The 288,358-nt window shown below is 42.0% G+C and overlaps 1 protein-coding gene across 1 annotated transcript; it reads right to left on the bottom strand.

Annotated features, from left to right (window-relative positions):
* Positions 1-53,757: 53,757 nt before the first annotated feature.
* LOC117358164 (bifunctional protein GlmU-like) lies at positions 53,758-197,609 on the bottom strand. The gene is made up of 4 exons (XM_033939763.1): positions 197,498-197,609; positions 114,505-114,576; positions 74,309-74,491; positions 53,758-54,280 (listed from the first exon to the last, which is right to left on the bottom strand). Exons 1-4 carry the CDS (start codon positions 197,498-197,500, stop codon positions 53,939-53,941), a joined length of 600 nt encoding a protein of 199 aa, XP_033795654.1. The 5' UTR covers positions 197,501-197,609; the 3' UTR covers positions 53,758-53,938.
* Between the last annotated feature and the right edge of the window lie 90,749 nt (positions 197,610-288,358).

Here is a 288,358-nt window from a genome sequence, read left to right as displayed (position 1 = left end):
ATAATAGGTATGGAAAACCTGTCATATTCTGAGAGATTGGAGAAGCTGGGTCTCTTTTCCCTGGAGAAGAGGAGACTTAGAGGGGATATGATAGAGACTTACAAGATCATGAAGGGCATAGAGAGAGTAGAGAGGGACAGATTCTTTGAACTTTCGAAAAATAAGAGAACAAGAGGGCATTCGGAAAAGTTGAAAGGGGACAGATTCAAAACAAATGCTAGGAAGTTCTTCTTTACCCAACGTGTGGTGGACACCTGGAATGCGCTTCCAGAGGACGTTATAAGGCAGAGTACGGTATTGGGGTTCAAGAAAGGATTGGACAAATTCCTACTGGAAATGGGGATAGAGGGGTATAGATAGAAGATTACTGCACAGGTCCTGGACCTGTTGGGCCGCCGCGTGAGCGGACTGCTGGGCACGATGGACCTCGGGTCTGACCCAGCAGAGGTATTTCTTATGTTCTTATGTTCTTATAATAGTATATGTATACGTTATTCTTAGAACATAAGAACTGCCATCTCCGGATCAGACCCATGGTCCATCGAGTCCGGTGATCCACAAAAGCAGAGGTCCAGTCAGGTATACACCTGATGTAGTTTTAGTCACCTATATCCCTCTATGCCTCTCGTAAGGAGATGTGCATCTAATTTGCTTTTAAATCCTAGAATGGTGGATTCCGTAATAACCTCCTCTGGGAGAGCATTCCAGGTGTCCACCACTAGCTGCGTGAAGCAGAACTTCCTGACATTTGTCCTGGACTTGTCCCCCCTTAGCTTCAGTCTATGTCCTCTTGTCCGTGTCACATTGGACAATGTAAATAATTTATTTTCCTGCCCTATTTTGTCGACGCCTTTCAGTATTTTGAAAGTCTCAATCATGTCCCCTCGCAGTCTACTCTTCTCAAGGGAGAACAGTCCCAGTTTCTTGAGTTGTTCCTCATATTCCAAGTTCTCCATACCATTTATTAGCTTCGTTGCTTGTCTCTGCACCCTCTCCAGCATTTTTATATCCTTCTTTAGGTTGGGAGACCAATGTTGGACACAGTATTCCAAGTGTGGTCTGACCATTGCCCTATAATGCGGCATATTTCTCCAATCTACTCGTGATTCCTTTCTTTATCATGCCTAACATTCTATTTGCTTTCTTTGCTGCTGCCGCGCATTGTGCTGACGGTTTCAGGGTCCTATCTATCAGTACACCCAGGTCCTTTTCTTGTTCGCTCTTACCCAGAGTTGCACCTGACATTCTATACTCGTATTCCTTGTTCTTACTGCCTAAATGCATTACTTTGCACTTTTCCACATTGAACTTCATCTGCCATTTCTCCGCCCATTTCTTTAACTGACACAAGTCACTCTGGAGTACCTTAGTAGGGACCATGCCTGATCATCCGTTCTGATTTTATCCATCCTTTTCCTGAGCTGCTTTTTTACCATGGTTCTCATGCTATCATATCTTCCTTTTTTAAAGTTGAAAGTTGTGGTTAAGGTTTTGGTACGCTTCCTTTTCTCGATGTCTAGTTTAAAGTTGATCATGTTGTGATCGCTCATCCCAAGCGGGACCGTGACTTCTACTTCTTTTGTCTGACTAGTAATGCCATTTAGGACCAAGTCCAAGGTGATGTCTCCTCTCATCGGCTCTCCCACCATTTGTTCTAGGAAGCAGTCCTCTATCATTTCCAGGAACTTCGTCTCCTTGCCACAGTTTGAGGTTCCCAGATTCCAGTCGATCCCCAGGAAGTTGAAGTCTCCCATGATCATTACATTTCCTGTCCTACATCCTTGTTTGATTTCCTCTATCATATCTGAGTCTGTCTCCTCCATCTGTCCTGGTAGGCGATAATAAAGGCCAATTTTTGGGAATCTTGATCCAGAAGGACTCCAGCTTCTCTTTCCCCTCTGTCTTTACCTGTCTAACAGATTTTATTCCTTCCTGAACATATAGGGCAATTCCTTCCCCTTTCTGCCCTGTTCTATCCCTTCTGTATAGCTTGTATCCCTGAAGTACTGTATCCCATTCATTTTCATCATTCCACCATGTTTCTGTCATGCCAATGATTTCTAGTTCGTCGCGTCTTGCTATTATCTCCAGCTCTCCCATTTTGTTTCTCAAGCTTCTAGCATTCGTATACATACATTTAAGTTCCCTTTGTGGTCCCTTCTTGGATTTTCTAAGTTTCACAGCCCCTACTGTGTCTTTCGCGGTATCTGTACGTGCTCCTACATTGTCTCCCTCATTTGCTTTGTGGTCTTCTTGTTCATTCCTCCCTGCATGACAAATTCTCCATCTTGGGTTAGAGTGCAGTACTGCTCTGCCTTTCTCCTCCAGGAAAGCAAATTCTCTTTTCACCAAATTTCTTTTTGAGCTGAGCATTCAAACTTTCTGTTAGCCCAACACAAACTTTCTAGCCCCGAGTATCATATTTAAGTTATATGAATGTTCCTTCATACAATTATCACAGTGGTCATCACTAATTTCTAAGTCAGGGCCACTTTGGATCCAAATGAGCTGAAGGAGAGCCACCAAATATCATCCCATATGGGTTGAGATACTACTGACCAGTGTGTGCTAGCGGCATTAATACCCACCAGCCCACCTTCAAACTGTTCATGTGAATATCCTGAAGGAGGTAGGTATTTTCAAATGCATTCTATGCCTCTCTGTCTATTGAGAAATGCCTAATCCTTCAAGCATGCATCTCTTCTTCCCCATCCAATTTCCCTTTTCCATGGGGAGCTTGGATAGGGAAGCACACTGTAGCAGAAAAAAATCATTTTTATATGATTGGTTTAGAGTTCTGTTAAATGTTTCATGTTAGTCCTATTACTAGGATTCAGTTTTCCATTTCCAAGTTTATCTCATTGATTCATGCATGAGATTAGTGCAAGAGTCCAGTCCTGACCATACCAATTAACAAGTGGCTGAGAGGCGTACAACTTGTGACAGTGCCTTGGGCCCTGCAACAAGGCACTGTTTAGTTTAAAGTCAGTCAATGTCAATGCTTGGGAACAAAATTATCAATTTTAAAAAATGAGGAAAAAGACCTCAGTAGTCAACAGCTAGCATTATATAAGCACCTAAAGATTTTTGGTGACAACCTTGCTACCCAAAATGACCTTTATCATTCATTAGTCTTAACAAACCTCCTTCTTTTTTAATAAATGTGGCCCATATTTGGATGCAGATCCCAAATCGGCACCCAAAATAGTTAATGGGCCCCAAAGATTTCATTATTTGAGCTAACGAACACTTAAATCATGAGCAGCGGAACACTATCCTGTTTGGAGGGGCCCAGGAGCTCTGCCCTGGCCCCAGCGGAATCCTGCGGCACACTTCACAAATGTCAGACTCACCCACCCACCTCCTCTTGGCGCTGTAGTTTTAAATCTTTGGGCAACCGCTGCACAGCATCAAGGAGCAGGCCTGCCCCGGAAGTAGAATGAAAGGTTCCAGGGCAGGTCTGCTCATTGACACTGCAAGGTGGCTGCTCAAAGATTTAAGGTAGAATGCTAGAAGGTGGGTGGGCGGACAGGCACCAGTTTTTGGGGAGGCCAGGGTTACACCAGGTTATAGTTGGCATAAGACCCTGTGCCCAAAGATGAGTACTGAATTCAGTGCTCAATGCAATTCTATAGAGTGTTCATCTTGAAGCACCCTTTATAAAATTCAGTTCAATTCAGTTTATTATTTCTAGTCTGCCTTTGTCCGCATTGGATTACGGAGAGTAAGCACATAATAAAATAATAATAATAGAAACTTACTCACAAAACAGAATCTGCTGTCATGTTAAAACCCAACATTACTGAGCGAGCAGCATATTTCATATTACAGAAAAGATGTTTTTTTCAACATTCGCTTAAATTTGTACAAGCTTGTTAGACGTCTTAAGTACACAGGCAGCTTATTTCACTCTCATGGTCCTGCACATGAGCACACACTAAGGTCCTTTTATTAAGGTGTGCTAACTACCGGTAATTTAGCACAAACTAAAGATTAGCATGCACTAAATGCTAAGGGTCTCATAATCAAAAAAACAAACGTCTAAAAAGTGGCCTTAATGGGTACTTGGACGATCAAAAAGCCTGATCATCCAAGTACCCTTAATCAAAGCTGGTTTTAGATGTATCTAAAACCAACTTAGGCCTTTCCCCTGCCTCTAAACACATAGAGCGAAAAGAGGCGTTTTTAGAGGAGGGGAAAGGGCGGGAGATGGGCGGGAGGTGGGCCGACGTACACCTAGGTGTGCAGCAGGTATAACCAAAACTTTAGGCAGGTTGCCTAGTCGGCACTTATACGTTTTGACTTAGACCAAGTCAAAACAGGTATAAGTGCCAAAAAGGGGCTGCTGAGCTGATGGCAGCTGCCGCAATCAGCTCAGCGGCCCGGCAACCTACCCACTCCCCACTGCAACCATCACGGCAGGAGAGATGGCTCATCTCCCCTGCCACGATAGTGACACCACCAAGCGCCGCCAAACGCGGCACTTGGCTATCGATATCGCGGCAGGAGAGATGAGCCATACATTACTTTCATACATTGTATTTCTACCCCCACTTCCCTTTTGGTCCTGTTTATATTATGTGATTTGTCTATGTTATTTGTACTGACTCCCCAACTTTGGTGAAGTATTATTTTTTAGATTTGTTCATCACTTTGTATTAAAATTAAGCGATTCATCAAATTGTAAATAAAACTTGAAACTTGATGCTATACTCCAAGGATTATAATAGAAAACACAGGCTTTCCATTAGAACTGCAATCCCGAATTTTAGGAGTAGAAATTGATAACCACCTATCCATGAAAAGCCATGTACAAACGATAATAAAACAATCTTTTCTTTTGATGAGAAAGCTAAGATCCATCAGAAAATACTTCAAAACAGAGGCTTTCTGAATTTTAGTGCAATGCCTAATCCTATTTCAACTAGACTACTGTAATGTAACACTAGTTCTGTGCTCTAAATCATTGCTATCACATATACAACTAGTTCAAAATGCAGCAGTAAGACTCATATACGCACTATGGAAATCAGGACACCTTGGCTGCCCATAACCGCAAGGCTCAAGTTTAAATTAGGCATCACTGCTTTTAAGATCCTGAGAAGCAATGCCCCCAACTACCTAACAGAGTTGGCCATCCTACTCCAGGCCACCATCAACAGATATCTCACCAGAAATCTGTTCCACTTAAAATTCCCAGATGCAACAATATAAAGTCTACCAGGCAAATTATCTTATCCATCCATTATCAATTAGTAAAATGCTGGAACTAACTACCGCTTACACTACAATCCTGTGATTACTATCTGAGGTTCAGAAAACATTTAAAAGCATTTCTGTGCTAAGACAGGGAGCCAACCCTAAAGTAACTGAAATGGTAATTGTAAAATCCCATTTCTAACCTGTCTAATGCAACTCCTTGGACATAACAATGAACCAATGATGACCTCCTTCAACTTGTAACTATGTATTTGTAACTATGACTTGACTGTATTAATAACTGTACTGAATTTCTGTGTCAAAATGTCCATTTTAACTTCCTGTGGAATTGACCCAACCTCTTATAATCCAAGTCTAGAGAATGACACGGGGACAAATTTTTCCCCATCCCCGAGGGAACTCATTTTCCCGTCCCCGCAAGTTCTTTTCCTGTCCTTGCCCCATTCCTGCAAGCTCAGTCCTCATCTGCACAAGCCTCAAACACTTAAGTGGTCAAGGTTTGTGCGGTTAAGGCAGAGCTTACAGGAATGGGGCGGGGACGGGACAGGGAAGTTGAGTTCCTGCAGGGATGGGGAAAAATTTGCCCCGTGTCATTCTCTAAATCCGACTTTGAACTGAATAGGTAAAAGCAGGAAAAAAAAAACCTGATTAACATAACATATGTACCTAACATTGGGGTCCATGAGGTAATAGGACAGAGTACAATACTGGGGTTCAAAAAGGCACTGGATGACTTCCTGGAAGCGAAGGGGATTGCAGGGTATAGATAGAATGTTACTCTACAGGACAAAAGCGAAAAGCGTATGTGAGTTTTAGGGTAGGAGCACTATCAGGTCCTGGACCTGAGGGGCCGCCGCGTGAGCGGACTGCCGGGCACGATGGACCTCCGGTCTGACCCGACAGAGGCAAGTCTTATGTTCTTATGTTCTTATGTTTTACTAAGGCGTGCTAGCCGTTTCACGAACGCATCCATTATAGTCTATGGATGCGTTAGCATTTAGCGCGCGTTAAAATGGCTCGTGTGCCTTAGTAAAAGGACCTTATTATTCATTTTTATACTTGCTGATAGTAAATTAACCCTAAATTAATGCCAGATATAAATGTAAATGATGCTGCATAAATTCTTCAGTCAGTCAGCACCCATCCAATATTATAATCGGAGAAATATTTTAATCGACCAATAGATAGCTAGATATTGATTAAAAAAAAAAAAAATGCTGACCATTTCATGTAATTAAATGCTGAGGCTTCAATATACCCAAGTGCTGAATCCATCACTGATGTTTTGAGATTTGATGAAGAAATAAGAGGTATACTTGGATGATTTATTATGTATTATGTGGGGTATGCATTTAGGAGGATGTTGACTAAACCACTTCAAATAGCTAATGCCCTTTACCCAAGCTCCTGTCTTGGTGGCAAGTGTCTCCCTCTTTGACAAGCCTTCCCCCCCATCCAACCCCCACTCTCTCCCCCCACCCCATTTTAATTCTGTTTATGCAAGTAACATAGATCCTTCATTTATTCCCTTGGTCTTATTAATCCCTTCAAATATTAGTCCCACTGGTCTATTTTGACTGTTTTTTGATTTTCACCTGTTGCAAATGTAAATTTTTCATTTTCTGTTCGGTTGCATGACTTACAGTTTGTTTGGACCAGCAGGTTTATGGATTGTTCCTGTATCTGATTATTTCTGATTTTCTTTCTTGTACAGTACATGACACACTGGCAGCTCTCATTACCACTATCTCAAGCATGTCAGAGGTGTAACATTAAAGCACAAGCCTGTAGCAATGGAAATGACACTTCTTTTTAGATTGAGCCACAAGAAGCTGTAAGCAGAGCCAAAGCTTCCTTTCTCAAAGCAAAAGAAACAAATTAGCAGTGTAACTCTGGATTAAGTCAAAAAGGTCTCGGAACTGAAGATAAATCATTAGAAGATACCATCGAAGTACTTGCTAAAGGGTTAGACATATGCGCATCCCAGCATAGAGTCAATGTTGGAGAGTGGTTTGTTTGTGGCATATTACTTTTATGTTATCAACTTGATCATATGTTAACTATACCAATGGTGATATCATCTATATGACAAAAATTTTTTTTTTTAACTTTATTTTTATTGAATTATTTTTAAAAAAATATTTGAATCACTTACATCATTTTAGTTCTGTACAACAATTCTCTTTATATAAGGAAACTTACATTTCAGTAGGCTACATTGTTATTTTACATTGGAATATTAGATAGCATAGTTTATTACATTATTCTGACAGTCAATCATAGATAATTACAAAAGGGAAAACATTGGAAACATGTACTTATGAAATATGATGAAGAAAGAAATAAGAACAGAAAAACCACTTCAAGAGATCCATTTTCTTCTTGTTTGTTGTGTTTTTTTTGCATCAGTAAGCTATTGTTTTCTCTTATTAATTAGTGTCGTGGTTAGTTTGGTCACTAAATTAAATGGCTTCAATATAATAAATTTTTTGAGTAAAGGCAGTATTCAATGCAGGAAAACTCAGTTAGTGCCATACTCTATGATATCTTAAAGTTCTTAATATCACTTATTGCTTACAGAAATTTCATACTTATTTCTTTTCTCTCATAGCAAAATCTTTCTAGACTTCATTCAAAACATTGAGAAAATTATTTAAACGCCGATGAGGAGGCTGGCTACTTTCAGCCTAGAGTATTACATGAAATATGATACTCAAGTATAGCCGCTGAGGCCATATAAGGATTTTGAATGAAGTCTGGAAAGATTTTGCTTTGAGAGAAAAGAAATAAGTATGAAATTTCTGTAAGCAAGAAGTGATATTAAGAACTTTAAGATATCATAGAGTGTGGCACTAACTGAGGGCTCCTTTTATCAAGCTGCGCTAGTGGTTTAACGCGCGTAATAGTGTGTGCTAAACCGTGGGACGCGCTAGCCACTACCGCCTCCTCTTGAGCAGATGGTAGTTTTTGGCCAGCGCGGGGGTTAATGCGTGATGAAAAGTCGCGTGTGTTAACCCCACTTGATAAAAGGAGCCCTGAGTTTTCCTGCATGGTTATTTTGGTATCATTTTATTTTGCAGTCTTTTTCCCATGGGAGTGGCCTTAAGTACCTGGCCAATCAAAGTCTTGGGCCAGTCCCATTGCATCCCAGAATGCACTGGGAAGAAGGCCTAAGACTCCAGTTGGCACTGGTGCTTAAGGCCCCTCCTATGGGAGGGGCCTTAGATGCCTGGGCAATTCAGAACATTAGGCCCCTCCCTTCCCAGGATGCACTGGGAAGGGAAAGGCCTGCCATTGTGAAGAGGCAGGTCTACCGGCCAGATGATGTAGGCAGCCTTCCAGCCGGCCATACAGCAAAGGTACGGAGGAGGGGGGATTGGGCTTGGGGGAGTGTTGGGAGTATCAGCATTTGGGGTGTCATGGGGTTGGGGCTTGGGGGTATCAGCAGTTGGGAAGGGTCATGGGTTTGGGAGGCCTGCAGGCAGGAGGGAGTGGGCATCCCTCCTGCCTATCATGGTTAGTAAGTTCAGAAAACATTGTTCTTTTACAATCTTTACTTTTCGAATTTGGTAGTTCATCTTTAAATCCACTAATTTTGGGTGATTTTAATATTCATTTCGATGACCAATTGAATAACTTCTCTAATACCATCCTTTCCTATATCAATCAATTAGATTTATGTTCATTAATAAATCAGGCAACTCACCAAGCAGGTCATACTATAGACTCGGTATTAGTTCCTCTTTCAGAAAAGAATAATTTTACGTTAAATCAGTGCCTTCCAGTTCCATGGTCAGACCATTTTCTGATCTCTTTAACATATAATACTCATAACATTGACCAGAAAATTAAACGCCAAACAATTAGTTATAGAGATTTTAAGGATCTTTCATCCGAATCTCTACAAGCCACATGGGATCTTGACTTCTCTGAATCTTCCACTAACGCAATAGATGATCTAACCAATAAATGGAATATAGCTATTCAAACCACCTTAGATAATTTGATTCCGATTCAAACTAAAACCATCTCTGCCCGTAAATTTGGTAATCCATGGTTCTCTGCAGAACTTTTACTTCTTAAAAGACAATTGAGATCCCTTGAACGAAGATGGAGGAATAATAAAACACAAACTAATCTTACATCTTTTAAAGAACATTCAGAATTCTATAAAGCGAAAATAAATCAAACGAAAATGAAATATTATTCCGAGAAAATAGTTAAAGCTAAAAACCCTTCTATTTTATATTCCATTCTCAATAATATCACACCAAACAATAAAAAACAATGTGATTTAAATAGTAAAATTCCCACTGCTCAGGAACTTTCTGACTATTTTAATGAAAAAATTTCTAACATAAGAAAAACTTTCAAAAATGCTAATATTCAAATTGAATTAGATCAGATTAACCAAGATGTATTATTTTCAAAATGTTCACAATTTAAAATACCGAGCCTTAAGGAGATTGAAATTACTCTTCAAACTCTGAATATCAAAAGCTCAAAAGCAGACCAAATACCACCATTTCTTCTCAAAAAATACTTTGACATCTTTGGACCTTGGATTCATGTATTAGTAACAGAAAGTTTAAAACAACAAACAGTTCCACTAGATTGGAAAAAATCCTTTATTCGACCTATTCTTAAAGATAAAAATGCTAATCATGATGATTTGTCTAATTTCAGACCAATATCCAACATTCCATTTTTAGCAAAGTTAACAGAAAAAATTGTCTTTAACCAGATTTCAGAGTTTGTTGAGCAAACAAATGTGTTACATCCCAATCAAACTGGTTTTAGACAACACCATAGTACAGAACATTCACTAATTGGTATGACAACTTCAATTCAATATTTCCTGGATCATCATCAATCGGTGCTCTTAACATCTCTTGATCTCTCAGCAGCGTTTGATACGATTGATCACCAATTACTCCTTGCTAGACTTCAAACTATTGGGGTTAAAGATGATGTTCTAGCATGGTTTACATCTTATTTCAGTAATCGCACATCTACAGTAATTTTTAATGATTCTTTTTCTTCAACTTCACCAATATCACATGGGGTTCCTCAAGGATCAATACTTTCACCTTTACTTTTTAATATATTTTTGGCACCTCTTTTGACATTATGTCAATCTATAGGATTTCATGTTTTTTGCCTATGCTGATGATATACAGTTATTGTACCCCCTAAAAGATAACGACATTAATGAAATTTTAACAATTAATGAAAAACTTGAGCAAATTCATCATTGGCTGGACAAAAACAGATTGGCCCTCAATATTAAAAAAACAAATATCATGCTGTTTCCTTGGAAGGAAAATCTTTCTTTAGTTGCTCCTATTTTGATTCATAATATTCCTCTTCAATTAGTTAAAAATACTAAAATTCTAGGAGTAATTTTTGATAATAAACTTAATTATCATGATCACATTAGTAGTATTGTTAAAACCACCTTCTATAGGTTGCGGAAAATTCGATCCATTTCTAAATTCCTCTGTCCCAAAGCACTTAATATTCTTATTCACTCTCTGGTGATGTCTAAAATCGATTATTGTAACTCATTATTTACAGGAATTGCGTCACAAGAAATTAAACGATTACAAATTATTCAAAATGCCTCTATTAAATTAATAACAAAATCTAAAAAATTTGATCATGTGACACCACTCCTTAAAAAGGCTCATTGGCTTCCAGTCATACATAGAATTACACACAAATTATGTACAATTATTTTTAAAACATTAGAAAATAAGACTCCAGCATTTTTATTCAGATTACTTATCCCATATTCAGTTAAAAGAACTTTAAGATCTAGTGAACGGAACCTTTTGTCAATTCCTTCGTTGAAGGTTATTAGCACAAGAAGACAATTTATCTTCTCATGTACAGCTCCCCAGATCTGGAATGCGCTTCCTATGTTTTTACGGGAGGAGAAGGTGTTTGGGAAATTTAAAAGCGAATTAAAAACCTTTTTGTTTAAAGATGCATTTGCAAATTAATTAAATTTTTTTATAAAGTGTTATTCTAGTGAATTATTTTGCTTTCTCTTGTTTTTTTTCAATTTCCTTTTGTATTTTCCCTGTATGTTCTTTCTTTACTATAAAAAAATGTATTTCATCCCCTCTTACCTTTTGTTTACGTTATAATTAATTAATTGTATGTAATGTTTTTGTTTCCTTATATGTATATTTTATTGTACATCGCTTAGAAATCCGATTAAGCGATTGAACAAGCCAATTAATAAACTTGAAACTTGAACTTGAAACTTCAAGCAGGAGGGAGTGGGCATTCCTCCTGCTGCAGAACTTCGAAGGGGGGTTCCAGCAGGTGAGAGTGGGCATCCCTCCTGCTGATGTCATGGGTCCCCTGCTGCAGCCATTCAGCTGATCACAGCAGGGGTATTTTCTCCCCGATCAGCTGAGCCAGCAGGACTCCCTAAGTTATGGCTTCAGAGGAGCACTGCTGGTTCAGCTGGTCAGGGATAACTTCCCCTGCTGCGATCAGCTTATGGCTGCTATGGCCTGCCTTTAGGATACCATGGTGGCATAAATAAGTGGCTGAAATGTAGGCCAGGGTTTTCTGGTCCTACATTTCAGCTGCCTATCTTGCCATGAATCACAGCTAGGTAATAATAATAATAATAATTTTATTTCTTATATACCGCCAAAGCCATAGTAGTTCGAGGCGGTTTACAATGAAGAAGGGCTGGACAATCAGCGAAAATGGTACAATGTTACAATCAGATAAAATTAGGTGGTAGAGAAAAAGAATGGTACAACTGAGAGAAAAAATGGTACAAACAGAAAGAAAGATGGGTACAATTATGGCAATGAAATGGTACAGTGAAGAAGGTCAAGACAATCTGCGTAAAGGACATAGAGAGATAGAGGGCCAGGGTGGGCATAGGGTCTTAGGGTATGAATCGGGTGAAAAGATTAGTTTTTAGTAGTTTCCTGAAGTTTAAGTAGGATGAAGAGCGTGAGATGATGTGGGCCAGCTAGTTATTGTGATGAACTAACGCCACTTCCAGTTCCAGGAGAATGCTGCCTGTGTAGATACACCTTCAGCCATGTTGCCACTGGGAATTTATTGGGAGGACATGGTTGCTGTACCCCCCCCCTGCTATTCAAACGTTTATGTTTTGAGGTAATAAGAAGTGTTTTTGTCTCCCTGATTTTGTTAAGCCTATGCAGAGATGTTTATTTAGGGCCAAATTCTATAAACAATGCCTAAATTGGTAGGTGCCTAGGAAAATAGCACCTAATGCCTTTCATTCAAAGTTAGGCACCATTTATAGAATTCTGTCTAGTGGCGCCTAAATTGAATTAGGTGCTGCTAGGCATTCACAACTTAGGTGCCGGTATATTAGGCTAGGATTTTCTTGGCCTAAACTATTGGCACCTAACTTATTCCACAAACTCCACCCCTAATCATGCTCACTTTTTGGGTAGGTGCTGGTAGGTGTGTCAGTGTAGACACCTATATGGCACCTACTGAGTTAGATACCTACCCTAAAATGCATTTTTTAAAATCACTTTTTAATTGCTTTTTAATGGGCTGTTCAATTAACAGTGCTGAGTGAATCAATCAAAAGATTAAGTTAGGCACCTAGATTGGCTACATGCACCAATCTAGGCATCTAATGGCAGGCACTATTATATAGAATCAGGGTCTTAGTGTACAGTATGTCTGTAGATCTAGCTGTCTGCTTAAAGTGCCCCAGGAGAGGTGCAACAGTATTAAAATACTAAGATATCAAACTGTAGCATGAAATGATTTTATAATTCTGATATGATTTTAAAATATGTAGCCTGAAATAATTTTATAATTCTGCTTGGAGTTAAAATATATAGCAGGATGTATTTGGTTTTATTGGAGGTAAATTATGTAATTTTTCTGGAATTATTGCCTGACCTAAGACAGGATATGATTTAAATTAGAGATTTATAGTAAAGTGAACTTCTATTTAAATTTAAGAAGTATATTAATTTGGTGGATTTAAAAGTGGATTTCTGATGTAGCCTCTGAGCCAGCAGAGCCATCTGTTCCAAAAGGTGCTAAATGCCCCATTCAATAGAGCACAAAAGAAAGGACTGAGCCATCACCTTCAGAAAGTGTTAAGTGCAAAGACATGGCCAGGGTGGATACAAGAGCTAAACAGAACTTTAAAAGATCAATAGAAGCTCTTCACACCAAATTCATCTCTGGACTACTCCAGTCTGCAGAACAATAGAAGCTCATCACACCATTTTAAGTCACTCAAAGAAGATTCAATCAGATAAGCCCATCTTCCATTTTAAACCATAAGCCCATCTTCCATTTTAAACCACTCAGACATAGATTCAGCAAGGACAAGTAACAATACTCTGTATTGGGACACCATTTTAAGCCAGTGTAATTCAATCATGACATCACCTAGAAACAGAGGGAATTGAAAGACTGCTCTAAGATTGGATGCAATACCCTGCTCTATGACTGGATGTGATGCCCTGTCATCCTCAGGGATGGGACAACTGCTATGCATCATGGGTCCAGGGACCTAGGATTCTATTTTTAGAACAGGTCTCAACCCTATAAATATGAAGTGAAACCTTTTTCAGGAGGGAAGATGCTCTCTCTCCCTCTGGAACCAGCCTGGATCAAGCTGCAACTCTTCTTTTCGCCTGATCACCATGCTGCCATCATAGCTCCCTCTGCAATCATATGCCTCCTGAACATGTGCTTAACTTGGGCCTACCATGTGGCCTTATAAGGATTTTTCAATTAGAATTTGTGAGTAACTTTTTGAATTCAGATAAATTGATCCTTCTGCTTTAGCAACATTTTTCTTGTGTAATACTATTAATTCTTTGCTTAACGATCCTACTGCTTCTACCTGCTTGATTTTAATGCTTTTAAATAAATTTTCAGTTTGCTTATAAATGTTCTGAGTCTTAGTTCTTGATATTTAATTAGCTAAGTTTTAATCCAGTGAGCTAACTTTCTCCTAATTAATAGTTCTTTATAGTAAATGTTTTTCTAAGCCAGAGAATGATATATATTATTGGTGGAGTTCCAACCATTTAATAATAATTTTTATAACAAAACAACATAACATTGCACTAGTATCAATGGCTGGGGTTGGTTTGTGGCTAGAGACAGGTGTCTGATGTAAGATGTCCATATAAAATTTGTAACTGATTAAGTTAAGGTTTTGTGGATTTGAGTTGAGACATCAGCTTATTCATATCTCAAGTGTTGTGACTTGATTGGTCTTTTTAGAAAACTTACTTAGGTGAGAGAAGTTTTATTGGAGATATCAGCATAAATTTAATATAAAGGACTAGTGCTTAAGCCAGTTACATTAACGGGTGCTAGAATAGATGTGTAGACTTTTAGCACAATGGGGTGCTGAGGCGTTTCTTTCTTTCTGTCTCTCTTTCTTTCTCCCTGCCCCCTTTCTTTCTTTCTTTCTTTCTTTTTGTCTCTCTCCCTGGCCCCCTGTCTGTCTGTCTTTCTGTTTCTTCTCCCTTCCTTTTACTTCCCATGTCCAGCAGTACCCCTTCCCTGCTCCCCCTGTCCAGTAGTAGCTCTTCTCCCTTCCTTTTACCTCCCCCTGTCTAGTAGTACCCTTTCCCTGCTCTTCCTGTCCAGCACTAGCTCTTCTCCCTTTCTTTTACCCCCCCCTCTCTAGAAGTACCCCTGCCCTACTCACCCTGTCCAGCAGTAACCCCTCTCCCTTCCTTTTAGCTACCCATATTCAGGCTCCATTTCCCCTTTTACCTTCCCTATTTCCACCTTTTTCCAAACTTTGACAGTGCAATACAATTAATTGAACATAAAATACTGCATAAAACACACTATTAACTTCACAAATAATACACAAAACAATCATTTTCTCCTATCCTCCTCCCAGTTATTAATACAATATGACATATGATGTGATTACAATATTCTCTAGAAGACTACACTTATAGATAATTGAGCAATATGGCTAGTCTGAGAATGGAAAACCCAACTATTTATCCTAAGGACTGGTTGCTATTATGGGGCTCAGTTTCTAAAATGGCATAAAGTGGCAGGCAAATGTTTTTTGGGAAAAACTGCAGTTCATCTAAATTTCAAGGGGGCATGTCAGAGTGTTTCAGGGCAGGCTTTTAATTTGTGATTATGGCCAAACTGCTGTAGGGATAAAGACATGACCCCCCCTTAAACCCCCAATGGTGACTTACCCCTCTCCCACCCCCCCTAAGAGGCAAAAGTGATAGTACATTCCAGGCTCTATGACAGCTGCAGCTATAAATGGCTATTCCTCTTACAGAAGCAAGACGCGTCCTCTTGCGTTTGGAAAGCCAGGCTTCAGCCAGCTTCCTCCGCAGCCTGCAGCCGCCAACAGCCGCCGACATCCACCTCGGGGGATTCTCACGCATGCGCACTTCTACCTGCGGTGCCCTACAGCGCATGGAAAACGGGAGCACGCAAGTGGGAGTGTGCAGGCGCGCTTAGGGCTTTATTATATTAGATATGTAGTTTGCTGATTAAAGTGAATGTGGTTAAATACTTCCAGTGGTTTTAAGATAGTTTGAGAAATTGTTGGTTTAATTGATTTATCTTCATAAAGAAAACCTGTTTTACAGCCTTGAGCTGAAGATTCTAAATAGAATTGTACACTAGTGCTGGCAGAGCTGGGCACTGCAGTTGTTATATGTACAGAACACTTGAAAGGAATTGCATTCAAGTTTAATTAAGTCTTGGATATTGGTTTGTTAATGGTTTGACAAAAACATGGGTGGGAATAGTATTAGGGAAACTTAATTATCATTTTATTTAAAGTTTAGATAGGAAAATATATGTGTGTATATATATATATATATATATATATATATATATATATATATATATATATATATTCAGCTAAAGAGGGTTTTTTTCCCTTTTAGTTTTGTAAAGATAGGGAGTAGGTGAGATCTTCAAGTAAAATCGTGAATAGAAAAGTACCCACCGCAAGAAAGACAAAGCTGAAAACCAGAAACATACTTACCTGAAATCATCTGGCGGAGAATCTGTAAGAGGAAAAGAAAAGAAACACAAAGTATCAATTTAAGATTAGAGACTATTTAGTTGAAACAAATTTTAATATAGATTCATTAGAAAATTAAAATTTAAATACTTATCTGATAAATTGATCTTGGAAAGTGGAATTCTTAAAGTGATTGTATAGAAAATCTGAAACAATAACAAAAGTGCAAAGTTTATATTTAAATAATATTGCACTTATCAAATGTGTTGTTGTTTTCTCTTATCTATTTATTTCATCGTAGTATTAAATTTATGGGGTGAGAAATATTATTAAACCCTCAGCTAACACAACTAGATTGTTGAGAATAGCACCTTGGGGAAGCCACAGGTTACATCAAGGGCTAGATTCACTAACCTGCCCGAATCGGAACAATCCGTTTCCAATTCAGGCAGGTCCAACTGATTCACAAATCAGTCATTCAAATGGGGGCAATCGTAGGAATGCCCCCATTTGCAAGCAGGGATCGCAAATGTGCGATCCCCGCTCATACGCAGACCCTGAGTAGTGACAGGAGAAGCAGCCTCCTGTCACTGCTGCAGTGCAAGCCCGTGGTTTTAAAGTGGGCCTGCACTGCGGGAAACAGTGGCAGAGAGCAGGAGAGTCCGGTGAGCAGGCAGGAGAGATTGGGGCAGAGCAGGGCAGGCAGGAGAACCTACACAAGCCCCACCCACTAGCCCGACACACAGGCCCTGCTCGACACCTCCCCCCCCATCAAATATTGGCAGCCCACTGCCTCACCCATGACCGGCCCATCCCAGGTCGGCCCAGGTGGTTGGGCCCAGCCTACCCGCCCCGTGTACCTGTTAAATGGTTGGGAGCAGGAGGGGTGCCCGGTCCCTCCTGCTCCTTAGGGCAAGGCTCCCTTCATCTTCGGAAGCAGGAGGGGTGCCCTGACCCTCCTACTCCTAGACCAATCTTCGGGAGCAGGAGGAAAGTCCTTCTGCTCCTGCTTCCCCAGCAGCCGCTGCGCAATAGCAGCCTTAGGCTCTGCCACGGTGCATCATCTGATGCACGGGGAGGGACCTACATAAGAACATAATCAGTGCCTCTGCTGGATCAGACCATAGGTCCATCGTGCCCAGCAGTCCACTCACGCGGCGGCCCATCAGGTCCAGGACCTGTATAGTGATCCTCTATCTATACCCCTCTATCCCCTTTTCCTTCAGGAAGTTATCTAATCCCTTCTTGAACCCCATACATTCTCTGCCCTATGACACCCTCTGGAAGCGCATTCCAGGAGTCTACCACCCTTTGGGTGAAGAAGAACTTCCAAGCATTGGTTCTGAATCTGTCCCCTCTTAATTTTTCAGAATGCCCTCTCGTTCTTGTATTTATCGAAAGTTTGAAGAATCTGTCCCTCTCTACTTTCTCTATGCCTTTCATGATCTTGTAAGTCTCTATCATGTCCCCTCTAAGTCTCCGCTTCTCTAGGGAAAAAAGCCCCAGTTTCTCTAATCTTTCAATCATGTCGCTCTTTTCTGAACCCTCTCGAGTATCGCCATATCCTTCTTTAGGTATGGCGACCAATATTGAACGCAGTACTCCAGATGGGGGCGCACAATCGCCTGATATAACGGCAGGATAACTTCTTTCGTTCTGGTTGTAATACCTTTCTTGATAGTACCTAGCATTCTATTCGCCTTTTTAGCAGCCGCTGCGCACTGTGCCGACGGCTTCATTGTCTTGTCCACTATAACCCCCAAGTCCTTTTCTTGGGTACTTTCACCCATTACCAGCTTTCCCATCGTATAGCTGTGCTTTGGGTTTCTGTTTCCTACATGCAAGACATTACATTTCTCTATATTAAACTTCATCTGCCATCTCGTCGCCCACTCTCCCAGCTTGTTCAGGTCCCTTTGTAAATCTTCGCAGTCCTCTTTAGTCCTAACTCCATTAAATAGTTTGGTGTCATCTGCGAATTTAATTATTTCGCACTTTGTCCTGTTTCTAGATCATTTATAAATACATTGAACAGCAGCGGTCCAAGTACTGACCCCTGCGGAACACCACTCGTGACCATCCTCCAGCCCAAGTAGTGGCCCTTCACTCCCACCCTTTGCTTTCTACCCGCCAACCAATTTTTGATCCATCTATGTATGTCTCCTTCCACCCCCATGGTTCTTCAGTTTTCTTAGTAGGCATTCATGGAGTACCTTGTCAAAGGCTTTTTGGAAATCTAAGTATACGATGTCTATGGGGTCCCCTTTGTCCATCCGTTTGTTTATTCCTTCGAAGAAGTGCAATAAGTTCGTTAGGCATGATCTTCCCTTGCAGAAGCCATATTGGCTTGTTTTCATCAGTTTATTCCTTTCTAGATGCTCATTGATGTTGTCTTTTATCAGCGCTTCTGCCATCTTCCCCGGCACTGAAGTCAAACTCACTGGTCTTTAGTTCCCCGGATCACCTCTTGATCCTTTTTTAAAGACGGGCGTAACATTAGCTATCTTCCAATCCTCCAGAATCATGCCTGTTTTCAGGGATAGATTACAAATCTGCTGTAGTAGTACCGCTATTTCCTCCTTTAGTTCTTTCAATACCCTGGGGTGGATTCCGTCCGGGCCCGGAGATTTGTCAGTTTTTAATCTATCTATCTGCTTGCGTACATCCTCAAGGCTTACCTCCATGGATGTTAATTTTTCTGCTTGATCTCCTTCGAAGATTTTTTCAGGTTCCGGCACGATGGATGTGTCTTCTTTTGTAAATACTGACAAAAAGAACATGTTTTATCTATCTGCCACTTCTTTTTCCTCCTTCACTATTCCTTTCCTATCTCCATCATCCAGCGATCCCACCTCCACCCTTGCTGGCTGCCTCCCCTTAACATATCTGAAGAACGGCTTGAAATTTCCTCCCTAAGGAAGTCCCTGATTGGCTGAGGCGTCCCAGGCCTTTCCCAAGGGAGGAGCCTGAGGCACCTCAGCCAATCAGGGCCTTAGGCTCCTCCCCATTCATCAGATGATGTATCAGGGCATGGCCTAAGTCCAGTATCGTGGAAGAGCAGCAGGAGCAGGAGGACTTTTGGTCTTCCTCCTGCTCCCGAAGACCATGGGACTCGGGAGGCCTGAGAAGCAGGAGGGACTGGGCACCCCTCCTGCTCCCACCATTTCTAAAGGTACGGAGAGGGGATGTGCCAGGCCTGATCAGCCAGACGGCCTACTACAGGGAGGGAGGTGGGCCGGACTGGGCCCAGCCAGGTGGCGTTTGCGATGGCAGGAGGGAGATGGCATCCCTCCTGCCTTGTGTTTGATGGGGCAATTATATAATAATTCCTTTTTTATGTATTCTGTAAAAATTGCCAGCCCATGGTTTTAAAGGGCAGAAGAGGGCAGGAGAGTCGGCCAGGATAGAAGCAACTGGTCTTCAGCAGTCACTTCTTTTCTGATCGGCAAGCCCAATTGGTGTTAGCTAAAGTGTTTAGTGAATTGCTGCCCTCCAAAATTTGCATACCATTTCCCTCATTTGCATGCATGGATCGGGAGGGGATCGCTAAACACTTTAGTGAATCGGGTCGGAGGGAAATCGGGTCGTAAAGGGCTCGCAAACCGATCGGTACACGATCAGTTTGCTTAGTGAATCTAGCCCTAAGTTAGGTGCCTAGATTGCACCTGAGTGCTATTCTATAGACGGTTCTCCAAGTCGGGTGCTATTTATAGAATCCACAACCAGCTTTTAGGCATGATAATTTACACCAACTGAACCCTGGTGTAAATCCCCACAGTTAAATTACAGTATATTCAGATCCCTTGAACTCTATAATAGTGTTTGCATTTTTAGTAAATGCCTCCGACCCTCCCATGCCTCTCCCATGGCCTTGCCTCATTTTCAGCTTTATGTTAATGGATTTGCACGTGCATCTTTATAGTATAGCACTTAGCAAGATGTGCATGTAAATCCCAATTGTTACCAATGAAAACCAATTATTAGCACCCAATTAATGGCAGTAATAGGCTTGTTATTCAATTAAATTGTGCACTTAAATTTATAGGATTTTTCTGTCAGCGCAAAAATATGCCCATGAGATTCCAGAATGAGGGAGTATGTGACTAGTGCTGCGAAATATCCCTCTAAATGCTTGAGCATTATCGTACACTGCTGAGACAGAGTTAGGGCAAAGTAAGGGCATTTTGCCTAACTATCCATATAACTGAGAATTAAATTTAAGACTGCAAAAATGCTCAGTATTGCTGCTATCCAGATAGTTGTCAATGTATATATGAATATTCAACCCTGCTGACTACAGCACTCAATATATGCGTTTCAAATACTGCCACCGGCACTTTAAAAATTCTGCTCGCTGCCTGGATTACAGATTGGGTTATGCTGCAAGCTAAATGGGTTTGCAAGACATACAGAATGAATATGCATGATATAAATTTGTATACAATGGATATGGTGTCCAGTATGGGCATCTTTAAAACCAGGAAACCATTTTGCTCGCCTGTTCCTGGTTTATATTCTGGAAGTTGGCATATTGGATTGGTCTGTGACTGGTCCCATATCTGCCCCCATTTCTCTATATTTTATCACTCCAACTAATTTCACCCATTACTAAGTAAAATAACAATCACCACAGAAAATAAATGCCCTAGATACAGTAGTAGCTTTGGAAGAGAAAGCCTTGCACAAACCCTTATCGCCTGAGGATGTTGTCAGTCACTCAAGATTTAAGGGAGATGAAAGAATTCCATCTAGTTCCTAAACTAATCCTTCAACTTATGCGATTCATGTTCAAATCCTCTGCTCCTCGTCATGCTTGAATGCTTGCACTATAAGCAGAAATACCAATAAGAGATGTGGACATAGTTTGATTTTGGTGAATTAGAATGGAGTAAATACTTTCAAAAAGATGTTTGCGTATTGTAGCAGATAGAGGGGGAAAGGTTATTTAATTTAGGAGGGTTGTCATTCAGAGGCCATAGAAAAATAGACACAAGAGTTGTTTCAAACCTTGCCAGCCCTTGATACTATTGTAATGTTATATTGTTTGATATCTTAATATTTTAATATTGTTGCACCTCTCCTGGGGCACTCTAAGCAACCAGGTAGTTTTAAAGATGTGGAGGGGCATTTTCAATAGGACATCTAAGTCTAATTTGGATGTTTGGGGAAAAACATCCAGATATCCAATAGAGAAAATGTCCATTTTCAAAACAGCCAAACGTCTATTTTTTTATTTTTGAAAATGATCTATGTAACGAGTTCCACCAAAAGTTGAAATTAAGTCTACTGCAATCCTTCCAATTGTTGGTGATATGTTGAATAGCGACTCCAGTCTTGATTTAAAAAATTTATTATTAAATGATGATATCTGACTCTTTTTTCTCATAGCTGTTCCAAATAATACTGTATCATAAGATAGTGCTACATGATTTTCCAGTAAACAATTTACTTGATCCCAGATGTCACATGTTCAAAATGGAAAGATCATTAGCTGTACAAAATGGAAATTATAAGACCTTTACTAAAATATGGGGGCCAATGACATCTTTTTGTGATGATTAAACACCAGTTTTTTCTATTGAAATATACACCATGAATAATAGAAAGGGGGAAGGGTTCTTATTATATTGTATATATTAATAATAATAATGGGGAGGGGGGTGGGTTATGGGTTTATATATATACAATTGTTGTTTTTCTTGATGGATTTACAAGTGATGTTTTCAAGACTATGTATGGTTCTATATTGTACACTTGTTGAAAGATTAAAAATGAATAAAGAATTTAAAAAAATAAAAATAAATTAAATGATCTATGTAGACTCTCCATAACATCTTGGATTTTGGCACCAGGCAAACAGCATACCTCCCAGGACATCTGTACCTCTGTAACCACCACTGCCTTATACATCCTAGTCCAGATCCAGCAACTTTGGGGATTTCAAGCTTTGGTCCTTGCTCTTTCTGGGATGCTCTCGTTTGCTCACTTCCAGGGATGCATAACCAGTTCTTCAGTTCAAAGGCTGGTAGAGTCACAATATTGATCCTGCAGGGTTCTATAATCTGAGTCCAGCTGTCCTCCCTCTGCACAGCCTCTTCTTCCTCACTGTTTGAAATCTTGGATGCCTCATGAAGCATTTCATCGATGTACCTCTCATTCTCATGGATGCTTCTTGGTTTTGCCACCTCCTCTCTGATTCTTTACTTCCTTCATGAGGGATTCCAGCTGAAGACAGCTTGCACATGGATCCTTCCACTCCCTCTGCTTTGGTAACATTTTCTGTTTGCACAGAGACAGAAGCTTTAAGGTGAGCAACAGTTTTGGTGGCAAAATGTTTCCCAGCCATACTGTGGTTGCAGAAGTACTTACACCTGATGAAAGAAAAAAAAAAAAGAGAAGAAAAAGTTCTACCAAAGCAATGCCCTGTTTCTAATTGAAGGAAGAGTTTATTTATCAAAAGATCATCCTTGGGATTGGTGGGAACTGGGGAAGGTAGGAGAGAATTAACTAGTAAAACAAACATTTTTCTCAACTGCTATCTGAACCCTAATCTGATTTTATCTTATGCTCTGAAATGCAACCTAAAGTACTAATCTAGACTAAAACACCACATATATAAATCCCTAACAGAGACTCTAAAGGCTATAATATTGCCTAAACCAGGGTTGTCCAACCTCAGTCCTCGAGAGCCACAATCCAGTCGGGTTTTCAGGATATCCTCAATGAATTTGCTTAAGATCTATTTGCATGCACTGCTTCTATTGTATGCAAATAGATATCATGCATATTCATTGGGGGAATCCTGAAAACCTGACCTGGCAAGGGCCAAGGTTGGACACCCCTTGCCTAAACAGACTTTGCTGAAAAAAGCAGAGTACTGAACTACATAAGTAAAAGAGAAGGACAATGAAATAACCTACTGAAGCCCAAGTTTACCTTTTCCCAATCTGAATGCCAACAGGTAAGATAGTCCAATGGCATTTTTCTTCCCCATAGCAGATCCTCACTCAGCACCTCTTCAGGGCAAGGAGCAGCTGAGATCTGGGTTACCTTTTTGTTAGCTGTGCTTCTAAAGTGAAAGTGATTTCAGCTACACCAGTGTTTCTCAACCTTTTCAAGCCAAGTACTCCCTAAGCCTAACAAATACCAACTGAGTACTCCTGCCCAAGCTCCGCCCCAGAGCCACCCAAACTTTGCCCTTGCCTTTGCCCCCATAATAATAGTACTAATTGTAATGCAATTTCTTCCATACATTTTTCATATACATACAATATAATCTTATTAATTCATAACTCCAACTTATTAATACATTACTCCAACAAGATCTGAATTTGAACCTTGTTCATCTGTGGTTGTGAAAGCAATAATTTATGAAGGAAGTGATGCTCTGACAAGGATTGTTAATAAATCATTGCAAACAGGCATAGTTCAGATATTTGTAAGACAGCTACAATTAAACCGCTGTTAAAGAGAGAGGATCTGGATAAGAGTGATCTGAATAATTATAGACCAATCTTGATTCTCCCAGTTGTTTCAAAAATTATAGAGAATGTTGTGTTGCAGGATTTGGAAAAATTTGTGGAGAAACAAAATTGGCTGGATGTCCATCGATATGGCTTTAGGAAAAACCATGGGTTGGAAACTCTTTTATTATCCTCTTTGGATGTGCTCAGATGGGGGATTGATGCAGGTAATAATTTTTGCTTGGTATCTTTGGATATACAAGCGGCTTTTGACACAGTGGATCCTTATTCGCTGTTTAAAAAATTGTGGCAGGGAGAAGCAGGAGGTACAGTTTTAAAATGGTTTCAGTCTATTTTACTAGAACGTAAATTCATAGTAAAATGTGGTACCTGAGTTTCTGATATGATGGGAATGAAGAAGAGAGTTTCGCAGGGATCCTCACTGTCTGCCATTCTGTCCAATATTTATATTGCACCAATAAGGAAGGTTTTTCAGGAGCTTGGAGTTCATTACAGCATTTATGCGGACGATATCCATTTTTTCCCCCCTGTGATTGGGGGAGTACATTTTGTTGAGACAAAATTGGCTGAATGTATGGAGTGCATAACAACGTGGATGAATATAACAAAAGTCAGAAATTATGTTTGTTGGAAATGATGAAATCCTGTTAGAGTTCAAGGTAGGAGAGGTGGTCTTTACCATGGCATCACATATCAAGATGCTAGGGGTGATTGTGGATGCATAGCTTTCTGTGCAGTCACATATTTGGCAAGTTGTTAAAGGAGCATTCTTTCAATTACGATTATTGTCATGAGTAAGAAATATGATGTCTAGGTTTGATTTTCGAACTGTGGTACAAAGCTATCCAGATTGGATTATTGCAATTCCCTACTGTTAGGTATTGCGAAAAATAATATTAAGGCACTCCAGGTTGTGCAAAATGCTGCAGCGAGAATGATTACAGGGGTGGCATGAAATGAGCATATAACATCGGTACTGAAGAGTCTCCATTGGTTGCCAATTCAAGAGAGAATTGAATACAATATTTTGATGGTTATTAACCAAGGGCTCCTTTTACAAAAATGCGTTAGGGCCTTAACGCGTGGACTAGTGTGAGCTAAAATGCCACGCTTGCTAGCCGCTACCACCTCCTCTTGAGCAGGTAGTAGTTTTATGGGTAGCACGCGCTAATCCGGTGCGTACACTAAAAACGCTAGCGCACCTTTGTAAAAGGAGCCCCAAGTGATCTATGGGGTAGCACCGTGGTATCTAAAGCAAGTATTGAAACATTATATACCAGCCAGAATGTTAAGATCTGAATCTGCCATGAAGCTATCAATAGAGGTGCTTGGTGAAATCCATTATAAGAAGACGCAAGCAACAGCCATTTCTGTGACGGGTCCTCTGAAATGGAATGCTCTGCTAGAATGTTTGAGGTAATGTCAGAACAAGATGTATTTTAAGAAGCAATTAAAAACACATCTGTTTGGGAGAGCTTTTTACTAGGTTAGATTTCGATAGCCTCTTTTACTGAAGTTTTACTAGCTTTGTACTAGTTTTAGTATGTTAGATAATTGTGATGAGTCAATGTATTATGTTGTCTTGATTATGGGCTCCTTTTACTAAGATGCGCTAGCGTTTTTAGCGCATGCTGCATTGTCGCGCGCGGTAACCCCGCGTTTCACACCAAGAACTAATGCCAGCTCAATAATGGCATTAGCGTCTAGCACTCACGGCAATGCAGCATGTGCTAAGTGCACGCTAAAACCGTTAACACAACTTAGTAAAAGGAGCCCTATGTGTCTTTACATGATTATGCATGCTTTCTTTGTAAACTGCTTAGGTCTTAGGCAGTGCAGAAATTTTTTAAATAAATAAATATAATGGTAACCACAAAATTATAAAAACACAAAGCACACTGTATGCAGAGAAAATGTTAATTACCATATGTATTCAGGTTTTTTTCAAAGAGGTCAAGGCAGATGACTTAAAAATATGCAGTGTCACCTCAGTAACAGCTATAGAAAAATAGATAAATATAGGAGATATGATTGACGTCTACAAAGACTTGGGGACACTCAATGAAATTACAGGGAAATACCTTTAAAACCAATAGGAGGAAATATTTTTTCACTCAGATAACACTTAAGCTCTGGAACATGTTTCCAGAGGCTGTGGTAAGAGTGTTTAACATAGCTGGTTTTAAGAAAGGTCTGGACAATTTCCTGGAGGAATAGTCTGTTATTGAGATAGACATGGGGGGGAAGCCATTGCTTGCCCTGGATCAGTAGCATGGAATGTTGCTACTATTTGAGTTTTTGCCAGGTATTAGTGACCTGGATTGGCCACAATGAGGATGGGCTACTGGGCTAGATGGACCATTGGGCTGACCCAATAAGGCTATTCTTATGTTCTTATCTTGCTTTATATTTTACAGTGAAATGGTGTGGTAGCCGTGCTAGTCCGCTTTCCAAGGTAGTATAAAAAATGACTCTTCTGTGAACATTTTCTAATTCCGCTACTTCTTGTTTGAGATACAGTACAACAACCAGAATTGAATGCAATACTCAATATGAGGTCGCACCATGGATCGATACAGAGGCATTATAATATTCTTAGTCTTATTTACCATACCTTTTCTAATAATTCCATTACATGTGTCAAGATTTTATAACAATTATTGCTTTTTAGAACATACATTAACAAAACAGTGCTTTATAATTTTCATATATTGATGTCCTCTAGAAATTTCCATATTTTAAAATACATTTTAAATATATATATATATATATATGCATCCTTTCCATATCATCTGGCACTGCCCACTGACAATCTACATCTTATCATTTCTGTAGTACTACGTGAAAGGTCTGCATAAAATTTATGCATGGCATATATCTTCATTGCACAAATGTCATTACCCCCTCCTAGGCCAACCAGCGTCAAATCTTTTCAGGTCTTCAGTATTTTACAAGAATCCAGAATGTGGTAGAATAGAGGTTACAGTTCTTAGGGGGGAATATCATTTGCATAACTGAAGCACTAGCGACTCCTAGTCACTTGGAAGTTGTATAGCCTACAACAATTGGGAACAACATACACCTTTACTGCAAAGAGCAGAGTCCCATTAAAATGGCTGCAATCCACCTTTTGATTTAGGGTTTAAAATAAATAATATTGTCACTTCTAAAACATACTCAAGACAAATGAGGTGCTTCTGGATGCTTTTCTTTTTTTTAATGAGATGCTGAAGAGCTCTCTACAAACTTAAAAGCACAGCCTTAATTAAGCTCATCTTCATCTGCAAAGAAAAATTAGCATGTGAAAGTAGGATATTCTAGATAATGCAGGCAGCAGGAAACCATTCATCCAGCAACATACCCCCCCCCAAAAAAAAATTCTTAAAATTCAGACTAATGCTAGCCTGAGAGTTAAATGACGCTAATTTCATGTTTGAAATCGTTTGACTAACTGGAACCAGATACAGTATCCATATTCAATAAGGGGTCAATTCTAGAAACTGATGTCTCAATTTAGGTACCACAATGGTTTCTGCGGTGGTATCTGGGCATGCCTATAGAATCTAGCTCAAGCATGGGCAACTCCGGTCCTCAAGGGCTGGAATCCAATCGGGTTTTCAGGATTTCCCCAATGAATATGCATGAGATCTATTTGCATGCACTGCTTTCAATGCATATTCATTGGGGAAATCCTGAAAACCCAATTGGATTCTGGCCCTCGAGGACCGGAGTTGCCCATATCTGATCTAGCTACTGGGCTACTACTATTAATTATTTCTATAGCGCTACCAGACTTATGCATCACTGTACAGAGTCACAAAGAAGACAGTCCCTATTCCACACCTTCTTGAATTCAGACACAGTCTCTTAAGGGGAATGGTTAATCTGCTGGCTGGGTTGGAGGGCAATGGGGAGTAGGGTTATGGATTGAATGCTAGTGTAAATCCACTTTGGTATGCTGAACTTAAAGTGCAACCAATTACACCAGGTCAATAGCACCTAAGTACACCATGTAATGTGCATAACTGATAATATTCTATAAATTACATCTGTCATATGGTGACTTGTTCGGGCTCAACTCATGTGCATGTCCCCTTGCAGTTACATTCTATAGCACTTATGCACTTTCTTACAGAATGGCATATGGTTCATTTGCACATGTAAGGTGTTAATTAAGGCACTACTTATGCGTGCTAGATACTTGTATCTGCATGCATCTGGTTGTAGAATTGCTCTAATGAATGGCAACTCTATTTCTACTGCTTGGAAAGTATCATAAGAACCTGAAAAGTACAAATATACTGTATATGCAGTATTCATTCTTGTTCAATTCAAGCATTTTGAAATATAAATCACAATAAGCAGCTCTATTGATGTATATGTAGATTATAGATGTGTGATCTTTGATCAGCAAGACAGCTGCCCTTTTCTCTATTAGTTTTTCAGAGGAAGATTCTGAAACCCAGCTTCTAGTTTATCCCTGCTAGAGAATAATACAGAGGCAAAGTTTGTCCCTGTCCTAGCAGGCACTGACCCTGTTCCTGTTCCATTCCCACAAGCTCCATCTCCATGAACTCTGTCCCTGCAGACTCTGTTCTCGCTTGCTTAAGCCTCAAGTACTTATGATTTTATATTTAAACCTTTTAATTAAAATATAAAAAAGGACAATATTCTATACAACTGTTTATAAATCACAAATAGATCCTTCCATTTCTATCTGGTTCTGGTGCAACCTTCCCAAAGATTCAGTTGCCTTTGTTTTTTTACATCATCTGGGAAAGTAATTGGATTGTCTTTCAGACATGAGTGTAGAAGAGAACCTAAACTGTGTAGTTGATGAACAGGAAAATAAGTTTCTGTTAAATGTTAGAAATGTTCCTTGATGCCAGCAATGATGGATGAATCCATTGCAGTAACAGTAAGATGCTTGATCAGCTAGGCACATGATGGAAGGATGCTGCAGATGACAGACAAGACACAAATGATGTTATTTAACAGTAGTTCATTGAAATCTAAAAACAGCTTCTGCAGTTTTTTTTAAATCGCTGAATTCAGTTGCCAATTGTCTAAGACGTGTTAAGTTTTTACATATTGATACTAGCCTCAAATTTTTAAAGAATGACATGGGGCTAAAGTTTGTCCCTGTATCCACGGATTCTGTCCCTGTCCCCATCCCCACTCCGTCACCTTGGGCTCTGTCCCCATCCCCACTCTGTTCCCTCAGTTTCTGTCCCCATCTCCACCTAGACCCCCATGGACTCTGTCCCCATCCCTGCCATGTGGATACCCATCCCAGGGTCATTCTCTAATCCCTGCCACTGCCATATAGTCTAGGAAAATGGAAGCTGGGCCTGTATTTCCTTCAGAGTGTTTTGAAGGAAAGTATAAGAATCCCTGGGGACAATATTCAGCATGAGTTAAACAGGTAAGAGCAACTCCTACTCAGTTAACTCTTGCTTACTGGGTTCTGCCCAGATATTCAGTGGCACTTAATTGACTAGAGCCATAAATACCTGCTGAGACCAATTCTATAAAGAGTGCTATATGTTAGGTGCCAAAATCCTGAGCGCTAAGCTAATATTCTATAATTACAATTTTGTGCACCAGATCTATTATAGAACACTAATGTAAGCCTTCATTTATGCACCAATATTTAGGCTTGATCACTTATGCCATCCTAATATGAGGACCCAAACAATCAATCTTATATTTGCTAGTGTAGGGAATAACACAATTCCTTTCTCATCTTCTCATAATTATTCATTCATCATTATAACTCACTCAATACTAGATCCATCGGAAGCGGCACTCTGAAAGAATAGTTTATAAAGTTTCTTTTCCGCTGGGCTTCCTCACCAGCTCAGTATATAAACTAAACAGAAAATGTTAAAGTGCTTTTAGTATATACGGTATATAATTTATATCTTTGTCTGACAAAAGTGAAATCCATAATAGGGTGTGCCAATCAGACCCCAATTTGCCCCGTTAGTAAAGCGAAACACCCTATTATGGATTTTACTTGGAGAGTGTTAGAATAAATCACAGTTGGGTGGGAGGGAGGTGACATAGAATCACTATTGAATTATAAAGAGCAGAGATGGATCTTTGAACTGGGGTCATTGGAACCGTATGGGCTAAATGCTGAACTAGAGTGGATGTCACTCACTTGATTCAACATTTTTTTCCCCCTTTAAATTCATTTACAGTACTAAGCTTTTTCTTTAAATGTATTTTTTTCTAGTGGGGGTTTTTAAGGGAGCCAATCAGGTTAGTCGGTGCTCTTTATGACGCAACAGTGGTAGCCGCTGCCTTCAGAGAGTTCCTTTTGGAAATGAAGGTTTTGTGCCTGCCACGTTTAACAAGTTTCTAGCTAAACAGGTAAAAGTGAGTTTTTTTTTCTTGAATAAGAAATAATGGAAAGTTGGGTGAGGTGTATTTTGAATATTGCAGGTGGCTGAGAAAATTTTTCACTATGCCGTGTTGCTCACATAAGTGATAAAGTATACGAAGTATTTAAAGCATACAAAGATATGTTTTATATATATACTAAAAGCACTTTTAAAAATTCCATTTAGTTTATATATTGAGCCGATGAGGAAGCCCAGCAGCAAAGAAACTATAAACTATTCTTTTAGAGTGTCGCTTCTGATGGCTCTAGTATTGAGTGAGTTATAATGATAAATGAATAATTATGAGAAGAGGAGAAAGAAATTGTGTTATTCTAGCAAATATGAGATTGATTGTTTGAGTCTGCAATTTTTTGATGATTTAGACATAACAGACTCCAATTAAGATTATTCTGACCAGGGGGCATTCAATAATTTATCTACCTCAACAGGAAAGAGTTTTCAAAAAATTTTTGTCTTATTTTTCAATATAATCCCCTGATAGCTCCATACACTTCATCCACTTTTCCCGCAATGACTTTAACCCCTTTGAAATTAATTCTTCTGTTTGATCTTCAAACCAGAATATCACAGCTTCCTTGATATCTCCATCACTTGAAAACCGCTGTCCATGGAGAGATTTCTTCATAAGAACAGGAAATAATCCGAGGGAGTCAGGTAAGGACTGTAGGGTGGATGGTTCAGCTGCTGAAACTCACATTCTTGGTTGGCAGCCTGTGATTGTCCTGACATGTGCACCGGTGCATTGTCATGAAGACGTAGCATGCCTGCTGTGAATTTTCCTCATCTTTTCTCCTTGATTGACTCCTACAAAGTGATCAGGGTGTTGGTGTAACTCTTCCCAGTTATGGTTGTCTTGTGTGGCTTGAACTCCAGCCACAAAAGTCCTTCATCATCACAGAAGACAGTTGCCATGACTTTGTCTGCAGATTTTTTCTGTCTTGAACTTTTTTGTGGTGGGGATGACTTGTGCTTCCATGGCATTGAGCCAAACAATGTATCAAAACAATACGAAGGAAAAAAAGTAACCCAAGGGCAGGCTATGGAGACAAGACAAGGAAGTGGGGAAGGTTACACGGATCAGACCACCCTGTGTGGACAAACACGTTTATTTACAATGTAGAATCTCTGTTAAAATTCACACAAGTACACATTTAAATAAAACAAAATGCGATAAGCATGTAAAGTCGTATGCGAGAGAGCATATACTGGACTGTTGCATTTTGTTTTATTTAAATGTGTACTTGTGTGAATTTTAACAGAGATTCTAATCTACATTGTAAATAAACGTGTTTGTAACCACCCTAGCAATTCCCTGAAACATAAAATCTATTCACACTGGCTTTATCCTGATGGCCAATTCAACCAATTTTGTTAGAAATGAAGGTAAGTTTAAACAGCAACAAAAATAGAAAGTGAAACCTTTTTATTGGGCTAATGTAAGACATTTTAGGGTAAATTCTGTATATGGGGCTGAAAAATTGGCACAGAAAAAATGTGCTCTAAGGGCCTGATTCTCTAAAAATGGGTCCCGATTTTAGGCAGCTGTAGGCGTCCTACAGCTGTCTAATCAGCCAATCGGGATGCACGTTTTTTTTAAAAAAAATGCTCCCCAGGAAGGCGCTTCCGGGAGCCTAGGGAGACCCGCAAGATGCCTAAGCTCGTCTAAGGGCCTTAGGCGGGCCTTAGGCTGAACCTAGGCGGCCCTACGCGTCTCCCTAGTAGATGAGAAGCTTAAAAATGTAGGCCAGCAAAATGCTGGTCTACATTGTAAGTAGACGCGGCCGCTATACTTATCACGGCAAGGGATCTCTCTGCCGCTATAAGTATAGCGGGCCGTGGCCCCCTGACCGATCGCTGGCAGGAGGGTGCCCAAACCTCCTGCCTGAAGACGCACCCCCCTCCCCGACACTACCGACCGCCCCCCCGACACTACCGACCTCCCCCCCCACCCCCGACATTACCGATCGCTGGCAGGAGGGTGCCCAATCCCTCCTGCCCTTAGACGCACCCTCCTGACACTACCGACCGCCCCCCCCCCCGACATTAACGATCTCCCCCCCCCCGACAATATCGGTCGCTGGCAGGAGGGTGCCCAATCCCTCCTGCCCGAAGACGCACCCCCCCCCCCGGTGCTAACAACCCCCACTCCACCAAACCTGTTCTTATAGATGGGTCTTGCACGTCGAGCAAGCAGGCACGCCTCGTCGAAATGAGGCGGGCCCGCCCCTTCCCGGCCCATCCCGCCGAAGCCTAAGGCCCAGACCTTAGACTTAGTAGGGATGGGTGGACCCGCTATGCCTAAGGCCTGATTGGTCCAGGCTTCTAGAGCCTGGGCCAATCAGGCCTTAGGCTTCGGTGGGATGGGCCGGGAAGGGGCGGGCCTGCCTCATTTCGATGAGGCGTGCCTGCTTGCTCGACGTGCAAGACCCATCTGTAAGAACAGGTTTGGTGGAGTGGGGGTTGTTAGTGCCGGGGGGGGTGCGTCTTCGGGCAGGAGGGATTGGGCACCCTCCTGCCAGCGACCGATATTGTCGGGGGGGGAGATCGGTAATGTCGGGGGGGGGGGCAGTCGGTAGTGTCGGGAGGGTGCGTCTTCGGGCAGGAGGGATTGGGCACCCTCCTGCCAGCGATCGGTAATGTCGGGGGTGGGGGGGCGGTCGGTAGTGTCGGGGAGGGGGTGCGTCTTCGGGCAGGAGGTTTGGGCACCCTCCTGCCAGCGATCGGTCAGGGGGCCATGGCCCGCTATACTTATAGCGGCAGAGAGATCCCTTGCCGCGATAAATGTAGTGGGCCGTGTCTAGTTTAGGCCGATTCTGAATAGGACGCCTCTCCCGGACGTTCTATACAGAATCAGGGCCTAAATGTTGTTTTATAAATGGCACTTAGAGTTGGGAGCGATTTTATATTATGCAGCAAAATTGTAGTTGTGGGGAATTACACCAATTGAAACCTGGTATAATTTTGCATGTCTAACTTAGGTACAGATCAGGGGTTATTCAATAACAGTAATCATTGTAATGCCCATGAACTGCCTATGCCCCTCCCATGGCTATGACCCCTTTTCAGATCCACACACTAGAATTTATGTGCACCTTTTTATAGAATAAGCCAAAAAGATGCATGCGTAAATTCTAATAATTGACAATTTATGCTAGTTATTGATTGTTACTGCTCAATTATCAGCACAGATCGGCTCATTATTCAATTAAGTTCTGCGCACAAATTGGGCACAAGCCCAAATTTACATAAGCAACTCAAAGTGCCACATATAGAATTTGGGGTTTTTTAATATCTTTGGGAAGCAAAAGTCCAGCTGCAGTTTGCTGCTGATCTAGGTCACTGCCTAGTCTTGTCTAATGGTTGGGCCTGCTCTGGATTAATAATACTTCTAAGAACCCACACCTTTGTTAAATCCTTTCTTGTTAGTTTCAAAATATCTGATCATTGTACAGAACATAGTTGCGAGGATGACAGCAGGGATAGCCAAAAGGGAGCATATTCCGCTAGTGTTATAAAGTCTGCATTGATTTTCTCTGAGTTCTTGGATAGAATTTAAGAGCATTATATCATGAAGCCCCATTGCACTTAAAGCGACTGTTGTCAATATACCAACCTAGACATGTACTACAGTCTGAATCAGCTCTGAATTTGTTTGTTGATGGCTACCATGAGCTGCATTAGTTGAATACCAGAGTGTCCACTTTTTCTTATGCTGCACCATTATTATGGAACAAACTTCCAGGAGCTCTTTGCCTGTGTACTTCAAGATTACATTTTAGAAAATTGTTGAAGACACAGTTATTTGTGAGGGCATTTCATAAAGGATGATAGAAGGGAGGAGGCACGTGGGGGTCCTTATATTAAGGTGCGCTAACTGATTTAGAGCACGCTAAAGATTAGTGAGTGCTAAATGCTAAGGCATCTTTTATATCCTATGGGCATCTTAGCATTTAGCATGTGCTAAATCGGTTAGTGCACCTTAATAAAAGGACCCCATGGAGAGTAGAGTTATTGCACTTTATTATGGTTATAGTTTATCGTTTAATTTATATTTTATTATTATTTTATTTCACCATTGAACAAGGCAGATTACAACCAAACATAAGAACATAAAAATTGCCGCTGCTGGGTCAGACCAGTGGTCCATCTTGCCCAGCAGTCCGCTCACACGGTGGCCCCCCAGGTCAAAGACCAGTGCTCTAAATGAGTCCAGCCTCACCTGCGTACATTCCAGTTTAGCAGGAACTTGTCCAACTTTGTCTTGCATCCCTGGAAGGTGTTTTCCCTTATAACAGACTCCGGAAGAGCGTTCCAATTTTCTACCACTCTCTGGGTGAAGAAGAACTTCCTTACATTTGTACGGAAAATTATCAATTCACATAAAAAGCATCAGTCATCATGCTTCTTCTTACAATATGCTTATGTTCTTAATGTAAGAAGTAACAGTTCTTTTCTCATCTTCTCATAATTACTTGTACATTATTCCAACTCACACATTACTAGAGCCATCAGAAGCAGAACTCTAAATGAACAGTTTATAGAGTTTCTTTGCCACTGGGCTTCCTCATCGGCTAACGTGTTTGAATTAAATAAGTTATTTTGAAGTGCTTAGTTTATATGTTTTGGGGGCGGATTTTTTAAAAAATATTTTTTATTAGATTAACACAAAATACAACATTCAGAAACATAGCCCAAATAGAACAAGTGATAAGAAAGTCTATCGTGTTGTTCTTCGCGCAGACCATAAAGACTCAAAAACAGAGTACTACTCTCCCAACCCACTAGTTTATATGTTTAACTTATATCTTTATATATTTTCCACTTATCTGAGCAGTACAGTTTAATGGAAAACTTATTTAATATATTTTGACCACTTAAAGTGATTCATCTTACAATATGACACTATTGTGATGCCTTGTTTATTATGTCTGTGGATAAATTTTTATTATGTACATTTTTTATTGGAATCCACATGAGATTTATATGGAATAAATTTTTTTCAAATAAATAAATAAAATTTTAGCTTTCGTCTTCCTAGATTGTATCAAAGTTCCAAATCGTAAGGTCATCGATGCGATGCGGTCTGGTCCTGAGAGGTGCTTGCCCACAGAGGTGGCACTTCAGTCTGCTTTATGGCATTTTTGCTGTGTTATTGTTCATTATAACGCCTTGCTTTATGTCAATACGCTCATAGCTTTTAGTTGTCAGCTGTCTTGGGTAGGGTGCCGCATAAAAAAGTGTAAATAAATACATAAATAAGTAACGCTAACAGTCAGACCTGCTGGTTTTGCTTCATGATTTCTTGCATAAAGAATTAGCACTTAGATGATATTTCATATAGTCATTAACGGATGTTAAATTGCAGCAGTCGGCACACAGCATCCACATGCATATTAAATGAAATTCATCACGGCTGGTGTGAGATACAATAAATCCCAAATAAATTCATCATGTTAAGTGGACACTTAGAACAAACACTAAAAGCAATGGTATTGTTTTGGAGCTGGAGTGGAGAGGTGCTGCATTGCACATAGCTGCCAGTTACAGCCGGGGGGGGGGGGGGTCCTTTTTAAGTGGAACATTGCAGGCAATTCAGGTGCAAGAATGGGCAGTTGGCTTAAGTGGCACTTTCTAAGTCTTTATCAGACCACTTCAAATTAGCTTCTTACAGTAATTAATCAGCACATACTGGCTTATACTAGGATTTCTGCCAGCAGAAATAACACATTATTGTTTAGATCAGGAATTCTTTTGTTTCTTATGTCTTTTTTTCTTTTAATGGGAGGAGTGGGGGATTTGTTATTCATAAGGCTGTTACCTCCCCCCCCCTCTTTTCATTAAGCTGCGCTAGAGGTTTTTAGCGTGGGCCGGCAAAGTAATTGCTCCAACGCTCATAGGAATTCTATGAAAATTATTAAGGGGTCTATGTACTAAAAGTAAATGAAAAATTATCTAAGAAGATTTTAGCATGTGCAGTATGCCAGATTTTAGTGCCTGATGCTAGACCGCACTTTCTAATAGTAGATTAGGCAACCGCCTGGACAGTTATCCATCCAGCAAAAGTGTGTCCTATCACTAAAACTGATATTCTTGCACAGCCACATCATTACTTTGTAAGGGCTAACTACTGTAACATCAAGATGGGCAAAAAAGCCCATTGTACGAGGGGCCGCTGAAACGTTCTCAGCCCAGCAAAGTTGGGGCAGTCTCCATTGAGGGCTATACACTTAGTCCAGTGATTTTCCACTTTTTTTGTTCCATTGGAAAAATATGGAAGAAAAACACTGGACTAAGTGTATAGCCCTCAATGGAGACTGCCCCAACTTTGTCGGTTGGGCTGAGAACTTTTCAGCGACCCCTAGTAAAGCATGATTTTGAAAGAGAAGCGCCAGATTGATAAAGGAGCTAAATGGGACTAGGAAAGGAGGGAGCGGAAGGGTTGGAAAAGGAAAGGAACATCATGCTGGAAAAAAGAAACATGAAGTTGAGAAAAGGGAGAGAAAAATATGAGAGAGAGGCGGATGTGGCAGGACACGATAAGATGTGGAGAGGTAGGCTATGGGGAGAGATACACACATGGAGGAAAGAGAAATAATAAAGATATGATAGGAAGAAAGGAAAGAATTATTAAATGGAATGTGAAGGCAGAGAAGAAACCTGAGAAGAACAAGCAGAGACAGAGGATTGAAATCATATAGACACAAAGGTTGGAAAATTGTTTAAGTTTAGTAAGGATTGAGTTGACTGAGCTGGGTCAAGGGTGGAGAGCAGGTGGTATTCTGCCCTTCTTCTTTTGCCCTGTGATCATGAGAATAAATAAGGTGAAGGACATAGGTCAAAACCAAAGAAAATTGACTCCAAAGTATCCACAGAGAAGAAAATCCAGAAGAAACACCCCCCCCCCCCCCCAAATAACACTGTGGAGTGACGATGTTCCTTAGATGGACTTTATTGAAAATGTCAAAGTTCCAAAAATACATTGAAATCATCCACATAAAAATAAGGTAATCCACATAAAAACCTAAAGGACCTAGTTCGCTAAGGGCGCAGGACCCAACATGGTCCACATTTCAACAAATAGTTTTCTTCGGGGGTCCCTTAGGGTCCTATGGTGGTAGATACGTGGAAAAACTATTATGTGGAGAGCCATGAGTGAGACACTCCTTCAAACCAAAGCAAATGATCGGACATAGGTCAACAGGAGGGGACTGTGGCCACGAAAAAAATCTCTCAAAAACTGCTTTTCGTTGACACCTCTGTTATGTCATTTCACAACAGGTTTATATTTCATAATTACCAGTAATCTTTAGTTTTGCTTTGGACACTAGTTTCTATTTTGCTTTTAGCGACACCTCTACAGCGTGTCTACCCGAATGCATGTATTCACTGTGCTACATTCAAGCCAGCCTCTTGATAAAGGCATAGACACCGAAACACTGCCAGTGTCGAGTCTACTGAGCCATTGCAGCATACCCATCAATAAAGTGATTTTGTGAACTATGCACTCCTGGCTGATCTCTTGACATCCTGCCCTCAGGACTCTCTTGTGTACCTTAAAAGTTCTGCACGGATTACAGAGTTAAAAGAAAAAAAAATTGGGATATACAAAAATTCCAGGAATTACATGTTATAAACAAAACAATTATATCCTCAACAAAACATATTTATAAAATAAAAAAATTAAAAACTTTTGAAACATCAAATAATATTTAAGTGTTCTGATATATGAGGGTAAATAAAAAATTAAAGGAAATTGTTAAATTACACGATAGCCGGAACAGAGCTTATGAAATGCAACATATGTACTTGTACATCGCCTGTTGGATAGTTCATCCACACACAGTGCAGTGCTTGGCCTTTAGTCATGAGGCAGCCACGAGGTCGGAAATATGGACACTCCATTGCAAGACTGTACCATCAAAGAACAATATGCAGTAGTATGCATTCTTTTGGCAGATGATATTGACTCAGTTTGGACATAACTCCATGAATCAACAAAAGGTTTATGAGTAGGTATAAAGGTTTAAAGTGGGACGATCAGATGTAACTGACAAAGGTCATTCTGGTCGCCCATCAACTTTGCGCACACAAGAGCACATTGACATGGCGGATGCCTTGATTAGAGAAGACCAATGGATAAGTGTTTCAATTGGCTGCAAATTTGGATATCAGCTATGGATCTGCATTTGACATAATGCATGATGACTTGGGATACAGGAAAGTCTGTGCATGATGGGTTCCCAAACATCTTACTGATCTACACAAGCAACAGCATGTGGAGGTTGCAACCCAGTTCCTGAGATTGTATGAAGAAGATCCGAGTATTCAGGAGAGAACTGTCATCGGCGATGAGACATGGGTGCATCACTGCGACCCGGAGAGCAAAAGACAAAGCATGATGAAGTAAAGGAGGTAGTGTTCACCTGACTTTGGGAGCAGCCAGCTAGCTTGAGAGCAGCAGAAGCTAGTTGAATGATACAACAAATGTATGGGAACTACCGCGAGATCCCACGTGTCTATCCCAAGCCCTTTTGAATTCAGACACAGTTATGTTCAGTTCAGATATATTCAGTTTCTCAGTTACTTCTATTAAAGCTGTTAAATGTATTTTGCCTTTACTTTTTGATTTACCCTTGTATCATGGCAGTGAATTCCAGGCCAAAACTGCTTGATATGAGACTTAAGAATTAAACATCTTACTAGGTACTATTCTCTATATTGAAGGAAAATGCAATAACAATTGATTACATGTATTATGAAAGTCACCTCTGTGAAGAGGAGCTACCAATTCACTCATATAAAGAGGGGCATTAACATACATGATTTTAAATATTATTGTATTCTGGCCTCTCTTGGGAGCCAGTATAATTCCAAAAAGAATGGAGTAAGAGTCATTTTTATGGGTTGAATAAATCAATTGAACCACCATATTTTGGGGTTTATTTATTTATTGCTTTTAAATTTTTTCCAAGAAACCTCTTGTACAGAATATTGAAAATAAGACAGATAAAAATAGTTTAAACAAGACAAAAATCTCAGTTAGGCAATACCATTCTTAATCAATACTATTAATCCCATAATATGGATCCACAAATTCCAATGAGTGCTAGTAAAATTAAATCATATTATTAACAAGAAAAGCAAAACATCTGACTGCAGTTGTAGGAGTCTTCTAACTACGGTACTTTACAATGTTGCTGCTGTTCCATTTACCCCTTCCAAGCGTTTTGTAGAGAGGAACCCTGTTAATTGAGAAGGATCAAAGAATACATATGTATTGGATCTATATTTAACAATACATTTACAGCAGTGGTCTCAAACTCTCGGCCCGGAGGCCACATGCGGCCCCCCAGGTATTATTTTGAGGCCCTCGGTATGTTTAGCGTAATCACAAAAGTAAAATAAAACAGTTTCTTGATCATATGTCTCTTTAGCTATAAATGACAATATTATTATTAAGACTTAGCCAAAAGGAAAGATTTATAAACTATAAAGAGTTTTACCTCATTCAAAGTTGTCATTTCTTTAATAAGACATTAACTATTTTTTTGCAGCCCTCCATGTACCTACAAATTCAAAATGTGGCCCTGCAAAGGGTTTGAGTTTGAGACCACTGATTTACAAAGATATCGTAATAAAAAAAGACCTCCCATCATTGTTACCCCTGGTTTGAGGAGCAAGAATTGTCATCTACGTTTTTGGGTATCTTTAGTCACGTCCGGGAACATCTGTATCTTTAGTCCTAAAAATTCTTTATATCTATTTTTGAAGAACATTTTTAATAACCAGTCTCTATCTGGCAATAAAGCCACCGTTAGTATTAATGTAGCAGGTTTTACTATATCCTTCAGTAATGTTTCCAGAATTGCAGTAGCGTCCATTTGTAAATCCTGTTTTGGAAGAGGAAGGTCTTCATATCAAAAGCCAGGAAATTTGATCATAAGAACATAAGAAATGCCTTCACCGGATCAGACTCTAGGTCCATCTAGTCCGGCAACCCGCACACGCGGAGACCAAGCTAGGTGTTCTCTAATGGACACCTTGTTCACCCATGTCTCTCAATGTGATTTGCATGAAGATGTGCATCCAACTTGCCCTTGAATCCCAGAATGGTGGTCTCTGTCACAACCTCCTCCGGGAGAGCATTCCAGGCGTCCACCACTTGCTGTGTGAAGCAGAACTTCCGGATATTAGTCCTGAGTCTGCCTCCCCTAAGTTTTAGTCCATGACCTCTTGTTCGAGTCACTGTTGACAATGTGAACTCCCCTTCTCAGGAAGGCACATTGGCTTCCCGTATCTCACCGGATAACATATAAGTTATGCCTGCTTACTTTCAAATCCCTACTTTATAAAACCCCAGCATTTATTTATAAATTATTAATCCCTTATACTTCCAATAGAACGTTGAGATCTAATGAACAGCATTTATTGACGATTCCTTCTCTTAAGGTTATTAATACGAGACGGCAATTTATTTTTTCTGTTACTGCCCCTCAAATTTGGAATTCTCTTCCTATTTATTTGAGGGAAGAATGCAATCTGGAGAAATTTAAGAGTAATTTAAAAACTTTTCTTTTTAAAGATGCCTTTGATAACTAATTAGCCAGTTCTCTGGCTAATTCTATTTCTATTGTATAATATTATGGAAATTTTCTGTTCCCCTTGCCTTATGTATTTTCCTTGATTGTTCTGCTTTCCTTTAAATATTTTATAGTTCTCTTCCCTTTCCTTCCTTGTGTTTATGGGTTTGTTAAGTCTGTTAATAGTCCTGTATGGACTTAATTATTGTTAAGTATTGTATTGTTCCCCAAATATTGTAATTTTATTGTGTTCATCGCTTAGAAATATGATTAAGCGATCAATCAAAAACCTTATTAAACTTGAAACTTCTTGTTCTTTCGCTGGTAAATAGAATACTTGTACAAAAGGAGGAAGCATTTCTTCCGAAATTTTCAAATTTTCCATAAGGTATTTTTTCAACATTTCTTTTGCGGAAATCATTTGAGTTTTTGGAAAATTTAATAATCTGAAATTACAGGAGCAGGAATTATTTTCCAAATTTTCAATTCTCCTTCTCAAATTAGTATTATCCCTAATAAGGGTAGTCTGAAATTGCTTCACTCCTAACAAATCTTTTTCAATATTTTCAACCATATTTTTCATTATAACAGTCTCTTGTTTAAAGTTTTTAAATTCTTCTTTTTGCTCCAATACTATTTTTTCCAATTCCTTTATCTGTGGAAACAATGAATGCCCCAAACTAACAACTAAGTCCCATAAGAAATCCAGGGTAACATTGGTAGGTTTTACGAAGGAAAAAGTACCTGAATGTAATGGGTGGATTATCTCAACCTCCAGACTCCTCTCTGCTCCACCTTGTCCTTCCATCTGCTCCAAAGCTGTTCCTGCCGCAGGCTCGGTGCCTTCTATAGCCTAGCTCAACGAAGCCTCCTTGGAGAACAAGTCTACCTCCTTGACTAGACTGTCCTCTCTAGGTGAGCTGGCTCCTTGTGGCTGTGGAGGTGGGGTCCTTGCGTCGGGGCTCAGAGTCGCATCTAGCCCAGGGAGGTTCACAATGGCTTCACTCACTGCTGGGACCTCCAGCGGGTGATTCCCTGGCATTACTGTCTCCTGCTGCAGGCGCCTCAGCATTTCATCTATCGTAAGCAGAGGAGAGGTTCCCGGGCGCCGTGAAGCTCCACCAGCACTCTTCCCTCTCCTCTTCGGCATTCCAACGATATAAGGTAAGACTTTAGGAAGAATTACTGAAAGCGTCTCCCCACAGTCAGATCATCGTGGCCATCTTGGATCCCATCCTGCCCTGAACCACCATATTTTGTATGATTTATATATGTATAATCAAAGTTTTAGATCAGCCTGCATAAACAATATTGCAATAATCCAGTCTAAACCTAGCAAGTTCATAATATTTATGGATACCTCTAAGCTTTTTGAGAATATAGGAAGAATTCTTCAACATAGGTTTTACTTGGGGTTTTATTGAGAAGACCAGTGGTTAAGTCTTAAATTAAGAAGGAAATGTAGAGAACACACTCTCCAGTTTATCCAAAACCTATCACTCATTCTCGAGTTATGTAGGGGTGTTTCCTTATTTGCACCTGAAGGTTAGGCCTCTCTGACATCATCAAGCCTGAACCATTGTTTGCAAGAAATCATTCCAGCCTAAACCTAGCAAGAAGAGAAAGAAGAATACATCTTTGCTGTTTCTGCCTGATGCATTCTGGGTATGTAACAGAACTGTATTTTAGTCAAGGACATCCAGCTATGCCTACATGCTCAGCCTGTGTGAATCTTGGGGGAGGAATTGCTCCTGTGCTTCTTAGCTAACGAAGGGGCCTCTGTTTCACGGCCTGAGCGAGACTCTATACAGAAAGGCTATTCATCTAAGTTATGTTTCTGGATTGGTTCAGAGAGGTCATCTGACGATATCCAAGTGAAATGTGCTAATTATGAATTTAGTCTGTGTTGGGATGTGAGGGAACTTGTATCTTATCATAGGTTTCTCTGCACTTCATCTATAATAATTAAGACCTGAAAAGTTACCTCTTGTGACTCTCTGTCTGAGAGAGAGAACCGGACTTTTATACATCTGGATTCCATCACATAAAGGAAACCTTTGCTGCCTACCTAATTTACAGCTTCAACAGTTGCTGACGGACTGTTCCAAAACAGAAGAATTTCACATTCTGCTAAGCGGAGAAAAGACGTCTTCCATTTCACCTGATTCTGTGCTACTGCCTAATTGGATGGTTAGAATAAGGAATTCTATTGTCCTTTCAGCTGGATTAGAGAGGGAATCCTATTGTCTTTGGGATAAGGAAGTGAAGCACCTGTGGTGATAAGCTGTAATAGATTGCTGCTAATCAGGAATTATTATTATAAGGAATTATTTAGAGTGTAAAAATTAGTTTTACTCATTTATCTAACAAGTGTTGTGTGATAATTATGTACTGAGTTTCATACATGAATTCGGATATTTTGTGAACAATAATTAGTTATTGCTGCTAGCTTATGAATTATATTTTTATATTTCTAATAAAGTATTTCTCATAGCCTGGGTCTCTGTGTCATGTAAGTAGGCAAAGCTAGCTGAACCGAGATGAGATATTATGGTCTTCGATAGAAAACTAACAGGCACGTATTTGTGTATGTAACTGATTAGTATACCATAAATCTTTCTACAGTTATACCCCTTAGGATACACCAGGAGAGAAGGATGAAGTTGTAATCCCCCACCTGAGCACAGTAACTGGTTGCTAGCACCCAATTATTGTCAGTTAAGGGCTAATTACTCAATTAATTTGTGCACACAAATCTGGGTGCCTTATATACGTGGAGGGGCATAATAAAAAAAATGTCTAAGTCCCCTTTTGGCCTAAGGCCTTAAACGTTGAAAATAGAAGCAGGGAAAATGTCCATAATCAAAAAAACGTCCAAATGGAGTTTTTTTAAAATAATGGCCTGCCTCTACATTCAGCTGTTTAAACGCCCAGACCACCACTACGTCTACACTTATACCCCCACGACGTCTACACTTATACCCCATAATGAACCAAAAAAATGCCTAAGCCCCAAACGTCCAATAATAGGGCTTTTAGGCGAAGGAGGAGCCAGTCCTTTGCCTAAAAGCTGGATTCTGTAACCGGTGTCTGTCAAAAACAACACCGGTTACAGAATCCACACCAACCCCCCCCACGACATCGGGGCAGGAGGGAACCCAAGCCCTCCTGCCCCGCGGCACCCTGACGTTCCCCGATGACATCGGGGCAAGAGGGAGCACAAGCCCTCTTGCCCCGGGCACCAGCGGCACCCCCTGATTACGATCAGGCCAGGAGGGAACCCAAGCCATCTTGACCCGTGGCACCCTGACGTTCCCCGATGACATCGGGGCAAGAGGGAGACCAAGCCCTCTTGCCTTGGGCACCTGCGGCACCCCCCGATTACAATCAGGCCAGGAGGGAGTCCAAGCCCTCCTGGCCTCTCGCCCCCCCACCCACCACTACAATACGGGCAGGAGGGGTTGTGCCCTCGACACAACCCCTCAATGACCGCCCCCCCAAACCCCCGATGGTCCCCCCGCTGACCCACGACCCCCCGCTGACCCCACGACTCCCCCCACCCCCAATCCCACCCCCCATACCTGTAAAATGTTGGCCGGATGAACGGGTTTCAAACCCGTCCGTCCGGCAGGCCAGCCGGCTGCAGAATGGGGCCGGATTGGCCCAGGCATCTGAAACACCGCCCACAGGTGGGGCCAAAGGTGCCTGGGCCAACCAGAATAGGCCCAGGAGTCTTAGGCCCCTCCTGTGGGCGAAGCCTTAGGCACATGGGCCAGGTTGGGCCTGGGATCCCTCCTGCTCGTATTGTAGTGGGGGGTGGGAGATCCGCCTGGCAGGAGGGCTTGGGCTCCCTCCTGGCCTGATTGTAATCGGGGGTGCCGCGGGTGCCCGGGGAAAGAGGGCTTGGGCTCCCTCTTGCCCCGATGTCATCGGGGAACGTCGTGGTGCCGTGGGGCAAGAGGGCTTGGGCTTCCTCTTGCCCCGATGTTGTGTGTGGGGGGGTGACGTATCACAACAGGAGAGATGCCTCATCTCCCCTACCGCGATGCCATCACTCCTCTACCCGAACTGCTGCGACCCGCGGCAGGAGAGATAGGGCATCTCTCCTGCCGTGTGTCACAACAGTTCAGATAGAGGAGTGATGGCATCGCGATAGGGGAGATGAGGCATCTCTCCTGCCACGATCATTGCTGTAGGGGGTAGGCAGGTTGCTGGGGCCGCTGAGCTGATCGCAGCAGCCACGATCAGCTCAGCAGCCCCTTTTTCGGCACTTAGACCTGTTTTGGCTTCGTCTAAGTCAAAACGTATAAGTGCCGACTAGGCAACCTGCCTAAGGTTTTGGTTATACCTGCTACACGCCTAGGTGTAGGTCGGCCCACCTCCCACCCTTTCCCCTCCTCTAAACACGCCTCTTTTCTCTCTGTGCATTTAGTGGCAGGGGAAAGGCCTAAGCTGGTTTTATATACATCTAAAACCAGCTTTGATTATGGGTACTTGGACAATCAGGCTTTTTGATCGTCCAAGAAGCCATTTCGGCCACTTTTTAGACTTTTTTTAAAATTATGAACCCCTTAGAATCCGGGGTTTAGTGTGCCCTAAATGTTCTAAGGTACATTAATGAATTGAATGGCAGTATGAAATGTGTATCCCTACTGTTCTACTGAATCATGTAAGGACGTGAACCCCTGATCTAAAATGTGTATCCAGAAAAGAAGGGGGGGGCTATACATGTCCATGCATATACACAGGACTATGCTTAGAAAAGAAAGAAAACCTAGGAGTAAGACCAATGAAGCTAAAGATATACATAAAAAGAGATCTTTGGATGGTTTAAGAGTTGCAGGCAGCAGGGCAATCCTCAACAGTGTCACAAGGAAGAGAGCAAAACAAGGCATGCCAAGTGACACTGCCATTTGAGCCAAGCGCTCTGCATCCATCGTACATAAGCAGGTCCAGCAGATGTCTCAGGAGAAAAAAAAAAAAAAGACTTCCGGAGGTTCAGAAGGAATAGACCTCATTCATGCAAAGTGAAGGGGGTATTGTCTCTCTGTATTGCGGCATTTCTTAAAAGTACCACACAAAAACAAATCCATTCAGTTCTGGAACAGAGAGGAAAGAAACTGAATGGGAAGCAGTGCTCTGCTCTACACAACTATTCAATTGATTTTCAGTATAAAGACAGAATCAGAGACCTCACCAGCTATTTTTGAGAACTTGAGTTCTAAATTTGCAGAACAGTAAATAATCTGTCTCCATCTTCTTCAAACAAAAATCACATAAAAAGCTGAGCTTTATATTTTTACATCACAAACAGAGCTTAGCTATGCCTTGCTGTATCACATTTTCTACAAACTACTGCCCAGGTAGGTACATGGCAAATGTAAGTAGCCACTGGATTTGGATAACTTTACCTATATCACTGTGAACATTGCTAGTTAGAATCAACAAGACAGCAAGAAAGAATAAATCAATTTCAGTTATTTAATTTCTTACACAAATGTGTACGTACATAGAGTATCTCTAGGATTCTTGTATGTGTACATATGGGTAAAAAGGGCAGTTCTATAGCTGGGGGTGTGTAGATATGCATGCCTTCCATGTCTAAATGCACCAGTTAACACCACATATACACCCAAATGCACTACGGCCAGGATTCTCTAAATGGTACCAGTTTTATAGGCGTCAGTAAGCGAAAAACGCCGTTTAAACAACAATTTAAACTGATTTTCAAGGCACCTACTGGCGCCTAAAAAATCAGCGCTAGAGTCAAATTTCTGTAGGTGCTTTATGGCACCTAAATTATGCAATGTAGTGGGTGGAGGTACCATACACGACACTATGACACAGGACCTACTTTTACTGGAGCAATGGTCTACTATTTGGCAGCTGAGATTTAATGCCAAGAAGTGTAAAGTTATGCACCTTGGTAGTGGAAACCCTTGCAGAACCTACACTCTGAACGGTAAGACATTAACTAGAACTGTTACAGAACGGGACCTGGGAGTAATCATTAGTGAAGATATGAAGGCTGCCAATCAAGTGGAGAAAGCTTCATCCAAGGCTCGACAAATGCTGGGTTGCATCCGGAGAAGTTTCGTCAGCCGAAAGCCCAAAGTGGTAATGCCGCTTTACAGGTCCATGGTGAGACCACATCTGGAATACTGTGTTCAATTTTGGAGGCCACATTATCAAAAGGATGTGCTGAGAAGAGTCGGTTCAGAGATTGGCTACTAGGATGGTCTCAGGACTCAAAGATCTCTCATATGAAGAACGTCTAGGTAAGTTGCAGCTATATTCTCTGGAGGAATGCAGAGAGAGGGGAGACATGATAGAGACGTTCAAATATGTTACTGGCCATATGGAGGTGGAAGAAGACATCTTTTTCCTTACAGGACCTACGGCGACAAGAGGGCATCCGCTAAAAATCAGGGGTGGGAGATTTCATGGTGACATTAGGAAGTATTTCTTTACTGAAAGGGTGGTTGATCGTTGGAATGATCTTCCACTTCAGGTAGTAGAGGCCAATAAAGTGCTCGATTTTAAGAATAAATGGGATAAACATGTGGGTTCACTTTGAGGAAGTGCTTAGGGGGGTGGGTTATTTGAGTGGGCAGACGAGCTGATGGCCCTTTTCTGCCATCATACTCTATATGTTTCTATATGTTAATATTTGAAGTGGCATTAGGCGCCGTAAAGCGCCTATGGAGACATGATATACGTCAAAGGTAGGCACTAGAAATGTAAGCCTGGAAAATCCTAGCCTACATTTCCGGCACCTACCTTTGCCAAAGGCATGATTCTCTAAATGGCACCATCGTGTGACTGAGAAGCAACTGGGGGCCGCCGACAACAGCACCAGTTAGAGAATCCAGGCCTATGTGCTATTCTATAAGGTTTATTATCTGAATATTCCCATATATATAAGAGAAGGTGTATGACACCAGTAGTTAAACTATATTTAGGAAGAGACCTCAGTAATGGAGCCCACGCACAGTCATTTTTCATAGACCGAGAAATTCAACGTGGTCACATGCTCCTTTGCTCCAATCATCTATTGGATATGCTATTCTATAAGGTAGCATATGTGCTAATACACGTAAGTGCAAGGAGATGTACAAATGGGTGGGCCACGGGTAAGGTGCCAACATCCATGTATAACTTATAGAATGCTATCCAGCTGACATTCAGTGCTATTTAATTGCTCAGAAATGGCACTGCCTGTTAAATAGTGCTTAGCTGGTTAAATCTGATATTCAGCACAGTGGCATACCAAGGGGGGGGCAGGGGGGGGTTCTCCACCCCGGGTGCATGCTCCAAGGGGGTGCACAGCCGGCCACCCTCCCTATTCTGCTGCTGCTGCCTTTCCTTAACCAGCAGCAGTGGCAGTAAACAGGGGTGTCCACAGGTGTTCACCATCGAAGATGATTAAAGCAGAAACGACAAAAGGTAGAAAGATTTTTTTTGTTGCTTTACTTAGAATCAAGTAGTATTGTAACTGTATTGATAAAAGTTTATAAATAGGAAATGGAAATAAGGCAATTTTTTGGACTAAACCCCTTTCCTCAGGACAGGATACCATAACAGCAGTATACTGTACTGTTCTGAAGAAAGATTTGTCCTCTGAAAGCTAATTGAAAATGGATTAGTCCAATAAAATGGTATTTTCTTATTTCTCGTTGTTTTATTCTTATTTGTTAATTTGTAAAGTGGTGATTGTTATGTATCAGTTTTTTCAAATTTACATCTACTGTCTTTATATTTTGCACAGTATTAGGTGACATGTGTCATTGTTTCTGTGGTGTTGCATTGTATGCAGAGTCTGATTTCTTGGCTGTTCAGTTTAACTTTTGTCTACATATTTCTATTTTTAGTTTGTGATTATTCCATATTGGGCGAGGGTGTATCTCTGTTCTGTGTGTATGAAAAGGACACAGTTTTCAGTTGGCATTGACTGCAGGATCAATTGACTGTGCGGGATCTGGCTTGTTTAGTTTTACAATGTACGTGTTGGTTTTCTAGTGCTCAATGCAGTGTTTAAGATGCTGCCTTTTCCTAAGTACACTCTTGTGCGATATGTGGATTGTTACTAAAAATCATATTTTTTATATAGATGGGGGGGGGGGGTCAGAAAATGATGGGCCCCAGATGTCACATATGCTAGGTATGCCACTGATTCAGCATGAGATAACTGTTTATCTTGTACTGAATATTCAAAGTTAGCAGCTAAACTTTAACTGGCTATATCATATGATAACCAGCCATTTTCACTACTGACCAGCCAAGTTTAGCGGCCAAATCGGGTTGCACAAATAGCAGTCCTAGCTTTGGTTGCTATAACTTAACCGGTCAGCACTGAATATTAACATAGCTGGTTAAGCTGGCCAAAAAAATGAATATTCAATGCTGGTCACTAGAAATGGCCTGGGATTGAATATCCATGGTTAGCGCCCACAGCAGGAGTTAGCTGGCCTCCATCCTACAGTCTGAATATCAGCCAGTATAAGTTACACACATTTCATAGCACACTAAAGCACACCAGCTTACACCAGGAGGAAATATTTTTTCACTCAAAGAATAACTTAGCTCTGGAACTCATTGCCCTGCTGCTAACCCATTCGGTCGTGGCTGGTTTCTTCTGCCGCTGAGCAGCAATGAGCAGGCAGCACTCAGTGGCTTCTTTGACTGGGAGGGGGAGGAGGAGGGGCTGGGTGTAGAGTCTGGCAGGGAGAGGCGTCTTTTTCAAAATCAAGTGTGTATGTCAAAGGACTCAGGCACTGCACACTGCAAATAAAATCAATATAAAAAGCTCACCTTTCCAGCTTCTTGATGTAGCCTAGCGAAACACAGACTGTGTTGGAGCCGTGAACTGACCTTTTCAAATTAGTGGTCTACTGTTAAATATCTTTTGTAGAGCTTTAATATCTGCCACTCCAGTGAAAGCAAGACCTCTTGCTCCATGCATTGTGTTATGATTAAAATCTAAGCACCTTTACAGCAACGTCGTATCGCTGCTGTGGCACCTTGCTGAAGAGCTTATGAGCACATTTAAATATTTAAAAGCTTTTAAATGTTATCTGATGATATAAATTTGAGAGACTTGCCCAATATTGATGAGAGGGGGGTCTTTTGTTGTTTTGTTGTTTTAATAAACAGTAATAGTTAGAAAACTATTAAAGACACAACTATTTGACAAATTTGTAACCCAAGCTTCCTAATGCTTTTAAATACATGTATTGTGTACATTCTAGAAATTGATGTATCTTTTTGAACAGTATATTCGCTGGATATTCAGCCTTATCTGCTGTGAACCACCTAGAACCATTCGTGGTCTGGCGACATATAAGAATAAATTATTATTATTATTATTATTGTTCCATTTTGAAAGATGGATGTATGGCAGAAAGTGAAGGCGAGAAAAACAGCAAATGGATAAGGTGGCCTTGGATACACCATTAAGACAGAAGGAAGTGCAGCCAGAGACTGGGAAAGATGGTTTGAAAATCAAAATCACCAGGCAACAAAAGGTAGGGGAAATAATTTTATTTTCAATTTAGTGATTGAATTGTGTCAGTTTTGAGAAATTACATCTGCTGTCTCTATTTTGCACTGTTCAGGAAGAAATGCATTTGTTTCTATTTCTCTGGGAGTTGTACTACATTCAGAATCTGGCATCTTAGGGTTTTGTTTGTATTTATTAGTACTTTTAGTTTGTGGTCCTGCATTTGCATAGGGGTTTATTTGTGTTATGCGTGTGTGACCAAGGACAGGTGGTCTGGTAGGAATGAATGTTGAGAAACATACAGTGTGCTTTGCGTAGTTTAATTTTGTGGTTAATCATTATGTATTGTTAATAAGATTATATTGTATGTACGAGGGATGTTCAAAAAGTATCAGACCTTAATTTTTCTTGCGTAAACAAATAAAGCTAGGGAGGCGTGGTTTGGTGCGCATATGTAGGTGACCCTAATGCGCATGCTTGAATTTTTTCCCGCCTACAGAAGCTGTCAGTCGCCGGCAGACCGCCGATGAGTGAGGAAGTGTAAGTGAGCACCATCCAATTTTCATTTTTGATAAAATGACAGAAAAAGTTGAACAACGCTACTGAATTAAATTTTGTGTAAAACTTGGCAATTCCCAAGTGGAAATGATCCGCAAGATTCAACAGGCCTTCGGGGACGAAGCAATGGGCACCACACAGATAAAGGAATAGTACAATTGCTTCAGGGATGGCCACACATCAGTGGAGAGTGAAGCACGTTCTGGTAGGCCCTCAGCATCCAGAAATGAGATCATCATTGACCAAGTGAGGACCCTAGTGATGCAGAATCATGAAATCAAGATCAGAGAACTTGCAGACAAGGCGAGCATCAGCGTTGGATTCGTTCATTCCATTTTGACTGAGGATTTGGGCTTCAAGAGAATTTCAGCGAAGTTCGTGCCAAATCTGCTAACGATCGAGCAGAAGCAACTTTGTTTGGAGATCGCACAGGACATGCTGGAGACTGTGAACAGTGATCCCAGCTTCCTCAGCACAGTGATCACTGGCGATGAGTCCTGGATTTATGGGTACGGACCAGTTGTGAGCAATCTCAAAAGAGGCATTCCAGCTCTGCTTCCGACAGTGGCAGAACCATTGGAAGAAGTGTGTGGCAGCTCAAGGAGACTACTTTGAAGGAGATTAGTATATGATTGTTATATCTTAATACGAGTATTTTTTTATGAATAAAGGGCTGATAATTTTTGAACAGCCCTTGTATATATGAAAAATGAATGGAAAAAATGGTATTATAATTAGTAGTATTATGGGGGCGGGGTTTGGGGCAGAGCTTGCGGGTTCCCCCAAACAAAAAAGTGTTCTGCTGCCTATGAGAGAGAGGATTAGGTTGGACCGGGGATGGGGGTGGTTGAGAGAGATGGAGTGATGATTGGGAAGGAAGAGACCATGGGCAATTCTGGACCTAGAGGAGGGAAAGAGAGGGAGGGAGGAGAGGAGGGAAGAGAAATGGAGATGTTGATATGAGGGGAAGGAAGAGAAGGTAAAAGGAAGATGCTTGACTAGGAAGAAGGAGGAAAGAGAAGGGAAATAATGAACTGGGGGAGGGGGGTGGGAGTAGGGAAGAGAGAGAGGGAGAATGACATCAAGTTATAGGTTGCAGGGAAGTGCTGAAGCCCAAGCATTGGCCCTGGCAGTGTCTCTTGCTATATGGATAGTAGCACTGAATATAAGTCATATATTTTTGAAAATGCTGACTATTGTATTGGAATATTAGTCCATAGTGTTTAGTAAATAGGATCCTTAGATTTGCCTCATGGTGGCAGAAAGAAGTCTCAGTAGAGAAGACTTTTAAGTTTTCCTGATGAAATATATTATTTATCCATTGTTAACTGGCACCTAGGGTGGAAACAAATTGACACTCCTCCAATCCAATGAAAAAATAAGCATCACTTGTTTTAAGATAAGGGAAACTTTTCTTCATTCCTTCTCTCTGCCCAACAGCTGTCCTATCCTTCCCGCACAACCTTCCCTCCATATACCACATCCTTTCTGTCCCCTGCCTCCTCTCTCTTCCACCTCATCAACCCCACCCTTGGCACATAGTTATTATCCCCCAAATTAGTGTTACCATATGGCTGCAGAAAAAGGAGGATGGATTGAGACATCTGGGTTTTACTTCCATTGCTTTCAATGAAAGTAAAATCCATAAGACTCAGTCTGTCTTCCTACCCAAAACCCCTTTCTTCCCTCCCCCAGATGCATTGCTCAGCAGTTTCTCTCCATGTTTCTCTTTCTCCACCACCCCCAATCTTTGCCTAGCAGCCAATTCCTTTGCTCTCTTCCTCTTAGCCCTCTTCCTAAAGAAGAATTAATCACTGAAGCTACTTCCTACCGTTAACTAAAGTCTCTCTCACAGTTGGTCTATCGGCAGCAGCGGTGGCTTGGTACAGAATCCCTGTGTGTGCCCCCTGTATTCTTCAGGAAGCACCATGTTCTGTGCCTGTGCGTCTGCTTCCACCCTATTAGACTGCCTGCTTCCTACGCTCAAGGGATGTGAGAAGATTACACAGGAAGGAGTGCTTGGCATGGTGGTGCCCCTTGGGCTCAGCACCCTGCGTGACTTCACAGGTCACATACCCTAATAGCCAGCCCTGTATGTCATTTTTGTGCCAACTGATATTTAAGAATTCACTATAAAATGGTTACATGCCACCAAAACTTATTCAAATGTTTTAATACGGAAAAGTTCATCTACAGTAAAGTTATTATACATCACAAATAGGTCTACTATCAGAAAAGATTACATTAGTCCTGTGACTAAAGTATTGTACTGGACGATGCGGTTTTATGTGTTCCACAAACTGAAAAATGAACACAAAGGCTTATTTGTTGCTGTGATTGCCACAGTTGTAAAACAAGCAGGAACAGAAATTCTGAAAAGCTCTCCTATTGGGGAGATTGATCAAAACGCTTTTGTGTTATCTTTTAATAGTTGCCATTTTTAGACAGATACATTCAAATATCACAAGGACTTAAATCAGTTGAGCTCCTTCAGAAGATAGCCCCCAAACTCTCCATGAAACAAACATTTATTCCAATCACATCCTTGAGGCTTTTTTGGAGCTGGAGCAAGAGCCCATCCTTTCATTAGCTGTTGACTTTCCAAGTGTCCCTGACAGCTGCATGCCTGTCTACACTCCAGCTCCCTCAAATGGCTTGCCTTGGCCAGATTTCTTAAGATGACTGTCTTGTAATCAAGCTTCCAGACAAAACCTCCACTTTGAGTAGAATTTGTGCTACCTTTCAGCCAGTGTCTATGTATAGCAGAAGTCCAGTGGTTTGGGGCCAGGCAGTACAGCCCTTGCCGACTGCCTCTTTAAAAACATGTCACGCTCATGTGACAACTGCTCCTCTGTACTGATTTGAAATAGCCCTCCCAATTAGCGGGTAATAAGTGACTCTATAAAGATGAGCAAACACAGTAGCATTCATTAGCCTGCACTAGCAGGGCCATGATCCCCCCTCCCTATTCCCCATGCCCCCCTGGCAAATCAGTCCCAGAAAATCCCTGGAGTGCATCTCAGCTAATACTTGCAGGAAGCTAAACACATCTTTTTCTAAGCAAACAACTGCTGGCGAAAAGGCAAATTAATGGCCAGTCATTTGAGGAGTTAGCTTGAAATTATTTTCCCTTGCCCATTGTCTGTGAAATTGATTATTCTCTGTGTGACAAGAAGTTGGAATCAATAAACCAAAGCAAATAGCAACAGAAGCATGCTCCAAACCAATGTATTTAATTCGCCTTTTTGAAAAAATGGAACATAATTTACAGGGTAGACCTTCCCAGAGCCAGAACTAATGACAAGTTCTGGGAAGCCAGTGCGTTCATCCATCTCCCGAGTGAACAGCATCCCATTGCATTCTCCAATCACTATCTCAGCAGTAGTGAACACCTCCAAATCACTTATCACATGTCCTCCGATTGTCTTGCCTTTGTCATCAGATAGGCTTATATGCAAATGGGCCATTTCATTCAGGGTCCCAACCAGTGACACTATTTCAAATCTTCCATTCAGATGAATGACCTAAAAAAAAGAGAAGGAATTCAAAGTCAGAAGGAATTGAATGCATGAATTCCTGTTTCATTACCAGTACCATTCATGTTATCATTATTATTCCTTTTTCTTCTACAGTTTCATCCATCTCCTCGAGAGTGGAGACTCTCATACTACTGATGGAGAATTGGATGCTAGGAAACAAGGAAAAAAACTGCAATGTAATGTACAAGGTACAAAATCTTTACTGAAGAAAATACAATGTAGCAATCCAAATAATGGTTTGCATGTGTGAAGACATAGGACCCGACATGGTCCTTCCTCAGGGGTTCGGGATGTTATGGTAGATATATGTAGAGAACCTTATTGAAAACCAAATAACACGGGTAATCCATGCAGATATCTGCAGTCCACAGAGTTGCAGCAGGACAGGAACTCTACATTGTCTGTCGTTCACGGATTACCCGTGTTATTTGTTTTTCAATAAGGTTCTAAACTAAACTAAAGCTTAACTTTATATACCTGGTCATCAACCTAAGGAAGCTTGACTCGGTTTATAACAATTAGATAAAAACTAAAGAAAGTTTACAATGATTAAATAAAAACTAAAGAAAGTAATAGCAAAAGTTTCAAAGAGATTAGTTTTCAAAATATTTGGCAAAAAGAAAAGTTTTTAGAAGTTTACGGAAAGATTGGAAAGAACTGGGGCTCCTCAGAATTAAGGGGAGTTCATTCCATAGTTGAGAAAGTTTGAAAGCCAGAGATTGACTGCAGATCTTAACTCCTTTAATTCCTTTTCTAGAAGGAAGGGAGAGTTTGAATTGTTGGATGCCTCTTGCAAAGGAAAATCTGTAAGCATTCCATAATAAGGGAATGAGGGGAATAAAAATGCCATATAAAATTTTGAAAGAGATGCAAGCACATTTGAATTGAATTCTAAGATAAACTGGGAGCCAATAAAGACTCAGGAGCAAAGGGATCAAATGGTCAAATTTACTTTTTCCAAAGATCAGCTTCGCAGCAGTATTCTGGATTAATTGTAATCTTTGGCGACAGATCTTTGTGATGCCAAGCTATATAGCGTTACAGTTGAGATAATATGATTGATTGGACCAAGACAGAGAAATGTCGATAATGAAAAAGACGTCTAACCTTCCTCAACATTCATAAACTAAAAAAGCATTTATTGACCAGGGAATTTATTTGGTCCTTAAAGGTAAGAGAGGAATCAAAAAGGACTACCAATACCTTAGAAGAGAACTCGATCTGCAAAGAGGCCCCAGATTCCAAAGCTACAGTAGGAGGAAGACAGTCCCGGACCTCTGAGGAAGGACCATGTCGGGTCATGTGTCTTCACACATGAGAACCATTATTTGGATTGCTACATTGTATTTTCTTCAATAAAGATTTTGTACCTTATACATCACATCTGCAGGTTTTTCCCTTGTTTTCATCATTTGACTCTTCACTGCAGATTTGTTAGATCGTTGTTGTTTTGAACTGGATGCTAGAACATCAATTCAAATTAAACTCTGATAAAACCAAGTTTTTTTGTAGCTTCCCATGTACCTGCTAACATAGAGATGGGAATTGTAGTCCGTCAAGCTTTCCACCCTCTTGCACTCACAAAAAAAATTTTGGAGGTGCATTTGGATATGGGATTATCGCTGCAACCACAAGTGGACGTGGTCCTACAAAAAGTTGCATGCTCTCCGGGGTTACTTCTTTGAACCATAATTTAAATTGATTGTGCAAGCATTGGTACTTAGCACTCTTGACTACTTGAATCTTATCTATCTGGGTTGTCCTCAGTATTTATTGAAGCGATTGCAAACAGCTCAGAATACAGCTGTTTGGCTGATTTCTTTCACTACAGAAGTATGACTAGTTTGAACCAGAGTACTGTTTAAATCCGCATATGTGCTTTTTAAGGTTTTATATAGACTAGCCCTGTCTTATTTGGTTATACGATTTACACTAGCATGTCATTCATGAGCCACTCATAGTACTAATCATTTTGCTTATCCGTTCTTTTGGTGTCGATCAAATTGACGTTATATAGAGAAGTTATTGGCATTTCAAGCTATGCAGTTTTGGAAGGAAATATTGGATCATTGTTTTTGTGCTGAATCTTATTTTATCTTTTAAGCGTCGGTTAAAAACATATTTGTTTTAAAAATGTTTTCGATAATTAGTGATGTTAAATATTTTTAATGCTTCTTTGAGAATGTATATTCCCAGTGTATTATTGGTTTGCTCTTATGGTAAACCACTCTGAATGTTATGTTGTTATGGTATGCAAATAAAGGATTATTATTATTATCAGAAAAACTTCAGCATGACAAACGTTCCAGCACATACTATAATAGTCACCATACATTCCATCAGAAGTCCTATTTACTAACCTGAGAAAAGGTTTTGCACTTGATGTACATTAACAGCCAAGGTTAAGGCACATTAAGTGCAAGACCTCTTTGTTAACTGTTACGAGCATTCCCAGCACTTCGAGGTAAGCAACCATGTAGTTCACTCAGAGCAATGGTTGATACCATTTATCAAAAGCACAGTGGATAATGCAGAATGTAGTTAGAAGCATCTTTGGACATGTGGAAGGGTATTTTCGAAAGAACATCTAAGTCTATGTTTGGACGTTTTGGGAAAGACATCCAGAAATCCAGCAGAGAAAATGTTCATTTTTAAAACTGCAATACACTTATCATTTTGTAGGTTTTGTTTTGTTTTTTAATAACTTATCTAGACATTTTGGTCCTTAGTATGTCTATCTTTTTTGGACATTCTGAAATATAAAGACGTCCACATGAAAAATGCAGAAAACTAAGCTCTCTCAATGTCCAGGCATCCTGCATTCTTAGCAAACTGTTCAGACAGCTGAGCATAGAAGTTCTGTAGTGAATGCCACATAAAAAGTCCCAGGTACAGATGTCCTTATAACTTGTTTATATTGTATGGTGAGCCCTCCAAAACCCACCCAAAACACCACAACAATAATCCTTATGCCTGCAGGTGTCATCTTACAGTACAGTAGGTCATCTTACAGTACAGTAGGTTTTGGAGGGCTCACCATACAATATAAGCAAGATATGATGACATCTGTACCTGGGACTTGTAATGTGAAATTCACTGCAGTAACCCTTAGAATGCCCCTCTGATCTCTGGGCTCAGAATGATGTCTGTGTGACCATCTGAAGCTGTAGGAAGGGGTGCTGTAAAGAATGAATTATCCAAAACAATGTCAAAACATAGAATTTTGTTTTTGCAAATTGGCACTTAATGAAATAAGAAAACAATTTACAGCTACAGTGGCAAGACAGTGCTCAGAATTTAGGAAGTTGGTTGCTTGGGCTGAGAACGTTTCAGTATCCCCTGGTAATACAGGCTACAATATACTGGTTTTTCCACATCTAAAAAAAGCCCAGGATGTTGTTAAAGGTTTGATTATGCCTGCCAAGCATCCAAGTCCTAAGCCAGCCCAAAACATGCCTCTAATACGCCCCCATAATATTGGATGCACTGTAGACAAAATTACCAGAAAGATGTCTAGAAAGTTGTGTTGAGAAAGATGTCCAAGTGCTGGTTTATGCTATCTTTTGGACATCTATCATTTTTGAAAATGAGCCCCATAGCTAATTGTTTGGTATTATTTGTCATATTAGCAGCTTATGCACAAGGTTCTCTGTGTCAGTGGTAAGGAGCAGACTCCTCCCCCCTGCCATTTTCTGCCATTACATATTCCCAAATGGGAATTTTAATATTAACCCCCTCTTTTACTAAGGCACACTAACCAATTTAGCATGCGCAAACTGATTTAGCGTCCATAGAATATAATGGGCACATTAGCATTTAGTGCATGCTAATCGTTAGCAAGCGCTAAATCAGTGTACGCATGCTAAATCAGTCTGCGTGCGCTAAATTGGTTAGCGCGCCTTAGTGAAAGGACACCTAAGTGTTTTATGTGCTTTAAAAGCTACATTAAACACCTAACACAGCTTAGTAAATAAGTTCTTAAATGCATTACCTGTTACCCAAACTGAATTCTGCCTTCTTTATTTCAACATATTCAAGATCCATTTCTTGGCAATTTTCACCATCACAATTAGAAAACTAAGGGCTCCTTTTACTAAGGTGCGCTAGCGGTTTTAGTGCACGCTTAGCACACGCTACAATGCTGCACACGCTAAATGTTAACGCCTCCAAAGAGCTTGAGTTAGTAGTTTTCATTTAGCGCGTGGTTTGTGCATGCTAATCTGTAGCATGCTAGCTACTAAGGTGCGCTAACTAAAAATGCTAGCGCACCTTAGTAAAAGGAGCCCTAAAACTAATTTGTGATCCATAAGCAAAAAACACAGGGGCTGTTGTAATAAGATGTGCAGTAGAGCTTTGGTGCACATTTTCCTAAGCCATAAATAACAGACTCTTATACGTGATGCAGTAATCAAATAGAATGCAAATAATGAGCATGCTGGTAGCCACGGAAACATGCATGCATTCTAGGGAATCAAGTGCCCGTCTGCAGTAGAATTAATTTTTGGACAGAGCTTATACCAGGACATGCATACCCATAATATGCAAACATCAGGTTATAGGTTTTAGATGTATATATCTGGAATGCCAAATGTATGTTCTGTGCATAAATATTATTTGTGTGATATCATAAATTTCTCATGGCAAGTACATTGCTTTGTTATCCTACATTCAGAAACATTTTATTTATTTATAATATTTCTAGACCGCCTAAAACAGGGGTGTCCAACCTGCGGCCCAAGGGCCACATGCGGCCCCGTGAAGTATTTTGTGTGGCCTTAGTCGAGGGTGATGCAGTGTTTTCCTCTGCTGCCCCCGGGTGTTTACTGTCTTGCTGGCTCCCTCCTCTGTCTTGCTGCAGCATTTGCGTGTTTGTGCAGCCCCAGAAACATTTTTTTCGGCCAATGTGGCCCAGGGAAGCCAAAAGGTTGGACACCCCTGGCCTAAAACTAAATAATAGTCAACAATTGAAAAACATTCACAATAATTCATACATAATACATTTACAAAATGCATTAAAATTACATTGCAATTGCATAGCAATCTCATCCCCTAAAAATAATTTAGAAAGCTCACATTAGCCATCACATTAAATAAAGTGCAATAACCAAAACTTAGAATTCTTAAAATAAATCTACTGGGTAGGGTACAAAAAAAAAAAAAGCCTCCACAAATAGTTTTGTCTTCAACATCTTTCTAAATTGTAAGCGGTCAGAACAGGTCCTCAGGATACCCGGGAGGGAATTCCAAAATTTGACCCCTGCTACAGACAACATTGCCACTCTGGATTTAATATACCAGACAGTTTTCTCCGTTTCAGAGGTTAATCTCTTAGTACCCTCAGACCTTAAATTCTTCCTATGCTGATACACCTCCCACAAAGATTGAAAGTTCAAAGGGACAGATCAATACAAACTCTGATGTATCACTGACAACATTTTATAACAAACCGTTTGTGGCACTGGAAGCCAGTGAACCTTTTTAACACAGGGGTAATATGTTCTATGTGTGACATTCCCAAGATCAGCCTCGCAGTAGAATTCATCAGTTTCTGTAACACTTTATATCTAATTTTAGTCATTACCAAATAAAGCATATTATAGTAATCTAGGTGTGTCAAAATCAATGCCTGTACCATCAAATCAATGCCTTTACCACTGAACATGATCACCTCTGCTCCTTATTTCCTTGCCATTTTATTTTTCATTTTATTCACTAGATTGTCCACTGATCTACTGCTATAAAAGAAGAAAAAAGTTTAGGTAGTTCATGCCAGAACAAGAAAAATAACAGGCACAAAACCCTAGCCACAGAGATGTAAGCTCCTCCTCCTCAGACCAGGTTCTTGTGCATACTTCTTTGCATCTGGATTTAACTTCTAATGCCTTCATTCCCTTTGCATATACATGACTAGTGCACTGATGTCTATACAGCTCTCCATGTACAGTTGTTATGCTTGCTAAATTTCTCTACTGTAGGCATAGGACAGCCAAAAGAGCACAGAAAATATTTCAAAGCAATCCAGGTGGCATCGAGAGCGGACACCTGAGCAGACAGCGCTGAACGTTTGCTGTGTTCAGTGCGTGGTGCGATTCTTTCCTGTGCAATATGGGAAAGAGGAAAGGAACTGCTCGCCCTAACCCTCCGGCAACTGGAACCCCCCAGCGGATGACACAGCCAACTATAATGAGCGCATTTGCCCGTTCGGGTGAAGAACACAAACTTACCTCAGAGGCCTATCCAGGTTTATCTGGAGACCTCAGCGCGGGACTGAGCCAGGCATCGCTGAGCCCGGAACAGAGACTGGTTCCTCCCCAATCCAGAAGCAATCACGCTGGTGTCCGGTTACCCCAATAGGGAAGAGTGGACTCCAGCATGAGAGGGATGTCTTCACCGGACTTTTCAGAGGAAGGAGCAGGTTATTTTCATCCACATTCTCCTAGCACAGCTAAGGAAGAACTGAGACTCGCTTCAGGTGAGAATGTCATCAATTTTGGGGAGTTGAAAAAACCAGAGAAGATTGACTTAGAAGCGCTCTGGCAAGCCATATTTGTTATGGACTCCAACCTAAAATTGATTCTTTCTGTTATTAAAACTGATTATTGGAGCAAGGTGGAGCAACAGGGGGTATTACTATCTACATTAAAGGAAAAAGTGGAGATGCAAGAAGTTAAGATTAATGAAATGAAAGCGGTTGAAGTAGAAATGGTTAAAGAAAGATTACATATTTCACTTAAAATAGAAAACTTTGAAAATCAACCGAGAAAGAATAATTTAAGATTTCTAAACTTTCCTAAATGTCCTATCATCTCACCAGTGGAGATGGTCAGGAAATATTTTCAAGAGACTTTGGCCATACCGTTGGAAAATTTGCCCCCTATTGTGAGAGCTTATTAGAAATTATTCTGAGAGTTTATTAGAAATCCTCAACGGGAATCTACTCCAGCTGAATTGCCTGTAGATAGACAGGCAGATATGAATTTATCTTCATTTTTGGAAACTTCTTTAGAAGTAGTTACTGATAGAACTACCATGCTTGTGACTCTTGCACTGGAAAGTGACTGGGAATTTGTTCTTCGTCTATATTTCCATCATATGAATGACCAGTTTTTAGGCTCAAATGTTAGAATTTTTCCAGATTTATCTCAAAAAACCCAGAGACATAGGAAAGAACTCTTGGCCTTGAGGCCCAGAGCTCTGGCTCCAGGGGCTACATTTCTTGTTAAGTATCCTGCAAAATGTTTTGTTACCTATCAGAATAAGAATTTTCTGTTTTTTGAGCCTAAACAACTTATAGAATTTATTGAGTCAAGAGAAAGGTTGGTAGCCATACCTGATGATATATGACTTGCCAGCAGCTCTAGGAAGGCATATCTATTGCCGTTTCTCCTGTATTAGTTTAATAATTTCCTTGGTGTTTAATTTCTTTTCTTGATCTCTTATATTGTGGAGTAAATAAGAGTTATATTTTCTTTATGTCTTGTTTCTATAAATTTATTTTTCTTGATCTGTAACAAGTGATGTATATGCTTGTAAAATTGAAAATTGTATAAATAATAATTTTTTTAAAAAAAGAGCACAGAAAATTCTGTGCTGAGCCTGCATTAAGCGGTGCACATAAAGGGTAATTCTTGAACAGGGCCCACTATAGCCGCTGCTTATAAAACTTATTTTAAGCTTAATCTATAAATAAAAATTGCACATACTTTTCTGTATAGAATACTACAGCAATGCATATGGCCAAAATATGATTTTTTTTTAAGGTTCAGTCACTTACATTAGTCCTATAGCTGAGGGGTGAGCAACCACGGTCCTCAAAGACCTCAAACTAGTTGGGTTTTCAAATTTTCAACAATGAATATGCACGAGGTTACATAAAAACATAGAACTAAGATAATAATAATAATATTAATTTTATTCTTATATACCGCCAAAGCCATAGTAGTTCAAGGCGGTTTACAACAAGAAGAGTTGGACAATCAGCGAAAATAATTACTATGAAGTCATCGGATACATGTAGAGAGGGAGGATACAAATAGAGAGGGAGAAAGTCGGAGTAATAGACACAGTGTAGATGGCAGATAAAGGCCAAATGTCCCATCCAGTCTGCCCATCCACAGCATCCACTATCTTCTCCTCTCCCTTAGAGATCCCATGTGCCTGTCCCACGCTTTTTTCAATTCAGACACAGTTTTTGTCTCCACCACCTCTACCGGGAGCCTATTTCACACAATCTACCACCCTTTCTGTAAAAAGAGTATTTTCTTAGATTACTCCAGAGCCTATCAGCTTTGAGCTTCCTTCCAGGAGGGGAGTGTGGTGCAGTGGTTGGAGCTACACCCTCAGCACCCTGAGGTTGTGGGATCCAAACCTTCACTGCTCCCTGTGACCCTAGGCAAATCACTTAATCCTCCACTGCCCTAGGTACATTAGAGAGATTGTGAGCCCACCAGAACAGATAAGGAAAATGCTTGAAGTACCTGTATGTAAACTGCTTTGAGTGTGGTTGTAAAACTATACAAAGGCAGTATACAAGCCCCAATCCCTTTCTCTATCATATCTCCCCCCTCCTGCCTTTCCTCCAAAGTATATTGAGATCTTTAAGTCTGTCCCCATACGCCTTATGACGAAGACCACGCACCATTTTAGTAGCCTTCCTCTGGACCAATTCCATCCTGTTTATATCTTTTTGAAGATTCGGTCTCCAGAATTGTACACAGTATTCTAAATGAGGTCTCACCAGAGTCTTAAACAGGAGCATCAATACCTCCTTTTTTCTACTGGTCATACCTCTCTATATACACCTTAGTATCCTTCCAGCTTTCGCCACCACCTTTTCAACCTATTTGGCCACCATAAGATCATGACATACTATCACTTTCAAGTCCCGCTCCTGTTTCATGCACAAAAGTTCTTCATACCCTAACCTGTACTGTTCCCTCAGGTTTCTGTAGCCCAAATGCATGACCTTACATTTTTTAGCATTAAATCTTAGCTGCCAAATTTCAGACTATTCTTCAAGCTTCGCTAGGTCCTTCCCCATGTTATTCACACCATCAGGGGTGTCTACTCTATTGAAGATTTTGGTATCATCCACAAAGAGGCAAATCTTACCTGGTAGCCCTTCAGCAATATTACTTATAAAAATGTTACTTATAAAAATATTACTTATAAAAATGTTTGAGGAAAAAGATCTGGTAACACCCTTTCCTTAGAGAAATCTTTGACCACTACCCTCTGTCGCCTTCCACTCAACCAGTTCCTGACCCAGTCTGTCACTTTGGTCACCCAGTTTATTTATTAGATGCCTGTGTGGAACATTGATAAAGGCTTGCTAAAATCTAAATACACATCTAGCATACTCTGTCTATCCAATTCTCTTGTCACCCAATCAAAGAAATTGATCAGATTTGTCTGATAAGACCTGCCTCTAGTGAATCCATGTTGCCTTGGGTCTTGTAATCCACTGGATTCTAGAAACTTCACTATTCTGTGTTTTAAAAGTGTTTCCATTAATTTACTTACCACAGAAGTTAGACTTACCAGCCTGTAGTTCCCTACTTCTTCCTTCCACTTTTGTGGAGAACCACATCCACCCTTCTCCAGTCCTCTGGTACCATTCCTGATTCTGGAGAAGCATTGAAAAGGTCAGCCAGCAGAGCCACCAGAACTTCTCTAAGTTCCTTCAGTACTCTCGGATGTACACCATCCGGCTCCATCGCTTTGTCCCTGAACACAATCCTCCAAAAATCGATCAGGGTCTACCACACCTCTATTACTATTTGCGTTTGTCTTCTGTGGTCCTGCTCCTGGTACTTCAGCTGTGAGCACAGAAGAGAAATATTTGTTAAACAATTCAGCCTTATCTTTATCAGCTTCTACATATTTTTCCCCTTCACTTCCGAGTCTCACAATCCCAAAAAGCAAACAGGTAAATGGTCCACAAAGGTCAGACTGGTGAGAAGTAAGAAGCAGACTGAAAAGAAGACCCAGTCCTACAGATAAGTTCAAATATACTTTATTAAGCAACAGAAGTGGAGGAATTAAAACTGTGCCAAACTTGGTCAAGTTTCACTTGAAAGCTGCCTCAGTGGCTTGAAATACTGTAGAACAAAACTAATAAAACATGCCATACAAACAAGGTTTCAGGTTTATTTTTAATTTGATATAGCACCTATCTGACTATCATACAAAGCTAAATTAAAGATTGTGATATGGGAAATCGTATGAGAAGAAATAACATAAGATTATTGGGATTACCTGTAATGTCAGAAGGTACCACTAAAATTTTATTTTTGCACACACTTCTGTCCAACGGTCGTTCTCTACACATAGAATGTGCTCACCAGGTCCTGGCTAGGCCCCTTCCTGAGAAGAAGTTACCTAGACCCATTATCATAAAGCTACTAGATCATAATCAAGTTATGCAGATTCTGTGAGCAGCCAAATCCAAACTGCTCCAAACTACTGTTCACTTCAGATCTTTCTAAAAATTCAGCAAAAAGGCAGAAATGTTTTCTGGATCTAAAACCAAATCTCAAATCCTTAGAAGCACAATATGGGCTATTTTATCCTGCTAGAATGCTGGGTCAGTCTGAGTCATGGTGCTTTACATAAGAACATAAGCAATGCCTCCACTGGGTCAGACCTGAGGTCCATCGCGCCCAGCAGCCCGCTCACGTGGCAGCCCAACAGGTCCAGGACCTGTGCAGTAATCCTCTATCTATACCCTTCTATCCCCTTTTCCAGCAGGAAATTGTCCAATCCTTTCTTAAACCCCAGTACTATACTCTGCCCTATTACATCCTCTGGAAGCGCATTCCAGGTGTCCACTACAAGTTGGGTAAAGAAGAACTAATTAGCATTTGTTTTGAATCTGTCCCCTTTCAACTTTTCCGAATGCCCTCTTGTTCTTTTATTTTTTGAAAGTTTGAAGAATCTGTCCCTCTCTACTCTCTCTATGCCCTTCATGATCTTGTAACTCTCTATCATATCCCCTCTAAGTCTCCTCTTCTCCAGGGAAAAGAGACCCAGTTTCTCCAATCTCTCAGCGTATGAAAGGTTTTCCATCCCTTTTATCAGATGTGTCGCTCTCCTCTGAACCCTCTCGAGTAACTCCATGTCCTTCTTAAGGTGCGGCAACCAATATTGGACACAGTACTCCAGATGCAGATGCACCATCGCCCGATACAACGGCAGGATAACTTCTTTCGTTCTGGTAGTAATACCCTTCTTGATTATACCTAGCATTCTATTTGCTCTCTTAGCGGTCGCTGCGCACTGTGCTATCGGCTTCATTGTCATGTCCACCATTACCCCCAAGTCCCTTCCTTGGGTACTCTCATTCAATAACATCCCTCCCATCGTGTAGTTTTACCTCAGGTTTCTGCTTCCCACATGCAATACTTTACATTTCTCAACGTTGAACTTCATCTGCCATCTCGTCGCCCATTCCCCTAGTTTGTTCAAGTCCCTTTGCAATTTTTCGCAGTCCTCCTTAGGCCGAGCTCCACTAAATAGTTTGGTGTCATCCGCAAATTTTATTATCTCACTCTTTGTCCCTGTTTCTAGATCATTTATGAATATATTAAATAGCAGCAGCCCAAGCACTGAGCCCTGCGGAACACCACTCGTGACCCTCCTCCAGTCCGAGTAGTGGCCCTTCACCCCTACCCTCTGTTTCCTACCCGCCAACCAGTTTCTGATCCATCTATGTACGTCTCCGTTCACCCCATGGTTCTTCAGTTTCCGGAGTAGACGTTCATGAGGCACCTTGTCAAAGGCTTTTTGGAAATCTAGGTACAGTGGTGCCTCGCATAAAGAACGCCTCGCACAGCGAACGCTGCACACAACGAACTTCATGTCATGATTCATACAACGAACTTCGTTTCACACAACGAAGTCGCCCGAGCTTCCACGATCGCTGCCGATGTATTGCATCCTTCCGCGCAGGCACTGCAGGCAGTCGTTAGTCACTGCGCTTAACGCGTTTCACATAACGAACTTTTCGCATAACAAACTTGCTCCTGGAACAAATTAAGTTCGTTGTGTGAGGCACCACTGTATATGATGTCTATGGGGTCTCCTCTGTCCATCCGTTTGTTAATTCAAAGAAGTGCAATAAGTTAGTTAGGCACGATCTCCCCCTGCAGAAACCATGTTGGCTAGTTATCAGAAGTTCGTTTCTTTCAAAATATTCATCGATGTTTTATCAGTGCTTCCGTCATTTTCCCTGGAATCGAGGTCAGACTCACCAGTCTGTAGTTTCCCGGGTTACCTCTTGATCCCTTTTTAAAGATGGGCATAATGTTGGCTATTTTCCAGTCCTCCGGTATCATGCCTGTTTTCAGGGATAGATTGCAAATTTGCTGCAGTAGTTCCACTATCTCCTCCTTTAACTCCTTCAGAACCCTTGGATGGATTCCGTTCGGACCCGGGGATTTGTCAGTTTTTAGTTTTTCTATCTGCCTGCGCACATCTTCAAGGCTCACTTTCATGGATGTTAATTTTTTTTTGCTTGATTTCCATTGAAGAATTGCTCAGGTTCTATGTTGGTTGTGTCTTCGTTTGTAAATACAGACGAAAAGAACATGTTAAGTCTTTCCGTGACCTCTTTCTCCTCCTTCACCACTCCCTTCCTGTCACCGTCATCCAGTGGTCCCACCTCCTCCCTAGCTGGCTGCTTCCCTTTCAAAGCTTGACTTTTGTAATGGAATCTATCTAGGGCTTCCTTCTGTCTGATTGAAGGCAGTGCAAAACTCAGCAGCTCGGGTTCTGATGGGAAAATCCCGCTTTGAGCACATTACTCCAGTTTTAAAGAAACTGGATCCCAATTATATTTCGAACTAGTTTTTTAGCCCGTTACATTAGACTTAGGCATTTCTTTCTTTCATTCTTTCTCCCTGGCCTCATGTCTGTCTGTCTGTTTTCTATCTCTCCCCCCTGTCCGGCAGCACCCCTTCCCTGCCCCCCTGTCCAGCAGTAGCCCTTCTCCCTTACTTTTACCTCCCCCCTGTCCAGCAGCACCCCTCCCCCAAGCACACCCCCTTTATCTAAACCAATACAAGATAGTTCACAGCTTCCCCAGCACACACCCTTCCCCCATAACAAAGCAAAATAGCTCCCTTCCCCAAGCAGGCTTATCTGAGAAGTGTCCATTGTTTTCGGAGGCAGCTGGGGCATGGCCCGCTGCAGGCTCTTTTTGTCATCTGGGGAAACCGCCATCGAAAACCTCCACTGCCACAGGCTCCTTATGTCAGCGCACTAAACTGCCGCAGGCTCCTTTCAAAGCAGGGGAGACTGGCACACGCAAAACACAACCATTGCTGGAGAAACCAAAACAACCATCGCTGGGGAAACCACTGCATGGAAACTGACACAGGTTCTTTCTAATGCATATGCAGGGGCACGGCACCACATATCATGCACCCACCGATTTTGAAGTGCGCATGCGCGCTGTGGCCCTGATTCTCCAAAGTGCATCCCGGTTTTAGGCAGCTGTAGGCGTCCTACAGCTGTCTAATCAGCCAATCGGGATGCACGTTTTTTAAAAAAACATGCTCCCCAGGCAGGCCTGAAGGCGCCTCCGGGAGCCTAGGGAGACCCGCAAGATGCCTAAGCTCGTCTAAGGGCCAATCAGACCTTAGACTTAGTAGGGATGGGCGGACCCGCTATGCCTAAGGCCTGATTGGTCCAGGCTTCTAGAGCCTGGGCCAATCAGGCCTTAGGCTTCGGCGGGATGGGCCGGGAAGGGGCGGGCCTGCCTCATTTCGACGAGGCATGCCTGCTTGCTCGACGTGCAAGACCCATCTGTAAGAATAGGTTTGGTGGAGTGGGGGTTGTTAGCGCCGGGGGGGGGGTGTCTTCGGGCAGGAGGGATTGAGCACCCTCCTGCCTGCGACCGATATTGTCGGGGGGGGAGATCAGTAATGTCAGGGGTGGGGCGGTCGGTAGTGTCGGGAGGGTGCGTCTTCGGGCAGGAGGGATTGGGCACCCTCCTCCCAGCGATCGGACAGGCCGCGGCCCGCTATACTTATAGCGGCAGAGAGATCCCTTGCTGCGATAAGTGTAGCGGGACGTGTCTAATCTAACCCGATTCTCTAACCCGTGTCTGTAACATGGACGCCGGTTACAGAATCGGGGTTTAGTTTAGGCTGATTCTGACTAGGATGCCTCTCCCGGGCGTCCTATACAGAATCAGGGCCTAGGTGTCTTGCGGGCCTCGCCTCCAATATAGGCGGCCTGCCTGGGGAGCATTTTTTTTTTAAAAAAAATTTTGGCTGATTAGACAGCGACGCCTACAGCTGCCTAAAATCGGGACGCACTTTTAGAGAATCAGGCCCTAAGGGTTTTTATTATAGCGGATACAATTTAAAATTTTGAAAATAATTCAACAATGAATTTACAAAACTATATCTGACTATTTGAGAAAATGTTTGATAATGTATAGACCGAAAATTTTATGTTATTAGATGTACAAAAAAGGGATGAAGTGAAATATGCCAACACTAGAAAATCCTATTTTTTAGTTGCAGGTCCAGTTTTATGGAATGAGATACCTGGTGCAATACGATTCTATAAGAATGGTTTACAGTTCAGGAAATTGCTTAAAACATACTTCTTTGTCCAGACTTTTAATGGATATTAATAAACTATGCCTAGAAATGAGAAAGTTAGTGTAGAATTCTTTGCAGCAGGGCTAGAATTGTAAGTGTGGCTTTGTAAAGTCTGATGAATGGAGTTTTGTCTAATGATATTGTGAGTCGCTTAGTTTATTAAGCGGATTAGAAATATTTTAAATAAATAAAATAAAAAGAATAGCACCATAAGAACTTATGATGACTCAGCATTACTACAGAAATTTTTGCAGTCTCAATCTGTGCATGTGCCTTAATTCTATTTGATATCACATGCCCTGTGAACATTTCACTTATGGCTGATATGATTTCTGATTACATTTTGCCAACGTTTGAGACTCTCCCCCTCTTTTATGAAACTGAGATAGCAGTTTCTAGAGCGGGGAGCCGCAATGAATGGCCTGCGCTGCTCCCGATGCTCATAGGAACTCAATGAGTGTCGGGAGCAGCGTGGGCCATTCAGCGCGGCTCCCTGTACTAGAAACTGCTATTGCAGTTTCGTAAAAGGAGGCCTTTGTCTTATTCCTCTGAATGCAAGCAGCCCCGCCCACAACCTTGTTCATGGTTCAACACGTAACGTTAGATAGTTTGTGAGCCCACCGGGACAGAAAGGGAAAATGCTTGAGTACCTGATTGTAAAAACCGCTTACATAACCTTGATAGGCAGTATATAAAATCCTAATAAAAACTTGAAACTTGATATCACAATGATACCTATAATTGAAGTTTTTTTTCTTTCTTCATGCTCTTCTTGGGTGTGCTGTCACCTATGTAAATAATCAAGTTAAATACTTCCCATGGTGCAAATCAATTTCACAACTCTAAATGCTAAAGGTATTTCTCATCCTATCAAGAAAAAAAAAAAATCTTTATCTATAAAAATTATGATCAGATATCTGCTTCCTACAAGAATTGTATCTTGATTTAACAGAGACATCCAAAATGTCTGGTGGATGTTTTGATCAAAGTTATGCTAAAGGAAAAAAGAATGGTGTTATTACCCTTATCCATAAATCTTTTCCTTTTCACAAACATAACATAAAAATGTATTTATGAATCGCAGTCCCTGACCGTTCAAAGCAATGTACAAAGACAAAAAACTGACCATTATCAGCAAAATTACATACGCTGGGTTTTACAAAGTTGTGATAAAGGCAGTGGCGGGGAGCAGACATCCCCAGTTTTTTTTTATAGGGGCACCAGCACCTCTCCTCCTCTCTGCCCCCCAGTTCTTCCACATCATGCACATGCCTTCCCTTCCCCCATGCCTCTAACTCTTCACTGACACAAGCAGCAGCTCCAACCTGCCACTCATGCCAGCCTCAGCTCTCCTTCTGAAGTCACTTCTGGGTCGCAGAACGAGGAAGTGAAATCAGAGGGAGAGCCACGGCTGGTGTGGGCAACAGGCTGGAGATGCTGCTTGCGCCAGTGAAGTTAAAGAGGTACGAGGGAAGGGAAGGGGCATGCATGTATGGCAGAGAAGGAGGGGGCAGAGAAGAGGGCAGAGGGGAAAGCACCATCCCAGGCACCTCCCACCCTTGCAACACCAACTGTTCAGCCCGTGGTAGAGGTTTCTACCATGGGCCAGTGCAGTAAATGCTCTGACACTCACAGAATTCCTATGAGCATCGGAGCATTTACCTTGCTGGCCCGCAGTAGAAACCTCGCCCGCAGTATTCAAAATAACAATTCAATCATTAACGTATTTAACAAGATTCATGAGATATCTATATCAAACCAAGCTGCTGTCACCTGCTTTATAGGACTGGTCTACAGAACACCCCAGCATAAGATCTTGGAGACTTAATTCTGTCCTATTAGCAGATGACACCTTTGTAAATGATATTAAAGATAAATCATCTGCATTTTTTGAACCTAATAATGATCCCGGTTTATCTCATTCTATCACATGGGAATCTTATAAAGCTTGGTTGAGAGGTGAAGTCATTAGTTTTACAATGCTCAATCCCTCTGTCCAACAATTAGAAAAATAAATCTATGTTTAGAATCTTCTACGTATGTACTCTACCCCACTAGAAAAGGTTCAAAGAAGAACGACCAAGATGATAAAGGGGATGGAACTCCTCTCATATGAGGAAAGACTAAAACGGTTAGGGCTCTTCAGCTTGGAAAAGAGACGGCTGAGGGGAAATATGATTGAAGTCTACAAAATCCTGAGTGGAGTAGAGCGGGTACAAATGGATCAATTTTTTTTTTTCACTCCATCAAAAATTACAAAGACTAGGGGATACTTAATGAAGTTACAGGGAAATACTTTTAAAACCAACAGGAAGTTGTGGTAAGAGTGGATAGCGTAGCTGGTTTTAAGAAAGGTTTGGACAAGTTCCTGGAGGAAAAGTCCATAGTCCGTTGTTGAGAAAGACATGGGGGAAGCCACTGCTTGCCCTGGATCGGTAGCATGGAATATTGCTACTCCTTGGGTTTTGGCCAGGTACTAGTGACTTGGATTGTGACTGTGAGAACAGGTTACTGGGCTTGACGGTCCGTAAGGCTATTCTTATGTTCTTACTCTACATAAGCTATGTCTTTTAAAACTCTGATATAACTCTCTTTTGTCTAACATAGCTACTGCAATATCTTTTAAATAGATCACTGTTTATTTTCAGAAGCCAATAAAGCTGGGGAACAGCCTCTTTTCTTAAAGGTAAACTAATCAAAGAACACATCACTACTATTAAATCCAGTAATGAGGAAACATATACCACTGCACCAAACACACTCAAAGCCTTCCAGGAATTTTATAAAACCTTATATACAGTTATAGGGCTCCTTTTACTAAGGTGCGCTAGCGTTTTTAGCGCATGCACAAGATTAGCGCACGCTAGCTGAAAAATTACCACCTGCTTAAAAGGAGGCGGTACCAGCTAGAACGCGTGGCATTTTAGCGTGTGCTAAAACCGCTAGCGTGTCTTTGTAAAAGGAGCCCATAGTTTATATATAGTTTATTATTTATATTCAGCCTTTGTACAAGGCGGATCACAAAAATACATTCATAATAAAATGGAAAAACAAACCGCATACAAAACTTGTTGCATAGCAATCATCAAATTATCTTAGCATCCATACGTGCCAAGAATGTATACCAATGTGCAATGATAAATAGTGCTCAGTCACCAACCAAAAGTGTCATAAAAATGCCAGCATTGGTTGCAAGAAAGGGACCATCATAGCACTAAGAAGTCCCTTTTTCCGTCCTCCAAATAGATCAAATATTCATACTTATGAAAAAATATATCAAATAAGTAAACAATACTTATCTGAAAGCAGTGTGAACTGGCTGATAGCAGTGTAAACTTGCTGGAGGCAGGACACTGACAGTCTTGCTGGACATAAAAAAGTTTATCTAAACCAAGTGCTGTGTCTTGTGTAACCCCACATTCTTAAATCAACTGGCCTCCCACTATTTATCATTACACATTGGTTTACATTCTTGGCACGTATGAATGCTAAGATAATATGATGTGATATTATAGAAGAAAATAACTTGTGGAGTTTTTGTTTTCACATAGATTTCTAACACAAGTCTTTATTATTGCTCCTGGATTTTCTTTAGTTTAAGCAATCATCAACAAAGATTCATCACAGAAGAGCACCTTAGAGGAAGATGGTCTTAATAGCAGTCAATGTCATAAATGTCCAAACATGTCAGGATAGGGTTACCGTATGACTCCAGAAAAAGGAGGATGAATTGAGACATCTGGGTTTTACTTTCATTGCTTTCAATGAAAGTGAAACCCAGATGTCTCAATACGTCCTCCTTTTTCTGGAGCCATATGGTAACCCTATGTCAGGAGGTATATTTCATCTGGCAGTTTCTTAAATTGGCCCAGATCTTTCTGCTGATGAATGTACTCTGGAAGTTTGTTCCACTCCACGGGTCCAGCGCAAGAAAAAAACACTTTTCCTAATTGCTTCATGTTGAAAAGTTTTATATGATGGAATTAGTAGGTCAGAGTGACCTGCAGAGTGCAACTGCCCAGCAGGTACATATGGCACAATACAGTTCTGCAAGTCTATAGGAGAAAGTTGAAGCAATTTTGTAAATATTCTAAAGTCTAACAGGGATTCAAACTTGAACAGAACTATTTTCCTATTTCACTCTTGAATTTAGATGATAAAATATACATTAAAGTACTTTGCAAGAGATTTGAGCAAGTTACACAACATCTTATATATAGAGATCAAGCTGTGTGCTTAAAAAAATAGATTTGGATCAGATAATACGAGGTTATTTGTCGTTTAATCCACTTTGACTGTTTAAAGACCTATCCCATACTCTCAGTTTCACTGAACGCAGAAAAGGCCTTTGATCGGGTGGAGTGGAAACGTTTATTTACTTTTCTGTCTCATCTTGGTATTTCCCCATGATTTTATTCAAATGTTACAATTGTATGATTCACCTTCTGCTAGAATTGCAACAAATGGGGATCTTTAGGTTTATTTTCTTTCCATTCCAGATTTATGAAAAGTTGTGACCTTGTTTTTCCAATATATTGTCTGTCATTTATTGGGAAGGAATGTTCTAGGATATTCTAGAGGAAAAGATACCCTTAAACTGAAATGGTATTCTTACATTGGACCAATGAAAGGTATCGCATCCTAGAAATAGTTTAGTTTTCTCCAGGATCCCATCCAGCTCAGGAAATAGGCAGGAAATCAGATGATTATCACAGAAACACCACCTTCTGGAATGTACTATACCCAAAGAAATATAAGAACATAAGAATAGCCTTAGTGGGACTTTTACATTAGTATAGGGCTGGTGTAAGTGATCGCACCTTAGATTTACACGTTTTCAGCCACTTGCACTAGTATCCTATAAAGAAAAGTAGGTACTTCATTTTCTTTATTGAATAATTTTAAAACAGGCACCATAACCAGTGCCTTTAACTGGTGCCCTGTTATAAAATTACCCTCATAGTGCTACTGAAAAATCAGTGAATGGAAGACTCATACTTGTAGCAGCAGCTGATAAACATATAAGTCCCTTTGAATATTGAGCCAGTACTGTTCTACCAAAATAAACAGGAAACTTGCTTTTAATTTGTAGAAGGCACTCTTCTGTATTGTTCCTAAAACAAGCAACAACCTAAATACTGTGCTGGTTTTGCAATTTGTTTAAAGAATGATGGTATCACAGTAAGGACAATAGGATCCCTACCGTGAAAATGTATTTTCATTGACAGTATCTATAGTGCAAAACACAGCACAGATTTAGGAGCAGCTTGTATTATGGCATTTAAGCATTGCAATTAGATAATTAGGAGCACAGCACTTCTCTCGAAAGCCATCAGGCAGCTCCTTGGATCTGCACGCATGACTGTAGGAGAACCAGCCCATCAGCAGCCCTGTCAGGTACCTCATTGGTATTCTGTGCGGTGGCATGTGCCAGCCTGAGGGTCGCTTTGGTGACGCTACCCACACAAGTGATGATAAATGGAGCTTTTAGCTTCTTATCCTCCACAAATTTAAACAAAGAAGTTACAATTTCCTCTCCAGGGCCCAAGCGCAGGGCATAAACAGAAAGGGCACTTGGTCCATCCTGTGGAGACAAGACAGAGGAAGAAGAAAAAACACATAATTGTTTTAATTTAGTTTATTGCTACTCAGTTGTATAGAGCCAGTACAGAAACCTCAAGCAAAAAAAGAAATTTAATGCAGCACACTCAAACAAACTCTCTTTTTAGAATAATTCATTGTGTTTTATCATCATAAATTATTGTTTTAAAAGCACTTTACATTGAGTGACTTGCTCATCTTTTTTAAATGTCTGGGTTTTTTTTTCAATATATGTTAAAAGAATAAAACCAGAGATTAAATTACCAGAAAAAGGAAAGCGAAATGCTATTACTATTTTTCAAATAGAAGGCTATTTTCACACAGCAGAGTTTTTGTCATTCCATAAGCAAATTATTCGACTTCATCTGCACTCTGGGAAAATCACACGTAACCTAGGCTACCTCATGGCTCTAATCATCTTTAGAGTTCCGGTACATGTAACAAGGTTCCCAGGGGGTTAACGTGGTTCCACTGAAGTGCCTTTGGTACCATTACCTTTAAATTGTTCACTCTGAGGAAGCAAATTATCTATGCTATACTCACTTGGATATTGTCTCTCATCTCTCACTCTAACCAGGTGGATATGAATTCATTTGGAGATCAGTGAAATTATAACTAAAAGACTGAGATGTATTAGAAATCATCAAGTCTATGCAAGAGGTGAGGACAGTTCCTTCTTAGACTTTTGACGAAGACTAATGAATGAAAGCAAATTAATTTTTTTTTTACTACTGGTTTCAGAAACTCCAGTCTCTTCTAGCAACATCTGATAGTGGATATGTATATTCAAAGAACTTGCTCTAAGAAGAAGGGGATAATGATGTAATTTATAAGCATAAAACCCTGTGTAGCGAGGAATTTTGTTCTTCCTTTACACAGCTTTCCTTGGAGGTGTCACTAAGGCTTTGAGGAGAGGGTCCTGAAGGCCAAAGTGGGCTGGGGACAAGATAGTAAATGTCCACTATGTTTGGGGTTGAAGAGGGCTTGTGGAGCTTGAATGAGAGATATAGCTCAGTGAATCTATCAAGGAGAAGAGGGGAATCAAAGGATGAAGAAGAAAAGGGCTGGTAGAAGATTTAGCTAGTAGTCTGAAGTATGTAGGGTCCTAAGGAGAACGCGTGTTATAGCAATAAAATAGGGATAAGAACAGAGATAAAAACAGAATTAAAAAAGAACAATATTAAACAGATGAAATATACTAAGACAAACAAGACACAAAATAAGTAAGTGTAGTAAAACTACATTAAATACAGAAAAGAAAACATATATGGGAAAAAAACAAAAGGACTAAGGGGTTCAATAAGAAAAGAATAGTAGCATAATTAGCCAAAAGCATCAATGAATAAGAAGCTTTTTAAAGCTCCTTTAAATTTATTTAAGTTCTGCTCTGCCCGAAGATAAGTGGGTAATGCGTTCCAGAGAGTGGGTGCAATAACTGAGAATATTATTATTCTACAGGTATTTATTATTTTTAAAGAGAGAACCCAAAGTAGATGCTGTCCGGAGGATCTTAAACTCTATTAGATTCATAAGGTATAAGATTTTTATCGAGGAATGCTGGTTCTTTAGTGTTGAGGGTTTTGAATATTAAAAGGGCAATCTTGTAAGTTATCCTGTATTGGACTGGAAGCCAATGGGCTTTTTTTTTAAAGAGGGATAACGTGTTCAAATTTTCCAGAGTTTGTAATCACTTTGAGGGCTGTATTTTGTACTAACTGTAAGTGCCTTATATCTTTCTGACAGATTCCCTGATATAAGGAGTTACAATAATCTATTTTCGAAATGATTAGTGAATGAATTAAAATATTAATTAATGATGGTTCCAGAATTTTTGCCAGAGATCTAATCATTCTAAGTCTATAAAAGCAGCTTTTAACCACAGAACAAATTTGTTACTCCTAAGATTTTAATCATGTCGACAGATTTGATTAGAATGTTATTAATACAAATTGGAGATGTAATTTGAATATTATCTTTCCATGGGAGAAAGAGACTATTGGTTTTAGAAATATTAAGAGATAACATGTTTGTTTTTAACCAATCATTAATACGGTCAAGTTTTAAATTTATAGCGTAAAGGTCATTGCTATTAGATGGATCGATGGAATGTATGATTTGGAAATCATCTGCATACGCATATGCTGTAAAACTGATTGATTGGCACAATGTTAATAAAGGGAACATGTAAATATTAAACAGCAACGGAGAAAGGATGGAACTTTGAGGAATTCCAGAGTTATTTGAATAGGTATCTGAAGAGGTGTTATTAAAAATAATTCTGGAAGAACAATCAGTGAACTAGGAATGAAACCAATCCAAGACTTGCTCGGTGATGCCTATTGAGGATAGTCTTTTAAGAAGAAGATGATGATCAATAGTATCAAAGGCTTCAAGATCTAGTGAGATCAGAATAACAGATTTATGTTGGTCTAGAAAATATTGTATAGAGGTTCTTAAGCCTAACAAAGAATGCTCGGTAGAGTGGTGCTGACGAAATCCTGTTTGGTTTGGATGAAGAATTTTAGTTTTATCGACGAAATCCGAAAGTTGATTAAATACAATTTTTTCTGTTAATTTAGCTAAAAATGGTAGATTTGCAATGGGTCTATAATTGAAGCATTCTGAGATGCTCTCTTTCTGATTTTTTAAGATTGGGAAGATAGTAGAATGTTTCCAAATGTTAGGTAGAGTTGATGTTTGCAAACTACTACAAATGAGTTTGTGAATATATGGGCCAAATATAGAAAATAATTTATTAAGAATAAATGGAGGAATGCTCTCGGATTTACCTCCTTTAATGTTGAGAGATTGGATCGTGCGTTGAACCTCTTTAAGAGAAGGTAGAGCAAAGTGCACACAAGTGGAGCAAAATGATGTGTTTCCTAGTTCTTCTTCTTGGCACAGGAATAGTTGGCATACAGGAATAGTTTGCTGTAAAAGAACATTTCGGAAATGTTGAAGATACAAAAGAAAGCAGAGGGGATCCCAGAAACCAAAGAATCTGTTGTGTTTTCAAAGGTTTTCATTTATCTGGGTTCAGGTCTGTTTAGGCTTCTGTGCCTCTTTTGAACAGTGAGGCCAGAGGGGACTGCTTCAGCATTAGATGGAGGAGGCTCTGAAGCATAATTGGATTATGCAGCTAAACAGTGATCCAAAACACAAAAGCAAGTCCACATCTGAATGGCTGGAGAGAGACAAGTTTTTTGATAGGTCTAGTCAAAGTTCTGATGCTGTAGCAGGACTTGAAAAAGCAGTTCATGCATGAAAACCTAGGAATGTGTCTGAATTAAACTAGTTCTGACAAGAAGAGTGGGCTAAGGTTCCTCAACAGTGATTTGAAAGGTTGATATATTATTATAGGAGGCATATGGCTGCAATTTTTGCTGCTAAAGGTGACAAAACCAGTTATTATATTTAGGTGGCAGTTACTTTTTCACATGGGTGATATGAGTGTTGGATAAATTTGTTCCATAAATAAATAACAATAATGTACGGACTGTGTTATGTGTTTGCTCAGGTTCTCTTTGTCTAATATTACGTTTTGTTTAAAGATCAAAAACCATTCAGTGTGACATATGAGTATATGCAATAATAGGGGAAGTCAGAAGGGGGTAAAAGCTTTTTTACATCATTGCACATGGCAGCAGAATACCTCAGCTTTGTCACATATACATAACAAATTAGAACTAGAAATTTGCAGAGGAAAACTAAACTGGAAACCCCAGCAGCCGTTCAGAGTGAAATGCGGGACCAAGCCTTGTGCACTGCTGTGCCGCTGCCGCTTCTGGAAGAGAGCAGGGGAACTGAGGCAGGAGCGCGGAAAGCACTATGGAAGCCAGGCTAAAAAAAAAAAGTACCTTTTTTTAATTTTTTATATTCGCTCCTTAAGATGCACCCTTATTTCCATCCCCTTTTTGGGGTGGAAAAAGTGTATGTTATGGAGTAAAAAATATGGTATGTTGTTTATTAAAATTAAATAGTTACACACACACAAAAAAAAGATGAACCATTGGTTTGGCCCATTATTGCTATTCTTATGCTGTTTGCAGGGTTTTGTATTACTTTTCGATGTACTTCTTTGGCACTGAAGGGGAGTTTCCTGTAGCAGTTACTAAGGTGACATTGCATCTGTTTTGACCTTTCTAAATAAAGCAGAATATAAATTGAAAGTTAATTCAAAATTTCTCTGCATAGTGTGCTTTGTGTAGTTGAATTATGTGGTTACCGTTATGTATTAGTAATAAGATTATATTTTGTATATTGAAGAATAAATGGAAGAAATAGCATTACAATTAGTGCTATTATTATGGGGTGGAGTCTGGGGCGGAGCTTGAGTGTGGTCTAGGGTGGGGCTTTTGGGCCTCCTCAAACAAAAAAGCGTTCTGCTGCCTATGAGATCAAGTATATGCATTTTATATCAGATTCATGAATTGATAATGAGTGTGGTTGTTGGGCAGAGTGGATGAACCGTTCATGTCTTTATCTGCCACCATCTACTATGTTACTACTCATAGATGAAGAATTGAGAGGAAAACTAAAAAAAAAATATATGAAAAAAAGTAGACCTTGAATGATTTTCAGAAGATTGTGATTATGAGGAGCTAATTACGCATAAATAGATAAAATGCCATTGGGAAGGTCTGTCTGGTAAGGTTTGCCTCATGGCGGATGATACCACAATCTGCAATAGGATCTGGCAAAACTTAAAAAATGATCTAGAACAGGGGTGTCCAACCTTTTGGCTTCCCTGGGCCACATTGGCCGAAAAAAATGTTTCTGGGGCAGCACAAACGCGCAAATGCTGCAGCAAGATAGAGGAGGGAGTCGGCAAGACGGTAAACATCCGGGGGCAGCAGAGGAAAACACTGCATCGCCCTCAACCGGGGCCTCACAAAATACTTCATGGGGCCACATGGGGCCCTCGAGCCACAGGTTGGACACCCCTGATCTAGAACTTGGCAGTTAAGATTTCACACTACAAAGTACATGAATTTTGCCTGCAAAAAAATCCAAGGGAGCAACAGAGTACATTGAAATGTTCCTTTCTTTTCACTCTATTCAATTTTTAATGTACAATTAGACAAAGATTCACCCCTGTCCACTCTCCATCCTCGGATTTTCATCCCCTCACTGCCCCCACATTTTTCATCCCCATCCCCTCATTGTCCCTGCAGTCTTAATTTTTTTCCATGCCTCTTCGTGCTCAAAGCAAAAAGATGATGTAGGCAATTTTATGGGCCTAAGCCATTGCAAATAAACATTTTAAGCCAATAGTGTATGTGAGTGGGGGAGTTCTAACTTTTATTTTGATTGAAAGAACATCAATAATAGTACAACTTGTGAGGCATTTTGGGTTCTGCATTGCACACACAAAACCAAACATCAGCTCAGTACTAGTGATATTTTAGTCCAGCTCTCCCCAAAATTTTAGTTCTTATTCAGTTCACAAAATCTCAACTAAGCAAGTGATTTTTTATTTTTATTTTTTTTAAATGTGAGCAAAACAGACACAATTGCAAACATATCAAGAACAGCCCTCAGGATAATACACACAAAAAAAAATTTACCTCCCCCTTTTTATCAAGCTGTGCTGCCGAGCAGTGCGAGCTAAATGCCGAGTCTCCCATTCTAATTTTAGGGGGCGGCTCGGCATTTAGCTTGTGCTGATTGGCTTGATAAAAAAAAAAAAAAGGAGGGGGGGTTAGTGCTTTTCTCAGTATGAGCAAAACCAAAACAGCATAAACAGTCAATATCCGTTTCCAAGCAACAAAATAAAAGCCAACAAATAAAGAAACTACATATCACACGCAAATAACTTAGGGCATCTTTTACAAAGCCACGGTAGTGATGCTGCCACAGTAAACACCCCAAAGCCCATAGGAAATAAAGGGCTTCGGTACATGTATTACAACAGCATTGCTACCGTGGCTTTATAACAGAGTGCATTTACCTTGTATTCTATATAGGCAATCCTTAACATTAACTTATAGGACAAGGATTATTGCCTTTTCAGTGAGAAACCAAACAGCCCACACAGACAAAAGAATATCAGTGTCCACTATAACTATTCAAGTTTAGCATTACGTTTTAGAAATACTCTTATTTCCAAGCTACTAAACAAACCAGATTAGTACAGATTGATTTCAGTGTATCAGAATAACTGGCCTCTTTCACACAATCAGACCCTCACCAAGCAAAGGATAAGTATCTACAAATTAAAAATAGAAATATGTAGACAAAAGTTAAACTGAACTGCTAAGAAATCAGACTCTGCATACAATGCAACACCACAGAAACAATGACACATGTCACCTAATACTGTGCAAAATATAAAGATAGCAGATGTAAATTTGAAAAAAGAACTGACAAACAACAATCACCACTTTACAAATTAACTAATAGAAATAAAACAAAAATGGAATGGCCAAGATGGCAGTGGTGTGAGTTTCCAGAGGCTCAGAGAAAGGAAAAGGGTAAAACCAGAAGGCATAATATGAGGTTGAGGGGTGATAGACTCAAGAGTAATGTTAGGAAATTTTTCTTTTTGGAGATGGAGGTTGATGCCTGGAATACGCTCCCAAGGGAGGTGGTGGAGAGGAAAACAATGACAGAGTTCAAAAAAGCATGGGATGAACACAGAGGATCTCTAATCAGAAAATAATGGTATATATTGATAACTAAGGCCAGTACGGGGCAGACTTGTATAGTCTGTGTTATGTATATGGCCATTCAGTTGAGGATGGGCTGGGATAGTTTAGATGAGCTGGAGTGAGCTTCATAGATTCCAGTAGATGCACAATACCGAGCAGAGCTCTGGGTTTCTGGCCCAGAAATATCTAAGAAAAAGAACAATTTAAATTAAATCATTAAATTATAGAGAGTGTATGTTTGGGCAGACTGGATGGACCATTCGGGTCTTTATCTGTCATCATTTACTATGTTATTATGTAAAAAAGACCAGAAGAATCTGCTGTAAACCTTATACTTTTTGGGGTTACCTTCAACAATGCCGCATACCAAAAGGAAGGGAGTAGTGAAGTCTATTCCCCTGCTGACTTCTTCTTTGTCTCCCATACAGCAGAGGTTCGATCACATCTTGCGACAGTCCATTTATTCAATATCGGAGCTGTTGGCTCCGCTTTGGGGAGTAGCAAAGGAGCACCTTCCCCACAGGAACACGAGATCTCTTTGTTGCCTCTGACATCTAAGCATCCTCCGTGTCCAGCGACAAAGGCAGCATTGGTTGGGGGAGACGCCCACTTCAGGAAATGTTATGGGTGAGACTCTCAGTGAGGGCATCGCATTCCCGTCTGGTTCACTGATGATTCAGAACAGAGGAGTAGCAATTTTTGCTGCATCCAATGAGATTTCTTTAGTTTCGATTTGGAATGTCCTTCAACGTTTGGATTCTACAGTTACCAAGTCCACCAGACAGGTAACATCTATAGTCAAGAGGTTTGAAGTTTTGGTTAAAACTGTTGATTCTGTTAAAGATCTCTCAAATGTGTGCAGTAGGATACACAACATCTTCAACAATTTAAAGTTTCAATGGTGAAAGATAGCTTGGCATTACATAGAAAAATTAAACAGATGGAAAAATTTAACAGATGTTTGAACTTCCGTCTGCTGAACTTTCCAAAAACTCCAGAGGTTTTGCCTTTAGATCCTCTACTTCTCTTCCCCCGATTAATACAATTTATAATTTGCCTACAAGAAGAGAAGCCCAGGGAGACAGTGCTGATGAAAACAGAGGAGAGGCCCAGACTGATGTTGATAATTTATCAGTTATCTTGGAACAATCAATAGCAGATGCCACTGAAAAAGCAACATTATTAGTCTCATTTGTCTTTGAACAGGACTTGAATATGATTCTGGAGGGCAGAAAATATGAATTTACCCTCATGTTACAAAAGTTACCCAAGAACGGAGAAAAATGCTTTTATCTATGAGACAACTTTTTTTGGCATATCCATGTAAATGCCTGGTTCGTATGGAGGGATCTAAGTATGTTTTCTATTCTCCTGAATACTTTCCTTTGATTAGTTAAATTGAATATCAATGAGTCTCTTTACTATTTTTTTTGACTACTTCTCACTAGTAGTGATTTGAAGAAGAGATAACTTTGTTGCTTTATTTTTTTGAGGGGGGGCTTACTTTTGACCCCCCCCCCTAATTTTTCTTTTTCCTATATGATATTTCATATCTGAGTTTCTGGTAACAAGAGTGTTTGTCTTGTGAATAATGTTTGAAATGCTAATAAAGATAAATGAAAGAAAAATAAATAAATAAAACAAAAACTGGAAATTAAGCTAATACCATTTTATTATACAAATACATTTTTCAATAAGATTTCAAAGGCCAAACCCTCCTTCCTCAGGTCAGTACAGTTTACTTCTATTATGGTATCCTGTCCTAACTTGAGGAAGGGGGTTTTGGTCTCTGAAAGTTAGTTTAAAAAAAAGTATTAAAATTAGTCCAAAAAAGATTACTTTATTTCCATTTTCCTTATAAACATTTATCAATACAGCTACAATACTACTTTATTCTAAAGCAAGAACAACAAAAATTTTCTACCTTTTGTCATCTCTGGTTTCTGCTTCATCTTCTCTTCACTCTCTTCTTTCCATCCAGCCCTTCTGTCTCTCTTCCTTCCATTCACTGTCCACCCTCCGTCTCCCTTCCATATGCATCTTTCCTCTTTCTATGTCCCTTCCATAAATTGTCTACCCTCTCCCCCTTCCATCCAGCCTGTCCCCCCTCTCTCTTTTATATATAATTCATTTCAGCTTCACCCCCTTACCATTTTTCTCTCTCTGTCTCTAACCCTTTCCCCATGCTTTGGCATCTCTCTCTTTTTTTCTTTCCTTTCCTTTCCTTCCCTTCCCCACCCCCAGCATCTCTGTCTCCTTCCCTCCCCCTTCCCACACCTCTGTCTTCCCTTCCTTTCCCTCCTCCCCCCGGCATCTTCCTTTCCCTCCCCCTGACATCTCTCTTCTCTTACCCTCCATGCTTTGGCAAGCTGGATAGCTTGTAGGCTAGCTGGCAGGCTGGATGACTGGCTTGCTAGCTAGCTTATAGACTTGCTGGCTTGCTGACTAGTTGGCAGGCTGGCTGGAAGGCAGGTTGGCAGGCTAGCATGTAGGCTGGTTGGTTAGCTAGCTGGCTGACTGGAAGGCAGGCAGGATGGCTAGCTGGCAGTCTGGCTAGCAGGTATGCATACATCCTCCCTCCTCCATCCCTCCCTGCTCTGGCCTCCATCCCTCCTTTCCCCTTATGCAGTGGGATCCTGACTTGATCTCCCTCCTCCTCCCCTACTTTAACATCCCTAGTAGTCTAATGGCCTCTTTGGGAGCAGAAAAGAACCCAAATCTTTCCTGCCTCTGATGCCACTATAGCCACTGTTGCCATTACTCCAAAGATTTTTAAGATAGTGACCAAGACTTTGTGCGGCAGTCTCAAAGACTCACAAGGCTTCCACATGAAGTCTCAGCAGCCATTTTGAAAATTTTCAGAGAAGCGTCAGCTATAGCTGCATCAGGGGCAGGAAAGAGTTGATATTTTTCCTACCCCCAAAGAGGACATTAGACCACCAGGGATAAGTTAGGTTTGGGGAAGGCTGCCATATGTTCCCATTGCCGCAGTATTACCATGGCAGTGGCTCCCATTCCCTTGGCATTACTGCAGAACGATCTACCACTATCACAGCAATTCCAGGCAAGTCAGCCTAGGTCTCCCCGTTACCAAGGAAATTACAGCAGAATTACCACAGTAACCATTACTATCTCACTCTTTAATGTAAATCACCTTGTTGGTTTTCCAAGAAAAGGCGATTCACCAGGTTCTAATACACCATAAACCATACAGTATAGGAGATGAAATAGTTTAGTGCATCAAAGAAGAAATGGATCAAAATGACCTAACAAATAGAAAAGGTAACAGCAAAAATCAGGAGGATGGATGAAGAGAAGAATGGCCATCAGGAAACTGGTGGGTATAAGTGTCTCTACATAAGTCTTTGATATGGCCTCATTTAGAGTACTGATGCAGTTCTGGAGACTTTCCCTTCAAAATGATTTAAACAGAAATGATTCAGTCCAAAGGGCAGTGGTCATTATTATAAAGCATATGGGGAGAGATTTAAAGATGTAACATCAGGGCATGCTAAGAAGGTAAAATTCCTTTGTGAAATCAAGGACTGCTTTATGGAGTAGTTGTCTCGAGCCAACAAGGGAAATAATTCTAGACCTAATCCTGAGATGGAGCGTATAGAATAAGTACACACAGGAAATTCAATACATTAGCATTTAACTTTCAAAAAGGAGAATATGACAACATGAGGAGAATGGTAAAAAAAAACAAAAAAAAAAACCACACCCTAGAGGAGAAGCTGTAAAGGTCAAAAATTTATATCAGGCTTGGATTTTATTCAAAAATACCACCCTTGAAGCCCAGATAAATTATATTCCATCTATTAAAAAAGGAGGAAGTAAGGGCAAACAACAGCTGGCATGGTTAACAACTGAGGTGACGGAAGCTGTTAAAGCTAAAAGAAAATCCTTCAGAAAATGGAAAAAGGATCTGACTGAAAATATTATGGAATAGCATAGGGAATGGCAAGTCAAATGCAAAGTACTGATAAGGAATGCAAAGAGAAACCTTGAAAAAAAATATTGTGCTGGAGGCAAAACTACATACTAAAAACTTTTTTAGGTATTAAGATAAGAATAACCATACCAGGTCAGACCAATTGTCCATCTAGTCCAATATCTTGTTTCCAAAGAGGCCAATCCTGGCCACAAGTACCTGACAAAAACCCAATTAGCAGCAACATTCCATGCCACTGGTCCCAGGGCAAACAATAGCTTCCTCCATGTCTGTCTTAATAGCAGACTATGGGCTTTTCCTCCAGGAACTTATCCAAACCTTTTTTTAAACCAGCTACGTTAACCACACTTACCAATCCTTTCACAATGTGTTCCAGAGTTTAAATATTCTCTGAGTGAAAAAATATTTCCTCTTATTTGTTTTAAAAGTATTTCCCTGTAACATCACTGAGTGTCCCCTAGTCTTTTTATTTTGGATAGAGTAAAAAATTGATCTACTTGTATCCATTCTACACCACTTAAGATTTTGTAGACCTCAATCATATCTCTCCTCAGACATCTCTTTTCCAAGCTGAAGAGTCCTCACCTTTTTAGTCTTAGCTCATACAAGAGGAGTTCCATTATCCCTTTTATCATCTTGGTCACTCTTCTTTGAACCTTTTTTAATTTGGCTATATCTTTCTGAGATACAGCGACCAGAATTGAATGTAATACTCAAAGTGAGGTTGCACTATGGAGTGATAAAGAGGCATTATAACATTCTTAGTCTTGTTTACCATCCCTTTTCTAAAAATTCCTAGAATTTTGTTTGATTTTTTTGACCACCACCACACAATGGGCGAAAGGTTTCAGTGAATTGTCTACAATGACACCCAGATCTTTTTCTTGGGTGCTGACTCCTAAGGTGGACCCTAGCATCTGGTAACTATAATTTGGGTTATTCTTCCCAATGTATATCACTTTGCATTTGTCCACAGTAAATGTCATCTGCCATTTGGATGTCCAGTCTTCTAATTTCCTAAGGTCTGCCTGCAATTTTTCAGAATCTGCATGCATTTTAACAACTTTGAACAGTTTGGTATCATCTGCAAATTTAATCACCTCGCTCATCATTTGAATTTCCAGATCATTTATAAATAAGTTAAATAGTACTGATCCCAGTAAACATACCTGTGGCACACCACTATTTACCCTCCTCCATTGAGAAAAATGGTCATATAACCCTACTTTCTGTTTTCTGTCCGATAACCAATTCCAAATCCACAACTGAACATTGCCTCCCATCCCATGATTCTTTAATTTTCTCAGGAGCCTTTTTGAATATCTAGATAACATGTCAACCGGCTCAACTTTATCCACATGTTTATTCACATCTTCAAAGAAGATATATTAGAAGAACAAAGCCAGTAAAAGAATCAGTTGAACCACAACAGTGGCATAGCGAGGGAAGGACGTACCCATGGCAGAGGTGACAAGTGCACCCCACCCCCACCCCCACACACTGCATGCATGCTCCCCCTCCACCTGCGTACCTCTTGAAGTCTTGGCCAGCAGCATCTCTTCCTCCCTGCTACTCGTGCTGGCCTTGGCTTTCTCTCTGACATCACTTTCTGGTCCTGTGACCAGGAAATGACTTCAGAAGGAGAGTCAAAGCTAGAGAGAGCAGCAGGGAGGATATAATGCTTACAGACACATTAATCAAATCAACAACTGCATCAATGAATCTTCCCTCATGCTTATTACCACCTCGCATTACAAAGGATGCTTCTTATTTATATTCATCCTAATCTGTTCTCCTATGTTCCTAAATTTTGTTACTCTAAATTGTCACAGTAACATGATGCTAATAAAATTGATGACAAAAAGTCCCTAGTGAAAAAAAGAATTCCAGATTTTTCCACCATAAGCATATACTCACATCTGCACACCAAAAAAAGTGGCAAATCTTGAACATAAAAATAATTTTATAATATAGTTTGTCCATTCACAGGCACCATAGCCTCCTTATCTAGTGAAATGCAAGACAAAATATTAGGTATCATTCTATAACTTTTATTTTCAGTCCCAGAAGGCACAAACCAAATTTAAATTCAAATATTGTCCAGGACTACAGTAACTAGTTCTCCAAGGATTTCAATAAATGTCAGTAAAGCAAGCCCCCAAATCACGTTTATTAGCTAGTGAAGATCTCTAACAACTTTACACATAGCCTGATAAGGTCAGTGGGGAATTCCTTTCAACAGAGTGATTTAGAGCTCCTACAGATATTTCGCTGTTGTCTCCAGCACACAAAGATTTCCCCAATTTCAATTCCCACATACTGCTACAAATAGCAGGGAATGGCTTATTTATTATATTGAGTATATACATTTTATTTCATCTTTAAATTTTGTTTATTAACCCCTGACCACTTGGGGAAACTAAAGAAAGCAGACTTCAATAAACATGACTTGTTTCTACATAGTAAATGCTGGCAGATAAAGACCTGCACTGGCCATCCAGTCTGCCCAACAAGGTGACCAGAATTGTATCTGGCACTCTGCACAGGTTCTACTTCTTCATGATTAAACACTGGCATACCTAATCGCTCTCTCTCTCTTTTCCTGCCAATTTTGGGCACAGATCGTAGATCCTCCAGAGGTGCAAAATAATGATACACCTAAGGAGAGCCCACCAGGTCACGACTGAAACACAGGTTTTGTTACCCCATTTAGGATTCTAATGCTGGAGAGAAAAGGCACTGCTGGGGCTGGCTGTGAGCTGCCTGTTTGCAGAACTGCCTCTGCTGACCAGCTGCCACTGCTACTTTAGGTAAGTAAGAGAGGGAGGGAGAGATGGTTGGCATGTCAGGACCACTGCCACTGCTGTTTCGGGGTTGGAGGGAGGGAGGGGAGTTATGGGTAAGGACTGCTGCTGCTTCAGGGAGGGAAGGGGTTTGATTGGTTAGGACTGCTTCCACTGCTGCTATGGGTAAGTAAAAGGGGTCCAGGAGGCCAGACGTGTGTGGAGGGAGGGAGGGTAGATCCGGGGGAAAGAGAAGTGGACCAAAAGTGTGGGGGGAGGAGAGTCCTGCAAGGTAAAGGGCAGGGGAGGGGAGATGGATGAATGATAGACCCATAAGTGTGGGGGGAGGAGAGAAAGTGGCCCAGACCAGTAAGGAGGGTGAGAAGGGAAGAACAGATGCTAGATCTACAATGAGGGGTGAGGGATGATAGGGACAAGAAGAGAGTTAGGTGGGAAAGGAGACAAAACTATTTTAAGAGTAACTCTCAAGCAACCAGAAACTACAGTTATCCGACATCTACCAATCCCCATGGATGCCAGATAACTGAGTATATACTGTATCATAATTTTACAATCTGTAATTCCTCAAACTTTTCTTGTTTTTTTTAAATGGTGGATGGTGAGCCCTTTGTTGTTTTGTTTTGTTATTCTGAAATTTTTCCTTGTCTTTTCTTTTATGCATATTCCCTTTCACCATTTAAACTTGAACCAGTCAACAACATTCAGCCAATGGCAGTCAGCAGTTTTTTAAGTACTGACCATCACTGCCTAAATTACAGTAGAACTAGATGTCAGGTCATGTCTAGGCACTGGCATTAAATATTCAGATATGGCCAAACATGTGCTGGCAGCCAGCACTATGCAGATGTAACAAGAAGAAAAAAAAATAATAAATTTAAAAGCAGGAGAGGCAGGAGGAAAAGGCTGAGAGCTCCCCAAAGGCTGAGCCTATGCAGAGCCTGAGAAATGCAGGGAGATCAAAAAGATAGGAGACAGAGAGTCTGAGCAGGAAGTTTGGGGAAAGCTACACTTAATAGCAGCTGTGTCATTAAGAGCACCAGGACTGTTACTGAGAGCTAGAGCACAGCAGAGATATTAGGGCAGCACAAGAAATTGGTGAGGAAATGGTATGTGGCTGCTGAGTGAAAATTTGTATGTCGGCTCTGTAGTTTGTGTGTGTGGAAGGAGTAAATAATTTTTAAATAATATTTCTTGTAAATATTTGATTTCATGAGAAATACAAATTAAAGCTGCTTATAGACTGTTGAGCTGAAGTGTATAATGAGAAGGCAGTGAAGGAGGATACAACTGAGTTTGTATGAGTTGTGGGTCAAGAACTTATCTGATACCTGCTGGTTCTCATCTAATGAGCAGGCCTACTTAAATATGGTATGCCCTCCAAATCACAGTTCTTCAACCGCCGGTCCGCGGACCGGTGTCGGTCCGCAAAAAATTCCTGCCAGTCCACACATGACCAGCGAGATCAACATCTTCAATTTCTTGCCGGTCCACACAGGACCGGCAAGATCGAGGAGCTGTAGTTGAGCAGGGCCGGAGAGATAATGGGGAGCCTCAGACTGTGCTTTCTCCCCTCCCAGCGGCTCTCCTCACAAGCACAGTGATTCAGGAATGAAGCCTTGGAGCTTTTGCTGAGTCGGGCTGCCTTTGATGATGCAACTTCCGCTTTCCTCAGAGGCGGTGCAACCCAACAAAGGACCCGAGGCTGCCTTACTGAATCGCAGCGCTGGCAAGTAAGGAGAGTTGCTGGGAGGGGAGAAATCTGCTGGGCATGGTGAAAAAAAAAAGGGACAGCTGTTACTGGACCTGGAGAGGGAGGAGAGATGCTGCTGGGAGGGGAGGAAGGAAAGGAGTCTGGGAAGCTGCTGGGTAAGTGGAAAAAGGGACAGCTGCTACTGGACCTGGAGAGGGAGAAGGAGAGATGCTGCTGGGAGGGGAGGAGGGAAAGGAGTCTGGGAAGCTGTTTGGCAAGGGGGAAAAAGGGACAGCTGCTACTGGACCTGGAGGGAGGGAGAAAGAGAGATGCTGCTGAGAGGGGAGGAGGGAAAAGAAAGGGAAGAGAGTTACTGCTGGGCAGGGGGAGGAGGGAAGGGAGAAGAAAAAAGGAAGGAAACAGCTTGCAGGGAGATTAGAGGAGGGGAAGGGGAGAGATAGGAATGAGATGGGAAGGGGGGTCAGCAGAGAAATTGAGAGGGACAAAGATGCTAGATCTGGTGTAGGAGAGATAAAAATGAAGAGAGCAGTGAAGCTGGAATGAATCGTGTAAAAAGGAGAAAGGGGCATAGGCTGGATGGAAAGGGGAGGGGGGCATTGAAAGAAGACAAATACCATATGGAAGGGGGAGAGGTCAGACAGTAGATGGAAGGGGCAGATGCTGGATTGAAGAGACAGAGAGGGCAGACGCTGGAAGGAAGAGAGTGAAAAGAAGAAGAAAGCAGAAACCAGAGACAGCAAAAGGTAGAAACAAATAATTTTATTTCTATTTTGTGATTAGAATATATCAGATTTGAAATATATATCCTCCTAGAGCTGGTGTTAGACATAACTGGGGACTGCAAAGTCCAGGTAGTGGCTTAGGGTTCTCTCTGACCAGGGGGTCAGTTGCCCTAGGTGCACTCCCCTAACCCTATTCCTGCTATGTGTGACTGTGGTATTCTGTTAGCATGATATTTCTGTGTAGCATTCTGTAATAATTTGGCTTATTCAGTTTTCTTGATAGTAGAGGGGATATATGTGAAGGGGAGGGGAGACAGGGGTTTTGTTGATCCTTGCTTTGTATTATTTGTATTTATAAAATGACAATTGTACAGAATATTGTTTCTTTTTATACTTTAATAAAATACATTCAGTATACAATTATAACTGAGGCTTGTGCGGATGGGATCAGATGGTTTGCGAGGACCGAGCTCACGGAGACGGGGCGGAAACGGGGTTTTTAAATTTCAGTCCTAGTAGTTTGCCGGTCCACAAAATAATTTTTTTTCCCCCGCCGGTCCATAGGTGTAAAAAGGTTGAAGAACACTGCTCCAAATTATTCATCAATTCAAAACTCTCGTGATAACGGTAGAGGTGGAGGTGTAGCTATTAATTACTTGAGTCATCTTCTTATAATTTCAAAACAATCTTTCAGTGCATCTTCTCTAGAAACACTTGCATTTCAGGTTGTAGATTAAGTTCACTTAGACTTTCTTCTCATTTACCTTCCTTCTCTAGTAACGGCTTCAACACTACTTACTCTACAATCTACATTATGTGATCTCGATGTGTCCTTTAACAATCCAATTATACTAGGGGGTTTTAATATCCATTTTGATGAACCACACAATTCCATTACCCAGGATCTTCTTAATACTATTACAGAACTATCATTTCATCCTCTTCTTTCATCTTCCACCCACATATGTGGCCACACTCTTGATATGGTTATAACTTCTACTCACTTACATCGTACCATAGCTTCTATATCAAATATAACTTTCCCATGGACCGATCATTCCTTAATCCATTTCTATTTACCAATAATGAACAAATCTTATATTAATTTTCAACACAATTCTTACAATAGGGATCCCAATAAGTTAATATTGAATCCCAACTAAATCCTTCTTTGGATAATTTTATTACTTTGTCAATATCAGAACAAACTACACAATGGGAAACTAAACTACAAACTCTGTTAGAAAATATAGCTCCTAAAAAAAATAATTTCTAAATCTTGCACTAAAACATCTGAGCCACAGTAAAATCAAAGTCACCGTTTATTAAGACAACAGCTCCTCTTTCCTCCTAAACCATCTATTCCTCTCCGACTATTCTCTGTCTCTGTAAATAATACTGTTATCGTTCCTGATTCCTCTGCTCATTACTTTGGAGTCATTTTTGACTCTGACCTCTCATTTTCTACACACATCCAACAGACTGCTACAGCTTGTCACTTCATTGTCACAACATTACCAAAATTTTCCCCTTCCTCTCTGAGCACATTACCTGAATCCTTACCCACATTCTCTTAACCTCACACTTAAATTACTGCTATTTACTTCTAACAGGTCTCCCACTGAACTACCTCTCTCCCATGCAATCTGTACAAAACTCTGCTGTATGACTTATCTTCTGCCAACCTCGCTACACTCATCTTACCCGTCTCCTCCAATCACTTTACTGGCTCCCTATCCACATTCGCATACAGCTCAAACTTTTCTACTACTAACCTATAAGTGTGTTCATTCTCCACCCCTCAGTATCTCTCCTCATATGCTTCCCTGAGAACTCGGTTCCTTAGATAATTTGCTTTTATCTGTACCCTTCTCCTCCACCTCCAATTGCAGACTTCATTCCTTTCATCTCACTGCCCTATATGCCTAAGGTTTTCAACGGGACAGTCCCGTTTTTCGATTCCCTGTCCCGTTGTCTCCACACACAGTTTCAGGACGCTGAAATGTCCCGTTTTCAGGGACAGTGTCCTGAAGCTGTGCTCGAGGACAACGGGACAGGCAATTGCTTCCCCTCAGTCCACCGCAGCTGCTGCTTGCCAGCCTCTCTCCATTCAAACCACCCCCACCCGGTCCGCTGCTTACCGTCCAGAATTCTTCATCCCGACGTCAATTCTGACGTCGGAGAGGAAGTTCCGGGCCAGTCAGGCAGTGATTGGCTGGCCCGGAATTTCATCTTGACGTCAGAATTGACGTCGGGAAGAAGGATTCTGCCTAATCTTCTGAACCGCTTCCTTAATTTGCCCCTTGACTCCGGCCACCTCTCGCTGCAGATCAGCTTTCATTATTGCAGCCGAGTTAGGAGACAGTGAGGCAGCCCTTGGTTCATCCTGACCCGACTCAAGCTGGGAATCGCTATCACCCGAACCATTTTAGAACCGCTCCCATGCGGTGCAGGGCTCTATACTCCGATCCTCCCAACGGCACATTGTCAATCATCGGTTTCTTTATGACGGCATCACTCTGCTCCCCCACTCTTCCGATTGCAGGAACGCACTGGTAAGGGCCGGGAAAAGGGGTACTAGCGCTAAATCGGGAGGTTTTAAGTCTCAAACAAGTTGGAGCTTCAGCTCTAACAGGCCATACTATCGGATGATGTCACCTGAAGCCAGGGAAAAAGGATTTTGGACTGCAAGCAGCGGCAGCGGATCGGGGGTAGACTTTAAGAATAAATGGGACATCCACGTGGGATCCCTATGGGGGTCGAGCTAAGAATCTGGGTCATTAGCACTCAGACTTGATGGGGTGGGTCAGAAGAGTGGGCAGACTTGATGGGCTGTAGCCCTTTTCTGCCGTCATCTTTCTATGTTTCTATGTTTCTATGAATTGGGCGCGGTAGGGAGGAAGGTAAGCAGGCTGGCTATGGGGGAGGGGCTGGGACAAAGGCTAGAAGGCAGTGAGGGGGACATAGGAAGGAGAGAGGAAGGAAGGAGAGAAAGAGGCAGAGAAAGGGGGGGATTGTAAGTAGAAGAAATACTAGAGAGATAAAGGCCTGGACCAAAGAAGAAAGACAGGAGGCAGAAGCAGGACTATGGGAGGTGCAGAGGGGGAGAGACCCTGAGGAAGAGCAGAGAGAGGCAAGATCATAACAGAGGAGGGAGAGAGAGGGCGACCTGGAACAAAGTACAAAGGAGAACTGACACTGGATCTGGGGGCACTAAGGACATAGGAAGGAGGCACTGAGGGCACCAAGGACATAGGAAGGAGGGAGGGAATAGAAATGAATAATTGTTGGGCCTGAGTGCAGAAAGAAAGAAATTAAAGAAAGGATGCACAGTCAGAAGAAAATGCCAGAGAATCATGAAATCACCAGACAGCAAAGGTAGGAAAAATGATTTTATTTTCAATTTAGTGATCAAAATGGGTCAGTTTTGAGAATTTATATCTGCTGTCTATATTTTGCACTATATTTGTCTATTTTTCTATAGTTACCGAGGTGACAACTTTGAAACCCCCCAAATATAAATGATAACATTTTCTTTGCGTATAGGGTGCTTTGTGGGGTTTTTTTAAATGTTATGTCCAGTTCTCTTAATTGTAACTTTTGTTCCTGGAAATGTCCAGCTATCTTCTGATGTAATCCGCTTAGAACTGCAAGGTACAGGCGGAATAGAAGTCAGTAATGTAATGTAATTATGGTTACTGTTATGAAATAATAAGATATTGTGTGTACATGAAAAATGAATGGAAGAAATTGGGGGTAGGGCTAGGGTGAGATTGGGGGGTGGGGCTAGGTGGGATTGTGGGCAGGACTGAATATTAATAGATGTCCCGTTTTGATGAAAAAAATAAATGGTCACGTTATATATGCCTGGAATAAACTACCTGAGTCTGTCCGTCACACTCCCCTTGTTCAAAAGTATGATGAAAACCCACCTATTTGAGACAGCCTTCAACACATAAGCCTACTCTCCTCTACCTTCTGCTCACACCCTAACCAGAAGTTTAACCATTTCTTCTAACTGTAACCCCTTCCCTGGCATCCTGTTGTCTGTCTTGATTGTTTATATTGTGAGCTCATTTGAGCAGGATAGTCTCCTTTGTGACTTTATATAGTGCTGCATACATCTGGTGGAACTCCAGAAATAATTAATAGTAGTAATAGTACCTTAGTAGCCCTGTTGATCTAATGGCCTCTTCATGCAGCGGCTATCCCAAGTCAATCCTGCTCATGCCAGGTCTGTAGTCAAAATGGCTGCTATGCCTTTCAGCTCTGTCTATGCCTATGTCATCTCTTGTCTATAATGCTGAAAGCATATCTATTTAAGCAATGAGGCCATGAACCTTTTAATAAACTCTGATATAGAAACATAATGGCAGATAAAGGCCAAATGGCCCACCTACATTGCACAGCTCTCAGCTCTGTCAGCTTTGACTAAAAGCAGGAGAGACAAAATCTTCTTGGAACTTAAACTACTGTTTTTGATTAAAAATCAATACAGAATTTTTTTTAAAAAAGAATCTTACAGTTTAAGCTGAGTATTCAAAGAGAATTTTTTTATTTTTAAATTCTGGATATTCCCTTAAAGGGCACTGATATGTCATATCCCTTTATATTTTGTCACCTTGTCAGCCTGCATTCATAATCAGAATCTCTCCTCCTCATACACTCAAGGAGCTGAGAGTGCTGACAAAGGTAGAAGCAGAAAAAGCCTTGGAATTTTGGTATATTCCTTCTTCTGCCTTATTCAGAGACCTCAACCTCTCTTTTTTTTTCTCTAACCACAGCTCCTTCCTCAAACTGGCACTTAAGCATTAATCTTTCAATTCTGTGCAGTCTCCTGCCCCACATTCATTAGCCATGCCTCCTTCCATTTTTTGCTTGGCACTCAGACTGTAACAGCTCTCCACAGAAATCATGTCATTTAGGGGAAACCTACATATTGGGGTACAAGCCCCCTTATATCTTGCTTAATACTATTATTGCCATCAAAATTATATCAATTTAAGCAATGAGGCTGTGAAACATTTTAATAAACCCTGATATATTACTGTAAGGGCCTGGAACACCTAGCCCTCAAAGCAATAAGTTCAGACAGCAATAACCCTAATTCTCAGTGCCCTTTATACTTGGGGTGAGTTCCCATGATCCCTCATTTCTCAAGGTATATGTAAATTAGGCTTGTCATTGTTGTGACCAATACCTTGCCACTTCTTACCTATATGAAGGAGTTTCCCTGAAACTTCTGATAAAATTGGAATTGATGCAGTATACTATGGCTAATCTGATTTGAGGTGCAGAGAAATTTGATGGAGTATCTCCTGTATTGAAAGAGCTTCACTGCTTAGTGATTCTAATTAGCTAAAAGTTTATGATTGCTTGATTTGTCCACAAGTCTGTCTCAGGGCAGAGCCCATCTGCTCTTTGCAATCAGTGCCTCCTGTTGGAATATTTAGGTGAATTGAGGATTACTAGAAGAAGGATACTAGGTTTTCCAATGTTAAAAAATAAATATAAAAAGAATTATGAATTGCCTTGTAGTTACATTGGAACAAACATTTGTTCTATTTATAGGAAGTCCTTGATATTTTATTATCTTTTCACTACATTGCAGAAAGTATATCTACTAAAAGAAATAAGGCTGTGAAACCTTTTGATAAACTCTATGTGACTGTAAGTGGCTCAGGCTTAGCTCAGGCCTGGCTATCCTGCATTGAGAAAGCTTCACAGGTTAGTGATTCAGTTTAGCTACATGTTTATGATAGCTTGATTTGTCCTCAAGTTTTTCTCAGGGCAGAGCCCATCTGCTCTTTGCAATCAGTGCCTTCTTTTGGAAAATGAAGGTGAATTGAGGATTGCTAGAAAAAGGATGCTAGGTTTAAAAAGAATTGTGGATTGCCTTTTAGTCATCTTTTGTCTGCATTGCTGAAAGCATATCTACTTAAGCAATGAGGCTGTGAAACATTTTGATAAACTCTGATATGTTACTGTAAGTGACTTTTTATCATATTTTTACTACATTGCAAAAACCATAACTACTAAAAGAATTGAGGCTTTGAAACCTTTTGATAAACTCTCATATGTCACTGTAAGTAACTTGAGACACACTAACCCGCATGCCTCGATTCCTACTTCTATGATCTGTCTAAAATGCCTTGATACTGGTTGGTTCAATCACAGCGGCAATCATGATGAGTACATAATTACGTACCATCATATTGTTTAAGTATATGACCATGTTTTATAATTTTGTTTTTTATTTATTTTTAATTTTTGAAAGGTAGATTCTAATTTTGAGTGTTTGTATTTCTTTTGTTAATTACAGGAGTTTATTTATTTAAAAATTTAGTACTCGCAAACATCCAACAATTCTGAGCGAGTTGCATAATTAAAACAAATATCAAACTAAAACATGAATACTGCATATTTAAAAAAACAAAAAATAATTTTACAATTAACATCCATATTCATCATATCAAAAACTGAATTATATAAGAAACATTCCTGTATTTTTATTTTCCTGTAATTTTATCGTAAAGGTCAATTGTAACCCGTTCTGAGCTCCCAGGAGAACGGGATAGAAATCTAAATAAATAAATAAATATTTCCAGACTCAGGGCTCCTTTTATCAAGCCGCGCTAGCAGGGTTAACGCGCGTGGCTTTGCATCACGCGCTAACCCCCGCGCTGGCCAAAAACTACCACCTGCTCAAGAGGAGGCAGTAGCGGCTAGCGCAGCGGGCGGTTTAACGCACGCTATTACGTGCGTTAAAGCGCTAGCGCGGCTTGATAAAAGAAGCCCTCAGTCACAAAAAACATTTCTTAAATAACATAGTTTTAACCATTTTCCTAAATTGAAGTAGACTAGAAGCACTTTTTTATTCCACAAGCAATGCGTTCCACAATATTACTCCCTGCACAGTTATCACAGAGTGACGGTCGCTACCTAACTCTATGAGGTTTATAGATGACACCTCCAAACAAACCTTGTTTTCAGAATGTAACACTCGAGGCAGTTGATATATCTGCAAAAGAACCCACAACATTGGCGGACATCTATCACTCAACAACTTGAAAATCAAACATACAGGTTTGGAACTCAATCGAACTTTGAAGCGCCTACAATCACTCACGTGGCAGAGTTTTGCACCAACTGCAATGCTTGGATCACATACTTAGGCAAACCCAAATAAAGAGAATTACAGTAATCAAAGATAGGTGTCAACATTGCACTAATATGCAAAAACCAGAGTGGAATTGTCCAAATAAGACTGATGTGCACAAAAAAATATGTCCTCCAATTCGTCTGGTAATATGAAGATCTTTATTGTTCAAGCATCAATGACACATTCACCAACTCAATGACTCGACGTGTACATGTTTCGGCCATCAGGCCTGTCTCAGGAGTCTTAAAAATTGCAAATGGTGATATACGTAGTATGCTGGCACACAAAATGGAACTGACCACAAATCAATCAAAGAAGAGTATCATATCGTATTTGGTACGAGTGCCATGAACTGACACCGTGCATATTTGTGTTTGTGGTGTTGGTTTTCCCCCTGTTTTTTTTTTTCAACATTGCACTACTAACCATTTGACAGTTCTCTTTTGAAAGATAATCCCTCAACTTTTGGAGTAATCAAAGTTTAAAGAAAACCTTAGGAACTATCATCCTAGAATGATAAAGTTGGATTCAGCAAAACACCCAAATATTTGCAGTCACTAGACACAGGAATCACTATATTAAGCAGCACTATATCTGTTTTGGGAGATTAGCTCTAGGTTTCTGTAAATTGCTTAGACTTGGCATGGCCAAAATTTTGCGCTTAATCACTACTACTACTACTAATGATTTATATAGTACTAGTAGGTGTACGTAGCACTGTACACAATATAGAAACATAGAAAATGGCGGTAGAAAAGGGCCATGGCCCACCAAGTCTGCCCACTCTAATGACCCACCCCCCTAATTTCTTCCATGAAGAGATCCCACATGCTTATCCCATTTTTTCTTAAAATCTGGCACGCTGCTGGCCTTGATTACCTGCAGTGGAAGATCATTCCAATGATCAACCACCCTTTCGGTGAAGAAATACTTCCTGGTGTCGCCATGAAGTTTCCCACCTCTGATTTTCAACGGATGCCCTCTTGTTGCCGTGGGTCCTTTAAGAAAAAAGATATCTTCTTCCACCTCGATAAGGCCCGTGACATATTTGAACGTCTCAATCTTGTCTCCCCCCTCTCTGCGCTCCTCGAGTGAATATATGCAGGTAGGCTCGCATTCTAAGGGCTCCTTTTATCCAGCAGCAGTAGAACATTTACCTCACCAGCCAACAGTAAAAGGCTCTAACGCTGGTTGATAAAAGGAGCCTTAAGTTTGAGTACCTGGAGCAATAGGAGGATTAAATGACAAGCCAACGGTCACAAAGAGCAAAAATTTCATAAACATATCTATAAATTTTGTCTTACACTAACTTATGCTGTATAATAATTACCAATAGTCTTGTTAACCAAGAGTGTCTGCATCCTACAAAAATTCAGCAACCTGTAATTCCATGGTATTTCCCTTTCTATTGGGCCATTCAGATGCACAAAACTGGGTTTACTTCAGTGAGTAAATAACAGTGGCTTTCTATCTCTGCCCTTTGGGGGAGGGGGTTTCCTTACTTTTGCAATATCAGCGGAAAAAGGGATTATTCATGCTGTTTGTGTAATTTGTTTGGGGCCATCCAATTAAGCTTCTCTTATGAATCCTTCTCTATAGCAGTATATGCCACAAAAGGGTATCGAGCTGGAGCTTCCAATTAGAACAAATCCCATTAAAACATATTCATTGTACTTAATTTGTCTATGGACTGCCAAATGCTGAGTTGATGCAGACCCAGCTGCAATAATGGGCAGGGTAGAATATCCAAGAGACCAAAATGTTCTATTCATTTCAACATTTTTTTTTTAACCAAATGCTTTCCATAACAGGAATGTTTAATGAGAATGCACATTGGTAGCACAGATAGAATAATAATGGTAATCTAAAGAGTCACATACAATTACAAAAAAAAGACACAAAAGAGAATGAGAATTTTTTGGGAGTTCGCAAGTATTTAGTGAATTAGAAATATACCACACCAAAAATAGAAGTTAGAAAATCTATCATTTCAGTACAGCTTCTACACATGATTAAAAGTCAGTTTGCTCCTGATCTATGTGTACTATAGTTATTAAACAGGGTGAGCCAAAATTTGATATTGTATTTATTTTTAGTATTTATATAAACATTTATGTAAAGTTTTTGAATCACTTACATCATAGCCTAAGTGGTTTATATTCAGGTGCCTATGCATTTTTCCCTATCTGTCCCAGTGGACTATTTAATGTTTGTTGGGGGTACGCACCGCCACAGATATTGCCTGCTTGCCTGCCCACCCACCTCTGCCTAAGCCACCTCTGCTGCTGGGGTTCCCTCCTTCCTGCCCTCCCCCTCTATCAAACCAATCCAACCCTAGTCTCCACCTCTCTCAGCTGGATCCAACCTCTCCCCAGTTCCCAATTCCCCCACCTACCAGCTCCCCACCACTGTATTTTAAAATTTTCGGACAGCCTAAGGTGCAACGTAACCAGCTTCCCACTTTGGCGGTATATAAGAATAAAATTATTATTATTATTATCTGCCTGCCTGCCCCGGAAGTGTTCTTTCTGCAGCCAATGCAGAATGCTGCAGAAAGAACACTTCCGGGGCACTGGCAGACAGTGGGAGGCAGGCTTTGTATCCGATTCCCCCACCTACCAGCTCCCTACCGCTGTATTTTATAAATCTTCGAGCAGCTGGGGGCGCAACAAAGCCAGCCTCTCGCTATCTGCCTGCCCTGGCAGTGTTATTTCTGCAGCGCTCTGCCTACACAGAATGCTGCAGAAAGAATACTTCCGAGGCAGGCAGACGGCGGGAGGCTGGCTTTGTTGCACCTTTGGCTGCCTGAAGATTTTAAAATTCAGCAGCGGGGAGCTGGTAGGTGGGGGAATCAGGAACTAGGGAGAGGTCGGATCCAGCTGAGAGGAGTGGGGGCTGGAGTTGGGAATAAGGTAAGGACAGATAGTGCATGGGGGGGAGGGGGAAGGACAGATGCAGAACGGGATGGGGGTTAGGAGGGAGGGAAAGAGAGATGCTGCCAGTGGGTGAGGGAACAAGAAAAGAGAATTGTTGGATACAGGTGTGGAGTGAGAGGGAAAGACATAGTGCACATGGGGAAAGGAAGAAAGAGGACAATGGGCATAAAGAAAGAGAGGAGAGAGGTAGAGATGCATGGGGGGGGGGGAGAGAAGGATGAAAGGGAGAAATGTTGGATATGGTGGTGGAGAGGGAACAATGGGACAGATTGAAGGGGATGCAAGGTGCAGGAATATTAGACATAGTGATGGAGGAAGAGATGTGGCATGGTGCTGGTGGGCAGTGGTGAAAAATGCTGCACTTGCTCCAGGGGATGAGAGAGGGATGTTGGATGTGGCAGTAGAGGGGTGGGAGAGATGCCTGGATCTCTCAAGACATATGGACAGTGAGAGAAAGACAGAGAGAGGGAGACGTTGCCAGTAGGGGTGGAGGAGAGAGAAAGAAAGAAAAGTTGGAGTCATGGAGGGACATAGAGAGATGTTGGTTGGGGAAGGGAATGAGGTCCAGAGGAGATGAAGCATGCAGAAGGCAGAAAGAAAGAAATATTGGATTCACAGTCGGAAGGAAGTCTAACCAAAGGCTCATGAAATCAACAGACAGCAAAGGTAGGAAAAATGATTTTAGTTTCAATTTAGTGATTGAAATGTGCCCGTTTTGAAAATTTATATCTGCTGTCTATATTTTGCACTATATTTGTCTATTTTTCTATAGTTGTTACTGAGGCAAAATTGCATATTTTAAAGTCATCTGCCGTGACCTCTTTGAAAAAAAAATATGAATATAAATGATAATTAAGATTTTCTCTGCGTATCTGTGCTTTGTATTTTTTTTAAATTTTGTAGTTACCATTATGTATTAAGATTTTAGTGTGTGTATATGAAAAATGGATGGAAGAAATTGCATTACAATTAGCACTATATTATTGGGGTGAGGTCTGGGGCGGAGCTTGAATTATTATTGCATTATTATTATTAATTATTGCCATTATTGTATTGATGTCCAAACCCCAATTATATAAAGTCAGGATATGGATATCTAACACTGCAATATATCCATATGAATAGGGGGCATGTTTTCGGTGGAACTGGGGAGGGGCCGAAATATGGATATCTAACTCAACAAAAGAGGAAGAGATGTCCAGGTCTAAAATGATTAGCATTATTATTTAGACCTGGTGCTCCATATCCAGGTTAGAGAAAGGTGTTCTAATTAAGCAGCTCTCCTATGAAAGGATTAAGACACAACACCTCCTTAATCCCTTAGTGGTCACTGTGCCCCTTCCAGATTCAGGGACCATAGACATTCTTAGCAATGTAGCATGTAGATGTGAGAAGTAGTCTAACAGTTTATATAGTGAACTGAGAGCCAAAGGACCTAGGTTCAAATGTCACATCAGCTCTTTTTAAAAAAAAATTGTGAGCCTTTGAGGGGTAGAAAAATACATATTGTGCCTGAATATATAACATAACAGTCAACATTCAGGAATAAGCTCCAAAAATAGCTTAGGCCAACCCTTAGGACCCCTTATTTTCCTTTAATTGGTAATTTAATTAGATTAATCCGTATATTTCAAGGTTTTCCTCCATTTTTAGAGGACTAACTACAGCCTAGCCATATTTATGACTTTATTTTGAATTGTATTTGAAATTTCCTTTAATTTGTGTTGTTGACTAGACTGTTTATTTCAGTATATGATATATTTTTGGATCATGTTAAATTTGAAATTCTATAAATAAATAATTTTTAAAAATCCAACATAACAGTCAGCTTATATTCCGCAGGACCGTGAAGTTCTATGCGGTTCAAAAAAGATTATAATAATGTATACAATTGAATAAAATGGAAATCATGTAACTTAGAAAAAAATTAAACTAAGAATAACTTGCTAAAGTATGATGTCAGTAATCTCACAATCCCCTGAAGAAGGCATCCTCTGATGCCGAAACTAGGATCCTAGTTGGGACATTTTAGCAGACCTTTCTTATAAAGACAGGTCCTCAATTACAGACTTGGATCTTTCACAGAAAGATTGGTCAACCATAGACTTTTATGGCTTTTTAAGTTTTGTTTTAATAAAGTAACTGTTGGATTGATTTATGACATCTCATTTGCCTCGTTTTGTTTGTTTGCATTTGTGTATTTTGAGGCAAATTTCTTCTTTCTTCTCCTGCTCTGTTCAAGTCAAAGTAAACATTGGATGGATCATTAATCACCCATGGAAGCTTGAACATACTATGAGATGAAGTGAATAGTTTTGTGTTTACTTTGACCTGAACAAATTCATTATAAGATAACTGTGGTACGGTGTTCTACATTAAGAATCAGACTCCTGAGGCAGGCCTAACGGCCGAAGCACGTATCGGGTCTCGATTATGAATAAAGATATTGAGCACCATAAGTCGCCTCTTTTATTCTACCGTGACAAGGTTGAATCTCCTATTTTGGTGTAAGGCAGTGAAACTGACAGAGAGAGGAGAATAGAAGAAAACATTTCAGTCTTTATTTTTGTATTTGAATCTAGCAAAACCCATTGGAACCAGGACAGTAGACTGGGCAAGCAGCGACACAGGCTGCAGAGGTGCAGGAGTGGCAGGGAAGAGTTTTTCTCTTTTTGTACGAGTATAATGGACCTCTCCAGTGAAGGCTGGAGCTGAGGATGACTCCAGAGGCAAGTTACACAACAAATCAACAGCATCTGTGGCAGAAACTGTACAAACTTAGCTTTACCATAACATCAGAATGGAGGATATACTGGGATAGGTGTGTGGGTTTTAGTGTCTTATTTGATAATAATAAGGGGTTAGGTCAGGAATTAGGGAAATGTAACCAGGAAAAATCAAAGGTTTCATTAAAAAGAGCGGGAAATGGCAGGTTTTGAATGGTGATCTCATTTGAGAACTGCTTCTATTGTTTTCATTAATATGTCGGTGGTATATAAATACTTGTATAAATAAATAAATACATAAATATATAAATCTCCCTTGAAATCCTTCCCAAACACAGAGATGAGGATAAGAGTCCCCTGATGGCTGGCAGTTAAATTAGAATAAAATATCTAGGCAGGCACAATAAAATCACTCTAGGAAAATGAATGAGGGAGGCTGATATGCGTTATAATAATAATAAAAAAAACCTCCCATTTATTTAATGCTTCCCAAGTGCACAAATATATATAACATGGCCATGAAAGTAATGAGGCAGAAGGTCCATAAAAACAAAGCGAGATAGTTTCAAAAAGTATTTGCAGCCTGAGGTGTGCTTTCTTCTGCATTCTCTTGTCCTCATTCAACGGCAGAAGGTGTTGAATCCTCTCGGCTCCTTCATAAGCGCCTTTGTCTCTAAGTCCCGGATTCTGTAAATGGCGCCTAAATTGGCCTGCGCCAGCCGCATGTCCATCGCGCTTAGGTGCCATTTATAGAATCGTGCCTAGCGGCGCCTATGTAAAAAACTTAGGTGCCGGAAATGTAGGCGAGGGTTTTAAAGGTGTACATTTCAGGTGCCTAAGCTTTTGGAGAATCGCGCTTAGCGCTGCCTAAGTCACGCTCTACCCATATAAACACCCACTTAAGTGTTAGGCACCGCTAAGCGCCATGCTATAGAATCAGGTAGGCACCAATCTCCCAATTAAACTTTTTTTTGTCAATTATTTGAGTTATTAAGGGGATTTTGCCAATTACGTTAGGCGCCCTTTTGAGAATCTGGCCCTCAGTCTTAGGACTTTTAGCAGCTCCAATCTCCTTTTTCTACACACCCTCAGAAGTAGTCTTTAGGGCTTGGCATATATCCTAGTCTCCAATCCCTCATGCAAACTGAAAAAACACCACGAACACCTTCTCTCACACCGGGCGGCCCTATGGGGTAAAGACCTAGAGCAATTGCTCTAGCCCACTACTTACGAAGAATTTAGGAAGCGTCTAAAAACATACCTGTTCCTGAAATACCTAGACAACTGACCTGTTCTCCCCCTTACTCACTCACTCACTCTTTCCGCTCTCAAGTCCAATTATCCTGTACCTTCTCTAATCTTTTGTAAACCACATAGAACTTCACAGTATTGCGGTATATAAACTGTTATTATTATTATAATCATGCCCCTCTCAGTCACTGCAGTCTTCCAGTGCTCCATAGTCTCTTCTCTCTTGTCTATGACTTATGGTTCTCTCTTCAGGACTAGACAGGCTAGGATTCATCCAGGGCTTGGGTCCCACCTCCACTCTCCTGCAGGTCTCCAGCACTCCCCTGCTTCAATTCTTTTCCCTTCAAGACGGCATGGTAGCAGCAATCCCATGAGGATAGAATCAGATCTCCCCAATGGCCTCTCCTCCTTCATCTTTATGGCAAACTGTGCCTCAGGGGGTCAGCTGTGGATCAGACTGGCAATTCTTGTGTTTCCTCCTTCTGCTTGTTAGCTCCTTGAGTAGGAAGCCAAGAAACAGATAAGCCTCAAAACGGAGAACCCACCTGCAGCAGTTTTATGGAAGGAAAAAGGGCCCTTCTGGGGGAGTAAGACAAGGCTCCTCCTTAATCACTGGGGTTATACTTCCCTTTAAAGCATAATGCTGTAATGCCATTTGACTAGCTTCCCAAATTATGGCACTTCTTCATTAGTTTGACTGGCTGTATTCTGGAGTGGGGATTCAGAATGATCCTCCTGTCACTAGAATAGGGTTACCAGATCTTCCGTCTGGAAAATCTTGACCCCTAGACCTGCTCCAGGCCCAGCCAGTCCCACCCATCCCGCTGCAGTTCCATAACATCACTGCCCCGATTCCGCCCCAGCCCTGCCCCCCCCCCCGCTTACTGCTCCCATTGGGCAGCGCGTGACATCATTGTGTCATATCTGTTCATGCGCGGATGCCCTCCTGCACAAAGGAAAGCTTTTCAAAACCCGGACAAAGTGCCGGATTTTGAAAAGCCATCCAGATCCCCGGATATGTCCTCAAAAGGAGGACATGGCCAGGGAAATCCGGATGTCTAGTAACCCTACACTAGAAGGCACATTGTGGAGCCCTGCTTCATGAGAATTTAACAAAATCCTCTAAAAAAAATTGTTGACTAGAGTGTCAACTGCTAAAATCACAGTTTAATTTAGTTTATTAGTGCATTTATTATACTGCCTTTCTCAGTACATCTGAGTAAGTTAAAATTGCAATTAAAAGAGAGGAGGCAAACAAAATACTGAGGAATACACTAAGGGGTTCATTTTCAAAACATGAAAGATGTCCAAAAAGGCATAAAGTGGCACTTGAACGTTTTTCTCAGTAAAACATCCAAGTCGCAATTTTCGAAACCGGCTTTCTGGATGTCTTGCTAGGCTTCATGGCCACAAGGCATCTAAAGTTCAAGGGGGCATGTTGGAGGCATGTTATGGACAGGCTTAGGGCATGCTTAATAATAATAATAATAATAATAATATTTTATTTTGTATACCGCCATACCCAGGGAGTTCAAGGCGGTTCACAACAGATAGATGAATTACATACAGAGCGATTAGAAAAAGAGGAAACATAACAAAGCAATCGTAGGGTCAAACTTGTTTACAATAACAATTTAGGGCCAAATACGGGTACATACAGAGTGTGCTGTAGTAGGATACAATTAAGTTTAAGAGAGGGGGGGAACCCAGCATATTAGCTGGGAAAAAAAAGGGGGGGGGCGGAAAAAAAGAGGAAGAGGAGAGGGGGGGGTGAGATGGGGGAAGGGGGCGTTAAGGGATAGGTCTGTTGCAAAGAAGGGTTTGATCTGTTTTCTAAGGTGGAGAAGGGGAAACGTTATGGCGGAAGAGGGGAGCGTAAGGGATTTGGTCCGTTAAAAAGTAGAGTTTTGAGCTTTTTTCTGAAGGGGGGGTATGAAGAGCAGTCAAGTATGATTTGGGCGAGCCATGAATTTAGTTTGGCCGCTTGAAAAGAGAAGGTTCGTTCGAAGAATCTTTTAAGATGGCACGATTTCAGTGAGGGAAAAGCGAACAAAGTTGATCTGCGGGAGCTCTTCTTATTATAGTTCAGGTTGAAGTGGGGGTAAAGATAGGCTGGTGACATACCAGATACGGTTTTGTAGCAGATGCAAGAAAACTTAAATAGAACTCTGGATTCGAATGGCAGCCAGTGCAACTTGTTGTAGAAAGGGGATATGTGTTCCCATTTCTTCAGGCCAAAGATAAGGCGGATGGCAGTATTTTGGACCAGTCTCAGTTTCCTGGTGATTTTCTTGAAGGCGCCTAGATAAATGATGTTACAGTAGTCTAGGACACCCAGAATGGAAGATTGGACCAGCAGACGAAAGGAGGTGTCATCAAAGTATTTTTTAATGGTGCGGAGTTTCCAGAGTACCGAGATGCTTTTTTTAAATACTAGGTCAGTGTGTTTCTCCAGAGTGAGATGCTTGTCTAAAGTGACTCCTAATATTTTTAATGATTGTTCAATACAGTAGTCAAGTCCATTGATGGTTATCGTAGTTTCCTTAATTTTGTCGTTTGGGGATACTAAGAGGAGTTTAGTTTTTTCTGGGTTTAGCTTTAGTCTAAATGCTGACATCCAAAGTTCGATCTGATTTAGGGTGAAGGATAGCGAGTTTAGAAACTCTGAGGTAAAGTAAGAGAGCGGAATGATTATTGTGATGTCGTCAGCGTAGATGAAAAATTTGAGCTTTAAGCTTTGTAGGAGATTTCCTAGGGAGACAAGGTAGATGTTAAATAGGGTGGGGGACAGGGGGGAGCCTTGTGGGACTCCACAAGGGTTGTCCCAGCTGTAGGAGGTAGTATCGTCCTTGAACACCTTGTAGGTTCTTGTTGTCAGGAATCCATGGAACCAATTGAGAACATGACCTGAGATTCCAATAGAAGTCAGACAGTCTAGTAGAGTGTCGTGGTCAACCAAGTCAAATGCGCTACTTAGATCGAGTTGCAATATTAGAGCACAAGAGCCTTGGCTGAATAGTTGATGAAGGTAGTCGAGCAGGGAAGCTAAAATTGTTTCGGTACTGTGACCTGACCGGAAGCCGGATTGATTGTCGTGCAAGATATTGTGTTTTTCTAAGTATGTGGTGAGTTCGGTGTTTACTATCCCTTCTGCTATTTTGGTAACCAGGGGGATATTGGCGATAGGTCTAAAGTTGGAAGCCATGTTAGAAGGCTCTTTAGTATTTTTCTTAATTGGTGTAATCATAATGTGCCCTTGTTCTACTGGGAACTTCCCCGAGGATAGTAGAGAGTTGATCCAAGTCAGCATTTTGGCCTTAAAATGGACTGGGGCCGATTTCATGACATTAGGGGGGCAGGTGTCCAGTCTGCAGTAGGAGTTGGCATACTTGTTGTAGTGCTTAGCACTTGGATGTCTTGCGGCAATAATTGAACACTTACCAAAGCATCCAAGATGCCATTTAGATGTCCGGAGCTAGACCTGTTTTAAAAGCGTCTAAAAGCCAAAAAGGTACCCAAACTGATCAGATCACTGGTTGGAGGGATGAAGGCATACCCCCACACACTTCCCCAGTGGTCATTTGACCCCCTCCCACACCCCAAAGATCTGAATGAAACAGTACACACCTGTCTCTATAACAGCAACTGGTATGGGAAAGCCTTGTATAGCAGGAAGCAGATGTCTAGAGTAACCTAGTGGGCAGTGTAGTGACCCATAGAGAGGGGGACCCAGGCCAATATCCTACTCTAACCACTACATTTATGGTGGAAAGTGTGAGTCCACTGCCATATAGGTGCCACCTGGAGCCATATGTGCTATTGGGCTGGTGGACAGGTGTGTATAGCAGGTTTTGGAAGAGTTTTGGAGGGCTCACCATACATTATAAAGGTGTTATGATAAGATGTACACTTGGCACACGTTATGTATATTTCACAGCAGTGCCCTCTAAGGTGCCCCATTGTTCTGCTGGCATGTTTGTGTGGTCAGAGTGGTATAAATGGTAGCCCCGCCTATGTCCAAATGGCTTGGTTTTGGAAGTTTTTGTTTTGAAAATGACCAAAAGGTTGGACGTCCTAAGGGCCAAAATGTCTAAACAGGCCATTTTTGAAAACCAAAAAGTTAGACATCTAGCAGTTTTGAAAATGGATATTTTCTCCACCCAATTTTTGGATGCACTTCTCAAGATGTCCAAATCGGACTTAGACACACTATTGAAAATGGCCCTCCACGTTTTATTGGAGATGTGCACAGAGTCCTCCTTCCAGTCACTGAAACAGAGGAAACAGAGGAAAAACAGAGGAAGTCTGACTTTTAAGAAAATCAGCTTATCCACCAAGTCTGAAGCTAGCTGTGAACAATGTGGACTCTTAGTATCTTTTGGTTCTGCTTTCCCTTCCTTCTAAAATGGCTCCAGTGCCTTCCTCCCAACCAGTGGCCACAACTCAAACAGTGTCTTATCCATTCAGTACGTTTAAATGTATGTAAATTGAAAATGCCCCATTCATCCAAAATTGAATAAACATCCCAAAGAGCATTCTGGACTCCTTTTACGAAGGTGCACTAGCGGTTTTAGCACATGCTACATTGCCGCGTGCGCTACACGCTAACGCCTCCATAGAGCTGGCGTTAGTATTTTCCATGTAGCGCGGGGTTAGCTCCCGCTAAAAATGCTAGCACACCTTCGTAAAAGGAGCCCTCTGTGTTTTGGTTATCAGTGCAAACATGAGGAAGAAAGATTAAAAATCCTGAAACTTTTCAACAGTCATACAACACAGTGTTCTTCAACCTTTTTACACCTATGGACCGGCGGAAATAAAATAATTATTTCATGGACCGGCAAACTACTAAGACTGAAATTTTTTAAAACCCTGATGCTCTGTCCCTGCAAGCTCGATCCCACAAACCATCTGATCCCATCTGTACAAGCCTCAAATAATTATGATTTTATATTGAACATATTTTATTAAAGTATAAAAATAAACAATATTCTGTACAATTGTCATTTTATATATACAAATAATACAGGGCAAGGATCAACAAAAACCTCGTCTCCCCTCCCCTTCACATATATCCCCTCTACTATCAAGAAAACTGAATAAGCCAAATTATTACAAAATGCTACACAAATATCATGCTAACAGAATACCGCAGTCACACAAGGCAGGAATGGTGTTAGGGGGAGTGCAACTAGGGTAACTGTCCCCTGGTCAGACAGAGCCCTAAGTCAGCTGGAAGCTAAATAAGCACTGCCTGGGCTTTGCACTCTCCAGTTATGTCTACCATCAGCTCTAGCAGGATACATATTTCAAATCACAAGATAGAAATAAAATTATTTTTTTTCCACCTTTTGTTGTCTCTGGTTTCTGCTTTCATTGTCTTTTCACTCTCTTCCATCCAGCGTCTGCCCTCTGTCTCTTCAATCCAGCATCTGCCCCTTCCATCCACTGTCTGCCCTCTCCCCCTTCCATATGGTATCTGCCTTCTTTCTATGCCCCTCTCCCCTTTCCATCCAGCCTGTGCCCTCTCTCTCCTTTTTACATGATTCATTCTGCTCTCTTCATTTTTATCTCTCCTAAACCAGATCTAGTATCTTTGTCCTTCTCTCCTTATTTCTCATCTGACCTCCTTCCCAGCATCAATCTCTCTCTACTTTCTCATTCCTCTGTCTCTCCCCTTTCCCTCATCTGATCTCTGCATTTCATCCTGACTCCTTCCACTTCTCTAATCTCCTTGCCAGCTGTTTCCTTCCTATTTTCCTCCTCCCCTGTCCAGCAGTACCTCTTCTCCCTTTCCTCCTTCCCTTATCCAACAGTAACTCTCTTCCCTTCCCTTTCCTTTCTCCCCTGTCCAGCAGTACTCCCTTCCCCTCCCTTGTCCAGGAGTACCCCTTCCCTCCTTCCCTCTTTCCCTCTCCTGCAAATGTTTCCTCTCTTTAGGCTAGCGGCAGCTCTGTGTGCTTTTAACTTCAGCACACAGCTGCCCCTAAGCAGTAGTTTAGCTACGGTTTCATGAGGCAGCCTCAGGGCCTTTGGTAGGCCGGCCCACATCGCATCATCGAAGTGGGCCAGCCTAGCAAAGGCAATGAGGCTGTCTCATGAAACCACGGCTAAACTACTGCTTAGGGGCAGCTGTGTGCCGATGTTAAAAGCACACAGAGCTGCCGCTGCTGGTCTGGGGGTGCGGAAACAAAGGCAGGAGGCATACGCGGCAGGAGACCCGGCATACGTGGTGGAAGGCAGGAGTCCCGGTGAAGGCAGGAGTCCCAGCATAGCGACGGCAACAGGAAGTTGCAAGTCAGCTGACGCCGACACCTTTTGTTGCGGCAGGGATCTGAATCCTTCATGGACCGGCAAGATTTTTTTGTGGACCGGCACCGGTCTGCGGACCGGCAGTTGAAGAACACTGATATAACACCAAGTGGCCCTTCTACTAATGGGCATTAAGCCCTAATGAGCACTTAGCATGGGAAAAATAGGCTACCCCAAACACGTTAAAGCATTTTGTGATATTTTGCCTGTTTAGGCATGCTAAGCATGCATTAACTATTTTAAAAAATATATTTTTAAGAGGGGGCAGAGAGTGTATGTTCCCACAATATCCAGTTAGCGCTGCTAACTGGATAGTGCATGGTTAACACTAGTACTTACCACCGAAATAATTTACAGAAACACTGATGGATCACTCTTACACAACAAAATCTAGTGAAACTCCACTATACAATGCCATCTTTAGATTGGCAATAAAAATAATTTCCTCACACAAGCAGAATGTCATGTGTCTGTCTTGTATATTTTTCCTTTAAGATTGAATGTAGTTGTCTCCCGTTTAGGAAAAATATAATTACTTAGGTTAGGTGGAAAGCCAATTTCTCATAGTTTGTGAATAAGGGTTTCAATTAATTTCTAAAAAGATCAGAAGATGAAACCTAGATGATGAATCTTTGTGTTATGAAGTCTCCTGGTCACAGCTCAACTTCTCATACATGAGGAATTAAAAGAAATGCTATTTATTTATTTATTTTTCAAAATTTGACCATTCACCTTTCCATGACATACCAAGCAAATCGGGCAATTTCTCAAAGATTAGATCAGTAGTGAAATATTGTCTACTGCTAGATTTGCTGACCCATAAACATGGCACAAGTAACCTCCTAATGCTTCATTAATGAACAAACTACCAGGGCTATGGGTCATGGAGAAATTGTAGTACTTTATGAATCCATTAGGCTTCAATTCATGTTCTTAGGTAATGAATACATATACAGTACATTACACACACACACGGTATATAAATAAACAGAAAATGATGGCAGGTAAAGATGATATGGCCCATCCACTCTTCTCATCCATAACATCTACTAACTCTTCCTTTTCCTTAGAGATCCCACGTATTTGTCCCATGCTTGAGTCTCGTACAGTTTTCATTTGCTTCACCTCTGCTGGAAGGCTGTTCCAAGCACCAGGAGGAGAAAGTGTAGTGGATCCATAGGAATTAGCATGTACCATATCATATCATAAGTGGCACAGGTCAGTAGTTTTCACTGTTGTGCAATGACTGGGACTATTAGTCTCTGCTGGACCAGAGCCGGGTATCATAAGCCTTGTGCAGCAATGGCATCTGCATATTGAAACTTTTTCTTGGTGGAATGCAGCAGATAATACTTGCAGCTCTACTTTGCTCACTGGGTGCATGCAGGGAACCCTTAACATAAGAATACTCATACTGGGTCAGACCAGTCCATCTAGCCCAGTATCCTCTTTCTACAATGGCCAATCCAGGTCACAAATACCTGGCAAAAACCCAAATAGTAGCATTACTCCATGCTACCGACCCCAGGACAAGCATTGGCTTCCCTCATGTCTCAATAGCAGACTATGGATTTTTCCTCCAGGAACTTGTTCAAACCTTTTTAAACCCATCTATGTTAACCAATGTTACTACATCCTCTGGCAACACATTCCAGAGCTTAACTATTCTCTGCATGAAAAAATATTTCCTCCTATTGGTTTTAAAAGTATTTCTCTTCAACTTCATTGAGTGTCCCCTAGTCTTTGTAATTTTTTTTCCAGCCTGGATATAAATTTCCTACCCTAAATTTCCCACTTCCATAAAGAAGTATTTCCTTAGAATATTCCTCAGTCCATTCCCTTTCATCTTCATCCTATGCCCCCCTGAAGTGAAAATAGTGCAAAACAATGGAGATTTCACTGCAAAAGAGTGCCAAGCGGTGATGAAATATCTTTTCCTACAAGGAAACCCAGCCAAACAAATTTATGATGATATGTCAGTTACATTAGGGGATAAGTGCCATTGCTGTGGATTTAAGCTCTTTTTTCGTCGGCTCTGAAGCTGTGAAGTATTATCAGCATACAATATATTCCTGCCTGAAAGTGAGTGGGCATGCCTAGAAGTGGAGTTTTTCAGACCTGTGATGACAGTGGGTATACTGTGATACGGCTTTGTGCCGCTTGTATTTTCCCCTGCTTGCTTTGAGGTATTTTTCTTCACTTTTTAACATAAGCTGGGCTGCTTGTCTTTCTTTTTTTGGCAGAAGAGAGTTGCCTGTATCATTTTTTGTTATAGCGCATGAATCTCCCCTGCCTAGGCAAACAACATTATCAGTCTCTGTTTTAGAGCTGCCTATGTGTTAAAGGTGCTAGAATAATATGAACTGGATAACAGCAGCTTTGGATTGGAATTGCTGCCTGTTAGTACAGGTTCATGAAAACTAATATGCACTATTACTGAACATTAAACATCTTGAAAAAGGCAGTTGAAAACTCAACCTTTGGGTTTCCGGCAATTTCTAGAAAAGTGTAGTGCATGAGTCCCCAGGCAGGGCTTGGATCTCTGAATGATGGATTCACATTAATATGAGTGATATCAGAGGTTTCTGAAGCTCCTGATTTGGGTGGGAGAAAGTATTTTGGGTTATCTCCACCAATAGATCAGATTCCTACCAGCGTGGAGGATCTCACAATTAGGAAACAGTATATGTAAATAGTTTATTGTTTTTGTTCTGCAACCTTCTGTTTAAGAAGAGCCTCTCTCTGGTTACTACAACCATCTATGTGGTCTGGCATTATTGAGAAGAATACTTGCTCTGGCCTGCCCACCAGCAAATGTCTGGTCCCTAAAGCACGGTCCACCTAAAGAAGTAAATTGTAAGGATCGCTGCCTTATAGCCGGGTAACAAAGGGGACCATCCTTACACTAGAAAAGCAGTTCTACTGCTGTTTTATATATTCAGTCAATTATGTATAGAGGGTAGATTTTTATGAGCGATGTTTTATATTTGGCTTTTATTTAATTGTCAATGGATTTGATTGACCTTGTAGAAGCTTTTTGTAGGGTATAAGATTTTTAAATAAATAAAATGGCTCAGCCCTCTTACCTCATGCCTGCTACCCTCCTCTAGTTTGGCATCCTAGGCAAGAGCCTAGCTTGCCCGCCTTTATTGACAGTCTCACTAAGACTATGTGGCTTTTATGTCAAAACCTTTCTCTATATTTGTTGGCAAAGGTCAGCATTTATAAATCCAAAGGTTTTCAAAACTCACACATTTAGAAACTTCATTATAGATTAGCTTCCTGGAGAAAAATAAATTTATTTAATAACAAGGATATTTGAGCTATGCAGGTAAAAGCTTTAAAATGTTTTAAAGTTCAATATTTAAGGATTTGATTCTAAGATATATTTGTTAATATGAACTGAACTAAAAAAAAAAAATTAAAATTAAAATGGCTTTCAGTGGGTAATTATAACAATCTTCCTTGTCTAGTACTTGTGTAGCATAGCAATCAAAATTAGTAATGATATTTATATAGGACTCAAGATAGTAAGTAAGTCCACATTTTTGTTTTTCCTGAGAAAATTTTGAAGATACATAGCCAAACACTTTTGTAATCTACAGATTAATGAGTGAATCAAGAAGGGTAGAAACCTTGCAATTAAAATGTGTGTTTATATCCAGCATCAGTGTCACCAAATGATGCTCGTATTTCTAAAAATAGACTGGGGCCTAAGAATATATGTCATGAACAGATGGAAAGGAAAAGCCAGCTCCCCACCCCCTCACCTGCTTGCTGTTGTCTGGAAAGCAGGCCATGGAACACACAAGGAAGGCTGTCAGAAAAACATTCTTGAGTGCCTGCAAATCACAAAGCAGAACTGTCAGTCATGCTTACTGGATGAAATGTGACCCAAACAGACCAACAAAGTCCATCAGTAAAATGCCATTGTACGTCAGTGCCTGATAACAGTGTCTGGCCATGTGCTCTGCTACCACCACTTCCTAAAGCCAGTATGGGCTTTACTTTTCATCCGTACTCCTGGAGGAGGTTTTACTGGCATCTCCTTGACCACATGCAAGAATTTGGGAGGGCAGAGAAGGAGGATAAGATTTGTTATCTCTCCTTTGCATATTCCAAATGCCATGCACCATTTCTCTGTAGCTCTTTCACTACTTATGATGTGAAACCTTTATGGATGTAGTCATTTTTGCAATAAAAATCTCAACTAGGCTAGACTGCTAAATTTATTATCCTGGATAATTTTTTTACCCCTTTGCATAAACTGCATGAGGTATGTCTGTCCAATAAACGTTCACTGCTTTAGGCCTCAACTCTGAACAAGGAAGACAAAGGAATGTTTCTTGTAACATATAGAGCAAAGCAAAGTAATGGAGCTCACAAATAATATAAAATCATCTGAAAATAGGCCTTACCACTAGAGCCAAAATGCTTTTCATTTTTGTTCTGGGTTTTTTTTTAAGCCATCACAGCTTAATTTCAAACTACAGAAATAAAATGCCGACATCCCTCTTTGTAAAAAAAAAAAAAAAAAAAAAAGTCTTCTAGAAAGGAGGTCAATTTCTTTCAGGATTCCATTGTGTAAGGACAACACAGAGACAAACTGCCTGAATTTGAATGGTATCCCATCCACCTGAAATTTCCCTAACAGATTTAAATATTCACAATATTAGTACCTGGACTCTTGTATCACGTACTGCAAAATTCCACAAAAATAGGTATTTTAATTGTGCCACACAAGATATCTTTTCAAGTAAAAAATATGTCAAGCTCAAATCTATGAACAAGAAACGAAATATTTTTGAGAAACATGTGAAGACAAACTGATGATGTTCTGCCTGGTTTTACTCTTGAAGTAAAAGATAATCTAAACTGAGGAACAAAACAAGTGCTCATTTTTGTCCTTGTATGTCAAGGATTACTACTATTGAAAATAAGGGAGTTTATTATAGAGCTTGTCAATTTCTTTGCTTCTTAATCTCTTTCTTTCTATCTCTCAATGGCTTCCTCTTACGTTCTTTCCCACAGCAAGAGTAGTCTTTTTTTCTCTCTCCTTTTTAATACTTGCAAAGTTAAAAGGGCCAGCTCAGGCTGACCACCTGGATGCTGCAATGAAGCTTTCTCCCCGGCCTGGCTCCTTGCCAGTTGTCAGCTGTGCCATTGTCTGTGTCCAGCATAGTTAATTCCATGCACTTGGATTCTACTGGTTCTGTTTACAACAACCTCCCACCCCTCCTGTGTCCAATTCCAATTGTCCTCAACTTTCCTTGTTTAATACTGTTTTGCAAATTATTAAGCACTGGAAGTCCATTAATCACAGTTCATGTCCTGTGTAAGCCCACACAACGAAGGGAAAGAGGGGGGAAGGGAAGGCACGCTCAGATCCCTGAATGGGCTTGGACGGTGGTCCATTCAGATCCCTAACGAGATCATTACTGCTAACTAAATACAAACCTAACCTCGTGACCCTCTGGGAAATTACGTGGGCCCAGTGCAAGACATTAATATGTATCCCAACCCCTTCCCCCTTGCTCCCTTGATAGGCTAAAAACTAAAACCTGTGATCAAAAGGACTCTAATCACTGCTCTGATTGTAGTAAACCAAGCCTGACACAGAGCTCCCGGAGGCCTCAATAGCTACATCAGTGCCACCCCTGTAGCATGCACCCTTTGCCAGGCTCTACAGCAGCCAGCCAACTGCAAAGAGCACCAGCCTTTCACTATACTTGACACACTGTGTCTACTTTCTGGGACCACCTGGTAGGCTAATTTTAACATGACACCAGTTCAGCACTCCCACTTAGTCCTCAATTCTCCCACAGAGTCTAAAGGAATACTGGAATTCTTCTAACGCACTAGCCCAGTAAACAATCCCATTTAAAACTTGCTTTAGGGTCCATACAGCAATGGATTACTTCATTTTGCTCTTGCTCGGAAGAAACAGTTGGAGTTGGGTGGAAGCATGCAGAAAAAAAAAAAATTATTGCTTTCACCTCAACTTCACATTCTTTTCATGTTCATTGTCCATTCAGCATGACCAAGTAATCCCCATCACATCTTACATATTCATAGGGGAAGTAGCATGACTAATAAGCCTCTGTTTAGCCTCTTTTTAAAGTTATCAAGAGCCTGGAGAAATGTTTTGGCACCAGCCACTTTCTGTCCTGTCACCTGCATTCAGTGGAGGGGCAGAAGTTTTACTCTTGCTAAAAATATCATCAACGCCAAGGAGGGCAGCTCACATTACACTATGACATTACAGTATCAAACACATAGTCATGATAGAAATTTTTTTTTTTTTTTATGTGTTAAGAGTAATACTCAATAGATTGCTTTAAGTTAGAATGACCATCCCAGCGCCTATAATGGCAGTTGAGTGCACAACTGCTGCTACAGAAATTGTACAGTAAGTCAGCAATTATGCACCTAACTTTTGGCAAGAGCACTTATGCCCTGATTCTATAAATGGCACCTAGCTCCTAGGTGGCCACTGAGCACGGTTGTCAATCATCCGCTAGGCATCATTTATAGAATCGCACCTAGCAGCATCTAAGCATTCTTAAGCACGAGTAGGCTATAAAACCTTAGGCACACTGCCCATTTAGGCCAGGGTTTTCTTGACCTAAATCAGTGTGCATAAGGTAAAATAAAGCTGTATCAATCAGCTCATATCTTTGGCTACTGCTTTAAGAGTACACTAGACTCTCTGTTAACCGGAACTCAAGAAACCAGAACTCTCAAGCAACCTGACAAAAAAAATTAAAGAAATACTGTAATACTTTAAATAAAAATGAAAATAAATAAATTTCTGGCAGAAATATTAGTGGAAATTTGTCACGCCACACCTGAGTACGCCCATGCTTTGCCTACCACATGTCCGGTAGTTTGTCTGGAATGGTTTATGGTATGGCATAGTATGGAGTATAGTATTAGTTAGGCCTATTTTAAATAGTAACTCTCAAACAACCAGAAACTACATTTATCTGGCATCTACCAATCCCCATGGGTGCCGGTTAGCTGAGAGTCTACTGTATAAATAACACCAGGTATTTACAGCATGCCCCAATATCTTATTCTCTTAAACACAATGCTTAAGCTGTTCAAGCAGGATCTTCAGATGTGCCACCTATGTGGCTTTTTTCTTGTGCCAGTAGGATCTTACACGCACTCGCTATTGATCCGCTTCAATTGTTTTCTTTTACATTTTTTCTTTTATACAAATATCCTTGCACTCAACTGCCATTATAGGCGCTGGGATGGTCATTCTAACTTAAGGCAATCTATTGAGTATTACTCTTAACACATTAAAAAAAAAAATTTCTATCATGACTATGTGTTTGATACTGTATTATTCATGTATAAAGCATCTTATGCACTGTGTACTTAATAAATATTCGAATACTTGCACATCTGTATTTTTATATGCGTTAGTGCGGTAATGTCAGCCACCATGTTTCGCCAAAATGGCCGTTTGAAGGATATCCCTTGGCGATTCTTATAAGAGTGTTAAGTTTGATTCTTGTATGTTCAGAGGATATGCAATAATATGATTTCTTAAATTTTTTTGCCGGTGGATATCCTTGAAACAGCTATATACATGAATAATATAAGGATATTTATATAGAAGAAAAAATTTAAAAGAAAACAATTGAAGCGGATCAATGATGAGTGTGTGTAAAATTCTACTGGCACAAGAAAAAAGCCGCATAGGGGGCACATCTGAAGATCCTGTGTGAACAGCTTAAGCCTAACTTTAGGCATCTTATATAAAATCAGAGCCTAAATGCCAGCCAGATGGCTGGTGTAAGTGCTCATGCCTCACTAAAGGCACACATGAGGGGAAAGTGTGGCACAGTGGTTAAAAGCTACAGCCTTAGCACCCTGAGGTCATGGGTTCAAACCCACGCTGCTCCTTGTGACCATGGGAACGTCTCTTTATCCCTCCATTGCCCCAAGTACACTAGATAGATTGTGAGCCCACCAGGACAAATAGGGAAAAGTGCTTTAGTACCTGAATAAATTCATGCAAACCGTTCTGAGCTCCCTTGGGAGAACAGTATAGAAAATTGAATAATTAAATATACTGTATACACTAGTATTGTATAACCTGCGAACCTGCGCTCGAGAAGCGCAGAGAGAGAGGAGACATGATCGAGACGTTCAAGTATCTCACGGGCCGCATTGAGGCAGAGGAAGATATCTTCATTTTCAGGGCTCCCACGGCAACAAGAGGGCATCCGTGGAAAATCAGGGGCGGGAAACTGCGAGGTGACACCAGGAAATTCTTTTTTACTGAAAGGGTGGTTGATTGCTGGAATAGTCTTCCACTTCAGGTGATTGAGGCCAGCAGCGTGCCTGATTTTAAGACCAAATGGGATCGACACGTGGGATCTATTCACAGGGTAAAGGTAGGGGAGGGTCATTAGGGTGGGCCGACTGGATGGGCCGTGGCCCTTATCTGCTGTCTATTTCTATATTTCTAACCTAACTGCCTGACATACCCTGACCTATCCATGCACCTCCCAGGTCCAAAGCCCCCTTGGAGTTACAAGGTCTGGAATTTGAGTACACATCTTATAAAATATTGACTAAGGGCAGATATGATACAGACATTTAAATACTTGTCTTTGAGAGGCACAGTTTTAGAACTTCCCTCCAAGTTTGTGGACTATTTTCTGAAACCAGAAATGTGCAAAGCCAGATCTTATGTACAAGATACTACACGCTTTCTGAGATTGATTAAAACTGTGACAATACAACCTTCAGATTTATTAGTCACCACGGACTTGGAAGCTCTTTACAGCAACATCCCTAACAAGAAGCTTTGGAAATCGTCAATCAAGTGTTACATATGGCTTGTCGTTCGCATCGAGCTCCTGAAGAGTTTCTTACATCTTTCTCTACTTTGGTGTTAAAAAAGAACTATTTTGAATTTGATTGCATATTTTACTTGCAGAAACATGGTGTGGCCATGGGGCCAATCTGTATGTCACTCGTTTTGAGGACACTCATTTGTATAACTCTCCGTGGTTTTCCTACATTCATATATGGACCAGATACATCGAAGACATTTTTTTCATTTGGACCCATTCAGAATCAGGCCAGGTAGAATTCAAGAACTGGCTAAATTCTTTAGATGGGCATCTCAAGTTCACTATGGCACATAATAACAAAACTATCGCTTTTTTTAGATACTGTGGTCATTATGCCCGGGACTAAGTTATCAACCACAGTTTATCGTAAAGACACTGATTGCAACACATATCTGCATTATAGTAATTGCCATCCTACTAGATTGAAACAAGCCTTGCCGGTGAGTCAATTTCTTCGTATTCACCAAATATGTACCACTGACTTGGAGTTTAGAAAACAAGCCAGGTTGATGTCCATGCGTTTTCATCAAAGAGGTCAACACTGTGCTGCAGTATTGATCCATTTAGGGGGGATTCTGACTTAGAGGCGTTTGATTCATTATGAACGTAGATTATTCAAACTTACTATAGGAAATATCATTGCGAAAGCTTAAAGCACGCCGAATCTGTGTCTATAGGAAGTCTCCAACTATGTAAGCTAAAACTCCATTGAAATGAAGCAAAAACTACACTTAGACCAGCTTTTCCTACGCCTACATTTTCCACACTGTTTAGACGCCCTCTGTCGCCTAACTAGCGTCTATGTGTTGCCTATCCTTAACCACGCCCATGTTACGCCCACATCTACAAACTTAGACACGACTATTCCCTAAATCTGTGCCTATCTCGCATCTGTGCGCTAAGGACGCCTAACCGTCTAAGTTCCAATTAACACTTGTTAAGACCCTTAAATCGCTCATTACCCACTTAAATCAGACACCTAAAGCACGTCTAAAGTTAGGCGCACTATACAGAATCTATGCCTTAATGTCCTCAGACCTCCAGTTGTAGTTTATTCAAAATTTAAAGAACAATAAAAACACAAAATCGATACTATCCACATTTATCATGAATGGACCCGACACAGACTGTGTTTCAGCTGAACATGCCTTCCTCAGGGATCCAAGATGTTATGAACAAGTCTTTTATAAATGTGGAGAAGGATGAGGGGGCTCTGATAACCGAAATGCTTAAGTTTACATGTAAAATGCAAAATGGCAGTGCTGAGAGCAATATGACCCATACTACTTGAGAAATTACCATTTTCAAGGAAACAGTTTATCAATAATGTTAACCACGAAACAGCTTGGGAAGAAATATTACAAAAGATGTAAGAAGGAAAAGGATCTAAGACATAACCATTTTGTCTAAGTCTATTGCATAACTTCTTAAGCTGATTATCATTTACAGGTTCGAAAGTACACAAAGTTCTATCTACTGGTAAATTCTCTGGACTTTGTTCTCCGTAGATCAAATCATCATGATTCATATTGGTAAAAGAAGACCTTATAATCCTGATTTTGTCATTAAAAAACCCAGGTTATCAACAGTTGATCTATGAATCTCATGAGTCAAATTGCTCGCACCAGTAAGAGATTTCCATAATCCAAATAGAGCCAGCACTGTGAAATGACCCCCTCCCATGCCAACGAAAACAGCAGGAGGAATGCCCACTCCCTCCAGCCATGCTGAAACCCCCCTAAAAGAAAATTGGCAGGAGGGATGCCCACTCCCTCCTGCCAATGGATTCCCCCCCCCTATGGCAGCAAAGTGGCAGAAGGGATTTCCACTCCCTCCTGCTCACTTCCATGCCAGGTGCCCCCCAAACATTCTCTACCCTCCCCCTGATTGGCTTAGATTCCTCCCCCTTGTATCCTGGGATACAGAGGGAGGAGCTTAAGGCCCTAATCGGCTCAGATTCCTAAGGCCCTTCCCAAGGAGCAGAGCCTTAGGTGTCTGAGCCAATCAGGGCCTTAGGGCCCTCTCCATGCATCACATGATGCACCAGGGAGGGAAAGCCCCACTATTCTGGAACGATGAGCCTAAGAGCAAGATGAACGGAGCTTCTGTCCTGCTCCAATGTCTCTGAGAAGATACGGGGGTGTTCAGGAGTGGCAGGGGATGGCAGGGGATCTTCGATGGCAGGAGGGAGTGGGCAATTCATTTGCATGCAAACTTGATAGCGCATTGATCGCTGCTGGAGAATCAGCCAGAGAAGCGGCCAACAGTGATCCAGTCGGTATCTTTAGTGCATCTAGCACTAAACTTTCGCCTTCCAGGCTGCCAAACTGAACCCATGGCTAGCCCAAATTGTCCTTGAGGCCCCCTCCTACCTCGGGTTTAGAAAATCTCTCAAAACTCACCTATTCCATGGACAAGACACCTAACACCCCTCTCCAATGAACAACAATCTCCTCTTTTCCCAACCTACCCACCTCCACCCCCCCCCTGACCTACACTCCCCCCTCTCTCTCTAACTTCAACTACTTCCTTGCTCATAATATTGTTCAATTGTTTCGAACCACTTGTAATTCATTGCTTGCTTCTAATAGTTGTTCAATTGTTTTTAAACCACTTGTAATTTTTTTTTGATAAACAAATGTGAACCGCCTAGAACTCCTTGGGTAAGGCGGTATACAAAAATAAAGTTATTATTATTATTATATGAGGAAAGACTAGTTATGTCAAAATGAAGCAAGAATTTAATTAGAAAGTGAAGTTCTGCACATGATTTAGTTGAAACAAACACCTGGACTAAGTTATTTTGTTTAGAGTTGGCTGTTGCATAATGTTTTTGGACCCCTGTTCAAATACAAAAATTAGATAGTTCTAAGTCAAATAGATGCTGACACTGTCATCTCGACATAGGGGCAATGGATCATCTGCTCTTCTTTTGTCCTTTGATACTTAACTTTTGGCAATCTATTTGGGGTCAAATTAACAGAATACTGGAAGTTCCATTGACATTGATGTATGACGTAGTGCTGTTTGGTACGTTATTGAGAGCCAAGAGTCCAATAACTCCACATAACAATAGACTACTTTTTATCATGATGGGAGTTGCCATACAGTTTATTTTGAAAAATTGGGACAGGTTAAACTATAGTTTTTGGTGGGAATCCTTGTGCCAAACTTATAAATTTGAACGTATGAGTGCGATACAATTGAGACATTATAAGAAATTCAAGGAGGTTTGGGACCCATTGACAAAATTTTGTAAAGATTGATTACTAGTTTTCCCCGTTGATTATACACATCCAGGAATGGGGGGGGGAATATGTACTTAATTTATTTTCCAATTGTAATTTGCTTATCTTGGTCATTTGTATTACTCTTGATTGTCTTTATACTGTATGAAAGGGTGGGTGTTGGGGAGGGATATGTACTTATTATATGAATTGATGGAATTAAGTGCTGCTTTATTTTGTAAATTGTTTGATAATATGTTGCACTTGATGTTGGTTTTTAAAATGAATAAAGATTTGGGAAAAAAAGAAAAGAAAGTGAAGTACTGCACATGATTTAGTTGAAACAAACATCTGGACTAAGTTATTTGATTTAGAGTTGTCTGTTTCACATTTATTTTGAACTAAGTTTGTGAACTGTCTGGCAGGGAGTCATGCTGAAGCTTAGCTGATTACCATAGCAAAGCTGCACCTGAGTTACAGGATTAAATAACTGGGGAGAACATGCTTACCTTTTCTTTTCTAACATTGCTGTAAAGGTTAGACATTCAATCCCTGGTGCCCTAGCTCAGGGGTGTCAAACTCAATCACATTAAGGGGCCGAAATCTAAAAAAACAGGCTAAGTTGCGAGCTAGACCCCGCCCAGTCTCCACCCCAGACCCTGCCCCATAATAGTACTAATTATAACCATTTTTTCCATTCATTTTTCATATATACACACAAAATATAATCTTATTAACACATAATGGTTAGCCACAAAATTAAACTACACAAAGCACTCTGTATGTTTCTCAACATTCATTCCTACCAGAACGCAGATAACCCCTATGCAAAAACTAAAAGTACTAATATATAAAAAAGAAACCTTTAGATTCAAGACTCTGCATGCAGTACAACCCCCAGAGAAAAAGAAACAAATTTATTTCTTCCTGAGCAGTGCAAAAGATAAACAGCAGATTAAAATTCTCAAAATTGACGCAATTCAAGCACTAACTTGAAAATAAAATAATTCCCCCCTACCTTTGTTGTCTCTCTCCCTCCATGCTATGCCTCCCTCCGGTGGGTGTTTTACCTTCTGGCCATCTCCAACCTAGCCGTTTTATGCGGCCCACGGTCCGATGCCCCCTGGTGTTATCTTGTGGCCGGCTCCCTCTTCCACACAGCCGCAGTGTGCACGAAGCCGCATGCAGCGGTTCCTCATGCATCCTGCATCTCAACCAGAAGCCTTCTCTATGACATCACAACGTCAGAGGGAATGCTTCTGGAGGTGCGAGGAGCAGCTGCAGGCGGCTTCATGCATACTGCAGCTGTGAGGAGGAGGGAGCCAGCCACAAGATAACACTTGGGGCATTGGACCGTAGGCCACATAAAATGACCAGGTGGGCTGGATTCGGCCCAGAGGCCTTCAATTTGACACCTGTGCCCTAGCTAATGAAGACACTACTGAAAGGTACCAGAGGAACGCACTCTATCAGTAATCTGCAACAAGAGCTCTCAGCTTTTCAATCAAGTACATCTTATTCATTCTTACCAGCCATTGTTCTAGCTCCAGAGGTTGTACTTCTGTCCATTTCACTGCAAGTTTACACCTTGCCCCAATCACACACTGCCTAAATAACTTCCCTTGTGTCCCCTTCCACTTCAGGTCAACAAGCACCAATTTAGGGCGTAAAGCAATGCACCGTTTTTACCTGTTCCTGAATAATCTCACTCTAATGGAGTATTTAGGAAACTGCTGGTCTCCCTTAAGCAGACTCCTCACAGGACTGCCTTGAGACCTAGTAACAGTGCATTGTTACTGGAAGTAACTTCACCTCAGGGTATCAGTAAATCACCAAACACTGTTTTCATCCCCTCTATTGCCTTCTGACCTGTCACCAGGCTTCATGGATTATCCCTTTTTAACCTGCTTTTTACATTACCAACCTTCTTTTCACTAAGAACTATCTTTTCCTCAATACTTCCTCCCCCTTCCATTCAATCATACATCCATGCCTTACAGTTGCCTCTAAATTCAGTTCTATTTTTCTGAGTCCCACATTTACTGCTCCTGTGACCACTCCTGATATATCAATATAGCCTAGGCTGAGGAGATTCATACACTAAATCTCATATCCCCTGGTGCATTAATTTACCCTCAGGCTACATATGATATATCGTTGTGCACCTTGATTCTATGGCTGTTCCAAAGTACAGTTCCTAAAGCCTGTATTTTGGTCATCACTTTCTCTATGTCTCCAAAGCTATATAAACAGGCCACAATATCACATCCATTCCACGTCAGCCCAAGATCTCTGTAGGCTCTATTCACTTTCAGTTTGTTTCTTGCCTCCTCTGCAGAACTGTCCGTCACAACCAAGACATGCCATTTATACCAAGTCTCTAGCATTGCTATAGGCTTCTCTCACGAGGACTCCACAGATCCTGGTGTCATTTCTTCAGGACCGATTTTCTAGGTCCTCCAGATTACTAGCCAGGTCCCAGTTGGCTTCCTGCATCACCTGCATTGCCATTTTCAAAGCCACCACCCTCCCTTTCTGCTCCTCCTCTTTGCCTCATCCTACCAGGTCAGATCTTATCTCTACCATCATATCTTTTTATATTCTTAACTGATGTAAATTTGCGCTTCAATTCTACAAATCAGTTTTCTGTGTCAGCCCTTTTGATCACAGTCTTTGCCACCTTGAATATGTACCACCTGCCACTCTCCATTTCAGACCTGGTGTCTACTACCACGCAAAAGCTGTAGTATATGCCTTGCTGCTCATCTAGATTTCTGTAAGCTATGAAGTATGTTTTGGGTCAGCACTTTTTCTCCAGACCAATATTTATGTGCACCCCTCTCTCTACAACTTTTTCTCTGTTTTCCTCTGCTGATTGCCTGAACTGCAAAGTTTAAAACAGATGGATTTTCTTGCTCCCCACAGAGCATGTAGCTTATACATCCATATTCTTCAGTGATATCACTTCCTCCCTTTATTTTAAATGATTAATTTTATCAAATAAACCACTTGGACCAATGTATTCATAGGTGGTATATCAAATTGTACTTCAGCTTGAACTTATATCAGACATCTAGTTCTCCCTTCATGTGTTAGCATCAAGCCTTCTAACAATATATTCAGCCACCAAAACAAGTTAAAAAAATATGCAAACTAATAATTATGATAAACAACCTGGTGAACTAACCAGTGCAAAATTGGGCAGACTTGTTTGTAGGATGATAGAACAGCCACTGACTAGATCACTCTTGCACTCTGATGTCTCAAGGTCTACCACATAAAATTCATTCCATTTAAAATTGTTCAGCAGAAGCATCACAAGTCATGTTGATCTCAAGGCTTTTATTGTTACAGATTCTAGAAGAAACCCCAAAATTAGAATCTCGGACCTACTCCACATTACATACTTGTATAGCTCACAGGTTTAGAGAAAAGCCAAGATGCTAGGCTTGTACATGGTACATACATCTCATTTTAGATATTAAGGTGGCCAGCAAATAATAATTAGTATACTGAAGAACTTTTGCAGAAAATTCATGCTTCAATGGATTTTCATTATTTGCAGCTGTGCCTCTGGAATTTGCAAAATTTAATTGGGCAATTTAAAATAAGAAAGTGTTTAAAGTGACTAATTTTTATTATGGCAGTGATAACAGCTCTCCAACTACCTTTGTATAGTGACTACTGTATTTTAAAGATTGGGAAATAAGGCCTCTTTTTACTGTTATGTTTAAGAGGCAGGTTTAGTGAGCAGAGCTACTATGGCTGAGTAGTTTTAAAGCAGTGGTCTCAAACTCAAACCCTTTGCAGGGCCACATTTTGGATTTGTAGGTACTTGGAGGGCCTCTGAAAAAAATAGTTCATGTGTTATTAAATAATTGACAATTATGCATGAGGTAAAACTCTTTATAGTTTATAAATCTTTCCTTTTGGCTAAGTCTTAATAATAATATTGTCATTTATAGCTAAAGAGACATATGATCAAGAAACTGTTTTATTTTACTTTTGTGATTATGATAGACATACTGAGGGCCTCAAAATAGTACCTGGCGGGCCGCATGTGGCCCCCGGGCCGCGTGTTTGAGACCACTGTTTTAAAGCCACTAGGAAATAAACAAGGGCTAAGAGGTGTTGTAGTGTTTTGCTCTACTTGTGAATATGGGGGAAAAATGCTTCCAATGTCTTGAGTATAAGAAAGAAAACAGATGTATGAGCAAGGGATATGTATTAGCTTGCAATCTTGCCCTGCCAGCAGAAGCCCAAATCAAAACTCATTCAATAAATACTGTATTCAAGTGGCAAGCTAATTGGGTCTGATTCTATAAGTGGTGCCTGATGCGGCACACGCCTGGAAAACAGGCGCCTGCCGCTTGTCAATCACAAACAGGCGCTGCTTACAGAATCGTACCAGAAATGTAGGCCAGGGTTTTATGGGCCTACATTTCTAGCACCTAGGGTCCTTGTAGAATCTCAGTCAGTGGCATCTAGTGATGCCACAAGTCTGGTGCCCACTTCTGAACTTTGGCATCATTAGGCACCATGGACCCAGGCGCCAGTCCCAGAGAGCACCTAGCTGTGCCTAATTATGTAAAAATGTTTTAAATTGGTTTTTAATGGAGCAACCAATTATCATGGCACTTAAAAACAATTAACTTTAGACCCCACACACCCCAGTACAGTCAAGGGCATAGCCAACATTCAAACCACATTCATACTCCCCCACTCTTTTAAGGCTACATTTGTTACTTTTTGACTTACCAATTTCTCTGATTGTATTGTATTTCATGTATGTGTTCTCTCTACCACTTTCAATAAAAAGACATTTTAAAAAAACAATCAAACCCCCCCCCCCCCAAAACAAAACAATTAAAATACTGAAGTTAGGTGCCAGTAGGCAAGATCTAGGCAGCTGCCGGCACCTAAAGTTTGGTGACCTTTGCAAAATCAGGCCCATACTGACTAACTCACTAATTTGTTTATGTATTTATTTATTGGGATTTATTAAATGCAAATGTAAAGAGATTCACACAAGATCGTGTACAAGTAGAGTTCAACATAAAACTTGCACTGAAATTCAAACAGTAACATAGAAATATGATGGCAGATAGCAGAGATATAATACAATGTCAGCATAATACAGTACTTATGAAATAACTAATAAGCACATAGTAGAACATACAAATAACAGATATAACACTAATGCTGTTCTACAATACAGCTTATATAGACAAGGGGCCAAATTCAGATATCAGATGGGAACTAGATGGGTGATATAGAGTCCATTGGGATACACAGATGGGTGGCTAAACTCACAACAAGTGTTTTCTACAGTTAAACAAGATATAAGAAACTGATCTAAGGATCCAGAGAAGAGCTACTAAAATGGTTAAGGGGCTGGAGAAGTTGCCATACAGTGAGAGATTAGAGAAACTGGGCCTCTTCTTCCTTGAAAAAAGGAGACTGAGAAGGGACATGATCGAAACATTCAAGATAATGAAGGGAATAAACTTAGTAGATAAAGACAGGTTGTGCACCCTCTCTAAGGTAGAGAGAACGAGAGAGCACTCTCTAAAGTTAAAAGGGGATAGATTCCGTACAAACATAAGGAAGTTCTTCTTCACCCAGAGAGTGGTAGAAAACTGGAACGCTCTTCTGGAGGCTGTTATAGGGGAAAACACCTTCCAGGGATTCAAGACAGAGTTAGAAAAGTTCCTGCTGAACCAGAACGTATGCAGGTAAGGCTAAACTCAGTTAGGGCACTGGTCTTTGACCTAAGGGCACGATGGACCACTGGTCTGACCCAGCAGCGGGAATTCTTATGTTCTTTTGTTCTTACAGTATGTGTAGCAGGCTAGTCCAGGTGCAGAATGAGAGTATAGTCAATCACCCCCATGTATTAAGTTAATAATTGCCAACATTGGCATTGATCAATAGGCTTAATCAGTGCCAACACTGGCACTCCGCACTTCATAAATCAGCTTTAATTGGATTTATTTGGAAGTTGGGCACCTAAATTGAAAAACTCGATTCTATAAAAAGTAGGCACCTAGCCCCAAACGTCTACACTAGGTGAATGTGGTTATGGATGAATCATGGATTGTTGAGAGGTAGGGACGGAGAGAAATACTGGACACCATTGGTAGTTACAAGAAGGGGAGATGCTGGGCTTTGGGGTAGAGCTGGAGGATGGAGTTTGATTCCCCCCAAACAAAAAAAGAGTATTCTGCTGCCCCTGAACTCTCTCTCTCTTTCCCTTTCCCCTTTCCTTAGTACAGCTTCTCCCTCTTCTGTCCTCTCCCCCCCCCCCCATGGTTCAGTATTTCCCCCTCTCTTCCTTTCTCTACCTGTGCTTTAAACACCTTCCCCTCTTCTGCACTCCCTTAAAATCTCAGTCTGTGTCAGACCAAACGTCCATCAGGCCTAGTATCCTGTCTCTAACAATGACCAATCCAGGTCACAAATACCTAGCAGGATCCCAAAAGTATAAATACAGGATTCCAAGGAATCCCAGGAATAAGCAGTGGATTTTCCCCAAGTCCATCTTAATAATGGTTTATGGACTTTCTTTCCAGTGCTAGCAACAAAAGGATCAGTTTACTTTTTGCAAGTAAAGCATTTACGAATAGCAAACATTAAACATTAAGTGGCCGCAGGGCCTTGGCACTCAGGCAGAACCTTGCAGAGTGCCTGAATACCAAGCCTCCACAGTTCCTTAACTGGTCATTTTGTTGCTAATGCTGAGCTGGCGGATCTGCAACAGGGTCAAAGTTTGAGGGAAGCATGGAAAAAGGGGAAGATTTCTGAACCACGTGGATCTAAGAGAGATTCTTGTTTCCACCTCTATGCCCTCAGCATTTGCAAGATCATTTCCGCCCCACCCCACCCCCCTAAAAAAAAACAAAAAACACAACTATGCCCATGGAAAAGAGAATGTATCTAGCATCTTTCTCCTTCCTTCATCTTCTCCCCCCTCCTTTTCTTACTTCTGTCCCTTGGGGCAGAAACACTACAATTAGCATAACAGAGCAGGCATCACAGCCAGCCTGCCAACATGGGGTCTTACACATCTATATATGATAAAGGCCTACCAGCTCCTGCCCCCTCCAAACTTCCTGCAGCTTGAAGCCCATTTTTTTTGTGTGATTTTTCTGTGAACCTGTTGGGTTTTTTCCTGTATCTGCACCTACCAGGAAACACATGTTCGCACTAGAAATTTCCAGAGATGTAAAGAATTAAAGGGACTAGGGTACAAGGCTCTGGAAACTGAAGGGAGAGTAGGAGGATAATTTGGGAATGGTCTGGTGGCAGCATTGACCTCCCCCATCATTTGTTATATGCTCCCCGTTTGCCCGCCATATTTGTCTTTGGTTCCATTTCCCACCTTTGACCCATGCCAAGAGGAAGGTCCCTCCTGTCCAGCTTGATGCAGTAACCATCAATGCTGAATAAAGTCTCCTATACTCCAAGTTGGCACTAAAGATGCTTGCCAAAGGACCAAGGATTCAAGGACCAAGGGACAAGTAACAAACCCCAAACCCAATTGCTGGCTTGTTTTAGTGGGGAGGTATGAGGAACCTACCACCCCTGTTTAGTAAATGAAGAAGAGAGGGGATTTATTAAGGGTACCTGCTGTGACATTCAGGCAAATCCTGTAAATTACAACCTTTGCAAGCACATGAGAATTTTAGATAATGAGGAATATATTTAAATAAATATGGGTTTCTGAAGCTGGCATCGTGCTTGTTACAGGTTTCCAGGTCTCGCTGTCTCTTGTCAGGTAGAAATCGACATTTCAGACATCATGCTGTGGCTTTCTTCAAATTTATGACCAACTGACTTTCCCACCAAAATTCAAATTGGTGACCAATGGACTGCCCTGTTCCCAATCAGGTCAGTGGACCCACTATTTACAAAGATAAACTGCAGACCTCACAGCATACCCAGAAGAAAGCCACAGCATGATGGCTGTAAATGTCAGTTTCTACCTGACAAGACGCATCGAGACCCAGAAACCTGCAACAAGCATAATATGTGTTATTCCATTAATACAATTTAGTAACTAGGGCCCTAAGATTGTTCCTTCTAGGATCTTGAAATCCCTATCTTGTATATATAGAAAAGCAAAAGCTAGATAATTCAGCTTCATTATTTCAAATACTTGATTGGCTTTAAAGATACAAGTAAGACACCAAAATCTGGTCACCATATTTCAAAAAAGATATTGCAGAATTAGAAAAGGTACAGAGAAGGGCGACGAAAATGATTAAAGGTTTGGGATGATTTCCCTATGAGGAGAGGCTAAAACAGCTAGGGCTCTTCAGCTTGAAGAAGAAACAGCTTAGGGGTGAATAGACAGAGGTCTATAAAATACTGAGTGGTGTGGAAAGAGTAGATGTGAATCGCTTATTCACTCTTTCCAAAAATACTAGGACTAGGGAGCATGCGATGAAGCTACTAAGTAGTAGATTTAAAACAAACCAGAGAAAATATTTCTTCACACAAACGGCCTCTTTTACAAAGCCGTGCGGAAACAGCACCGAAGCCCTTTAATTCTCTATGGGCTTCGGGGCCATTAGGGTAGAGCAGCCGCTAGCGCGGCTTTGTAAAAGAGGCCGAAAGTGTAATTAAACTCTGGAATTTATTATTGGAGAATATGGTGAAATAAGTTAGCTTAGCAGGGTTTAAAAAAGGCTTGGATAATTTCTAAAAGAGGTCTATAGGCCATTATTGAGGTAGATTGGAGAAATCCACTGCTTATTCCTAGGATAAGCAGAATAAAATCTGTTTTACTACTTGGGATCTAGCTAGTAGAGAGTGACACAGTAATCGTTACTTTGGCAATTCCATGGTTACCATGGTAATTCCCACAGTAACGGGAAAACATTGCCATTTTTGCCTGGTATTCCTGTGGTAGCGGTTGGCCATTCCCTGGTAGTGCTGCAGGAAAAGGAACTGCTGCCATGGTAATACCGCAGCAATGGGGGCCCAGGTCACACTCCCCAAGCCTATATTTTACAGTCCTAGTAGTCTAGTGGCTTCTTTGGAGGCAGGAAAGAGCTCAACTTCTTTCCTGCCCCTGCCAATGCTCGAGCCACCATTCATCTCCTTCTTTCTCCTCCGCTGCCATCTGCCCCCCACTCCCGCACACCTACTCCCCTCCATGGTGCATTCCCAACGCCAACCCTGCCATCCGCCCCTCCTTCCTATCTAACCCCTACCCCCTATGGTGCAACCCTGATGCAGACCAGACCCCCTCTACCTTATTATCCCTGGTAGTCCAGTGACTTCTTCAGAGACAGGAAAGAGTCAACTCTTTCCTGCCCTGTTGCTGAGAGCCACACCGGTCCGAAGATGTTCAAATGACTAATGTGACTGAATGGAGAAGCCGCCAAAAACACTAATGGGCCTTAGACCCCTCCCCAGTGCATCCCAAAATGCACTGGGAGGGAATGGCCCACAATTTTGGAGTGGTGAGCCAGAAGGATAGAGGGTGTGAGCATCCCTCTGGCCGGACATTCAACTGAAAGGTACGGGGGGGGGGGGTAGAATTAAGGGTGTGGGGTGGGGAACTGAGCCTTGGGGGAGGTGTTGGGAGGTTTGAGTTCGGGGGTGGCAGGAGGGAGTGAGCATCCCTCCTGTCTGGCTTTATTCGGTAGGGGTTCTGGAGCAAGAGGGACATCCTTCCTGCCCAGCTTACTTAACGGATGGGGATTCAGAGGTTTCGACAGGAGGAGTAGGCATCCCTCCTGCCGGCTGACTTTGCAGGGGGTTCCTGCCATGGCTACTCAGATGATCACAGCAGGGAGATTTCCTTGCCACGATCAGCTCAGCGACCAAGTCTATTTTAAATGTAAGATAGCATTTGCTGGCCTACATTTCAGATGTCTGTCGTGGCTCTAGAGAGACGCCTAGAGACACTTAAACTTGCCCAAGGCCACTTCTGGGCAAATCCATGCCCACGCCCAGCCTTGGGTGAGCTTAGATGTCCTTATGCATCTCCCTAGGTCCCCCGAAAATACCTACAGTATAGGCTACCTGCCTCAGGTAATTGTTGTTTTTTTTTAAACATGTATCCTGATTGGCTGCCAGACAGCAGTAGGACACCTACCGCTGCCTACAATCAGGATGCCCATTTATGGAATCAATCCCAAAATGTTTATTTGTAATGCCCTAGGCTTATAAAATTGAATAAAATCATGTTTCTGCTTTGATCAGGGAGACGCGGGGAAGAAAATTAAGTCTGGGGGGGACAAGGAAGGAACAAGGATGAAAACTGCAGGGACAGGGAGGGAACAGGGATGAAAAATGCACTTCACTGCAGGGACAGGAAGGTTACATGGATGAAAATGCAGGCACGGAGATGAAGTTTTATCCTCGCGTCACTCTCTACGAGCTAGCTTCTTGGGACCTGGGTTGGACACTGTGGAAATAGGATACTGGGCTTGATAGACCCTTCGTCTGTCCCAGTGTGGCAATTGTTATGTTCTTAGGATTGATTTCGTTGTGCTTGCCTTTAATAATATTTATCATGTCACTCCCATAGTAACTAATAAAATCTACCCTTTGCTCCCTCAGCAAGATCTGTCTAAATATTTCACCCAGTACTTATTATCTATCTGCTTGCTTTCACCTTCCTCTTACCTTTAGTTTCAGCAGAGATTGCAACACAATCCACTACAAGCAAGAACTAGGCTGAGAGTCTGATTACAATTATCCCCGTTTGCCCTGACCTCTTTTCTCTGCAGGTGAGAGGGTTCACCATTTAGAAGCTACACGAAGCACACATGATGGAGTGTTTGTTTTCCCCGACTTTTCCTCAGCCTGCCAGGAAATTTACAGCCACGAATATGAAGTGTTAATTTAATGTTCCCACTGAGCGTCTCATTGTCAACAAAGGCTTCAAACCATAAGAGAGGAAAAGGTTAGCTCATGCAGAAAATGACCCTTATGGCTTGATTGTCTTCTGGTGTAGGCTAGCAGCTAACAGAAAGCCGAGGGCTTTGACTTGCAGCTTAATGCGTTTGATGGCAGTTAATGGAAGCGCCGTACCTTGGCGCAAAGAAAAAGTGAACGTTGCAGGTGACTCTATTTATCTCCACAGCAAATCGATGCCAAACACTGAGAGCAGAATGAGCCTCTGCTTTCACTCCGGTGACTAATTTGACTGAACTGAAAACATACACCATTCATTATGTCAAGTTAAACAAAGCGTTTTGCTCACCGAAAGATGACAACCAAGCGCTGCCATTGGTTTGAATCATGAAATTGTTTTCTTCACTAGGTCTTTCATGGCTATCTTAACAGGCAGAACCCCCCCCACACACACACACACACACACTGGCAAAGGTTAAAAACATGTGAGGAAAAAAGGTGCCCTTTCTGTTTAAAAGTGTTTTAAAATGGGCTTGAAGCATTTTAATATAAGTTATCAGGTTACGTCCACAGACTATCCAGCTAAAGTTAAGCAGATAACTAACTGTGCACCACCCCACTGACTATGTTCCCTCTGTGCTTGGCACTGGGAAAGTATGCCTTTGAGCTACACTACAGAGAAGCATTGAAATTATCAACACATAATACTAATGCCTAGTAAGTCTGCCTCTCTGTTCTGCCTACTTAACATTCCACTTTCACTTTCTTCCTAATAAGCTCCCTTTTGCTGATCACATAATCTCAATATTGATTTTACCCTCTCACCTCCATTAGGAGCAAAGCCACGGGTGCACCATGTGAGCCCAGGCCCACGCACTTTGGCTTCAGGCCCACCCAATAGTAGCATGGTAGCTGGTTGGAATCCAAAAGCCCCGTGCTCCATACTTCCCCATTGCAATTGGCCTGGCAAGCGCTACTGCAATTGTGGAAAATTCCATATTAGGGTTGTGATCGGTTGCCCATTGTGGGGAATCCAGATTTTCCTTCTGGCATAGACATGTCAGTTTTTTGCTGTTGGCAAAACTGGAGGTTTGCAATATCTACATCAGGTATCTACAACTGAAGGTTGGATGTTCCTGTTTGAAACCTTACAACAGACCTATTGGATGGCTCGTTGTGGTAAGTTTGCTTATCTCCGGACCCTTCGGCCTACTGGTCTGTTTCTAGGGACATTAGGTAAAGTGGAGGCTTTCTTCTCAAAGGATCTGTCTTCTGTGGAGTTGGTGTTTGATATCCTCAAGTCTTTACTGGAGCTTACTCCGCTTCCTGATTTGGAGCCTTTGGCACAGTCATGGTCTTTAAATCTGAGTCTATGGTTTACACCATGGAATGCAGAACAGGCACTGGCTGGTGGTCCCCGATTACCGTAGTTTGCATGGTTGAGAGAATGTCATTATCGGATACTTAAGAGGGCCTGTTTCTCTCAGGTGCAGAATTATAAAGCAGGTTGCCTTTTTGCTCCTCTGTATAAAGAGTGGAAAAGTGGAGAGGCCTCTGGCTCATGTTTTGTGGTTGAATTCCAGAGTTTAGACTTTTTTTAGAGGCGGATCCATAAATATTTGGAACAGCTTTTGTGGGACTCAATTCCCTTTTTATTGATGGGCTTAGTGCTTGGAGTAGGTACAGTTTATAGCCATGTGAGGAAGGGAGGGCAACAGTTGTAAGGTAAAGAGAGTGGCATAGTGGTTAAAGTTACAGCCTCAGCACTCTGAGGTTGTGGGTTCAAACCCATGCTGCTCCTTGTAACCCTGGGCTAGTCACTTTAATCCCTCCATTTCCCCAGGTACATTAGATAGATTGTGAACCTGCTGGGACAGGGAAAAAGGCTTGAGTACCTGAATAAATTAATTTAAATCATTCTGAGCTTAAAGCTGGACTACTGGGGAAGAAATGTTTGTTACAGTATTGGACCCAAATAAATGTTCCTTCTTTTTTGGCATTGGTGGAATGCTTTCCATGCTTTAATGATATTAGAAGCTCTGAATGCAAGACTAGGTCCATGCAGGAAAAGCAGTTTCTAATTGTTTGGGAGGGCTATATTCAATGATTGCCCCCAAGGGCTCATACCTTAGTACTCAATTGACTGAGTTAGGGTGAGTGGTGGCATGGGGGGTTTCTCTGTCAACTCTGGGGAGGTAGAGGGGGGGCTTGGGGGAGGGGAGGGGGAGAGGGGAGATAGGACTCATTACTAAGGTACAAATCAGGACCAGATATCCCTAACAATCAGATGCACAATGCTGCCTAAATTGGGGAAGGGGTTTTGGATTGGAAAGGGGAGTGCTGTTTGTTTGGTATTGTTTGATGCAAAATGATTTTGTATTAGGTAAAAAATATTTGGGGAAAAAACACTTAATTACTGTGTTGTTTCTATGCTTGCTTATTAATTTTTCAATAAAATGATTTAACATATATAAAATCTTCTTAATCCTCTCCCTCCTGCCTACAGTCACGCTGCTTGTTTCAGGTGAAGATCTGATCTCTAAACATTATACAGCGGCAGAGGCTTGAGATACTGGAGTGCTGGGTGGAGGGGGCAGTTTGAAACAGAATGCTGGGGAAGCCAGATTACCCAGGCAAGAGAGAGGCAGTTTAAGATACCAGAATGTCAGGGTGGGGGTGGGGGCAGGTTGTCTGGGTAGGAGAAGTGCGACTTGAGACATCAGTGCCAGGGAGAGGGGGTTGGATCGCCTGGGTAGGAGAAGGAGAGATCTGCTCACCCCACTTGGGTCCAGGCCAACCCAAAATTGGGTGTCTAGCTATGCCCCTGATTAGGAAACTGTTTATAAATCCATTTGGAAAAGCATTGGGATTTCTCTTTGAGTGTATCATTCCTGAGCTTCTCTGTGAGTAGCTTTCGTTTTCTTTGCATATATTAGTTGTGGGGATTATGTCCTCAGCCTTCATTATTTATCAACAAGCTGGTCAGTATTCAGCCAGTGGTCAAACCCAGGTTGTCTTCTGATACTGGATTCCTGTGAGCCTCCTAGTGGTGGGTGATGAAATATACACCCCGTCACAGTCATAAGTAAGGTGAAGGGGGATGAAATTATCAAAAGATTCTGTTGGAGTGACCGAAGTGTGCAAGCCTGAATGTAGGGGATAAGAAGTTTTTGTAGAAATAAAAGTGTCTATGTATAAAAGACAATCAATGTAGGAAGTTTCTGTAATTGAACACTAAAGAAAAAGAAAAGCAAATATTCCCACAGCAAACAAGGGTGAGGAACATTAACAGTGGGAATAACCACTTCAGATGACCAGAGTGATAATAAACAAAAGTTTTATTGGACCACTTGTTCTTGACTGAAGATTAAATCAAGGCAATCAATTACAAGAGAAACTGCACTTTTATAAAGTAGACCCAACACAGGCTGTGTTTCATCTAGCAAGCCTTCATCAGGAATCTCAAAACATAGTGTGTGATCAATACCACAATTGGAGATAACACGATGAAGAAAAGGCAATTCTCTATGGTGCTCACTCAAATCACTAATGAATGCTGCAGATTCTGATAGTGCCGCTGAATAACAGTTCTAACTGCCCCTGCGCTTTCTAGTTAGTGCCCAGATAGTCCATTGAGTGGAGCCCAACCAGTTAGCAGTAATATTCACATCTCTAATTGGTTCAATAAGCTGACAATGCTAGGAGACCAAAAAGTCTGTCCTAACTTTATCCATGGAGTTAACCAGGGACTGGTCTAAATATCAGTTGAGGATCCAAGTTGCTCCTGTCCCTTCCAGCTCCAATCTCAAAATGGCTGCTGCAACCTCTCACAGCAGTCTTATGAGGCTGCCATGGGAAGTTGCAGCAGCCATTTTGGTTGCTTGTAAAGAAGGCCTTTCTGGGGGAGCCTAAGGGAGGGGCCTTTTTTCATTTGGGGAGGCAGAGTGAGGCCATAATGAGGCACAGTTTTGTTTAGGGGTGGAGTGAGACTGGAATGGGGCCCGTTTTTGGTTAGGGGAGGGGAAGTTCAGTTTTAGCCAAATATGAATTTCAGGCTGGTTGCATGCTAAAGCCAAAACTGAAACCGAAATTCAACTAGCTTCTATTAGGTATTTCTTGATCTTTAAAATGTATATACCATCTAAACTTAGCGAGTTTCCATACAAACATACATAATAAAACAACAATACAAACATCAACAACAGCTGCATCTTCAAAACATCTTACCCCAAACTGTCTCCATACTAAAAAGTCACAAAAATGCAGTTACAAAACGTTGAGTCTTCAAAACTTTTTGTGTGTGTGTGTTCAATATTTTTATTAGTTTTACAGAAGAAAACAACCCTATCAGCAAGCAAGCGCTACTGACCCAGAAGAGCATTCCACAATTTCACAGCTGCAATAGAAAAAGTGGAAGCTCTGGTATCTGTATACCATGCCTTCACAACTATGGCCAATAACAGTATTTCAGATCTCAATGACCTATCAGGGTGATAAACCGACAAGTGCTTAAAATACAAAGGTATCAAGTGATACAGAGCCTGATGAACAATAGATACCACCTTATAATGGACTCCATGCATCAATGGCAACCAATGAAGTTGTCGCATTACGGGTATTATATGAGCTGTTCTTGCCACACCCATAACAAGTCACGTTGCTGCATTTTGGACCAACTGCAACACCTGACACCTGGTCTTTGATATATCAAGGTACAAGGTGTTACAGTAATCTAACTGCGACAAAACCACCCCTTGTACAACAGATCGAAAATCAAAAGGGGTAAGTATGATCTTCAGACGATTCAACAGATGAAGTTAACAAAAACATGCCTGAATGGTTTTAACAATTTGGACATTTCAAAGTAAGACCAGAATCAAGTTTCACACCCAACACAGTCATTTCCTTCCTCACTGGTAAACTAACACCCAGTTCATATACTCCGGCCACAAAGCATCGCCACTCCTCCCAACAAACATCACTTCTGTTTATCCCACACCATTCCTCATATAAAAATCCAAACGAACATTCAGCTCTGGTCCCCAAGTTTCTACTGGAAAGAAAAATGAAATATCATCTGCATAGATAGATTTCCTTAATTTATTTAAGGCCCTAGTATTGGAGGGAAATGTATCTTTTTTGTGTGTATCTTTTCTACTGGCCAATACCACACAGTCCTAAGACTTATCAATGCAGAGTCCAAGCTTGACACTGGCACCGTACAAAATGAACAGGATATACTCCTACATTGTAGAAGGGTGTCCACAGTGAAATGTGCCCCCCCCCACTCCTTCCGTGCCCTCCACACCACACTTGCACCCTCCCTTCTCATCCTCATACTTCTTTACATCTTCACCAGTACAAGCAGCTTCTCTAGCCTGCTGCTTGCACCAGTATGGACTTTCCCTCTGACATCACTTCCTGGCCCCATAACTCGGAAGTGATTTCAGAGGGAGACAGGCTAGCGCAAGCAGCAGGCCAGAGTAGTTGCTCGCGCTGGGGAAGATTTAAAGAGGTACAGGGGTGGGGAAGGGAGGGCGCGAGCATGGCATGGAGGGTGGAGAGGTGCCAGCACTCCCACCAAGATGGCGTCTGGGGAGGTCCGCCCACCACCCTTACTACACCACTAGGTGGCTAAACCCACATTCTTGCTCAAATGCATTCTGAGCTCAAGACAGGAAAGTGGGATGCAGAGAGAAAAGCCAGGAGCCAGACTACACTTGGAGAAGATTACTGCAGTGTATCTTGAACAAGGGGATCCAGGAGAGAAATTATACTGTAAGGAGAAAAATGTTTCCCCAGGATACATTTATGTTGGCCAAATTCAGTAAGGAGTTCATCTAAACAGGAAAAAGCAAATGTGAATATGGAAGATGTACAGAGAGGAGGAAATCTAACGATAGAAAGAGGAAACTTATCTAAACCTCTTACCAGAACTCTAAGCGGGAAATTCAATAAATGGTACCTTGGTTAGACACCACTAATCAAGGACGCCTAGCGACACCTAACTGAATTCCATGCACAATTGTTTTTAATTGGTTTAATTGGTGTGGTAATTGATCACACGCACCATTAAAAAACTGATTTAAGTTATGTATGGAATACTATGTGACACCTAGCAATGCCTAAGTCAATGCACCTAGTAATGCCTAACAATGCCTACCTGCAAAAGTAAGTGTGGTTAGGGGTAGATAATAGGCATGGTTGATTTAGGTGTCACTAGGCATCTATGTTGGGTGCCTAGAAATAAAACCACGGCCTAATATACCGGCACCTACAATAAGAATGCCTAAGTATGCCTAGGTGCCTCTAAGTATGATTCTAAAAAACAGCGCATCATGGTTGATTGACAACCACACTTATCAGCACCTACAAGTTAGGTTCAGTTAGGCACTGTTTATAGAATCAGTCCCTAAATATTTTTCACATGTGCCTTCTCAGAGGATATTAAAAACAAGATGAAGTTCATTGATACTTCAGTAAGGTCGGAGTTCAATATGGCCTAATTTCTGAGAACAGCCTGGAATGCGATTTCAGGACTTCCTTCCAGACTCCAGAGCAGCAAAGATATTCTGCTTCAGCCCCTCCCTTCCAAGCAGAGTAGACATTCTGGTCCCTGATCCAGCCCCCTCTTCTTCTTATGCTTCTGCATTCCCCTTTTCCCTGCTCTTTCTGTCTACAAATTAAGCACTGGAGTTCAGTATACAGTGCTGTAAACTTATTTGTAGGAAAAGTAAAAAGACTAGACTAAAGCTATCTGAACTAGGTCTCCAGAATGAACACTGAGCAGGTAGTGGTGCAGGGCCTTGAAGAAAGATTGAGATTTAGTTCATGTCTTTTTCAATTGTAAATGTAGGCAAGGAGGTGGTACCTTTGGATGCCGTTTACTGGTGGAGGTCTGGTGTACCTGATTGTTTCATCTATTTGGTTCCCTGCTCCATCTGGGGAAGCATTCCACTGTGTCGATTCCAGCTGACAGAAAAGAGGACGGCCTGGTGACATCTATGGGGGCCTTTGACCTCTATTGAAAAGAACTGATGCCGCTGTGGCATGTGGCTACAGGTGCACGGACGCAGGGTGTAACCAAAGGGGCATGCCCTAAGGGGCACGCTAGGCTCCTTGGGAGCCCCTTGAAGAATCAAGGAGCAATCAGGTAACAGAAAGTTCTGTTTATTAAGGTACTTTTTTTTCTTAATTGACTATGGAGAAACATAAGGCCAAGACAAAGGCCTCTATACTTGTAACATCAGGCCCTATGAATTGCCATTTGGTTACTACTGGTTTAAAATCTACATATGAGACTGGAGCTGAATCTCTTTCAGGGGCATCTCTTAGTCCTCTTGACCAGTGGTTCCCAACCCTGTCCTGGAGGACCACTAGGCCAATTGGGTTTTCAGGCTAACCCTTATGAATATGCATGACAGAGTTTTGCATATAATGGAAGTGACAGGCATGCAAATCTTCTCCATGCATATTTATTAGGGCTAGCCTGAAAACCCGATTGGCCTGGTGGTCCTCCAGGACAGGGTTGGGAACCATTGCACTAGACTGAACTCCTCAGCTCCCTCCTGTTTCTTCTGTTGGAATAGGCCCCAAAGTTGGTCCTAAGATCCCCTCTATAGTTTGGAAACTCAATCTGCTTTAAAGATTTCCTTTTTGAAGATACCTCAGAAACCTTCTTTCCTTTCAAGAAAGCAGATCTGAAGAGCCAGACTTAGAGAGAAGTCCACATAAAATTACCTTGAAAGATATTTAGCAGATTAATCATAGAATGGAGGGATTGTTGAAATCAGTTATAATTTCAAATTAGACTTTTTTGAGAAGTTGTTGAAAAATTGGAGAATGTGGACTCAGATTTACAGATATTTGATAAACATTTGATTTTAGTTAAAGCGCAAACTTCTGCCTTGCAAGCTCAGTCCACTTCAGCAATAAAAGATTCTCATAGTTTACACTTATAAATTGAGATGATGGAGAATGTTGCAAGATCTAGGAACTTAAGTCTGGTTAATTTTCCAATAATACGTCTGCTGTCACCTGAAATCTTTTTTTTTTCCAATATATTTTATTGCATTTACAAAGTTAACAATAGAAATATATAAACATATATACAAAGAAATAAACAACAATAACATAAATGTACCTATATGAATGTATACTTAAATATATAGTCAAGTTGAAGCTATTAGATTAAAGTCAAACTCTCATAAACGATTACAATAATTATCTTGAGGCGCCCAAGTTTTACAAACGTGTGCTTTTGTACAAGATTGTATAGCAATAACACTTTCATATTTATGTATAGAACATACATAACTCCGCCATTCACTAAAGTTGAGCTTAGTGTTATCCTTCCAATTACCGGTACAAATTATAAGATGAGTGGCAGTAGCAAGGAGGATAATAAAAAGTTTCTTTTGTTTAGCAGGAATGGTGATATTAGGATTTGAAGAACACAAGATAAGAGCTTCGTTAAAAAAAGATATAGAATTGTTGTCACCTGAAATCTTATTGAGGAAATACCTCAAGGAGATTTTAGGATTACAAAATGCAGTCACTTTTCCTATTTCTAATTGTTATTATATTCCTATTAAAAAAAAAAAAAACCTCCTAACCAATCAAGGGTTAGTACAGTTGGTATCGAATGAATTTGATCTTATAGGACTCCTTGAAGATGCTCAGGATCTGATACAGACTAGATCTACCCTTTTGGTAGTATGCCTACATAATAGTGATAGGATATTAATTATGAAAACATATTTTAAGAATAAAGAGGCTATATTTTGTGGAGCTAATGTACTGATGTTTCCAGATATGTCTAAACCAAAGCAAATCACACAAAAAGCCTTTATGGCATTGAAGCCTAGAGTTGTGGCGCTGGGTGTGACTTATTTTTTAAAAATTTCCTTGTGTTTGCTAAAGTTTCAAGATAAGGATTATGTTTTTTGGGACCCATTACAATTGGAACAGTTTTTTAAATTACACGAAGAACATAAAGAAGAAGAGTATCTGATTTGATTTGAGGAAGCTTATTTTGCCTTAAATGTTGGATTTATTATCCGTATTTCTTTACTGAAATATTCGGTAGTTTCAACCTCTCATGATGTGGGCTTGAAGGAATGATGGCCTAAATATTGTTTTCTATAATCTATGAGATTTATTTTTTGTTTCCCTAAATTTGCATCTGAAGCAATGGAGGGTTAAATGACTTGCCCAAGATCACACAAGAATTGTCAGTGGTTTCCTGGTTCTCAACCTATTACTCTGTAAATTTTATTTTTAGGTATTTATATACTGCCTATCAAAATTTTCTAAGCAGTTTACAATCAGGTACTAAAGTATTTTCCCTATCTGTTCCAGTGGGCTCACAATCTAACATACCTTGGGCAATGAAGGATTGAGTGAGTTGTCCAGGGTCACAAGGAGCAATGTGGGATTTGAACCCACAACCTCAGGGTGCTGAGGCTGTAGCTCTAACTACTAGGCCATTCCTTTCTCAATAAGTCTCCCCACCTGTGCCTTTGGGACCCATATAAACCAAATTCTAGTTCAGTAGCCTCTTCAATCTGCCTCTACAACAAGGGTGTGGATGGGATCCCTCTACACTATATTCTGTGATGCATTTTAAATGTACAGTACTACTTAGTAACTTCATAATGAGTCCCTGGTCTTTCTACTTGTTGAAAGCATAAACAGCTGATTCACATTTACCCGTTCCAATCATAAACAGCACCAGAGTGTCACTGATCCTGGCAAAGGAGGAGAGGATGCAGTGGATATCCCCTGAATTTGAACAAGGAGGTTCAGACTGTCAGAAGGTACTGCATCAGTGACCACATCTGATTCCAAACCAACTTCACAAGGTTCTCTGGGGAAAAGAGATAGAGAAGAGGGGTTCTCTACCTGTAAAGGAGAGTCCACACATAACCTGAGACTAACTGTTTTATACTGTATTTTGCTACTCTGCTATTATTTGATTTTTGTCAACAACCTCCTAAGATTTTCAGCAAATCCTTGGTTCAGAACAATATCTGCCTTGACCTGATTTATTGGGGTGGGGTAGTAAGAGATTTTGGTACTAACAGCCTCCCAGTTTTACTGCTCTAGCCTGGAACCCAAAACAGATGCTCAGTGTTACCTGGAGTGGAAAAGTAGCCTAATGGTAACTGCAGTGGGCTGAGTATCTGAAGAGTCGGGTTTGATTCCCACTGCAAAGACATTATATTAAATTATTTCCTTGTAGACAATAACAGGGACATCTTCCTAATTATCAAAACCTGGCTTAAAGATAATGATGGAGCTACATTGGGAATGTTTTGCCCACCAGGGTACCAAACAATAGCTTGCTCATGCACTAATATGAGAGGAGGAGGTGTAGCCGCCATCATTAAGTCCAGCCTCAACCCAAGACCGATTGACACCATCACACTAGATGCACTAGAGTGCTTTATCTCAGAGATCTAACCTTTGCCTTGATATACAGAGCATCACATTCTCCAATGTCCAACTTAGATGACCTGCTATCCGTCCTTAGCAAACTGTTCGTCACATACAACAGAATCATCATACTTGGAGACTTTAACTTTGCAAACTACCCAAACAAGACCAGATCCCCAGCAGACTTCATCACTTCACTATTGGACCTAGGTTTCCAGCAAATGGTCCCCTCACAGACTCACTCTGCGGGCTACATCCTAGACCTAATATTTATTCAGAAAGATACTCCGCCCACCACAGGAACTCCTGACTGCACCATCAAAACAGTAGCCTGGTCTGGTCACCATTTGATCACATTTAACCAGACCTACACAACTCAACCATCAATCAAGAAGCAAACCCAACATAAGAAGATATACAACAATGCTGCTATCAACTTAGAAGATCTCTCCACAGGCCTTTCTAACCTAGTGGGAACATTAAAACCCAATTCTGAATCTGTTGATGAAGCTTCTGTGAACTGGTACACTGAGGTAAAAACCCTATATGAAGGGCTAGCCCCATTCTAGGAGATCAAATGCTTTCCCCACAAATATTCCTCCCCCTGGTTTACCGATGGCCTGAGAACTAAAAAAAAAAAAAAAAGAACTAAGGAAAGCAGAAAGGAAATGGTACAAATCCAGGCTTAACAGTGACGGGTCCAAATTGAAGGAACTGCATTAAGAATATTAAAAAACCTGTAACCCGTTCTGAGTTCTTTGAGGAAAATGGGATAGAAAATGAATTAAATAAATAAATAAATGCAAGAGAGGAAAGTATATTAGATGACATGGTTCATATATAGTACAGTATTCATATAGAGTACTGTAATTTTTAATAATGTTAAACACACTTCATACAGTATTTCTGGTGTAGCTGCAGCAAAACTCAGTCACATACTTTTCCGATGCTGGCATTTGTCCAACCATGCTGAAGCAAAGTGCAGAACTTTTCTCTTGGCACCCCAGCAAAATTACACTTTTCCAACACTGACGTTTACCCGACCATGCTGAAAAAAAGCACTGAACTTTTCTCTCGGCGGAGTCAGCAAGATGAAAACTGCAAATAATCAAAGTGCCGAACCCACAAATATAGAGGGTGACCTGTACCTGCACATAATAGATGCAAACCGCTTTGTACCACAGAAAGCAGTAAATCAAATCCATGGCCCTTTATCTGCCTGAAGTGGTGCTCCCAGTCTGCCACACAGCTCATAATAATTACTATGAGGGTCTCCAGACTAGCAGGCTTACAACTGTGTTTGAGACTTCTCTCTAGTCCTTGCACTGCAATGGGTCCTATATCACCTGCATAGCTATTTTCAAATGATGAGTAAAAGGGACAGAAAGAGAGAGGGGAGGATCCCAAATATTAATTTAAGTATGAGAACATGGTTGAATAAGGAGCCTTATCCTGAAGGTGGGCCATGTTTGTACGTCAGGGCCTGCTTAACCACTGGACCAGGTGAGGCTCTGGTCCAGAGCACTTGTGACTAAGTGCACCAAAATACCCAGCCTCTCACCTCATCTGATCTCTTCCCTTCTCTCTTCCCCCTCCCTACAGGTCTGATACTGCTCTCTCACCTCTCTCAGTCCCTTGCAGCACTGTAAAGTTTATGTTGGTCACAGGCAGCAGAAGCAGCCTTTGATGCAATTTCCTGTAGGTGGGATGCCACATTCTACCTCCTTTGATGCAATTTCCTGTGGGTGGAATGCAAAAGAGGGAAGACCCATGGGTTGGCCAAAGGTAGCCTGTCATGCTGCTGTTGCTGCCACTGGCAACTGTTGTAAACTGTACAGGACCACAGGGGAACGAAAGATGTGAGGGAGCAGTGCCAAACCTGCAGGGAGGGGGAGAGACTGGATCAGAAAGGGGGAAATGCCAAACCTGCAAGAAAGGGGAGGAGGGAGAGGGTACCAGAAATGATGTGATAGGAAGGGCGCCACCAAAGCAAGTTGGCCCAGGGTGCCACGCACTATCCCTTGAGTCAGCCCTGTTGTACAGCTGACAGCTGGGATACGTGTTTCGGAGCAGTGGAGATCAGCACTACCATGCAACTGAATAGCCAATCAGTCCTTAATTCTTATCACTTATGTTGTTATATTACTATACAAAGAATCATACCTGTCACATTAAATGAGAACTGCTGTACATTTTCTTAAAAGTGTAGTGTAAATGAATTCTAATTATTTACCATTTAGAAAACGGCATCCTCTTTTAAAGCAAAATCATTGACTTGTTATTTAGCAACAGTCATTCTGAAAACATTAATTCATTCCCTATAATCCCTTCTTAATGCATATTTTAGCCTACAATTTAGTTAATAGGAAAATTACAACCTTGGTGTTCTATGTGACAAAAATGTTATTGCAATTAAACCATCAAATTAAAAAAAATCAAATAATAAAACTAATAATGGAAAGCATTCAGCCTGAACTTTAACTAGCTGAAGTTATTTACAGGCCTTGAAGAAAAGCACATCCAGATTTAGATGTGAACAAGAGTATTCCCCCAAACAAATGCACATGAAATTTTAGCATTTTGCTATTTGAACTGACAGCTCGGATAGTTCAACCACAGTAACAGAAAACATTGTAATCCTCATATGTGCCACCCTCCCAAAGTAAAGAGCAATTCAGATATGATTTCCACAATTTAAAATGCCTGGGCAGGAAAGCATGTCAGAGCACACAAAATTCCATTCCTGATACAGCCATTTTCATGCATGCAATCACCCTCCAAGGGTCGGATGTCAAAGAAACTTCCTCTATTGCCAGACAAAGAAAGGTCAACTAGTTTTGCCACACCTTACCTTTGGTAAGACCTCATTTAGAATACTGTGTACAATTCTGGAGGCCAAGCCTTCAAAAAGATATAAAAAAGATGGAGTCGGTCCAGAGGAAGGCTACTAAAATGGTGCGTGGTCTTTGTCATAAGGCGCATAGGGACAGACTTAAAGATACGTTCACTTGCAAAGTTTCTAAATCAAGTATCTCTCAACATCCTTATTCACTCACTAGTCATCTGCCTGGACTACGGCAACGCTCTTTACAACAGAATTACAAAAAAAGAAGTCAGACGCTTACAGCTAATTCAGAATACAGCCATCAAAATAATCTGTAATGCAAAAACATTTGATCACTTAACACCTTTACTGATTAAATCCCATTGGCTCCCAATCTCACATTGTATCACTTGTACAATAATATTGTTGACATTTAAAACTAGACAAACCAGGCAACCAGAATTCATTAATAGACTCCTTATACCCCACTCCAGCCAACATACTCTCCGTTCAACTTACCAAAATTTACTTGGAATCCCATCATTAAGGGGGTTTTTTGTTTTTTTTTTAATTCTTTATTCATTTTCAAATTTACAATAAGTGTAACAATATATCCAAACAAATTAACAATAAATATAACACTTAAAAATCATCAATGGTACAAATAATATGCTCTTATCTCCCACCCTTCCCACCCTTTCTTATCATATAATCAATACCTTATACAATATGTAACAATAAATTTACCCTCCCCTTCCCCCCTCACAATCAAACTTGTAAATTTAAGAGAAAAAAATAAATAAAATAAAATGTCATCTAATCGGTACAATACTTGGTAAATGGCTCCCAAACATCCTGAAATTTCCTGAAAAAACTGCGCTGTATTGCAATAAATCTTTCCATTTTAAGGGTTATTAATACTATGAGAAATTGCATTTTCTCTGACATCGCCCCACATTATGGAACTCAGCACCAGCTTATATTCGAGAAATTAATTCATTATATTCAAGAAATTTAAATCCTGCTTAAAAACCACGCTTTTGAAGACGCTTTTGCTGTACAACCGTCCTTTTAAAGATGTTCTCCTTTAATCAAATAGCTGAATTTTCTTCTGATCAGCCTTTCTGCTCAAGAAAAAAACTGCAGTGTCTACCCTACCTTTTGTTTTTTCCATTTTTGTTCTTTCCTTTCGAAATTATTGTAGTTCTTCCCCCTCCTTTTTGACCCAGTACATTCATCTGTTTTAAAGTTTAGGGTTCCTTTTACAAAGGTGCATTAGGGCCTTAATGCGCAGAATAGTGCGTGCTAAATTGTCCCGCGCACTAACCGCTACTGCCTCCTTTTAAGCAGGCGGTAATTTTTTGGTTAATCCCGTGCGTGCACTAAAAAACACTAGCACACCTTTGTAAAAGAAGTCCTTAGTTTTGCTGTTGTTGTTGCTGGTTTTGTTGGGTTTTTTAAACTTTGATGTTATTTTAATATTTGATGTCATTTTATTATTCTGTCTTAATTGTCTTTACTCCACTCAAATGTATTATGAATGTTAGCCGCGTTGAAACTTTGAAAAGGCAGGATAACAAAATTTAATAAACTTGAAAGATCTCAATATGTATTCTTTGGAGGAAAGGCGGGAAAGGGGAGCTATAATAGAGATGTTTAAATACCTACATGGCGTAAATGCGCATAAATCGAGTCTCATTTGAAAGGAAGCTCTGGAATGAGAGGGCATAGGATGAAGTTAAGAGGTGATAGGCTCAGGAGTAATCTAAGGAAATACTTTTTTACAGAAAGGGTGGGAGATACATGGAACAGTCTCCCGGAAGAGGTGGTGGAGACAGAGACTGTGTCTGAATTCAAGAAAGCCTGGGATAGACATGTAGGATCTCTTACCCCCTCTTCTACAAAACCATGGTAGCGGTTTTTAGCAGAGAGAGCCGTGCTGAATGGCCTGCGCTGCTCCCGACACTCATTGAGTTCCTATGAGCGTTGGGAGCAGCGCGGGCCATTCAGCGTGGCTCCCCATGCTAGAAACTGCTAGCGCGGTTTCGTAGAAGAGGGTGTTAGAGTGAGGAAGAGATAATGGTTGCTGCGGATGGGCAGACTGCAGGGGCCATTTGGCCTTTATCTGCCATCATGTTTCTGTTACCTCCCCACCCCCCCACCCCATTTTTCTCTCCCCATTAATCTCTAGGACAGAGTTGTCTTGTGGGAATATTATCCTGTACAACCTTAGGGTGGTAGCTTGTATAATGGAGAAGGGTATTCTGATCAGTTCTCTTTCTGTATAGGTTGATTAAAAAACCTGTTCCTGGAGAATATTGGATTGGATGTTCAAAAGCTAAACCTACTCATGGTGCCACTTGCTTTCAAATGTAATATGAGGATCAACCATGTTCATATAAGAAAAAAATTGCTGTAATTCACATATAGTCCCCTGTCATATCATAATATCATCTATGTATTGCTTCCATGATATTATATGAGAGACATACGCACTTGAATAAATATACCGCTGTTCAAACAAGGTCATCTATAAACAGGCTAGTGATGGGGCTAACATCGCTCCCATCATGACCCCTTTTATCTGTAAATAAAATTCTCCTTCAAATTGAAAATAATTATGCATAATGATAGTAATCATGTTCTTCAACATGGCAATTGTGCTCAATAGTATTCTGCTATTTGGACCACCTGAATTTGTGGCATATTCATGTACAAAGCCACCACATCCATGGTGATTAACAAAATCTATTTATTTGAAGGGATGATCATAGATTGCAATATCTATATATAATATTGTGAATCTCTAACATATGACTGTGCTTGAGCAACAAATCTATGCAAATAATGATCTACATATTGAGAAAGAGGTTCTAAAATAGAACCACGCCTGGACACTAGCGGGTGTCCCAAAGTTATTATGAAATTACTTATGAATTTTTGGAACAAAGTAAATATATGGTTTCCTTGAAAACTGCACATTTAAAAATTTATATTCCGTAGTCATGAAGACCCCTTGTTGGCTAACATGTATTCAAAAGCATAAGAACTTGACTGATTTTGCTAGTGGCTTTTGATAGAAATTGCTATCTGATAACTGTCGATAAACCTCTTGTAGGTACTGACTTATCCAAAACCACAATAGCTCCCCCTTTATCAGCTCTCTAAATGACTAACAAGAAATCATTAATGAGATCTTGAAAAGCCTTACTTTGTGAGGTAGACAGATTTTTATATGCTTTTTTATTTTCCAAAGAATCTGTCAACATCTCGTGTTACTAATTTTTCAAAGACACTAATGGAAGGATCTGTCTAATCTACCATGTAACGATAATCTACCATATAATAAAAACTCCCTAGGATCTATAACATTTGACAGATGATTTCAATTCTCACCTACGTTCATAATTGGGTTATGGGGTACTTTTTCTTTCTCCCTTCTCCATCCATTCTTTCTCTCTCTTACATTACTCGCCCATGCGCTCATATTTAGACTTTTCCGTTTTCCTGTCCCCATCCTCTCTCTTCCATTGCACTTGTTTTTTATCCCACACCACTAAATACCCCAGGTCAGTGAGTGTTTTGTGTTTCTCTTCAGACAGCAATTTACAGGAAAAAAAAAAACCCCACAACTTTCCATACTGACATATTTTTCTTGTACCTTTTTGTTCATCAGTATTATTCTACCATGTTTTGGTCTTTCTATACACCAATAACTGGCATCATTTCTTCTTTCTTATCTTATCTGAGGGAACTTATTACCTGCCTAATTTCTTAATAAGATTCAAAGAGGAATAACAGAAAGTATCACTGGTACAATAACCCAGAATTGTAATATAATATAATCATCACTAAACAGTCAATTTCAAAAATAGGGAAAGGAATTGGGACTTGTATGCCGCTTTTTTGTAGTTTTACAACCACACCAGTCCCCCTCTACCCTTTCTACTTGCATATTATCATTCAAAATTTAAATAAGTTCGCCTGTTCATTATATCCATGCCCAATAGGGGTACGTATTTTCAATAATTACATTTCCAGAAACGCCAAAGCAGTAGCTGAAGAAGGAGGTGTGGATCAATTGGTATCATCAGATAACTTGAATATTTCCCAGTTTTTGGAGTCTTCTAAAGACTATATTGCAAAAAGAGCAACGTTATTAGTAACACTAAAATCTGAAATGGAAAAGCAAGCTATCCTTAAACTTTATTTTATAAATAAACAAGCTCTATTCTGTGGCCAAAAACTTAATGTGTTTCCAGATGTCTCCAGACAAACACAGTATAGGAGAAGACAGTTCCTGCAGCTCAGGACTTCCATAAGTTTCCGTGTAAATGTTTGGTTACATATGAGAGTAACAAGTATATTTTTGTTGATACGTCTCAGTTGGAAAGTTTCCTACAAGATAAACCTAAATTAGACAAATTGCCTGAGATTATTGCAGAGGTTGATAAGAAGTGACAAAGAAAGGAAAATAGATATGCTGCCTGCTTGTCAGAAATTATAATTTAATTTTCTTTTTACATATGTGATCTTTTGGGTAATGTTATAGTCCCAATAATGTGGGCTTGAAACTGCAAAGTTTATTTTCTTGTATTGTAATAATTTCTTTTTCACATTTGTGGGTATGCCTAGTTTTATTTGTTGTAATATATGAATAAATTTATAAATAATAAAAAAAGGACATGACGTTTTAAAAGCCTTTTAACCATAAGGACAAATAATGCAGTTTAAAAGTACTATAGACCAGTCCCTCTCTACTTTTTCTACTTGCATATTATCATTCAAAATTTAAATAAGTCCACCTGGTCATTAAATCCATGCCCAATAGAGGTATTTTCAATTATTAAAGAAGCAGTTGTACCATCTATTTTGAATTTAGTTGTTCGATCATTACAGAAGGGTGTTGATGGCAGCATGTTACAACACTTTCGTCCAATTTCATCTTTGAATTTTCTTGCTAAAGTGCTTGAAAAGAAAGCACTTTTTCAATTTCATGAGTTTCTAGAAAAATTAGACATTTTGGATGATTGTCAGTTTGGATTTAGACCTAAGCATTCTACTGAATTATTGCTGGTTTCTACTTTGGATACAATTTGTAGAGGGTTAGATCAGGGTGAATGGTTTTTGAATGATCTTTTTGGACATATCCTCAGCGTTTGACACAATTGATCATCAGATTCTACTCTTAAGATTATGGGAGCTGGGTATTGGAGGCACAGTGTTGAAGTGGTTTAATTCATTTTTGTCTGATAGAATGTTCCGTGTTGAAGTTGGGGAAAGTCAGTCGAAATGGTCTGATCTTGTATGTGGAGTGCCTCAGGGGTCAACATTATCAGCTGTCCTGTTTAATATTTACCTTAATGTCAAGAATTGTAATCATTAGGGGTAAGCTATAAGCTGTATACAGATGATATTCGGTTTTTGGACCCAGTTAAGGATGCAGTATCAGACGCTCTTATTCGGGTTGAGAATTGCTTTTAGGTGATTAAGAAATGGATGGATGAAAACCATCTGAAATTGACTACTGGTAAAACTGAAGTGCTTTGTGTGGGTCGTGAAAAACATTTAGATTTATTTCCATCGGAATTAATACTTGACAATACCGTGGTTCCAGTGTCTAGCCAATGTAAGCACCTAGGTATTATCTTGGATTCTACTTTATCATTTAAGCCACAGATCAAAGCTGTAGTGTCTAGGACTTTTAAAAATTTTGTTTACTTCAAATGTTGAAAGATTTCTTGTCAATACAGGATTTTTGAACAGTCATAAGTGCAGTGTTGATCCCTACATTGAATTACCGTAATGTGTTTTATTTTGGCCTGCCATAGTATGTACTTCAGGCACTATAGCTAGTGTAAAATGCCGCTGCTCGTTTGATAGTAGGGGCTTCAAAGTATGATCATATTACACCAATTCTGTGTGATCTTCATTGGTTGCCCATTAAATCTCAGATTGAATTCAAGGTTCTCTGTTTGATTTATAAGACAATGCATACAAAGAATACAGCAGTGTTGAGTAATTTTTTCAATCTATATCAGCCACCTCGATCGCTGCGCTCAGATGACAAGCTTTGTCTAGAAGTTCCAACTTTGAAATATGTGAAACTGTCTCGATTTCGTCACACTATGGTGGCTGTGCAAGGCGTTCCATTATGGAACACACTACCTCTTGAAGTAAAAAGTGCACCTAGTCTGCTAAACTTTAGGAAGTCGATTAAAACATTGCTTTTTGGGAAATGTTTCTCTTGAAAGTTGGAAGGTTGAGTTACGTTGTTTTTAATTAGTGCAATGTTATGTTTTATTGAATATTTTGTATATTTAATTTTACATGTATTATGATAGTTTGTCAGTTTTATTATGAGTGTTTCTTTGTAACTCACTCAGAATTATAGGATGTTAGCGAGTAAGAAATTTTTAAAATAAATAAATACCTGTATATCAGGAACATAAGATACTTGTAATTCTTCACTACAATCAGAATCTTCTGGTACAGTAAAAAAAATTTGATATATTTTATCTACTTTTTCTGAAAAAATTGGCAAGTGTATCAGCAGTTGAAGAAACAGTAGAATAAGAGGGAGTCAATTGATGTGCAAGCTTGAGTAATTTTTTTCAAACAGGGTGCTCAATCCCTACCAATTCAGAATAATAAGTTTGTTTAGCTACATTTGTTTGTTTCTTATAAGATTTCACTAATGTACGCCATTTTTCTGTGTCTGCTGAATTTTGTGATTTATGCCAGATATGTTCAGATTTACATTTGCATTTTAAGAACAGAAGGTTTTCTGTAAACCACGGAGCATTTAACTTTTTCGGATAACATCTGGCTTTCATTGGCACTATTTCATTAAAAGTAGTCACAGTAATTGCATTCCAGTGAGATAACATAGTCCACTGCTCCATCAAGTAGTCTGCTCTCCACGTGCAATTGTATTTTTTATTATTATTATTATTTAGTACCCCACATTTATGTAATAAATCAATCCAAGGCAGTATATGATAAGATATTAGAAAATAAATTTGCACAGCAAAGTTGTCATCTAATTTAGAAAAAGCCCCACAAAATGTACATGGAAAATATTACACCTCTCATGTACCTTTATTTCAAACAAGTGTTGGTTGGCACACATCTACAAGCCTGTAATGCTGAAAGTATCATAGAAAGAAGTGATTTGATTTTACCCACTTATGCATATGAACTACATGTAATTTAGGCAGACCATGCATTTATGGATACCTGCATATTTTTGTACTGAGGTTTAATCATGCATATGCAAGAGAATCCACTATATTTGCATTGAAATGAGATTAGAATCTTTCCCTGCTAATGTTCTCGAAGCACCTCGTGTGATATGATCTAGTTTTCAAAAGAGGTCAATGTAGACTAATGGCTCCTTTTACTAAGCTGCGGTAGCGTTTTTAGTGCGTGCTGCAGATTAGCGCACACTAACCCCCGCGCTGCGCGGAAATACTAACGCCAGCTCTATGGAGGCGTTAGCGTCTAGCATGTGTGGCATTGTACCGCGCGCTAAAACCGCCAGCGCAGCTTAGTAAAAGGAGCCCTAATTCTTTTAGTGCAGAGTACATGTCAACAGGTGCCATGCCACTCATTGCTTATCTCTGACCAGGAGAACTGGGTCCTAGTTTCAAAACAGGTTGAAAGAAGACCAGAAATTCTTCTTCTAATTGCCTAACAGTTCTCTCTGTAAAATCCCAAGGGAAGGGAGCTCCCTCCTCTCTAACCATCCCTCAATATAGCGATCAGCACTGTATCTATCCTTGTCTGCAAAAACAGTCTACAGTGTTCTTTTTATGCAAGTTTGGAGTCTTGGGAGTACATTTAGCAGTCGTTTCTTTTCAGACTGCTAGAGTTTATGCTGCCATCCTCAGGTAGAGAGGCACACAGTAAAACTGCCAGGATTTATAGCAATTCCTTACCTTCCAAAGAGACCTATTAAATGCTGCTACTGCACCTTGCTTGTTTCATGTTTGCAGCTGTCACCAAGCCCTTAACACTGTTATCTTCTTACAAGCCCTTGGGTTAACGCCAGCAGTGGGGAAGAGAAATATAGTAAAACCTTGGTTTGCGAGCATAATTCATTCCAGAAGCATGCTTGTAATCCAAAGCACTCGTATATCAAAGCGAATTTCCCCATATGAAATAATGGAAACTCAGACAATTCGTACCACAACCCAAAATCATTAATACAAAATACTATATGTACTTGTATTGCAAGACCTCACTCATTTAGAACAGTCCCTACACTCCTACAGGGTTAGAGAGAGAAGCTCAGTTGTGATGATGTGACATACATATACTGTACATACTTGTGTTTCAAGACATTGCTCGTTTAGAACAGTCGCTACACTCCCGAAGCGTCAGAGAGAGAAGAACCATCGGCTCAGTTGTGATGACGTGACGCACATATACTGTACGTACTTGTATTGAAAGATATCTCTCGTTTAGAACAGTCGCTACACTCCCGCAGTATCAGAGAGAGAAGAACCATCGGCTCAGTTGTGATGATGTGATGCGTGTATACTGTATGCACGCGAATTGCAAGACTTTGCATGTTTAGAACAGTCATTATACTCTTACAGCGTCAGAAAGAGAAGAACCATCAGCTCAGTTGTGATGTGTGTATACTATATGTACTTGTACTGCAAGACATTGCTTGTATATCAAGTTAAAATTTAATCAAATGTTTTGCTTGTCTTGCAAAACACTTGCAAACCAAGTTACTTGCAATCCAAGGTTATACTGTACTTCCATGCTACTCCACTTCCTTCATATGTGAAGGGACGGTAGTCAACAAGGAGAAAGGTTTAAGGACATTCTCTGAATTAATGAGGGATAATAAAAGATTTATAAATTTTATAACAACTTTTTTGTCTGTTTCCTCTCTCTCTCCTAACAATCTATAGATAGAGAATAAAGTTGAATGCATATGTTTGGCATTTTACAGGTTTTGCCTCAAACAGGAAGGCATGGATCCAGTGGCATACCTAGGGTATGTGGCACCCGGGACCCACCTTTTTTTGACAGCCCCCCCCCCCCATGTAAGAATATATTTTTTGTAATGACCATGAAAAGGAATAAATGGTCAGAATAGAAACAGGCAGTGAAAATTTTCTTTTATTGAACCTCATATATGTAACCATTATTAACATAAATTATGTCTGAATTGTCATGACATTAGAAGTACATATGGTGTAGTTGCAAGTGATGCTTAGGGCATTTCTGATTGTGTTAGTTCGGTTTTATGTGTTTTTTTAATAAAAGGGTTTTTATTTCTTTTTTGAAGGTTTTATAGTCTGTGGTCGAGGTCAATAGGTTGTAGAGTTGGGTCGAGTGTTGCAGCTCGAATGGCTAGGAGGTTGTCGAACAGTTTTTTCTTTTGACGTTTTTGGTTTTTTGGTTTTTGGTGAATGGTGTGCGAGTTTTCCTATGTCTGGTTGAGGTGGATTGAATTATTCACAGCTGAAGAAATTAGTTACCCCCTCATCCCACACACATTAATTCTCTTCCATTTTTGTTCCCATTATAAAAAACACTGATAAGTTCCCAGAAAAAAATACATTAAAATAAGAAGTGAAAACAAAGGCCCCTACAGATGAGAACATAACATAAGAATAGCCTAACTGGATCAGGCCAATGGTCCATCATGCCCAGTAGCCCATTCTCATGGTAGCCAATCCAGGTCACTAGTACCTGGTCAAAACCCAAAGAGTAGCAACATTCCATGCTACCGATCCAGGGCAAGCAGACACTTCCCCCATGTCTTAATAACAGACTATGGACTTTTCCTCCAGGAATTTGTCCAAATCTTTCTTAAAACCAGTTACGCTATCTGCTTTTACCATAACTTCTGGCCACTTAATTTTTAAGCTTAGATCTTTCCTTCCAAACAGAGACCTTGCTAGATGTCAAATACAGCACAAGGTAACTTCACACGGACTTAGCTGTGCAGGAAATGTGAAACATCCACCATAGTACAAAAATGTGCAAAGGTCTGGTTTTTTCTTTCGATCATTACATAGCCTAATGCCACACAAGCAGCGCCGTTACAAACATATTCTGAAGGTCAATGCTAAGGTTAACAAAGTTTCCTTCCTTGGACCAGAAGGAGATACTGACAAACCACTGGAAGAGATACTAAAACAACTTCCCAGGAACAACACCCAAAGACCCACTCAGTGTGTGAACCAGTTGAGTGGAGTGGACTAACTGGGGGGTGGAAATGGGCTCGGAGTTTGCTCAGCAGAATTTCCCAGACCACCTCTTCCTCTCAACACATTGACACGCTGCCGCCAACACCACCACCACCACTAGGAACACCTCACCGGGTAGGCCAGCAATGCTTATAAACTTTATAAAACACATTATTATATTTTCTTATAAAGCACATATTTTAACTGAACTCTCTGACATCCTCAGCCTTTCCATTCACAAAAATAGAAGGAAGAAAAGTTCCCATTTCCTGCTGTCTCATGTCCCCGGCCTATACAATATTTTTCTTCTGCAGACCCTTCAAAAGTCTGACCAAATCCTCATTTCACTTGCATTATAAAGTACTGAGGATGCCATCTCTCCCCAATCCCAGGTCCTAAAGTCTAAGACAGTAGTGCAAAGTAGTGCTGCCCGATTCAGGAAGAAAAATTTCGATTTGATTCAGCCTATTGAATTGATTTTTTGATTTGATTTTCCTGCCCAATTGGGTGTTTTTTTCAAACATCATGGTGGGTTTATTTTATAGCTTTTTCACCCCCCTTTGGCTTCTCCTAACCACACTGGCGCTGCGGTGTAAATAAAATAAAGAAACAAAAAGGACTTTTCCTTTCTATGTTAAATCCTAGCTCACGTTTGCGGTCTAACACCAGCTCTGGCAGGATACACATTTCAAATCTGATATATTGTAATCACAAAACAGAAAATATAATTACTTTTTCTACGTTTGGTTATTTTTCAAATCTTGTTGGTCCAAGGCTCTGATTGTCTTCTGATAACTTGCTTGCCAGGGTCTCCTTCTTTCTGCATGCTAACCATCCATCTGCCATCTCTGTCCTCCCCTTCCATTTCCCTTCCCTCCCCCGGATGTCTGGCATCTTTCCTTTTTTTTCATCTCCCTCCACAGATCCACCTTTTCTTAACTACCCTTTCATCTAGCATATCTCCCTGCTTCCCCACCACCCCAGGGTCCACCATCTCTCCCTTTCTTTTCCCAACTACCCTGCTATCCAGTATCTCTACCCCCCCTCCACACCATCCCTTGTGTTCAACTTCTCTCCCTTTCTGTTCCTTCCCTCCCTAAAACCCATGGTCCATCATCTCTCTCTCTCCCTCTCCTCTATTTTCAGACCCATTATTTCTTCCCACCCAAAGTCCGGCATATGCACGTCTCTTTGAACCCCCCTTCCCTCCGTATACTTCTATACCAGGGCCCCCCCTACCCTGAAGGCCTGCCCCCCCCCTTGAAGGCCTGCACCCCCCAAAGGCCTGTCCTCCCCCCTTGAAGGTCTGTCTCCCCCCTTGAAGGCCTGCCTGCCTGTCCCCCTTGAAGGCCTGTGTCCCCCCCCTTGAAGGCATGTCCCCCCTGAAGGCCTGTCTCCCCCCCCCCCGAAGGCCTGTCTCCCTCTCTGATGTCAGAGGAGGGGTGGGACCGCAGCAGAGGAAACAGCGGCGAAGCAGCAAAGATCGCTGACATCACGATCTTGCTGCAGGCTGCTTTTCTAGGTAAATGGTGCGGGGAGGGGGAATCCAGACGCCAGACGGGAGACTCGGACGTCAGGGGGGGAACCGGACACCGGAGGGGGGGACCGGACTGGGAGCACCCCCTCAGGGCTTGCACCCGGGGTGGACTGCCCCCCCCTTTGGTACGCCACTGCATGGATCCGAAACTTACTAGAACCAAAGAGCATTTCTTAAATGAGATCATATTTCATTTGGAGCTATTCTGTAACACCCTCCAGCAAATACAACATAATGACCCCAGAAAGGGAAGGGGAGATAGAAACACAGGAAAGATCTTACTGCAGAAGAATATGGAAATGAAAGCATTTGGTCAATAATGTTTGATCTTTGCATTCAAATACTGTACAGCATTTAAAAGTATATGGCCCCACATCATCAAGATCGGTCTTTTGAGCCCTTCTGAAAAGGACTTTATTTTGCTTTACCGTATGACTACTCAGCAGAGAGAGAGGGAGAGAAATCAGCCAGTGAACATTACATCTGTTAATGTTGGATTTGACATATTCTTCAGCCATATATCCTTAATGGGTTCTACAAATGTGCTTCCATGTTCAGTTGATTAGTTTGTTGGTGATCCGAAATGTCAGATTATTAGCCTTAGCAGGCACTGCCAAGATTAGAAACTTGTAGAAATGTCTTTTTAATGGCATAACTGGCTGTAAGTAGAAAAAAGTACAGAGTGTCGTTAAGAAAGGATTTCCACAGCGCAGAATGAGTTCTGTTTCCAGTGTCATTGCAACACATTTGAGAGCAGCACCTGCTCTGTAACGGCCGACCATGCTCATGAGGTCTCACGACCTGGAAAGCTCTTAGTCTTGAGCATGGCTTCCCAAACCTATTCTGGAAATAATGTCCAATACAGTCGGTCAGGTTTTCAGAATATCCACAATATGGGCAACCCAGCAAATGCAAATTTTTCTCATACATATTCATTGTGAATATTCTGAATACCTGACTGGCTGTAGGGACCCCCAGGGCAGGTTTGGGATCCCATGGCATCCAGTTCTAGTGCTACTTTGGTCCTGAAAAAACCCAGGATTGTTGTAGGTTGGAATTCAACATCTGAAAAATGTATCTTTCAGTACTGGATCTTGAAAACTCAGGTACAATACTCTTGTTGAACCAATACAAAAAACCTATCACAACTTACAGTGACCCAATTTACACATGTAATTACCTGACAATGAATGCCTTTAAGCAAAATTATAGGTATTAGGATTCTTCCTGTACACCTGGAGTGGATTTCTTCAAATAGGCAGTAAATAAATCTTAATAAATCAACCTTCATTTGTGCCACTGTTAAATTCTGTAATAATGTTGTGTTTGCATATTCTTATACAGTGGTGAATCTTGGGGATGGGAGTGGGGGATGCAACCATAGAAGTTGTGGGGGGAGGGTGAGTCAGGGGTGCTACAGAGATGTGCAGAAATTATATATCTAAGGTAAAATTACAGATCTGAGGATTTTCTAGAGCAAATGTAAAAACAAAAGTGTTCATATGAAATGATTGCATTTGTTTTTACATTTGCTCTAGAAAATCCTCAGATCTGTAATTTTACCTTAGATATATAATTTCTGAACATCTCTGTAGCACCCCTGACTCACCCCTCCCCCCTCCCAACTTCTATGGTTGCATCCCCAACTCCCATCCCCAAGATTCACCACTGTATAAGAGTATGCAAACACAACATTGTTACTGAATTTAACTGTGGCACAAATGAAGATTGATTTATTAAGATTTATTCACTGCCTATTTGAAGAAATCCACTCCAGGTGTACAGCAAGAATAAGCACGTCGGCCCTGATTCTCCAAAGTGCCGTCCCGATTTTAGGCAGCTGTAGGCGTTCTACAGCTGTCTAATCAGCCAATCGGGATGCACGTTTTTAAAAAAAAAAATGCTCCCCAGGCAGGCCTGAAGGCGCCTCCGGGAGCCTAGGGAGACCCGCAAGATGCCTAAGCTCGTCTAAGGGCCTTAGGCGGGCCTTAGGCTGAACCTAGGCGGCCCTACGCGTCTCCCTAGTAGAGGAGAAGCTTAAAATGTAGGCCAGCAAAATGCTGGTCTACATTGTAAGTAGACGCGGCCGCTATACTTATCGCGGCAAAGGATCTCTCTGCCGCGATAAGTATAGCGGGCCGCGGCCTGTCCGATCGCTGGCAGGAAGGGTGCCCAATCCCTCCTGCCCGAAGACGCACCCTCCTGACACTACCAACCGCCCCCCCCCCCCGACACTACTGACCGCCCCCCCCCGACATTACCAATCTCCCCCCCCCGACAATATCGATCGCTGGCAGGAGGATGCCCAATCCCTCCTGCCCAAAGACGCCCCCCCCATCCCCGGCGCTAAGAACCCCCAAACCTCCACTCCTCCAAACCTGTTCTTACGGCGAGATGGGTCTTGCACGTCCAGCCGGCAGGCAAGCCTCGTCGAAATGAGGCGGGCCCGCCCCTTCCCGGCCCATCCCGCCGAAGCCTAAGGCCTGATTGGCCCAGGCTCTAGAAGCCTGGAACAATCAGGCCTTAGGCATAGCGGATCTGCCTATCCCCACTAAGTCTAAGGTCTGATTGGCCACTTTAGTTAGTTTCTGGCTCTGACAGACCTCGATGACAATTTAGCGCTGACGGATCCATCTCAGCAGAGGGAGAGAAAAGTATTAGGATCTGTCAGCGCTAACATGTCATCGAGGTCTGTTAGAGCCTCAGACTAGTGCTGGAGTGGCTCTAAAATGAATCCTTTAAACCGGTTTCCTGCAGCCCCATTAAATTTAAAAATCTGAGGTCCGTGCAGGCAGTCCCGCAGCTGCCCGACTTCTTCCAGCTGAGAGGGTCCTTTAAAAAGCCAGCCAGCTGCCGAGGGAGCCTGTCGCTAGTGCTGGTTAGCACTCTTACCATCGGGACAGGCAGTCCCGCAGCTGCCCGACTTCTTCCAGCTGAGAGGGTCCTTTAAAAAGCCAGCCAGCTGCCGAGGGAGCCTGTCGCTAGTGCTGGTTAGCACTCTTACCATCGGGACAGGCAGTCCCGCAGCTGCCCGACTTCTTCCAGCTGAGAGGGTCCTTTAAAAAGCCAGCCAGCTGCCGAGGGAGCCTGTCGCTAGTGCTGGTTAGCACTCTTACCATCGGGACAGGCAGTCCCGCAGCTGCCCGACTTCTTCCAGCTGAGAGGGTCCTTTTTAAGAATCCTTTAAAAAGCGGTCCAGCCGCGGAACGCGGCCCGCGGTTGCGAGTCCCGGGTCGCGAGCCGAAGGGGCGTGGCTAAAGGGGCTTGCCCCTTTTGAGCCCCTTCGGAGCCTAAGAGGAGCAGGGAGCAGGACTACTGATTCTTCAGCATGGGTAAGAGGAAAGCCAAAGCAATACCATCTGCTGGAACAACAGGCCCGATGGATCGCCATCTTGTGGTTCCTGTCTTACCTCCTGTTGAGGAACAGGTAACTTTTAATATTCAAGCTGTCTCCTTATCTTCTGGGGAACCAACACCACCTCCTCAACCATCTTATTCCCTAAGGCTAGAAGAATCTCCTTCCCCTTTTAAGGAAGGAATAACTTCTTCTTCCCCTCAATCATTGTTAATATCTGGTCTGGAGGTTTCAGGACCATCCTTGGGGCAAGCTAAAGAACTAACCCCAGTGCAGATGATTACTGGGCCGAGCTCGGACGTTCTCCCCAAGGATAAAGTGATCACTTTAAATGATGTTTGGCTTAGCATTAACAGAATAGAGTCATCTTTACAAAAAACCGTTTTGAACTTATGTCAATTTTCATCTGATGTAACTGTGAAACTTAAAGAACAAAATAATAAAATTGGAGAAACAGCTGTAAAGGTTGAAAAGTTAGATCAGGCAGTAGGTAATTTACAAGCTAGTGCTGTTTCTAATATAAAGGATAGTATGATGTTACATACTAAATTAGAGAAAATGGAAAATGCTATTAGAGTGAAGAATCTTCGTTTGTTAAATTTTCCCATCACACATTACCTTTCTTCAATGGAACTCTTGAAAATGTATTTGAGGGAGATATTACAGTATAATAAAGTGGAGACCTTTGAGGTCGATAATTTATATTACATTTCAAGAGATTCCAAAGAAAAGGTAGAGGAAGGTGGAATGGATAGAATAGTATCACCTGAGAGTTTGAATGTATCACAGTTTTTGGAGTCATCTAAGGACATAATTGAGAAACGAGCAACACTTCTCGTGACCTTCAAGACAGAGCTTGAGAAACAAGATATCTTGAAATTATATTTCCTGAAAAAGCAAGAGATGTTTTGTGGTCAACGAGTGATAATTTTCCCAGATGTCTCTAGACAAACCCAGTTTAAGAGGAAACAGTTCCTTCAGCTAAAGCCCAAGGTTTTGGCAGTCGGAGCTACTTTCTTTTTAAAATTTCCATGTAAATGCCTGATCTCATATGGAAGTGATAAATATGTGTTTTTTGATCCAGCCCAGGTGGAAGATTTTATTAAAGAGAAACCTTTGTTGAAAGTTTAATTTCTTATATTTAGTTTATTTTTGGAGGATGATGTGTAATACATATAATAGCCATTTGCCTGTTCCTAGATAGTAGATAGAAAGATTTGCTTTGATGTTGTTATTGGTACTGGCGATCAGCTTTAATGTGGACTAGGATACGGTTGAATTAGTTTTCTTATATATTATGTTAATTCCCGGTTTGGGAATTTACATTTTGTATTTTTTTTTATGTTCATTCATGTATGTTTGTTACAAAGATATTGTAATGAATAATCCAATAAATAAAGAAAAAAAAAAAAAAAAAAATCTGAGGTCCGTGGCTCTGACAGACCTCTATGACATTTTAGAGCTTACAGATCCTAATACTTTTCCCTCCCTATGCTGAGACGGATCCGTCAGAGCTAAATTGTCATCGAGGTCTTTCAGAGCCAGAAACTAACTACAAGTGGCACGGACCTCAGATTTTTAAGGATGTGCGGTTTTAGATCCGCAAGGACTGTCAGGTCCACGTTTTACCCCTTCCCGTTCCATGGTTACCTGTAATGTGGATTTGTATGCTTAAACTGTTGTATTTTTATTTTTATTTTTTTTTTGCATTGTTCTGCATATCTTTGAAATGTTTAATAACAATGTAATCTTTAAAGGCCAGAAAAAAAAAAAAAAGAAAATGATCAACTAGGGTTGGAGTGGATACATTAGTCCTGCTACAGTAAATGCTGCTGGTAAGGGGTGACTGAGGCATAATCTAAAAGAACATTTTAAAAAAACACTTGTATACCACTATACCTTTCAGTTCAAAGCGGTTCACAAAAATAAAAAAGTTATACAAGCATAACAGATTTAACATCTGGAACTGGAAGGTCCCAATCGCCCATCCCCCGTCCCCCGTTCTCCACCCCACTCTCAACCCCCCCTCCCCCCACCACTTACAATAACTACCAGACACCAATTTTCTGGAAAATATAGGCCGCAGCCCTGTTTATTGGAATAAACAACAAATAACAATCCACAAATTATTATAACATCTGAGCTACCATGTAAACAATCTTTATACACTAAATCCCCAATTCCCCGCCATCCTTAGCTAGGGCCTGGGGGGTGGCATGACTTTGATGCACCTTAGAATACCATTCTCTAATGCTCGCTCCACCCGAGCTCGCGTCCTCTTACGGCTCATCGCTGGATGAGCCCACCCCCCAAAACTCTTGGTAGCTCGGGACACCGCCACGGCCTGTAAAACTTTACAGGCCCCCTCCAATCAGCAGGGCTGCAACCGACAAGCATCCGCTGCAACACAAGCCTCACAACATTCGGTAAAATCATTCAAAAACAAATCCAAACCTATGTCTGAAAGGTGCACACCATCCTGTGCAAAGAGACCCCAAAAAGCCACATCTACCCAGCCATGGTGTATCTGCAAACCCCCTTGGGCAACCAACCAAGTCCCCACCTGCCGATTGATCTTAGTTAGTCCCCAAGACCAGCGCTTGGACAGCAAATAATGCGGACGAGGGATAATGTCTGACCAAACTAGCCGAGTACCCGGGAACCAAGACAGCAGTAATTGCAAGTCATCCCGAATAGTGTGGATAAGCTGCTTCCCAGTCCATGCCTCAACTTCGTTGCCTCCAAGATGAATGATAAGCACGTGGGGGTGCCGCTGCCGATCCCGCAATGAGCGCAACAGCAGCAGTAACTGGAGCCAGCGCATGCCCCGCTGACCCCACCAGGACACCCGGACTCCAGATCGCTCAAGTCCCAGATGCAGACCGGCAGGCCACCAGACCGCTCTCGCATGCCCAGTGGACGAAAGAGTGGCCAATTATCCATACGGCATACACTGGAGACTCTGCATCTGCAAGAACAGTAGAAGGAATCAGAGCAAAAGCAAAACAAAATGAACGAAAGAAGGAAAACAAATGCCAAATATGGAGCAACAGGCTCCAACAGAAGTGCCCACATGCATTCCCCCTGCTCCTGTTTCCAACACAGGGGCCCAAAAACCCAGGCTCTGACATCACATCAAACAGGCACTGGAGTCCTCCAACTGAATATAAGCACGAAAGGCTTCTGACCTCCACCTCCCCAAACGCTGGAGGCCAGTATCAGGCATGCCCATGATCCGAGCACTAGTGGCGGCACTAATATGAAAAGGATGCGACCCAAACAAGGCCGGATTCTCCCCACACGCACACAACACTTTGTTTAAAACCACAATAAACTGAAAGCAAGTAAGCAGGGATGAGTCGAAGTGAATGAACAGAACCTCACTGGCCAAGGACCGGCTGGAGACATAGTCCCTAAATGCAGAAACCAGACAAGAAAGACAATCTGGGAGAGCAGCCAGATGGACAGTCTGTCCCCGGCCCAACTGATCCGTTTTGGAGCGGGTAATCCGCACGTGAAGGGTGTTGCCCAACAACTGGACGTGCCCCATATACAAACCCCCAAACTGCCTCCGCGCAGATACCACCATTAGTTCACCCACTCGAAAGCAGCAAAAAACGCCAGTGTAAAAGCCGCCCGAAATAAGCAAGCTTTGTAGGCAGAAAAAAAACACACGGGGCAAGGCCTGTAGCAAACGCAACAAGACAAGATGCTATATAGGGCATCTACCATCCGGCACTGGCGGATGCGCATGACCCAGGGCCACTAACGAGCGCCGGACCTGGAAGCCCGCACCCAGATCACCCACTAGCCGGCCCGCAATCGTACGACGGGAACAACTCTGGGTAGCACACGCAGCAATGTAGGCCGCGAGTAACACATCTGGAAAAGGCCCAGAACTCCAGCCACAAGTCCTCAGAAAGGAACCCACAGTATGAAAACCAGCCAAATAATGTGCCCACGTAGCCGGCGCCAGGGATCCCTTCAACAAAGTCCAGGTGGCACCATAATCAGCTGCAAAGATGATTCGGCATCTCCACACCTTCCGCTTGGGCCTCCGGTGCCAGATGGCGAAACTGAGAAAACGAGACAACGCATCAGCTATACCATTGTGCACCCCTGGCACATGGCGCGCATGAATATAAGCATTAAGGGACAAGCAACGCAGGACTAGCTCACGTAACAAGGCATTCACCAACAGACAGTGCGCAACTTGCTTATTGACCGCCTCAACTACCCCTTGGTTATCACACCAAAATAAAATCCTCCAGTTCCGCAACCGATCAAGCCACAACTCATACGCCACCACCAAGGGAAACAACTCCAGCAAGATAATATTCTGGAGGACACGCGAATCATTCCATGATGGTGGCCATCTCTCCGCGCACCAAGCGCCCTGGCAGTACACACCGAAACCCACAGCCGCCGCCGCGTCAGAATACAATTCCAAATCAAAGTTCGAAACCTCATTGAGCTGAATCAGCAACGTGCCATTAAAGGACAGCAGAAAATGCACCCACATCCTCAAGTCTGTTCGTATTCCAGCCGTAATCCGAACAAAGTGTCTCTTATGCCAAACTCCCGAAGTAGCAAACGCCAACCATGCGAAAAAGCTCTGCCCATGGGCAGCACCCTACACTCAAAGTTGAAATACCCAAGGAGCGATTGAACCATCCACAATGTTACCTTTTTAGCCCCCAGAACCAACTGAATGAGGTCCAACAATTTTGCGATTTTAACCGCCGGCAAACGGGTCACCATGACCCCAGAATCAAGTTCAATTCCCAAAAAGGTCAGAACCGTTGTGGGAAAACTTAGTTTTGTCCATCTCCAAAGGTACGCTGAAGTCTGAAGCCATACGCCCAAAATCCTCCAACAGCAGCTGACAATCACCAGAATCTGAGCGACCCACGAATAAAAAATCATCCAAGTAATGAACAATCGAGGAAAAACCCGAACGCTGCTCCGCAACCCAATGAAGAAAAGAACTGAAGATCACAAAGTAAGCACAGGAAACAGAGTACCCCATGGGAAGACATTTATCAAAATAATAGTGATCTTCAAACCGGAAACTCAACAGGGGATATGAGTCGGGATGCACCGGCAAAAAACGAAACGCCGCTTCGATGTCCACCTTAGCAAAAAGAGCACCCTGGTCCACCGAACGAATTAAACTGAGAGCGCTGTCGAAAGAAGCATAGCGGACAGAACACAGCTCAGACGAGATGCCATCATTAATAGAGCGTCCAACGGGTGCCGATAGATTGTGAATTAATCAAAATTTACCCGGTTCCCGATTAGGGATAACAGCAAGCGGAGAAAGCATCATAGCAGGGAATGGAGGAGAGAGAAACGGACCAGCAATGCGGCCCAAAGTCAGCTCCTCCTGCAACTTCGAGTGCACCACATCCCGCAACCTTCGAACTGATAAAGCATTACACACTAGAGAATGATACGGTGACAAAATTCATCACCGTTCCCGTCCCCGCGGATAACCGCGGGAAACCATCTTCATGTCATTCTTTAAAGAGAGAGGGAAGAATCAGAGTATGAATGGCCACAACCACTGACCCACAAGCTTTGCTTTGAAGAATGCTGGTGTAGAAGGACCGAGGTTGAAATAGACACTAGAAAATGACATGGGATTATTTTCCGCGGTTATCCGCGGGGACAGGAACGGTGTTGAATTTTGCCACCATGTCATTCTCTATTACGCACCTCCACCCGGCGCACCCGACCACGAAAAGGAATAACAAAACCCTTCCCAAACCCCAAGTGCAACAGTGCCACAGCCTCCGCATCACCATAGCGGCGCAGCCAGGGCAGAAGCCCCTCACCGAAACAGGAGTAGGCAATTCGCCCGCAGACGAACTACTTGCCAGGAGCCGGAGCTCCTCCGGCTCCTTTCCTTGGGCATTTAAGGGTCGAGTGTCCTTGGCCACACATGGAACAGACGTGCTTGAACTTGCAGTCCAGAAAGGGGCAGAGAGCACGATTAAATTTCCAACACACATCGGATGGTCCTCCCAAGCCAGGAATCCCCAAGCCCGGGGCAGACCGAAAGGACCGCGGAACACCCGCGCCGGAAGCACCACCCCGCATCGCAGTACCCAGCAAGGAACCTCCCACTTTAGCAGACATGTGCGTCAGCCACAGAGACACATCCTGCATGCCCCAGGACATGTGATGGTTTTCTTCCATCATGTCCCAAAACGCCTCGTTGGAGTTAAGCCATGCCCAACCACCGAAACGCTGATAGGCATCCAAAACCGAGTCCGCATATGCCAAGAACAGACCATAATCCTCTATATGTGCCCAACCCCATACACTAGCTAACCTCAAGAAGGCATGCATCCAATTAACCACATTCCTCGAAACTAATGGTAAACGGGTGCGCCCCTCAGCTTTCCGAGCTTTTCGCTTATAGCGTTTACTCACCTGCCCCTCCATCAACCAGAAAACATCAATACATTCACATTTTTGGATTTTTTTATGCAATGCTCGGGGAACCTTTTCCCATAACTCAGAAAGAGCAACTAACGCAGGCGTACCCCTATCCTAACCACTTGACCCAACTGCAGTTCCCTGACCCCCTCCAGCACCGGCCGCCGAACATTGTGTGGAAGAGGAGGAAGAAGAGAAGGAAGAAGAGTCAGAAGAAGACGAGGAGGACGAAGCATGCACCCAACTCCTACGCCTAGCCCTACGCTTCCACTTGGATCCAGCACCCTTCCACTTGGATCCAGCACCCTTGAATCCAGCCCTATTACCCGAACTAGCAGCACCCGACGGTCCTGCCATTCCAGAAGTTGAAGGGTCAGTGACACCATGCACAGCAGCCACCATAGACTCCACACGAGGTCCCGCTCCACTTCCAACTGTCGAATAAACGCCAGCCACCGGCTCTCCACTGGAAGCTGCTACCACTGGACCGGAAACTCTAACGCTGATGTCCTATAAAGGAAAAAAAGAAACCGGAGCAGCAACCGACACAGAACTCATAGCAGGTGGAAATTGGATAGGACCAGACTCCCTCCGACAGAGCCCATCACCCACAACCCCAGGGTGCTGCCCTAGACTGCACCCCAGCCCCCACCAGCCGCTGACCCAGAGAAATTGGGAGGAAAAGGAAGGCACCAGGCAGGACCCCAGCCAACCATCCAGAAACCTGGAGGCCAATATGGCCAACCACTAGGTGGCACCCCTGCTGAAAGAAGGCCCTGCACACCTGGAAGACCCTGTTGATCTGGCCCCTGCACTCCCTGGAGACCCTGTTGATCTGGCCCCTGCGCTCCATGGAGACCCTGTTGCTCAGGCCCCTGCATACCCGGGAGACCCTGTACCTCCCCCGAAGCAGCATTGACCAGAGCAGGGAGATCAAAAGACACACTGCTCTGGGCCGGCACAGAAGCAGGAACTCCGACACCACCGAAGCCATCGAGGACTGCACGGCCGGGACCACAGGTAAAGAGGCCCGCCCTACCCCCCAACAACCCATAACGGTCGAATGAAAACTTGATGACCAACATCTGCCCCTCCCAGCCACACGTCCCCGACCGCCCCGACGATCCCACTGAGATACCGAAGCCGTGGCCAGTGCAAACAGGGCCGAAAGCATAGAGGACCGCCAGGGAAGCAAAGCAGCCGCACCAACCTGATCGGAGGCACTATCTTCCGCAAAGGAATCGCCAGCATGCAGGGACAGGTCAATCGGATCGCTTTGCAACGCGTCAGCCTCAGGAACTGCGCTGCTGCCATTTCCTCCAACCACCTCCGCCATGCCGCCACACCGTACAAAAGGGAGAAAGGGAAAAAAAAAAAACGCCCCAGGAGCCAGGAACCTTCCGTGGTCTCGAACCTTCCATGCCCTGACCAATCAGAAGCTCCGACAGGTCGGGGCGGGAAAAAACTACTCTCCACCTTTTTTCCCTACCTACTAAGCTATTTCCCGATGGGCGATAACTAGGCCTTCCAGCCCAGTATTAAATTTCGCCCATCGAGACTAGCTTTCAGGCTTACACATAAACTCATTTATGAAATTTGTCAAACAAGTGGGTCTTTCACTTAATCCTCTATTACCTCAGGTACAAAATAAGTATGAGTATATATGTAAACCATTTTGAATGGATAACCACAAAAAGGCAGTATACAAGTCCCCTTCGCTTTCCTCCATTCAAATTGACAATTACAAGGAGAGAACATTTAGGAAGAGCTCTTTACCATAAACAAGCACCAGAATACACAAACTAGATAGCTCCATTGCTGGAAATAATTCACATTACATAAACACAATCCAATATAAATTTATCAACACTTAGAATATTCTTAAAAGGAAATATGCAATAGATGACCTTTTGAATCCATTCTAGTTAGGCAGATTTATATCTTGAGTGCTGAATTGGATATAAATGCAAAATCCTGTCATAATTCCTCTAGGATTTATACACTGTCAAACACCAAATTCATGCTACAATGCAAGGAACAAGTAACCTATCACACTCAAGTGGATTAGTCAAGTTTTTCTAATAATACTAAGGGATAACTATGAAAACACAATCACATTGCAACACTTTGACCTGGACAGTAACAAATACCATACCTTACACACAAATGAGCTAAATGGCGATAAAGAGATCTGATAATCTGGATGATATGTAGAATGGCATTACAGAAAGGACATCTAACTCAGAATAAGGACACTCAGTCAATACATCCCTAGTGGTGCAAGCAATTTGGAACAGGATTCACCAACATACAGTCTGTTCTAAAATGAGAAATGCTCGTCCATGTGCTTGTGATATCCAGCATGAATGTCCATTTTATAAACTGAAATTATGAATAGAGCAAAACACGGGATATTGATGCCATTGTGGAAGTATAGGAATGCCCATGATTTTGCATTCTTTGCTGTAGGGTTCAGAAATAGTATGTCCAAAAATGTTTAGACAAAGGCTCCAATACACTTTGCTTGGTACTCACTATGGGACATCATGGGGGTAAGTACAATGATTTGTGGACTTTAGGAAGTAATATAATACTGGACATCTAGGATATATTTCCTGTAAAAACCGTCATTCTTTCAAGGTAATATGTTCTGCCTCACTGGCAACTAGAGATAAGATATCTGAGAAATAAAGTTAAGAATAATATGAAATATAATGAATATTGAACATTGCAGGAATTAAGTTCTGACCCTGAACTAATTATATCTCAAGTTGACAAGGGCAATTGTGCTTCTGAATAAAGAAGATTACTTAAAGGAGGTCTATCATCAGCTGTTGGATGGTAAAAGCTATGAAGTCATACTGGATGACCCTACACCCATGCTGATGATGCAAATTTCTAATTTATTGAAGAATGCCAGTGAGGCAGAACATACCTGTATTACCTTGAAAGAACAGTGTTTTTTTTACAGGAAATATATCCTAGATGTCCAGTATTATATTTACTACCTAAAGTCCACAAATCATTGTACCCACCCCCAGGATGACACATAGTAAGTACCAAGCAAAATATATTGGAGCCTTTATCAAAATATTTTTGGATGTATTTCTGAACCCTATAGCAAAGAATGCAAAATCTTATATACCAGATACTTCACATTTACTAAGAACTATTTCAGTATTTGAAATACTAGAAGATTGTTGGTTTGTTACTATAGATGTCTCCCTTTATACCAAAATTCCTCATAATGGAGCTATGGAAGCTATTAAATTGGCTTTACAAGATCGGACAGAACATCAGCAGATTCCAACAAAATTTCTCTTGGATACACAGATGGTTTTGACAAAAAGTTTCTTTTGGTTTGAGGGAAAGTATTATAGACAACTCATTGGATAGCCATGGGAGCATCACGAGCTCCATCGATAGCTAATATCTATGTTGCAATGTTTGAGGAGACTTAGCTATACCCTTCCATCTGGTTTGAGATCTTAATATAGAAATGTCTTTAGATGATATTTTCTTCATTTGGATTGATTCTGAACAAACATTAGAAGAGTTTTTAAGTTAGGTTAATCAGGTGGATGTGAACCTACAATTTACAGCATGCTGGGATAAGAGAAGCATTAATTAGCTTGATGTACTGCAATGGAAGACTGGTATGTCCATCTCAACAACTATCTATTGAAAATCTACGGATCATAATAACTTACTTAGATACCATAGTTTTCATCCTTGTAAATTGAAAGGCAGCCTTCTAATTGGAGAGTTTTATGAGACTGGAAAAAATTTGCTCTACTATATATTAGTAAGAGGATATCGCGACAGAATTATTAGAAAAGCATATACTCATGCCCGGTTTGCCCAATGTAACCTTTTACTAAACTAGCAACATCAAACAGAAGATAATCAAGTCTCAAGTTTATTAGTTTCTTGATATACCGTCAATCAGACATACCTAAATGGTTTACAATAAAATTGATAATATAAAAAATTAAAATTATTATATTAAAAATTATTAAGGAGTTTTCAAAGACTGTGCTTAACTAACATGGAAACAAGAGGAAAAGGGGGAGGGAAGTACATAGTTACATCCAGAAAAAAAAGGAAGAAGAGAGGAGAAGGGGAAACACAATAGGCTGGGAAGAGTTTGTCAACTCCCATTATTAATATCCTCCATGATCATTGGTATTTGATGAGTTTATTGAATATTTCTATTGAATTTCCAATGGAGGGGGAGAGTTGGGAAGATCCAGTTACCGACAACATTTTTAAGACCAAATATAACACTACATGTAATTTGTCTTTTGTAGTATATATAATCTGTTGTCTGTGTAAAAAAGTATATATGGGGAGGACAACAAGAACAATTAAACTTAGGGGTCCTTTTACTAAGGTGCGCTAAACAATTTAGCGCGCACTAATCGATTTAGCATGCGCTAACGATTAGCGTGCACTAACTGCTAAGGCGCCCATTATATTCTATGGGTGCCTTAGCATTTAGAGCACACTAAATTGGTTAGCGCGCCTTAATAAAAGGACCCCAAAGTTAAATGTAATACAAAATACAAAAAATATATATATTTGCTTTTAAAAATTAAAATGAACTGAATTGGGCTGGGAAGGAGACAACATGGAGTTTAAAACATTACACCTCTCCTCCCAGATCAAAGACTGGGCTCTGTGATAGACTCACTTTGCCTTGGCGATCGACCATTTTCCAGACCTGGCCGGCTATGCACCCCCCCTAAGGCTGCCATCGGAGAGGAAGTTCAGGCCAGCCAATCGCTGCCTGGCTGGGCGGCACTTCCTCTCTGACGGCAGAATTGATGTCGGGGAGAGGAATGCTGGTCGGCCCGACACAGAGAAGCAGAGAGAGCTTGGGGCAGCCACGGCTGCAGCTTTGGAGCCTGTTCCCCGATGGTGGCAGCAGTGGCTTGGTGGAGGGCAGGGAAAAAGAAAGAAAGGGGGCAGGCAGGGAGACAGAAGGGAAACAGAAAAAAAGAAAGGGGGCATGAAGAGAAAAAAGAAAGGGAGGCTGGGAGAAAAAAGGGCAGGGAAAGAGGAAGAAAAAGTTTGGGGAGGGAATAAGGTCTGGAGGAGAGGAAGCATACAGGCTGAAAGAAGGGATGAAAGATTGGATGCACAGTCAGAAGAAGAAAGTGAAACCGGAGACTCATGAAATCACCAGACAAGGTAGGAAAAATGATTTTATTTTCAATTTAGTGATCAAAATGTGTCTGAATTTATATCTGCTGTCTACATTTTGCACTATGGCCACCTTTTACTAAACCGCAATAGCGGTTTATAGAGCAGGGAGCCTATGAGCGTCGAGAGCAGCCCTGGGCATTCAGCACAGCTCCCTGCGCTAAAAACTGCTATTGTGGTTTAGTAAAAAGGGAGGGGGTATATTTGTCTATTTTTGTATGGTTGTTACTGAGGTGACAATGCATAGAGTCATCTGCCTTGACCTCTTTGAAAAAACCCCAGAATAGGAATGATAATTAACATTTCCTCAGCGTACAGTGTGCTTTGTGTTTTTTTTTTATTTTATTCTTGGTAGATCATTTTGACTTGGTCATTTTAAAAGTAGCTCGCAAGCTCAAAAAGTGTGGGCACCCCTGAGCTAGAGCATTGAAGCTGCGTGTGGCTGCCGTAAAGGTCATCTCTGACACAACCGAAAGTTGCATCTAAGATGACCTTTACGGCAGCCATATGCAACTAAAATGCTCCTGCTGCTGTAAGAAGGCAGTTTAGACATTGCCGGCCACAGGGCAGGGAGGTTTGTCGGACCGGGCCTGTTGTCCGGGGGGGGGGGGGAGGGAGGCGTTGCAGATCTTGTTGACAAAATCGGAAAGGTGAGGAAGGGAGAAAGATGGGCCTGTGGTGGATGGAGAGATTGAGAGAAGGGGGCAGATGATGGAAGTGGGTAGAAAGGGGAGAGAGAAGAGGTCAGATGATGGAAGTGGGGAAAAGGGAGAGCAAATGCTGAATAGAAGTGGAGAAAGAGAACACATACTGGATGGAAGGAGGAATAAAGAAAAAGGACATATGCTGGATGGGGGAAGAAGACAGAGTTACTGAGATATTGGAGGGGTGAAGGAAAGGGGTGGCATGCTGTGGGTAGACATAGTGAAAAGAGGGAAACTGAGGACTGCATAGTAAGAAATAATTTAATTTAAATGGAGGCAGAAAATAAAGAAGAAAGACCAGAGAAGGAAAGGGAAGAGAGAGAGGAGAGAGAGATGCCAGAGAATGGGGAAGGAGACAGAGATATCAGATCTGAGTGGAAGAAATGAGAAGAGAGAGATGCTAAAAACCACAGGGGGAGGGAAAGAGAGATGAAAGGAGAAAGATGCCAGACCATGAGGGAACAGAGGGAAGATGAAGGATGCCAGACCAAAGGGGGGGGGAGGGGTCTAGAGGAGAGATGGAAGGGGGAAGCGTACAGTTTCTGGAAGGGGCATAGAAGGAGAGAAGATGCCATATAGGGAGGGGCAGAGAGACGGCAGACAGTGGACAGAAGGAAGAGAGTAACAAGAAGATTAGGAAAGCAGAAACCAGAGAAGACAAAAGTAGAACAAAAATTTTCTATTTATTTATTGCTTTAGAAGACATGTGTCACTGTTTCTGTGGTGTTGTGTTTTATGCAGAATCCAGCTTCTTGCTTTTTCAGTTTAACCTTTGTCTATGTATTTCTATTTTATCCCCCCTTTTACAAAACTGTGGAGCGTTTTTTAGCGCCCGTCATGGTGGTAGCAGCTCTGATGCTCAGAATTCTATGAGCGTCAGAGCTCTTACCACTGTGGCTAAAATCCACACTACAGTTTTGTAAAAGGGGGAGGGGTTAGTTTATGATGACATATTCCATAATAGGCGAAGGTGTTTTCTGTGTTCTGTGTGTTCAAAAGACATGGTTTTCTGTTAGGATTGACGGTGTAGGATTGATCTGTACTGGTCTGGCTTGTTTAGTTTTACAATGGGTGTATTGATGTACTGCTCACTGCAATATGTAAGATGCTGCCTTTCCTAGGTACCTTGTTCACAGGAATTCCCCTGAAATAAATTAGACGCTTATAGCTTATTCAAAACACCTCAATCAAACTCATTTGGAAAGCAAAGAAATTCAACCACGTCACACCACTCCTCGAGAAATCTCATTGGATCCCGGTAACACATCGTATAACTTACAAGATTTGCCTACTAAGTCTTAAATCAATACTCTATAAAACTCCTGCCTTTATTGACCGAGTCTTAATACCCGATACTCCTGCTCGATCACTTAGATCTAACAACCAACATCTGCTGGTCGTCCCCTCTCTTAAATCTATTAACACTCGGAGGCAATATATTTTTTCAGTCATTGCTCCGCAACTGTGGAATTCCCTCCCAATACACATAAAGGAAGAATGTCTTACAGATAGGTTTAAAAGCAAATTAAAATGCTTTCTTTTTAAAGATGCTTTTAACTGCTAATTTTTTAGAATCATATTTCACTTTTAATTTCATCTAGATCTTTTATCAATGTTGCTTCTTTCTCTATTGTTTTATCCATATACGTCTCACTTACTATCATATATTGTATTTCTTCCCCCACTTCCCTTTCGGGTCTGTTTTTGTCTAGTAATTGGCTTATGTCATTGATGCTGTCTCCCCGTACTGTGTGATGTATTATGTTTTTTAGATTTGTTCATGGCTTTGTATTAAGATTAAGCGATCCATCAAATTTTAATAAAACTTGAAACTTGATATATTCACAAGAAAATCGCACATTGTTTGTTTCCCATGTGTGAATTGCATCAGTTTATGAGATTTCAAGATTCCTGAAGCAGGCTTTTTAGCCGAAACACTGCCAGTGTTGAGTCGAGTTTTGCATTATTGTTATTAAAATTCCCATTGGTTTGAAGACCTGGACTACTCTTACTTGGATTGGTGTTAATTCACAGCCACCACATTACATGCCTGAGCCAATAGTATAGGACCTTGTGCCATCAGCACAGACATGTAATTTAATGACCGCACATTAACATATCTACTATAATAAAACGCTAAGCGCGCATGCGCACTCTTACCGGCGTGTTCCCTGATCCTTGATCTGTAGTTCCGTGGCAAGTAAGAGTACGCATGCACGCGTTGTTGTTCTATTCTAAACACCGGCGGCAGGTAACACGCCGCAACTCCCCCCTCCCCCCCGGTGCCGACCCTACCCGGCACACCCGAAACCCCCGTTGACCCTCCCAGCCGACCCTCCCACTGCGAGGCGAACACAAACCTCCAAGCTCCAGCAGCGTCCGAGGCACAGTAAACAAGCTGCTTCGCATCCTTCTACTGGGCTGATTTTCTCTGCCACGTCTCTAAGGACATCATCAGAGACGCGGCAGAGGAAATTAGGGCAGTAGAAGACCGTGAAGTAGCGTGTTTACTGTGCCTCGGGTGCTGCTACAGCTTGGAGGTTTGTGTTCGTCTCGCGTTGGGAGGGTCAGCTGGGTCAACGGGGGTTTTGGGTGTGCCGGGTAGGGTCGGCGCCGGGGGGGTTTTAAATGGAAACATGCTGCTCAGGGGGATGGGAGGCAGGCAGGCAGGCTGGCATCAGGGGGTGAGGGTGGGACAAAGTCTGGAAGATAATGATGGGGACATAGGAAGGAGGCACTGGGGGCATTAAGGACACAGTACGTTGGCACTGGGGCATAAAGGACACAGTACACTGGCACTGGGGCACTAAGGACACAGTACGCAGGCACTGGGGGCACTAAGGACATGGGAAGGCGGCACTGGGGGCATTATGGACACAGGAAGGAGGTACTGGGGGCACTAAGGATGTAGGAAGGGGCACTAAGGACATAGGGAGAGACACAGACAGAAAAAATGACAGCCATACAGGCAGCGTTCAAGGAGAGAGAGACAAAGAAAAAAAAACCAAGACAGACATCTACTCTAGCACCCGTTAATGTAACGGGCTTAAACACTAGTTACTTATAAGTTACCTGTGGTAGCAGTGCCAGTTTTTGGGCCCCATCACAATCCCAACTCCCCAATGCACAACTTGACACACCAGTGTACAACCAGACAGTCCCCAACACTAATAACCCCAACTTCCTGAAGCATAAACTGATATAATGAATATCCAGAGGCCTTTATCTAGCAATATTTAATCTAAAAAGCATATTCAATTGCATGGTTCAGTTACTCTATTAATATACTGGTTTATGACTCAGTTGGTTGCACCTGTCTTACAGTATGAACCACACTTTGCCTTTGAGGCCTTGCAGTTTTCTAATCCTCCCTATGTCTCAGCTCTCTTGTATAGTCTGAGATGCTGAACAGCAAAATAAGTGAAATGCTTTCTCTCTCTCTCTTCTCCTTTTATCTAGGCGCAACTGCTTATGTCATGTCAACGCCAGGTGTCAGTTGATGCACTTAGGTGTGCCTTACAGCACAGTATTCCATAAAGTTGCATGCATAACACCCATGACATGCTCATGCTTCTCCCATAGGTAAAGTCTACTGGCATTTACACACTAGACCCTGGATTCTATATGTGCACAAATTAATCTAATATAATAAAAGCCTAAGCCGCGCATGCGCACTCTGACCCGTGTGCTCCCGTTTTCCATGCGGTGTAGGTCTCCGCAGGTAGGAGTGCGTATGCGCACTTTCACGCATCTCTCTCTCCCAAGGCGGATGTCGGCTTCGGGCGGCGTGGAGGCTGTCTGCCACCATGGCTGTCGGCGGCTGCAGACCGTGGCAGCTGTCAGCGGCTGCAGGCTGCGGCGGCTTGAGGTGGCTGTCGGCGGAGGGCAGACGCAAGGTAAGGGGTGCTGCTGGACAGGGGAAGAGACGGGGGGGTAGAAAAAGGAAGGGAGGCTACTGCTGGACGGGGGAGCAGGAAAGAGGTGCTAGGGGGGAAGAAAAAGGAAGGGAGGCCTGCTGCTGGATGGGGGAACAGGAAAGAGGTGCTAGGGGGGAAAAAGTAAGGGAGGCCTATTGCTGGACGGGGAGCAGGAAAGAGGTGCTGATGGACAGGGGAAGAGACGAGGGGGGAGAAAAAGGAAGAGAGGCCTACTGCTGGACAGGGGGACAGGAAAGAGGAGCTGCTGGACAGGGGAGAGATTAAAAAAGGGAAAAGGGCTGCTGCTGGATAAGGGGAGCAGTGAAGGGGTGGTGGTGGACACAGGGAAGGTAAAAGGAAGGGAGAATGGGAAAAAGAAAGACAGAAAGAAAGCCAGAAATACAGAAGGAGAGGAGAAGGAGAGAGAGAGAAAGAAATAAAGACAGACACACACATATATTCTAGCACCCGTTAATGTAACGGGCTATAAGACTAGTTAGCTAATAAGCCATTAACTAGCAATAAATTGTTATCAGTAATTAATTATTGCAGTTAATTGGCATTAGATTTTGCACACACATCCTCCTGTGCACTATTCTATAAGTCTAAATACCCTAATGTGCAACTGAAAATGGGATGTGGCCAGGGTATGGTGAGGATTTTCCAAAATTTTGCACGTAAGAGTTCTAAAATATGCCAAGAGCTGGGCATAAACGAAAGAGCTCAAATTTGTGCAGGGGACTGTGCTATAAGCACTAATCTAAAAAGAGCGCTAAACCAGAAGGACTCTTTATAGAATAACACTCTGTGCCAATTTTTTCCAGCACCCAAATTTGGGCATCGTTTACTGAATCCTGTCCTAAGCTACTTGCATGCCATGTCTACAGAACAGTGCCCAGAACTTACACACACATATTTGCCAATTAAGGGTACCAATCTCACACATAAGGACCAGTATAAGGTGCCTTATAGAATTGCCCTTTTAATGTATTTTTAGACAAACTTTCAAAGGCAGAACCTCCTTCTTCAGGTCAGGTGTGAGCAAGATGACACTATTCAAACAGCACAGCAAGAAAAGCATTCCAATAACAGTCTTGATAGAAAGGTAGGAATGATGAGGGAAGAAACAGAAAGAAATGGATGCACATTATGAAACTTGTCAACTGTTTGCTGAGAAAAACTACAAAGTTGTGGTATAGTAGTTTTTAGACACTCCCCTGTCCTTTCAATGTAATATCTTAAGGTTGGTCAATAGTCTTAGTCAAGTAAGAACAAGCTACAGTTGTTGGAAATTCACAAACCACCTGTGATTGCACTAAAGTTGAAGGGCATAAATCCATAGGTACAGTACTTTGTCATTTAAGGCTAAACCATCTTGGGAAAATGCCCCTATTAAACAAACAGGACTAAAAGAAGGGGAAGTAGTGGATGATCCTCCCTCACTCAAAGATGTACCAGAAATGATTAAATTGTCCATAACTATAGCAGGCAATTTCATTTGAACATGTATGTCCATAGGACCAGATATCTTTGAAGTATTTGTACTTTTAGCTTTCCCTTTTCGTTTAACCATTATATGAAAAACAAAGCAGTACCTCAGAAGATAGTAGATAAAGTCCCATCTCCTCCCAGCTAATAAGGGGCTGCCAAAGGGCTAGATATGTCCCTCCTGGCACACCTTGTGGCCGCACTCCACTAGCGGGCAGTCATTTTAAATTGATAGTCCGGCAGCAGCATGTGACAACAGACACCACTGCTTCTCTCTCTTTCCTGGGGGTCCACTGAAGAAAGGTGCCTCTTCCACCAGAGCACAAGGCAGTCCTTTTACACTGATGATCTAGCAGTGGCACATGACATCAAACGCCACTCCCTCTCAGTATCTGTCTCTCCCCCCTCTCCTCCTGCCCCCCATAGAAGTCCAATGAAGAAAGGTGCCTTTTCCATTAGAGCACTGGTGGGCAATCCTTTTAAATTGATGATCTGGTGGCGGTATGTGATGTCAGATGCTGCTGCATCTCAGTATCTTTCTCTCTCTCCTGGGAAGGTCCGCTGAAGAAAGGTGTCTCCTCCCGTAAAACACTTTGAATGTAACCACAGAAAGATGGTATATCAAGTTCCATCCCCTTTCCCTTTCCCCATTACCCCCCCAAAAAAAAAATTTAAAAAAATCTTGGTGCCTGTACTCCCATGCCTCTCAGCAATCATTGTGAGAACAGCTTAGGAATATGGACATTATGTGGCTCAAACTTCCATTGAACCACATATGTATGGGTCAGCAGCAGAATTAGACTATATAGAAAACACAGTGCTTCATCCGAACTCTGCAGAGCTGCCCCTGCAACGGAAGACCTATGTGATGATGTGCCCTTGAGCATTACATCCAGGAAATATTTCCCATTTGTTTCCTCCTCCTTCTGATGACTGGGGTGTCTTCTGACATGGAAAGGGAAGACATATTCAGTCCTACTCAGGGCCTAGGTTCGGCAACATCTAGAGGGGTAAAGAAAGGGAAGTGATATTTCTCTTTTGCCAGAGTTGGATTGCATGCAGAGTCTGGCTTATTGGAGTTTCCGTTTTGCTTTTGTCTGCACATTTCTAATTTTACAGTCCCTTATATTCGTTGATGGTCTTTGCGTGTTCTCCATGTATAATCAAGTTCCATGAATTTGGAACACTTGACCTCAAGATATTAGGATGATTAATGATTATGTGAGGTTTAAGAGCGCACTAAAGATGTATTTATTCAAAAGGTTTGTATCAGATAATTTTAATTGATATGATATTGGAACTTTACTAGAGATGGCCTAATGCTTAATTGTGATCCTCAGTGAACTGTGCAGGTAACTGCGGAATATATGTGTTTTAATGTAATGTAATAAGTGCAAACAATTCAGAATGAATGAGGTTGTCAAATGCAACACAAATTATCCCTCCCTAGACACAAGGAATGAGCTTGCACAATATTGGGTGTGCTCAGCACTCACTAAACTGGCTCTTATGCTTCTAAGCCAATCCATAACAGCCCACTTTATTCTCTTTTTTTTTCCAGTGTTCTTGGGCCCATAGTAATATTTGCATTACTGCCCTTTTTCCTAAGTAAGGTTATTGCTGTCTGAGTCCTAGGAGCTTGTATGGTTATGGTAATTTTGCTATACAAGATCTAATCTTTTTTGCAAACTTTTCATGAATTATTCTGGTTGTCCCCACAGCTATGCATGTAAATACTATATAATATGCATGTCATAAGTGATAGGTTTATCTCAGAAGACTGCTCTTTCAATGTTTTTATTTATGTGCTCTTTTAGGTAATATGTAGAAATAAAACAAAAACATATAGAAAAAAAATAATACCTTCTTATTGAACTAGCTTCTCTCTCTCCCCCCCCCCCCCACCCCCTTTTACAAAAACATAATGTGGATTTTAGTGCTGGCCTCGGCAGTAACAGTTCTGACGCTCATAGGAATTTTGTCATAGGAATTCTGAGGGCATAAGAGCTGTTACTGCGGTGGCCGGTGCTAAAAACTATGCTACGGTTTTGTAAAAAGGGGGGGAGGGTAATGAAGTTTATAATTAGCATTCAAAGGTAACCCCTTCGTCCTCAGATCAAATTCCAGTTATCATAGTCAACTTGTTCATATAAAATTAAGTGGCACTTAGGGACAGGTTCTATAAATGGCCAGGGTTTTCTTGGCCTAGTACAGGTGTAGGCAATTCCGGTCCTTGAGAGCCGGAGCCAGGTCAGGTTTTCAGGATATCCACAATAAATATGCATGAGATGGATATCTCAAGGAGGCAGTGCATGCAAATCCATCTCATACATATTCATTGTGGATATCCAGAAAACCTGACCTGGCTCCGGCTCTTGAGAACCAGAATTGCCTACCCCTGGCCTAGTATACTGGCACCTAAGGTAAACACCTAGTGATGCCTAACTCAATCCATGCCTAAACTCCACCCTTAACCATGTAGGTGCCATTAGGCACCTAAGTGTAGATATCTTTTTTTTTTTTTTTAATTCTTTATTCATTTTTTAATCTTACATCAAGTGTACCAATAATAAAACATTTGAAATTAAATACATCACTTGAATTTCTTTCTAGTATAACATCAAATATATAAATTTATTTCCTTCCCACCCACCCTTTCCTTTAACATTTAATCAAAAATATACAAATATATGGGGGGGTCACGTGATGCAGCCTACCTGATAGGGCGCGCGCTGGTGGAGCTCCCTCAACTCCCCTGCTAAATCGGCAAATTTACTCAGCTTTTCTCCCCCGCCGAGCGGCTGACCCGCCGAGTTAGAGTGAGCTTGGTGTCCCGCTGCGGCCGCGGCGTCTCAATCGGGTCCTGCAGCTGGGAATGCCGGTAAAACAGGCTCGGGCGCTTAAAGACAGGCCGGCTCTGACCCCGACCAAAATGGCGACGGAGACTGCCACTTTCACGGTCCCCGCAGGGGACTGGGTGCAGGAGATCACGCGGTCGGTGTCGGCAGCGCTGGCAGACCGCCTTAACAAGCTTCAGTCGGGCATGGAGGAGATGCATGAGAAATTTGATTCTCATGCACATCGGATTGCCGAAATGGAACAGCGGATTTCAGGGCAGGAAGATGTCTGCAGCGGCCTGGACGCCCGAGTGATCACGCTGCAAAAGGAGACAGAGGCCCTGAAAGCACAGCTGGACGAGCAGGAGAACAGGAGCCGTCGGAACAATCTTAGGCTGGTGGGGCTTCCAGAGGCGGTTGCGGATGCGGAGCTGTATCATATCTTCTCCTCATGGCTGCCAGAACAGCTGCAGCTACAAGAGTCAGGTATGGCCTTCGCTTGTGAGCGTGCCCATCGGATCGGGTCCATGCAGCAGGCGGAGAACCGGAGACCTCGCACCGCCATTGCCCGCTATGTCAACTGGCGTGAGAAGGAGTCCATCCTACGGGCGTATCGCAGGGCAGGGCCTCTGGATTACAAAGGAGTGAAGATTCTTCTCTTCAATGATTATTCCGTCAGAGTGGCGGCGCAGCGCAAGTTGATGTCACCTTTCTGCTCGGTGCTGCATTCCAAAGGTATACAGTTCGCCCTCTCTTTTCCTGCTAAGTTGCGAGTTTGGAGGGACAGCAAATCCTTCACCTTGCAGGATGCGGATGAGGCCCGCCGTTTTGTGGACAAACTTTGAGGCTGCTGGATCTTACCAGGCTTGACTGGCACGTGGTCCGGGCTGATTCCTGTAGGACCTATGGCATTCCCTACTAACTACTCTTGTGCAGGGAGGAATTAAGAGTGCATCCTTGACTGACCACCGGGATTCCCGGACAGCGAGTATCTCCCTGCTGTGCTGTGCCCCGCTGCCATCGCCTCTCTGACAGGGGAGGGCGAGGGGCTTAGCCGGTTCTGGACTTTGGTTTACCTTGGTGGGGCCCGTCTGGACTGTTTTTTCTATATTTCTGTATTCTTTCTTTGTGCTCTCTCATAGGGCCTAGTATGTATATATCTGCTTATATAGGACTCTGGTGATTCAGTTTTGTCTCTCTGAGTACACCCGTTTGGTGGGGCACAGGGATCTTGTAGCTGAGTTCCTTTCTTTCCTTTTTGGATGTGGAGGGGGGGTGGGGGGGCTCTCTGGCGAGCGGGGTGGGAGGTGTGTCTTTGGGTGTGCGGGGCTGGGGCAGGGAGCTACCGCTGAGGAAGGTCTCGGGTTGAGGTTAAGGGGGGGGGAGGGTGTGAGGGTTTTTTGGGGTGGTATGTTTGGGTATGCATGGGTCGGGTGGCTGTCTGTGTGGATGTGGATGTATGGTATGACTGGTTCTAGATGGGGGAGTGGCATCTATCTTTTCTCTACCCAGGGACTTAGCTGGGAGGTCCCGCTGGGGTGGTTGCACGTCTATAGTGGTCAATTTTCTGAGTGTTGGCCTTTTGACAATGGCTGATTTAAAGGTGGTTACTCTTAACGTTGCTGGCCTTCGGTCACCTATAAAGAGGTCGAGAGTACTGGCCTCCTTACGCAAATTGAGTGCCGATGTAGCCTATCTCCAGGAGACTCACATGTCACAGTTGGAACATTCTAAATTACGTAGAAGCTGGGTGGGCGAGGTATACTCCTCATCCTTTGGGGGTAGGCGGCGAGGGGTCGCGATCCTTCTTAGCAAACAGTTACCTTTTCAGTTTCACAAGCTGGTTCAAGACCGCGAGGGGAGATTTGTAATGGTATTGGGGGAGCTTTGGGGTACGAAGCTGATGCTCTGCAATATCTATGCCCCGAATGTATACACTCACAGCTTTTTCTCTACTCTCCTCTCTAAACTGTCAGAATATACCGAGTATCATCTTCTCTTGGGAGGGGACTTTAATATCACTGCTGATCCGAGCTTTGACTGTAAGCCGCCCCGGGTGCCGCCTCGAGATCAGGCCGCAAAAGGGGTTAACTTCTTACTTGGCCACTTAGACATCGTGGATATTTGGCGCACTTTACATCCTTCTGATAGGGACTTCACTTTCTTCTCGCATGCTCATACCGCGTATGCTCGCCTTGATTACCTTCTTCTAGATCGCCGATTATTTACAGCGGCTATTCGAGCAGATATCTTGGAGAGCACCGTTTCTGATCACGCTCCAGTGGCAGTGACCCTCTCTTTTTCATCTGGGGTTAGGGGTAAATCCTGGAAACTGTCTCCTCAATTGTATACGGACAAGGCATTCCGGGAATATCTTAGAGCGCGGTGGGTGGATTATCAATTGACTAATCAGACTGCTGATGTGGGCCCCAGTACGTACTGGTATGCCTCTAAAGCGGTGATGAGAGGGCATATTATAGCGTACACGGCTCATAAGAGGAAAGAGCGGGATGGGAAGATATTGCAACTTACGAATGATATGCGGATTCTCAGGCAGCGCCATATTCAGTCGATGTCTGACTCTGACAAACGAGAACTTCAGTCTCTGAAGGGGCAGATAGAGGGGCTGCTTAATGATCGTATGCGGACTTCTTTGTACTATCATAGATACCGACTGTATCGCTGGGGGAGCAAAGCGGGGAAACTTTTAGCTAATTTGGTGCGACCTCCAAAAAGAAGGCAAGTTATTACATCTATTAAGGATGCACAGGGTATCGAATACACTACAGCTCAGCAGATAGAGGAACAATTTGTCTCTTTCTACTCGAAGCTGTACGAGGCTCGTCCATTGGACCGTGAGGCTTTGCTGTCCTTTTTCTCTGATATCCAGATTCCAGGGCTTGAGGACGCGCAACTCCAGGCCTTGAACGCTCCGCTTACGAGGGAGGAGATTTTGCGGGGTATCCGCTCCCTCACCTTGGCGAAGGCGCCGGGCCCTGACGGTTTAGGTCCGGAATACTATAGGATTCTTCAGGATTTGGTGGCAGCGCCCTTGTGCGCCCTGTATAATGGAGTGTCAGCGGGCGAGGCCGAGTTACCCGATAACCTGGCACATGTGGTTTTACTGCCGAAACCAGGCAAGGACCATGCGTTGGTGAGTTCGTATCGGCCCATCTCTCTCTTGGACCAGGATATAAAGCTGTTGGCGGCTACCCTAGCGCGTAGACTGAATTCCGTTTTACCAGATATTATTCACCACGACCAGGTGGGTTTTGTTCCTGGTCGATATGCCTCCATGAATTTGATGAAAGTGCTGGGAGCCATTCGGATCCATGCGGGACGCGGGGGCCATTCTGCTATCGCGGGTTTAGATATGGAAAAGGCATTTGACAGCATCTCCTGGGAATATCTTTTCTGGACTTTGGAGCAGTACGGATTTCAGGGCTCCTTTCTGGCGTGGGTGAAGGCGTTGTATGTGGACCCGCAGGCCCGCTTATTAATCAATGGCAGTTTGACGGCCCGTTTTGGCCTTCAACGAGGCACTAGGCAGGGCTGCCCCCTGTCCCCTTTACTATTCTTGCTGGCCATGGAGCCATTAGCCATCAAAATTAGAGGATGTACTCATTTCCGGGGGGTGAGAGTCGGGGACCACGAGTGTAAAATCAGCTTGTTTGCGGATGATATCCTTTTGTATTTGGATCAGGCTTCCATTCATCTGGACCCAGCTCTCGCGGTGGTGAGAGCCTTTGGGTTGCTTTCTGGCCTTCAGGTGAACTGCTCTAAGTCAGAACTTTTACTGCTGTCTGGGGGCCCGCCGGAGCCATGGCACGCGCTTTTGGCTATTCCGCCCACGACGGCGCCTATGAGGTATCTGGGCGTCTTCTTAAGCACACAGCCCTCCGTCCTTTATGTGGAAAATGTTCTGCGGCCGCTGGAGGAGATTAACAAGCTATGTCAGCGCTGGAAGGATTTGCCGTTGGGCCTGATGGGCAGGATAGCGTTGGTCAAAATGGTTATGCTTCCGAAACTGTTATATCCTTTACAGACCATCCCGATCTGGTTGAGCCGCAAGGAGGAACTTAAATTCAAATCGATTATTTCTAAGTTTATATGGCGCTCCAAGGCTCCGCGAGTCAGTATGGTGAAATTGATGTTGGATAAGTCTGCTGGCGGGCTCAATGTCCCTGATATTCGTCTCTACAATGTGGCTGCGCTACTGCGCTGGATACATGAGGGGTATTCGGGATGTGAACGATATTCCCCACAGGGATGGGTGGAGGGTTGGACTCGTCCTTTTCAGTTCATGAATATGCTCCACTCCCAATCCGATCCCTCTCAACGGTACAGAGTTCAGATGCAATTCATGTGGCCTTTACGGCAAGCTTGGCGATGGTGGAGGCGCCGACAGGGGCTTAGTCCCGCGGTGTCTCCCTTTCTTCGTTTCCTGGGTAATTCCAACTTTCAACCGGGCTGGGGTTATTCAGCATTTCGGGGTTGGGCGGCCCGGGGATGCACGGCCATGACGCAGCTGCTTGAGTTGGATCCCCAGACTTTTCCCTCTTTTTCCCAGGTTCAGCGAACGTGGGGCCTCCCCAATCATTTTTTGTTTTCCTACTTTCAGGTCCGCCATTACTGGGAGGCAGAACGTAACCGTTGCCCAGGAGCGTGGGCGCTTGGGGGGCTTGACACACAATTTCTCTCTACCCCGGCCTCTATGAATAAGCTTTCACATTGGTATAAACTATTGAAGCTCTCAAGTCCCACTGTAGGTATGTCCAGGGTAAGAGAGGTTTGGCAGAGCGATCTGGGGGTGTCTATTGATGAGCATCAGTTTCAGGAGTGTTTTGCCACCCTTTTTGCATTCACTAAATCCGTTGAGTATCAGGACACTCAATTTAAGATTCTGCACCGATATTACTTAACTCGACAGCGGGGAGCCAGCTTAGGACTCTGGGATGATGCCTCTTGTGTTAAATGCAAATGCCAGCCAGGTACGTACCTCCACTCATTTTTGGAATGCTCTAAACTTACTCTATGGAGGGGGGTGCTGGCCACGTTGGAGGCTATCCTTCAACGGTCGGTGGAATGGGATTATGGGGTTTTACTTCTAGGGTTGCAGGAGCCACTTATTGAACAAGGTTTGTCTGTCCCCCAGCGGCGCTTCCTTTACAATGTATTCTTAGTGCTTAAGAAAGCAATTCTTTCTAGTTGGATTTCTGAGGCCCCTCCCCCTACTGCGCTGTGGCATGCCAAATTGCGGGACATGGCCACTTTTGAACGCCAGTGGTATGTGGAATCTTCCAGCTGTGATAAAAGATATTATGTGGCTATGTGGGAAGGCTTATTGCGCTCGATCTCTGCTCCAGAGCCTGTACCCGGTGACAGCCAATTGTGAGTTTCTGGCCCAGCGGAGAAGACCCCCTTTGGGGTACCCGGGAGCCCCCTACTTACCTGGGTGACCTTCTCTCTATTTCTCCTTTTATTTTTCATCCGTAGGCCTATTTCTTTCTCTATACTCATCGACAGCTCCTCTATCTAGGACAGGGGGGAGGGGGGGTTTGCTTGTGTGTGTGTGGGGGGGGATTAGTGAGAAAGGGGGGTGTGCCTGTTGTCATGTGTGTGCTTGGTGAGCATGGGTTTTGAGTCGGGCTGGGGGGAATGTTTATTTGGTTATTTGGTTATTTGAGGGGGTAAGTACAAATAGGTGAAGTTGGCACTGCCTTGTGGCGGGGACTTTCCTTGTATTTCTTGTTCATGGATCCTTCTCGAATCCCTGATGTCTCTGGTTTGGTTTGTATTTACCAGCTGTTTATGTATCCCTTGTGTTATCTGCTTGTAGATTTTGGCATTGTTGCCGCCTGAGTGTATGTGCTGCTTCACTGCTAATAAACATATGTTTAAAAAAAAAAAAATATATACAAATATAAATATTCTTTTCTATTGATTAAACCTACAGTAAACTGTTAACCACCCTCCTCCCCCCATTTGCAAATATACTTTCAATAGAAAATGGTATCTATTCATTACAGTAAGTTGTCAATGGCCCCCAGATCTTTTTAAATTTATTATAATTCCCGTTTTGAATAGCAATTATGCTTTCCATTTTATAAATGTGACATAACAAATTCCACCAGAAGGTATAATTTAATCTACTGCAGTTTTTCCAATTACTTGTGATATGTTGAATGGCGACTCCTGTCATAATCAATAAAAGTTTATTGTTGTTTGATGAAATCTGACTCCTTGTTCTCATTGACGTACCGAATAGAATCGTATCATATGATAATGCTACATGATTCTCTAATAAACAATTAATTTGGGACCAAATTGATTTCCAAAAGGCCATGATATAGGGGCAATAGAATAATAAATGATCTAGAGTCCCTGCTTCAAGTTTACAATGCCAGCATCTATTAGACTTAGAGCTGTCTAACTTTTGTAATCGAACTGGGGTCCAAAATGCTCTATGTAACAAAAAGAACCAAGTTTGTCTCATAGATGCAGACATTGTACACCTCATCCTCCAAGACCAAATTCATGGCCATTGAGACACAGAAATTTGATGCTTAATCTCAATGCTCCAAATGTCTCTGAGGCCAGTTTTTGTTTTTTTATTTATAAATCCTGTTATCAATTTATACCATTGTGCGGCTTGGTATCCCAAGAAGTCCACCTGAAAGCATAAGAATTCCAGACTATATTGATTACTAAGATTTTTCCATTCAGGGAACCCATCCTGAATAGCCTGCTTCAGTTGCAACCATTTAAAACTTTGTGTTTTATTAAGACCATATTTTTGCTGCAACTGCGAAAAATCAAGCAGTTTACCATTTGAAATAACATCGGCTAAAACCCGTATACCTGCAATAATCCAATGTTTCCAGACGACTTTAAATCCGCCAATTTGAATCTTGGAGTTAAGCCATATAGATTGATTTGTTGACCTATGTATTGGGTTAGGTGTTAAATTACTGACATAACGCAATGTTTTCCATGTATCCATTAATATTCCAGTATCTTTATATTTTCTAGGCATCTTAATACTGAGAACATGACATAAATGTAAAGGAAACATGAGTCGCCATTCCAAATATAAGTGTAGATATCTACCGCGAGGTGGTCATTTTTTTAAATTGTTTTTTAATCATTTTGTAATGGTGCTTTCAATTAACAGCACCAATTAGGCTAATTAAAAAAAATGAGACAGGCACCTAAATCGGCAGGTGCACCAATTTAGGTGCCTAACTTCAGGTGCCATTTATAGAATCAGGGCCTTTGTGCAGGTTTTAACATCTGGTAACTGGCAGGTCCACGATAATGGATACTGTGGGGTAAAATCTCAAAGCAAGTGCTTACCATGGATTGAGATAGGAACAGGCTAGGTTTTGGGTGGAGATTAAGTGTAGTCTGTAGAATGGTGCTCTCACAAAGCACCAGTGGCGTAGCGAAGATGAGTGGCGCCTGGGGTGTTGACGCCCCTCCCCTGCTCCTTCCTGATCCCCCTTTCCCCCCCCCCCCCCCGCCGCACCTTCTCCCATATCTTTTTAATTTTCCAGGCGCAAGCAACATTACAAACTTGCTGCTCAGGTCGTGTCGGCTATCCCTCTGATGTCACTTCCTAGGCGTGGGGCCCAGCAGTGACGTCGGAGCGAGACAACATTGACGCAGGCAGCAAGTTCGTAATGTTGCCCATGCAGGGAAAATGAAAAAAGATGTGAGGGAAGGGAAAGGGTGCACATGCGCAGCCGCAAGGGGGGGGGGGGGGGTTGGGAAGGAATGGAGGTTGGAGAGGAGGACAAGTGCCAAAGCCTCTACCAAGACTGCGCCTGGAATGGACCACACATTTTCACACAGTAGCTATCATGACTGCTGATAGCATTGTTACATGATGGCACCTCAAAAGATGGCAATGCAACTGCAGTCACATACGATGGCCACTGCCTCGTGCACATAATAGATTTTGTTGCTGACACCAATCAGCTTCTCTCCATTTGGCAGTGCATCTCCCACCTGACTGTATTCCTTTTGCTGATCGGCAGCCACCCTCAATAGTACCCCCACCTCTAAGATCATGTGCCCCAACATAAGTCCTCCACATGATCACCCCAACAGGAAACTCACCAACTATTATACTCTGACCCTCCCCACCCTCAACTCCCTAAGAGTCACCTAGGAGTCTCCCTCATAGTCTGGAGGAGTGGGGTGAGCAGGCACCCCCTCTGCTCCCACTCCAGTAGCCACTGGGTTTCAAAATTGAAGCAATGATCCCTAGTGATAGTCTCTCAGTGCTACTACTAGGGGGCAACCTGGCATATAAGTAGCGATTATCTCACTTTAGTAACCATGATCCTAAATCCGTTAGTATAAATGCAGATCTTTTAAATTCATGCCAATGCACAGTATTAATCTTTGAATGTTAAATATGAGGGAGGGAGGAAGGAAAAGGTCCAAGTTTGAATGTCAGAGTAGGGATTGATCTTAATTTTTCTCCATTCCTACACAGCTAACCTAAAGTCATCCAACACTAGCAACTCTCCCTGGAAGTTGAGGGGCTAAGAACAAAGGGCCTGAGCTGAAGTGACAGAACAAGGACAAGGATAGTGCTGTAATCATGTTTTTATTTTTATATGACTACCACTCCTTCTCTATTTCTCTCCTCTACTTACTTAATAATATCATAATATCCACCCTACTTAATCATTTGATTGGTATTATGATTATATTTAAGATGTATTTAACAGTATTATCTTTTATTGTAGACCGCTTAGAACTTTGTGGTTAAGCAAGATATGGAAATTAAATTAAACCAACTTTTGAAAATGACTGGAGATACTTAAACTCACCAAATTACCACTTCCTGCATATAGTGCTCCCCGAGTCTAGCTGGGGAGGGGCAGCAGTGTCAGAATTCAAGAAAGAGTGGGACAGGTACATGGGCTCTCTTAGGAAGAGGAGGAGAGAGTGGATGCTTCGGGTGGGAAAACTGGATGGGCCACTTGGCCTTTATTTGCCATCTTGCTTCTATGTTTCTATGGTTCAACAAAAAAATAACAGCCTCTGCCCCCTAGTGGTAGATTCATGATATCACTGCTAGAAGTCAGGCTGCCAAATAAGAGGTCATTCCCCCAGTTGCAGCAGCAGGTGGCTTTTGAAAAATGTCTGTCGTTTGCCTCTGCTTGACTTGAGCTGGCACCTATGCCTTTCACTCTTTTCTCATGTTACTGTAGCACACAAAATTTCCTTCTCTCTTAGCAATGATAACTTTCCAGAGTCCACCAGCATTTTCAGGGAAGTATTCTTTTCCTTCCCACCCGAACTCCCACCTTCAGACCACGTTACAGTTGCCACTCCCTTCCATCTAGACCAGGGGTAGGCAATTCCAGTCCTCAAGAGCCACAGGCAGGTCAGGTTTTCAGGATATCCACAATGAATATGTATGAGATGGATTTGCATGCACTGCCTCCTTGAGATGCAAATCTATCTCATGCATATTTATTGTGGAGATCCTGAAAACCTGATCTGCCTGTGGCTCTCGAGGACCGGAATTGCCTACCCCTGATCTAGACACATGTACTACCACACATAGATACATACTAACATTTCATACACTCTAATCCTGTCTCCTCTCCTATGTCCCCTTTATTGCCAAGAAGAATTCAAGCTAAGGTGCCAAGTTCTCCATCCTTCCGATTATATTATTTACAGTCCTTCCTGTACTATTTTCTGTATTTTCTTTTTTTTGTATAGTGTTGAGAACACTGGTACTGCTGCATAAAAGCTCTCTAGCTAGTATTTATCCCCCACAAAGAGTGAGTTATGTGCCAGAAAAGGGTACAAGAGCCAATCAGATATTTCCACTCTGGCTTTTTCAGTGCCTGTCCTCTCTCTGTGAGAGACGGGCTGCTGTTGGAAAAATTCCAAGCTATACATGATGTCGATCTGCATAGCACAATCTTCAGCAAAAAGAAGCAACATTTAGAAATTCCTCTGAACCAGCCCAATAGCCCAGTAATTAGCTTGTTCCTTTGTCTAGTGGTGTACCCAAATTTAATCCTGCACTCAGGTAACCGATTCCTCCTGAGCTTCGAGTATGGTTGACTATGGTAGTAGCAGTTTCCTGGTACTTGGGAAAGGATGGAGCTCAAGAATGCTCTTCTAGAGACACCTGCTGGCCACTTAAAGAGACATACTGCAAGCAGCATTCAGCCTCCCTGCCCGGAGTCATATAAGAGCCAGAATAAACAGGATTCTTTTTCTTAAGATGGAGTTTCATCATTCAGCTTGAATTAGACTTTTATTTCATAGATCTTTTTTGCATTCGTGGTGCATTTACTGAATCATGGACGTGTCCGGCAATTAAAATGTAGAAAGACATAATTCCATAGCTTTTTCTAAGTCCTATTCACAATGTTTAGGAGTAAAATCTCTCTGTTACCCCTTGCTCCAGGGACAGATGTGTTTGACATTCTCAAATTTAAGGTTTTCCAAACATGATGACATCTGGTGGAGGAAAACGGAACTATCGTTCTTCTTAAACATGAGAAAATCCTAATTTAAACAAAAAGTACCTATTTATACTATAGACATAGGATACAATAAGTTTTTTAAAAAGGCATCACTAGACATTTTATATATTTGAAAGCCAAAGTTCACAAGGAAAAGAGACTGGGTTCAGGGATTGGGAGGGTGGGAGTTGGATATGGGTGATTTCTCTATTAGGCCCTCTTTTAATAAGCTGTGATAGAGGTTTCTATTGCCATACGGGGTGCTAAATGCTCTGATACTCATACGAATTCTATGAGTATCAGAGCAGGGTCGGAGCATTTAGTGTTCCGGGCCATGATAAAAACCTCTATCATGTCTTAGTAAAAGGGGAGGGGGGGTTAATGAAGAATTAGGAATTGGAGGTAAAGGTGACTGCGGGGAAAGATGGGGGCTTTTCTATTTTATGTACAATCAGGATTCAGGAGGTAGAGGGTAGGTTCATATTAGCACCTACTTATTTTTAAGGGAGCTGGGATGGGCGGTTGATCCAGGGGTCACTGTTTTGTTAAATCAGTAGCCTAGCCCTGTAAAAAAAAATAATGGACCCAATTGAAGTTCTTTTCTATATTGTATATTTATTGTAAACCGCTTGGACCTGTCGTATGAATGAGCGGTATAACAAGTTTTAATAAAACATAAAACTTGAGGTCAACTCTCTTTGCATTGCAGCAGCAAAAATGCACAAAAAATTAAATTTACTCTGGATTTCATTAAGTGCCATGAGTTAATGAATCCCAGGACACCTTTTTCTGCAGTAAAATAGCATTCAAACTAGCTGTTTGCAGATGCTTTAAGTAGCTGCAGTTATTTTAAAATGATCTGGATCAGTAATCATAGCATTAGTCTTCAGGGTTGCTGTCATGCAAGAGTGGTAAAAAAAAAAAAAGTATCTCAGGACACACAAAATGGTACATAAAAGAAGTACTTTATATTCTCAAAGGTAAGGCTGATTCCTCCTCCCCCCTAACAATTTTAACTCAATGATCAGCATCAATCTTAAACATCAACACAAGGTTTAAAGATACTGTATATCAGATTTTTCATGTAGTTGCTATCCAAACAGTGGCACTTAAAATCAAGGTGACAACATAAGACAGGCAGTTGGGATCCACAGAATATAATCCAAAGAACAACAAAGGATTGAAGAGGTTAAAATAAAAGATAACATTTCTTAAAATTGCTTGATGTGGCTACATTTTGCCAATGGCAGGCTGCTTCAGTGACAGCAACTAAAAGGGAATTTAAAATCACACTTTAGTGAAGGCAAAGAATGCCAGGAGCCAAAATGTGGCTACATCAGGCAATTTTAATAAAAGTATCTTATTTTAACCTCTTCAATCCATTGTCATTCTTCAGATCACATTCTGTGTAGATCACAACTGCCTCTCATGTTCTCACCTTGATTTTCAGTGCCGCTATCTGTATCCATTGCTATTCTTCAGACTGAAAATTGAGGTACATTCAGTTCTTGCACAAAGGCTGTCCTAAGTTTAACCAGTTCTCTCTAAATCACTAACTATTCTCTGTACTCTTTTTAAATCTCTAATATCGTAAAGCTATATGGTGCCTGTTTATATATTGCAGCCCCATATACACTGTAAAGAGATTATTGGTCTAGTACTAACATATACTTCATAATATATGTATATGTATTTATATATTAATTCTTTATTTTTTCATTTGTATGGACCTTCGGATATCAACTGGACCATGAATAATGCCCAGCAATCTCTTGTCTTCATCAGTCCACTTTATTGTCTATTTACTCAAAACTCTAAAATTCATTTGATTTCATACTTATTCTTAATTTCATAATTCCGATACTATTTCTTCATTGTATTTCATTTTAATTTCCTTCATTTCCTTACTTAATGTCTTTTTCTTCTAATTTAATCTTATTATTTAGCTACTTAGCTTCGAGGTTAGCTCTCAAATGTTCATCAATGCCACCTCTCCCGACATGCATGTTTCAAATAACGTTTTTCTTCAGGGTTGAGGGGAACAATCGAGTGTGTGCATCATCCAGGTACCAGCAATGACTACTGCTGACACCCTGATAAAGTCTAGCTCTGCTCAGGCTTTGACCCCAGACTGCTCTGCCACTCCTCAGATAGTAAGCTGTCTGCAATTTCACCAGCACTATCCAGATACTGCCACTGAAAATCCAGGTATAGCCTTAGTAAGCAGGAATTTTTCAGGTAGGAACGACTCCTACCTGAATAAGTCCTGCAGAATATCTGGCCTGATAATTCTATAGATGTCCAATCAATGAAAAGTGGTCCTGCAATGAACCAAATTAACCCAGAATCTGATATTAATGTTTGGTTCGTTGTAGAGCCACCTTTAATTGATTGGACATCTATAGAAAAGTGTCCCTAGAGTGAACCGAATTAATCTGAATATTAATCTGAATTAATCTGATATTAATGTTCATTAAGAATTTTGCAATACTGAAACCCGGTTATTTTTTTCAACAGGTTTTATTTTTTCAGGGGACACTGCTAAAATTGACCCATAGTCCCCAAATGTTAATGAAAGAGCACAGATTCTTAACACCCAATTTTGTCTTTTCATAGATGAAGCTACTGAGTAGCAGATTTAAAACAAACCAGCGAAAATGTTTCTTCACACAAAGTGTAATTAAACTCTGGAATTTGTTGCCAGAGAATGTGGTGAAATCAGTTAACTTAGCAGGGTTTAAAAATGGTTGGATAATTTCCTAAAAGAGAAGGTCATAGGCCATTACTGAGATGGCTTGGGGACATCCACTGCTTATTCCTAGGATAAGCAGCAATAAAAATCTGTTATACTTAAGGTAACCATACGTCCCGTTTTCGGATCCCCTGTCCCATTGTCCCCACACACAGCTACGGGACGCCAAAATGTCCCGTTTTCAGGGACAGCGTCCTGAAGCTGTGCGTGGGGACAACGGGACAGGTGATTGCTTCCTGTCCCTCCCCTGCCGCACCAAAAAAAACAAACAAAAGCCTCCCTCCAGGCCCGATTTAAACTCCCCCCTCCCCCGGTCCATCACTGCTGCTCCTCTGCTCCTCGCACCCGGAAGCCTTCTTCCCAATGTCAATTCTGACGTCGGAGAGGACGTTCCGGGCCAGCCAATCGCTGCCTGGCTGGCCCGGAACGTCCTCTCCGACATCAGAATTGACGTCAGGAAGAAGGCTTCTGGGCGCGATTAGCGGGAGGTAAGCAGAGGAGCTGCGTCGGTGGACCGGGGAGGGGGGAAGTTTAAATCGGGCCTGGAGGGAGGCTTTTGTTTTCCGCGGTAGGGGGGTGGAGGAGGTAGGCAGGCAGGCAGGCTGGCTGGCTAGCTGGCTGGCTGCCTTGTTCTGGGGGAGGGAGGTAGGTAGGCAGGCTTTGGGGGAGGTAGGCAGGCAGACTGGCTCTGGGGGAGGTAGGCAGGCAGACTGGCTTTGGGGGAGGTAGGCTAGGGTGGGATTGGGGGCATGACTGAATATTAGTAGATGTCCCGTTTTGATGAAAAAAATAAATGATCACATTAGTTATACTGCTTGGGATCTTGCTAGGTACTTGGGACCTGTGTGCTGGCCACTGTTGGAAACGGTATACTGGGCTAGATGGACCTTCAGTCTGTCCCAGTTTAGCAATTCTTATGTTCTTATAGATTCTGTGGCTGATTGTAGGGGACCTGAATATTATGGGGTGGGTTTCTTAGTGACCATCCCACCCCCGAAGGATGGTCTGGCATTTGAGCACCAACACTTTTACTTCTGGGGAAAAAATGCACCGCTTTGCACTGTATAGGAAGAGCAGTTCCTGTGAAGAGTTTGTAGATTGTTAAATACGGTCAGAGTTTCTCAATTCTCTAGCTCAGTGGTTCCCAACCCTGTCCTGGAGGACCACCAGGCCAATCGGGTTTTCAGGCTAGCCCTAATGAATATGCATGAGAGAGATTTGCATATGATGGAAGTGATAGGCATGCAAATTTGCTTCATGCATATTCATTAGGGCTAGCCTGAAAACCCGATTGGCCTGGTGGTCCTCCAGGACAGGGTTGGGAGCCACTGAGGCTAGCTGTTGTTGTTACTCTTATAACTATTTCTTCAGGAGTTCAGTTAGCCAGAATGGTAGGCCCAGGGTTATGGTATTAACCTTTCATTCACACCACCACAATTCACACACTTTAAAGAGGCGTCTGAACAGGGTACGTTAGCACACAGGCCCAGTCATGTGAGTATGAATCTTAAGACGGGTGAGTGAAAGGGTTCCTCTGAGAATGAGAAAAAGAAACAGACTGGCACTTACCATTTTTAAAAGAGCTGGAAGCAGGGAGGAAGGTAGTTTAGTCTGGAGATCTGGCTGATCTGCTCTTTTCACAAATGCCACCGGGAGCCTATTAAGTTTAAAGGTCACAGCTGACAGGAAACATTGCACTGGTCATGTAGATGAGTTTTGAGCTCATTCTGACTTCCACATGCCATCTACTGGACTCTGAGGATACTCACTGAATCAATAAACAGATGTGCGAGTAATTCAGAGTTCAGCTTGAAACATGACAGTTTTAAGTTGCTCTAGGCTGGATGAAATTGTAACATTTCTCCCCAATATACTGGCATGCTCAGCCTGATTTTTACCCAGCAAAACTGGACGAAAATCTGAAATAGATTAAAAAAAAAAAAATCAAGGCTGCCTGCTAATCTATGTTCCCTCTAATATGAGCGCATGAGCAATTGCTCATAGTTTTTGTGAGCATCGCTCACAGATTTCAAATGTTTGCTCACATGTGGGGCTGCTCTGCTCTGGCATGCTTTCGGCTATGCCGGTCCTCTGCCCCAGAACAGGAATTGATGTGAGAGGGGGCAGAGGAACTGGCACAGCCAAAAGCGCATTGCCAACTCCATACTCCGTCCCTTCTGCCTTGCTGCACCTTATGTTTGGAACAAGCTGTCCGAATCCCTACGGCGGGCTCTGTCTCAGGCAGCATTCAAGGCCCAGTTAAAAGTCCACCTCTTTGACAATGCTTTCGACTCCTAACTCCTCTTACCTTGGGTTCTGCATCCCCAACCCCTATATGTCAGGTTTGTCTGTCCAAGATAGATTGTAAGCTCTTCCGAGCAGGGACCATCTATAAATGCCTTTCAGCGCTATATAAATAATAATAATAATAATAATAATTTTATTCTTGTATACCGCCATACCCAAAAAGTTCTAGGCGGTTCACATTCATTAATTAAGGTCCGCGGTGATACACGGATTTACAAAATTTTGACAAAATTACAGAATTGTAACATAAAAATTACAGGCAATGAAGAGGGGGGCGAGGGGAAAACTATAACTGAGATTTAGCAGGGGTAATGGTAAGACAGAAGGTAGGGTTGGTAAGCGATAGCGAGAGTGAGACCAAGTGTGGAGGGGGGGGAGAGTGGGAAAGGGGAGAAGCCGGTGGCAAAGGGGATTAAGAGCCCTGTTCGCGGAAGAGGTGCGTTTTGAGGAGTTTTCTAAAACTAAGGTAAAAGGGGGCCTCGAGTATCATTTGGGCAAGCCAAGGGTTCAGCTTAGCCGCCTGGTAAGCAAAGGTTTTGTTGAGAAATCTATTGAAGTGGCATAATTTTAGGGATGGGAAGACGAACAGCTGGGTTCTGCGGGATTTCTTGTTGGTGAGATTCAGAGTAAAATGGTGATTGAGGTAACTCGGTAATAGGCCAAAAACTGTTTTGTAGCAGAAGCAGGCGAATTTGAATAGGACTCTGGATTCGAAAGGGAGCCAATGCAGGTGGTGGTAGAAAGGCGTGATGTGGTCCCATTTGTTCAGGCCGAATATGAGGTGGATGGCAGTGTTCTGGATCAATTTTAGTCTCCTCATGGTTTTCTTTGTGGAGCACAAATAAATGACATTGCAATAGTCTAGTACACTGAGTACGGAGGACTGTACCAAAAGGCGGAAAGAGGAGTCTTCAAAGTATTTTTTTATGGTGCGCAGTTTCCAGAGCACTGAGAAGCATTTCTTGACAGTGAGATCGGTGTGATTTTCTAGCGATAGATGTTTGTCTAGAGTGACTCCCAGTATTTTTAATGTTTGTTCGAGGGGGAAGACCAGACCTTTCACCTGGATTGTGGAGTCTTTGATTTTGTCATTGGGGGAGGCTAGGAAGAATTTTGTTTTGTCCGGGTTTAGTTTTAATCTGTAGGATAGCATCCAGAGTTCTATCTGATTGAGTATGCTTGTGATGTAGGCTAGAAGATCAGTAGTAGTAGCAGAGTGGCCCTGCATGCGAGCGACCGTTTGAAATCTGCACAGTAGCCCGGCACATATATAGGTATGCTGCATTTACACCTAGTGCCTGCAATGGGGGTAAACTCTAAATGATCCAGCCTGTCTCTGATGACCTGCAGCCATTTGATAAGCCGCTTCTCCAAGCATGCTTTCCATGTCTAGGAGAGGCATTCTCTCAGAGAAAATGAGATAATGCAATCAGGTGAAACAAGTCTATTATAGTCTGTAGAAGAGTTAGGAAGATTGACTTTTATGAGGAAAACAGCTCTTGCAACAACCTAAGAAATGACCACATTCTAGTAATTATGTTCTTAAAAAAAAAAAGAAAAGTAAAGCTTTTAAAGAGTGACCAGAGCTTTAATCCAGCTAGTGAGAGAAATGGTTTGATATACAAGTGCAGCTTCTAGAACAGAACACAGGATATGGTTAATATTAGAAACATGATGGCAGATAAAGGCCAAATGGCCCATCTAGTCTGCCCATCCGCAGCAACCATTACCTCTTTCTCTCTCCAAGAGATCCCACATGCCTATCCCAGGCCCTTTTGAATTCAGACACAGTCTCTGTCTCCACCACCTCTTCTGGGAGACTTAGATTACCCCAGAGCATAGAAACATGATGGCACCAGTCTCGGCTAGCAAGGGGGCAATGGCAGCATCACCTGTAGTAACTGTGTGATGAGGCCACTGGGAACTGAGCTGCTCAGTGTATTCTTAGACCCTCATCCCTTACCGTGCACTTGGAGGCCACTGCTGAAACTATTTTTAATCAATGTACACTTACAGAATTGACTTTTGTTTTCATTACCCTAGCATAATTGGTCCTGTACAGGAAATATTTTCGTTTTGGTGGCCAATTGGTGGTCCGTGGGGTAGATATGGGGACTGCTGCTACTCACAAAATTTCCAAATGCTAATCTTTGTGTATCTCAATTTGAGGCAAAACAGCTATATTCTTCTCTGTGGTTTTGTTTTGCTAAAGTACGGCTTTGATTTACTGATGATATGTTGTTGGGATTGTTTTTGGCTTTGTTTTCTGTTTTTCTATTTGGAATGATACTACAGTATATGAATGCTCTTTAGAAAGGACAATTTGGAGAAATTTCATAAAGTATAACCTATAACTTTTCAAAACTACTGGGGATTTAATTGTCTGAGATTACAAAAGGTCTCCCCCTAAATGGAAATGTTCCTGTCTAGGAGATTAGTTTTTACCTCAGCTGAGCAAAAGGCTTCACCTTCTAACTAGAACTGGAAAACCTTTGAGCTTACTACTACTATTTATTATTTCTATAGTGCTGAAAGGTGTACGCAGCGCTGTGCATTTTATATTTAAATCTTTTTATTAAGCAGTGACAATAGCAGGTACAACAATAGCATAAACCAGGTTTACAATATCAACCAACTACTGCAGAGGACTGGACTCTTATGTCCTCCGCGATCATGATCGCGGAGGACATAAGAGTCCTCAGAAAGAACCCCACCCACCCCTCTTCCCTCCCACCCCCACCAAGAGAAACACTACAACATACAAACTGGGGGAGACCAATGTCAAACAGGTAGACTCGATTACATTTAACATATAATAGACAGTCCATGCTCAGAAGAGCTTACAATCTAATTTAGACAGGACATTTCAGGGTTGGGAGATTATGGTAGAGGAAATGATACAGTGGGTATAGGTATCTGACTGCAGTGAGTGGGAATTAAGAGTTACATAAGAACATAAGAAGTTGCCTCCGCTGAGGCAGACCATAGGTCCATCCTGCCCAGCGGTCCGCTCCCCCGGCGGCCCATCAGGCCCATTGCCTGAGTAGTGGTCTATACCTATCTATACCCTTCAATCCCTTTTTCTTCTAGGAATCTATCCAAACCTTTTTTGAAACCATTTAATGTTTTCTTGTCTACAACAGCCTCTGGAAGCGCGTTCCATGTATCCACCACCCTCTGAGTGAAAAAGAACTTCCTAGCGTTTGTTCTAAACCTGTCCCCTTTCAATTTCTCCGAGTGCCCCCTTGTACTTGTGGTGCCCCACAATTTGAAAAATCTGAAAACAGTTTTTAAAAAGTGGGCTTTTAGCATGGATTTGAATACTGCTAGGGATGGAGCACGACGTATTGATTCAGGCAGCCTGTTCCAGGTATACAGCGCCACAAGAAAGAAGGGACGGAGTCTGGAGTTGGCAGTAGAAGAGAAGGGTACAGATAAGAAGGGCTTTCCCAATGAACGGCGGGAAGGAGCATAGGGGGAGATAAGTGAAGAGAGATATTGGGGGGATTCAGAGTGAATGCACTTGTAAGTCAGCAAGGGGAGTTTAAACTGTATTCAGAAACAGACAGGGAGCCAATGAAGCAACTTGAGGAGAGGGGTAATGTGAGAATAGCAGCTCTCACGGAATATGAGTTGCGCAGCAGAGTTTTGAACAGATTGAAGAGGTGATAGATGGGTGCGCAGGAGGCCCAAGAGAAGTACATTGCAGTAGTCTAAGCGTGAGCCTGAAGCTCTTACACAAAAGGTTCTTTGAAAAGATCTCCTTCACCTGAAATTCAAGGTCTGAAGGTAGAGGCAGATATGCATGTTTTCCATTTGTACATTTTATTCTGTACAGACCCCTGAGGCATTCTCTGACGCAACATTTTTTTAACTTTGTTATATTAGTTCAGTTAATTTTTCAATAGATTAGATAGATTACATTTAATAGATTAGATTTAAGTACATAAGTACATAAGTAGTCGCCTCCGCCGGGGCAGACCAGAGGTCCATCCAGCCCAGCGGTCCGCTCACGCGGCGGCCCATCAGGCATATTGCCTGGTCAGCGGTCCCTGACTAATTTTATTGCCTACCTCTACACTTATCTCTAAACCTTCCACTGCTCTTATCTGTACCCCTCAATCCCTTTGTCTTCCAGGAACCTATCCAGGTCATCCTTGAAACCCTGTACTGTGCTATTTCTTATCACGGCCTCCGGAAGGGTGTTCCATGTGTCCACCACCCTAATTTGATAGATTAGATTTAATAGATAGATAAATCCATACATCCATACACATATATGTGGAGGGCCATAATCAAAAGAAACGTCTAAGTCCGATTTGGACTTAGGGTGCTAGTCACCCAAAGTCAGCACTGGTAAAATGTCCATTCTCAAAATCGTCTATCTTTACGGCCAGGTGTTTGATCGTTCAGACCGCCACTACATCTATCTTTAAACCACATTCTCGACCAAAAATTCATCCAAATCCCAAAAGCCTAGAACAAGACCTTTTGGACGTGGGAGGGGCCAGCATTGTGATGGACTGGCCACCCAGACATGGCAACAGAGCAGTGAAGCACCTTACAGGGCACTGCTGTGAACTTCATACAAAGGGTGCCACATAAATATCTCATCAGAACTCCCTTATAGGGTATGGTGAGCCCCCCCCCCAAAACCCACTATACCCACCTGTCTACAACCCCAATTGCCATTATGGCTGCAGGTGGCACCTATATGGTAGTACAGTAGGGTTTTAGTGGGCACACATGTTCCACTATAAATGTAGTGGTTAGAGTGGCTTATGGGCCTGGGTCCTCCTCTCATGATTCACTAGCCCACTCCCCAGGCTATTTAAGAGACCTGTGTGCAGCTCTACTAGGCTTTCCTATGCCAGGTGCTGATGTTCCAGAGGCAGGCATGTACATTTTTATTCCGATACTAGTTTTTTAGCCTGTTACATTAGCGGTGCTAGAATAGATGTGTAGACTTAGGCATTTCTTTCTTTCTCTCTGCCCCCTATCTATCTATCTGTCTTTTTTCCTTTCTTTCTCTCTGCCCCCGTCTGTCTTCCCTTCTCCCTTACTTTTACCTCCCTCATGTCCAGCAGCACCCCTTCCCTACTTCCCCTGTCCAGCAGTAGCCCTTCTCCATTCCTTTTACCCCTTCCTTGCTCCCCCTGTCCAGCAGTAGCCCTTCTGCGTTCCTTATACCTCCCCCCCTGTCCAGTAGTACCCCTTCTCCCTTACCTGCTCACTGTCCAACATCCGCTAGGCCGGGCAGCCTCGGGGCTTATGATAGGCCGGCCCGCTTCGCATTATCGAAGTGGGCCGGCCTAGCAAATGCCCTGCGGCTGCTGCTGGTCCGGGGGTGAGGAGAGATGTTGCCAGAAGTCAGCTGGCGTCAGAGATCGGGGCAGGAACATTGCTGGGGAAACCACACATCACAAACCTCCGAAGGCTCCTACTGCGCATGCGGCGACACGAGCCACGGATCAGGGATCACAGCCGCACGAAGTTTCAACTGCGCATGCGCGCTAAGGGTTTTATTATAGCGGATTTGTGGGGGGTGTGAGGGGGTCAGTGAGCACTGGGGGAGTGTGGGGGGGTCTTTACTTTGTCTCTGTAGTGGTTAATTGATCACTTTCGATACCTTTTGGCCATTTATACCTGTCTTTACATCATCTAACTCAGAACGTATAAGTTTCACTTAGGCAGTCTCATCAAACATTCGATTATCTCTACAGGATGACTAAGGCTAGGTTGGCCCTCAACCCGCTCTAACCATTCCTCCAAAAATGCCCCTTTCAGCTCTGGGCCTAAAATATCCCTAGTTACGTCCAAAAAGCCATTTCGATTATCAGCATTTGAATGACCTGTCTTTTAGATTATCCTAGTACTGACTTGGATGAGTTTTTAAATGTATTTTTTTTGATTATGAGCCCCATACTATATATATATATATATATACACACACACATACACGCGAGAGTGGACTGCTGAGCACGATGGACCACTGGTCTGACCCAGCAACGGCAATTCTTAGGTTCTTATGTTCCTAAAATGCCCCTTTCTGCTCTGGGCATACAGCAGTAGTAAAAAGGCCTAAGCTGCTTTTAGATACATCTAAAACCCGTTTCAGTTATCGGCACTTAGACAACGTGTCTTTTTGATCGTCCAAGTGCCAATTTAGGTGGGTTTTTGGACATATTTTCATTTTTATTATGAGCCCCAGAGTCTTGTAATTTTCCACTTTTTTGTTCCGTATTATTCCGACCTATATGTTTCGGGCCTGGATACACTGTTTGTATAACGTGCAAATGCAATCTCATACATGTTCTCTCAGGGTTTCTGCAGTTGACATCATGTTTGTTGCAGGTTTCCGGTCTTGCTGCTTCTTGTCGGGCAGAACCAACATTTCAGCTATCATGCTGTGGCTTTCTTCAGAATATGCTGTGGTCTGCAGTTTGTCTTTATATAGCAGGTCTTCAAACCTGATTGGTTGGAGTTTGAGGTGAATGAGGCAGGAAAGTCTGTTGGTCACCAATTTTAATTTTAGCAAGAAAGTCTATTGGTCACCAATTTGAATTTTGGTGGGAAAATCAGTTGGTCTCTTTTTCCCATAGAATGGAAAAGTCTGGTGAGTTTAAAGATGTTCTCCCTGTGAAGCTGGGTTATATGTTCTCTCAGGGTTTCCACAGCTGGCATCAAGCTTGTTGCAGGTTTTCAGGTCTTGCTGTGTTCCAGGTCTTGCTGCATCTTGTCAGGTGGAACCAACGTTTCAGCCATCATACTGTGCTTTCTTCAGGATATGCTGTGAGGTCTGCAGTTTGTCTTTATATAATAGGTCCTCAAACCCGATTGGTTGGGGTTTGAGGTGAATGAGACAGGAAAGTCTGTTGGTCACCAATTTGAATTTTGACCAACTGACTTTCCTGCCAAAATTCAAATTGGTGACCAGAGGACTTTCTTGCTTCATTCACCTCAAGCCCCAACCAATCGGGCTTGAGGACCTACTATATAAAGACAAACTGCAGACTTCACAGCATCCCTGGAAGAAAGCCATAGCATGATGGCTGAAACATCAGTTCTACCTAACAAGACGCAGCAAGACCTGGAACACAGCAAGACCTGAAAACCTGCAACAAGCTTGATGCCAGCTGTGGAAACCCTGAGAGAACATATAACCCAGCTTCACAGGGAGATCATCTTTAAACTCACCAGCTGACCTGGAAACCTGCAACAAGTGTAAACTCATACGTATTCATTGCAAGTATCCTGAAAATCTGACTAATTGATGCTCCCTCAGCATCATCTGAAGGATTGACTCTCACAACACATCACAAGGAATTTTAATGGATTTCTCTCCCCGTCGCAGTGTGTTCTTTTCACAAGTTAGTGATGAGTTGTGCAGAATTCACATATTTAGTGGACTATGGGAGGAAACATTATTCAATATTCAGTTGTCGGCAGTGAGCATTTTGCTTAACGCCGACAGCATTATTCCTGGATATTTGCAGCAGGGACCTATGCGGACTTCAGTTCTGAAAGCTTATTGCAGGTTTCCGGGTCTCACTGCGTCTTGTCAGATAAAAACCGACATTTCAGTCACCATGCTGTGGCTTTCTTAAATTTTAAATATCTGGTTATTTATAAACTGGCTAACATCTAGCTCAGGGGTGGGCAACTCTGGTCCTCGAGGGCCAGAATCCAGTTGGGTTTTCAGGATTTCCCCAATGAATGTGCATGAGATCTATTTGCATGCACTGCTTTCAATGCATATTTATTGGGGAAATCCTGAAAACCCAACTGGATGCCAGCCTTTGAGGACCAGAGTTGCCCACCCCTGATTAGCTACTTAAGTCAATATTTATTACTTAAGCAACAAAGCAACCATGAGTTACTGCATAAAAACAGGACAGATTGTTATGCAGCACCATTTAGGTTCTAACCCTGGCCGCTTAAGTGTTGAATATCAGCACTTAAGTAGTCAACTCTGACGCCACCTCTGGAAAGCCCCTAAGACAGCACCAAACACAAAGCTGGCTAACTGCAATATTCAGTAGCACTTACCTTCCCCCCTTTTACTATTTATTTATTTATTTATTTATTTAATTTGTCCTCTAGCCTGTTGTCCCCAAAGAGTTCAGAACGAGTTACAGGTTAAACATACATAGTATACAGTTAACAGGTTACGATTTGCATAATTTCAGTACAAGTTTACGACACAAGTTTTTATCCTAACTAGACACATACTAGGGGCCTAATAATATACAGTTTACCAGTTACAATTTACCCTAGTTATCTAAGCCGCAATAGATGTCTCTACCACTCTGTCACTAAATGCTGTGACGCTCATGGAATTCTTATGAGCATCAGAGCAGCGTCGGATCATTTAGCCCCCCGAGCCTTCATCAGTGGCTAGCCCCGATCAAGTAATTTAACTGGTCGGCAGTTGGCTAAATCATTTTGAATACTGGGCCTGTAATGTTTATATTTATTGAGCATTTACCATATCACCTTATCTTTCAAGCAGGTCAAGGTGGCATACAAACTAAAAGAAAAATAGTTTGGAAAATAACGCCATCGGGTGAACGATAGGAAAGAGAAAACGGCATCCAGGAAGTTGAAGAGTGAACACATCTGCTATGGCTTTATAGATTAATGTTCCTGGGGAGCGTAATTTTCTAAACCCAGAAATATTCTGCTGCACAATTGCCCATCTGTTACAGGTCTGTGTGCACAACCTGTATAGGCTGAAGTTTATCTTATGTTCCGGAAGCATGTTGACACTGGGTATTTCTTGCTTTCTATAGAAGTAAAAAACTAGAATCCCCAGATATAAACAGAGAAAAGTAGGCAGCACTGCACACGAACAACCCTAAATATGGGTAATAACTATAAATATATAAAGGTGAGGCCTCAGTGCTACAGTAAAAGCTATGGTGCACTGATACCAGTGCTCGCTTACCACTTAGTAGCGGGGCTCTTTCGCAAGCCACGCTGTTCACCATCACAGGCCCCACCGTGTGCACAAATTATAGTGAATATTAAAGTGCAAGTGCAATGATAAATAATAAGAAACTTAATATCATGGTAGGGCCTGTGATGGTGCACAGCGTGGCTTGAGAAGGAGCCCCGCTACTAAGTGGTAATCCAGGAGCACTGGTATCAGTGCACCATAGCTTTTACTGTAGCACTGAGGCCTCAACTTTATATATTTATAGTTATTGCCCATATTTAGGGTTGTTCGTGTGCAGTGCTGCCTACTTTTCTCTGTTTATATCTGGGGATTCTAGTTTTTTACTGTTTTGATATTCCTCTTTGTGTTTTTGATATTGTGTGAGCTTTCTATAGCAGGCACCTAGGGGAGAATTCTATAAATGCCGGCCAAAGTTAGGCCCGAGAAAGATCTGTGACAAGCACCAGTTTTTATAAAAGTTGCTTAGGGCTGAGCAACCTTTATAGAATAGCACATAGCATGAATTCGCACACCCAACTTTGGGTATGAGGACTTGCATCTGCTGATAAGTGGTGTGAATGCTGGCACACAATCAATCCATTATACTGGTTGTCAAATAAGTATAATTACAGGTCTATATTCATCAATAACGCACATATAGAAACATAAGACCTGTGAATATTCTTTAGTTCCAATTACTCACATTAGCAAAGTTCCCTAAACATATACATTTTCACACTTCTTTCAAATGAAAGCCATCAGAAGCAGCATTCTTTTGTGTATCAAACACAGGTAGTTAAAGAGTATTTTTAACTGCTAGCGCTTCCTCATAGGCTATGGTACACATTTTTTTAAACACAACTTTTCTAATTTTTTTGAATTATCTCATTTTTTTAAATATCTTCTTCAATAGATTAAACTTGAACTTATCTTCAGGGCAGGATTAATTCCTCGAGGGCTCCTAGGTACACAAGTACACTGGGTCCCCTGCCCTGCCCCACCCCACCCCATCCCACCCCACCATGCGCCCAGACGGAAACAGGAAGCTGCGTCAGAGGGAAGCTTTGGGCAAGCAGCACCGCTTGCACAATTACAGTTCTCGTTGCCTTTCTTACCCGCGTTGCTTGTTTGTCTTACTTTCCATTGATGGGGGGGCCACGTTGCCGATCGATGCTGGAGGGGCCCATCGCCATTTGGAAAAAACAATGTTGATGCCTTCCTTCATTGGGCCCCCCTGACCATTTCGGGCCCTAGGCACGTGCCTACTTGGCCTATTGGTTAATCCTGCCCTGCTTATCTTTATAAGTATCGTGCAGTGTGTTAGCTGGTTCAGATCAGTAGTTTTGTTAATGTAATCCGCTACCTATGGCAGTTGGGCACATAAATGACCCTAGTCTAAAACACTGTGTCTAAAGTTTAGCAATACCCCTGACCTGCCGATGTCCTTCACCTGGGTGCACAGTATTATAGAATAGCACATAGGCAGATCCATGCCTAAGTCCTAATTAGTGTCAATTGTTAACCAGCTCATTAACTAATTACTTTGTGTGCAGATCTAGGATCTGCTTCTAAATTTGGGTAACTGTTAAGAATCCAGGGGTAGCACAGTGGTTTTCACTAATTTTTAAGCTGAGGCCACTTTGGATTCTAATGAGCTGATGGAGAGCCACTAAATATTTTCCCATGGGGGAAGGGGCAACAACACTGCTGACATCCATCCCTAGAGCCTACCTTCAGACTTCATTGAGAAGTATTTTCCAGATTTTGACTATTTCCAAATGCATTCTCTTATCTACTGAGAAATGCCTTGTTCTTCCAACATGTGTCCTTGCTCCCCATCTACTTTCCCCTTTCTGTCCTGAACGTGGGTGGAAAGGCAGAGCAGCAGAAAAAAACAACAATCAGAAAAGCAACAAGGGCCGCTAAAGAAGTCTCCGGGAGCTGCCATTGGCCCTTGCATTGAAGAACACTGCTGTGTAGAATAGGCTCCTACTTCATGCCCTCTGAGCACCCAAATGGAGGTTCCCAGTTATAAACTTGCCCTGTAGGGGGCCAATATTCAGATTGCAGGAACAGCCCAGCATTTTCCAGTGACCAGCGTTGACTATTTTTTTTTTTTTTGGCCAGCACTAACTTAACCAGCTAAGTTAATGTGCCAGGGCTAATCGGTTAACAGTAACCAAAGATAGACCTGCTATTTATGCAGCCCGATTTGGCTACTAAACTTAGCTGGCCAGCACTTGAATATGTACTGCTAGTTAGGTAAGTTGTGCGACATAGCCTTCTACCGGCCAGCCGATAGTTGAAAAACAACTAATATTCAGCATAATTAACCAGCTATCTCCCACTGAATATTTGCAGTTAGCCAGCCAAATGCTATTTAACTGGCCAGGAGCTATTCCTGACTAGTAAACTAGTATATGTCTGCCGAAGCATCAGTTTGGCTCCAGCAGATTGTGCAGTCTGGTAAAGACTTGCATGTCAGTATTCAAAATACTTACCTAGATAGCGTATTTTCTTTCTGAATAAGTGCCACAGGCCAAGATATCTAGAAGCAATATCCATCTAGTGCCTGTGTGAATATTCTTACAAAAGTCTTTGACCATATTTGAATGATGCCAAGATGGTCTCAGAATTTATCTAGGAAGCAGAAATATTCAGTCCATTATCTGGATATCTTAGGCACCAAAAAGGTTGTCTTAAGTTATCTGGATAAGTTCTCTCAATAGCAGAGTGTTTACCCTGCTATCCGGATAGCTTCCAGCACTGACCGCATTATCTGGACATTCAGAGCCATCCACTGTCCAAATACCTGTGCTGAGTGTCTGGATATTTATTAACCACTGTGACCGCAGTTTGAAAATGCTGACCACGACTGTTGAGTACTGTCCCATTATAAATGAACTCACCACAATTTCAGTAGCAGGAATCTGCTCTGTGTGGAGTTTTCCCTAAAGACGGAGAGCTGAAGGACACAGTAATTTCAACTGTACTCAAATTTCCTTATCATTTAATACAGGGTGCACTATCTTAACCACATTTTTAGTAATTAAGGCACAGTTAATTCCACTAAAGAGTAAAGGTGCACCCATTGACACCCACAGAGCTGGCCTGTACAGCTTACACCCTTTACAGTTTACACCTTGTGCCCACATTCCACCATCTGCTTGGAAGGAACACACTGAGCAATGCATGGGAAACCTTTTGAAGAGTGCCCTCTAGTGGTAAGATCTGGAAAATTGGCCTACCACAGCAGAATTTGACTTTTCTGACTTGGTTAAAAATTGAAATGTTAGCAAGTGGCCCTATGGCTTACAAATTTCCAGCTTGTGCTGATTTAGTCTCTTTTTCTAGAGGTGTATTGCCTTGAGCCCAATAAGGGTATATAAATTATTCTACTATAAATAATAATTAACATAATTTACTAAGGGCTCCTTTTACTAAGCTGTGTTAGCATTTTTAGCGCACGCAGCAGATTAGCGCGTGCTACGTGGCTAGAACTAATGCCAGCTCAATGCTGGCATTAGCGTCCAGCAAGCGTGGCAATTTAGCGTGCGTTATTCCGCGCATTAATGCCCTAACGCGGCTTAGTAAAAGGAGCCCTTACAGAAACATGGTATCCATTTATTATAGCTAAGAATCGATGTGTAAGATGGGGTTGTGTATAATGAAATGGTTTTCATTCATATCACTGCTGCCTCAGGTATTTATAGCCATGATTCCTAATGCCCTGGATAATTTATTTGGGCCATCCTCCAACGCACTCTTAATCCTGTTTCCCAGGTAACACATTATTACTTTCTGAAGTGTCACTGCCCAGGAAGTATCCAGATAACGCCTCTGAATATCCTTACAGATTACCTCAGTACCCGATAGTGTCCGAGCAGAGCATGAGTGGATCCAATGCAGTCTAGAAGCTTTTTCAGATAGCAGGAATATTCAGTGACCTAATTTTTCCCATAATTTAGGACAGCAAAAAGTTCCAGCTAAGTATCCAGATGAGTTCCTGCTCTGACTACGTTATCCAGATGTTCAGCACCAGCCTCTATCTAGATAGTGGTGCTGAATATCCAGGTACAGCAGCTCAATGACTGAATAAATGTGAACAGATCAATGCAGGCTGCTTTTATCTAGGTTTTACATTTATAGTTTATATTCAGATATCTCAGATCTTCACCACTCAGTAATACTGGATCAACACTAAGGGCTCCTTTTACGAAGGTGTGCTAGCGTTTTTAGCGCACGCTAAATGAAAAATACTAACGCAAGCTCTATGGAGGCGTTAGCGTTTAGAGCGTGCGGCCTTGTAGCATGCACTTAAACCGCTAGCGCATCTTCGTAAAAGGAGCCCTAAGAGTTGATCTGATAAGGATTAGTTGCCTTATCGCTTCAACAAACAGAAAAGTATCTTCAATAGTATAGGACATAATATGAAGTAGGTGATTTTAGGAGGGTTAGATGCCGTTTTCATATGTGAAAAGCTGATCTATACATTCAGTACAAATGGTCATGTTAACAAGCTTGTACCCACAGGAAGCACAGATTTGAGGAAAGCATGTTGTGGGAGTATTTTAGGCAGACCTTAGAAGTATCTTTATTCTCTATCAGTGGCGAATTAAGGGGTGGTAGAGGACAGACCACCCCGGATGCCATCTTCATAGGGGCACGGCACCCGTCCTCCTTTCAGTCTCCCTGCCCCCCTCCACTGCCGTATGCATGCACCGCTTCCCTTTCCCCATGCCTCTGTAACGTTCCTGGTGCGAGCAGCAACCCCTCAACCTGCGGTTACGCCTGCATCAGCTCTTCTTCTGATGTCACTTCCTGGACCCATGCCTAGGCAATGACATCAGAGGGAAAGCCCACGCAGGCGCGACAGCAGGTTGGGGATTGCTGCGCTAGGAACATTACAGACCTAAGGGGTGGGAAAGGAAGCGGCATACACGGCAGTGTGGGGTTGGGGAAGGAGCGGGTAGGGGAGGTGGAGAAGAGGGCGGGAGAAGGGTGCCACCATCCCAGTCATCTCTCACTCTTGCTACGCCACTGTTCTCTATCTTGCAACATACGAGTGCTTAACTGTCAGATAACTGATCATTTGAACCATGGGAAGGGGAGATCTGTGCTCTTCTCTGGTGTTTAAAACAGCCAAACATTTAAGCTTCGCTGGATGTGCAGTTTTGCAAAAATCTTCCATTTACTCATGTGGGTAACAAAATATGCAGCTAATTGCCAGCATGAATACACATAGAAAGCCATGAGTGTTGTAAAATGACTGTTCCCGTTCCACATGTCACCAAATACACATCGTTCTCCTATGGCCTTCGCCATAATTTTATAAAAGGCTCTGGTTCAGCAAACGTTTTGTAAAATACGCTGTAACTGTGAACATCCTGAATTGGACATCTGCCCCAAACACCCACATGAACTTCAGCTTCAAATGAATAACAGAAACATTTTCCCTTCGTGTCCAACAAGATTTTACTCTTTATTAAGTACTACTTGATAATATGTGCTGTCAACCAATGCAGACTTGCTAAATCTTAGCCATGGTATTTCTAATCTAATCTGGGATTTATGAGTCATACTATGCCTAAAAAGGTTCAAGGTGACTTCATTACAATTCAAAAAAATACAATTGGTTTAGGGCAGTGGTCTCAAACTCAAACCCTTTGCAGGGCTGCATTTTGGATTTGTAGGTACTTGAAGGGCTTCAGAAAAAATAGTTAATGTCTTATTAAAGAAATGACAATTTCTTTATAGTTTATCAATCTTTCTTTTTGGCTAAGTCTTAATAATAATATTGTCATTTATAGCTAAAGAGACAAATGATCAAGAAACTGTTTTATTTTACTTTTGTGATTATGATAAACAATCCAAGGGCCTCAAAATAGTACCTGGCGGGCCGCATGTGGCCCCCGGGCCGCGAGTTTGAGACCACTGGTTTAGTGTTAGGATGTTGTAGCAGATACATTACAAAACAGTTTGAGAGATGATACAATAAGAGGAGATAAACTAGTACTGTTTAATGAATGGATCTGCGAGGTTAAAATAGGAGATAATTTATAGTCCAAGGTCAAGTGGATGACAGTGTGCACAGTGTCATAGAGGCTGCAAGGAGTTTGTAGACTCAAGGGTCAGTTTTCTGTGGTGGATATGGTGTTGAAGAGATAGGTATTTAGTTTCTTTCAGAACATGAGGTAATTCAGGTCAGATCTGACGGTTGTTGGGAGGTCGTTCCATATCTTTGTGGAGACAATGTAAACATATTGTTGAAAATTCATTTCTATCTGAGGCCTTGCGGGAGAATCTGCTCTCAAGCTGCTGTGAAAGGAAGCCTTTCAGCCAAATGACAGGAATGAGTACGAACTAAAATCCAGCACAACATGACTATATTGATGGCAAGTAAATAAAAAAAAAAAATAAAATCTAAGGACTCTCCAATGGCATAGCGAGGGTGAGAGGTACCAGGGCAGTGGAGCCCCCCTCCCTGCTGCACCCCCATCCTTCCCTTCCCCTGTACCTCTAGTTGTTCACTGCCGCGATCAACAACTTCAACATGCTCCTTGCGACCGCGTCCTCTCCCTCTGATGTCACTTCCTATGCGTGGCACCCAGAAATGACGTCAGCAGGAGCTGACACTGTCGCGAGGAACACGTTGAAATTGTTATTCATGGCAGTGAACAACTAGAGGTAGGGGAGAAGGGAAAGGGGGTGCACGCAGTGATGAGAGGGAAGAGGTGGGGGGCAGAGAGGAGGAGGGGTGTAGGCGCCCCCCACCATGATGGCGCCCAGGGCGGACCACCCCTCTTTACTATGCCACCATTTTACTACGCAACTATTACTACGCCACCTCTTTACTACGCAACTATTTCCTATGTGAAACATTTTCAGAAATTAAACAGGTATGATAAATTGCTGGAAAGGGAAAAAACAACATTTGTGTCAGTTTTTATATCCCGCTGTCTAGTTTTTTTTAAACGCAATCCACAGTGTTTGAATCATTCACATATATTCAGCACCACTGTCTATAGTTGTCATTATTTTGGAAACATCTCCATCTGTCAATAGTGGCATTTACATATTTATCACATACACTTTTAAATATCAATTTCAGAAAGCCACTATTTGCACATGGAGATCCACATTAGAGAATGACACGGTGACAAAATTCATCACCGTCCCCGTCCCCGCGGATAACCGCGGGAAACCATCTTCATGTCATTCTTTAAGGAGAGAGGAAAGAATCAAAGTATAATTGGGCACAACCACTGACCCGAAAGCTTTGCTTTGAAGAATGCTGGTGTAGAAGGACCGAGGTTGTAATAGACACTAGAAAAAGACATGGGATTATTTCCTGTGGTTATCCGCAGGGACAGAAACGGTGATGAATTTTGTCACCGTGTCATTCACTAATCCACATTACACAGAGATTTCAAGGGACATAATTTTGGGGAAAAATTTCCTCATCGGGCTTTATATCAGTTCAAAGGCATGCATAGGTTTTTTTTAAAAGTGCTCATTTTGGCCAGGGATTTATATGAGGATTAAGGGAATCATTCGGCTTAATCCCACAGAGTCTGCCTCCAAAATGAAACAAAGTTAAAATTGTATCCTCATGACTTAACTGGCAGCACTTATGTGTGTAGGTATATGTAAAATGAAGCAGCAACATATGGTAGAGGCACCACTTAGGAGTGGAAATTGTAAAATTAACACCTCCAGGTGGAAACTGATGAGACTGTGCCAGTTTATCTATGTGCACATTTGTAAAATACTAGCAAAAACACGCACACACACATGCACTGCTACAGGTATTTTAGAAATGGTCCCACGTAGGAAGAGCATATTCTAAAATACCACTGGAACTCAGTATGTCCCGACTGGACTTCTCAATTTCAATCTCTACATTCTATGTAAAACTGGGCTCACTGATAATGAAAATATACACAAAGGATCTCTCATCTATATATGAATAAGTGCTTCCAAAATCAGGATCTGAGAACGCTCATGACAGCATTTCTGTCTACATTACATAATTTACTTTGCAAATTCTCTGAAGCATGGGTCGCTTCTATTCTGCCATCGGTATTAATTTTTAGCTGTGCTCTCCTGACCACTCACAGCTTAAGCTGTTATACCAATGATACAGCTTGAGTGCTGATGCTTTTGACTCATAAAAGGATAAGAAACATACTAAGCTTATCCCATAATTATGTTTCCTGTGGATTGCATGGTTTTACACTGCCACCTTCTGGCAGCTATTCTCTTACCTTCCAAAAGAATAAGTGTTTTGAGCTATCAGGTGTGAAGTGACACAAAATAGACTTTCAACAGGTAACTTTTGCAAGATTAAGTCTGTGTATACACAGCCAGACACACAGGGAAGGTACAACAGAACTCTTTATTAATTCAGAAGCCTGAACCCGTTAATTCGCAGTCTCAGGGAAATGAAAAATAGTCTCTTAGTCAAAAGCAAATATCTTCAAATGGGCCAGTGACTTACAGGGCCCAATATACTGTTTGTGGCCAGTGGCTGCCATGCCCCAAATACAGGTTGCAACAGTTTTCTCTAGTCCGTTAACTAGGTCTGGCCCACCCAGACCCTAGAACATGGTTCACAGTACTTCAGCAAAAGAAGTTGACTTACCTCAACAAAGCAGGATGTCTAGTGGTTGAGCTGCTTCCTGGACTCCTCCTCTCTCATGTCACTTCCTCCTAGGGAAGAGCCACAATATGTTAACGTGGCTCCGACACTGTGACGGAATATCCAGCAGGGGAAATGGTAGACTCCCTCACAGAGAGGTACATAATTTATTCATTTATGTGTTCACTCAGCCAGCAGCATGCTTGAAATGCAGAAAATCCATTCCAGAGTTGTCTTGATTTTCAAATGCTCATTTCTTGATGTCTGCAGTCCCACATCTTGTCTTGCCCTGCCTCCTATCACATGTTGTAGTTTTTTTCTTATTTATGTTTTCATTGTAAACCATTGTAAATGCAGATTAGGGAGGTTGCAGAGATTGGAAGGGAGCATTGAATCAGAGGTCCTCGGATTGGGGTGGGGGGAGATATTAGATCGGGATGGAGATCAGATCAGCTGTGTGATCAGATCCAGTGAGGGACTGGAACATCATGAGGGAGAGCTGATCAGGGTTAGGGTCATGGCTACACTACTGGATTACTGTACTTAAGTAAAAGTTGTCACTTTTACTGGAAAATAAGTATGGGAAACATTTTTTACTTTTACTGTAATAATATTTTCCCCAATGTTTACTACTTTTACTCAGTTACATATGATGCTTGCAGTTAAAAATAAAAAAGTCAAAGCAGAAATAAGATGTAAATGACAAGTCCTCAATAAACTAAGTAAAATAGCAAAACCTGGAACAAGATTTTGATATTGCAAATCTCAGCATACAAACATGGCTGTTCAGTGGAATTGCTTGTGTTTGCTAAACTGGTTACTGGTCTTCACCTAAACAGAATATCCACTTTGAAGTGGAGGTGAAGCTAAAGCTGGTCGCAGCTTTGGGTGAATATATATATGTATATCACAACAGACTGCTGGTCATCCTATGGAAAATTCTACATTGAAGCGACTGTCCACTGGATTGACAAAGCCTTTAGAAAGGCTCACACTTTTGACATTCTTGCATCAGTTCTTAAAGATATTCAAACCGTTTGCTATCAGATGAAAATTTGTTAGAAAAACAACTTTATGAAAGCCTTATTCCAACTTTATGAAAGCCTCTGTAATTGGAGATCATAATAATAACAACAAAGAAGATGCTAGTGATATGCAGCACTGCTTCTAATGTGGGTGATAATGACAATGATGGTGATTAAGCATTCTAGGACATTCTAAGGTAATCAAGGGCTCCTTTTACTAAGCTGCAATAGCGGTTTTAGTGCGCGTAGAATTTTAGCACGCGCTAAACCCACGTTACACGGCTAGAACTAACGCTAGCTCAATGTTGGTGTTAGCATCTAGTGCGCGGGGCAATTTAGCGTGCGCTAACCGCATGCTAAAACCGCTATCTCAGCTTAGTAAAAGGAGCACCAAGTGTTTTAGATGGAAATTCCACTGATCAATACCTGTAGATCCAATCGGAAGATATCAATAATATTGCAGCCTGGTCTGATTTGAAGGAACTTTTTTTGTATCAGACAGAACACTCTACTTCCTGCCATCACAGTTGTTGAACGCCTTTGTAGCTGTGCTGAATTAATGACTCGCAAGCACACTAACCTGAGTGACAGTCATTCTCAAAATCTAGCTTTGCTAAAAGAAAAGTGTATTGAATTGTAGAGCAATAAAGTTGATGAATAAAAACATTAAAAATAGTTGCATTCATTGTAATTGCGATATTTTTGCTTTTTACTCAAAAATATTAGGCAATACATTTTTTACATTCACTTAAGCACATTGTACAATGCTTTCTTCACTGTACTTTTACTACGTATTAAAATATACATTTACAATATTTTTACTTTTATTAAATACTTTAACACTAGCAGCAAGTGCAACCACTCTATTGGTTGTCTTGATAGCACGCAGTACCAAACTATGCACTAGCTGTCACCACAGCCACACCTCCAAGCTGCCCATGTAACACCAAGTTCTCGCCTTGACCCATATTAAGTAGCTAGCACAGGTGGTTTTAATGTGCATGAGAGTTTAGCACGGGTCCCCCCTAGCATCCTGCACACAGTAAAACTAACACTAGCTGCTTAACATGGCTTAGTAAAAGTGCCCTGTTGTTTATATCAGGCAGAAAAATTAGTCTCACGACTGAATTAACATGACAAGTGCAGAGAGCCAGGAGAAAAATGATACACTAAACAAATTAATGTAGACAAATAGGAAGCAAATTTATAACAGGCCACCAAAATTTAGGCACCTACTTTCTGCAGAGAGTGAGTCCATTCTATAAGAATACAGTCCGATCCCATTATTCACAGTAGTATGGTTCCCAAAAATGTTCACGAACGGCAAAATCGCAAATAATGAAGCGCTGAGTCTATGGGAAAATAGGTTTAGGTTCCTGCATGGGACAGCACTTGGAGTACCTGTAGGTGCTTGTAATTCACGCTAAAGACACTTGGGGGCCATATTTGGAAGCAAACACCAGACTTCGAAGTGAAAGTAAAAGCAAAGAAACTTTTTTTTTAGAGCAGGTCCACAAATACGCAAACACAGCAGGGTGAATGGGGAATATCATTCACAATGGATGCAATTGTGGATACACAAAATTGCGAATTGGGAATGTGCGAATAAAAAGAATAGATTGTACTACTGTACACCAGCATCAACATGTCTAAATTTAGGCATGTCAATTTATGACAGATCTATGGCTTGTGTACAAGTGAGTGCCTACATGAGACATTTATATGTGACTTTAAATATGTAGAAAATATAGATATAATAATAATAATAATAAATAGGATAAATATAGTAATCCAAAAGGCACATATAGGGAGAAGAGCAATTACTGAACACTCATAGGATAGGCAAACGCTCCATACTAAAACCAATCAATAGAATACCTCAGAAGCCCATGTTTGGTTAATTGCCGCAGAAAACACTCTAACTCTGTACTAAAGCTTATTTATCGAAGCTCACATATTGAAAAACCATCCCTGAAGCTCAGGTATTATATCAGCATTATAAAAACTCATAAATAGCAGCTCATTGTACTGTAACTATTATAACACCATTACTTTGAAGCTCATGAAGTTTCAACATGATAGAAGCTCATATATTGTACCTCATGCAAAGGCGTCGGAACAGGGTCCATGGCCAACCCTCCCAAATATTTGGCCGTTGGTTTTAGCCCCCCTGCCCACCCTTCTCCTGGTGTTATGCTTTAAATCTTCGGGCAGCTACCACGCAACCGCCGCACAGTGTCAAATAGCAAGCCTGCCCTGGAACCCTTCATTCTACTTCTGGGGGGCAGGTATGCTCATGGAAGCTGCGTGGCGGCTGCTGAAGATTTAAAACTAAAGCGCTGGAAGGAGGTGGATGGGGGACTCGGGAGCTGCTGAGAAGTCGTGCGCTGGGGCAAAGTTCCTGGGCCCCCCCCCAAACAAACCTCATGTATTGTAACACCACTGCTGAAGCTCAAGTATCGTAACACCATCATAGAAGCTCATGTAAACCGCTCTGAATTGACCACCCAGTCATTAGAAGCTCTCAATAAACAATAAGCATTTATACACATAAATTACAATATTCTATAAATTAGGGTCCCAATTCCAAATAGGCCTAACAAATCAGTGCTGACTAGTGCAGCGATAAAGTGCAATTCTATAAAAGTTAGGCGTACTGTATAAAATCATGCTTAGTGCCACCTAAGCGGCCTTAGGCATCTCTAGGTGTCCTAACTTTAGGCACGCTGTATTTATGCCAGGGTTTTCTTGGCCTAAATGCATGCACCTAAGTCAAAAATAGGCACCTAACTTGAAAACATTCCCGCGATCTGCGCCAACCTTGCCCACTTTTAGGTCGGCACTTTGGACTAGGTGCCTACTTTTTACAGAATCACACTTAGCTTAAGGCACGCATTATAGAATTTGCTCCTAAATTTATAAATGTTAGCCCCATCTATGACACACCCACAACCCTCCCATGAGCTCCCTGACAATTACATGACAAAGACATTTGTGCACATAAATTACAGAATAGCTCTTAGCACTCTGCTGCCATTTATGCTCATAACTGTACACATGGCACTTACATTCAGGCAACCTTTTATATAACTAGGGGAATAGTATTTCAGTAAAATGTGTTCTATAATTTGATTATTACATGAGAAAAAGTAGCTTAGCAAAAGTACTGATATGCTTGATGAATATTTATGCACATAGGCCCATATTCTATAAATGGCACCTTAACTTAGGTGTCGGTAGGCAACCTACCGGCACCTAGGTTAAGTCCAAAATGCCATTTAAAAGGAAAATTAAGAGAAATTGCAAGGCGCTTACCGGTACCTATAAAAACGGTGCCAAAATCATGCCTCTAGAGGCACCTACCAGCGCCTAACACCACTGTAGATGTGGCTAATACCGGAAATGTTTTTAGACACCGGTAGGCATTTCTGGAGGCGTGATTCATGTCAAAGGGAGGGTCAAAAATTTAGGCCTTAAAAACCCTGGCTTACATTTCCAGTGCCTACCTTTACTGGAGGCGCGATTCTCTAAACCAGGGGTATTAAAGTCAATCACCTTAAGAGGCCGAAATCCAAAACACAGGCTATGTCACGGGCCAGACCCCGCCCCCATAATAATACTAATTATAACATAATTTTTTCCATTCATTTTTCATTTATACACACACAATATAATCTTATTAACACATAATGGTAATTGTTAACCACAAAATTAAACTACACAAAACACACTGTATGCTTTGCAACATTCATTCCTACCAGAACATAGATAACCCCTATATAGGACCAAAAACTAAAAGTACTAATATATTTAACAAAAAACACCCTAAGATTCAAGATTCTGCATGCAGTACAACCCCCGGAGAAAAAGAAACAAATGTATTTCTTCCTGAGCAGTGCAAAAGATAGACAGCAGATTAAAATGCTAAAAACTCAATTCAAACACTAACTTATAGCATCGTTTTAACTAAAGGGGCAGCTCATTTTGAAGTAACTGTGTTAACAAATCTAATAGCATAAGTTATTAGATCGCCCTGGGCTGGGCAGTAATAGCTTATAATTATTTCATGAAAGTTAATGCAGAGCAGCTAAAAGCTCTGCCAAACTGAGATGCTATCATTTTACTATGGCTCCCAGCATTTTTGCATCAAGTTCAGGCTTTCCTCTGTGTATAGTAACAGAAGCAAAGCAGAATGGAAATGGAACCCTTCCCACCTGGTCTAACTATGGCTGTGTTGGACATCAAGTCAGAGCCCATCTGTTATATGTTAGCTTCTTTAGACATCAGTTTTCAGGTGATGTATAAGCAATTAGGGCGAGGCATTCCTCTGTACAGATATAACTCATGGCTGTCGGACTAAAATATCTGTCAGAAGGGCAGGCCAATTTCCAATAGTGGTGCTCCTTTAAATGTATTTGGGTTTCAGTTATTAATATTAATTTGTGTTACCCTTAAGATAAATTATTTTACCACAAGGAATGTTATTTTATGCTATCAGAACCTGCGCAAAGAAAGCATGATTGATTGATTTATTATTTATTAAGATTTATGGAATTCACTCAAAGCAGTGTGCAGCATTATACAAGTAAAAGAGCTACAGTATACTGAAAATACACTGAATACTATGCAATTATGCGACTATAAATATATAATAATGTTCAAAACATCCTTTAACAAACGTCCAATCTCCTACTGTAAATTAAAAATAATTCCTAATATCAGCATTGTTATCTATTTAAACTAATGTAACTCCACACCACCATCACCCCCTCCTTCATCAATAACATCTCTAAGGGCTCCTTTTACAAAGCCACGCTAGGGCCTTAAAGTGCGGAATAGTGCGCGCTACATTGCCCCGCACGCTAGCTGCCACCTTTTGAGCAGGCGGTAGATTTTCGGCTAGCGCGCACTAATCCGGTGCATGCGCTAAAACGCTTAGCGCACCTTCGTAAAAGGAACCCAAAATGTTGACAGACTGCACAAAATTATAAATACAAAAGAGTTGAGACTTATTCAAATTTAGAATTGCCCATAATGGAAGAAAGGGCTCAGCCTGCATCAAAGCACAGTTTATAGTATGACATTGGTAATATATAGAAATAAAACAAAAACCATAAAGGAAATAAGGTGATACAGTGCTCCCCCACAAATTTGCGGTCAGCAGATCGCGGTCCCGGTCATTCATGGTATTTTCCGACTGCGAATGACCGGGCAGGAGAGGGCAGCCGGAGCACTGGCGAGAAGGAAATCACTCGCTGTATGCTCCGACTGCCTCTTCCTATACTAAAGTTGGGCCTTACCAATCAGGAGCTGCATGTCAAAGCAGCTCCTGATTGGCGAGGTCCGACTTTAGTACAGGAAGAGGCAGTTGGAGCATACAGCGAGTGATTTCCTTCACTCGCCAGCGCTCCGGCTGCCCTCTCCTGCCTCTCCAGCTGCCCTCTCCTGTCTCCCCTGCCTAAAAACCGTATTTGTGGGTTTTTTGGAAATTCACAGGGGTTCCTGGAACATAACCCCCGCAAATTTGGGGGGAGTACTGTATACCTTTTTATTGGACTAAATGTAACCCTTCTTCAGATCAGAAATTTGACACTAAAATATTGCACATTTTACTAAATAACATCCAGCAGAGGGTGCTTAAAAAACATACTTGCTAAAATTGTAGTCATAAGAATAGCCTTACTGGGTCACACCAAAGGTCCATCAAGCCCAATGGCCCGTTCTCACAGTGGCCAATCTAGTTCACTAGTACCTGGCCAAAACCTAAAGAGTAGCAACATTCCATGCTACCGATCCAGAGCAAGCAGTGGTTTCCCCCATGTCTTTCTCAATAACAGACTATGGACTTACAGCTATGCTAGCCACTCTTACCACAACCTCTGGCAATGCATTCCAGAGCTTATTCCCAAAATATTTCCTCCTAATATTTTTAAAAGTATATTCCTGTAACCTCATCGAGTGTCCCCTAGTCTTTGTAGTTTTTGATGGCGTGAAAAATCAATCCACTTTAATCTGTTCTATTCCACTCAGGATTTTGTAGACTTCAATCATATCTCCCCCTCAGCCGTCTCTTTTCCAAGCTGTAAAGCCCAAACCTTTTTAGCCTTTCCTCATACAAGAAGAGTTCCATCCCCTTTATCATCTTGATCGCTCTTCTTTGAACCTTTTCTAGTGCCGCTATATTTTTCTTGAGATAAGGAGACCAGAATTGAACACAATAGTCCAGGTGAGGTCGCACCATGGAGTGATACAGAGGCAATATAGCATTCTTAGTCTTATTAACCATCCCTTTTTTAAATAATTCCTAGCATCTTGTTTGCTTTTTTGGCCGCAACCGCCACACATTGGGCAGAAGGTTTCCTCTTATTGTTTACAATAACACACAGGATCCTTTTTATGGGCACTAACCCCCAAGGTGGACCCTAGCATCCTGTAACTGTGATTTGAGTTTCCAACTGTGATTTGAGTTTCCAATAAAATAATGTTCATCGGTTAACTCGATGAAGAGGAACCATGTAGCATAACAGTTTTCACCCAAAGAGATTTCAGTGGGAAACCTTTATAAAGTAAATTATTGTTTTTAAAAGCAAAAGGCACAAGCAGTACAATATGCACCAAGTAAAGCACATTTTTAAAAAAGAGAAGAGGAAGGGGTCAGCCTAATAGCAATGTGGAAAACCTGGGTTCAATTCCTGAGCCAAGGCTTCTGCTCCCTGGGTCAGCTAGGGCTATAGACACTGCAGAGGCAATACTTGCAGCCCTTGACTAGGGGCTTGGAACCTCAGTCACTACTCAATAGTGACATCTACTGGCTGAAATTATTGGGCATGCAAACTGAGTAACCATATGAGCTGCAGTCTGTGGCTCTCTGGCTAAAGATTGCCATAGCAACGGTTATGTTAGGTGAAGGGTTATAAAATAGAGCTTCAAGGTAGCTGCAAATGAAGGTTCATAGTGGCACAGCCCAACATACACCAGATCTGGTTCAGTTGAAAGCTTAAAAAAGCAGGAGGGAATTGCCACACCAAAAATAAAAAGTATCTTCTTTTACCTCACAGCATTTCTGTTCCCTCTATAATAGTCACATCCACACCCTCAAAAAAATATCACAGCATACATACGCTCATGATGTGCATTACTGGGCTACTCGAGAGAAATATACAGTAACAATGGCAATGTTCAGAAATCAGAGAACTAGCACTTAGGCCGACTTTCAAAGCCAAAACTCCCACAAGGTAGGAAAAAGCTTCAGATCCCCTCCTCCACCAGCCAATAATACGACTAAAAAATGGAGAACTACACTGGGGTAAAGTTACTTCATCGGCATAAAAAACCTCCTTAAGTGGTTATTTAAATAAGAAAAAAGGCTTTGTGCAATGCAGAGCTTCAGGTATTGAACAGATCACCACAGAATAATACAAAGATAGAGAAGTACTTATCTAAGGTTGAATCTACCGCACACTGACAATGGCCAGCTTTTTGCTAAATTCCAGCTGCCTCAGAATGTGGAGCTGATAATTCTTTCTTCTCAAGAAACTTGGAGCAGCCAATGACTTTTTTTCTTTACCAGAAGATAAAGGAAATATTTTGATGACATTCGGACATCAAAGATAATATGATGACATCTCTAATTGCCATTCCAAAAAAAAAAGTTCCAAAATTGCTTTGAAGGGTAGACTAGGTGCTGGCATTGGTATATAGCTTCCCAAGGGGAGTACTTTGAAGGTGACCATAGTAATATTCAGCAATGAGGTATGTAGCCCTTTTTCTAGGATGAGTTCATGAATTTAATTGTCACACCTCATATTGATAACATCATTATAGTTAGTGATAATAATTAAACTTCAAACAAACATGTCATGCCTTTTAGCTTAATACCAACTTTGTTCCAGGATATCCAGAACCACAGATAATTATTTGACTAGGTAACTCTTAAAACCAGAGAGTATTTCTCAGTCCCAAAGTTCAATAAAATTCAAAAAATGAATATATATGTGCACATAAAATTGAAAGTATTTTTTTAAAAACTGTTTATAACGGTATTGCCACTTTCTTGCATTGGGTACTGCTGAGTTGTTGTCCTGCCACCTGTCTGGAACCAGCAGCTCCTCTGAAGATCCAGATGGTTGTTATTATCCTATCTGTAAACAAATGAAAGGAAGCAAAACCCTAACCTCCCTAGATGAATGCAGGCTAAAGTCAGTGCCTTCTTAGGCAAAGGCCATGTATTTCTAGCTAAATGTGCAAAAGAACAGATAATTGTATGCCTAAGCTGACCTTCCAATGAAAACAAAAATAAATGTTTCTGATATGAAATCAACTCTCAGAGTTTCAACACACACATTCACACAATATCTGAGCAAACTCAGCTTTATCTGTATATGCAAGTATCTTTGATTCAGAAATAATAAAACTCTTCAGTAATTACCTCACAGTTTCTCACAAGGAGCTTACTAGTGTATCAGGAATACTGACTCAAAACAGCTCTGCACTATAGAACTTCTTAGAATTCTAAAACAAGAGATCACTCTTAAGATTTTAGACCTTCAGTTCTCAAAAGAACATTTAGCTTTCAATAATAGTTTCAGATTTTTCAGGCTTTCCACAACTGTGGATACTGGTTAAGGTCTCAGCAGATTAGTAATCAGAAAATACTGCAAGAATGCACTCCAACAATGCAGCAGACAAAGAGCTGAATACTAAATTAAATATAAAATATTTGCTTTAAACACCAATTAGGCAATCTGAGTGGAATCAGTGGTCTTACACAGTGAAGGGATTAAACAAGAGAACCAGCAGGTATCAGATAAGTTTCTGACCCACAACTCGCACAAACTCAACTTTGTCCTCTTTCACAGCCTTCATATTACACATCCCAGCTCAATAGCCTATAAGCAGGTTTAATTTACAGTATTTCTCATGAAATCAAACATTTACAGGAAATATTATTTAAAAAATATTCACTGCTTCCACACACACTCCAGAACTGACATGCAAATTTTCACTCAGCAGCTACACACCATTTCCTTACTAATTCCTTGTGCTGCCTTAATCTCTCTGCTCTCCTGTAGCTCACAATAATGGTCCTGGGGCTCTTAATGAAACAGCTGCTACTGGTAAGTGTAACTTCCCCTAAGCTTCCTGTTCGGACTCTCTGGACTCCTTTTAGAAAGGTGCGCTAACGTTTTTAGTGCACGCACCGGATTAGCACACGCTAACCGAAAAACTACTGCCTGTTCAAGAGGAGACGGTAGAAGCTAGCATGTGTGGCATTTTAGCACGCGCTGTTCCGCGTGTTAAGGCCCTAACGCACCTTTGTAAAAGGAGCTCTCTATCTCTTTATCTTTTTGATCTCTCTGCAGCTCCAAGGGTCTGTGTGTGGGCCTAGCCTCTGAGCAGCTCTTAGCATTTCCCTCCTACCTCTCCCCAGTAAGTGCTTTAAATGTATTATTTTCTTCCTGTTACATACAAATGAATACAGTAAAAGTGGTGGGCTTAAGGATAAATTTAACATCCATGTATATACAGTAAAAGTTAAATAATACATTTTAATCACAATTGTAAAAAAAATATAACATTATACAGATTTTGAAACACACGGTACTGCTTTAATAAACAGGAAGTTTAATGTAATACCTTCTGTATCTTAGGGCAATCTCTCACTATCCCTTTATAGAACTCAAGTTTCATGAAGTTTCTACTCCTGGGTTCTTTCCTTGTTGTTGTTTAAAGCTGACCTTTTGTTGTTATTGTTTAAAGCTGAGCTAGCTGATCCAGTCTTGGTTTCATCCTGCTGCTTGCAGAGATTATATTTCTGATGGCAGTGTGACAAATACCATTACTGGATGATCTGGATCAACCTGTTGGGCTGTATCTGAGATGAACTAGCAACTTAACCATATCAAATATTTCCTTGTATTGTATTTGTCTATCATAACTTCTTTAAACATTCCTCTGTCTTCTTTGTAGCTCATTCACTATTTACAAATATTTCTCTTTTTAGCTTTGGATGAACATTTTGTGTCAAGTTCCATACTATATATGGATAATTAAGACATAGGTACCTTTATGCCCATGGATCATTGGCTTCTGATTAGTTACTGTATCAGGGTTAAGATATTGATTCTGCCTTATTGTGCCCTTCAAACAGACGCCCCCAGTATCTTAACAATTGTCTAATTTCTTATACTCCAACACAAAAAATCTGTTCCTTTCAGACTAGTCTTCTTGTCATGCCACTTTGTCAAGAAATCATCTGGAATCTACTTGGTATTTGGCATTTGCTTCTTTGGCTCCCTCAAACTGCAACTCCGTTAGAGCATATTTCATGGAAAAAGATTTTGCATAGGTTTTATACTCTTATTTGTTCAAGATTGGACTACTGCAACATGGCAATAGAGATAGCAAGACACCCCAGTAACTTAAATGGAGATAAAGGGCTCTCCATAAAAAAAGCCATGGCAACTGCTCATCCAGAGAAATTCAGTGCAAAAAGGACTGGGGCCGAGGACAAATGCCTTCTCCTTCCATCTAAAGGTTTCTGACAATTTTAAAAATGTGACCATGACTTTGCCACCAGAATTTAAAAAATGATGTCCAATGGATGTTTCCACCAAAATTCAAATATGAGACCAATAAACTTTCTCACCACCTTTCAAATGTGTGGTCAACAAATTTTCCTGCCAAAATTCAAATTCATGACCAGTGGTCCTCCTTGTTCTCAATCAGGTTAGTGGACCCACAATTTATAAAGATAAACTACAGACCTCACAGCATACTCCTGAAGAAAACCACAACATGATGGCTGAAACATTGATTCTACCTATCCAGACGCAGCGAGACCTGGACAACAGCAACAATCATTCCTTTGCAAAGTTTAGTGCTGGGTTAAAAACATGGGGGCCAATATTCAAAGGTATTTATCTGGTTAGCAGGCACTGCTACATGAATAAGTGTCAGAGAGAAAGATATTCTATAGCAGGAACTAGATATTACCTCTGATAACTAGACAGTGCCTCTGAAAATGTCCTCTGACTGCCTTGGTACGATCTGGTCAGAGCCAGGACAGTTCATGAGTGGAGCATGCTTAGCCATATTCAGACCACTACCCTAAGAGGAGGGTAACAAAAAGGTATGGTATTCGAGCCAAAAAATGAATAAGAAGATACTTAAAGACATGAATATGTATAACAAAGGAAAGGAGATATAGGGAAGATATGATACAGATGTTTACATACGTGACACACATGAAGACTAACACTGTATGAAACATTTCAGTCCTCTGAAGCAACCCGCTATACATTGTAACACCTCTGGACATGTCCAGAAATCCTCTTCTGTAATCTGCCTTGAACCGCAAGGTAATGGCGGAATAAAAATTACTAATGTAATGTAATATTACTAAACAAACAAATCTTTTTCAGAGATAGGGAAGTGGTAGAAATAGAAAATATGAATTGAGGTTGCAGGGTGGTAGACTTAGGCGTAACAAAGGAATAACATTATTACCAAAACTGTGATAAGTGAATTGCTTAGATAGGTCTTGTTGAAGTAATTAGATCTTTCCATGGCTTTTGATATTGTTAATCATGTGTGATTATAGATTAAGATAGGAGTCACAGGCATTGTGCTGAATTGGTTTGAGGGATTCCTTAGGAGTAGAAGTCTCCAGGTATCCTTGAAAGAAGAACAAACAAGCTCTTGGTGCATTCTTTAGAAGCCCTAATGGGTTCCACTTTGTTGCCCATTTTACTCAACCTTTATTTGAGTAAAGTAGGTAGACCTTCAGTACACCCTATTCATATGCAGGTGATATTCTTTTGCTGAAACTTACAATTTGATGAGTATGCCATTTGATAAGATCTACAAGTGGATGAAAGCAAATAGTTTGAAAATTAGCCATGACAAAACAAAAGTGTTAAGGGTAGGAAATTAACAATGGATATGCCCAGACTGGCTGAGCCTGAAATTCCCTTGCAAACTGATTGACTCGAGTTTGACTATGGAACATGTTAAATGCCATTGTTAGGAAGGATTAAAAAAATAATAATTTTCTAATCTAATGAGTTGCACATACCTATACAGGCTCAAGGCGACAGATCAAGGAGGTGCATTAAATCTATGTTAGAACTGCATCATCTGAAATTGGTCATTAGTGTAACAACTCTAACATCATGCCATGCTCACACTCTCCCTTCCCCGCCCCCAGTACCTCTTTAAAATCTTTGCCAGCACGAGCAACTTCTCTAGCCTGTTGTTTGTGCAGGCCTAGATCCCTCTGAAATCACTTCCAGGTCACAGGGCCAAGAAGTGACATCAGAGGGGAAGAGTACGCCAGCGTGAGCAGCAGGCCAGAAAAGCTACTCACACTGGTGAAAATTTAAGAGATGTAACATGGGGGTAACATGGGTGTAACATGGGGGTGCGGAAGGAGTGGGGTAGCAGGGGATTGGCATGAAAGGAGCAGGGGGCAGAGAGGAGGGTATGCTAAGCTACCAATTGTATGACTATATGCCGGCATTTACTATTTCTATGTTACTGTGTTACTAGATAACAATCTATATAAAGTTAGGACAGTAAGAAGTCTGGGCTAACTTTCTCTAGGTAGCCATCTGAATATCGCAGCTAACTGGATTTCACTTCTGGATCAGTGCTGAAACCAGATATTTGGCACTGGCCAGTATCCAGGTACCAGGGCTGAATATCTGGTTTTACTTAACTGCTGACCACCAGAGTTAAATATCAGATCCTTGGTTCTTCCAGCAAGCTTTCAGCCTGTGAGGTAGGGGTGCACTCTGCAGATGTACACAGTTTTCCTTCTCTTGTCTCCTGTTCTATTTTTATTCTGTTTATTAATGTATCATGCAAGAAGTCCAATGTCTGTAACCAATATTACCAGGAACTAAAAAATCATCAAAAATTAAATATAAATGAGGGGCCTTCCAAGCAACTTACAAAACCCTCATAAAAATTTAATGTGCACAAGAGGCCTTTAAAACAACTTGCAAAACCCTCATGCAACAAAAGTGCTGCTGTATTAGGATAGCTGGATTTCAGTCACTGGTAAGCTTGGGCTTTGGTGATCATCAGGTGCATTGGCAAGGCTTCTCCCCTGCATTCATTGGGCTCTATGCCTTCCTCTAGCTGATTGCACAGGTACACTATGGTCTCCTTTTCAAACCTGATCTTGCACATGCACTGCTCCTCTCTCACTTCCATGAACGAAGTTCAGAATCTGCATAAACTCTGTACAGAGGCCCTCAGTCTTACATTACATTAGTGACTTCTATTCTGCCTGTACCTTGCAGTTCTAGGCAGATTACATTAGAAGATAACTGGATATTTCCAGGAAAATTACAATTTGGGGGGAGGGCTGGTTACATAATTGAGTCATTGAGGAGAAATGACAATTCATGGGCTGGTTACATAGTTGAGTCTTTGAGGAGAAATTACAAGAGAGGTAGATAGTTGAGGGGGAAATTTACATGGGGGGGAAGGACGAGGGGGAGAGTTAAGATATCTGGATACATTTTTTGAAAAGCAGGGTTTTGATTTCTTTTCAAAATGTTTTGAAGTTGCTTGTTGCTGTCAGCAAGTTGGAGATGGAGGGGTCTTGTCTCACTGCCTGCATCGCTAGTAGGTTATCAAACATCTTGCGCTGAGTACCTTTGAATGGAGGGTAGGAAAATGGGGTCTGAGTTCTCCTTTGTCTGGTTATAAGGTTCCGATTTAGGCGATTGTTTAGGTAGGTGGGAGCAGTGCCGTTTATTACTTTGAATAATAGACAGTATAATTTGAATTGAATTCGTGCTTGTATAGGTAGCCAATGTGAATCTAGGTAGGCATTGGTGATATGGTCGAATTTTCCAAGTGAGTAGATCAATCTGAGGGCTGTATTTTGTACTGTCTGTAGTTGTTTTATCATGTTTGTGGGGCATGGTAGGTAGAGGATATTGCAATAGTCCACTAGACCTAGGACTAGGGATTGGACTATGAGCCTATATTGCTCTTTGTTGAATAATTTTTTTATTTTTCGTAGATTGCGCATGGTTAAAAATGCTTTTTGAGTGGTTTTGTTGATTTGGACCTACATTGTGCAGCATCTGTCAATCATCATTCCTAGGAGTTTGAGAGCGGACTGTATAGGGTATTGGGTGGCATTTATTTCTAAATTCTGTTATGGATGGGGTTTTGTCCTTTTCAAGCAATAGAAATTTTGTTTTGTCTGAGTTTAGCTTCAGTTTATGGTTTATCATCCATTTTTCCACTGCTTCTAGTGTTTTTTTCAGTTTATCTGTTGAAGTGGGATCTGGTGAGTCGAAGGGCAGGAGTATGGTGATGTCGTCGGCGTGGCTGAATGAAGTTATGTCTAGGTTATCTAGGGTGGTACCAAGGGAGGATATGAAGAGGTTGAAGAGCATAGGCGACAGTGGTGACCCTTGTGGTACTCCACAGGGGTTAGACCAGGGGTCTGATTTAAGATCGTTTATCTTTACTCTGTATGCTCTTGTCTTGAGGAATCCTTGGAACCAGTTGTATATCATAAGAACATAAGCATCGCCTCTGCCGAGACAGACCACAGGTCCATCATGCCCAGCAGTCCGCTCCCACGGCAGCCCCCCAGGTCAATGACCTGTAAGTGATCTAATGCTCCAAAACATTTTGTACTGTATAGTACTGTATAGTAACCCTCTAATTGTACCCTTTTCCTTCAGGAACTCGTCCAATCCCTTTTTGAAACACAAAATTGTACTCTGCTCTACCACCTCTTCTGGAAGCGAATTCCAGGTGTCCACCACCCTCTGAGTGAAGAAGAACTTCCTAGCATTTGTTCTAAATCTGTCTCCCTTCAATTTTTTTTGAGTGCCCTCTAGTTTTTGTTGCCCCCACCAGTCTGAAGAATCTGTCCCTCTCTACTTTCTCTATACCCGTCATAATCTTGTAAGTTTCTATCATATCCCCTCTAAGTCTCCGCTTTTCCAGGGAAAAGAGCCCTAGCTTCTCCATCCTATCAGCATAAGGAAGGTCCTCCATGTCCTTTATGATTTATTGCTCTTTTCTGGACCCTCTTGAGTGTCACCATATCCTTTTTAAGGTACGGCGACCAGTATTGAATGCAGTACTCCAGATGCGGTCGCACCATTGCCCTATACAGTGGGAGGATAACCTCCTTGGTTCTGGTAGTGATACCTTTTTTGATAATGCCCAACATTCTGTTCGCCTTTTTTGAGGCTGCTGAGCATTGTGCCACTGGTTTCATTGTTTTATCCACCAAAACCCCCAAGTCCTTTTCTAGGTTGCCTTCCCCCAATATCATCCCCCCATTGTGTAGTTGTACATTGGGTTTCCTTTCCCATGCCTGAGATCCCTATGGCTTCTAGTGTCTGAAGTAGTATGGTGTGGTCTACCAGGTCAAATGCAGCAGATAGATCGAGTTGAATTATCAACATCCTTCTTCCTTTGCTAAGGTGCTGTCGGGCAGTGTCTAGTAGAGTTACTAGTAGTGTCTCTATGCTATGGTTGGTTCTGAACCTTGATTGTGACCATGGTCCTCTAGGTAGTTAGTGAAGTATTGAGCAACTAGACCTTCTATTATTTTAACGTATAATGGTATTGAAGCAATGGGTCTATAGTTGGAGGGAATGTCTATTGGGCCTTTATGGTCTTTCACTATTGGGGTGATTATGATCTCTCCTAGGTCTTGTGGGAATTGACCTTCCGTGAGAGTGGTTTGTATCCATTGCATGAGACTAGCTCTGAATTTGGAGGTGGCATTTGTTAGCAGATATGAGGGGCAGTTGTTCAGGTCGCATGATGCTTGGCTGTATTTTTTGTAGAGTCAATTCATGTCAGTCCATTGTACTGCTGGGAAGTAGGTCCAGGTCCTATCTGCTGCTATGGCTTCTCGTATTGTAGGGTTTATTATTACCTCATCGAGGTGGGTTAGTGTGTTGTTGAAGGTGGTCCTGATTGTAGCGATCTTGCTTTTGTAGTGGTCTGCTAATTGGGTGGCTGTTGGTGGGTGATTTCCTTCTGCAGCTAGTTGTGGCTTGGTATCAGTGAGGTTTTTTACTAGTTTGAAAAGTTTTAGCGTGTCTGGAGTCTCCAAGCCAACTAGTTTGGAGTAGTAAGCTTTTCGTTTTTCCTTAAGCTTGATCTTGTATTGTTTAATTAGGCTTCTCCATGCTACTTTGGTGTGTTCTTGGTTCTTTTTTTACAGACTCTTTCGAGATGTCTGCAGTGCCTTTTGAGTTGGAGAAGTTCGGTGTCGAATCATTTGTCAGACAGCCTGCAGATTCTATGTTTTGATTTTACTGGTGCTAGCTCATTCAGGATTGTTTCACTTAAGGTACGCCAATGGAATATAAATTCTTTGGAGTCAATAGAGACGATTGCAGGGTCTGCTTTGTCTCAGAATGTGGTGTGTTTGATTTTTTAACGGGTTTTGAAGGAAGTTTTGTGGGGTTCGTGTTTATTATTGCTTTGAGCACAATTGATGTTGAAGGTATATTTGTAGTGGTCTGACCAGAGGGAGGGGTGCCAGGCTCCATTAGAGATGTGGATGTCTGGTGTGGGGGGGTGTTGGGTCATATAAGCAGCAATATCAAGTTGGTGGCCTTTTTCATGCATGAGTTGGGGGTTAAGAATTTGGTAGGATACAGCATTGAGGTATGAGAGTATACTATCAACATGTTTGGAGGTGTGGTCTTCTAGGTGGAGGTTTATGTTTCCGAGGAGCAGGTTATATGTTGAAGTTAAAGAGTTCTGGAAGATGAAGTCTTCGAGTACATGTTTTCTGGTGTTCCATTTTCTTGGTGTTATGTAGCAGAGGAGGCAGGTCATGGTGCCTTTGTGTCATCAGATAGTTGGCAAGCTAGAAGATCCAAGTGGGGGGTGGAGTATTTGTCTAGAACTTTTATGTTTAAGGTTGTTTTTGACTAGGATGGCCAGTCCTCCCCCACACTTTTTTTTCTCGACAGACTATCTCTAGTTTGTATCCCCTGGGACAGAATTCAGTTATGCAGGGATCAGAGTCGGAGGTTAGCCAGGTTTCGGCTAGGAACAGGCAACCTAGCTGTTCGTTAACTATCCAATCCTTTTTTAGGTCTGCCTTTGGGCCAATTGATCTTATATTCATGTACGCACAGGCTATTGAGGTGTACTTTGTGTGAGGATTGGAGATACACTTTGGGTGGAGGAGGTTTCTTGGTAGTGGATAGGGTTTGTGAGTTGTCGTCCTAGGCTTGGGAGGTGGTCTTTTTCTAAAAATTAAAACTAATACCTCTCTGTGCACACTTTATAACTTATACTATAGACCAGTGTTCAATGTTCTACACACTAGCCCAATCCCAACTTAAATGTGATACAGTTCTTATGCTAAGAGGAGGGGCCTCAGATCCCCGTGTGCTGCCAGCAGTCTGCTAATCAGCCACACTAGAATTCCGCACAAGAATAGGAGAACACAGAAGTTGTCTGGTGTGCAGCAGGATGGAAGAACCTCTGGTTCAACACTATGCCACTTTTGGGCATAAAAGCATGAAGTTCCAATGTTTAGCATTAGATCATGTGCCTCCACTGACTAGGGGTGGTGATAGAAGACTCATCCTAATGCGTAAAGAACAGGAGTGGATCCACCGCATGAAGTCAGAAGAACCTGGAGGTTTAAATGCTAAAATTGACTGGCACCTGTGTTTGTGAAAAATGTTATAAGGGATGACACACACATTACCATGACGTTTTAATTGGTTCTTCCCTGAAGTTCAATGAATACAGCCCTTTAATTTGGAACAGCTGTTTTGGGTCACATGATGTTGGTCACATGATGCACATCACTACTTGAGCCTGTATATAGCCTGGAGACTCAGGGCGGTCGCTGTCTTTGCATTTGTGAGCTAGTGAAATCAGCCGAGTGAGTATTATGACACAGAGGGAGGTGTTTTACTCCATGCCCTTACTAACTTTGGTGCTGTTCTTTCTACGCAGGAGTCCACCGCCTTGACGCATCCGTTGTAGCGAAACGTCGGCGGGACTGGGCAAGCGAGGACAGTGTTTAAAGAGACTTGCTTGATGATTTTTGGAATGAAACCCTGCCTGAGCTAAGTTCTTCTATTTTTTCATCTGAACATTCATTGTTATATCACCAGGCAGGAGGGGGAGGGAGGCCAATGAGGTAGTTTCCCTTTCTAGTGTGGCTGATAAGCAGACTGCTGGCAGCACACGGGGATCTGAGGCCCCTCCTCTTAGCATAAGAACTGTATCACATTTAAGTTGGGATTGGGCTAGTGTGTAGAACATTGAACACTGGTCTATAGTATAAGTTGTAAAGTGTGCACAGAGAGGTATTAGTTTTAGTCACAAGATTATTTCTCTCTAGATCCTACATATTTATTATTGAGATGGTCTTTTTCCCCATATGGGAGGGATGCTTTTATGGGTAACCATTGAGCAGTCTATCAGATTTCTGAGAGAGTGGAGTTTCCTAGTTGGTTGGACATGTCTATAGGATGCTATCACAATTGGAATTGGGGATGTGTGGTAACCTGCTGTTTTCCAGTTAGTTGAGAGCAGTAAGAGGATAAGCATGAGTTTGGTTGTGTGGGTTTCCATTGTTTTTTTGTGTGGGGGAAGTTCTGCCTCAGCCAGAGAGCTGGTCAAGGGATGGAGGCTCCGGAAGGGCTAGAGCTGTATTAGGCGGGAGATTGGAGTGGGCTGGAGGTGCCTAGGCATAGGAAGAGAGGGATGAGGAGTGGAGAAGTTGTTGGGTTGATGGGTCTGGTAGAGTAATAGCCTGATATGGTTTCCGACGTGGAGCCAGGTGGTGAGGAGGGGAGAAGGCGGCTCCCTTCCTCACGACCCTACTGGAATGGGACTGCAGTTGTGCTTTCTTGAGAGCTCTTTGCAGGGCTGGTGATTCGATAGGGTTATGGCCAGATGTGGCTTCTAGTGGAGGAGTCTGTAGGGAAGAAGAGAAGAAGGCGGCTTCTTACCTCTCAACCCTGCTGGATTGGAATTACAGCAGTGCTATCTGCTGGACTGGAACTACAGCAATGCTCTCTTGAGGGCTCTTTGCAGGGCTGGTGAGTCGACTGCTGGGGTGGTGCGAGATTTTCTTGATCAGCATTTTCAGTCTCTTTGCACTGTCACTTCACAAAGGCGCATGCTAAGGCGCATGTGCCTTTGCCGTGCGTCTTAGCCGGCGCGCGGAATGGCCGCGTGCCGTTCCCGCCACTTGAATTTAAAGAAGAAGTTTTCTTTCCCAGCTGGCTTCGGTGGGGGGGGGGGGCAGAGAGAAGCTCGCACGCCCGGCAGGATCAGTCGGTGGCTTCCCTGAGCGGCGAGGGCTGGTTCCCGCTGCTTGAATTTAAAGAAGAAGTTCTCTTTCCCGGCTGGCTGCGTGGGGGGCAGAGCGAAGCTCGCACGCACGGCAGGATCAGTCAGTGGCTTCCCTACGCTGCGAGGGCTGGTTCCCACCGCTTGAATTTAAAGAAGATGCAAAACAAAAAACTTTCTTCTCCGTGAATTCCATTTACCATCACCCTCTGTTTTCAGTCAGCCATCACATTAAATTTTAGCTGATTAAGAGAACCATATCCTGCTCCTCCTCAATTTGTTGATTTCACAGCAGTCCAACTTTGTTTACAGAATCTTCTCACTCAACCAGCACATCCTATCCAAGGAGAAGCTGGGAATGTGTCCACACACCTTGTGGGGAATAACTCTGTGCTCCAGGCTTAGATACTTAACCTAAGCTGTATTAGGCTAGTGGAAATAAAGGGTGAAAACCTGATGAGAGGACAGTGTTAGACTAAGGTGACCATACGTCCCGTTTTGAACGGGACAGTCCTGTTTTCGGATCACCTGTCCCGTTGTCTCCACACACAGCTTCAGGACACCAAAATGTCCCGTTTTCAGGGACAGCGTCCCGAAGCTGTGCGCAGGGACAACGGGACAGGCAATCGCTTCCTGTCCCTCCCCTGCCACACCAAAAAAAATAAAAGCCTCCCTCCAGGCCCGTTTTAAACTCCCCCCCCCCCCCCGGTCCACTACCGCTGCTCCTCTGCTGCCACTACTTGCACCCGGAAGCCTTCTTCCTGACGTCAATTCTGACGTCGGAGAGGACATTCCAGGCCAGCCAATCGCTGCTTGGCTGGACTAGAACGTCCTCTCTGACGTCAGAATTGACGTCGGGAAGAAGGCTTCCAGGTGCGAGTAGTGGCAGCAGAGGCGCAGCAGCGGTGGACCAGGGGGGGAAGTTTAAATCGGGCCTAGAGGGAGGCTTTTTGTTTTCCATGGTAGGGGGGGAAGGAGGTAGGCAGGCAGGCTTTGGGGGAGGTAGGCAGGCAGGCTGGCTGGCTCTGGGGGAGGGAGGGAGGTAGGCAGGCTTTGGGGGAGGTAGGCAGGCAGGCTGGCTGGCTCTGGGGGAGGGAGGTAGGTAGGCAGGCTTTGGGGGAGGTAGGTAGGCAGGCAGGCAGGCTCTCTCTGGGGGAGGTAGGCAGGCAGGCTGGCTCTGGGGTAGGTAAACAGGCAGACTGGCTTTGGGGAAGGCTGGCTTGGGGGGAGGTAGGCCGGCAGGCTTTTTAGGAGGGGGTGGGGCAAAGGCTGGAAGGCAGTGATGGGACATAGGAAGGAGGGATGAATGAAGGAGAGAAAACGGCAGAGAAGGGGGGGGTTGTAAGTAGAAGAAAGACTAGAGAGATAAATGCCTGGACCAAAGGGGAAAAACAAGATGCAGAAGCAGGACTTTGGGAGGTGCAGACAGAGGGGGAGAGCCCCTGAGGAAGAGCAGAGAGAGGCAAGATCATAACAGAGGAGGGAGAGAGAGAGGGAGACCTGGAACCAAGGTACAAAGGAGAACTGACACTGGATCTGGGGGCACTAAGGACATAGGAAGGAGGCGCAGGGAGGGAATAGAAAGGGACAATTGTTGGGCCTGAGTGCAGAAAGAAATGAAAGATAGGATGCACAGTCAGAAGGAAATGCAACCAGAGACTCATGAAATCACCAGACAGCAAAGGTAGGAAAAATGATTTTATTTTCAATTTAGTGATAAAAATGTGTCAGTTTTGAGAATTTATATCTGCTGTCTATATTTTGCACTATATTTGTCTATTTTTCTATAGTTACTGAGGTGACATCGTTGAAAACCCCCCAAATATAAATAATTAACATTTTCTCTGCATATAGGGTGGTTTTTTTAAAATTTTATGGTTACCATTATGAAATAAGATATTGTGTGTACATGAAAAATGAATGGACGAAATTGGGGGCGAGGCTAGGACAGGATTGGGGTGGGGCTAGTGCGGGATTGGGGGGCGGGACTGAATATTAATAGATGTCCCGTTTTGATGAAAAAAATAAATGGTCACGTTATGTTAGACCCAAGTTTTCATGCAGCCATGTGGTTTCACAAAATGGCCACTGATCTCTCCCAGAAGTTAAAGTCTTCTCTATTGCTTCCTTCTTTTGCAAGTCAGGGGGCCCACGGAAGCAATGCCTTTCTTCCACTCATGCTTATACCTACCACCAGTTGCGCACAAACATACACACAGAGAGAATCAAACAGACAGACAGATACAGATAGAGAGTGGTAGAGGGACACACACAAACACTGGGAACCCCTTTTTCACAGGATATCATGCAATGCATATTGTTTTCCTTTCATGAAATTTAATGCTGCTTTCTATGCTTCAACTGAATCTACAGAATTTTCAGACATATAAAAGGCTGACAGACTGAATGTGCAAAACCATTTCTCTATTGGAATATAAGTTTCACAAAAATGTATATTCAATTTCCTCTACCTCTATTTTCAAATGCTCAACTATTCCCTGCTTAAAAATAGGCTGACTATACTACCCTCAAGTTACTATGTTGCACAAAACATGTATCAAAAACTAGAAATCATAAAATATCAAGAAACATGAATATGTTCTGTTTTAATCTGGATACAGAGTATGCTATACCTCATAAAATCTGAAAGAACGAATAGCATCTGCCAATGTAGATTTCATTGTATTTATACTTAGAAAATCTCTATCAAAGGATTAATTCATAACTGGACAGTCTGCCTATACTTTTTTAAAGTTATTTGAACATCTATGATGTCATTGAAACAATGTTTAATGGAGCATTCTGGAACCTTTGGTAATAAAAATGTCAATGCACCGTTTTTGCTGGTTCACGCTGTACTCCCCAGTATGTTTGTAACCCTAGTCTCACTCGTCTTGGGCACCAACTAGTTCTTTAGGTCAGGTACCCAAGACCAGGGCATACAAAAATAAAATCTTTTGTTTGAGATATGTGCAAACTGGGACTGGACTTATTCTGTTAGGCCAAAGGATGACCTTCCCTGAGTTTCCAATTACTTCACATACTCCCTCTTTTAGTAATGCGTAGCGCAGGTTTTAGTGCCGGCAGCGGCAGTAACTGCTCCGACACTCATATGAGCCCCGGTGCAGTAACTGCCACTGCCAGCACTAAAACCCGCGCTACGCGTTGGTAAAAGATGGAGATAATCTTTTAACTTAATTGGAATAAATCAAGATGAAACTGATGATAAATTGATAACTTGAACTTTACTTTGAAGATCTAAGTTGCAGTTCAAAACTTTTAAACAATTTGCAAGAGTCTTTCCATCCAATTCTTCAGATACATTCTCAATATACAGTTACATTTATAAGTCCCTCTTTGTTTTCCCAATCTCTCCACATAATACCTTCTGTACTCATGGTGAGCCACTCCATAATTAACACCAAAATGGTTTACATATAATAAAAAGGACAGTGATAACAACCACTAAATACAAAATTACTGAGGCTGGGATGCAATAGGAAAAAGAGAGCCCGAGAGCTTGTCTCAATGGGTGACTATAACAATGGGCTGGATGGCCCAAGTAGTCGCCCATGTTGAGACGGTTTGATAGGTTATGTGGGGGGTAGTTGAGTAAGAGTGGGTTGGTGATGAAAGGAGGGGCGTAGTTTTCCGCTGGGAGGTTGGAAAAGGATTGGGTGAAAGGGAAGCAGGGACTGATGGTAAGGGGTTTATAGGTGATACCCTTCCGAGGGACAGTGCGCATCCCTGTCCCTCGGAGGAGGAAACTTTGGTGGTAAGTCCTTACCATGTCAGACTGTGAGGCTTTTGTTGTTTGGTCTGCTAGGGCAGAGGAATGCCATCCACATAGTGCTGTACAGCACCATGCGCTACCAAAGAGTGTTGGTCATGGGCAGCCACGTGCTACGGGAGGTGCACGAGGCCTGTTTGGTGCGTCAGCTGTGTTTGGGGCGGGAGATTTCGTCGAGTCAGGCCCGGATGTTGCTGCTGAGGGGAGCTGTGCCTTGCGCTTCCTAGTCAGCGGGCGGGCCCCTCTTGCTATCCATCAGGCCGGGGCGGTGGGACCTCCGAGTGCTGCTTACGGTGGAGGCTGGCTGCAGTGTGCTTGTGGCCTCAGTTGTGGGCATGTGCCTGCACTCGTGCATGGGGCACGCCGGTTCCATAGAGGGGGACCTGTAGCTCATGCGGACTGAGCTCCTGCCTGCCGACATTGGGTGTGAGCCAAGGGGGAGAGGATCTGATGCAGGCGGTGAGCCTGAGCCATGCCGTTCTTCGCACTTGTCTGGGTCTCGTTGGTGTGGTCCTGAGGTCAAGAGATGACTTGTTTCTTTGAGTGAGGGTTGCTGCTGTTGCTGCCGCAGTCTGTATTGTAGGCCTTGGCTCCGGGTGTCGTCAGGAGGGAATGCATGAGGCTTGTGGCTGGGTGGTGTTGGTGAGGCTCCACTGCACATTTTACCCTCTTATTCCCACTTTTGGAAAGCAGATGGGGCAGCAGCGTGTCCGGGCCACCGGTTGCTCCTTGCTGCGGGAATTGCCTTGAGCACATGTGGGGTTCGCGTGGGAGCTGGTGGTTAGGGGCCGTCCTTTCCCCGTCTCTTCCTCCCCCCCCCCCTTCATGGTGGGTCCTGGAGTGCTCAGCGGGAGAATAGGAGCTTGGGGCCTCCCCGTGGGCATTTCACTGGCGGATTTGGCTCTGTGGTAGCTCTCGCCGGACTGTACGCTTCACCAGAGGTGACGGGGGGCTTATTCGTAGAGGTCTGGGCTTTAGTAGTGTGGCTCCTGTGGCCTGGGCCCTGGCGGTGGACTTTATGCGGCCCTGTGCTTATAGTTCCCTTCCTAACCGTTGTGCGTACGCCTTATCTATACCGGGGAACATACAATCTGTGAAATAATTTTAGCTGTACAAACTAGTTGGAGGGCCCGGGATGCGGCATGGCTCACTTCACTGAGCAGGAGTCTGTGGGGTCCGTCTCTTGGGTTCTTCATGCATGGCCTTGGGAGTAGGGTGGACCACTGGGCCCATGGCTCTCACCGACATGCCTCATTGTCTGGTGCAGTTGGGGTGTTGCTGGAGGTTGGTTTGGCGGGCCCATACGCCCCCTATGCTGTTCAGCACTCATTCCACTTTCCTTGTTGCCTGCCGGTGGTCCCAGCAGTGCGGCATCTTGTTGTGCCAGATTGGGATGCCTGGCGTGGTCACTGCCTCCATAGCTGCTGGTGGGGGCCTAGTATTGTGGGGCTTCGATGGGGTGTTTGGGGGTGTACCGGGTGGTGGGCTCTCCCAGATAGGGAGGTGCATAGTGGTGGAGGGCTCCCCCTCTCCCCTGCGTTCACTTGTCCAGGCTGGGTGGCTAGGGTCACGTAGGGAGAGGGCCCGATCCGTGGGGTTTGGGTGGATTCTTTGCAGAGGTTCCCCTGCTGTAGGCAGGGACTGGGCATTATCTCGGCTTGCTCTTTGAGTGGTTCTCATAGAGGTTGCCTAGTGTTCTCCCTGGGTAGGGATGGGGGTGTTCGGGAGCCTTTAGCGGAAAACGCAGTTGGCATGGCGGATGGTACATTAGTCCCACTGGGTGGCCGTCTCCTTGCTGTTGTGGCACCTAGGTGAGGGTTGTTCTATGAGGGATGTCCTTGGAGGCCTTACGGGTCAGTTTCCCTGGGGGCACATTTGCGTCCTTCGTGTTGTCCAAGAGGACAACGATGGAGGGTGGTGCTGGGCAGGGCTTTGGGTGTTTCAGTAGGGGTCTGCTACAGAAGTCCCTGTTTCCTTGTTGCTGCTGCTGCTTTCTTCTCTTTATTTTCAGGACGGGAGCCTGCAGCGGCAGTTGCTGTGGAATGTCCCAGAGTGCTTCAGTGCCAGAGGTAGTCGGGGCATTTAGCCCGGAGTTGGATGCAGCTGGGAGACAGAATGGTGCCATTTCCACTGCATTCCAGGCCTGGAAGGAGTTTGATGGTTGCTACCAGGGCGCCACTGGTCAACGGCTTGCCTTTTGCCGGCAGATTGCAGAACTGGAGGCAGTTCCACGACAGGAAAAAGTGGCTCCTGGAGCAGGACTGGTTGGTTCTGCTGGTGAAAATCTGCAATTTGCAAGTCCCATCCCTAAGCAAACCCTTGTAATCTGAGGGTAGTAGTTGCGTAGTGACTCATTGATGGATTATATTACATTTCAATAATTTGTAACTTCTGCTATTGTATGTTGGGAGTGCATTCCAGGTAAAGAAGAATCTTTTTTTCACCTACCAAAACCAGGGGGGGAGGGAGGTGTCATACATTTTGAGAGTTTTGTAGATCAGTATGAATAATATTCCTAGTTCTGAATGGAGCTCTAACATTTACAGAATAAAAATGATTAACTGTTACAGAAGCTGTATTATGAGAAGTGCTGCTGTTCAAAACAGCTGTGTTTGGATGCATGTTGTACAAAGCAGAAAAAAAAGTTTTGTTTTTTTGTTTAACCAGCTATTGTGGCAAATGATGTAGGCTTCTGCAATCTTGGGTAAAGACGTACCAGAGGGCAGGAGGCAGTACTGTCAGAAGATGTGGTGTCATTGTGAGCACAATGATAGAGGTAGGGTTATTGTGCCAAAGTACTGAAGACTCCTCAGGACTTAAGGTCTGTTGTGCTAGAGCAGTGTCTCTCAAACTTTTTTTTTTTTTAGTTCCGGCACTCTAAACAGAGCAAATGTTTTCACGGCACATTATAATTGAAATTATAAAATTGCAAAACCAACAAAAAATTACATTGAGAGTTATTTAAAGTTTTTAAAACTATATATAGGTTTTGAGCAGTGACGTACTTAGGGTATGTGACACCCAGGGCCAATCATTTTTTAACACACCCCCATATAAAAAAAATGTTTAGTAATTTTATTTATTTTTATATCCTATCCTCCCCAGAGAGGTCAGAACAGGTTATTCACAGTGTTACAATATAATATAACATAGGGTTAACAACGTCTGCAACCCCATGCCCACGCTGTGGTATAAACAAAAAAGATTTTCATCTCTCTTTTAGGTCCTAGCTCATGTTTGCTGTCTAAACCAGCTCTGACAGGACACACATTTCATATCTGACATACTGTAATCACAAAACAGAAAATATAATTATTTTTTTCTACCTCTTGTTGTCTGATCATTTTATTATTCAAATCATGTTGGTTCCAGGCTCAGGTTTCCTGTTTGTCTTCTGTTAACTTGCTCACTAGAGTCTCCTGCCCATTTGATGTTTTATTCCTCTCTCTCCCCCCCCCCCCCACCCCTGTACAGCAGCTTTCCATCCCTCCCTCCTATCCACCTGTATAGCAGGGCAGAAATTAAGGTGGGGACTCTTGATCCTCTCTCCTCCTTGCCTCCTCCCTCTAATCTCCTCTCCTGCCATTACTACCACACATAAAAACAACCTTAAATGACTTTTTCACAAAAAACAAAGACCTTTACCAAATATAGAACTGGGAAACCCCCAGAAATAAAACTCAGCAAGAGAAAAAAAAAACAGATATGTACTTTTTGTACTGAACACACCAGGGTCCTAGTCCCAGAGAATCTCCTAAAATTAGCCACCTTTCTTGCTGGTGGGGATCCCAAAGTACTACTAGTTGAAGACCACCTCCTCTGATCTAGCAGCAGACAGATCGAGAAGGATGAGGATAGAGGCCATTGGATTTGGCCAGGAACAGGTCATTAGAAACTTTAGCAAGGGCAGTTTCCATAGAATGGAGAGGACGAAAGCCCGATTGAAGCAGGTTGAGAATATCATGAGAAGAAGGGAAGTCCAGGCAATGGCGGTGAACAGCGCGTTCGAGTAGTTTAGATAGGAAGGGGAAGAGGGAGATGGGGTGATAATTGGAGGGGGATGCAAGGTCTAGTGAGGGGTTTTTGAGGAGAGGTGCAACTATGGCATGTTTGAAAGCATCAGGAAATCTTGCAGTGGACAGTAAAAGGTTGAGGATGTGACAGATGGCTCCGAGTAGGCGGGAAGGAATTGGATCAGAGGAACAATTGGTGGGTTTGGAGGAGGAGAGAAGGTGAGCAGCTTCCTCTTTCTTGACGTCAGAAAGTGAGGAACATAAAAAACGCCTTCCCGGATCAGACCTAGGTCCATCTAGTCCGGCGATCCGCGCATGCGGAGGCCCAATTAGGTGCTCCTAAGGAAAAGGTGGTAGAGGTTGAAGGGAGGTTGGCAGAGGGGGCAGCTGGAAGGGGTGGTGCGGGAGGTGACATGGTTGAGAATTCAAGGTGGATCTTGTGAATCTTGTCATGGAAGAACTCTGCTATTGTCTGGGAGGACAGTGAGGAGCAGATAGGAGGCGGGGTACTTTGAGTAGAGAGTTGAGTGTGGCAAAGAAACAGTGAGGGTTGGCAATAAGAGTTAAATGGCTGTACTATTCTTGTTTGGCAAGCGAGAGGGTAGATTGGAAGGACGTCAGCATGAATTTGAAATGTATAAAGTCAGCATGTGTGTGGGATTTAAGCCAAAGACATTCAGCAGCTCGGGCACAAGAGTGTAGGTAATGGATTTTGGAGTTCAACCAGGGCTGGGGGCATGTAACTTATAGAACACTACAAGTTATGCATGCATCTCTGGCATTTAAGTGCAATCACTTCATAAGTGTTCATGTCTGAGCACATATTCGCATATATACCCAGTTTCATAGTATTCAATGAAGGAAAGTAGATGCCAACTTTCCTTTACAGAATAGGTGCCTATTGTAAATACATAGGGTAACTCTATAACAGTGCACCTATATCATGCCAACCTGACCCTGCTTCTCCCCTGACAAGAACCAATTTAACTATTAAAAGTTAACAAGACGGGATTTGCATTGTTAAATGAACTTTTCAAAACATTTCTACAATTCCATAACCAAAGGGGAAAAATTAAATTTGGGAGGAAATCACATTCCTTTTATGGTCAAAGTCACTAAAAAATATTAGTCATTCTTCCTGTAGAAAGAGTGAGCAACTGACCTTCAGTCAAGTTCATTGCCTCTCCTGGAGCAATAAAAAAATACACAGAAACACACTCCTCTTGTTTTCACATTAGGGAAGCAGAAAACGTCATGCTGAACACAGACTTTAGAGTTCTCTGTTGCTTTTTAATCTCCTCAAACTTCTGCATCTCAGCAGAAAATTCAGAGTGCAGAACTACTTTTGCAGAATAATAGAACAGCTGACCTTGCTGTACAGCTAGAGCAAGAAATTTCACCTTATCTCGGAAGTTAAAGATTCATGCATTTATTGAGCTAGGCAGGCTACTGAGCATTGGGTGGAGATCTGTTTATGTCCAGAAAAGATACCGAGAGATGTCTGGATTTGCAAAAAAAAACTACAGTTCACCACAAATCGTCTAATCTCTGTGCCTTTCAAACCTTCAAGCATTCCCACTTATCTATTTCTTCTTGAACTTATTTACCTAGATTATCTGTTTAGGGGCCTGGTTTACAAAGACATTCTCCCATTCTGGGAGACAGACAAAAAAAGCTTATGCTGGCTTTTTCTAAATCGTGGCAGAGCTTCTTATCACGGGCCAGCGAGGTAAATGCTCTGGCACTCATAGAAATTGAATGAGCGGTGGAACATTTACCTCAGCAGCCCACGGTTAAAAGCTGTACTGCAATTTAGTAAAAGGAACCCTTAGTAAATCAAGCCCTTAGACTTCCGAGTCTCCATTTGCAAACTTTAGGGGTTGGAATGAGCATAAGATCTGGAATCCACATTTGGACTGCATCTGCTATCAATGTATTTTAATATGTAACTGCCTTCACACTAAATTTCACCTTTCTGTCTAGCTGTATTTCATATTTCATTTAAATGATTGTTTTATTGTAAATCACTCAGAGTTCACTGATCAGCAGTATATCAAATATGAATAAAACTTGAAACATAGTAAATGAAGCCCTTAGATCAGTAGTCTCAAACTCTTTGCAGGGCCACATTTTGGATTTGTAGATACTTGGAGGGCCTAAGAAAAAATAGTTAATGTCTTATTAAAGAAGTGACAATTTTGCATGAGGTAAAACTCTTTATAGTTTATTAATCTTTCCTTTTGGCTAAGTCGTAATAATAATATTGTGGTTTATAGCTAAAGAGACATATGATCAAGAAACTGTTTTATTTTACTTTTGTGATTATGATAAACATACCAAGGGCCTCAAAATAGTACCTGGCAGGCTGCGAGTTTGAGATCACTGGCTTAGATCTATTTGCTGTATTAGCTTTTGATTCATCTCTAGGTTCCTAATCTTGATTCTAGAGGGCAATTTGCTGGCAGGTGCAAAGTCCACATACTTTTCCACACAGATACTGCACTAGTTCTCAAAGAGAAAGTATGCACATAATTTCTCTTAGATCACTGCCAGAAAGGAAAAGCACCAGCTGATATTTTGTACCTTCTTTTTTTCAGCAGGCACCTGGTCAAATCAACACACAGCGGGAGCCCTTTTACCAAACTGCAGTAAAAAGTGGACTTAGTGCATCTTTACACAGGTCATCCCTGCGCACTAAGGCCATTTTTACCACCAGGGTAAAATGCCTGAATTTTGTATTGTCTATATTAATGGCCATGCACTAATTTCCCCATTATCATGTGACCATTAGTGCATGATCCCTTACCATCACCCATTATATAAGCAGTAAGGGCTCACACGCTGACCACACACTTATCAATTAGTGCATGGCAATATAGCTGTGCAAACTATTTAGACCAGAACATGTCCACTCTCTGCATCCCAGACCTGCCCCTGGTGCTAAAAAATAAAATTTATTTTTTTAACACATGGATAGCATATGCACTTGCAAAATTTACAACAGGAAGCCTGAGCACTCTGCAATAAGTCCTTTTTTGCTGCAGTAAGCAAAAGTTAGGGCTCCTTTTACTATGCCGCATTAGGGCTTTAACGTGCGGAATAGCCACGTGCACTAGACATTAACGCCAGCATTGAGCTGGTGTTAGTTCTAGAAGCATAGCATGCGGTAATTTCCTGCGGGAGCTAAAAAAGCTAGCGCACCTTAGTAAAAGGAACCCTTAGTGTTTATTGCAGGTTAGTAAAATACCCCATAGTTTTGAAAAGCAAAAATTAATACACCAATGCCCTTCCTAACACCTTCTTCATAACGCATGTACAAGAGTACCCTTTGTTGAAAAAGACATTGACTCTTAATTGTGGAGTAGTAGCCTAGTGGTTAAGGTAGTGACCTGAGAGCCAGGGGAACTGGATTCCTTGTGACTCTAGGCAAGCCACTTACATAGATTACATAGAATATTACGGCAGAAAAGGGCCGACGGCCCAACAAGTCTGCCCACTCAAAGAACCCTCCCCTTAAAAGAACCCTCCCCCTATGCATTTCCCCGGAGTAAACCCACATATTTATCCCATCGTCTCTTGAAGTCGAACACGTTGCTGGCTTCGACTACCAGACGTGAAAGACCATTCCAATGATCAACTACCCTATGATCAACCACCCTTTCGGTGAAGAAATACTTCCTGATGTTGCTATGAAGTCTCCCACCCTTGAGTTTGAGTGGATGCCCTCTTGTTGCCGTGGGACATGTAAGGAAAAAGATATCTTATTCCACCTCAGCATGGCCTGTAAGATATTTGAACCCTCCATTGCCCCAGGTACAAAATAACACCCTCTTATCAAGCTGCGTTAGAGGATTATAGCGTGGGCCGGCAAGGTAAGTGCTTGGATGTTCATAGAAATTCTCATGAAGCAAGACGGTTTGGGCAAATTTCCACAGTTGACAGACTTTGGTTCACGGGTTAGGATGTATGGCTTGGTACTTCAGGCTCCATCTCTGGCGGTATTCAAAGCCAGACTAAAAACCCACTTATTTGAAGCTGCGTTTAAACACTGACCCAACTTCGTATCTATCTGTCATTCCCTTAATAGTCCCCTACCACCTTTAGACCCCTCTGTGTGTCTGTCATAATTAGATTGTGAGCTCTTCTTAGTAGGGACCGTCTCTTGCAAGTACAATGTACAGCGCTGCATGTGCCTGAAGCGCTATAGAAATAATAAGTTGTTGTTGTAAAAACCTCGAGCACAGTTTGGTAAAAGGGGCCCCAAGTAACTACAGAAAGGCAGTATCAAATCTCATCCCCTTTCCCTATATAGGGAAGGTGGTTTTCAAAAAGCCTTTGCTATTTACTCAGGTTAATGTCTTTTGAAAACGTCCCTCATTGGGTTTGCTTTTATAACATGTCATCATGGGAGAATACCAAAATGGTGCCTTTTCTAAGCCTATGTTATAAAGGTTAATATGTGTTTATAAAATAGATCCCAGTACCAGCAACATATGTACAAATGCCCATGCACAAATTTACACCTTCTCCCAAAAAGGTATAATTTTGTGTGTTTCCTATGCTTTTAATAAAATGTTTATTATGTTTAATAAAATGACCACATACATCCCAACTCTGCTTCTGTGCCAGTCAGACTGTGCCTTGGGCAATGCCAGTATTCAGATTGCATAAAAGTAGATGCACATACATGTTCCCTCAGACTGGGCATCCCTCTGCTGGGACATGTCTCGGGGAGGAACGGGCTCCCTGCTAAGGCCGCTAAATTGATTGCGGCAGGGAGATTCCCTTGTTGCGATCAGCTCAGCAGCAATGTGATTCTATAATAACAACATAATAATAACTTTATTTTTGTATACCGCTATACCCAGAAGAGTTCTAGGTGGTTCACATCAATTAAACAGAGTTACAAGCGGTTCAATACCAAATTGTTCAAAGTTGCAAACAACGAAGTAGAAGTAGGGGAGAGTAGGTCGGGAGGGGGGTAGTTCGGTAGGGGGGGAGAGGAATTGGTAGATAAAGAAGGGGCATTAAGGGTCCTGGTCTTGGAAGAGGTGGGTTTTGAGTTATTTTCTAAAGCCGAGGTAGTTGGGGGCCTTGAGGACCATTTGGGCTAGCCATGGGTTTTAGCTTGGCGGCCTGGAAGGCGAAGGTTTTGTCAAGGAATTTTTTTGAGTGTCATAGTTTTAGGGAGGGGAAGGCGAAAAGTTGAATTCTGCGGACGTTCTTGATGCTGTGATTCAGGGTGAAGTGAGGGGTGATGTAGCTTGGGGATAAACCAAATACTGTCTTGTAGCAAAAGCAGGCGAATTTGAATAGGATTCTGGATTCGAATGGTAGCCAGTGAAGTTTGTGGTATAACAGGCACCTGTGACATGGACGCCAGTTAGAGAGTGTGGCGCAGTGGTTAAAGCTACAGCCTCAGTACCCTGAGGTTGTGGGTTCAAACCCATGCTGCTCCTTGTGACCCTGGGCAAGTCACTTAATCCCTCCATTGTCCCGGGTATATTAGATAGATTGTGAGCCCGCCGGGACAGACAGGGAAAAATGCTTGAGTACCTGAATAAATTCATATAAACTGTTCTGAGCTCCCTTGGGAGAACGGTATAGAAAATTGAATAAATAAATAATTAAATTGTGGTGGTTATGCGGGCTTAGGCATCTGTCTGTGAGGAAAGATGCAATTCTATATAGGATACCCATGTGTGATTCTCAAAAGCCATTTAGGCGGTTTCTGAAACTGGACATACTATACAGAATCTGACCCTTTTTGGGAAACATCCAAATCAGACTTATACATTCTTTTAGAAAATGGCCCTCTATATGTTTGTATATTCTGTAAATAAATACTCCAATTTACTTTTACATCGTCTATGATATTTTATGAGGTAGATTTATAACTGCATCCACAGGTAAAAATTGTGTGCATATGTTTTTGCCTTTTTATATAAATTTTGATAAATACTTCTTTTTTAAATTTCTTTGCTATTTCTATATTTTTTTAACAATGTATATACAAGCAATACACCACTCTTAGCAAACAGCATATGGGGATTGTATAGAACAAGAAGACAAGAGAAATTAGATTACATTCCTTATACAATTAACAGTCCATCATGATTTCAAGTTCCATGATTATGGCAGAAAGAATATATTAAAAAAAAAAAAGAGGCTTTACTATAAGAAAATTCAGAGGAGAGGAAAAACTGGTAGAGCAAGTTGTAGAGTAACATTCTTTAAATGCTGGTTAAGCTGTTGAATTGATGCTAGGAGCTTCCAACAAAAGTGACGTAGAAGGGGAGGTTTTAATTGAACAAAAGGGTTATAAAAACATAAATACCGTATATCTCTAGAACCTTCAGAGTACATTTTCACAGAAGACCTAAAACATAAGCTCCAATCTAACTGGGCATAGAGTAATTAAAATTTCCTCCTCTTTTTTGTATTGACACATCAAGAAACTTACAAATTTTAATGATTGTTTCCTCTCTCTAAATAACATTCAGAACAGCCATTCCATGTTTTGAGTTCAAATTAATTGGAGAATGAACTTAGGAAATATTCCAGAACCCACATAAAATCAGTCAACTCCAAAAACTACCATGAGAGTGAAGATTGCTGTCTTTCACTATCAGCTTATTAAAGAAAGAGAGAGGTTGGGTGGAAAAATAAAATAAAAGCCATATAAAAAACTGTAGCAATTTTTTTGGAAATCATCAATTGAATTAGTTTGCTAACAACATTTAAAATTTTCAGGCTTACTATGCAAGACCAAGTTATTTTTGGCCTATAAAGATTCATTTTGACTACAAGCCACATTTCAAACTTTTGAATTAGAAATCTTATTTTCCATCGCTTTAGAATTTAAAGAAAATTATGTCTAGCTTTGCTGTTGGTTTTTGTCAGAAAAAGTCAACCAACAATGGCTTCACTTAAGGTTTCACAAAGAAAAATTTACAGTGTTCCAAAGCTGAAAATACCTTCCTCTTTGATTTTGCCCCATAGCCCAATGAATGGAAAATTCCCAGATCTGTCCCTTATGCTTGATGACTGATCCTGAATGGCAACATTCAGTGTAGATTTCATCCAGTTTCTGGGACTTGCGGCCTCTTTTACAAAGCCGCGCTAGCGCTGCACTGCGTAAACGGCCCCGAAGCCCATAGAGATTTAAAGGGCTTCGGGGCTGTTGCTGTGTGGCTTTGTAAAAGAGGCCGTTTGTGGCATTGTTTCATTTTGGGTTTATGTGTAATCGGCCTATACCAGCACCTGAAGACAGCTAAAAGCATTATTGGCCAGTGGTGAATAGAAAAATGCATCCAAAGAATTCAGGGTCCCCTCCAATAACTCTACAAACATGGACATGCCACGGCCTACACGTGCCCTCAAATTCTATAAAGTATGCCTAAATTTAGGCATCTACATCGTCATGCCTAGCCAATGTAGACGCCTAACTTAATTGATAGGCTAAATTGGCACCAATAATTGACACTTAAAACCTCATAGTAACACTGATTGAAGTTAATTGAACATTAGAGAGAAAATTCTAGAAACGGTGCCCTACCTAATTAACAAATGCCATTTAAAATGGCAAAAACCCACAACATTAAAGCGCCTACTGGTATGTACTAGAATCGCACCTATATAGGTACTTTAGGGCACCTAATGCCACTATGAGTATGGCTAATGCCAGAAATGGTGTTAGGCAGCCTAAAGTGCCTATGTAGGCGCGATTCACGACAAAGATAGGTGCCAGAAATATAGGCCCAGAAAACCCTGGCCTAAATTTCTGGCGCCTATCTTTCATGGAGGCGCAATTCTTTATTGGGCACTATAGCGTGATTGACATGTGATCGGCGGCTGCTTTGTAGGCATCCGCCAATATAGGCACCCTATAGAGAATCCAGGCCTAGGCGCAACTCTATAAAATTTAGGTGCCTTGTCCAAAGCACTTATCTAACAGTTGGTGTGGTTAGGGGCAGGCTATTTTGTTTTTTTAGTTATGCACACAGTTATAGAGTATGGGCCAATCAAGTTTCAAGTTTTAATAGAATTTAATGCTATCGCTCATCATAAGTTACTAAGTAAGTTACAAAAAATAAAAACTGGTGTCATAAATTAAAAACTATCAAATATACATACAGAACATGACGATAAACAGACTAACTTGAACCAAAAAGGAAGGGGGATTGAAGTTCATTATTTATAGAAAAGAAGACATTTATGGAAAAAACGAATTGGAAGGGTTTGAAATGAGAGCCTGGAGAATAGAATGGAAGGAGCTTTATTGATGTCCGATTATATACCGAAGGCATTTAGACCAAGAAAACCCTGGCTTAAATATGGTGTACCTAAAGTTAGGATGCCTAGCGATGCCTAATGCTGTTAGGTGGTACTAAGCACAACTCTATACAGTGTGGTTATCATTTATAGAATTGCACTTAGTGCCACACTAGTCGGTGCTGATTTTTTAGGTGGCCTATATAGAATCGGGCCCCTGCTGCCTCAATGCAGATCACAAAGGCATCAGATTCCATTACAATAAAGACAGAACAGAGATGACCAAGGGAAGGGATGCATTATCTCTCTCCTTGTGCACCTTTGCTCTATCTTTTTTCATCTTGATTCCTGCAAAGATTTTTCCTCTTTGTTGTTTTTGTCTTTTTGAAGTGCTGTACATTACCTTGTAGAAGTAGTTCAGTTCCTCGATTGCAACTTCTGCTTCCTGGATTGGCCAAAGCTGGGAAAGCTGCAAAAGTAGATATCACAGTTGTTGCATGGGGGTCATACCTACAAGGATCATGTAATCAGGATCTATGAATAGGGTTGTCAGCTGATTTCAAATTCACCCAACAGGGTTGACCCAGCCCAGTCCTGGGTCAACCCTATTGCATGTAAGGACTTGTAGCCTTGCTTTTCTTGAAAAATTTGAACAACAAAAAAAAAATCCTGCATGTAATAGGACATGCAATAGCTCTATTAGATAAATTTGGTACCAGTTAGCAATAATAGTTTTTGAAGAGAATCATCACCCTTGGTCTCTGCAGTGACCCAATGAAGTATATTTAGGTGGAGAAATATAAAATGGGAAAGATCCCTAAATCATAAGAATGAAGGCTTATAGTGTCGGATCTCAGTCTTTTTTTTTTTTCTGACTGAGTTGAAGGAAACTGCTGGATGAAATAAGAGAAAATTACACTCCGTATGCACATTGGTGATCTGCAGGTACTGTATCTATCTAATCTTGCAAACCATTCAAGATTTATTATATGTTATAAACTTTTCTCTTTGACCAGTACCCCCAGTACTATTGCTGGGAAAAAGCAAGAATCAAAGACATGATTGGTGCTACCTGCAAAACGCAGAAGAGAGGGTTAGATTTCCTCATTATCTATGGAACAAAACCTAGAATCAGTGGCATGGCTGAGAGAATTGGTGAGGAGTGTGGTATTAGAAAGCAGGAGCGTCACAAATAAAATGTACTGCAAGTCTACCGTACCTGCTACTATTAATTAAGACAGAAAATCAGGCTGCTTTCGAATGAGATTTTATTTCTAGCTATATGGATATTTTAATAATTAATAACTGATGTTGTACATCTTGTATTTACTGCTTCTTCTTCTACATCAGGGGTATCAAAGTCCCTCCTCGAGGGCCGCAATCCAGTCGGGGTTTCAGGATTTCCCCAATGAATATGCATGAGATCTATTTGCATGCACTGCTTTTCATTGTATGCTAATAGATCTCATGCATATATTCATTGGGGAAATCCTGAAAACCCGACTGGATTGCGGCCCTTGAGGAGGGACTTTGACACCCCTGTCCTACGTGCTAACAGAAATTAATTTCATTTAGTCAAACATTACACCTTGTCCCTGAATGTATGAAAGTTAGGTGTTTGTTTTGGGCAGTTCTATAATTCGGTGCCCTAAGGACACACAGTGGGAGCCTATTCTTTAATGGCTGTTGTAGAATATTAGCCTTACATGACAAAATAGCACTGGGGCACCCTGCTGCCACTTTTGCAGGTAGGTGTATCTATATATACATAGGTGCTGGTATTCTAGACCAGGAGTAGGCAATTTCAGTCCTCAGGAGCCACAGGCAGGTCAGGTTTTCAGGATATCCACAATGAATATGTATGAGATGGATTTGCATGCACTGCCTCCTTGAGATGCAAATCTATCTATCTATCTTATTGTGGATATCCTGAAAATCTGGCCTGCCTATGGCTCTTGAGGACCGGAATTACCTACCCCTGTTTTAGACATAAGAGGCACATAAATGAAACACCTAGAGTACAGAGCTGCCTTATAATATATCCATCATTTGGGAGCAGCTATCAAATACTGAATTCCACTGATGAATGATGCACCTTTGTGTTAAATATTTAGGAAGTAAGGGCCATATATTCAAAAGGGTTTATACTTTTAGAGGGGGCTGCTAAGTGTATAAATATTATACAGACAGTGCACCTGGAAATTTTTACAGGCCACCTCAGCAAGGGCAGAGTGTGGATGTTTCCAGATATCCAGTGATATTCATTCACTATAAGTAAATTTAGGATGGCAAAAAGGCATCATTTGCCACTGTATGCATATATTCAGCACCAGCACGTCTACCAATAGCAGCAATGAATACACATAAAGGGGGTAATTCTCAAGAAGTAGCTTAAAGCTGGGCATCAGGATGCTGATCGCTAAGTGTGGGTTCTATAATAGCAAGTGCAAGCTAGCGCTCTTACAGAATTCTAGCATAAGCCCACATTAACATGCGTAACTTTAGGCACAAGCACTTATGCCGGCCAAATGATTGGTGTAAAAGCATGCGCTAACAGAAGGCAGTTAGGCATGTAAATGGAATTATTCTATTACCTGCGCACATAACTGCTAGGCATGCCCCTGACCTTCCTATGCCCCTCCCAGATCCATGACCCCTTCCAGTTCCATGCTTTATTGTGTGCAGTTCCATGCTTTGTGTGCACAGGTTATAGAATACCAACTAGAGACAGTTACACACATAACTACTGCCAGCTAGCACCAATTAACACAAATTGTCTGATCAATTAATGCCAATTAGCAGTTTGTTAGCTAATTAAGTTATGTAGCTACTCTATAAATTGCAAATGTGCAGACTAGTTGCAAATTTGGATGCACAGCTTTATAGGATTAGAGGGAAAATATTCAAATGCCACAGCTGGAATAAAAAAAAAAAAAAAATGCTGACCGCTGAGTTTAAATAGTGACCCGTAAGTTACTAAATACCACACCAAGGGCTAGATTAACTAACCTGTCCGATTGTGCCCGATCCTCAGCAGGCCGATGAATTCACGAAGGGCCAGCATGCAAATGGGGGCGATTGGAGGAGCGCCTCCCCACTGACCGCATGGATTGCTAGAGAGTGATCCTTGAGCATATGCAGACCATCTTCCTTGACTATAGAAGAATGCTGCCTGACAGGACATGGGGAAGATGGTGGGGGAGAAGGACACTGAAAGGAAATGGGGAAGAGGGAATGGGAAGAAGACGCTGGCAGGGAAGAAGACAGAGGTGCCAGACTATGGGGGGAGCGGAGGGAAAAAGATGGGTGCCAGACCAATTTGGGAGGGGGGAGAAAGGGAGAGGCACAGTAACAGAGCAAATGGAAGACACAGAGAGAAGAGAGGCAGTGGATGGAAGGAATTGAATGAGAACATGAAGAAAGCAGAAACCAGGCAATAAAGGTAGGAAAAAAATTCATTTTTTTTTTTTCTTTTTTTTTTGCTTAAGGATAAAGTAGTATATTAGTTGTGTTGATAAAAATTTATAAACATTAGAGGCTCTGGTAGAAACCCGTTTACAAAGTATGTATTCTTCCCAATTAATATTTCTAAATTAATAAAGTCTTTTTGCTTATTTTTAAATGGGTTTCTACCAGAGCCTTTAATTCAGTAGCATAATTAAATGAAATAACTATTTCTGTAGTTTATAGGGACAGGCGGGGACGTAGGGGATTCCTCGCGGGGACTGGCGGGGACGGAGGGGATTCCTCACGGGGACGGGTGGGGACGGAGGGATTCCTCGCGGGGACGGGTGGGGACGGGTGGGAGTCCTCACGGGGACGGGTGGGGACGGGTGGGACTTTGGCGGGGACGGGTGGGATTTCTGTCCCCATGCAACTCTCTAGTTAGTGTGGGATGCCAGCAGGAGGGATTGGGCATCCCTCCTGCTGGGGATGTTAGCGAAGGGGGGGGGCGCCATCAAGATGGAGTGGGCATCTCTCCTGCTGGCTGATTTGAGGTTGGGTGCAGAGGTTCCCTTCAGCGGCCGCTATGTGCCAATTGCAGCAGGGGAATTTCCCCCTCCCATATCAGCTGAGCGGCAGGGACTCCCTAAAGCAGTGATTCTGTAACCGGCGCCCAGAACTTGCACACTGGTTACAGAACCGCGGCTTTGGGAAATCCCTGCTGCTCAGCTGATGGGGGAGGGGGAATTCCCCTGTCACAATCGGCTGCTGCAGTCTAGTGGCCAAGATAAGTGGGTTTTCCGGGCCTACATTTCAGCCACCTATCTTGGAGCGATTCCGTAACTGGTGCCCTAGACTGATTGATAGGCTATCAGCAACCGCTTTAAGGCGGCCACCGACTTGGGTGCCGGTTACAGAATCCGGCCATAATTGATGTACCTACATGGCTAATGAGGCAAAGTTAGAACTGCCTTTTTTGCAGTATATCTTGCCCAGTTAGCTATGCAGGCCCTGGCACTAACTATTACCAGTGTCTGCATAACTCCTAGCACTGCCCCAGCTGTGCCCCTGGACTGACCTGGCATTAATTGGACAGTGCAGTGGTGATCAGAGCCAATATTCGGCAGTACTGCCAGTTAAGTGCCACTGAATATTGACCCCATAATTTATACTGGAATATTTAGCTATTCCTATAATGCTGCTGAATTCAGGATGAATTTGAAATGTCTAGATAAGGCATTTCTAATTGTTCCTAAAGAATTTTACTGAAAATTGTTCTTATTTACTGTAATATACTGTACAGTAGTACCATCCTCATTTGACTTTCCCTTAAATGAGATGGATAATTATTCCCAAGTGCACAACATAAGCACTAAGATGAATTACAGAACTGGGCAACCATTCAAAAGGAAATGCATTTCAAACTAGTAATTTAGAGACAGTTACCTAAGTGCAGAATATTTTTTAACTATGAAAGGTTCTTTAATTAAAGTCTAATCGTTGAACAAAAGCCTGTAAATAGGCAAATCCAGGTTCGAATCTCACAGCAGCTTCTTGTAGCCTTGGGCAAGTCAGTTAACCCTCCATGCCTTGGAACAAGGCAAGGGCAATCCCCCCCCAAAAACAAAAACAAAAACCCCACACACCACAAGGGGGAAGGTGTTGTCACCAGGAGTCAGTTTGACTCAAGAGCACATCTAGATCTGGCTATACCTATTAGGTGGTGGTTTTGGTTTTGTTTTTTTTTAAACACTGAACAACCAAAAGTCAAATTATAATTACATATAAATACTTAAACATTACATAAGCATCTTAACAACAAAGAAAAAAATTAATTCTAATTAAATTACACCCTGTGGCAGAGTCCAGTCTAGACTCACTCGGAGCACTGCCCACATGCACTCAAAATAGCACAAACAACCACTGTACAAAGCCAGAAAGCTTTTATTTTTCTAGAGACCTGAGTCTCTTTCTTCACAGACTCAGGAAAGGCACAAACAATTGCTTAGTATTAAGTCACTTCTACAGTTATTCTCCTTATGGGCTTGGCTTACCCTGTTTCAGTAGAGACCAGTTACTCTTGGAGGTTCTTGCATACGTCCCAAACCTTTCCAAGGCTCTCTCAGCATACCTCTAGGAAAGGGGAAATTTCTCTATCCCCAGGAATCCTTCTTCCCTCAGAGATTTTTCCCTCTCGTAGGGACCTCCCCTGATGATTCTGCTCTGTGGCAGATAAATACCTTCCTGCTGACAAAGCACAGCAAAACCACTAACAGTTTTCCCCCCCTTCTGATGAAGCACAGCGAAACCCGGGTCGAGGGTCCGACGTTATTGGGAAGCAGTTTTGTGTGTTATTATTGGTTGCATCACACGGGTTCGTTACAAAGTAGCAGTGGTCTTGGAGACCGCCGAATGTTACAAAGTTTCAGCTTTTGCTACACCAAGCTAAGTATAAAACATCTTATTTCTGGCGGTGCGGGACTTATGGAGTGCTATGGTGGTCCCGTTGCTGCCTCTGGTCGAACCTATTAGACACATGGGTAGGGTCTGAGCACTTTATGCACAAAAATAATTTTGTTATTTAGTTTTTGTAATTTTGTTCATTGTTTCTGTGATTTAAGTATAATTCTTATATTTTTGAACACAGAGGTATCAGATTACTTGAATTCCCCAATTTGAGAAAATTCAGTAATATTACTTGCTGGTTACTTGCTCCCTCATTTGAATGATCTCATCTTCCTTGTTGCCCAGACTACACTTTAATTAACAAATTTCCTTTTCTTTTCCTCTGGTCAGGGATATGACTTCCTCTGTTTTGGTTTTCAGTTCAGCATCCAACCAGGTATTCTAATTCTGCAACCACTCTTTCTCCTGTTGCAGCTATTCCACTTCAGCACCTTCAGCCTCAGCTTTGGCCTGGAAGTCCTCCCTCTGGACTATTAACAGGCTCACTTGGGCTTGCAATTCCTGCAAGTTATTTTTTTCCTTCTCTTTTCCCCAGCTGGCTTTCTCTTCCAACAATGGATGATATTCTGCCTTAAACTGTTTCCTTATAGCGCAGTTGTTCAACCAGCAGTTCTAGCCACTTGCAGTGTTCACGTGCCTGGCTGACTTCAAGCAAGGCACCCTCCTGTTTTTCTGCAATCTGGGTGAGCGCTTTGCCTTCTCTCCTTCTACAATTAGTTTTGCTATCTGCATCTGCAGTGTTGCATTTGAGGACTTCACATAGGTTACCTTCTCCTGTAGCTGAGTAATCTCCTCTTCTTTCTACTTCAGGCAGTCTAACATTCACCAGCTTTTGCATCTTGGCTTTCAATTAGGCTTGTAGCCAGGTATACTGGCTCTGACCCCATTCTTTCTCTTTCTCTAACTGCTCCTCTTAGTAGATGACACAAGAACATAAGAATAGTCTTATTGGGTCAGATCAATGGTCCATCAACCCCAGTAGCCCATTCTCATGGTGGCCAATTCAGGTCACTAATAACTGACCAAAACCCAAGGAGTAGCAGTATTCCATGCTACCGATCCAGGGCAAGCAGTGGCTTTCCCCATGTCTTTCTCAATAACAGCCTATGGACTTTTCCTCCAGGAAAACCTTTCTTAAAACCAGCTACTGTATCCGCTCTTGCCACAACCTCTGGCAATGCGTTCCAGAGCTTAACTATTCTCTGAGAGAAAAAATATTTCCTTCTATTGGTTTTAAAAGTATTTCCCTGTAACTTCATCGAGTGTCCCCTAGACTTTGTAATTTTTGACGGAATGAAAAATCGATCCACTTGTGGATGTGTTCTACTCCACTCAGGATTTTGTAGACTTCAATCATATCTCCCCTCAGCCATCCCTTTTCAAAGCTTAAGGTTCTGATTGGCCCAGGTTGTATAAGGCCCCTCTTTACTTGTCACAAGGCTTTTTTTTTATTATTTCACACCCAGTCTTTGGAATCAACTTCCGAATTATATTCAGACTATGAACTTAAGGCCTTTAAGACATTGTTAAAAACCTACTTTTTTCAATTGGATTTTGGAACTGTCATGTTTCCAATTGACCATATTCATTAATTGAGAGGTTATCAGGCATCCCTTACACATCAGGATATAGCTGTTTGTATGTTATTCTTAAATTTTTTTTATCTGCTTGTGATTTTTAGGACTTTCCTATTATTTTATGGCACTTCTTTTGTTTTTATTGAATTTTATTATTACTTAAAACCGCTGAGAACTGTTATCAAATTTTAATAAACATAAATATACAGTATTATATATACACCTCTCGTTGCCCTAAGCCATATTTTATAAATATATATATAATATATAAAATATGACTCAGGGCAATGAGGTGTGTGTGTACATATATATATTTGTACACATACAAGGGATCTTCAAAAAAGTTTCCACACTTATTTTTTTTAAACACTATGGGGCTAATAATTGAAACAGAAAAATGTCTAAAAACTGGCCTAAATCGGCACTTGGAAGTTTTTGTTACTGATCGTCCAAGTGCCGAGAATCGAATGGGGTTTTACATGTATTTAAAAACAACTTAGGCCTTCACAATGCTGCTGAACGACCAGAGCTAAAAGAGATGTTTTAGGAGGAGTGGTGAGGGCGGGATGTGGGCCGTCCTAGACTTAGTCGTACTGCATGTATAACCGAAGGTTTTACAACACTGCCTAGACGGAACTTGGACGTTGTGACTTAGGCCATCTAAAACCAGGTCTATGTCCACAAAAGGTGGACAAAGTGACCAGATAAGCATGTAGACACAAAGTACAGACCCCCACACACAGTGATCACTGACCCCCCATAAAAAAATATAATAACAACTTTACATATCTGCCTCCAGAACATCAGCACCTAGCAGCCTGGCATAGGAAAGCCTAGTAGAGCTACACAGAGGTGGCTTAAGTGGTCTTGGGGGGTGGGTTACTGAACCATGGAAAGGAGGACCCAGGCTTATATATATATATAATATGGTGTAGGGCAAAGATAGGTGTTTTTAAAGCATCAGTGAGTGTAGCCAGCACCATTTGAGCTAAGTTGGTGAGGTGCGACAACACAGAACTACAAACAACAAAGATGATTGCAACTAATATGATGAATTCCAGGAACAATCAGAGTTACAAAGCAGATTTCTACATCATGAGACAACACAGAGCCCTTGTTGGGTGCTGAAGCTTGTCTACGATGTGATCAGTTCTTAGATCTCTTCACCGGATATGATAAATTAGACAAACAGTTGCACTTAGAAATAGACCCCATTGTACAACCAGTCCAAACACTTTTGGACATCTGCCAGTCAATATCAAGGAGAAAGTTAAAGCAGAGTTACACAAGATAGAGGATCAAGGGATTTGGGTTAAGATGCAGTAGCCACCTGAATGGAGATCAACACTGTTAATGGTCAGGAAGCCTAATGGGATGATCAAAATTTATATTGACCTGAAACCACTCAACTGAGCTCTCTGTCAAAATCATTACACTGTGTCAACCCTGGAAGATATTCTCCCAGATTTACAGACTATGGTTCTTTCCTGCCTTAATGCTGAGTGGGTTCTAGCACATAGCTCTAGATGAGCATAGCTGATCTATGGATATGGCTATTCCATCAAGCAGGCTCTAGCAGACTATAGGGTCCTTTTACTAAAACACACTAACTGATTTAGTGCGAACTACATGATAACGCACCCATATAATATAATTATTGCAACTTCAAAGCCATCTTGGTCAGATGCAGGCAAAAATGTATCACTTTAAACCAAAAGAAGTTGCATTTCAACTGCAAGTTTGTAGAATTTGAGACATTTGCTATCAATAAAAGGACTACCTCTGGGTCCCTTGAAGATCAAAATGAAAGACAATACGACTGTGCCCATAGATATGTAAACATGGAGTCTCAAGATTATTTGAGATGGAAACATATCTGGCAAAGTTGTACCTGGATTCTCTGAAATATGCTCACCCATTGATTATCATAGCATTCCAGACGAGGTATTTAGTGGCAACTCTCCATTCAGCCCCAGAAATTCTGCAGAATTTGCGTGACACTATGAATTTTGAAAGACAACGTCTTCCTTCAAATACCATCACTCAAATGAGAAGGTAGAAAATGCTGTCTGAATGGCAAAATTAATTTTACAGAAAGCCTCTGAGGCCCAAGTCAATCTATTTATGTGTCTTCTGGATTGGATTGGAGAAATGCCCCATCCAACACATTAGGAGAACCTGCAGCTCAATCATATTCAGACAACTGATACCAAACTCTTCTGCCTACTATGAATGCTCTGCTTGAGACTCCATCAGCATAGACAATTCATTATCATGCAGAGAGGCCAAAGAAAGACCAGTCCCAAAAGAAGGGCAGATCCTCCAGGTCAAAATTGATGGCAACAATGACTGAAGGAAGGCAGAGGTTGCCAAGAATTCCCATATCACTCATTCTTAGTCAAAATGGAGGATATATCAGAGAGGAGAAGTATAAGTATGTCCAGACATATTGACGGAATCATGAGTCCCCAATTAAAGTAAAAGATCTGGATTGCGCTACCTAGGTAGGGGTACTTTCAGTTACCACTGAAAAGGCACTGCACAACTCAGAAACCCTACAAAAGAATTCTTCAATCAAGAATCCAGGACATCCAGAAGCACTGTACTCTCCAATACCTGGGTCACAGTCAGCTGTGGAACTACCACAGATCATGTTACCGACCAGAACATATTTTGTCCATGTGATACAAAAAACGGCCCAATATACAGTACAGAAAATTGTTACTTAAAGAGAGGGAGATGTGACAGATCATGCAGGCTGTCATGTAGGTCTCTTGGAAGAAGAAGGTGCACCTGGATAGAATGTATCACTTCCTGTTGTTGTAAATTATAATAAAACAAGTAGTTCAGACTTTATCAGGCCTGAGAGCGTCTACATCAGTGTTCTTCAACCGCTGGTCTGTGGATTGGTGCCGGTCCGTAGAAATATTCTGCCGGTCCATAGGGCCGGCATGTCCATCGGGCCCAAGACAGTGTTCTTCAGCTGCCGGTCCACAGTGTGAACAACGCGGCTTCTTTGGGCCGGCTCCCTGAGTGCTGCAGTGCACAAAGTCATGGGAAAAGGCGCCTAGACGTGTCCTGCGCCTGAACCAGAAGCCTTCTCTTTGATGTCCCAACGTCAAAGGGAAGGCTTCCAGATGAGGCACGGAACCCGCACTGCCCACAACTTTGTGCAATGCAGCGCTCAGGGAGCCGGCTTGAAGATGCTGCATTGATCGCACTGTGGACTGGCCTGAAGATAACACCAGGGGGCAGGTCAGAACGCAAGGCACAGCATGGAGGGAGAGAGACAACAACGGTAGGGGGAATGCTTTTATTTTTTTTATTTAGTGATTGATTTACATCTGCTGTCTGTTCAGGAAGAAATACATTTGATTCTTTTCCTCTGAGGTTGTACTGCTTGCAGAGTCTTGCATCTTAGGGTTTGTTTGTAAATATTAGTACTTCTAGTTTTTGGTCTTGCATTTGCATGGGGTTATCTGTTTTCTGGTAGGAATGAATGTTGAAAAGCATACAGTGTGCTTTGTGTATTTTAATTTTGTGGTTAACCATTATGTGTTATTAATGCGATTATATTGTGTGTGTATATATGAAAAATGAATGGAAAAAATGATGTTACAATTAGTACTATTATGGGGGCGGGGGTCTGGGGCGGATATGGGCATGACTTAGCCCAGTGTTCTTCAATTGCCGGTCCACAAAATAAATATTTTATTTCCGCCGGTCCATAGGTGTCATAAGGTTGAAGAACACTGGTCTACATTACAGGGTTATGTAAATAGAGAGACCACACAGGGCACATATATGAAAGGGAATGAAAATTGTTCTCAGCCAACCTTCTCCTGTCATCAATAGTGATGAAACGGATGGGGCAAGGACACCAGAAGGTGGATTGCATAGGGTACAACTATAGTTTAGTATGGTCTTGGATGCAACATTCCAGGGAAACAGAATTATGGGACTGGCAGGACAAAAGTAAACTTCAGAATAGGGATGAAAAGTGGGAGAGAAGCGAACCATGGAAAAGGAGTTAACCACGGGAGAGAGTAAGCCCTGAGTAAAGGAGCAGGAGCATTGTCAGCCTGAATTTTGGCCTATGTGACATGCCCCCTATCGTCTCCATCTCCACTATGCCACAACCACTACTAGGAAAACAATGGACAGGAAGTGTATTTTTACCCTGTGTGGTTACACCGCTTACACAGCCCTCAGGACAGCCCTAGGGGAGAGCCTACCTATTGCTGCAGAAAATAGGGAGGTTTGCTCAGAATAGATTGAGCTGGGGCAGGAGGGAGACATAAGAATGCTATGTCTCTACTATGGCTGGGGAAGGTAAAAGGGGTAGGTAGGCCACAAGTCCAGAACAAAGCTGATGGGGTTGAGTTGTAAAGGGGTTCATTAGCAAGGGAAAAGAAAGCCAACAGGATCTTCTGGTGAATTTCACCAAATAACAGGTCCCCAATTCAGCTCAACTAGAGAATACTCAACACAGTGCTTTTTTTTTTTCTTTATGGCTCCCACTGTTTGGAATTCACTCCCACTTACTATTAGAAAACAGCTATCCCTGAAACAATTTATGAGAGTTGATATGATCTGGTTTTTCCATCAGGCTTATGGTGACTGACGCTGGCTGGAGTAGTTGGGAGCAGATGACACTTCCCACAAACTTTTTTCATGTGGTGTGCTTGAGTCATGGGGTTAGTGGATATTGATTTCCTTTTATGTTAATGGAGTTCTTGTTTCCTCTTTGTATTTGTTTTTAGATTGTAAACTGCTTTGACCTATACTGTTAGCTAAAAGTGGTATACAGTAAGTCCTGATAAATAAATAAATAGCAAGAATCTTTGCACTTCAGTAGAGGTATTTATTATCAAATAACTGCCAGTGCTAAAATTAAAGATTTCCTGAGCCAAGGACATATGTATGTAACAAATTAAAAGAGCTAAATAAAAAAATCCATCAGGCAGAGGGGCTATATCTTTCAAGAAATATAATTTTTTTTTTTTAAAGCAATTAAGAAATTAGGTCACCTTTTATGAAGCCGCGTAAGGCTTTAAAAAAAAATAAAAAAATTTATCAATCATTTATTCATTTTTCAACAAAAACAATTATTGAACAAGTCAAGAGCCCAATCTCATTACAAAGATAAAACATCTAAAACAAGTTAGCAATCTGCGAAATAATAATTTTTAAGACTCTTCCATAGCCTACATTTTGAGAGAGACTATCACACATATCAGAGGGAGAGATATTGAAACAAAATGAAAATAAACATTTCCAAATTATTAATAGTGGCTCCTCCCCATTCATTTAAATGGACTAGCTCAGTATGATTCACTCGGTCCCCTGCATTAATACCCTCTTTCCTTCAAGGAAGAATTGTAATTGGGAGGGTTCATAAAAAACATAAGAATTTTGATCCAAATAAATCATACATTTACAAGGAAAACGTAATTGAAATTTCACCCCCAATGCTTTCACATTTTCTTTCATCTCCAGGAATCTTTTCCTTCTTGTTTGCGTAAATCTTGAAACATCTGGAAAAACTGAGATCTTTCCATTCAGAAAGGAGACTTCTAAAAAAGAGGCGAAGAAGCGCTTCCTTATCCTGTTGGAATACAAATGTTATCAATAGCGTAGAACGCATTACAACTTCCTCCTGAGAACTTTCCAATATATTAGAAATATCTGGAGGATCCAAGATGGCCACGAGCTTGTCTTGCTGAGTAAGACGCCCAGAGATTTTGCTTGCTTAATCGCTGGATTTTCAATTGGTAGTGAGGAGTGAGCTCCACTTTCTCAGGTTTATTATCTACCTTTAAGAGATCAACCCCAAAATCAAGGACTATTAAACCAAGAAGCTATGGACATCTCAGCTCTCTGAGCTGCTCTGTGGCTGACGTTCCCTGCAGTAGCTTATCTATAGATAATTAGTCTCCAGCTGTGTGGAGAGGAGAGAAAGCAAAAATGCTCTGTAGTTTGCAAATGTTTAAGCAGTGCAAGGCAACAAACTGTGTGAAAGAATTCTTCAGAGCCTAGCTCTGGAAAGTTTAGACAACTCTGAACACAAAACAAACTTAGTCCCACAACTTTCAGGAAACAGGTAGGAATCAACAATAGCAAAACACTTCCCATCTTTTAGATTGTGTCCATTGCTTCCAATCTCTTACTAGGAATACTTGGCACACCAATGTCCTTCGGTTCCCAGCTTTCCAGCTGTCTCTCACTGGTGGGATCAGACACCTCTGAACTGTCCACCATCTCACAATCTCTTCCCCGCTCGTCAGCATTCAGGTTCCCAACCTCTCTGCTCCTCCTCCCTCCCCCCCTCTGGGTCTCAGCTGTCTAGTTTTAACTGGCTCCAAGCCACCCCTCCCTGCTCTGAAGAGGGGGAAGAGAGAAATCTCCCTCTGCAGCTGTGTCTGCTCACATGACAGCTTCCTGCTAGTTCTCTGCCTTTCTGGGAGATGTAGTTTCCTGGCTCCTGAGGTCTTATGTGATCTAACAGCAGGCTTGGTAGAGTGACCTGCAGCTGGCCTGAACTCTCCCTGGCAGTCACTGTCTGTCTCAACAATCTCGGTGCAAGGGAGGTCAGCGCTATCATATTCAGCAGAGTCAACCTGGTTAGCTCTCCTATATAAGGGCTTATTGCTCTTCCTAATTAATTCTGTGATGAAGCTAGGAGAGCTAAATTTGTCACAATAGGTGGCATTTCCTCTTTCTACACTGAGATTGCTATATCCTCCCTCGCAGAAGATCTTCTGGTTGCAGTTTCCTGGGGGGGGGGGCAGCCAGCCCAAAAGCTCCACAGATGGCATTGGTTCCGCTGCTGCCGCCGCTGCAGACACTCCCCTTTCTTTCGGCTGCAAGGGAGGTGCTGGTCCCATGGGGCTAAGTGAAATCTCGCTTCCCATAGCCGATGCTTCCTTCAAGTCTGGCTCAGCGGGAACGGCCTGGGGCGAGAAGGGGAGGAAGCCCATGAGAACTCCTTGCCGCATTAGGACAGGTTCCGGTTGTCAGGCTGAGACCGCCACCCTTCCCCTTCTCTTTGGCATAGCAGAAATGCTTCCAATCACAAAAACAGAGTTAAACTTTTCCCCAACAGGCAGGAGCTCTACTGCGGACATCCATCCACTATGGCGCCATCTTGTCTCCCTGCGTTAGGCTTTTTTATCGCCGACCGCAACTGTATTAACTCCGACACTCATAGGAATTCTGTGAGTGTCAGAGCTTTTACCACAGCAGTGGGTGATGAAATAGCCTAGCGTGGTTTCATAAAAGGGGGGAATTAATCATGCTCTGAACAGCCACTTCAGGCACAAAGATTGATAGGATTCCACTGTCAAGATAGTTCCCTCTGGAACTCACAACTGATTTAGTTTACAGGAATATTCCAGTCTCTAAAATAATGCAGGTGAATGTGGTTCTTCAAGATTTGATACTTTGTGAAAGAGGCTCTCTGAATATTAAGAATTGTCTACTATTGCTATAGGAAATCAGAAACCACAAAGCCAGTAGCTCCAGTTCTATACCAAGAACAAAATCAGTATAGCAATGAGAGTTCTGGTTTTACAACAAAAATTTTGGAAACACCAGCTACAAGCAAACTTTGCTGTCAGCAGTTGATGCAAGTATGATGGACACTCTAAGCAAATGTTTAGCTTTATACCCTCCTCAATTAGCATTCAGGCTCCTAATCTGAAGCTCCACCCCCCCCCCCCACCAAAGATTTTTATAATTAAACTCAACAATCATGATCATCACAGAAGCATCCTATAAAAATGTAGGTAAAAATATGTACTGGTGGTTCTTTGAATTTGTGTGGCTTTCAGGACTTATTGTTTTTCTTTGACTGTAGCTTACTCATTACTGCTCCTGACAAGCTACTGTCCTAGCCAACTGCCTAGTCTTGCAGAATCCTATAGATGAATCGTACAATCAAATGATCACCAGAACTGAACAGTGATAGGATGACATGGACAAACTAAATAAAATCTGCACTAAATTTAACAAACTTGGTTTTTGATTTTACTTATGTTCAAATCTATGCTAAGCAAAACAAATTGTATTATGCACCTGTGCTTGAACTTAAATTTATATATGCACTATGGAATTTCAATCTTTTATTCATTAATTCTTATGGGTTATTCTTGGCACCCTACAAATCCCTTTCCTCTTATGTTTCTTGTCTATGTTTTTAGCCACCTTACATAGCATGGTCACACTTGGCACACTTTTTCATCTTGTGGTCAAGCATAGACACTAATATGCATGCATAAGGTTGGCACCACAGTCACTTTTATGTCATTTCTCATTTATTATTATCTTTTATTTTTCATTTCATTCTTCCTCAACCCCTCTAGGACCCCTGAGGAAGGCGTGTTCGCTGAAACACAGACCGTGTAGGGTCCGGTTGGCCTATTATATTTGTATTTTTATGGTTTTATTGTGTAAGAGTGTATAATAAATTATTTCCAGAACATCTATATCCACAGTCTCTTTTGTTTTTAAGCAAAACAAATTGCCAGTTTTCAGTAATGATCTCAAATGGTACTACAGGGGAGGAACTCAAATGGGTGAGCTTTCTTTAGATGGATTTTAGTTTTTACAATCATTTGGTATATGAGAAAAATAACATAGGATTTTTAGGCTGAGACAGGATAGTGGCCTCCTTTTTCAACAGTACTTGTTTCAGCTTTGAAATGTATTTTGCTATAGCAAGCAAAACTTTGACTTGATATCATATATAAATTATCACTGTATAGACTCCCCCCTTCTTCTTTTGGAAAATGTCCAACACTGGAAGAGCTATGCCTGAAAATGCTTTTGCTTCACTCTCCCTCACCCCTGCTGTCCTTCCTCCAGAGTCCTACTCATTAATACTAAAATTTGCTACATCTGGTATGCCATAACCTTTCAGGAATAAACATTGCCACCAACTATTTCCTCTCCTTCCAATTGGCAAAACCTCTGGACAGCACTGTCTATTAGCATTATGATATCACAATAATGGAACTGCTTGCAGCAACAACAATGGAAAAGCAGCATCTGTTATATTTGGCAGTTTTCATGTTTTTATTGTGAACCACTGAAAAGCTGGCTCTATGTTTTGCATGATTACCATTACAGCAGAATGTCAACATTTTTGACCAAGAATTTGTCTCTGTTTAGATGCCAATATATGGTTAGGTAAAGCTATTACTATTGCTAGTAGTAGTAGTTCAAGCTCAAGCTCAAGCTCAATTTATTTGATATACTGCCAATATAAAACCATAATTAAAATCTAAGGCAAATCTTTTACAAAGCTGCATTAGGCTTTTTTATCGCAGGCCACAGCGGTATTAGCTCAGATGCTAATAGGAATTCTATGAGCGTTGGAGCTAATACCGCTGCAGCCAGCGATGAAAAGGCCTAATGCAACTTCATAAAGGGGAGGGGATTTAAACTAGAAATAGAGGTGTTTTTGTTTCAAAAATGGTTCAAATAGATAAGACACACATCTGAAAAATGGCCATGACACAACAGACAAAACTGGAACATTGGCAAGGAAATAAAGGGGACGAGGAGAAAAACATGGGGAGAAATAGGTAGCGTGCTCTTATACTTATATACTTGTAATTGTTGTGTGCTTTGTAGATAAAACTGCTGCTTATTGGCATCAATTGTGAATAAGTGCTACCATCCTATAAACTAGGTGCACAGCATCTAACTTTAATTGCTAGCTTATAGAATTCTCTTTATAGTGCCTGTAATTTTAGGGTCTCTATAGGGGCTTGTAGTCTGAGTTCTTTTTCTCCTAAGATTCTAACTTTTATATGTGTTTAAGAGACTGGATTGTCAATAATGTTTGTAAAATATTTTGTCCTCTTGGCTTAAAGGGCAAATTTTTGGTGGCGATCAAGTTTAATGATTCTTTTTTCCCCCTTTTTGTGTTTTATGTGTATATATCAAGTTTTATAACTATAACAGGCCTGTGCATCCAGTGACTTAGCTAGGACTGAATGGGTCCCCTATAACACCATCTCTTTCCCAAGTAGCGGGGATGCACAGGAGCATGAGAGGATTAACTCCTTTAGAGCTCCAGTAAACAAACCTTGCAAAAGCAAACATATTCTAGACCAGTGTTCTTCAACCACTGGTCCATGGACCAGTGCCGGTCCACAGAAATTTCCTGCCGGTCCACAGGGCCAGCACGTGCATCAGGCCCAAAACAGAGTTCTTCAACCGCCGGTCCACGGTGCGATCGATGCGGTGTTATCTTCGAGCCAGCTCCCTCTTCCTAACTGATTCAGTGCACAAAGCCACGGGCAGTGGCTCCTATGGGCATCCTGCACCTGAACTGGAAGCCTTCTCTCTGACGTTGCAATGTCACAGGGAAGGCTTCCAGATGAGGCACGGGACGTGCAAGATGCAATTAGTACTATAATGGGGGTGGGGTCTGGGGCGGAGATTAGGTAGAGATGAGCGGGGTCTGGCCCAAGACTTAGCCCAGTGTTCTTCAACCACCGGTCCACGGACCAATGCCGGTTCACAGAATAATTCTTTTATTTCTGCCGGTCCATAGGTGTAAAAAGGTTGAAAAACACTGTTCTAGACCTATATAGAAAATCTGCACATTTCCCAAACCTAACATATTCCAATTAATACATTCAGAAAAAAGTCTGTCTACCTTTGTTGTCCAATTAATGCTCTTGTCCCTTTGTATCTTCTACTTTTCCTCTTTCCAGGGTCTTCTGTCCTTTTGACATTTTCTTCTATATGTCCTCATCTTCCCTCTGCATTCATCAAACTTATCCAGCATCTCCCCTCTGTGTCCCTATCCCTTATCACCCAATATCCTACCCCCAGTAACTGAAAGTACCCCTACCTTGTAGCACAATCCAGGTCTTTCATTTTAATTGGGGACTCATGACTCAGTCATTATGTCTGGGCATACTTGTACTTCTCCTCTTTGATTCATCCTCCATTTTCACTAAGAATGAGTGATGTGGGAGTTCTTTGGTAACTTTTGCCTTCCTTCAATATCAGGTGGACTTTAGTCTACGGCCCAGAAATATCAAAGCAGAGACAAGTTAATTTAATCATGTATTTTTAATGAGAATAACTAATGGGCAGACTGGATGGACCGGTCAGATCTTTATCTGCCGTCATTTACTATTTATGCTACTATGTAATTGTATTGGCAGGACATGCAAGCACCTCCAAAGCTTGAAAGTCAAACCACTATTGGAGGTGTGGTATGACTATTACCATGCATCAGTGGCTATTGTAGCAGATAACATAGTGCAGTTAGGTATACCTAACGTGACCATTTATTTTTCTCATCAAAACGAGACATCTATTAATATTCAGACCCGCCCTAGCCCCGCCCCCAATTTCTTCCATTCATTTTTCATGTACACACAATATCTTATTAATTCATAATGGTAAACATAAAATTAAAAAAAAACCACAAAGCACACTACGCAGAGAAAATATTAATTATTAAGTACGAGTTTCGGATTTTTTCAAAGATGTCAAGGCAGATGAATTTAAAATATGCAATGTCACCTCAGTAACTATAGAAAAACACAAATATAGTGCAAAATATAGACAGCAGATATAAATTCTCAAAACGGACACATTTTGATCACTAAATTTAAAATAAAATCATTTTTTCTACCTTTGTTGTCTGGTGATTTCATGAGTCTCTGGTTGCACTTCCTTCTGACTGTGCATCCAATCTTTCTTTCTTTCGCATCCAACATTTCTTTCACAATCCAGCCCCATCCCCTTTGGGTCCAGGTTTCTCTTGCTTTTCCCTCTTACCCTCCCTAGATCCAGTGTCAGTTCTCATTTGTACCTTTGTTCCAGGTCTCCCTCTCTCCCTCCTCTGTTATGATCTTAAATCTCCCTGTTCTTCCCCAGGGTCTCTCCCCCTCTGTCTGAACTTCCCATAGTCCTGCATCTGCTTCCTGTCTTTCCCCTGTGGTCCAGGCCTTTCTCTCTCTAGTCTTTCTAATCTGCTTACAACCCCCCCACACACTTTCTCTGCCTCTTTCTCACCTTCCTCCCTCCCTCCCTCCCTCCTTCCCTCCCAGCAGATTTTAGCTTATCTCTCTCTTCCTTTTCTCCTCTCAGATCTGGTATCTGTCTCCTTCCTCTTTTCTTCCTCCCAGGTCTGGTATCTGTCTCCTCCCCTTCCCCCCTCTCTCTGCTCCCTTACTCCTGTTCTTCCTTCTCAATTTATTTTCTGCCTATGTCTAAATTCTTTCTTACTATTCAGTCCTCAATTTCCCTCTTTCATTGTGTCTACCTATAGCTTGCCACCTCTTTCCCTCAACCCTTCCAGTATCTAAATCTATCCTCTTCCCTCAATGCAGCATGTGCCCTTTTTTGCTTTTTCCTCCCCACTTCCTTCCAGTGTCTGCTCCCCCTCTCCCCCACTTCCATTCAGTCTGCCCCCTATCCCCACACTTCAATTCAGCGTCTGTCCCTTATCTCTTCCACACTTCCATTTAGTGTCTGTCCCCCTCTCTCTACCCCTTCCATCTACTGTTCACTCTCTGTCTTGCCCCTTCCATTCTCTGCCTTCTCTGCCCTTTCCATTCAGTGCCCGCCCTCTCTCTCTTCCATATGGTATCTTCCCTCTTTCTATGCTCCTTCCATAAACTGTCTCCTTTGTACATGATTCATTTCAGCTTCCCCCTCTCCATTTTTCTGTCTCCCTATGCTCTGGAATCTCTCTCTTCTCCTTTCCTTCCTTCCTTCCCACTCTACCCCATGGTCTGACATCTCTATCTCCTTCCCTCCCCTCCCCCATGCCCTGGCATCTATCTCCCTCCTTTCCCTCTGGTTTGGCATTTGTTTCTTCTCTCTCCCCCCATGCTCTGGCATCTCTCCCTCCCCCTCCATGGTCTGGTATCTCCTTTCCTTTCCCTCCCTCCCATGGACTTGGCATCTTTTGTTCCTCTCCCTTTTCCTTCTCTCTCCTTTTGTGTCCAACATCTCTCATCTGCCTTCCTACTCCTCATGTCTGGGTTTTTTCCTTCACCCTACAACCTTCATGTCCAGCATCTTCCTGTGTTCCTTTTTTTCTTCCTTATCTGATTTAGCAGCTTTCTCCCCTTTCCTGAGCCAGCCAACCCACCATCTTCCCATATCCCATTCCAGTACTTCCCCTCTTTTCCCACAGGGAATCAGCCCTTAGCTTAATTTAGAGGCAAGTGTTCTAGTGCTGCTGCGAGACTGGAGGCGATTCTTAGTTGCCATAAGCCCTGCCAGTAATGCTAAACTGCACGGTAAAACCAAAGAGAGAAGCCGCGGGACTTTCCCACTTGCCTGCATTGCTCGAAGTTCTGCCGCTCTTGATCCCGCACCCCTCTGAAGTGACTTCCTGTTTTTGAGGGACGGATCGAGAGTGGCAGAACTTTGAGCGATGCAGGCAAGTGGGAAAATCCCGTGGCTTCTCTCTTTGGTTTTACCGTGCAGTTTAGCATTACCGGCGCAGTTGAAGGCAGGGCTGATGGCAGCTAAGTGAGCTGCCTGGATCGCAGGGCCTCCTTGCCATCCCTTAATGCCGGCCCTGATAATAGGGAGGGTGATTTCAGACCTGGCAGGCCCCCCCTGACCATTTTGGAGCTGTAGGGAGGGAAGGAGGGAGGCAGGCTTTAGCACAGGAGGGGAAGCGATCGCCGGTCCGTTGTCCCCGTGCACTGCTTCAGGACGCTGTCCCTGAAAACGGGACATTTCGGCATCCTGAAGCGGTGGGTCGGGACAATGGAACGGTCGGTCCCATAACGGGACTGTCCCGTTGAAAACGGGACGTATGGTCACCTTAGGTATACCACCAGAGGTAGAGAACCTTCCCCACCAAATAAATAAATAAATAAATAAAAGTGTAACAACACAGCTAAGCAAAGAAGGACAAACTGTGGTATAAAGCTAACCCACATGCCCAAAGTCACCAGTGTAACCAGATTTCATCAATGTAGACAGGAATCCCTCTTGACAACAGAATGTGAACTTTAAAGTAAGAGTCAAAAAGGGCATGAAACCATAAGTTTGTGCAGTATGCCAAAACTGAACATAGGTTGGTTGGATCAGGATGGCAGATCACACAAGTCATATTTAACCAATGTTGGGAAGAGGCAGCAATGTCAAAGAGGAGAAGGGCATAACAAAACTTTTATGCCAGGAATCATCCCATTAAAGTAAACATGAAATGCTTTAAAAAAACAGAAAGTAGTGGTGCTTTAGGGATTCAGAGACATTGGAGCTGGTCAGGAAACAGTTTAACAATACAAAGTATGAAGCCTGTCATTTGGTAATGCATCAGACACATCATAACAGGAAAAAGGACATTTCCTGGAAGAGCATAAGATCTGAGGATGTCAGCAAGGAGTACCAAGAGCCATCTGATCCCTTTAGTTTATGAGGAAGGGTATTCCCGTGTTCACTGAATCTTTCAAACTGCAGTGAGGAGGGGGCACAAACAGGGACCTATCCCACAGGGCTTACCTTAATTTTGGTATATTTTGCTGCACTCCACTCTAGCCACTTTGGAGCATATTGGTTGCTGCTGTGGTTTTTTTTTTATTTCAGCAACATTTATGTATTATGTTTTATATTGTGTTCTAATTATTTAACCAGTAGTTGAGGTTTAACATTACCATATTGCATTTGGTTCTTTTAATGTAGGGAAGAGAGTGTGACACAGTGGTTAAAGGTACAGCCTCAGCAATCTGTCACTTAATTCCCCATTGCCCCAGGTACATTAGGTAGATTATGAGTCTGCCAGAACAGGGAAAAATGCTTGAGTACCTGAAAAAATCCATATAAACTATTCTGTGCTCTCCTGGGAGAATGGTACAGAAAATTAAATAAAATGTATATCATGTTTCATTTTTTACCATATGAACAGTTTAATAAGAGTTTTTTTTATTCAGGATGATCTCATTTATGAATTTTAATATTTGCTATGTTTCAGTATGGTGTTTAACATGTTTTAAAATTCACGTGCCACACGTGATTGCAACTGTTGGATTTAAGAGGCGGGGCATTTTTCACTGTCTGTGTTCGAGGAGCCGCCATGTTTAATCCTGGAGCTGGATTGAAAGTATGCCGGGGGGTTTTCTGTCCCACTGAATAAAGAGGAGATCAGACATCTGCCCTACAGACATTAAGTATTTTTATACTTTTTTATTTCTATCTTGTAGGACTGACCGCCGTTCTCATCCTGAGGCAGCTTATGATTAGTGAAACGCTGGCCATCGTCGATGTGTGGTGTGTCTTTATATCTATCTCCGTGTGACACTGCCCTTTGAGGTCACCCTAGGCACCAGTAGTTCTGAGCACTAAGCGGACCTTTATTCACTTGCATTACACAAGGCTTTTTCTTTGTTTGAAATATTATTTGAGGAGGATTTTTATGCTAATGATTTAAATATACCCCAGTGAGTCTCTACTTGTTTACAAAACCTGAGCTATCGGTTTGGTGGAGGGGGGATATGAGGCTTTTTCCTACCTCTAGATAATTTTCATAGAAGAAGCATTTTTGAGGTGCTGATAGTGAATTATCCACCTTTGGCTCTTGAGCCTGGTGCCGGTGGTGACATCAAGTATTTTCTTTTCGGTTTCTTTGGTTGTTCATGGTTAGGGTTACTGTGCTGTAAACTAGGTCGGAGGTGTTGTTTAATATTAAAATTCATTCTATACATCTCTTTTCATATATCTCCCATTCTTTCCATATTTTGTTCCTTCATATCAGCGATTTTCTCTCTCATGATTTCTCAATTTTTCCCTACACCACATATATTTCAGATGTACCCCTGTATTTTGTAATTGGATATTTCATTCTTAGTCATGGTTTACCCCAGCACTTTCCATCTTCATTTCTTGGATGCCTTTTCACTATAGCATTTTCCTAGACGCCACAGCTCCATCTCCTCATGTCATCTTCTAGTCACTTCATGTCCCTCATATTCAGTTTATAACCAGCATCATCGTACTGAATTCACTTTTAGCTACACAAACAGGCACTCACACAGCACCTATAAACCATTCGAGTAAATTACTCATGTTCAATTTCATTTTCATCCTCATTTTTATAGTAAGATGCTTGTTCTTAGTAAGAACCTTCACATACTGTGTAATTTTCACATTGTCTGTCGGCTTTCCCACTAATTTACATATGGTAATTCACAATTTTGAGTTCAAACAGCACTCTCCAGTTCTTTTTAATTTTTTACTCATTTCTCCGCTTTTGCTATGTTTGTTTGACTCATCAATGGAAGGCGTGTTACCTTAATCAGTCTTCCTTCGATATCTCTGTAGCGTGTTTTCGCCACATTTGAGTTCAATTTTGGTTCGACAAGCAATCACGGACTCATGGCTTTGAGCATTTTACTACTACTATTAATTATTTCTATAGTGCCCACAGACTTATGCAGCGCTGTACAGAGTCACAAAGAAGAAAAAAGTCCCTGATCAAAAGAGTTTACAATCTAAACAGCCAAGACAGACAAAAATGATGTCATGGATACAGTTAAGGGGAACGATCAGCTGGCTGGGTTAGTGGGCAGAGGAGTAGGGTTAAGGATTGAAGGCTATATCAAAAAGGTGGGTTTTCAGTCTGATTTTAAACAAGGGAAGAGGCTTGGTTAGGGTTACCATATGACTCCAGAAAAAGGAGAATGGATTGAGACATCCAGGTTTTACTTCTACTGAAAGCAATGGAAGTAAGGAGGATAGATAGAGACATCTGGGCTTTACTTCTAAAACCCGGTGTGTCTCAATCCATCCTCCTTTCTCTAGAGCCATATGGTAACCTTAGGCTTGGTGGACAAATTCAAGTAATTTATTCCAGGCATATGGGGCAGTTAGATGAAAGGAACAAAGTCTAGATTTGGCAGTAGAGGAGAAGGGTACAGCTAAGAGCAGCTTATCTGAGGAACAGAGTTCTCTGGGAGGTGTATAAGGAGAGAGAAGATATTGAGGGGCAGCAGAATGAACACACTTGTAGGTCAGCAATAGGAGCTTGAACTGTATGTGATGGTGGAAAGGGAGCCAGTGAAATGACTTAAGGAGAAGGGTGACATGAGTGTAGTGAGGTTGGTAGATGATGAGTTGTGTAGCAGAGTTTTGTACAGATTGCAAGGGGGAGAGGCGACACTGTGGCAGACCAGATAGAAGTAGATTGCAGTAATCTAAGCATGAGGCTACGAGAATGTGGACAAAGGTCTGGGTAGTGTGCTCAGAGAAGAAGGGGTGAATTTTGGTGATATTAAAGAGCTAGAAGCAACAGGTCTTAGCAGCTTGTTGGATGTGCATAGAAAATGAGAGGTCTGAATCGAAGATGACTCCAAGCAGAGGAGACTGGAACAATGCCGACACCTCTAGTGGCTACTTGCTTCCTTCTTGTCTAACATAGTTGCTGTGCTTTACTGGAAGTCACTTTTTTCTTTTCACTCCATTTACTATAGTTGTTTAGACAATCATGCACTGACCAGCCCCAGTGTCAGTTATTTAAGTTATCACTTCCGGTTCACATTGTTTATTTTAGAGAGACATTCGGTGCCAAAAATACAAAAAAAGTTTTTTTTGTTTGGTTTTCGTTTTAGTCCCAACCCTATTTTTGTGTAATACTTGTATTCATCAATCAGATTAGAATTTTCCAATTTTATTTCCACATCCCTACTATTTGCCTATGTACTCTATTTACCATTCTTTATCTGCCTTTTTCACTATTCTTTTCAAAGTTGGACCTTATTTGCACTTATCTTTCACATCTTTTTCATATTGGAGCAGAATTTGAGTAAGATGTTCACTATTCATCAAGCACACTCTATGCCCTTTTTTCCTTCATTAATAATTTGCCTCATAATCCAGCCGAAATATTGGGTGCTGGGTCCAGACAACCTGTCCGCCTGACCATCACTGCTCTTCATTGCAAGCACATTGGTTTTACATGTTTACTTGACTTTAACTGGTTCTCATGGGGTCCAGACATGTTCACCTGACTACTACTGGTCTTTATTGCAAGTACATTGGTCTTATATGTTTGTTTAACTAGATTTGATTGCGACTATACTGGTCCTTCATGTATAATATCTTGATTTGGAGCTCATTGTTCTTTGAATCATATGTATTATTATATTGTTTTATATAACAAGTGTTTTTATTTTAATTTTTAAACCCCATATTATTTTAATAAATTTTTCTGTATCATCCAGGGCCTACTGTTCCAATTCCAGTTTTCCTATCTGATCATAGTATGAAACATAGGTCTTTTATTTTTGCTGTAACATTTATCCCCCCCCTCCAGCCGACTCCTTTTTCCTCAGTCGGGTTCCTGAAGAAGGGCTCCTCCCCGAAACCAGCGCGGTAGAACCTGTGTCCTGGCGCGCTTCAGTGTCATGCTTCAGCGAGTGGTTTTTCATCTTTCAGTTAAGTCCATTAACTTTTTGATTTGCATTTTTCTTTTTGATTTATTTTGATTGATTTTTGTCGGGGTCTTGGCTGGCAGGGTTCATTTAGGGGTCGCTCAGGTTTCACCCTGTTAACTCACCTGTTTTGATTTATTGGTTTTGATTGGTGGATATTTTCACTTTGATTTACAGCACACCTAGGGTGCTCAATGATGGTGTGCGGGTGGGGGTATATCACCTCTACCTAATTCGTGAAGTGTTGGAGCTTGACTCCTATCGCTGCTTGTTCACACTGAGAGCACCCTTTAATCTGGCATTATCTATGATAGTTTGTACGTGGTTTGCATGGTGTGCACAGTCTTGGTCCTGATCGCCCCCTTAGTGAACCTTGGTGTGACTATTTCTGCCTTTTTTGTTGTTACTAGTTTAGGTTTTTGGCAGCTTTTTGGAGTGTATTTTGTGTAACATTTATCCAGTCAATATTGGGGTATGGTGAAATCTATCCTTTCGGAACAGGCTCTCCCTTTCCCAGAAGGTTGCCCACTTCCTAACAAATCAAAACTCCTCGTCCTTGCACCATTGTCTCAATCATGCATTGAGACTTCAGAGCGCTGCCTGCCTCTTGGGTCCTGCATGTGGAATAAGAAGCATTTCCAAAAATGCTATCCTGGAGGACCTGTATTTCAGCTTTCTACCAAAGAGCCTATATTTGGTTTCCAGAAACTCCCTCCCACATATTTCTTATGTCATTGGTACCTACTTGTACCAACACAGCTGGCTCCTCCCCAGCACCATCTAAAGCTGCTTTTAAATGTAAGGAATGGGCATGCTCATTTCCAGTCCTATTTAACATTTGTTAGGTAATAAAGAACCCAATATGTACTAAGGCCCGGATTCTGTATAGGATGCCTGTCCTGGGTGTCCTATACAGAATCAGAACAAAACCTGCCCAAGCTAAACCCGATTCTGTAACCAACGTCCATGTTGCAGATGCCGGTTACAGAATTGGGTTTGTTTAAATGCGTCCACTATACTTAATCGCGGCAAGGGATCTCCCTGCCATGATTAGTATAATGGCCACGGCTATGGCTGCCAGTCTCCCCTCTCCCTCCCCCAATGATCACGGCAGGAGGGTGCCCAACCCCTCCTGTCCACAGAACCCATGATCGCCGGCAGGAAGGTGCTCAACCCTTCCTGTTGGTAGGCTCTGCCCCTCAAAGATCGCCGGCAGGAGGGTACCCAACCCCTCCTGCCGGACACCCCCAATGACCCCCTCCATCAAAACGCCCCCAACCCCCCTCTCCAGACCCCCCAACAAAACCCCCCATCTCGGAACCCCTCCTCGGGCTTACCCGCAAGTTAGCCGGACGGGTCCTCGCACCGTCCGGCCAGCAGGCCCGCCTCTGTCCAAATGAGGCAGGTCCACCCCTCCCCTGCCCAACTCACAGGATCCTAGGGTGGATTGGCCCAGGCGCCTAAGGCCCCTCCTATGGCATTTTGCTGGCCTACATTGTAAGCATCTCCTGCTCTACTAGGGAGATGTGTAGGGCTGCCTGGGTTCGCCTAAGGCTACCGCCTAGCCTTAGGAGGGCTTGCGGGCCTCCCTAGGCTCCCGGAGGCACCTTCAATATAGGCGACCTGCCTGGGGAACATTTTTTTTTTAGAAAATGTGCCTCCTGATTGGCTGATTAGACAGCTGTAGGATGCCTACAGCTGCCTACAATCAGGTCACACTTTGCAGAATCGGGGCCTCAGGGTCAAATCACTATATCAACTGTTAATGAGGGCATGCATTAACAGTGCACTAATTCCTGCATTAACTGTTTAATATATTTCTTGTATAACCCCATTCTTTTCCTGAACTCTCGGGTAGTCAATCCCATTTTGCGAGATCTCTTGTAGGAAGTTTCATTTACAGAGCTTTGCTCCTCCTCTCTTACCTCTAGACTGCTCTCTAATTTCTAGTTGTCTTCCTACAAATGAAACAGTAGGATCTAGTCTTTTCTGCTCGTGTTTATTTTTCTTTAAATTCAGTATTTTTTGCTCTGCTACTTTGTGTGATTTATTTTTCGTGCTGCAGAGTATCCCCTTGGGAGATAGTTCTGGCTGCAGGAGACTGGAGTCCAGGTGATTGGCTGCTTGGCAGTGCACCCACCTGGACAGCTTGCATTCACAGTTTGGGAGCTCAGGGGCCATTCCCTTCAGAGCATTGCTCACCCCAGATTTGTCTGCTAGTGGCTTTGAGGGCAGGCTGCATGGCTCTGTGGCTGTTTATCCAGGATCAGGTCCAACTGCGTTCTTCCCCCGTTATGTGATCATAGGCTCCAGAGGGGGTTGAGGTCTCTAGCTAGGACACTGGATCTGAGAGGCAGACAGAAGAAGAAGGCTGTCCAGTTTACAAGGCTTGATGAGGCAGAAGATCTCCCTGTAAGCTTTTACAGCTTCCATCTCGCAGCTTCCAGCACACAACATGGCACAGTGAGTAGGAGGAGGCTGACAGCCTGGCAGATCAATTCAGGGGGGGGTTTCAAAATCACGTTTTGGGTGGTTTGGAGGTTGGTCCTGGGTCCCCCCACCTGTAAAATAACTATAATCACTGTTGCAGCGGCCATCTTGTATTTCCCAATTTGAAATAAAGTTTCTATCTGCCTCAAAATACCTAGTTTTTACTCAAAAACTGGTGGGATGGACTCCTCAAGGCAGGATACTTTGGATTCATGCCATTTGCAGTGGATGCCTCATGGTGTGTGAGGGGGCAGAAGCAGCTACTTTAGCCCCCCCCTGCCCCATCGAGGGGTTCTGGTGCCCAGTCCATCCGAGGACCGTCCAAAAGGTCCAAATTTGAGCTGGGGCAGTGCAAACGCATTCCGAGTGAAGTGCAGCCATGATTCGGTACAGAAATCACACAAAAGCTCAAAACAGAGACAACAGAGTGCCTCTGCCCCTCTAGGGCAAGGATTTCCCCCTGAATTTATTAATATTTTGCTTCAGGCTTATTTAACAAGACTTCCATGAATACATCTAGTATTGCGGCCCTGTTAGCATTGAGGGTCTCTCTTCACAAGAGCACAAATTCCCAGCAGCAGTGCCAAGCACAGTTGGGGGACAGTCTACCTGCGGATGATTCGGTTGATCAGGATTCTGTTTTTATGCTTTTGTCTGGCAGGTACTTCTACAATGGGTGATGATACTGCAGCCATAGAGCTGCAGGACCCAGATCCGGGGGACGCTCTGGATCTTGGGGAGGAGCACACTATGCGTAGACTGTTCAATCCATCAGCTCTGATAGGGATGATCTTGGAATTCCAAAAGTTAAAATTAGAGACTCCTCAGACCTAGGCAGCGCAGTGCTCTCTTGTGAGTAGCACAAAGCCACAGTCTTCCTATTTTCCAGACCATCCAGACATCACAAAGATGCTTACAGATCACTGGGAGGTGCCAGAAGGGCCTTTATGAGTGGCTAAGGCTATGACTAAGCTCTATACGATGGCAGATACTTTTAATCAACTTTTTGTTTCCCCAAAGGTGGGTTCTCTGGTGGCGCAGATTACTAAGTGCTCCTCTCTCCACAGTGAAGGTGGTGAATATGGTGTTGAAGATGCCCAAGACTGCAGAAAAGATTTTGCACTCACATGGCTTTTTGACTCTTTGGCCTCTGGTTTGAAAGTGTCCGCAGCAGCATTTTTTGTCACTAGAGTCTGTCACTCCAAGCTGCATTACAATCCTGATACTATAATAGATAGGGATCTTCCATTTTTGATCAATGGATACCCTGTATGACTTGTTCAGGGTTGTGAGCAAGCTGTCAGCTTACTCTATCTTCACACGCCGAATGCTGTGGATTAGATAGTGGTCTGGTGATTCTTCATCCAAGGTGACCCTAGGTAAGCTGCCATTTAAGGGGCAGTTACTGTTTGAAAAAGGCCTGGATGACCTTATGGCTAGGTGTAAGACCATAAACCTAAGTCCTTACCAGACAGCAGGTCTCAATCCTCTAAGCAAGGACTCGGGGCAAAGTACGTTTTGTACCTCCAGGAGATATTAACAATATTCTGGAGGTCATTTGGGCCAAAGATTATTTCAGAACACCAGACAATGATTTGAAGGAGCTAGGCACCTACAATCATCGGGCGCCCATTCTACTTCTGCTCCCCCAAAAGCAATTATGATGCCAGACTGATTGAGCCTCCATGCATTGGAGGGAAGCTTTTGACATACTTAGAGGAGTGGGTGGAGATCACCACAGATCGCTGGGTGCTGGACATTCTTTGAGAGGGGTACCAACTCGAGTTTTATCATCCCCTTCCAGAACTTATCTAGACTTCCCAGTAGAGAAACTGTAAAAAGAGGCAAAGGTCAGAGCAACAGTTCAAATATTACTGGATATAGCAGCCATAGAGCCTGTTCCGGAGTCCAACTCAGGCTCATGATTATTTACAGGGCAACCATGCAGTAAATAACTTTACCAGCGGTGCTTGTTTTGTTTCTAATCACAGCAGATAGACTTCAAATGACTTGCTCAGTAACAGTGCAACATTTCATCTTATTTGAAAAATATTTCAATTCTATAAAATAAATAATTCAAAGTTATTTATCGCATGGTCGCCTTGTGAATAAGCAATCTATGAGCACATGAAGATAAGCTATTTAATAGTTATTGGACTTGTATTAACAATTATGTCAAAGCTATATGTTTGGGGCCTTTTTGTGTTTGATTACACTGGCCAACACTCATTTTTGTGCCTCAAATGTTAGACTTGTTTCTGGGTATATTTGACCTGCTGGTTCCAAAAATGGCTCCAGTTTTCTCCTATCAGTTCTAGTTTTTGAGATACAGAACATATGCCATATACTACTCTTCACTCTGTCTGATCATTAAAAAATCAGGATATTTTAATGTAGTGTTTAAATTAATATCTTTTAAGCATGAAGGAAACATATTAAAAATGAAAAGTGTACAATATGAAAATCTAACTTATTTCATACCAAAAGCACAAGTTTATGATACAAACTTTCCAGTCATTCGACACAAAAGAAGCTCCTTTTGTACGACTTCCGAAAGTGGGATCTACCAGGACAATCTCGCATAAGATTCTAACAATAGTCTGCCATCATATCTGCATCCCATCTTCCTTGGTATCTGGCTTCCATTGTTTTTATGTCTTGGTGAAATCTTTTACCTTGCTCTTCACTTAAGTCACCAAGGTTCTCTGGAACGTGATCTAAGTGACTGTGCAGATAATGGACTTTAACACTCATGTTACAGCCAAGCCTGTTGAAATAAAAGAGCACATCCTTTACTAATTGTGTGTAGTTGTCTGCCTCCTTGTTATCAAGAAAGATTTTCACAACAAGAACAAATGAAGACTAGGCAAATGATTTGATTTCATTCACTGATGCTATGAATTGTGGGTCATTTATAAGTTGTCTGATTTGTGGACCTTTTACAATCCATTGTTTTGGATGTAAAACTACAGTTGGGAATAGGTAAATACTCTCACTATGGGGTCCTTTTACTAAGGTGCACTAGCCGTTTTAGCGCACCTTAGTATAAGGACCCCTATATCTGCTAGCCTATACGCAAAAGCACAAACAAGTAACAGACGACAAAGTTGAAAAATCCGTTAGAATTTAAATCTATGTGCAACTGTTTTAAACAGATCAGGTTGAGAAACCTTTGAAATACAAATTTATGTAGTCTAAGGAAACATGTTTACCATCTTAAATTTTTTGCACATAATTATGTAATATCACAGAACAAATGCGATTTTGTCATTTGAGCTTTACATTTTTGTGCCAGTGTGCATTTTAGGAAAGGAAGTAAATGAACAGTTGTGAAACAAACAAAAAAAAAAATGTGGGTAATTTAAATACATAAATTTCCCATTCAAAAAAGAAAGCTATCCCTATTCTGAAGAAAGCTATCCCAATTCTGAAGAAGAGATCTTTTAAATAGTGGAAACATTTTTTTAAATAAATTCAACCATATCAAAAAACTAGAGCTGATGTGGTCTATCCAATGCAATTTTCTGAATCAGTGCCCCCAGTAACCCCAGGAACAGGTCAAAAACCAATGGCACCAAGAAAATATTTTTTTTGGGGGGGAGGTTGGCCTGTTTTATTAACTTTTTTTCCTTAACAGTATTATTTTCAAAACATTCCCTACTTTTTGGTTTCAGAATACAAGATGGGCAGAATGAATATTATTTTAATAAATGTCCCATCTTCCTCTCAGAATTATCCCTATCCAGATGGAGGCACCTCATCCTTATCCCTTCTCTCACTACAACTTCAGATGGGACACGACTGCTCTTTTCTCTCCCCAGTATTTGTATTTATAGAGTACATCTTTCTGATATGATTTCCTTAGATTCTGTTACAGGGTAAACCCATGTTCCTTTCATTTTTGCATTCATTTGAATATTTCCATCATAAAGTTTAACTACCTGTTTTCCATCTGATTCTTAAGCTACAACCATTGCCTTTAATCCTCTCTCCATGACAATCTTTTCAAAGCACTTTTTAACTCATAGAATATTAGCAAGAACATCATATAAAGTGCATCTAATAGTTTGAATGGGTAAACAAAGAATTCTGTATGTATTGGAAGGAAGTGCTCTAATGCTCTGAACTACTGCCCACATTTAAACTAGTCTTAGCTAAACAAACAAGTCCTTTGTACTTATAGGGGCTTACTGCTTTCTTTCAGTAATAATGAATTTCATAATTCAAAAGTATATTCCACATATTCAACCACATCGCTCAAGTCTAAGCAACCATGAATGGAATCAGAACTATTCCTATTAGCATCCTTTGCTTTGCAGATAGTAAGTGCTGTAGAATTGCCATTTAAATCTTGTTTTCTGCTCTTTTTTTCCTGCTGTTTGCATTTTTTTTAAATTATTTTCTTTCTGGGGACTAAACATCCCAGTGAAATCAAGAGAGTAGCATGAATAGCCTAAAGCACCATGGCAGTGGCATAAAAGGAAAAATGTTAGTGTTTTAATTTGTGGCAACAAGAGAGTGGCAGAGCATTAGGAAAATGCCAGGCAGCAGCAGCATGACTGGCACTGGCAACAATACAGAAAAGTACATGAACTAAAAGAGCAGACTGAGTAACAGCAGTGTCTGGTGCAGGCCAGGCAGTGATAAGCAGAAGCATCAGTACAGAGGGTCAGAGAAAGAGAAGTCTTTCTCTCTCTTTGTTTTTGTATTTGGGGATTAAAACACATCACTTTAATTAGGAGAAGGCAGAATGGAGGGAAGACTGGGCACCAACACTTGTACATTGATGTGGCAAAGTGCTGAAACAAGAAAGAGGTAAGGTGGCAGGAGTTCATGTAATCCTTTTTCTTCTTCTCTACCTACCATTTTAAGTTCTTGTAAACCGTGTCGAGCTCCATACTCATGGAGATGATGCGGTATATAAACTTAAGGTTTAGATTAGATTAGATTAGATTAGGAGGACACTGGGTAGGAACGGTGGCATGACCAATACAGTGAGGTATCTTGAGATTGGCATAGCAACAATTGGCAACAGCAAGAACATGTAAGAGTGCAGAGCAGGAGCAGGCAGTGACAAGAACACACCAAGGCATAGGCAGAGGAACGCTTTTTTATTTGGGGGGGGAGGGCCGCAAGCTCCACCCCAGACCCCGCCCCCATAATAGTACTACTGTAATTGTAATATCATTTTTTCCATTCATTTTTCATATATACACACAAAATAATCTTATTAACAATACATAATGGTTAACCACAAAATTAAACTATGCAAAGCACATTGGGCTATATTCACTAAGCAAACCGATCATGTACCGATCGGTTTGCGACCACTTAACTATCAAATTTCCCTCCGACCTGATTCATTTACCTCTCCTGCGATCCGCTTGGAATCCTTTCATTCAAATGAGGTGAAATGCATGCAAATTGGACAGTGACCCAATTCACTACCCAAAATTTCAGATCCGACTGGGCTGGCCGCTCAACCCAAGAAGCGACTGCTGGAGACCAGTCGAAAACGTCTTTTCGACTCTCCAGCTCCATAGAAGCCCTGCTCTGCCCCATGTCTCCTGCCTGCTTGCCCCGATCTTCCAGCCCAGCTTTCTGCCCTGAGCTCCTACTCTCTGCCACCTTCCTGCTGTGCGAGCCCAAGGGTTTAAAGTGGGGCTGCACTGCGGGGAACGGCGGCAGAAAGCAGGAGAGATCTGCCCGGCACCCCCCCAGGCTGCGATCTGTCCTGCCTGCCTGACCTGCTCTGCTGCGCCACCCCCGCGGAGAAAAAAGCAGGAGGAATACCAACTCCCTCCTGCCATATTAAACCAGAATTAAAAAAAAAAATTGAAAAAAGCAGCGTGGCACTCCCCCCCCCCCCGACTGGCACGCCCCCCCCATGACCCGGCATGGCCTACCCCCTGACACCAAAGTTGGGAGCAAGAGGGGTGCTCGGTCCCTCCTGCTCCTAAGCCTACCACTCCCTGCTCGGGCCCAGCCCATCCCAGTACCTGTAAAATTGTTGGGAGCAGAAGGGGGCCCGGTCCCTCCTGCTCCTTGGGCAAGGCTCCCCCAACATCTTCGGGAGCAGGAGGGGTGCCCGTACCCTTCTCCTGCATCTTCGGGAGCAAGAGAAAACTCCTCCTGCTCCTATTCTCCTGCCCCGCCCCTGCTCATCTGATGCATGGGGAGAGGCCTAAGGCACTGATTGGCTGAGGCGCTTCAGGCTCCTCCCTTTAGAGGGGCAGGGGCACCTCAGCCAATCAGGGTCTTCCTTAGGAAGTCCCTGATTGGCAGCAGAGAGCAGGAGAGTCCGGGAGCAGGCAAGAAAGATCTGTGCTGGGCTGAGCCCTGACAGCAGTGACAGGAGGCTGCTTCCCCTGTCACTACTGTCAGGGTGTGCGCATGAGCGGGGATCACTCTGGCCATGGGTAGGGGGCGTGCTAACGATCGTCCCCATTTGCATGCAGGCCTTTACTGAATCAGTCGGCCGGCATACAATAGGAAACGGATCGTGCATGGTTTGGAGGTTTAGTGAATCCTGCCCATTGTATGTTTCTCAATATTCATTCCTACAAGGACACCTGGCCTTGGTCACACATGTATAACACAGATAACCCCTATGCAAATACAGGACCACAAACTAACAGTACTAATATATACAAACAAAACCCTAAGATGCATGACTCTGCATGCAGTACAATCCCCAGAGAAATAGAAACAAATGCATTTCTTCCTGAACAGTGCAAAATATAGACAGCAGATGTAATTTCTCAAAACTGACACAATTCAATCACTAAATTGAAAATTAAATCATTTCCCTTTGAAGCCTGGTGATTTTTGGTTTTCAAACCATCTTTTCCAGTCTCTGGCTGCAAGTCCTTCTGCTCTTAACTGTGTATCCAGGACTACCTTATCCATTTGCTGTTTTTCTTTCCTTCACTTTCTGCCATACATCCGTCTTACGTTATAGCAAATTACAGGGACTGTCTATAAACAATAGTCAATAAAAGGCTATGTATATAATGGGAGACTGACTATATAATAAAGAAACTACCAGTGTGGAGAAAATGAATAACTCATTAGCTGTACGCTCAGAGAAATGAAACTCTGAAGAGGGGGTGAGAACCTCCTCTTGGGGTAAGAGTTTACCATCCAATCATTGCATATGTTTCATGAAAAAACACTCTCTGAACACTGGTAAAACATGTATTGATAATTAGACTTGCTTGTAAGGCTGGCGTAAGTATTCAAATTTCTTATGCCACAAATCTCACTGGATTGCTAGTTTGGAACACTTATCTTGTAAGTATAGCTCTCAGGGGTCTCAACGCGGCCCCGTTTCGTGTTCTGCTTCAGGAGACCCAGAAACACTTAATTGAACGATGTTCTCATTGAGACTCTGTACAACAGTAACAGCTTTCCATGAGAAAATCAATTGCAAACTTCCAAAGTTACTGTTACTGTTGTACAGTGTCTCAATGAGAACATCGTTCAATTAAGTGTTTCTGGGTCTCCTGAAGCAGAACACGAAACGGGGCCGCGTTGAGACCCCTGAGAGCTATACTTACAAGATAAGTGTTCCAAACTAGCAATCCAGTGAGATTTGTGGCATAAGAAATTTGAATACTTACGCCAGCCTTACAAGCAAGTCTAATTATCAATACATGTTTTACCAGTGTTCAGAGTGTTTTTTCATGAAACATATGCAATGATTGGATGGTAA

The sequence above is a fragment of the Geotrypetes seraphini genome, chromosome 3, assembly GCF_902459505.1.
Source record: "Geotrypetes seraphini chromosome 3, aGeoSer1.1, whole genome shotgun sequence".
Classification (NCBI taxonomy): domain Eukaryota; kingdom Metazoa; phylum Chordata; class Amphibia; order Gymnophiona; family Dermophiidae; genus Geotrypetes; species Geotrypetes seraphini.
The sequence above is the reverse complement of the archived record's forward strand: the minus strand, read 5'-3'. Positions and strand labels throughout refer to the sequence as shown.

Coding starts and splice junctions, on each gene's coding strand:
- LOC117358164 (XM_033939763.1), bottom strand. Junction 74,492..114,504: donor TTCCAGACAACAGCAAGCAG/GTGAGGGGGTGG, acceptor TTGTCTCCACAG/GATGGACCAAGTGCCCTTTC. Junction 54,281..74,308: donor CCGCACAGAATACCAATGAG/GTACCTGACAGG, acceptor TCTTTTTTTTAG/GTCATTCATCTGAATGGAAG.